General features: G+C 41.8%; 5 protein-coding genes, 1 long non-coding RNA gene and 1 other non-coding gene across 18 annotated transcripts in view; 5 read left to right on the top strand and 2 right to left on the bottom strand.

Moving 5' to 3' along the window:
• Window positions 1-16422, top strand: part of TBCA (tubulin folding cofactor A) — a 32332-nt gene extending 15910 nt beyond the window's left edge. For both annotated transcript variants that reach the window (XM_063321007.1, XM_063321008.1), the window contains exons 2-4: window positions 2309-2414; window positions 12054-12140; window positions 15110-16422. In XM_063321007.1, the coding sequence (XP_063177077.1) occupies window positions 2309-2414; window positions 12054-12140; window positions 15110-15190 (274 nt within the window). In that variant the 3' untranslated portion in view covers window positions 15191-16422. The remainder of the gene's footprint in view (window positions 1-2308; window positions 2415-12053; window positions 12141-15109) is intronic.
• A 19564-nt stretch (window positions 16423-35986) lies between these two features.
• On the top strand, window positions 35987-41795 carry OTP (orthopedia homeobox). The gene is made up of 3 exons (XM_063321193.1): window positions 35987-36023; window positions 36967-37376; window positions 41265-41795. The coding sequence occupies exons 1-3, from the start codon at window positions 35987-35989 to the stop codon at window positions 41793-41795; spliced, it is 978 nt and encodes a 325-aa protein (XP_063177263.1).
• A 44622-nt stretch (window positions 41796-86417) lies between these two features.
• On the top strand, window positions 86418-130196 carry WDR41 (WD repeat domain 41). 2 transcript variants are annotated; one of them, XR_010069160.1, is made up of 14 exons: window positions 86418-86608; window positions 91015-91130; window positions 95171-95219; window positions 97040-97171; window positions 97527-97589; window positions 98096-98207; window positions 99589-99651; window positions 100892-101002; window positions 102318-102502; window positions 105479-105600; window positions 106586-106674; window positions 108441-108574; window positions 111819-112061; window positions 129704-130196. XR_010069160.1 is itself a non-coding variant. In XM_063320986.1 (13 exons), the coding sequence occupies exons 1-13, from the start codon at window positions 86558-86560 to the stop codon at window positions 111969-111971; spliced, it is 1380 nt and encodes a 459-aa protein (XP_063177056.1). In that variant the 5' UTR covers window positions 86418-86557; the 3' UTR covers window positions 111972-112236. The 2 variants fall into 2 exon arrangements, 1 of the variants encoding a protein (XP_063177056.1); XM_063320986.1 differs by lacking the exon at window positions 129704-130196 and having other exon boundaries at window positions 111819-112236.
• On the bottom strand, window positions 116901-199825 carry PDE8B (phosphodiesterase 8B). 9 transcript variants are annotated; one of them, XM_063320983.1, is made up of 24 exons: window positions 199586-199825; window positions 179993-180105; window positions 161112-161208; window positions 157271-157330; window positions 153091-153281; window positions 151716-151775; window positions 149694-149751; window positions 144626-144714; window positions 140749-140827; window positions 140077-140217; window positions 138264-138352; window positions 137537-137597; window positions 133306-133357; window positions 130296-130373; window positions 129315-129391; window positions 127802-127966; window positions 126983-127028; window positions 126417-126552; window positions 124492-124690; window positions 123326-123543; window positions 121949-122084; window positions 119223-119390; window positions 117562-117691; window positions 116901-117040 (listed from the first exon to the last, which is right to left on the bottom strand). In XM_063320983.1, exons 4-24 carry the CDS (start codon window positions 157295-157297, stop codon window positions 116925-116927), a joined length of 2316 nt encoding a protein of 771 aa, XP_063177053.1. In that variant the 5' UTR covers window positions 157298-157330; window positions 161112-161208; window positions 179993-180105; window positions 199586-199825; the 3' UTR covers window positions 116901-116924. The 9 variants fall into 9 exon arrangements, with proteins under 9 accessions (XP_063177053.1, XP_063177048.1, XP_063177054.1 ...); XM_063320978.1 differs by lacking the exons at window positions 161112-161208; window positions 179993-180105 and adding an exon at window positions 193345-193575; XM_063320984.1 differs by lacking the exon at window positions 179993-180105 and having other exon boundaries at window positions 199586-199629.
• A 22221-nt stretch (window positions 199826-222046) lies between these two features.
• On the top strand, window positions 222047-225373 carry LOC134508260 (uncharacterized). Its single transcript, XR_010069025.1, has 4 exons — window positions 222047-222132; window positions 222381-222531; window positions 223583-223807; window positions 225221-225373. It is a non-coding gene; the product is annotated as an uncharacterized LOC134508260 (long non-coding RNA).
• On the top strand, window positions 223229-223367 carry LOC134509098 (small nucleolar RNA SNORA47). The gene has a single exon (XR_010069240.1). It is a non-coding gene; the product is annotated as a small nucleolar RNA SNORA47 (small nucleolar RNA).
• Window positions 223801-246986, bottom strand: AGGF1 (angiogenic factor with G-patch and FHA domains 1). Of its 2 annotated transcripts, none has more exons than XM_063319591.1 (14): window positions 246646-246986; window positions 245757-245853; window positions 245086-245291; window positions 244128-244274; window positions 241958-242143; window positions 232420-232774; window positions 231736-231847; window positions 230413-230464; window positions 229623-229724; window positions 229093-229258; window positions 228760-228842; window positions 227609-227736; window positions 226576-226675; window positions 223801-225730 (listed from the first exon to the last, which is right to left on the bottom strand). In XM_063319591.1, the coding sequence occupies exons 1-14, from the start codon at window positions 246814-246816 to the stop codon at window positions 225530-225532; spliced, it is 2106 nt and encodes a 701-aa protein (XP_063175661.1). In that variant the 5' UTR covers window positions 246817-246986; the 3' UTR covers window positions 223801-225529. The 2 variants fall into 2 exon arrangements, with proteins under 2 accessions (XP_063175661.1, XP_063175662.1); XM_063319592.1 differs by lacking the exon at window positions 232420-232774 and adding an exon at window positions 236583-236652 and having other exon boundaries at window positions 246646-246985.
• Between the last annotated feature and the right edge of the window lie 17630 nt (window positions 246987-264616).

Raw genomic sequence — 264616 nt, 5'->3', positions numbered from 1 at the left:
ATGCCTCTTGTTTTAGCCAAAAAATAAAATAATTAAAATTGCTGGCTTTAGTGATACAAGTTGCCTTTAGTTCAATGGCATACACACTTCAGTAAGTGAATCAAAATAAAAACTGCTTTTAATCATATTTCTCTCCCCATGCTCCTCAAGGGAATTTGCTGTTCTCATTAAAAAAAAAAAAAAATCATCTGTCTTACAAGTTGATTAAAATTAACTTTTTTGGAACCTAAAAATAGCAAAGCAAATAATAGTGTCTGGAATTAAATCAAGCAACCTTGATCAAACAATTAACTCATCCTCTATTAAATCAATATTTGCTGATGCTAATACTGGAGCTAGTTCCAGTAGTTGGAATTACAGCCACTGATTTAGTGTCTTTATTATTAGTAATTAAGCTGCTGTCTGTTCCCAGTACTACTTCTCAAAGCTAGTACTTGCCGAAGTTGTAGAAACTGGCCTAGATGATACCTAGACTACGTGCTCTACATGCTGCTAAAGCTTCTTCATAGGGCTGAAGGTGTCATTCCATGGGGGTTGAAACCAGTGCAGGATGTGTTGACACAGCCCAGCTTAGGCCAACTGTTGTGGAGCTACATCTTAAGGCTATTTTAGCAAAACAATTTTTGATTATGTAAAATGTAACAAAAACTGGGAGAGTTCCTGCTTTTGCAATATCAGTATATTCTCTTTGGAATTCTTATCAAGATATTACTGCAGTGGTGCTTTTGTGGCAGCTTCAGTTCACAGAAGGTTCTCGTCACCCAAGTACTGTTCTGTCCATCCTCAGCAGCACTTCTAGTAGGGCACTTAACTGTGACAAATTAGGCATTAATTTGCTCTGATGTGCTAACGTGACCATGAAGCTCTCTACAAGACCTTTATTTATTCTCTTTTCGTTTGTATAATATATTCTTTGCTTCTTGGACCTGATTACACTCTTTTGGCTGTTAAGTTCTCCTTAAACAATCTTATCTTATATAGGGTGATGTGATGCATATTCCTGTTCAGGGAAGGATTTTCTTTGGCACGCTCTCAGGTTTGCAGTAGCATCTCAGTATTTGTTTTGGTCTTGAATTAGCTGATCAGAAATTACTTTATCATTCCTCAGATCCTGAAGGATGTTTTGGTCCAAATCTAGCATTATGTAATCCAACATATACCTAATGAACACACACAACAAAGTGGGAAATGTAATAGCAAAATTGCAATAACAACAAATACTAAGTTTGATAATGGGATTGCAATGTAAAAATTACTGGACTACCTTAATATTCCCTTCTGACCTTCACATTTTTTTACATTACTCTTGAATCTATGCTTGTTAGCAAAAAAACATCCTGCTCCCAAGTATGGGTCTGTTATTCGGATTTAAAGATGGATCTTTTCCCTTTGAAAGATAGGCCATATAGAAAATTGCTATTATGTAAATTATGGAACTTTTACTTTTGTCTATAACCCCCAAACCAGCAGCAAGGTAAATGGAGAAAATACTCTGAGGAACAAAAGACTATGAGGCTACTGTGTTATTTGGGAATTTTACTTTTCATTATTTTGTATGAAAACTAGTAGGGTAATGCATTTAATGGCATGAAATGCAGTGATCAGGAAAAAAAAACATTCTGGGATCATAGTTTGTGAACCTGAAAGTGCTGTTTCTTTTCATTTACATGTGGTAACTTTGAAAAAAGTTACTACTAAGAAGGCTACCCATCATTATTCATCTAAAAATGCAGGTGCAGTGGTGTTATTTAGCAGTGAACAGGAAAGAGAAAAGGCCACGTGACTAACAGCCAATGTAGGTCACTCACAAAACTATCAGAATCTAGGTGATGTTGAGAAAGTCTGGCAAATGCTGATGATAACAATGTTGTCTTTGCAGACATCTTAATATTGTTTGGTTTGTCTACCTATAATGTGAGGACTTTTTTGAGATAGACAGATAGCTTTCTTCCCTGTACTATTGTCTTTATTAGCAGTTGTCTAGATCTACAAGGCAGCTTGTCTGTTTCTGTTACATTTTTGAAATGAAGTATAAATACATAGCTTTTTTAGGATATTCCAAATGGATGAGCCCACACAGAATCTTTAAAAATATTTTTAATTTAAACTATTCTCATAAGAATCATTATACATCATAATTAAATTTGGCATTTCCTAGATGCAGACTTTTGCAGTGGTTAAGAGCTTTTTTAAATAAAACTGTGTATTGTTCTATAGGTCTGCGGCCTTTGGGAGTTCTTTTTGTTATGAATGGTGTATCTTTACTGTAATAGAACCAGATTAACATAATCACTTGGTTTAATTGCAGATTGGCAAAAGAAAAAGTTATGTATGAAAAAGAAGCAAGACAGCAAGAAGAAAAGATTGAAAAAATGAAAGCTGAAGCATGTGATGATTATGGAATTAAGAAGCAGGTAAACTATCCTAAAACTGGTTTCACATAATCCTTTTTTGCTTTGATATAATCACAGTCCTCTTTAAATAAAAAAATCTCCTGTACCTTTTTCTAGACTCCTATTATATAAATACTAGACTAAAGTCCTGTCAGTTGCAAAAGTCATAATAAGCATTTGTAGAAATTTCCTTTACTCCAGAACTTATTATATTATAAGGAGACTGCCTATGTATTACTTATCACTCGGTGTCAGGTTAGCTGTAACTCACTAAGAGTCTGTGTGAGGCCATTATGAACTCTCTTAAAAATACCAATAACCTGAAAAGGCATGGTCTGGGGCATTTAGGTAAACTAAGTGCTTGCTGGTAAGCGCCAATGTTACAGTGAAGTGAGAATGCTTTATGGTTAATATGAAGGTGGAACATTTAAACTCTTGAGTACACTAGTATCCCTTTGGTAAAATCATAGACCTGGGGGAGAAGGAGCAATGGGAATGCAGATGCTCCTAGCAGCTGCTAGAGTTTGTAACAAAGTCACTGACTAACAAGGTACATGCTGTAGTTTCATCTGCTCAAGTGTATGGTTTAGTGTCGCTATTATTACAATATGATTACATTTTTCTGGGAAGGTTCCCCACAAAGGACAGCGGTAGCAGGCCCTCGTACCTAGTTGGTACATGCGCTTTTGGAAGATGAAGGAGTGTCAAGTTTCCTTCTCGCTGAGAAAAGGCTTGGGTTTGGGAGATTTGTATTTATTCTTTACAGAAGTGTGGCATGTCTAACTGTGGCATCTATATTCTTTCAACTAAATATGTTATCTTTTAACTATGTTTTTTTTTTTCCCCCTCAAGCATTTCCTAGATATTTTCTCTTAAATCTTCACAGAAACTGGCACTATAAATAAAAATTATTTTCACTTGTTTTAGTAGTCTTGTGGCCTTGTGTTATAAAACCTACTGTTCTCCCATCTTCATTTTTAAACAATGGAAGAACAGGTTAAAAAAACCTCAAATACAACAAACTACTGAAAACAAGATAGGAGAAAGCCCTTTTAGAGCAAGGTAAAATGGCTTTTTTAGTAAGTTCAGATTTGAGTTCATGTGTGTATGTTCTGCCTTGTTTTCATTATGCCACAGGAAAGAAATACAAATAAGAACTTGTATACAAATGAAGAATTGTATTTATAGAGCTGAGCTGTGTCTGCCTCACCACTGACTGAGACTCCAAGGTCCTACAAAGTAGTAGTCTTTCTAAAGATCTGCTGGTGCTAACAAGAACTAATGAATGCAATTCCCATTTTTAGTGTCCCCCATTCATCAGATTATTTGACTGCACCATGGTATTTCTGCAGTGACCTGCAAGATATCATCAAAGTCAAAAACAGCGGAGGCTGTGAACTTCTGCTGTGAAATGAAATGTTACACACTACTTGAAGGTATTCTCAGAGACCAATGACAAAAGCCTTCACAGAGAACAGTCTCGATTAATTCAGAAATTGCCTGATCCGCTTTGAAAGTAATCAGTTTCTCCAATGACATCTTTACTTCTTGTTCTTTTAGTGCACTTTGCATTCTGGAAGTTGTTCATATTTTAGATTATGAAGAATTTGAAGGCTCAGAAAGAATGCACGCATTTTTCATAGGATCAAATCTGTTACTCTAAAAAAATTATATAATACCAGGAGCGTTTGCTTAAGACAATATTTTGGATAGAGTTAATTCTTTGAGAAGTTCTTTGGGGAAAAATACGTGTAGTTAGACATTTTAAGAATTGCTTTTAGTTAATAATTCCTAATCTGAGTAACTATTTATTTTAAAATGTGGTTGTAGTCTTTATTTCAGTAATGAAAAGTAACATTTGGGGTATGGAAATGAATTCAATCATTTGAGACTAGGAGAATAATTTTAACTATTATTTTAGTTGAGGTGTCAGCTAAATCAGATACATAGGAAGAAATCAACCCAGAGTTGAGGGAGGGATGCTTAAAAGCATTGCTTACCTCTTAACATACTACTGTTCTTATTTAGCTTTCTAGTTACAACTTCGCAGTAGAACATACGGTTTAACAGTACAGAAGTGACTACGGAAAATTTGACTTTAAAATTTATAATGCCATTCCTGCAGCATTTGTAGACTTTAGGGTGTGTCTGGTCTGTAGGGAGGGATCAGTCCCTTTGTAGAACAAGAGTTAGGGTTTGACTCAATATTTTTCTCCTAACTCTGTGTACAGTGCGGCAGCTTGTGGTTCCTGTGAACTCAAGTGATCTCTAGTTTGAGGCAGTGACCAACTATGGTAGCTGTTAGATACCAGCCTTCACCTGCACTGTCCAGAAAGACTTAATTAATGAGGGTCAGATTCAGTATCATAGAAACAAAAAAGACAGTTTGCTCACAGTGCCAATGTATTCTCACCAAGATTATGATTTGAAGACCCCCTTGTAGGGTGTGAGAAGACTTTGTTACGGTAACCCGGGGTAGTTCTCTTCCTCCCATCTGAACATGTAGATTCCCAAGTATGTTTTGTCTCATTGTCATGGTGACCCGGGGTAATTCTCTTCCCCCCCTCATCTGCCCCAGCCTTTGCATGAGCACCAGCACGACTGCAGATCTTGGAATTTGGACAACAGCACCTGCATTATATCAGTGAGTTCAGTAATAAACAAAACAGGACATTGCATATGCATGATATGTAAATCAGCACAAGTTTTACTATGCACCCCTGCAGTGCCTTCCTTTGAGCTTCACTCCCAGAGCAGGGCTCCGCTGTGTCATGTCCCCATTTTGATTAGTGTCAGTGTCCCGGGGCTCCCACTGTGATGACACTACGCTTTCACAGAATCACGGAATTTTTCAGAGTTGGAAGGGACCTCTAGAGATCATCTAGTCCAACTCCTGAGTCTTGGGCCTTGTCCCTAAAGGATCACGCCTGCTTTTCGCTCATAACTGCTGTGTATTACCAAATACGAACGGAACATTGTAATGTTCTGTAACTTTTTCATTTTTAAATGTCTATTTAGCATCAAAGAAATACTCCCACTAGCTCAGTTGGCTTTTTACATTTTTAGCTCCTTCCACCCCCTATCCAATTAGTTCAAATGGAGTTTCAGTCTTCTCACCAGTCAAGTACAGTAAGATTAGGTGAAACATACAGTTTCACTTCAGTCTGATTATTTTCATAAGTTGGTTTTGTGGGTTTTTTTCCTAAGAATAGATGATCTTTGCTTAATGATCTGAACTCTAGCTCTAATTGTTAGGTAAAGAGTCAGTGGAAATGCTAATGAAGGGTCTAATGCTCCCCCTTATGTATTTGGACAGTATCCTTAACAAGCGTGGTTTGTTTCCTTAAAATCTAGCGACTTTTAATTCTCTGTACTAAATACAGAATAATAATCCTAGTATACAACTGGTATTAAAAAATGCTTTCAAGCTCTTGTTTTATTGCCTAATGTGCTTTCTGAAAGGGACTAAATGATGAAGAATCATTACTCTGCTCTTCCTTTTTCCCTTCTGTTTTCCTTTTTATCTAGGCAGGTGTAAATACCTTTTGGATTCCAGACTTTATGCTGAGGATTAAAGGCACTTGTGCAGTGTTTGGAGTAAGTCGGTATGGCAACATTCCTATGGTAGAAAAGACCTGCCACTGAGATGGGACATGACTCGTTTCTTCGTCAGTTGGCCTCACTTTTCTTCTGTTCTAGAGGGAGGAAAAAAATCTGGACTTTTCTGCCTTCTGTCTATCTAGGGAACTTCCCATGTCTGTTCTGTTTCTGATTTTAGCACAAATATTTTGCCAGGTATTTCACCTCCACAAAACAGATGGGGGATTCCTCCCAAACCTTCAAGCTCAATCTAAAACATCTCCTAAGCAGCCTGCTACTTTTAACATAGCAGGCATTACAATAAGCATGGATTCAGGTTCTATACCTTATCTTAATAACCAACCGAAAAAACCCCAACAACAGAAAAAACACATCAGCCCTCTCAACCTCTCCTCCAAGTTTAACCTCCCCCACAAAAATTGGGGGGTGGGGGGTCACAGAGAAAATTCGGCTGTTTGTTCTAACAAGGTTGAGCCATTCTTTTGTCATTGTTTTCTTGACAGCACTCCAAAAGAAACCTCTTCATTCAGATGTTTACCACCTGTCACCTGTTTACAGGGTGACGTTTACATTTGCCTCAGCATGGATCTGTTCAGGTAGAATTTTGAGTTGCTGGAAGGAAATGTGCTGCCTGCTGATTAAATGACAACTTTCTGTAATGAATAATTCCATTATCATCCCCTAAGTTAATTTTAAAGGAGCAATATCTGTAATTCATTATATAGACTATTTAATTAAAAACATTTTCAGTAGAGACATGGAGTTTTGCTTCTGTCCTCTGAAAAGTATCTCTGTTTTTTAGCTTCAAGTCATGTGGTGTTCTCACTGACAAACTGTTTTCCAAAAAGACTGAAGGAACCTTTCTACCTTTTATGTCCTAAAGTGATCAGCTTTAGAAGAAACAGGATTAGCCCTCACCTGAGAGGAGCTGCAGAGAAAGCTCACTTGAAATACTGAGGCATTAGATCTAGAAGGTTTTCTCTTCCTCCAGCTCACTTGCTACAAAGGATAGGTGGTTGTGGTTGATACATGGCCATTTCCATTCTTGAAACACTCAGGCACTGTAGAAACAAAACAATGTTCTCCAATTCTTTACTACAAGTTTGTCTTCACAGTCCTTCAGAAGTGTTATGACAATGTATTTGACAACTTGCCTACAACGGACTGCAGTGTGCACTTGTATCCTGTATTTGTGGATAGCTCAATCTTCTCTTGGGCCTGCTATATGAAAATAAAACAAGTTGCTTTAAACAAAGTAGAACTAAAAAAACTTGGTTTCCTGCAGTTTTTATGTATGTTGGGTTTTTTTTTCCCTCCGTATTCACCTTCATGCTGTATCTCCTCGGCGTTCCTGCCTTCCCTATGCCCAGCTTTCTCCTAAATGACCTATGCTGTCCTATTCCCTATGTTTCCATGCCACTATCCTAGCCCAACATATTGTGCCTTTATATTCCCTGATTAATAAGTCAATGGATTGCAAGTGTTTTACAAACTTTCTGATGAAAAGTAGTTCAAACAAGTGGCCCTTTTCTTAGCAAACTGGTTTATTTGCATGTTTTTTCTTTTCCTCCCTACCATCTTTGATTAGATCCATATTGTTATCATTATCTGTGCAGCAGTCAAAGGGCAAGTGATTACGAGGCAGTATTTAAAAGCATGGGTACATATTCACATATATATATAATTTATACATATATGTTATTCATTCACATTTATGATGTTTCTAAGCCTATTTCTTGTGTTTAGAACAGCAGTCATGCCATATAAAACAATATTGTGGCTATACCCTGCGACCCAGTAGTTTGTTATGATCCTGTGATTATTAGGCTGTCCTTATAAGATCAAGGAAAGGCACAGAGCCCTGTGGAGTTTTTCTTGTTGTTTTCAAATTCTTTGTGGAACTGCACATCTCTAAATCTCATTTAGATGTGAGTCAGATGAAAAAAAAAAAACAAACAAACTCTGCTGCTTCTTTTTGAAGCTGATAAAACTGCTGTCCCCATTATATAATACATATCAGTTAGGCTGAACAAAATTGCTTCCTGTTGCAAAATGCTTGCTATCAACACTTATAAGCAGTAATATTTATTTGTATTCTTAAATTATCAAAACTTTGTTCTAGTGTAAATGCTTCAGTGATCCAAAGAGTAAAGTATCTGCCTCATCTGAGCAGCTCTGATCTGCCTGAAGTTGAAATAGTAGCTTTGAACTTTCACTGTGGGACCTGCTAAAAACCAAAGCTGCGTATGTTTAAACCCTTGGGCATTAGCTCCTATTTTGGGTTTGTGTGGCAAGGTTCTGGTACTGGGGAGCTACAGGGATGGCTTCTGTGAGAAGATGCCAGAAGCTTTCCCTATGTCTGACAGAGCCAGTGCTAGCTGACTCCAAGATGGACCTACTGCTGGCCAAGGCTGAGCCCATCAGTGATGGCAGTAGCACCTCTGTGATAATTCATTTAAGAAGGGAAAAAAACTGTGCAATTGCAGCTGGGAGAGAGGAGTGAGAATATGTGGGAGAAACAACACTGCAGACACCAAGGTCAGTGAAGGAGGTGCTTCAGGCGCCAGAGCAGAGATTGCCCTGCAGCCCACGGTGAGGCAGGTTGTCTCCCTGTAGCCCACGGAGGGCCATGGTGGAGCAGATATCCACCTGCAGCCTGTGGAGGACCCCACACCGGAGCAGGTGGATGTGCCTGAAGGAGGCTGTGACCCTGTGGGAAGCCTATGCTGGAACAGGTTTCTGGCAGGACTTGTGACCCCGTGGGGGAACCACACTGGAGCAGTCTGTTCCTGAAGGACTGCACCCTGTGGGAAGGACCCACCCTGGAGTGAAGAACTGCAGCCCATGGGAAGGACTCATGTTGGAGAAGTTCATGGAGGACCGTCTCCCATGGAAGGGACTCCAGGCTGGAGCAGGGGAAAAGGGTGAGGAGTCCTCCCCCTGAGGAGGAAGGTGCAGCAGAGACAACTGTGATGGACTGATCACAACTTCCATTCCCTGTCCCTCTGCGCCACTAGGGGGAGAGGAGGTAGAGCAAATTGGGAGTAAATTTAAGCCCAGGAAGAAGGAAGAGGTTGGGGGAAGGTTTTTAAGATTTAGGGGGTTTTATTTCTCATTACCCTATTCTGATTTGATTGGTAATAAATTAAACTAATTTTCCCAACTCAAGTCTGTTTTGCCCATGACAGTAATGGCTCAGTGATCTCCCTGTCCTTATCTCAACCATGGGCCTTTCATTGTATTTCCTCTCCCCTGTCCAGCTGAGGAGGGGGAGTGATAAAGTCAGGGTTAACCCACCACACCTCCTCAGCTATTTCTCACAGGCTCGTGTTTGGCCTTTGTGCTTATTTTGAATGTGTAAAAATAATTGTCTTATTTTAGCTGTGGTGCCCTTACACTTAAGCAACTGGTACGTAGATCTGTGTGTTTGCATCTGTTCTGCTTTATCTGGCAGTGCAATCTTGAATTTATGGAAAACAGACTGAAGGCTACTGATAGTGCATTATGCACACCAGTTCTTTGACATCTCATCCAATTTACAAAAAATCCACATCATGTTTAGTAAATACACCCCAACAGTTAGAGAGCTCCGTCACATCTGAGCAAATGGCTTTCTTCTGAAAGATGCCAGATACCTGCTCCCTTAGTAGAAATATCTTCAGTCCTGAAAGATGACTCACTAGAAATGTGGCTGGTTGAAGAGATTTGTTTAACTGGCTGTGGGGACATCATTCTCATTGTAGCCACAACAGCCGTTTTGGTCCTATGTGCAGTTATTGACAACAAATACAGTCTGCTTCTCCCTGTACCTATTTTTGTACTTTATTGCTTTTGTCTTCATACTGTACTTAGATGCACTTCAGTTACTCCAGTTTTTTAATACTTCTATTTGGGATTGTAATTCACAGAAACTTTGCAGATATTTACAGTTCTTCTCAAAGTTAGATCAGTTTCATGTAATAACTTCCTCTATGACCTCCTTAGAATTTAAACTCCTTAAGAGTTCAGTCAGAAAGTTTTACAGAATGGTGATATAATTTGGTGAGCAAACACTTTAAATCCATTCCTAAAGTTTATCTAATTATTTGAGGTTTTGACTTTGCTTTATTATAAACATTTGAAACAGTAAATAGTCTATCTGGGAATATCAGCATTACTTGAAAAAATGTATTTTATGCAGAAGTTATCAAAGTTTGCCTAGGTAGTTCAGTAGCCAGCTAATAATCTTGGTTCCACAGCATTCCTGTTACAGTCTTCAACTGTTCACATCTACTGAATGTAGTTCCAGGTTTTATCTTCCTTCTGTTCTTTCTTTATTATTGCATAACTGCAGGAAAATGTAAATAAAATTCAGGTAGCCCTTTGGACCTCAGTCAAATTCTGTTTTGAACAGAGTGATCGGAGTAGTTTTGTTCTTTTCTTAGAGCAGCCAGGTCTACAGCTTACTGATTCTAGGTTTACATGCCTTTCCAGATCGCTTGTTGAGTGGCAAATACCCAGTAAGTTACTACTTTTCATATCACCTACCAGCTTTACAATACAGAACTATTTAGCAATACCAGTCCAAGGAAGTCATTATTGGATATTCTCACCCCTGTAGGTATTCTTTATGAAACAAATTTGTAGTACATAAAGCAGAAGGCATAATCTCATGCAGTTTATGGCACACCTCACTCTGTGGAAGTTACAGACCTTTATTCATTCACTGCTGAAAGTGTAATATGCAGAGTTCCTAGTCTTCTTTTTAAGCATTCAGTGTTAGACTGTATTAACAGAAAAGTGATAATACTGATGAGAACTAGAACGTGAGGGTGCTTACATTATTTTTTTCTAAAACATTTGTAACCCATCTTTGCTTCATTAACATAGACAAGTTTTGCCCCAGATTCTCTGAAAGAAAATTAGAAACAAATTTTTAAAACCCTTTCATAAATAACTTGAGCTAAGAACTTAATCTATGACACTTAAAAACATGGTGATAATGGTTTATTACATAACGTGTTCCTGTATGCAGAAATACAGTCTTAGCTGTAGCTTATCTTCCCTTTTACAATGACAGTGTTCCCTTCAGTACAGCAGCATTAATACTGAAAGGAGAATACAACATGGGAATGACAGAATGAAGTAAACCATTTAAAGGTAACACCTTCTGTTGCAGGTTATCCTGAATGCAGAAAAGGTTTCATGTTTAAATATCTTAACAGATTTTCATTTCTAAATAGACTTAACATTACTGAACAACTCTTGCACACCTTTCCTTCTCAGTGGCTGGATTTTAGATCCAGAAATGTTCCATGAAATAAGTGTTCCCTTGTATAAATCTGAAGTTGTTTTCTGTAGGAGGCAGCAGGATGTTCAGATTCAGTGGGTGCCATTTAGTAATTTTGTTCAGAGTGCATGGTGAGAATAATCTTTCTCCTAAAATGAAGCACAAGGATAAGTAATAAGTTTTTATGCATGATAAGCATCAAAAATATGTGCCTGCTGGTCTTTGCTTTTCATTTTTCTTTACCTTTGTCTTTCAGTCAGAGCCTCCTGCAGTGTGCACACAATGTGATCAATAACTCAATAACTTTTTTCATGCAGTAATTATCTCTATGTGGTATTATCTGAACACTGTTTTTCTTTATTACCCAAAAGATGCAGGAGATATTTATATAACCAGCTGATCCCATTTTGGATGAAGCTGCTTCATGACAGCAGGAGAAAGTTTGTTTTAAATAGCCTTTTTAACAAATGCTGTATGGAAAGCTTATCAGGCAGTACTTTTTTCTAAGGGAAAAATTATTCTAAATACTCTTGTGCTATACTAAAGTATTAACTTTAAATTTATTTAAACACAAAGTGAATGGAAGTGTCCTGTAAATTAACAGAGTTTTAAGCAATTGTGCTGAGTGTCATGTCATTTAATAACAAAGCCTATTCAGAAAATAGGTACAACTGTTCTTAAGTTCCTAGATGATGACTGGGCTACTGATTTTTCAGAGTGAAGACTCACCTTAAAAAACAACATTCCTATCTGTAATACATTCTCATTTCATTGGCTTATAATTTTCACAGATCGAGATCTTACAAGAGTCACGAATGATGATTCCAGACTGCCAGCGCAGATTAGAAGCTGCACATGCAGATCTTACTCAGCTACTAGTAAGTATAGCACCAAAAAATACTGATCAAGAAACGCCTTGATGAACTTGGATAAACTTGCTTGTCTGCAGTGCATTTGCAGCATGTTAGAACTGGATTTAAGAATTACTTTTTATAGGTCCCAAGACTAGCTTCCTATAACATACCAATATTTCATTTTAGATAACTGTCTTGGCAGGCTTGGTCTTCAGTCTATGACAACTGTGTGCGTTAGACTATTAGAAGCTGACTTTAAGGGAATATACACTCAATGTATGCTAAATACTGAACTGCTGGAACGGACGTTGAATTCCTGTGCCAGTTACATGACCAGAAAAAAATAGTTCACCTGCTTTAGGCAGTGTTCTAGAACATGTAGATTTATATAATGTTTGTAGTGACTGAAATAGTCAAAATACTTTGCTTACTACTTTTATTATACTATGGACAAGAAACAAGACAGCTGAGTCCTCGCCAAGTACTGCTTATATGATTTATTAGTGAGGTGAGCACTACTGCCATGTTTTAAAGATATGAATACCTGCAGGAATAAATAGTACCTTGTACAAATAGAGTCACTGAAACTAAACTAGGTTTGGATATCATCATGCTTATTTTAAAAGCTGACTTCTCATCAAGAATTCAGCTGCACATGTAAATGCTACTGTGAGGCTGAAAATACATACTCTAAAATACATACATTTGATGTCTGAAATGTAAAACCCTTCTCAAAGGAAAACTCAAGATGTCTTACCCTGAGGTAGCATGCCTCTACTGTTTGCCAGAACAAATGCTCAGTACCTACCAGGATTTAGGGTACTTTCATCATTCAACTTGTTATTTGACACTTAGCTGGTCTAGATTGCAACGGCATGCAGAAGTGGTGCTATTGACTCATACAGCATGCTGTACAAACTTAAAACAAGAAATGGGAGGAGTTACTATTGTTGTTTAGAATTTGGAAGTCCTTAAGATTTGCCTTCTGTGCTTACTTCACCTTCAAATGCTTTTATTAAAATCGACTGTACAGTATATTTTTTCAATTGTCAGTCTGCTTAAGCTTTTTCCTAATGGTACTCTTGTTCTGAGGTCTGTTGTTATTCATTCCAGTTATGCTGTCCTTCATTTTAAATATTTAACAGAATAAAATAAAGATAGGCATAGGTCACATCTACTCACACATGACACCATTATCCTGGACCTTAAGTAGGACAAAAGAAATTACCTATATTTTCAATCATGTAGAAATGACATAGCCCTTGTTTCACAGAATCAGAATGGTTTGGGTTGGAAGGGACCTTTAAAGGTCATCTAATCCAACCCCCCTGCAGCAAGCAGGGACATCTTCAACTAGATCAGGTTGCTCAGAGCCCCGTCCAACCTAATCTTGAATGTTCCCAGGTACCACCTCTCTGGGCAACCCGTTCCAGTGTTTCACCTCCTTCATCATAAAAAATTTCTTACTTAGATCTAGTCTAAATCTACCCTCTTTAAGTTTAAAATCATCACCCCTTGTCCTATTGCTACAGGCCCTACTACAAAGTCTGTCCCCATCTTTCTTATATCCCCTTTAAGTATTGAAAGGCCGCAATAAAGTCTTCCCAGCGTCTTCTTTTCTCCAGGCTGAACAACCCCAACTCTCTCAGCCTTTCCTCACAGGAGTAGCTCCAGCCCTCTGATCATTTTTGTGGCCCTCCCCTGGACCCACTCTAACAGGTCTACGTCTTTCCTGTACTGGGGACTCCAGAGATGGAGGCAATACTCCAGATGGTGTCTCACCAGAGTGGAGTAGAGGCGCAGAACCACCTCCCTTGACCTGCTGCTTTTTGATGCTTCTTTTGATGCAGCCCAGGATACAGTTGGCTTTCTGGGCTGTGGGTGCACTTCGCCAGCTCATGTCCAGTTTTCTCATCCACCAGTATCCCCAACTCCTTCTCTGCAGGGCTGTTCTCAACTCCTTCATCCCCCAGCCTGTATTGATACTGGGGGTTGCCCCAACCCAGGTGCAGGACTTAGCTTGTTGAATCTCATGAGGTTCACATGGGCCTACTTCTCAAGCTTGTCCCGGTCCCTCCAGATGACAACCCATCCCTCAGTCGTGTCAACCGCACCACTCAGCTCGGTGTCACCCACAAACTTGATGAGGGTGCACTTGATCCCAGCATGTTGTTGATGAAGATATCAAACAGTACTGGTCCCAGTATGCATCCCTGAGGGACACCGCCTGTCACCAGTCTCCATCTGGACATTGAGCCATTGACTACTACCCTCTGGCCAATTCCTCATCCACCGAACAGTCCACCCATCAAATCCATACTCTGTCATTTAGAGAGAAAGGTGTTGTGGGGGACCACGCCAAAGGCCTTACAGAAGTCCAGACAGACGACATCCGTAGCTCTTCCCTTGTCCACTGATGTAGTCACTCCATCATAGAAGGTCAGGCAAGACTTGCCCTTGATGAAGCCATGCTGTCTGTCTCAAATCACCTCCCTGCCCTCCATGTGGCTTAGCGTGGCTTCTAGGAGGATCTGTTACATGATCTTCCCAGGCACACAAGTGAGGCTGAGAGGTCAGTAGTTCCCAGGGTCCTCCATCCTACCCTGGTGCAATTGTTTCCCTTTCTCCAGTCACTGAAGACTTGACCTGACTGCCATGACTTCTCAAATATCATTGAGAGTGGCTTGGCGACTCTGGGATGCATCTTGTTGGGTCCCATAGACTTATGTACATTCACATTCCTCAGGTAGTCATAAACCTGATCTTCTCTTATAGTGGGAGGGACTTTCCTCCCCTAGTCCCTGTCTTAGGGTCTGTCCGCTCAAGAGGTGTGGGGAGAGAGGCTGCCAGTGAAGACTGAGGTAGAAAAGTTGTTGAGTACATCAGCATTGTCCTTGTCTGTTCTTACCAGGCTTTTGTCATAGTTACCTTCTTAAATTTAATCCCATGTCAACTATTTTCGAAGTAGTCAAAAATATTTTTTTTAATTCCAGGAAAATGAAAAAGAATTGGAAGAAGCTGAAGAATATAAAGAAGCACGTTCCATACTGGAGTCAGTGAAGCTGGAAGCCTAGAAGTTTTTCAGTACTCTCTTTATATGCATTAGCACTGGGTTCATTCCACACTTTCATTTGACTATGGCTCTATTACTATTGTTGACTGCTCTAGTGGCAGAGATTGTAGGTTGGTTGTTTGTGGTTTGTGTTTTTGTTCTCTTTTTTTTTTTTTAATGTGTGTATGGTTGGACTCGATCTCAAAGGTCCTTTCCAACCACGAAGATTCTATGATTCTATGACTTGCTAAGGTTCCCTTTGTGCAAACTGGCCCTTCTCTAATTGCAAGAAGCATCAAATAAAGGATGTTCTGAAACATCCGTGTATTCCATATTCAGGCAAAGTAGAAGCATTTCCAGTTCACCTCAGTTACAGAAAGGAAAAATAAGGCCTATTTAATGTAAGCGTAATAGCTAATATACAGAACTTAACAATTCAAGCTAAGAAACAAAGTTCAGCTACGTAAGAAATGTGAGGGACCAATAAATACTTTAGAATTAAATAGAATCAGAATGGGTTGGTTGGAAGAAACCTTAAAGATCATGTAGTTCCAACACCCTGCCGTGGGCTTTAGAAGCACCTTATATTTGAAATAATTTCAGGCCATTATAGTATAACAATTTGTACTGAAAGAGGAGATGGACTAAATGACCCTTCAAAGTCACCCACCTTTTTTTCTATGATGCAATTTATCTGTAATTTTATGAAGTATCTACTCCTTGTTTATCTTTGAACCCAAGACAGAATTAAGAGCTGATTCAAAATCTTTCTCAGTTTGCCTGGGGTTGATTTGTAGAACCCAATTCACAGTTACCATTGATCGAAATTCTGTTACTTTCTCAAGAAGTAGAATTTAGCACCTGACTAGTACGTTGTCGGTTGGATCTGCTGGTAGGAGTTTTGGATTGAATGCTTTTCCTGAAAGCACCTTAGCCTAAGTGATTTTTTTTTCTTTTTTTAAACAAAAGCTCAAACCCCAGAAGATGAAAGAGAACTAAATGGGTAAGGGAACAATGCTTAATCTGCCTGGAAGACCATTAAAACATTATGTACAAAAGCTGTGGTTCTTTCAGAATAGCTTCTCTAAACAGCAAACAGTAAGCTCTGCTGATGAACAAGAAAGCTTTTTACATTAGTTTTTCTAGTTCGAAAGTGTTCTGGCATGTTCCTTAAAGGCAACACAAAGCACAGTGTACCTTTTGTGTGGTGCTATATTGAATACTCTTAATAAAAATTTTTGTTAATTTGCTTGAGTTTGGGTAAACTGCAGTTTCAGTACTTCTACTTGTCTACCTTAAGCACATTAATAAGTCTATCTCACCATCACTTTTAAGCACTGTTGTGACAGATCAACAACAGGTTTCTGATTGACTGCAGAATGACCTACTTTTGAAGTCACTCCAGACCAGTACTAAACAGTGCTAATAGGTGAAACCTTTTGTGACACTACTATGGTTTCATAAGAATACACGCGCATCTTCTCACCAGCATTTTATCCTAGGCACATAACTGCCAAACAGACACTGCCCAGTTCACACTACAAAAGAACTACTGATGAGAACACCTGCCTTTGAATAATCTTTTCAGTCAGCTGCTTCTGTGGAGCTTCACCAGAAAAGGTATCTGGAGTGGACAAAGCATGTCTTAGCTGACCAGCAGCAGTCAGCCTAACAGTGACTCTGTCCTTGCAGCCATTGAGTGGAGTGTGGTGAATAAATGCTGAGCTGAAAGGAGGTGTCGGTTCTGCTGGTTAAAGCAGAATTTAAAAAAAAATAAAAAATTACTCTTCTCCAGAAGAAATAATACACACTTCTGGAAAACAAACCCACAGAAAAATGAGGTGCAGTTGCTCAGTACCACAAGAAATGCAGGTCAGCATGAAAGCTAAATAGAGGTGTGACCTACAGAGGCTGAAAGAAAAGTAGCATTGTGATACAGCTTAAGTTGGCATTTTAAGGCACATGGGACTGAGTAGCTACCATATAAACCAGACTCCATGGAAAAGTTTCTCGGTGCAGTAGTTTCTAGGGCAGAGTGGTTTCTCGTGTTTGCCCAATACTTCTCTGTCCAAGCTATTTTCTAGCTACCTCTGATTGCATCATGAACCAAGATGATAACTCTCCCCTATCCATTTCTTCTTCCCTCCTACTAAAGTTCCCCAAAAGACTGAGCATGTTCTGTTGTATTGAAAGTAGCCAGCATCACCGATGAAAATCAAGGTATGTTCATACCTGAAAGGATTTGCTCTCGTCTCCAGATGCCTCTGGAAGCGTCTCAACTTCTGAGAGGACAGCAAGCATGGTACCTGTAAAAACTATACCAAAAAAATGTGACAAGGCAGCAATAATACAGGGCTGGCCCCTGAAGGGTGACTGGCAAAGCCATGCAGACAACGCATTACTCATGCTAGCACAACAGTGGATCCAGTGATGTATTACAGTAGACTGCATTTTTCCAGTCGTGCTCTGAGTGGCAAGATGCAAGTTATTCATAAAGAAGATTATTTTTGCTGATGAAATGTTTATCATTTAGACTGGATCCAAGTTCCATATTAAAGTAAAATACAGAAGATTAAGCATAAGCAGTAGTATTGATACTACCCTCTCAGATCTCAAACTCAAAAGGCAGTAGCACATCATGTTATTTCTATTTTTAAAGCGATCTACTGTTTTTGGAGATACATAGTCTGCATTAGTGGATACGAGAGACCATCCCAAAAAAGGAAATCCTGTGGGCAACATTTTTGACCTCTGTCATGTTTGAATTTTGCCACTAACTTTACTGATGCCTTTCAAAGTCTGACTAAGATTGACGAGCTGTATTTACCTTTTCATATGATGATACATGTTAATTTATAACTCATTTTTCATGTTGGACTCGTATCGTTAATGCATTTTTTAGACCCTGGACATAGGTAATATCCTTTCGATTATACCTCCCTTACTGGTAGAATATGTTTAAAAAGTTTCTCAATTATTTGCCAGTTGAACAAAGCATTTGTTTTACTGAGAGGTCACAGCAAAACAGAAGTCCATGTTATAGTCTGACTGAAAAAAAACAAAAAAGGTGATTTGAGAAGACATAGACTGAACATAACAATTAGGAAGTAAGTTATTAAGTTCTGTGCCCATTGCTCTGCTCACATGCTTGCTAGCTACTACCTTCTTTTAAGTGCAGCCTTGCACAGTTAACATTCTTGCCCCTTGATTCAGGAGATGTGCTGCATCTGAAATACAACTACAGAACAAACTTGATACGATACTTTCACCAGGAAACTAGTATTTCTGGACTCCTCAGTTATACTGTATAATCAAAACTGAAAGTAGTGTCAAAACTATGTCTTCTAATTTAAACTCCTTCCTTCACTTGAAAAACTTCCACACTTAGCTGTCTAATTTACAGGCCAGTTGCTTTTGTTATGTTACTAAAAATGTTTTAATTAATACAAAGCATTTTCTTACCCAGCAGTAATTTCCCCAAGGATTCTCTGAAGGTAGGTTTTGTATATTCATAAAAGTAACATAATTCCAAAACTGTTTCTGACAGGCCTCTAATATAACACATCTCAAAGTAAACTCCTTCAAATAGCCTGTGTGAAAAGCAAACCTTGCAATTTATAAGCACCATTGTTTTGGGTTGTTGTTTTATGGTGTTTATGTCCTGGGAGCAAGATCTAGGAAAATAATTTTCTTCTGAAAACCACAGGTTGAATACTCAAGAAGAGGATCCAAGAAACATTCACGCTCCAGCATGAACCATAGGAAACACACCATTAAGCCACTAATCCTTTCCTCTCCTCTATTCTTCCAGCTCTAATTGTAGTAACTAAGCTGCATCTCTCCCTGTCTGGGATTTGCAACCCTAAACCTCTGCTTAGAGTCCAATGTCTACATCAGTTATTTCTTCCAAAACACAAGCAGAGAAAATAGCTACCGCTGCCTCCTTTTACCCTTTTATTTATTAGCCAAACAGGTACCACATCATTGAAATATGGAAATCTGTTCTTATAATTGGCCACACTATACTAGAGACCAACCAACAACACAACTAAGACAACTGAAATTTTATGCTAAAGGAAAAAAAAAAGATTTTGGAATTACTTAGTAAGTATATGGAGCAGGGGAAAGCACAACCTGGTCCAAAAGCACTTGCACAAGGAGCATCACTATGTACAGGTCATTTCTGGCCACAGCTTACTAGCATAAAAGGGAAGAGACAGAATACCGATTGTTTTTCCAATCAAAATATTGCTCATTGAGTGGAATTAGCTGAATTTCACCAAGATCACACAGCGTAGGTTAAAAGGAGATTTATCCATTGAAACAGAGTTTCAGAAGGGACAGGGCGTGTACTGGATCCAAGACTTAACATCCAACAGAAAAAGCCTATAGGCACATAATTAGCTACAAAAAAGAACAAGGTACATCTTCAGGCAGGAGGCTCCAATATCCTTTCAGAGGAGGGAAGAGCTAACTGTTCATAGATATTTTGGGTTAAATCCACAAAAAGGATAAAGGTGATACAGCACATCCCTTTCAGAAGTCCTACTAAGTGCCTTAAGGTAGGAAAAGGGGACTGACTGCAGAGGACAGAGCCAGCATGTCGAATGCTACCAACACTTCTGACAAGCTCTGTCGTATTTTGACTTTCAGGTAAAGGGAACGTTTGGGCTTTCAGAATCACATTCACAAAAACTAAGCAAGAATTTTTTAGCCAGCAGGAAATGTCAAGATTAGGAGCAAGAAAAGAATGGCTTTATCTGCCATCTAGAAGACCTGTTTTCAAAGTCTTTCTGCTTAACCTAAAGCAGAGGCTTAAATCCAGATCTGCCTGTTGGGGAAAAAAAAAAAAAGAAAAACAAACAAGCAAAAAACAACAACAAAAAAACCCAAACACACAGAGATGCTCTATTTCTTTAGAATAATGCACTTTTTTTGGCAACCCAGCTCCTGCACATCCGGTGAAAGCCTTCAACTCTGAACTGCAGCCAGTCTCCTGCATTCCTCTGACACTGACTGAACTGCCTTTAAAAGCCCAGGCTGAGATCTCTCCACCCAATACCCAGCAGCCATGGTTCAAAACATTCTCTAAGAGAGTGGGGAAAAAGAGAATTCAAGTCCTTGGTCCAGCTCAAACAAACAGAGGGGTTCAGATGAAGGAAAATGCTTAACTGCAGGGCAATACCTGCCACTCATTCCTAATAGACTGGGGTCCTCAGAATTACCACATTAGTCGGATACTACTAACACCCTTCTTGCACTGGGTAGTTACCAAGAATTTACTACTAAAACTCAACGTCTGACCACCCCAAAAGGTGCAGTTCTGTTCAACTGACCTGTATGGCGAAAGAGGAAGTGTTAGTATTTAAATATGTGGGTGACACAAAGCTGTTCAGTATCTTGAAGGACAGGATTAGAAATCAAAGGATTTCTGACAAATTGGAGAAAGTACAGAAAATTGCATTTCAGTAAGAACATATTTAAATAAGGAAAAATGCAAAATTTTACCTGGCAGCAGGAATTATCTGCTGCACAAACACAGGAAAAGGTAAAAGCTAGACAGCATTTCTGAATAAGATGCAAGGGCTTTAGTGAATCATGTAAAAAATATTAGCGTAGCTCACAAGACGTGCAACAGCCCTTACACTCTCCTTCATGTTAGTAAGGCTTCATCTAGAAGCATTATCACAGCTAGAAGCTACAACTAAAGGAATGAACAAACAGGAAAGAATCAGAGGAAAACAGTGAAAACTATGAAAAAGACTGAAAAATGGTCTTCAAGAAAGATGTAACAAATCAGGACATTTTACACTGGAGAATACTGAGGGTGGTAATGCTAATAGTTTTCAAGCATATACAAGGTTATGGAGGAAAGGAATAAACTTTTGCTTGGCACAAAGGCTAATATGCAATGAGCTTCAGTTACAGCAAGAACAAAAAAGTTGGAAGGGTTCCTTCCTCCTCAGAAAACAACCAAGACAAATGAAGCTCTGGAAGAGACTGCCCAGGGATGCTGTTGAAGATGCACTCCTAGGGGCCTTCTCTTGACCTTGCAGTTCTGTCACACATGACACGGGGACAGCTGATCCTGCCTCATACTTACACAGCTAAGGTGGATGGAGCAACCGTCCTTCCTTCGGCAGCACTCGTCCCTTTAGGCTCACCCACTCACACAGAAATTTAAAAGACAAGATTCATGACACAGCTGAAGCGAACTACTCTGAATACAGTGAAGAGGTGATCCCCAGAGCCCCCTCAAAAGAGAATATTTCAGTGATACATATCGGACCTTTCAGATCTTGCACTGCACATTACAATGCAGTGGATTTGAAGAAGCTGAAAATGGTCCTCCTGAACAGAAGGACTAGATTTGGATACAGATGAAGTAATTTTGTCTGGCTTCCCACTTTTTTTATTCCCATTTCTGAACACTCACCACTAATGCAATATCAAAAATACCTTAAATTCCCACTTGTCAGTGGTATTTATTTTGTGTGCGAGTCATTTAGGCAAAGATAAGAGGCCACAAGTTTGGACTGAGGCTGAAAACTGAAGGATGGAGGTTGCAAGGCACCAGAAGTGAACTGTGGGACCTGCTGGAAGCAAATGCGAGGGAAACAAATTCAGTTGAAACTATCACCCTTAGAACAGACCCAGAGCAGGACTACAAGCTTGAGGGAAAGGAGAAGAAAACATGATGCTTATGGCCTAACTATCTTAATGGCCCTTGTCCCACCTGATCTCTCAGAGCACTCACTCTTTACAAAGACACCATGAACAGGAAGCACAAAGGAGAACCACTTACGAGGTTCTCTTCCATGTGCAATCTTGGCTATACTCCATTACTATATGTAACAGAGGACTCACCATAAATCCAAATGATGGGCTTCAGGCCTCAGAGGAGATGGCACAAGAGATGTGAAACTGACAGCTTCTCCCAGTTTTGTAAATACTTCTAATTTCTAAATCCAACCACGGTGAAAAAAACAGCACTTGAACTTTGCAGATTACTTGCTAGCATGTCCTAGGATCCAGCATTTTGGGGCAAACATCACTGGAATGCACTAAAGTACAAAATGTAGAACCAGTCAGCATAAACATTAACAGTAAGAAGGAAAACTTCAACTTTACAATAGTTTTGTTTCCTTATTGTTCTGAAGTTCCTGTAGATGTTACATTAGATGGAAGGAAACCCAATGACCCATAGAAAGAGCTTCAATTAGTAAGGTTAACAAAAGCTGAATAGGTTGAAATTGGAAATATAAGCACATATTTATGTATCAATTACTACTTGCTCCCCATTTGAACAAAAGGAAATAAAATTTTCTCATCCTTCCTAACAATCCAGAGGCCTTCTCCTGCCCCAGCATAATTAGTGGTAAATTTCACCACAGCTCTCCATAAGCAATCAAAAAGGCTACCTAATTAAAAAAGTAATTAGTTTACACAGATAGATCTGAGTGGGCAGATTAGTTTATGAAAATAAAATTAAATTCCTCTGGATGCTTTTAGTGACTTGGCTTCCTGCTGTTTTACAGCTTCTACACATTTCCAAGGGAGAGGGATAAAAAAAAAAAAAAGACAACTCCATTTGCAAATAAAGATGGTACCTTTCAAAACCAATTGATCAGATATGTCAATTTTATAATTTGTCCTCTGTTTTCAACACAGAAGATAAACTTCATATTTTTTGCATAAAAATCAATGCTTCCACAGAAGGACTAATGTTTTATGTTTCACCCTCTCGGGTTATTTACACAATACCTACCACCATGTCATCTAGGCACCAAGCTGAACCAATGCTGAAGCTGGAAAAGGAAGGCTTGAGCACTATCACCCAGCGCACCATAGCATTTGTAAGAAGCCAGAACAGCTCTCAATACCAGACCAGACCAAGGGCTCTTTCCCCCAATCATTCTGCTGCCAGCAGATGCCAGGGGAAACACCCTGGGCAGGAAGGCAGTTTTCTCAGCGTGAAGATCAACCCTGACACTTCTGTGTTGCCAACTCCTGCAATTTGCCCAAATGAAGGAAGCTTGACTGCATCATTGTGGCAGCTGCAAGGAGCTCTACTCTCATGCTCTTGAGCTAGGGGACAGGTCAGGGACACAAAAGGTAGTAGCCAATAACTCAAGGGAAAAGTGTAGGAACAAGTATAACAACAACCCTTGATAAGAACTAGGAAGCTCTGCCAGGAAACTCAGTGAGTTAAGAAAATTCCTCCCTCAAAGCCTTTATCACGGCTGATAGCTACTGATGGACCTCACCTCCATGAATGCATCAAATACCATTTGTCACCTTAAAAAAAAAATTCAATAAAAACTCTAACCGGCACAAGAGAGCAAGCTGCCTTCTAGACAGTGTGAAAAAACACCAAACGAAAACTAAACTGTTATTCCTAGCTGAGCAAATTAAACAGCTGTAAACTTAAGTTTTATACTCCTTTAAATTAAGAAGGTATACATGAAACTGAAGTTTTAAACAGTGATATCAAAAAAGATACAACTACCTACACTGAATTCTTTAACCAATTTGTTTTTAAAAGATCCAGAAACCAACTCTCACTTTGTTTGCCTTTGCTGTTTTTGGAGCGCTGCCCCCTGATTTGAGGAATATTGAGTCAACTGGAAATCTCCGCCTAATGCAGATTTGTGAGAACCCACACTGAAGACATCTGAAATTCCACATGAAATTCAGGGACAGTAGATGGAGCTGGTGGGGGGAAAAAAAAATCGGCTTTGGGAGTGATCAAAATGAATCAATTTTCACATCATAGCTACCAAACCTCAGATTACTTGGTCAAACCAATTTTAAATCAGTAAATATCAACATTACCGTGACACTGTTCAGCAGCCTACATAAAGTGAGATGATGAACCATCTCTGAATGTTATTGAGCTTTTACAGAGACAGTATACAAAAAGCCATCACATTAGGTCCTCACTGTGCCAGGGCTGAAGGAGAACAATAAACCAAGTGAGTTTATGGTCTCAATGATCATGCAAACACATGAATGAGACATGCAAAGACTTAAAAAAAAAAGTTAACCAAAAGTCTCAGCCAGGGGGAAACAATGGTGGACACACCACCCAGCTACTACTGGAAATCAGTTTCTTTCCACAGATAGGCTGAGCTGAGACTGCACTAAACTGGAAGGAGGACAACCAGTGTTCTCACTTGGCTTTGAACTTAAGGGCCTGTGTAACAACATGCAACAAAAGCTATGGAAAACATTAAAAAATGTACTATTACAAGAACAAAGGACAGCTAGGAGACCAGAGGTGACAATTAAAATCCTGTAATATCATATGGTAAACAGAACACTGCTAACTATGAAGAGTTCCAAGGCAGAGCCATTTCTCTCATGTGTAACAGAGGGGCAAGAGGGGAAAACCCATGTCCTAAATACTTCCCCTTCAAAGAACCCTAGAACTGAGCTGACATGGAAACTGAACTACCTTCCTATCATTAAACTATCTTCTTATCATTAAAAGGAGTACTGGCAGAGCAATGTCAAGACACATCACAGAAACGAGGACTCAAGGTAAGAAAGGTCAGACACTTTTGCCAAGACTCTGCATGTCCTGTGGATAAACAGAAGATTCTACTCCCTTCTGCACCAAACACATCACCTTTCAGAAAGAGTCCTATTTATTTTTAATGAAAAACTCAGCTGGAGCTAGACCAATACTCTCTATTTAGACTTCCAAATATTAAACTTTACTCAAAAATTGCAGTATCATCAGCTGCCTATAATCAAGAGCACTTCACAGCTGGCTTAACTTCAAAGAGATGTGCTATTCTTCATATAGAGGTCCTTCAGAAACAGACAATCTACTTTCAAGTTTTACATCTCCTTTGTGAAGCTCAAACAGGAAAATATAAAGAGTGTCCTGTGGCTTCACAGGCAAAAGGAAAACTCCCACACTGGCCAGATGCTTGGTAAACCAGGCACAGACAAACTGTACTTTGTTTTAGAGTGATTACTAGGCAGAGACATAGATCGCTACTGGGGCCAGGTTACCAATAGTGCTGCATTTTTGTTTTGTTCTTCAGCAAACCAATTAGTCTCTCCAACATTTAGTTCAATTTTCCACAAAAAAAAAAACAAACAAACAAACAATCAAACAACCTAAGTGTTTTAAGTTTTTTTTCTCCCAGTGGCGATGCCAGGATTATTTCAATTTAGTACTTTTGTCCTCTGGTGAAAGTTAAGTGAACAAACTAGACTCAACTTAAGTAGTACTTTATCATTAAGAAGTTTACACTCAAACACACAAGCTTCACGACTTCTTGACAGTTTTAAGCACTGAAGTTAATCATCCCAGGATATTTTAAGTGTGCAATATATTGTATTACAGGTAGTTAATACCGTTAACCAAGGAGAAGCAATTATTCTCTTACAAGAGAAAAAAAATCACACATGTTGCAAGATTAACATATTAAAAAGTATTTTCAATCTCCAGCTGTATTGTTAAAGTCTTCTGCACTAGAACTCAGGTTGTCAATGGTAGTAAGTCTGACTGAAGTGCCCAGGTGCAGAGGGCAGGATGAAGAGGAATAAGAGCTGGCGAGCCCATTGCCAGGTAGTTAGACTAACTCTGGATGCAGAAGAGTTGGGCTCCAGGCAGAGAATGAATCCAAATACATATCTCAAGCCAAAGAGAGGTTTCAGAAGGTAGGGTGTGATTCTAACAACTCCACGAAAGCACGTACACTGTGCTAAAAATGGAATCATGGCAAGATGATCAAAGGACTGCATGCTTTGCAATCCAGGATAAAGACCTTATAAAGATGTCACAAGACAAAACATTCACCCCCTGTCAGCTACTTTTTGAGCTACAACTAGGTGAGAGAAGTTTTACCAACGCTTATATACAGACAAGCCTTCTTTGAGCTCTTATTCACACTAGGAATCTCAATAAGCAGTCCAAGGAGCCCGCTACTGTTTTCAAACATTGAGTTCAAAAAGGAACACACTTATCCTGACTGTATTGGGCTATTTTATCTCTGCCTTTCTAATTCTCCCCCTGCAGAGCAGAAGGAAGGCACACTCAGAAGACAGGATAGGAGAGAAGAGCAGTGACAGCTGGGAGCCATCTGAAGTAAAGAAGGCCATTTGCAGGAGGTTTCCTCCCCCAGCATGTCACCAGCCCCTACGCTCTGCTCTCTCTCCCACAACTCCTCACTGCTTCATTAGCTGTAAATGATGTGGCTTAAGAAGGAAGCAGAACTTTATTAACATTCGGAGAGGCTAGCATTGCACACAGAAACTCAATTTGCTGATGACCAGCAACCAAGCCCCACATTGTGTTCTGGCTCACTCCACAATTTGGACACTCCAACACATGACTTTCTCTCTAGTTCCTCACCCTTAAAGTGTGGAAATGAATAACACCACCATTCTTACCTCCAATACTAAAAAAAAAAAAAATCCAGTACTTCCAGTGTAAAACCACTCTTGCCCTGCCCATCTGTGGGCCTGCTACCCTCAGGGTACGAAAAGGGCAGTAATTACAATGGAGCTGCTGGACTCGCTGACCCAAAAGGCCTCTTTTAGCCCAGTCTTACAAGATGCCACCACTGCTATCATGTTCTGCGTTGTCTGTGGCTACAAGGCTAAGCTCTTTCATGCCATGACTCCCAAGTGTACTTTTACACAAGTTTACCCATCTAAGCAATAGCTACTATTCTAGGCTGAAAGTAACCCACCTAGAGCAGACTTCATTTATGCCAGGTGAAGACAAACCTAGTCAGGCACTTATCACACTTGTGACATGCTGTCGCTCCACTGTGTTGACTGAAAGCCTCTATTAATTGGATGAATACAATTTGCCCAGTGCTTGTCACTAGGGAAAGAGGCACCTGCAGTCTGACCAGCTGCAATCATGAGCACATGCTGCTCTTTCAATAAGGGACGCAAAGGAGGTTCCAGGGCTCTAATAATTTCATGTCTGGTCACTACTCTACAGCTGAACAAAATACTTTTTCTGTACAGTACTCCAGCCCCCAAACACACTATTTCTCCCAATACACAAAGTACCTTCTGCCCATTACAAAATTTGGTACATTCTGCTCAATTGGAGCATAAAGAAAAAATGCCTTTCAGTCCTGTAGCTTCTCTAGCAACAGAGGATACAAAATTCTGGGTGCTCTCAACTACCCTTACAGCACCCTGCTTACAGTAAACAACTACTATAGTTAGCCCGTGCTTTCAGCTGACAAGGGACAACTAGGTTTACTAAATGTGAAGTAATCCACAAGTCTTATGTTGAGGTTTGTATGATTCTTCCACACAGCTGGAACGCTAGAAAACTGTCCCTCATTCATGACAATTTTAGGAGGCAAAGACCCTTCTTTTTGCAGAATGTCAATTCAAACATTGCAAGCCATGACTGAAGTATCAGCCCCTGGCCAGACTAATCAAGAGGACAGATGCCTGCAGGCAGAAGAGTTTGTGTCTATGCAGAAAGGAGAATGCAGATGAAGTAAACAATGGTAGAAGGTCTGAAAATGAAACCCAAACAGAAAGCTGAAAAAGTGTGTTTTTTGAGAAAACGTGTATTTACCTCTTTCCAGACAGTAGCAGAGTCTCCTGAGAACCCTGATTTATTTTTTTTCTCTAAACACGATTTGCAATTTCTTCCAACAGAACCAATCATCCAAAAACCCAAAATGTTTTTTCCTGAAGAAAAAAACCAAAACAACTACAATCTTAAGAGAGCTGTCCCTTAGGGCTACTTTGGAAATTCTAACATGTTTATGGTCATAAACATAAGTACTACCAATGGGACAGCCTGAACTAGAGTCTGGCTGGCCCTGGCACATCTCCATCATTTTACAAACCACCAAAACGGGAGACAAATGTCACTGTTTGGGATGTATGTGTATATAAGCTGTAAATAGTTTAAGACTACAAAACGCTCAACACACACAAATACACCGAAAACACAGAGTTAGGCAGTCAAAAAAACAAAAAAGCCAACCTCACTATGGCAGAAGAGCAGGATGAGTTTCCAGCCCAGGGGCCACCGTGGTTCCTGCGACTCTCCGCTCCCTGGCTGCCGAGTGCAGCCCTCCCGCATCTTTTGCTAATGTCACACAGACCTTTTTCCTAATCGAGAAACTTGACCTTTACCGTCTATTGCAGGTATCGGGCTGAAAGGTCAGATGTTTTTTGGTGATAACAAGGACAAAATGTAGATTCCATCTCCTTTTTAAGTTACTGAGAGCATAAGCAAAGAAAGAAAAATACCCTGGCCTTTATTTTATTTTAGTATTTCATATGCAAGCTGTTTTTCTTGATTAGACAATAAAATGCCAAGACGTGCCCAATTTTATACTATTAAAAACAAAACAAAAAGCTAGGGGTGAAAGCAAAACAATGCTTTTCACTCTGTCACACAGCAGCGCAGCATGTAATTTCCCCGGGGAACGTGAGGCAGCCTATTATCCCATTTGCTTCCCTTTTATTTTACGTAAGACAGCGCTCTGCTCTCAACCCGGCCCATTCCCTCAGCAGTGCCATCATGGTGCTCCCCACCACGGCCGTTGGCAGCGGCGCCCCCTCACACAACCCCAGCCTGGGGCAGCCCCGCCACCCGTCGTGGTTACACTCAGGCCTCTCCTCCTCCCCCTTCCTCCCAGTACCCGGAGACCCCGCCGAGAACCGGTCACCGGCCCCTTTTTCCTCACCGTCGTCTTCCCCGTCCCGCCCCGGCGCCGCTTCCCGCCTCAGGGCGGCTCGGCGCATGCGCGGCAGGCGGCTGGCGGGGCGGCCATGTTGGTGGCTTCGCGCCCGTGGCGGGCGAGGGAGAGTGGGAAGGAGTGGCCGCCGCTGCCGCCTTCGTTTGTGAGCAAGCTGTAATTAGTTTTTCCAAATTAGGCGGTTTAGATCTAAATCGCGTTCCCAGGCTTCGCCGTTCGTCCCTGCTCTGTTGCTTGGGGGGGAGGTCGACTTGCGTTCTCACAGCTTTTTGTTTTCCGCCTGGCTGGCGGTGCCGGGCCGAGCCTGAGGCAGCCGCCGCCCAGCCGGGGCAGCTCCCCCGGTGGGCGGCCGGCTCTGAGCATCGCCGGGGGTTGCACGGCGAAGGAACCGCCGTGCCACAGTCCGAGGCTTTGGCCGGGCTATACGGGAAGGCCGTGTCAAACCGGGCGGGTGCGGGGGAGAACGGAGCCATTTGGCGTTGCTGCCCCGCTCGTTAAAAATGGCCGCGCTAATGGCCTTTTTTTGTTTGTTTTTGGGTTTTTTGGGTTTTTTTTTTGTTAAAAATGAGCTGTAATCAAAATGCCCATCTTCCGGCGCAGTCGGGGCGGGCTGGGGGCGGCGGTGGAGTATCCGTACGCAGGGCTGCGGCCCGAGGTCTCCGGCCCGGCCAGGCACCGCGCCGCTGCCCTCCGCGGACGGCGCCGGGAGCTGCGGCCTGGCCCGAGAGCGGGAGCCCGGCGCTGGGTTTTCTCAGCAGTTTAGATATTTTGTGCAACTCCCAATATTCACCCAAGCCTCATTACCACCTCTTAATGAGACCCCTTTACTCCGTGACGTGCAACCGCTCCATCTCATTAAGGAAATCGCTCTTCAATGCTGATTATTTTATTTGCAGCCATAATTATATTTCTTTCGGCTAAATCACGGTTTAATCGAGCCCACATGGAGGGCAGCAGCACTAATTACAGCGGGAGATGCGGTGGCGGTGGCTGTTCGCCTGCCCGGCCGGAGGAGGAGGCGCCGAGGCGGGCGCGGGCGCGGCGCTCCCCCGGCGGGGCCCGGCCGGGGGCAGGGCGGAGGGCCGGGGACGGGGAGGTGGTCTCAAACACAACAACTTATTACTTCTAATTCCCCGACTGTCACCAAATCACCTGCACGAAACAAGAATCTAATTTGTTAAGCTGGCATTTCTGCAGATGGAAGATCGATTTTCTCTTTAGATTTCTCTAATTGAGTGAATATAGACGCCCCGAATTAGCCGCGCTCGGGCAAGAGGGGAAGGGAAGGGGAGAGGGAGGGGAAAGAAAAAAGTCAACAAAAATCATCCTTGTAAAATAAGCCATATTACCTCTAGAATTGCCCCCCAAATAATAAAGGAAGGTGGATCGAAAGGTCCCAGATTGAGTGACAGTCATATTTCTGGAACTAACTGGTTTTTAAAAGAAAAGGTTAGGACGGCTGGAGAATGCTAAGTAACGGCGCGGGAGAGAGATGGCTGAGCTCTGAAATTGCTTACAGAATTACATTTGTTTTTCTTGTGATTTTATTAAAAGTCACTCCTCATCTCCAGAATGCGTGAAAATATCTACTTTCCACTCAGATACACCACATTAACTTGTTGGAGGCGAATTTGTTTGTTTGTCTATTTTATTTATTTGCCAGATAAGATTGATGCAGTCTTATTAGCGCTATATCTAGTTATAGGAAGAGATAAGGATGAGATGTTTTCTTTTTATTCCAATTACTAGACTTGTCACCTAACTGAATAACTGATATATGATTATTTATCTTGAGTAAATAGAAATCAGAAAAGCAGCCAACTTAACACATACAAACAAAATATGTATGTTCCTTATTACTATATACCACCTATGTAATTGAAGAGATTAAAACTACGGCCTGAAAAGGGAGAAAGTTAAATACTCCATCCACGTCAGTCTCCGGTGTCTATTCTTTCATTGCTATGCCCGTGGGTTTATTTATCCAGCCGGATGGGGAGATCTCGGATTTTAAAAATATGGGTATGTGTTCAATAAATTCCTCAAAGCTCAGGAGGAAGAGTCTTCCTGGAAGTGCGCTCTTTCCCTAAACAGAGATGTATCTGAAAAATGCTTTATACCGGCGTTCCCTTCGCCTTCGGGGCAGCCCTGATAATTCCTGTTCGGATGCGTAAGCTACTGCACAGTGCGTTACGCTTGGGCTCCGCGATTTTAAGTTTATGAACTTAATATTATGCCGAAAGCCTATACATACATACATGCATATGAAGCCGGAGGGAGAGGGGGAGGTGACTTTTGTGTAAAAAGAGTTTGCATCTGGACGGGGAAGAGCGGGGGGGGGGGGGGGGGGTGTCAGGCATACCTTTATATTAAAATAGCTTTTTCCCCATAAAAGACTGGTTGTCATAGTTCTGATGAAAATTAATTGATAGAAGACATCCTTTCAATCTAAAGCAAGCGCTTCGCTGTCGAGAGCTTTCCCGCAGCCTGCCAGTGCGGAGGCAATCGGCGGCTCAGCCGGAGCGAGATGCAGATATTTAGATAAATAAGCAAATAGGAAAACGCTGTTCTTAACCGTGTTTGAGAAGAGATGACAGGAGAGCCGAGCTCTCCCTGCCGCGCTCAGGGAGGTTGTGCTCGGAACACCTGAAGGCTGCGTTTCTCATCAGCTGCCACCGTTCTTGCCTCGGATGCCTTTAAACTTCATAAAGTTGCTTTCAAAGAAGTATATTTATTGCAGCTACAAAATGCTGCATGCAGCCTAATGTCGCAAAGCAGCGATGATCGTCATACTTAGCTCTGACTAGAATGAATGAATTGGGATCTGTAGCTGCTGGCAGCCTTGTCCTTCATTTCCAAAGAAGTCATATTTTCGAGAGGGTTGATTGAAATAAAAACACGTGTTTATGTTTTTCCATTTCTTAACTCCAAATTACGCCTAACGAAAGGATATAGTTTGATTTGTCATTTGTGTTTAGGGTATGCCGATGTGGAAAAGTAAACAGGAGCCTAAGTCACTTGATTTGTTTTCTGTAAGCAAATAACACTCAAAAGCATAGCTGTAATTTACAATGAATTAAAATTGATTCTTTTCATCAGGCAAGAAAATAGGGAAATGTGAGGTCGTTAATTATTGAGGGAGGCGCTTCTCATTAAAGCGAACAATGTTACAGTGCAGCACTGAGGAGCGGGAATGTGAATAATAAGATCCGATATTTCAGCACTACTGTCTGGAAATACAGAGGAAAAAAAATAAGGAAAAAAAAAAAAAGCCGCGCGAACAAGCCAGGCAACCAAAAGTTACATTTGATAAACGCTGGGAGCGTTGCTAAGTGTAAAAAGCAATTACGGTGCTCTGCATACAGCAGCCCCCTTAACTGGATGGATGCTCAATAAATACATAAATAAAATATCAAATTACAAACCTTATCAGCCATTTACGCCAAGCCACCCTGCTGACTTTAGCAGTTTAACCTTATTTTACCGTGTTTCTCGCTCCAAATATAATTATTCTGATAAAAGAAGGTTCTGGTCCTAAATCAGAGCAGAATTGGTTAAATACACTTGTTTATATTACAGCCTCATTCAATCAGGGCTTGAGTTTCGCGGGGAGGGGAGGGGGAGAGCTCTGGGGGTTGGAAAGTTCCCTACCCTCTCTTCCCGGGGTCACGGCACCGGAGAATTGGGGTTATGTTGCTCCCCAAAGGCGGCCCGCCCGCTCCCCGGCCCTTCCTCGGGCGCATCGGCCGGCGGGGGGGGGCGGCAGGGCCGGGGAAGGGGGGGGGAGCCGGCCCCGGTCGGGACCCCGGGATCGGGCCCGCCGGGAAAGGAAGGGATGGAAGAGGAAAGGAAAGAAAAGGAAAAAAAAGCAAGGTGCGGGGGGAGATGATCTCCTAGTGCCTAGCCCCTTGGCAGGCGCTCCTGTACGAAATTCAATCTCTATTTTTTATGAGAAGTAAACTGTCTAAATAAATTTTATTAGGGGCAACCAATATATTTTCTGGTAGTTCCCTTTGTTCCAGTTCTACGTGTGTGTAACAATCTAAAACCTATTTATTGAGGAAAAATCACTGGATCCGTCATAGAAAATCCTTTTACTTTGCTCTGAAGTGATTTCTGAAGACACTCGTGTCACTCTGAAGATTTTGGGCCATTGTGCTAAAGCCTTTCCTTGTTAGGAACTTCAGTTCCTATGATCATGTGGGGAATACCGTAAATTGTAGCAGGGAATGGGCTTGACTGGCAGTTTTCTGGCTACACTGGGAAAATGGAAAGATGACGGGGAATAAAATCCTTGTAAATACATCTCCGACGCTGCCCAGGTGAATTCAGGCACTTGACAAAACAGGAGTGCGCGGAAGCGGAATGTGATGAGAGTATTTTACATATGCCCCATTGTCATTTTCTTCCTGACACGCTTAAGTGTCAGCCCTACCCGCTCTTTTCTCTCCCGCAGACTTCCTTCTCCGATTTCCCCCCTTCCCGTAAGACGATTGCGCTCTGAAGTCTTGGAAGAAATGATTTAGTTTGTTTATACTGCTATAAAAATCAAGAGCAATAGAAAAGTCATAAAATGAAGCGCGCTATCAATCACACCGCAACATTGTTATTCAGCAGTTACTAACAGAGATTGATAATCCTTTGATTTCATCCCATTGTTATTACTCTGATCTGTCTGCGCATTAACTATTACACATTTATTTATCGACCTGAAACACACAACAACGCGGTCGCGATGCGCACGCCGTGCCACCCTGCCCGCCGCCCGATCGGCTGCAGACACCAGGACGTTTTTTGCCAGCAGCTACAGCTAAAACTGAGCCCCAAACGCCCCCCGGCAGACCCCTGACCACTCGCCTAACGTAGGGCCAGCCCCGCCGCGGCCGCGGAAGGCTGCGCGTCCCGCGAATACCGCCGGCCCCGGCCCGTCTCCCCGCCGGCGGCTCCGCGGGCTCCGCTCCGCGGGTCCCAGCGCCCGGCGGCGGGCCGGGGGGTCGGCTCTCGGGAGTTTTCACCGCCGGGGGTTCCCCTCCGGCCCTGGAGCTGCACACAGACAATAATTTTCAAAGGAAAAAAAGCAAAACAAACGAGCCATCTCCGCCGTCCCCCATCCAACCGGGAAAAAAAAGGCAAAAAAAGAGAATCCCACCCCACCTCCACCTCTTTCTTTCTGTCTCTCTGTCTCTCCAGCTAAATTGTGGCCCGGCTCTGGGTCTCTCTCCCTGCTCTTAGCGGCCGTTCCCGGGCACCCAGGTTCATTGCAACAGCCCGACGTCTCGAAAGCTGAATTGAATCAATGTAGCCTGAGCAGGGAGGAGGGAAAAAAAAAAAAAAAAAAAAAGCAGCAAAACTGCCCTAGAGATCGGTCGGCCGGTTCCTTTGTCTCCTTGTTCAGTCTCTGCCGAAACCCCTGCACATCTGAGCTGCAAACAAAACCACTCTTGCATCTGTTCGCATGCAGTATTTACAATGTTTTGTGTAAGTCAATTGGATGGCGGAAAAAAAAAAAGGCATCGGCTCTGTTTTATTTAACACAGACTTCACTGATCTCCCTTTTTGGTGGAAGCTTTATTTGCACTAAATGAATAATCTTAATTGCATCACTTTTGAATTAAAAATCAATGTTAATCAAGTTGGAAGTAGTAAATATCAGTTTTCATTGTGCCCGGGTAGAGGGTATTTTTCTTGTTTTGCAAATAAAAATACAAGTCAAATAACTTTAAAAGGGCATTATGTTCTGCTACTAATACAATTGAAACGGATTGTTTAGGAGCGGATCAGAAATGGTACAGAATTTTGCACTTAATTTCCTCAGTTATCATTTACAATAAGAACCTCTTGGCTTGACAGCCAAGTCTAAACAGTAGTAAATTAGTACAAATTTATACTGATTTTACTCTAATAATCGTAATAAAAGCTTATAGATTTGGCACTAATTACATAAATGCCTAATGATCTTGAAAATTACTCTGGTTAGAAATATATTACTAATCTAAACTTTGTTGTTGGCTGGCTTTGAAAAATCAGAACATTAGAAATGGTTCGCTTCACTTGTGCAAAGCACTTTAAATTGTTCAAGTAGTTTAACATATTCAAGAGGAAAATAAAAAGCATTTAACTTTATTTACTGCTTTAAACTGAGTTTGTAGGCGAGCCGAACTTGGAAACTTTACCCGAAAAAATAGGGCTTAGGGGCTTTTAAATGCCGGGCAGGGAGGCAGCGCTCCCCGGGCGGCGCGGTGCTCGGCTCCCGTTCCCCGCTCTGCCGTGTGCTTCTGCACCGAGCGGGGCCGGGCCGGGGCGGCGGGGAGCCCCGGGAGGGGGGGCAGGGCAGCCCCTGCGGCCCGGGCCGCTGCGGGAGCTGGCGCAAGTTTCTCTTTCCTCGCCGCGCCGCAGCCGTCGGGGCCCGGCGGCGGCGGGTGGGTTGGTGCCGGGACGCGGTCTCCGCCGCCGCCCCCGAGCTCGGTCCCCGGGGCGGCCGGCGAGGTGGCCAGCGCTGCTCGCCCACGTACCGCGCAGCCGCCGGCGCTCGCCCACTCATATCCCCCTGGTGGGCGCTGGGCTTGCGAGCCACCCCCGGGAGCCTGACGGGATCGGGTCCGAGGGTGCGCTCAGAAGAGGCATTAAAAAAAAAAAGCCAAAAACCCCCAAAAAAACAATAAATCAGGGGCGACCCGTAGCGGGAGGAGGGTGGCAAATGTGCATTTGGAAGAGAAGGGGAGAGGGGGATGGAGGGCGGCGAAGGCGAGCGGAGCAGGGCAAGGGAGCGGCGGTGCGGTGCGATGCGGGCCGGGCCGGCGGGAGGCCGGGGCGGCGGCGGCGGGCGGGCGGCGGGCGGGCGGAGCGGGGCGCTCCGGGCGCTGACATTTGCAGGCTGCCCTCCTGATTGGTCCCCGCGCCGAGCTGCTCACGGGTTCATTGAAGTGTTAAGCACCTCCCCGTCTCTCTAAAGGACATTATAATGCAGGAGACCCCCTTTTTAACCACACACCGAATTTTCTTTCATTTAGGCGATCTATATATATATATATCTTATATCTCATATCTATTTTAAATAACTTAAGGCCGCTAAAATTTGGGGGGGAACAGCCTTCGCCCTGGAGCGGTGCGCGATGCTGTCTCACGCCGACCTCCTGGACGCCCGTCTCGGTGAGTTTCCCCCAGCACCCCCCCTCCCCGCGGCGGCTGCACCGGCAGCGGCGAGCGGGGAGGAAGCCGGGGCAGGAAATTGACAATTTGTTCCTTATTTTACCTTAATGCGATCTAAATGGGCTAATTCCTTTAAAAGTAATTGTACTGTATTAAAGTTTAATTTGATTTAACATAAAAAAAAAAGACAGAGAAGGAGACCTACGGAGTATGTAGATCTACAGCGAGTCGTGGATCATTTAATTTCTCTCTCCCCTGTTTTTATATACATACCTACACATTATTACAATGATGATGATGATGATGATGATTATTATTTTAGGACAGATGAGCTCGATGGTATTTACGGAGGAGTTCTGGGTGGCCTTTTCCTGCTCACCTGCTCGCTTTCCTTTCCCTTTCTTTTCCTTTAAAAAACAGAGAAATACCTGTATCTACCTATTTGTGGTATTCATGCGTTTGGTTAGAGGATCGGAGGCAGGAGAGGGTGACCGAGGTCCCTGCACATCTGTCGAGGAGGTAAAGCTCCCGGCAGCAGGGCGGCTCGAGTGTTCTTTCTTTCTCTCCGTCTCTTTCTTTTACCAGCCCCGCTGGAAAAACCAAGCTGAACACGGCAAAACTTGCCCTCCCCCCGTTCCCCTCCCTTGGTCTCGCAAGGGGAGGCCCGGCAGGGAGCTGGTTATTTAAGCAAGAAGAGGAGCTGCTCGGTGTAAAGTTTTCTCTCCCCCGCCCCGAGTTGCGCCGGGCCGGCGACTTTGCGCGCCGCGGAGCCGAGCCGGGCTGCGGAGCTGGCGGGCGGCCGGGGGGCGGCGGGGGGCGGCGTGGGACAGCTGGGCGGAGGCGGTGGCTGGATGCCTCTCGCCGGCTCGGTGCGCTGGAAAGCGGCACTGATGAATACGTGCACGGCAGCAGGGGAGTGACCGCAGCTCCTTTGCTTTCGCAGGGATGAAAGATGCGGCCGAGCTGCTGGGACACCGGGAGGCGGTGAAGTGTCGGCTGGGCGTAGGGGGCTCGGATCCGGGGGGACACCCGGGAGACATGGCCCCCAACTCGGACTCGGTGGAAGGGACCACCCTGCTGCCGGGGGAAGACATCACCACGGTGGGATCCAACCCCAGCTCCTTAGCCGTCAGCGCCAAAGACCCCGACAAGCAGCAAGGCCAGCAGGGCGGCCAGAACCCCAGCCAGGCTGGGCAGCAGCAGGGGCAGCAGAAGCAGAAGCGGCACCGCACCCGCTTCACGCCGGCGCAGCTCAACGAGCTGGAGAGGAGCTTCGCCAAGACCCACTACCCGGACATCTTCATGCGGGAAGAGCTGGCCTTGCGCATCGGCCTCACCGAGTCCCGGGTGCAGGTAAAACAACCGCCTCCGCGCAGTGCCCGCCCCCGCCGCCCCCGCCGGCCCCTTCCCCGGGCTCACCGACGGCGGCACGGCCGGCCAGCGGCGAGGACAGGCACAACGGGGCGAGCGGGTGGGTGTCCCCAACCCTCATCCCGACCGTGGGGAAGGAAACCCACCCCTGAACGCAACAGTTTGGGCAGGAAGCCATGAAACAGGACACCCCTCATCCCTCTTTCCGCAAAGCTATCCCCTTGGGGTGCCCTCTTGTCCACTAAGCGCCTGCTGCACGGTGGTCCCCAGCAGGGCGCGGTTCCCCCCTCTCCACCGCACAAGCCGGGTCAGGAAAGAGCTCGGGGAGGCACAGCCCGAGAGGGGCGAGTCTCAGCCCTCGCAATAGCTCGGCGCTAAGAGGGGAGCCCAAACCGCCGGTGAATGAGCCCCGTTTCCTGGTGCGGGGTACGGCGGCAGGGCAGGTGGCGCGGGGCCGCTGTCCAGGGTACTGACGGCGGCACTGGCCAGCGCGCCGCTGGGGCCGCTGTCCAGGGTCCTGACGGCGGCGCGGCCACGGCGCCGCCACCGCCGGGAAGGGGCGACCCTCGGATCCCGCCGCCGCCGCCGGGAGGGTGAGGGTGGGGGGTCGGGAAGGCACACAGGCTCGTGAAAAGGCAATTCGGTAAAAGGCAGTTGTATTTGGACTCGGAGTTTTCCCGTACTAGCTTTTATAATGCCTGGGGAGGGCAGGGGTAGCGACTAACTTCAACATCTAGGGTGTACTTTGTTCTCCAAAGTACTTACATATACATATGCACACAGACATATATATATTTGCACACAGGCACATCAGAAACTATTTAGGCAAATAAATGTAAACGAAATTTGGAAAAGGGTGAGACGGATCTAACCACTAGATTGCTCAGGTGGGGCTTTTGTGTGTAGAAGGATATTTTAGTGACTTTCTGGGCGAGTCCCTTCCGAGGAATGAAAGCCTGCACAATGGAAGTACTTGTGGGATGTGCATCCCCGCTCAGCACAGCGCACCGGCAATGCCGCCGCACTTTACAGCAGCCGGTGTTCAAAATCCTTCTCGGCAAGCCTAGGCGCCTCAGCTAAATAAAGACACGTCAAAAGAAATCCCTAAATGAACGCTTTTCTTTTTATGAACGGAAACCGACTCCGTTCTCGAATGTGACAGAAAATGCATGTCCGCTTTAAAAAAGTAAAACAATTTGACTCAGCCTACATAGGACTATAATTAGTTTAAATTAAGAAAGAAATTAGATTCACAAATAAAATATAATTGGACAACTGACTCTATGAAAAAAGAAAACGAGGTCTATTAAACTTTATTGGGTTTCCCAAAGGTTAATGATACCAATTTCAATATTAGGAGTGTGGTAAATGAAGTAAAATATAAAATCTAAAATGGAAATAGTTATTTTCTAACAGCACATCAAAGAAATTCGTAGGAAGAAAGACAAAGTGTTTTAATGGCCTCGGCATAATCTTAAACCAATGCTAATAGCTCGAGACTGCTGATAAAAACCGTTTAATAGAGTGGCAATTTAAATATTTTTTACAATAATGTTCTGTAGTTTAAAAAGTAATCAGATCAACATAACCTTCTTAATTAACACTTCAAAATGATTAACATTATGTAATCTAAGGCAAAATAATTTATTTAATATATTTACTTCACAATCCGATGTATCACTACTCCTTGACCAAATTTAAATTAAATAGTAATTGGTTTATGTTCTTATACGAGTACTTTACAGTTTTCTTTATAGTTAACAGATTGCCTACACATTCCTTGCAGTATGTGGGCTCCACACTGATTAAGGAATACTCCAAATACTTAATTTATAGTGACTGTATATGTTTTTAAGGGTTTTGGATGCCAGGATAAATCACCACTTTCCTCATTTTAGATCTGTATTTAATGTATATGATACATTTAAATAATTATTAAAGAGGCTGGTGCTTAAACGGGAGTCCAATTCCACGTCTGATATTGCTCTGCTTTTCAGGCTGCTGTAATAAAACCATTCTTTTTATAGCATGCCATTATTAGAAACCAATTTCAGAATTATTTATAACCCGGAATGGCTTATTAAGCAGCAATGCGAGAATCATGCAAATTACGCGATCAAATGCAATATAATAAGCATAATCATTAGTCTCTAGCACGGATTAATTAACTTTCAATATTTTATTTACATAAAAACCAAATCAGTGAAATAACTTCTGCACAGTCAGGCTTGCCTTTCAATATTTTATACGAACAAAAATAATGTGCTGTAATTCCATTGACCGTGTCCCCCACAATGGTCCCGTCACCTGCCACATCTTAATAGGGGACAAGCTGAGAGTATTTTCTAGTTTTCTAATGGAATGAGAAATTGCATTTTCTTCCTCTCCCAGCACTATTAAAGTGTAATGAATTCGGCCCAGAGTTCACGGCTGGCTGATCGAAATGAACCTGAGATCTGGGCTTTAATACAGCTCTCCAGATTTCCTACCAAATCTTCACATTAATCATCCGCTGGATTCCAATGAGATCTTCATAAAGCTTTGGCTCCTGAAAAAGAAAAAAAAAAAAAAAGAAAAACAAAAGTGATATTGTTTCCCCTTCTCTCTCTCTCTCTCTCTCTCTCTAACCCATTTATAGCTGGGGAATTAAATGGGCTATATATTTTAAAATACATTTACAGTATGTCTATATTACTGTAACTGCAGACATCATCAAGGTAGATTTTTAGATTCCAACCTCTATTAGATTCTCACTGTTGTATTAATAATTTTCAGAGGCTAGTTGCATTTTAAAAGGAGTACAAAGTTGCCAAACGCTCGTGGTTAATATATTTCTAGAGTTGTCATGTGTGCATTTTCAAAAACTCCCCCAGGTTTTCCCTGCGTTTTAATCTGTCATGCACTAGTTTTCAACTGGAAACCTTCACATTTTAAAAGCATATGCGGCGTAGCTATGAGCTGAGGCGATCAGACCTGATGGAGATTCTTTACAACACCAGTAAACCATGAAACATAAAAAGATTTTGTAGACGCAATTTAACCATTAACCCTAAAACATAATTGAACGCGATTTTTCGATTATTCATATAACACTTAGTTCCCTAACGGCTGTTCATTCCCGCTAACGGGCGCCCGTGTTTCCCAGTCTGGGTGCGTACCATCAAACCAGGGACTCCCTCCAGCAGGTCCGGGCGCTGCCCTCCCGTGGATTTCCACACGATCCGTCTTTTCCCCCCTAACAATCCTCCGGGTGCTTTCGGCAGCGGCGCGGCGAGACCCACAGAACCATCCCTGCCGGCGCCACGAACACCCGCTTACCCAAAACACCTTTGGGTTTTTTTTCTTTTTTGCTTTTAAAAAAAACCAAAAAAACCCAACAAAACCAAAACCAAGCCAAAACCAAATGGGGGCGGTTTGGCCGTAGGGTTTCCTGCCCCGGGACCCGGGCGGCGCCCCGCTCCGGTGTCGGCTCGGGAGAGCTTCTACGCACGGGCAAGAGCTGTGGGACAGTCATTTATTTTCTATCTGTGTTATTGTTTTTTTCGGATGGAGGCTAGGCTCCTTTCCCGGAGCCTCCCCCCGAAGGAGGGAGGCCGCAGGCGGCTCAGTCCCGGGACGGACACATCGATCGGTTTCATTATGAAACTTCCAGCAGTTTCGTTAACCGGTGTCGGGGGCACGCGTGGGGCCGCGGCTGTGAAGAGCAGCCGTGGGAGAGACAACGGCCGTGGGGGAGAGACTCGCCGTGTGGGCTGTGGGGCGACAGGAGACGGGGCGGAGGCGGGGGCGGGGGTGACGGGTCCGGTTCCACCGGACGGCGCGGCGGGTGGGTGGTGGCTAACGGTGCGTGTGACTGCCCGCCGCCCGCAGGTCTGGTTCCAGAACCGTCGGGCCAAGTGGAAGAAGCGCAAGAAGACCACCAACGTCTTCCGCGCCCCGGGCACGCTGCTGCCGACGCCGGGGCTGCCGCAGTTCCCCTCGGCCGCCGCCGCCGCCGCCGCCGCCATGGGCGACAGCCTCTGCTCCTTCCACGCCAACGACACCCGCTGGGCCGCCGCCGCCATGCCGGGCGTGTCGCAGCTGCCGCTGCCACCGGCGCTGGGCCGGCAACAGGCCATGGCGCAGTCCCTCTCCCAGTGCAGCCTGGCGGCCGGGCCGCCGCCCAACTCCATGGGCCTCTCCAACAGCCTGGCCGGCTCCAACGGCGCCGGGCTGCAGTCGCACCTCTACCAGCCCGCCTTCCCCGGCATGGTGCCCGCCTCCCTGCCCGGCCCCAGCAACGTGACGGGCTCGCCCCAGCTCTGCAGCTCTCCGGACAGCAGCGACGTGTGGCGGGGAACCAGCATCGCTTCCCTCCGCCGCAAAGCACTAGAGCACACAGTCTCCATGAGCTTCACCTAATGGCCGACGCCTCGCCCTGCGTCGCTGCCGCCGCCGCCGCCGCCCCCCCTTACTCCCCCCCCCCGCCTCGCCCCGCGCCCCCGCCTCGCCCGCCCGCCCCGGTCCGCCCCGGCCCCCCGCCTTCCCCCACCTGACTTACCAGGGAGTCGACTCAGGATCTGAAATCAGACGCCAACGGACTGGTTTGTGGGCCGAGAACCCCCCGACCACCCCTCACCCCTCTCCGCCCCCGCGCATCCCCCGCGCATTCCCCCCCGCGGCCCGGCCCGGCCGGCGGCGGCCGCTCCCCCGGCGGCGGGGGCACTTGGGGCCTCCCCGAGCCCAGCCTTGCCTCCCTCCCTCGCCACGACCCGGCGCTCCTGCCGGCCGCTTTGCAGAGAAATGCATTTTGGTTTTGTTTTCTTAGTTTTTATGGTTTATTAAAGAGCAGCGATCTGCCGCCGGCCCCTTCCCCTGCGAGGGCGCCGTCGGGGGGCGGCCGGGCGGGTTGGCGGAGAGGTACGGAGACCCCAGAGAGAATAAAATCCATTTTGATAAAAGAATTTATAAGCGAGAGAGAGCGAGAGACATGAGGGAAAATTAAAAAAAAAAAAAAAAAAGAAGTTTCTTTTTGTAAAAGTTAAACACATGGGGGGGAGGAAAAGGCAAAAAAAAACAAAAAACAAAAAACAAAAAACAAAGGAGAGAAGAAGACCACTTCCCTTTGATTTCGTGACGGTTGAGTTGCCGGTCCGCCCCACCTTTATTTACGCATTTATTTACGTTCCTGCTGCTATTGTCCCTCTTGCATCTTCCGCTGCCGCCGGCGGAGGCGCCACCGCCCCCGCCCCGCCCGGCCCGGCCCGGCCCGGCCCGGCCCCGCGGCCCGCCCGCCTGCATGTGCCGGTCACCCCGCCGCTGGGCTGGGCCGCTGGAGGAATGAACAAACGATGTGAAATAGGATGTTTTGTGTAGATAAAGCATTCTTGTTACATACTGGTCGATTCGTGATATGTTTTAACTTATTGTCTGTGCTTATTTATTGCATTTTGGGTTTCTTAATGAATGTTTGAGCTAATATAAAACATATTAATTGACTTTTCCGGACACGTTTATATCAAGTTAATGTAAATGGATAAATAATATCATTTTCAGTATGTGATATGAAGAATTATAGATTTTGATGTTGCGTGTGAGATATAACAAGTGTCTTGACTTGCAGGCAAAAAAACAAAAAAAGACAGGACTTCCTTCTGTAGGATTCACCAAGTCCTTTGTCACAAGTTTGGGGATAGTTTGCTTGCTTGAATTTTGCATTGAAGCCTTTCATTTATCACAATTTTAATACTTCATAACTAATAAACTTTTGTTAATCTTTGTGTGTGGCTGGTCTTTAAACTGCAAGACACACGGAGTTCCGCGGTGAGGCGAGGCAAGAGTGAAGGGCGAGGGGGAGCTGGGTGGCGGGAGGCCGGGGCCAGGCGGGTGGCGAGTGTCGCAGGGGCTGGTGCGGGGTCGGTGCGGGGCCGGGGGAGGAGAGCTGGGGCTGCAGCCGGAGCAGGAGCGGAGTGGGGCTTTGCCGCAAACCTTTTTGCCGGCTCTGAAATGGGTGCGTGGCTGCTGGTGGGCGAATCCCACGGAAGAGAAAATCTTCGGATTACTCCTGTGCAAACTTTGACAGGGGGGACAAAAAAAGTGCCGTACTTTGGCAAGCATCGTACAGCCTGGTTTGCGTTTCTTTTTTTTTTCTCCCCCCTTTCCTTTTTTTATGCAATGCATTGAGATCTCTTCTCCTTGTACATCAATTACACACTCTTAATTACACACCTGAGAGTGCCCGGCTCCACAGGCACCCGCAGAAGGGTCCTTGCCTGTTCCAAAGTGCATATTATGTATGCATATTTAATTTAAAAGAGAAATAAAAGCAGAATAAATTATTGGTGATCCAGGCCATGAGTGAGTCCGCTGGGGGTCACCTGAGGAAGCAGCCCTGTGCCCTTCTGCAGGAGCCTGCTAGTGCAGGTGCTGAAACAGCCCAGGATGCTCATCCTGAGGTAGGCTAGGCCAGGCAAGACAGGTCCCGTACCATAATCCATACCATGGTTAACGCCTGGAGTAAGAAAACACCATGCTCTGTCCTTCCTTCCAGCCCTCCCTCTAGTCCCCAGCCTAGCCTTGGGCCAAGCAGGAGCCCCCCTGCACCTGCGCTTGCTTCCGAGTTTGAAATTTGTGATCAATTTAGATCAGCCGTCAAGGACGTGAGCGCACAGGGTGCCTATGGAGTAGGGCTGGTCAGAGTACCCCCAGCTCCCCTACCCCACAGGTGCCCCTGCATGGCCAAGGGGAGTGACAGCCCATCCGGGACATCCCTTGGTTTTCCCAGTCCCACAGCAGTCCCTGCCCCATGCCATGGTGCGCTGGGGTGAAAAGCAGGTCCCCACTTAGATGCAGAGGAGTGCAAATCTCACTTTCCTTCTTCCAAACATATGGAAGGCTGTTTACAAGCATGTAATTTTTACAGCTGCTTTATATTGCTATAAGCAAGACAGCTTTATGATGTAGGAATGTTGTAAAGTGTGGTATGGAAGATCTTTAAAAAATATGTGCTTTTTAACGGTAGAGAAAAATGCTCTTTCTGGCTGGGGGCAGGGGATTGAGACGTAACCTGTGAGATCCAACTCTTGACACCAAATGCTGCAACTTTATGGAAGGGGCCTTACAAAGGTCCTTCAGCTGAATTCTCGCTCCTAAGCCATCCATCATTTCCTCCATATTCTAATGCAACTGTTGTCCTGGTTATAAGCAAAGCTTTTTGATCCTATCCAACTTTGATACAACATTTGTTTCCATGGCAATAGGTCTTCGTGTTCTGAGTCCTGGAGATTTTTGAAACGTACCCTTAGCACCAGCTGAAGCTTTGCAACATAAAACATCTAAGCTGATGATCTTATGTATTTCACATGGATGAAAGGAAGGGGACTGCAGGTTTCACTCATACATGTTACAGGTTGTGTGTGAATGATTTTATTATAAAATCTCACTCATGCTGACATTAAAAGATAAAAATTAAACAGCACCGACTAGTTCTACCTAACAACAGGAATAGCTTTGCTTCGTTCACATAAAGTGATCAAAATAAATGAGTGAATTCCATATGAATCAAGAGGGAATATTTATGCTGAATAACAATTAGCCTATTACCGACTAAGTAGCTAACACCAGACACTGTTACAAGCTAGGCTTATTTGCTTACTTGCTTGTGTTTTATCTTTGAGCAATTCCACCCAATGTGTAAATAGACTCAGATTTACATTTGTATATATGGATTGATTTCCACACTGGCACATATCCACGTAGGTTTACTTCACTCTAAACACAACATCACCCCTAATGTCTAAGGAATATACATAACGATAATGTCACTGAACCTTTCATTTGCTCTCTTGATAAAATGCTTTGACACTCTCTCTCTCCTCTCTTCCTCCCCTCAAATTCCCCTGGAAGGCAGAATATGCTCTTACCCACTGCTGGAAATTGCATTCACTGAGCAATTACTAACATCGGAAGAAAGTTTGTGCAAGGCAAGGGATCAGATAGCATTGCAGCATGGATTATATTATTGTACTAGCAGCAATGATCCCTGCTCCTAGAAATGAAAATGTGGTTTAATTTGTGTTGTGGTCTTTAAATTTTCATTTTTCAGAATAAAAATCTCAGCACATGAAAATGTATCTTGCAGTAATGGAGGTATGGCAGTTAACCTGTCAGTTGAAAGTATGTAACCTTCCTTTTCTCCTTTTCATGACAAAGGTAATCTCATCTGAGGGCATTTATGTGAAGAAATAACAGCATGGCATGGTGAAACCACTGGCTCATTAATCCTGGCATCTACTTCCTGCAGGGCTTCTTGATTAGTTAGATTCATTCATCGGGTATTTCAGAGTTTTTGATTTCTCACCACTGGCTAGGTTCACTGAGTTCAGGCTAAATTGAGCTAGAAGCAATGTTTATTAGTAATTTTGTAATACAGACTACCCTAATAATTCAGTACAAATATCTCATCTGAAATATATCCATTCACCCTAACACCTAATGCAGTTTGCAGCTGTGTTCGGAGAGAACCGGGAGAACACAAGTGATTGGGCATGTATTTTCTAAATTATTAATATGAGAGCTAATAGCGAACTCCTCTTCATTACCAATGCTGGAATTAAGATCCTTTTTTTTTTTTCAAGCAAGCCCTGACACAGAGGTGACCACCTCCTGCCTGCCATTAAGTCTGATCTCAGAGCGGTTGGTCTGGGAAGCATGGCCTATTTAGCCTTTCAGGATAAAGATGAAAGGGAGAACAAAGGAATTTCAGTTTTTCCCTCATGTGTGCTGTAAACATAGGGAAAAATCTGAACGCTGCAAAAGGAAAAAGAAGAGGAGTCCTCAGAAATTAGCATCTTGTAATGTCACAGATCTATCTCAACTGTTTGGTAGCCATAATAGAGTTACAGCTTGGGCAACAGGGACAAAGAAGCAAAGCCCCTGATCCTGCAGCCTTTAAAGCCCATGCTGACCTGGCTGCAAGTTCAGGAGATGCATGTGTGCAGGTTTGTGGCAATGGTGCTCAAAATTGTCCTGCCAGACAGCTTTGCCCCTTTCCGTAAACTCTCTTTTCTAAAAGAAATTATGACCACCCATGGTCTGCATTCAAATGTCTGACCACAGCTTGTGCCCCGTTGGCTCATCCAGTCATAGGTGAGATCCAGGGCCTGAGAACCAGTTTGACTTTATGAACACACACAATTTACCCCAAAATCTCTGAGTAAGACAGCTGAGAGCCATGGCTTAACTCAGAGAAGCAGAATTTTCTTCAAAAGATACTACACCTGTGGTCTCCTTTTAAATATCGCAGACTGATCACCTCTCCTGTTAGTGGTGCAACAGCAAGAGGAAAACAGAGGTGGTGGTGGTGGTGGTGGAGCGGGAGTGTAGGGACAGCGTGGTTTTAATTGTTCACCTCATCATGACAAGGATAGCAAGAATAGCAACAAGAGCCAGAGGGGCTGCTCATGCCTGGGATGTGGTAGGGGACTATCTTTGATTAACCATCATCCTTTTTTTTTTGAGTAGTGCTCAAGGGGCTGCACTAATAGCCATGTTACGCCCTCTGTAAAATTTACTTCTACTCCTCAGGGAAAAAATGGCAGCAGGGTGATTCTCTCTCTTCATGCTCTTCACAGCCAGGGCTCGTGCCAGAGATCAGCCCATCTTTGTCTTCCACCTGGGATGCTGCACAATGGTACGGGTGGCAGGTCGCATCTCTTATTTGCCAATAAATTGTGCCTGCTTCAGCTTCTCCTGAGACCATCTTTGAGGCTCAAGAGCTCTGCTTCGCTTTTGTGTTGCATCATTCATCAACAATTATGCTTAAAAACATTTTTCAGAGCTAAAATTATGCTTTTACGAGCTTTGAAATCTGCCAGAGGAGAATCACTCCCTGGGAGGAAGGAATCCAGAGACGTTTGTACAGGATTTGCCATTGGAGGTTACACAACCATTCTACAGAGATTCTTACCCTCCTTCGAAGGTCGAGAGGGAAAATGCAGAATATGCTTAATACACTGTCTGTGAGGGTGACGTTCTCTCCTGACCCCCATACACAGTTTGTGCCTTGGAGTATGAAGTTTGATTAGCCTTTTCTTGCAGCACGAGAAGCATCATGGTAGTGATCCAAAAAGTACTTTGGAAAAAAACAAACTACAGACTTTCTCTCACTGACCTCCCGCTACAGTGAATTTCATAAGCTGACGATGCACCCTGTAAGGACACATTTCTTTTTTACTGGTTTCAATTTATTGCCCTTTAATATAATTTAAGTGGCAGCTATGATTCCCTGTGGCTCCTTTACAAGCTTTTAAGGTTTATTTTTTTGCTAACTTTTTAAAGAGCATTTCAGAATTACTATGAGCACCCTCCCCTATTTTTCATATCTAATAATTAAGAGCAAGCACCATCCCCCGTTTCAAGGCATAAACATTACTTTATAACGAAATTCCTATGTATTGGAAGGCTGTGATGTTTGGCTTCCTGCCTTATATCACAGTCTGGGCAAAACTTGATTTGACTGTAACACGAGGACTACCCATGTCATTGTAGCCAGAGGATTTGGTTGTGCCACAGTCACAGTCAATGAAAGTCAATGATATGCTGGGTAAGCAGAAGACATGATATTCGAAGAGGGCATAGCATGGTCTAGCTACTCTTTGCCACAGCCACGGCCATTACACGGTGCTTTTTGGTGTCCCCTGGGCTCCTGAGGCCAGGATGTGCTCAGGAATTCTCCAGGAGGGAGGGGGCTCTCATTTCAGCAATGTCACCTGGCTTACAGGCTTGTGTCACTGGGCAGATATGCACTGAATTCAGATTTATAAACAAAACCGAGTGTAAAAAGGTATTTCAGCAGCTACACGGCCACAAAATGTCACCAGAAATTAACCAGCTTTGCTCTTTCAGCTGGAGAACAGAATGAGAAGTCTGCAGAAGGTCAGACATATAAAAATGCATTGAGATTAACAGGGAAGAATATTCAATTACTAAATAAAGAATTACATTTGGTACAGTTGGTGGCTTTACTCTTTGTGTCTGTTATAAGCAATAATTAACACCTACAACTGTATTTGTTGTCACCTTGTGTTCTTATCTTCAAGTCTCAGTAGCAAATAAATGACTCATGCTTTAGTCTTGAAATGCTAATTATTATAAAAAATACCCAAAGACAATTCCACTATTTTTTATATTACTGTCACTTCACCTTTTCTGCTTTAATTTCTGTGCAATTTTAAGCTTGGGTTTGCCTGAACTGTGACCAGACAGATCCCCACAGGAGCAGAGTATCCTGCTGGGCTCTGAGGGATCCCATCTAGGTAAAGACAGCTACAATTGATATGCTTTTTAAAGGATGCAGGATCCTGTGTTATTAGCTGATTGCTCTGGCCTTTCTTCATATCTCACACAAGAAGCTGCTGCCTCTGACCCACTTATCACGTGCTTCCTATCCTCACTTAAATCAAACCTTTCTCATTTCTGTTGGAGATGATTCTTTTCCCATCTCCAATAAATTGCTCTAATAGTCCTTCATACATTACCTCCACCTCTCTTAGCCTCTCCAGTAGGGTGTAAATCTGTAGATTTCATTCATGGATGTTATAGTCAATCACCTACACCCAAAATATAAAGCCAGTCTGTTACTTGTTGATGCCTTCCATACACATCCTTCTTTATGTTATAACTCTTGACAGCAGCTGGTTACACCATTACTTGCTAAATGAAAGCATCCAGTGTTGCACGTATTTTTTTGAAAAGCATCTAAGTGTCTTAGTACCTAGGTCTCCTCTTCAAAGTAATGTAGGTTGCCAAGTTCCATCAATTTTAATCCGCTTGTTACCTTCACCAGCTTCTTATCAAACTCCACAACTAGTTCAGAATTTTCTTCTTTATCAAATAACGTCCTCTGAACTTGTTCTGTCCGAAGTCTCTACCAATACAGAAATCTCTTCTTTCCATTAATTGCACTGCTCTGATCCCGGCCATCTTTGACATCGGAGTTGCCCAGTTGCTCTAGAAGTGCTCTTTCTACCAAGCCACAAAGTCCCATCTCAGCTTTAAATCTCATCTTGATCCTTATATTTTACCTCTAGCTTCAGAATGACCTTATGAGTAAAGCAGTTTGGGGTCTTCCACGTGAAAGATTATCTACCCAACTGCTCCTGCTTCCACTGAAGCCTCTAGAATTTTGACACATCACATTCTCCTCTGATTACCTATGTGAATCACACCAGGTGAAAAAGGATTTAGCGCACCATTCCTGGCTGTGCCTTTCAGCCTCACCTTCTGCCATCATTGTGTGTCACACTCCACTGGTGAACCTCTGTGAAATGACTTTGATACATCCAGGTCACATCTATGTCTTCTCATTTCCAAAATGGCAGAAAAAATTCAAACGAGCTGGCACTTGACCCATCAGCAAATTGTTTAGTGGCAAAAGCCTTCCTCATTCTAGGTACTCAGGGCAGTTTTAATTGTCCCTGCCTCGTATCAGGGTCTGTGCAGCATCAGAAAATCCCAAAGGTGTTGTGTTTGCATAAGCATAAGTTTCTTGAGAGGCTCCCAAGGAAGCAGCTTGGCTGGCAAAGGCAGTTGTAGTCCTACTTGTGTTCTAGCCAAGCTGTGCTAGATGGAGTAGCTGTGCATGGGGCCAAGCCATCACATCCACAGCTTTTGAGAGATTAACATTTTCTTGGGAATACCCGCACGGAATGCCTCTGCTTACTTCTGTGTCTGCCCTGCCTTGCACCAGAAAGAAACACAGGAAAATTTCTCTCAGTTTTGCATTCCTGTGGAGAAATAGCCATAATGCAACACGTTTTAGAGACCTGTAATGCGCTGTGTTTAAGCACAGACAGCCGACATGGTGGAAGGTAGTGCATTCTTGAGCTGTTGAATTGCTCCCTGACTGCTCTGCTTTACAGCATTTTCCTAGAGAGCAGGCGGCTCTTACTTACTGTGGCTTTACCAAGGATTATAGCAGTGCTCCTGTGTTTGCTAAAGGTGGGTTTGTGTTTTCACACAATCCCGGTTGGTTTGGGTGCCTGCATCAATGCAGCTGCGACGGATTTTCAAGGAGGTGGTACCTGAAGCTCTTCAAGCCTGATGCTGGAGTTTTTGGTGCCCAGGCTTTCTGAATATCAGATCCTCAGATTTGTTGTGTGGGTCATTGGACCCTGGAGGCACACAGAAAATCCTCAGACATTCTTAAATTAGGTTTATCCTTGTGGGCTGAATTCAGACTGCAGTTTATAGTTGCCTGGAGAGAGGACGATAGGCACAAGAGGTGGGTGACAGGCTTTCACAGCAGGGTGAGGAGATCCCATTCCTCTTGATTGCCTAAGAGGAGGACCAAGCTGCAGCACGCTTGCTCCAAATCACTCCTTGTTGGCTTCAGTTTAGTTACCATAGCACATTCAAACCTGCAAAATTTCACCAGTGTCCCTGTGCTTGCTCAAGGCATATCCCTGAGGACTCTGAAGAGTGCCAAGAGTAAGCCAACAGGAAATACAAAGCATTAGGTTTATGCTGAATTTAGGTTGTCTGTAGATGGCTGTGCGTGACTCATATGCTGCTGAAGGACTTTGTCTTGCGCACTGGGATCCAGTGAGAGGGCTTGGAGTCCAAAATGAAATCCCAGACATGATTCATTGGCCTGGAGTTGTATTTGGTGAGTAATAATATCAATTCCAGAATCTTACTATGGTTTATTTACTGGTCATATTAGCATGTGAGCTGATTCACATTGCCACAGAAAACCCTTGCTTGCATATGAATGTTATTATGCTATCAACCGCTTCTGATACCTCACAGATTTTTTTCTATTTTCTCCCTCCTAATCTATTTTTTTTTAGGCCAACAACCCTGCTTCAGTGCAAGCATCTGCCTTTCTAATAATGTAACTATTTACTGCATCATTGTGCTCTACTCTCATTTCATGTTGTCACACTCTCCACGACATTATTTGAAAATTGTCAAAACCCTCAGTGAGAAATTTCTACCAGAGGGAAAATGAGAAACGCAAACAGTGCAGCCTGGTTACCATGAAAAGGCACAGAGACTGAAGTCATGCCATGCTTCTCCAGCATGAGCTCCTCCTGGACTCAGGCTGAGACACCCAGACCGCATCTGCTAGAAAAGCTGATGCTTGGTTTATCTTACCATGTGTGCTTTCAGTATAGATGCTGAAGTTTGCTCCGAGTCCCTCTGGGCAGCTTTGCACTGTTTCCATCATCATCCTTTGTGTCTTTTGGTCAACAGAGTTCACTACTTTCTCCAGCAACAAATGTCCGTGCAGTGACCAGTGAATTATTATAAAAACAGGAATTGCCTGTATTGAGTTATATCTCCATGACTGAGTGAGCCTGACTTAGGCTAAGTGGCTTTAACAGAGTCAAATGCATTACATAAAGGAGAAGCAAAAATAACTGAGTATGTTGAAGGGGGTGCTTGTTATTAGCAACTATCAAATGTCTCCTTGAGCTCAGTCCCCAGACAACTCTACCTATGGCTGCTCACTGTTGCCTTGTCCTTGTCAAGGTGGTCCTTAGGAATAAAGAAATAGAATGGGTTTGCAGTGCCTTGTGGAAGTTATTCTGCTGTGTGGCCTCTGCAAGCTGAGGCAGCCCAGGAATGCTACAGCCATCACACTCAAGGTAGGCAAGAAAAGGTGTTTTAGGAAGAATGGTACAATTAGGCAATCAAGTGTTCTGGGAAGTGTGGCTACGTGAGAGCTCATGTCTATGATGTTTCCTGCTATTTTCATACTGTTTTCCAACTTCCATCCCACGTGCCCCAGGACTTCACCGAAGTTACCCCTGAACCATAGAATCATAGAATGTGTTGGGTTGGAAGGGAACTTTAAAGGTCATCTAGTCCAACCCCCCTGCAGTAAGCAGGGACATCTTCAAATAGATCAGGTTGCTCAGAGCCTCATCCAGCCTGGCCTTGAATGTCTCCAGGGATGGGGCCTCCACCACCTCTCTGGGCAACCTGTTCCAGTGTCTCACCACCCTCCATGTAAAGAACTTCTTCCTAACGTCTAATCTAAACCTACCCTGCTCTAGTTTAAAACCATTGCCCCTCCTCCTATCGCTACCTGCCCTTGCAAACAGCCCCTCCCCAGCGTTCCTGTAGGCCCCCTTCAGGTACTGGAAGGTCACTATAAGGTCTCCCTGGAGCCTTCTCTTCTCCAGGCTGAACAACTCCACCTCTCTCAGCCTGTCTTTGCAGGAGCTGTGCTGGCCAGAGGTGCCAGACAGTCAATGATAAACTGCTTGTCTGTCCCAGCACAGAGTGACAGACCTGGCACTGACACCTCCCTGCCTCCCCCAGCGGCAGCACACGTCTCGGTCTCCATGATCTGACTCCAGCTGGAATGGACACATCAGCAGTTATCCCAGTCCATTTGCACCCCAGAGGCCAGAAACGCTCCTCTTCAGGTGTTACACCAGGGTCCTTCACTGCACAGATGGGGGTTAGCAAGCTGCTGCAGAAGATGCCACTACAGAAGGGAGCAGCTCAACCATTGCCAGGCTTGCTGACACTTGCTAGTGTCTACTTCTCTGGTTAATTTGTTTGTGGAAATGTGCAACCCTCTATTCATTAGGTAATGTGCTAGTAGTACATGGACCGCCTCTTCTGCAGTCGATGGAACAAGAAGTCTCCAAAACAAGAGATCCAGAGGTCTGCTTTGTAACCAAGCAGTTTAAGACTGACCCAGACAGTATGTTCCTCAGCAGTTCCACAAGCTTCTGAGTAGAACAAGGTCATTTATTTCTGGAACCAGCACTGAAGGGAATGAGGGCTATCTGCAGTTTAAAAAAAAATTTCTAGCGGTACACATTTAGAGACTCTCTGCTCAATAAAGAAGCCAAATACAAACCGGTAGTGTAGGCTTACAAGGCACACAACTGTGGGATGTTTGCATGTCTTTCCATGTAATAAACATGATCTTGTGTCAAACTTTATTTCCTGTGGTTTGAAAATCCACCCATGATGTTACATATTGTCCCATATTTGACATGGCTATATAGAGGACTTTTCCTAATGTTGATAAGACAACTGCGTACTACTAAAAAATACCCCCCACTCCCAACAAATCCAAACAGAAATACACATTGAGTTACTCATAATTTTCATCAGAATCAATTATCAGGGTGTTTTCAGAATAAAGCTGGTGTCATTTTCTAAGTTTTGTTTGGCTAATCCAATGATGCTACTAAATATTGCCAAGTATCAAGGATGTGAAGTCAAAAAGCTTCTTTTCAGCTCAGCTGTGCTGAATGGCAATTACACATTCTGAACAATCATACAACTTCTTTAATCAAATGAGGTAATATGAAATTGGCTAGATTTTCCTCAATACTTTCAACTTCAGTGAAAAATACAATAATTAAACTCTCGGTACAATGACTTTCAAACCTCTGCGCAGTCTCAGCCCCCTCCTTTTTTCTCTCTCTGGATAATAAATCCTTATGAAAGCTGCCACCACGACTGAGACAAATTGTGAAATTGTTTAATAATGTTGACTCAAGTAGTGACATCATTTGGAGACTTTTGGTTTTCTTGCAACATCTTTAAAGACAACTGCGAGCTGCCAGATGTGACAGAGCAGATACAGCTCCCAGCAGCAGGAAGGAAGGTGTTTGCAGCAAGGGGGGCTCTATCTATATTCACCATGGGGACTGAGGTGAGTCAGCTTTCGGGGGAGGAAACCTCAGCATTGTTTTCTACCTCCTTCTCTGGTGGCCCTTTTGACAAGCCCTTCTTTGAAACACTTCTCTTAGAAGAGGGACAGAGACAGGTGAGTTAATGTCTCATGTTTTGGAGGCCAGGGAGGGTGCCCAAGCCACTCTTGCCAGCCCCAGCAAAACAGTTTAAAGTGCTCAGAGAATAAAAACACTCAGTGGAAAGTAAACCCTGCAGAGCCAATTGCTTTCCCCATTCTGAGAAGCAACTGCCGCATCAGGCCCCGGGCACTTGCTGAACCCATGTGGAGTCGGCAGTCAGACTCCGGGAACATTTGTTTTACAAAACCCATCATTTCACCAGGAAGACGCAAATCTACTTTAAGAAGGAGATAAAGAATGAGCCCATGAGGTTCCTTCCCACTGTTGTGCTTTTTCATCTGTGAACAACATTAGACTAACTCCAGCAAAAATTATTAGGGTGTATCACAACTGTCTGCATTTTGGGAAAAAAAAAAAAAATCACTTTTGCTGTTCCTTGTATGGGACATGTTGTGAGTGACCACCCTGGCTCTGGTCTGAGAACCACACTGTGTTTCAAAAGGCAGTTCAACCCCCACGACGTACTGCAAAATAATAACACGCTCCCCAAATATCTTGTGGTTTTAAAAGTATGTATCTAATAAATCTGAACATTATCTGTTTAAACGGATGTAAAATGTCTGTCTCTCAAAAGCTGGGCTGTAATTCTAAGGACGCCATGGAAAGAAGAAAAAAAAAAATTACTAGCTCTAGTAACAGATGTGAAATTACATTAGATAAATATAATCATTAGTTTCAGTCTCACCCTGGTTAATTTGTTTGTGGAAATGTGCAACCCATTATTCATTAGGTAATTTTTCACACATTGATTAGAAAGCCATGTCGAATTGTGACCCAGCACATTGGGGTTTGCCTATCTCGCAGTGAACTATATCGCTTACAATAGTGGAAATGGGGGACAAAATGTTTATCTCAGGCTGATTTTGTGCCAATAAATAAAGTAAATCAATAGCCAGTGAAGTGTGAACGACATTTCTCTGCTGTATAATATGGTTTTGGGGGCAATTTGACATGCTACAAGGGGAAACAAGGGTCTTGAACAGAAAGGTAATAAAAGCAAATCATGCTGGTAACTGTTACTGAAGTCCTGTATTTTTCTCTACATGGGCAGCTTTAAGATGAGAAAAATAATGCACATAACAGCCTAAAACCACCAAGACACTCCCCAGCTATGTAAACATTGGGGATCAAATCCAGATGTGGTTGAGAAAGGGGTTGGTCTCTGTGAAATAGAAGTATCCATGGGTGCTGGCTCTGCCTTTAGGTGGGACCCTGGGCTGCAGTGGCAGTGCCAGCACTTCCCTGACAGCACTCACCTCCGGTGGCCTCTTCCCTCCAGTAGCTTCCTTTCTAGGGGGTTAAATTCTGAGGCTATAAATAGTTTTGCATCGAAGCACAGAAGCAGTGTTCCCCTATTCCCATGAGACCACTGCAGTTTATTTTCACCAGTGCTTGCTGCCGGTGTAAATCAGTGGAACTTCATCAGCTGCAGTGGTCTACACCTGTTTGCACCAACAAAGCAGCTGACCCTTCATCGCTGTTACTCAACTTTGATACTTTGCCTTTGCAAATTGCAGATAAGTGAAAAAGGAAAGGAGAGAGAATTACACATTTGTGGTTGGTGCGGTCAGGTCTGTCTTTTACACTGCTGCCCAGATTGTTCTTCCTAAAAGACAACTTGGGCAAAATAGGTACATGATGAGTGATTTTACGCAAGCACCAGTTATGGTGTACCTTGTTTCATCCGCACCGCTTCTTGAGTCAACCAAATGTAAATGGGAATAAACCCATAAATTCTTTTTCTTTTTGGGTGTGTGTTGACTTTTCTATAAGAAAGAGAGTGAAAGAGAAGTTACTGTACAGTTCAAGGCAGTCTTTCATGAGATCTCGGAAATTACTCTCAAATATCATCATGGCTGGCATCAGGACAAAAAAAGAACACATGTCAAACACAGGGAAAAGAGGTCCTATAGCAAATTTCAACATCTCCAATGTACTCTGCGGTTGTGTCACCTGCAATGCCCTGCACAGACCATCACAGCATTCACAGCAGTACATGCAAGGTAAAATACAATAATAAACTCAGTCTGGACAAAAAGCAGTGTAATAAACTCAGGCAGCCTCAACCAGGGACCTTCCCACCCCTCTGCCCACAGCCCTTGGTGGGTCTCAGCTTTCTCCTGTGGAGACCCAAGCAGTCACTTCTGCCCTACAAGTGGGGACAGTGTCGGGGCAGGAGTGAGCCACCACCCATCTCTAAATACTAGTTAATAGAGCTGAGACTCTATCAGCCATTAAACAGAATTTTGGCCAGTGCAAGCAGCTAGGGACAGGTTGTTCCTGTGTCACCCCAAAGAGGATTCTGTGCTTTCTAGTTCCTCCCTTCCCCAGTCTCAGGGGTGAAAAGCCTCTGCAGATCCTGGGCCAAGCTGTCAGAAAAACTGCTGCAGTAATGAGGTCTGTTTGCCCAGGTGCCAAGTAGTTTAAGCGAAGGCGAGTTGTTTAAGCAGCAGGTTGCAGGAGGGTGGCAAGTTGCTCTAGAGAAACCCTTGTAGTCAGGAAGCGGGCAATCCTATTTCGTTGGGGGTCCTGGCAGTGATTCACGTGTGGCATGGTCCCTCTGAGGGCAGTTTCATGAGCGTCTGCCTACCGCAGAGGGGGCAGCACAAAGGCATTCGTGTCTATCCAGGAATCGAGACCCTTCAATCAAATCACACACTCTGTCTGCTGAAATTAGAAAGGACCCAGCTCCTGATGTATTTTAAAATTAAAATAAATAATGGATGTAATAAAAAATATGAATACATCCTAGTATTATTTAAAATACCATTTAAAATTTGTGGTTTTTCACAGAAATCAAATTAAATTGTCTGAAACAATTGCTACCCCTAAGTCTACAAAATAATAGAACATGTCTATTAAACTCATAGGAGTCTCTTCTGACACCAGAGGGGCAAGAGCAACAGATATCTGTCTATTTATAAGGTGCCTTTGCCTGGCATTTTAAGCCTCAGATGTTTTCTTTAAAATACAGATTAAAATAACTTGTGTTTTTCCACATAATGCAGACTGCATTAAGGCAATTAACATTTAATTAACAGCAGGTTTTCCTCGGCAGGTCAGATTGCGAAGGGCTCACTGTTGTTGCCATAGAAAGTGGAAGGCCGGGCTGTTTGGTTTCCAGAAAAGGAACAGCTGTGTTTGAGCCCTGACAGTCTGAAATCATCCTGGGTAGGCTATAATGCTCCAAAGGACAAGGAAAGGAGGGGGCTGTCAGTGTCACAGAGACCATCTCAGGCTGCTGGAGAATGTCATCCGCTTCAGAAATCAGTGTGCTGTTGTTAGGGTATTTCTTTTAATTGAACTGACAGTAGAGCTTTAAAACTCCTGTAAGCACTCAGTAAGCTAATTTAACTGTTTTCCTCTGATATGCTTTTTAATTGCATGAACTGAGCAGTGCAATTATTTCTCACAGTTTTGCTTTTCATCTTTTATTTTTGCTGCTTCTCTTCTCTTCAGATTCTTCATTCTTTCTCTTGGTAGCCATTTGGGGCTCATTATGAATATTATCCAAGAAAAGATAGATGCACAAATTTCATTAAGAAGTTGCATTGTCGCTCTGAATTGAAAGCTGCTATCAAGATGGTGCAAACGATATTTGTAAAGGGATCTTTAAAAAGGACAGAAATACTGAAATGAAGATAGCAAGATAGATGCAGTGAATCTGTACTAACACAGACTAATATCTCCTGGGGAAAATGAAAAAAGCAATCTCAAAGAGAACTTGGAAGAGCATGGGGGCTCCCATAAGGCTGGTGGGGTTTGCCTTTTCTCTTCAGTAGGCACAAGACAGGGCTTTAAATGGTAATATCAGTGAAGTGCAATAGCAACAACAACCAACTGTATTTTTCAATAGCATGATTCAAGGCTTCGTGTTGGGGAAGGACGTTGTCCTGGTCTGCTCCTAGGCTTTGGTAGCTGTGGGCAGAGCTGCTCCTAAGGTCCAGGGCAGTCAGAGAGAGATTCAGACAAAAAAGCCCCACAAAGGTTCTTGGTTGTGGTTTTACTCCTCACTCCTTTCCGGAGGAGAGCAATAGATCAGCTTTCCTTCTTTTGGTAACAGATTTTAACCATAAAAAATAATCCATCTGTCCTGGTGAATTCATTAATCCCTGTACCTGCATATATTGCTGGAGAGTCTGGCAAGGAAGGTGTAGTGATAGACCTTAAGGAAAGCATCACCCCAGGAATATTTTATGTATATCTATATCTGTATACATATGTATAATAGATATTGTATATGTATACTCCCAGGAAAGGGAGTGAATCCAGATGACCATTCAAAAAGCACAGCTTGGTGGCGGCTTTGTTGATGCTGAAGACTTAAAGAAACACAAAGTATATGAAGAAACTAGTCTGCTGAGGGCATAGGCATGAGCAGCAGCTCCGCTGGCTGTGAGTAGCGTGTCCAGCTTGTCCCAGTGGGGGCCTTCAATGGCATTAACTAATGCTGTGGGATGCACTGGCCCAGGACCAAAGTGGTTTAACACTGTATTTGCCTTCACAAATATCACAGGTCTGCATAGCTTGGACTGAGGGCAGTGAAGGGTGGTGACTTTGTGATTGCCTGCAAGTGCCGACGTGATTGCCTGCAAGACACGTGAGGAGCAAAACACAGAGAGGAGGAGACGGCAGGTTTATTTAGGGTTGTTACTGTGGGTAACTGAAAGAAGGTGGGAACCTGTCTACTTGGGGAAATCAGTGCAGAGCCAGCAGAGGCGAGGGTTTCTGGAGCCATTTCCCCAGTGCTCACTCCTGTTAGCCTACTGACTAGTGCAAGAAAAGGGGCTTCTGCAGTCTTGCTTTTTGGATGAGGCAAATCATGCCAAAACCACCCTCTACAGAAACATCCTGTACAAGGAGGAAGAGGATCAACGAGATTTCGTGATGCCTAGATTGCCTAGTGCCTGCCCTCCTCTCAGGCTCAGAGCAGTTTTGTGTCCAGGGTGTAGGGCTCCAGGACACCCCCAAAAGATGCGGTCTGCATGGGAGTGAGCCACTGCAAAGAGTGCAAACTCATCCTGGACAGGTTGAGTTGCTTCTGAGCTGGCCGTGTAGGGCCCAGATGTTGTAAATTGGTTGCCATGCCTTTTCTCCCACCTTCCCATTTTTCTTTTGTTTCACTGTTATTATAAAAAATTGGTAGATGGCTAATATTACAAGTCCAGGGCAAAACTACTCATACGTTTAGTGTAAGGACATTTAAATATTTAAAGCAGATGGTTCCCAATGACCTTACATGTCTCCTTTATAAATGTATGTACTGTCTTATAGAACCATCTGCATCCCAATATGCAGCTCATATGTTTCCAAGTGTTTCCTCGTTAACCAGCAGAAAACTTCATCTTCTGTCTGACGTGAGATAAAGGTTCAAGCTCAGTTACAGTCACACAAATCAGCTCTCCGGTTGGGAGAAGCATTTACCCCAGGGCAGTGGGGTGTTGGAGCCTTACATTTTGCATTCGGGGTGGATTGACTAGGGCAGGACTTGGAGCATGCCGGCAGGCTTCCTCATATGAGCTGAGCCTGGGAAATCCAACAGGAGAACAAATAATTTGCAAAAGCATAGCTACTGGTAACGACAGGGCGTGTGCATCACCTGGTGCACCTGCATTGCCTTGGTGAGTCCTTCTGCGAAATGCAGAGCAATGCAGAGCGATGCATGGCTTCCTGCTCCCCTAGGTCAGCCTTGCTCCTCGCTCTGTTCTTGCACAGAAGAGCAGAGCCAAACTAGTAAAAGCAATTTTCCATTCTCCGAGAGACCCAGGGGAGATGAGCTCTGATCTTGTGCTCGTCTCGCACTCCCTTGATTCCCTGGACTGGCAGCCTTCCTGTGCGAGTCCCCACTGTGCAGAGCTGCTCCGTCATGAGAGCAGTATGGTTGCCTTGCTCCTTTCAAGAAAAATCCTTTAATTTTTTAGGACTTGCCCTGTGACTGGCCGTGTGCTACCTGCACTTTTTGGGTAGGAAATCATCTTAAAGAATTGTTCATAAAACATATATAAGTGGCAGGTAGATGGGAAGTGGCATGCCTCTAATTTAAATTTCGATTAGAAAAAAATACAGAAATGTATTACATGAGGAACTGCTAAGAGTTGTATGGAATATTGTGTTTTAAGACCTACTGTAGATCTATGTCGGTGCCTGTGAAAGAGAGGATAATTAGTGCCCGTACTCTCAGTCATATCAGACTAAAGGTAATGGGGTGTAAGAAATGGTTCATTAGGCTCTCTCAAGTACTTTTACTGTGTCCATACTATTTATACCAGCAGAAAAAATTCAATGTCTTTAAAATCAAGTGAAAGCATTCGCCTCAGATTCTTCAGTTTAAGAAATAACATTGAGTGATGATCTCTTAAAGTCAAATGGAAAAAAAAATGTACATAAAAAAACCCCTTAAACTGGTTTTATTAGCTTTCTGTGTCACTCCAACACAGTCTCTGTCCCTATGCCAATCCTGCCTCCTTCATTTGTGCTTCCCTCTATATGTTTAGCTTGCATAGGGGAAAATCTGTGGACACAGGAGGCAAGCAGGCAAATGCATAGCATTTATTTTCGAGAGAAACATGTGTATGGAATATAATTTGCTTTCTGGTCTGAACAAAAGAGCAAACTGTGTGGAGAACAGCAACAAATGTGAGTAAGGGAATGGAAAGAATGACTGATAAAAAAGGGTTAAAAAACCAAAATATGTGTAGCTTGACTAAGTGGGGAGGACAGGATGGCATGCTACAAATGTTTGAAGGGTGCAGCTATCAAATGAGGGTGGGAAAGTTATTTAGGCTGACAAAGGAGATATAAGTAGGAGTAATAGGATGAAGTTAACAAAGGAAAAATTTAGGTTAAGAATCAGGAAAAGCTTCCTGACAGCAAAATATATAATACAGCTCTGGAGCAATTTCTCATGGGAAGCAGAGAAGCCCCATCACAGGAAGCCCTATGCATTTAAAAATAAATTGGAAAAGCATTAGAAAATATAAGGAGAATAAAATATAAGGCACTTTTCTGTGCACCAGAGGCTGGACTGGATAACTGGGGGCCTCTCCCCCCGCCCTCTATTTCCAGTTTTTTCTGGTTCTTTGCTAACAATGTGCCATTTGTACTTTCTAGAAAAGTAACTAGCACAGCAAGGGTAAATTTGGGAGTCAGTCTATTAGCATAAATTACACTATATATCTACAGGATAATAAGGGCATAGCAAAGACACATTGTACTAATACTGCATGCAATTCTGAGTGCACTTTTGAACATACCTCATTTTTTGATTTGCAGTCGTGGGCATCTCCATTTTCAGAATTTGGCCCTAGGTAAGTGCTTAATCTGGTACCTTTGCAGTCCCTGGCAGGAATTAAATGAGCTGCGTTTGACGCTGTACGCTCCACATGTGGAGTGAGGGACGCTGCCAAGACCAGGTGTGGAGCACCCACAGCTCCCGCTGGCTTGAAGGGGGAGCGGCGGGGGTCATCATCTGTTGGTGGCAGGTCCTTCCCATGGCTCTTGGGTCAGGAGCTTGCTTTGCACAGGGCTATGGAAACGCAAGCCCAGCAGTTTGAGCTTGGCATGGCCGGCAAACATTTCCCAGGGGCAGAAAGCGCATGCAGGACTGGATGACACTGCGTACCCCTTCGCTTTTGGGCCTCAGAAAGAGGATGCATAAATCATTACAGTTCCCCTGGGATAATAAGTTTTTCAACTGACCTATCTAGGGCACAGATTGGCCCAGTGGCCATATTGTATGAGGACAGGTAGGACACTCAACTCTTTAACATACAGATAATGAACGCCCACACCCAGAGAGAATACACAATTAAGGCATCCCGATAAATCTGATTTCACAGAACAGACATACAAGGGGAAATAGGCATATCCTGAAAGAGGTAAAGAGTAACTATCTACCTATGCAAAATATATACCATGTGCATTTAAGTGCCAATTTAAACTTGGGCTGTTGCCACCTGTTCTAAAATTGCCCTGTGAAAAGAAAAGGTTCTAACTGCAAAATATTATTGGGAGGTTTAGTTATACTAGCATCATAAATTGCCTTTGCATACATTTTAGAAGAGGTGGCGTCTTGGTCTTAGAAGATTATGCTTTCTCTCACACAAAAGAACAACTGCATCTTGGCTAAAAGTATCTTGATGTGAAGATGTGAGTATCTCAGAGACATTTGTCTTTATGCATACACAAACAAATGGTCAGTAACCCACGACCTTTACACAGGAAAGAGTTTATGCGTAACTTTCAAATCACAGGGAACAGCTCACGTGTTTCACATAAGCTTGTCCTCCAGAACATTCCTGGTGATTGTGATTGTCGTGAGCACATGTAGGCTTTAGTGCTGCGGAAGCCCAACATTTTCCTGCATTGTGCTGGTCTTCCACAGAAATAATTTTTGTTTACCCTGAGAATTCATATTTACTAAATTCAGCCTCTGCAGTCCTTACAAAGGCAGAAGAAATGCCCAAAAGCCTACTGACTTCAATGTTTGTTGGATTTCTCTTTTTCTCCTGTACTAGGATTGCAGGACCACACCATAATTACTTTGTGAGCCGAGTATTGAGCCTTCAATTCTCCCTGTGTTTGATGTTTGGTCCTGGAAGACAGACTGAAAAATGGTTCATATGTTTTATATTCTTTTAGAAAGCAACAACATCTTCTCTATGCAGAATGCAGAATGAAAGCGGCCCTCATGTATTAGCATGAAATACAGGTATCCAATGTTTTGTGAAATTCCAGTGTACACTTGCTTTATCTCGAAACCATTCTGTACATCAGCCTGAATTTGTATTCCTTTTTTAAAAATTGTCCTCCATACTGTGGAAGTGCTTAGGGGGACCAGCAAAGAGCCATGATCCTGCTGTGCCAGGAGAGAGAGAGACCCGAAAGATGATACCCCTGTGGAGGAGTTGACACTGTTTACGTGTGAGAGCACTAAGTGACACTTGTGTGGTGTTTACTGCACGAGTTGAAAACTCTGGGCTAATCCTTGCTGGCACCAGGTTCGGCCAAGGATCAGGTCCCCAGTAAGCTGCAAAAGCGGGGAAAATGCCCAGTCACATGCTGTGCATTGCGCAGAGGTACAGCACATCTCCCTTCCCGGGAAGCTGCGAGGAGCACAGCACTCCCGCCATCGCGCACAGCTGCACGTTACAGGCGTCTTCCTCGCCCTGCCATGACTCATTTCAGTAAAGCAACGTATTTCTGCACAGAAAGCAAGGTATTTCTGCACAGAAACACCCTTTGTGGTAAACTTCCAGACCATTTCACAATTTCACACAGGGCTCCTTTGAAAATAAATCACTCTTCATACGCTACTTTGTGGCTTTCTCTAGTTACACTTTTTTTCCTCCCCCCTCCAAAATTCAGGGGAATTCCAGAACATTTTGCAATTAGCTAAGGATTATATTTCCTTATTTTTATTAATTTTATGTAAAGTGGGATTTATCAGTGGAGCATTCATTGACACTGACTTCAATTTATTCTGATGAAACTGACTGACATCTGTGTGTGCTGTTCATCAGTCATAATTTAAACCATTCTTAATTGCATTAAATGTAAATTAAGACATTCAATTTCAGCCATTATTTTTCATAAAACACTGTGAACTGAATTTTAGTGGGTCATGAGATCTTACATTCAAAATAAATAGGGTAAATTCGAAACTTACCATTGATGTTCATATTTCACCCTTTGTCGGCTGTATTTCTTTTGTAGCTTACTAGATTGGAACAATTAATTTTCTCTCTGAAGGGAACATGAATGGCTAAAGATGATGTAGCTGAGTTTTTTAACAAATGACTTTATCATTTCTAGAGCTTGCTTGTTACCACAATGTATTAAATATATTAAGAGAAAACGCAATTAACCTTTCATCTAAACCAAATGACAAATTAAAACAGAAAATGCAAACCATGCCAGAATCAACCCTCTGATTTTGAATTCATGAGGCTAAGCTGCCGGTATTTATTTGTCTGAGCTTCCTTGAGCAACAAGGGCTGTTCCCATTCAGCAACAAGGGCTTGGGTCAGGCAACACTCAAAATAACAGAAGGATGTGCAAGGTGCCTTTGCTGTAAAGGAGGGTGGCGTTGGGTGAGTGAGTTGGGGGGCTGTCCGGGAAAGGTCAGATATCTAATTTTTGGAAGTTTAGACCAAAGCTCCTCTTTAATCCAGTGGATCCCATCCCAAACGTCTAGCACCAGCAAACCCCAGCGGTGAGGAGGCCATTTTTAAAATCGAGTGTGTTTTGCTCCAGACCGAGGGGTGGGCTGCACACTGTAGCTTGATGGAGGGAGCATCCCAGCCAAGCTGGCTTTTTGTTGGAGCATGGCAGGACTCAGCTTGTCCCCAGCCTAAGGTGATGACTTCGGCTATGCTGAACTTGTGGCAGGGAAAGCCACTGCCACCTCTGGAGCAGCCTTGCCTGGCCCAGCCTGTGCTTTCCTTCCAGCCCCCTGTTACACGGATAAAGCCCTGGCCTGCCCCAAATCAGGGCTCCACTCTGGGATTCACCCTTGCAAGTCACTGAGTAAAGGCTACAGCTCTTCAGGATGCTGTGCAGAAGTCGCCAACAAAGAGAGGACCACAGGCCTTCCCTTACATGTGTAGTAAAATTTTATATAACTATTATATATGACATTTACATTCCCATGCCAGTTCAACTGATGGAGAATGAAGTGTTGCAATAAGTCTGGAGATGGGTAGTGATGCAATCATTCTCCCAGTTTCTTGCTATTAATATATGTCTCTTACTCATTTTTAAAGATAGCGTAAATGAGAGTACTGAATATAAATGGCTTTTGTAAGTCATTGAGGTCAGTGAAGCATGTCATTGTTTGCAACTTGAATTCCATGAAAGCACTGGCTGACTGAGATGCACACTATATATTTTTCTCATAAATAAAAACCACAAACAATATTCAGTATGTTTAATGATAATTATAAAATAATACTGTGTACAATGAGTTTCCAAAGCCAGAACTAGTTGAGAGTGCTTAATAATATGACCTTACGGTGTCATCTTTAGTGTACGTGATGCCTATATGCCAGCAATGTGTGAATTATTTCTCTGGCTGTACGTTAGCAAACATTTGATTATGATTTATTTTGGGGTTCTCTGAAAGATGAAGTAAGTTCTTTAATATTAGCATTACTAATGATTTTAATGAGGCATTAAAATGTTGCAGTATTGTAGGAACATTTTTCTTTTTTAATATTATTTCATTAATAGTTTACATGAATGTTAATGTTAAATTGATTATGGAACCTGAAAGAGTAATCCACAAAATGTCAAAGTGCCATTAGCACAGTGAAAGAGCCCTCCAAAGGCAGGGATCTGGTAAGAGTTAATGAGATATCTCCGTACCACATAACACTGAAGCAGCTTTTTCTAAAATTAAGACTGAAAATTAGGTTCTAATATTCTTCACTTTGGGACTCTCCAGCCATTTCAGCGACTGAGTGTTCAGCCTCACGCACACAAAAACCAGCTCAGACCCTGATCCCAGAGACTCACACAGAATTTGGTCTTATGTTGATATTCATTTGGTGTGTGAGCCTCAGTTAAAAATTAAAAAAGCCAACTGCAAAAGAATTTTAAGAGAAAGGTCTTTCATAGGATGCGATGACTGCATTATCCACGTATCAACACTTCTGCAGAGTGGATCAGCCGTAGGGATTTATTTTCACATGCAGTAAACACTGTATGTATCACTCTTAATTTGAACAAGAAAGAGAACGATGAACATTTCCAGTGAGTTTTGCAAAGCAAATTTTTAGTTAATGCTCTGTTTTCTCACCCCAGAGGGCAGGTATGTTCAGAAGAACATGTGGAAATATGCTGCTTTAGAAAACCTAAATGGCAGTAGGGTATAAGGAGGGCTAGGAAAGGATCTGACACGCATCTGTGAGGTTCTCCACTGATTCACAAATTTGGGAGGTAGGGATGTTTTGAGACTTGTCCCACAGCAGCTCTGGCTTAAGCAACTGGCACTTAAACAGCAGATGAACCAAGGTCTCACTGACATTGTCAGCTTTACAGGGGAAAAGTTAATGTAAAGATGAAGCGTGCTCAAACAATATCATCTATGTGTTAGGTAAATCCATGCTCTCATGTGCTGTCCGTATATGTCTTGAATTTCCAATGATAGTTTAATTGTGGCTGGGGCAAATAAGATTTGCTCTCTAGACCTGATTTCTTCTTATATCATAAGAAGAAATTAAGAGGTGAACTAGGCCATTTTATGGCTCCCCCCTTAGTGCCATGCTGTGGAATATATCAGAGTATCCAGCAATGCTAATTTGTGTAAAAGCATCATATTCACACCAGAGCAAAAGGTATCTTGTCTTTTAAGTATGTCCATCAACAAGCATGCCTGCCTGCAGTCTCCCAGCAGCCCAATAGCTGCTATGATATTCCACATCAAGTCTTCACCACTGGCGTCCAAGCCTTTCTCACAGCAGTTATTTCCAGGATCCCAATTTTGCTACCAGGGCCAGTCTCCTCCCAGCACCTTTCAAATGGGCATGGCCAGAAGTATGGATATTCAGGGGTCCCGGACCCATGGGGACAGATCCAGGAGAAGGTGCCAGGGCAGGGGAGGTGGCCCTCATATCTTCAGCCTGAAGCATGATGGGAGTGGGTTGGGGCTTTGGCACACAGCACAGTACCCTTTGCTGTGCTTGGACTGCATCCTAAAAACATGAAGCCCTCTCATCATGGCAGCCAAGACTGTAAGGTGTTGAACTTCTTGTGGTGTCTGAGTTCAAGTGGAGAGGAGGAATTCAGACTTTTTATGGTATAGGGCTGCCAGATGTTGGCTCCCTTACGGGTGGGTGGTGGAGGGAGCTGAGTGCCCAGCCACAATCTGGATGTAGGTAGGGTGCCAGCCTGGCAGCTCTGGGCAGTGTTTGATTTGACAGGTCCAGGTGTCCCTCTTCAAGGTCTTCCAAACAACCACAATGCTTGAACAAACCCCAGACAGCAGCAGGTGCGGGAGGGAAACCCCAGTCGTCCACAGCTCGCAGCCGTACTGTGCCACCCTCATCCCTCCAAATCATCTTCCCCCGAGCCAAAGCTCAGGCTGAAGCTGAGCAGAGAGCTCAGCCTCAGGTGGGATTGATCTCTCTCTCTCCCTCTCTCTCTTCCATGTAAGACTCTTGTTGTAGTCTAGTAATGGTAATTAATTAGCCCAACAACACCCTTAGGAAAAGCACTTCTCCTCTGTCACAGGCGAGGAAACTGAGGCTCCATAGCCTATAGCCTGATTCTGCTTGGCCTCTGTCTGTCAAAAACAGTGAAAATACTTTAATGGGCCAAATGAGAGGACTACAGGTCCTCTCCTACATGTCCTCATCTACAGACAAAACTCATAGAGTACTCATTATTGCTGGAAAAAAAAAAAAGCCTTGGTTACTCTAAACCCCTGTATTACAAAATTCCATAATGGATGTTACTCCTTCTACCTTCTCCATAAAAATTCCTTGGTTGATTTCATAATTCATATACTCAGAATATCTTAATTCAATTTCAGAAGGCTTTTTTTTTCTTTTTTTTTTTTTCCCTTAAACAGGTAAACAGAGTTGAAATGGTGTAGAGTCACTTTCTTTCACCATGGCTTGTTTGCGTCCCTTTGATTGGAAAACTGGCTTAATGTAGCTTTGCCTAGTACATGGACTGAAGTCAGCAAAGCTGGTCCTGAGCGTCTCTCCATGGCCAGAGTGCTCCTGGGTTTCAATCACCCCTTGCTTCTCCGTGGGGCAATGGGCAGCAAAATGTAGTTTCAAGTAGCCTTGAGAACACACTTAGCTGTCAAGAGGCAAAACAAGGAGGCAACATATCTTTCCTTTCCTCTCCCACCTTAGAAATTAGTGATGGCAGCTTTATTTACTAAACCAGCAACTTAAAAAGCAGTTAAGTAGTTAATAAACAGATCATTTTCTGATAAGAAGGAGAGAGACGATCGGCTGAGAGAGAGACGGTTACAGCTTGTAAGCAGAATTCCTCATTCTTCTCCAAGCCCATGCAGAGCTCTTCTTCATTTTGATTTCACTCAGAAGTTCTGTTCAGAAGCTGATGGTATGATCTGGTCTGTTATACTTAAGTGGGCATGTATTTATTATCCCATTTGTTTATGTTATCTGAATATTCCAGCTTGCATCTGATAGATGGAAATTACCAATCAGCTCGATGTGAAGTTCTGAGTGCAAGGAATATGTTTATCCTGGGAAGACCTGCTTTATTAAAAATGAGTGATAAGATTAATATAACTCTAAGCTGCATTGTTTTACTCCCTATAAAGCTGAGACAAACCTGATGGCCTCTCCTTGCACTCATACGTGGAAGAAACTTCCATTGTACCTAATATGAGATTTTGCCTGTGCAGACACCATTGCATTGCCCCTTCATCTGTTCCCAGCATTAGTGAATAAGCAAAGAGTTAACCTGGAATCCTTTGCCATTTGCAATGCTGTGTGCTGGTTTCCTGCTAGGGAGAGCTCGGGGTGAATTCATTTTCAGCTGAATATGTCATTAAGGAACAGGATTTATTAATGACTTATTAATGCAGACAGAGTCAAACTGAACTCTGGTGCAAATCCTCTAGGATTTGAAGGGAATACACAACTGCTTACAGGGCACGTGGTCTGTATATGGCTAGTTCCTGCCATCAGATGTGGATATATAGGCAATATTAAGTATTCTGTTTAACACAGTACACTTATATTCATTACCACTCAGAATAATAAAAACTTCCCATTTTACAGTGACATTTATTTACCGCCGAGCATCAGCCCAGGCACAAGAACTCCCAGTTCACTCCTGTATATAATCTCAGGGTCTGTCATTCACATGTAGAAAACTCAGCTCTCTATTTAGCACAGTGTTGGTGAAAGATAGACATTTACAGGGCCCCTCTGCCCTTGAGCTGTTCCATTAGTGCATGGAAAGCACCTTGCAGCCTGTGACAAGCGCAGCAGATCGGCACTAAATCAAAAATCAGTGCCAGCCAGGGATCTAAGCCACCATGAAGGTCACAGCCATCAGCTGCATGCCATCTCAATCCAAACAAAACACGCTGGATACAGGGGGATTTTCACTACTCACAATAGGAGACAAACACATCATGTTAGTGTAATCCCCTGATAGCAGTGAAATGGGTAACTGACCTTTTAAATACTTTTGAGTATTTAATAAAACTTTGAAGATGGGGAAAGGAGGTGCTGGTAATTTTTGGGTGCTTTTTATAGTGTAACTGAAATGTTGGCTCTGTGCCACAGAAATCCAAAATGTTAACAAAGAATTTCTCCCCCGGTGCTGGGAGAGCTTGTATATTTAAAAAATCTTATGAATTAATTCACTATATTCATTTTTCCCCCCTAAATAAATGCTCCCTATTCAGAATCATTTTCTCTATTGGATGATAAGAAACTTACCCAAGTATCCTTAAGCAGTTGATTGATATGAAAGATATTTAAGTGAAGATACAGTTGTGCACAGCATCTTTCCTAAAGTTGTAACCCAAAGCAATATCCAGAGTTGAATCCCGTAATAGCAGGCACAAAGCTAAATGAAAGGAAAAGAAAGGGATGGGAGATTAAGAGGTTTAAGTAAGGCAGTCAAGGCAGTTTACTGCCTGAGTTGAAAGGAGATGAACAGAGATCGAATGGCAGGATCTGAACTCACCAAGCCACGTGCCTTCTGTCAGCCAGGCTGCAGGAGGGGAACCAGGTGTCCAGCAGTGCTGCGTATGAACCCCCACACTGCCATGGACATGTATGGGCTCACCTTCTCACTGGGGTCTGTACAGGAGGTGCCCATATCATACATAGCTCTCTCTCCATCTTTCCTCCACAGAAAGTGGCGTTGAAAACCATTTCCTTCCACAGGACTCCTTAGGGTCAAGGGGACAGAGAAGGGACAACAGTGATGGAGGTTAAAAAAGAAATACTTCCTTCACCTGTGGCCACCAGTGGCCAATCAGTGGCCGATGTCCCTGCACAGCCCTGGGGCTGGAGCTCGGGGTCTCCTCTCCTCCTGTGAGGGCTTGACCACTGGGACAGTGTGTTGATGCACAGTGGACCTGAGCACACAGGTTTCTGTTTGGGGTCCCCTGGCCTTCTGCTTATTCCTGCTGGATTCACAGGGAGCTTGGGGAAATTTTGGGGTTTGGGAGCTAAACCCCAGCATCATTCCACTGATTTAGCCCCTTTTCTTTGGACAAATTATGGAACAAACACCCAAAGCTAACTCCAGAGAAAAATGCCTTCCCTTTCCCAGGTCCCTTCCCTGAGGCTTTGCTCAAGGGCAGCTCTTCCCATTCCTTCAGGATGAACTATGTGCTCTGATGGACAGAGTTTATTTCCCCAGCTCTACAGTGACTTATGTTCTGCAGCTAAAAAGGAAAAAATACAAATACGCTGCCTGTGTGCCTGTGTGTATGACATACAAGGTGTGCGGGAGGGCAAAATGGTTTCCCTTCCTTTCCTATCCAAAACTGCAAAGTTCATGTGCAACTGCATGAGAGGAGAATGAGGGCCCCTTGGAAATAAAATGACCAGGAGAGGGAAGACAGAACTTCCCCTTGGAGATCTCCACCTCCTGCTTTGGGAAGGACCATTCCTGTTAGAAATGTAAAATGTGTAAAACAAAAAGAAATGCTCTGAATGGGTAGTATAGAAATAACTTTTATGTAATCTATGTGAACAGATCTATTGAAGTGTCAGAGCTTATTTTAGCTATGGTATTTCAGCATTTGACAGACTAATTGGCTGCATCACTAATTATACAGAAAACTAATTTAAATAAGATACAAACCAATGCACTGGGTCAGGCTATAGATAGGTTCATCAGTGCCCAGCGGTGGATACATTTTCTTAAGAAAAGAGTGTAAGAAGCAGGGCACATACAGAAGTGATCCCTCCTGTACCGTACTTCCATGGCTGTGGCAATCAGCCTCAGCCAGGTGTTGAACCGTCATGTTTAAAGCCACCACTGGACCTACCTTTTATGATACTGCCTATTCCTTTCCTGAAACTATTTCAATGTACTTTCCTAAATAAAAGACGAAAGACTTGCTGATGTGTTTTGGGGAAAGAAAGGTTTCTCTTAGAGGAGAATATTTGCAAATTCAAGTTGCATGTTCACATTGCATTGCTGCTCGAAATGCTCATTTTGCTGTTAAAAAACCTTACACATCCACATACATGTGGCTGATTCATAGATCATTTTGTACAGGTTATGTACATCTTATTTTTGTGTCAAAACTACGCATGTATCATCTACATACTTGCACACAGAAACACACACAAGAGCTCCACAACCTATTGTAGGGTGCTCCTACTACCAGTGCCCAGTGAGGCCACTGCGAATACAGGGAAACCCGGCGGAGATTTTCCCCCCAGCCCCAGAACTTCCCCGCATCGCGGAAAACCCCCCAGATCGCGCCGGGGAAATGTGCATTGTGGGCGGCTGCCACCTGCTGGCACCAGGGGACGAGCCCGAAGCGGGGGGACGGGACTCCGGCTGCCGGGGCAGGTTTTTCCTCCTTGCGGCTGAGACCCAGGGTCAGGATTTTGTCTGCGCGGTGCCAGAGCTTTCCATAGATCCATGCGCGTCTCTGAATCATATTATTGGATTTAAAATCTCCTTAATGGCAGTTTCGTAGGCTTTCAAGCGAGGGAGGTGCTTGAAAATGAGCCAGAGTGAAGTGTCCTTTCCTCTTTCTTTTTTCTTTTTCTTGTTAGTTAATAAAGTTTTTGTATTCATCATTCATCAGAAGTCAGCCTGGGAGTGTGCTCTGTTTAAACGCTCTGGCTTTTCACTTAATGCATCCCATCTGTTTCTGAAATAAATTGCAATAATCCGTGTTTAATGTTAATCAATGTATTACTAAATATGCAAATTATATTAAAAGACGTGGTTTGAAAAAGCTTTCATTTGTAAATATGGTAGCTTAAAACAGGAAGCATATCTAAAAGCCATTTAGATACAGTAGCCTAACTCTAACAGTGTGGCTGATTTATAAAGCGGTTTTCAAGTTGATCTTTCTCCCACAAGGGGATATGTAAAACTGTTGCATATCAGATTTTGTTAACATCTGATGGGTTACTGCTAACAGTGTAAAAGCCTAATATTCACAACCATGTCTCTTATTTAAATTAAAGCAATCTTATTCCAGCTTTCTAATTTTTGTGCTCATCCTAACATATGAATTTGCATGAAGAGTTTATGAATCACAGTGAAAGCAATTTGAACAAGCTTTTCAATCAGTGCTACATCTTAGTGCCTGATCTAGATAATTCATTGTCTAAGGGGCTCTTCTGGCCTCTCCCTCTCCTTTTCAGGGGGACCGGTCTATCAAGCTGATGTGGCCACGGTCTCTCCACTCCAGCACGTCAATTTGCAAGAGGGCCCTATGTGCAGGACCTTTGCGATGCTGCTCCCACCATCAACGTGGCTCCATTACCCAGCTCACAGAGGCCCTACAGCATTGCTTGTGTTGCTGTGTGATGCATACAGTACAGGGTCTTTTGAACTCGTTGACTTTCCATGGGGCAGTTGTGTTGCATGTCATGGAAGTGCATGTGCACAAAGTCTACAGGCTGGACTTGACCCCTGCACCCAGTTTTGTGTCCCTGAACACAGGAAAGAAAACGCTATTGAGAAGCGTTGGAAAGAAGATCCAGCTGGGAAGATAAATGCTGAGATGTTCTTCAAACAGAGGTCTTTGTCGCCTCAGGCCAAGGTTAGCCATTGCCTCTCTTGTCTCTTTTTTTGCTTTCTTCTTGTGTTCACACAGACTGCTTCATGAAACCACCTGTTTTCCACAGTGGAGCAGCCCTACCTGGAAGCCCTCAGTACCGCAGGCAAGGGCAAGGAGTAGAGGGAATTGTGATCACTGCAGCAGTTCCTCACAATAAGGCAAAGCCTAGGAGGTGCTTATCTCTGTGACTAGGACTGTGTGCGTGAGACCAGCCACCTCCAGTCTCATCCTTCCTTGAAAATGGAAACTATCTTTTGAGCTGGTAGTTGTCCCTCATCTGACAGCCTTTGGTCAGTTTGTGTTTAGTGTGACAACACACTTTTTCTTTCCCCATGCTGTGTTATAGAAAATCTTTGATGTTTCAGAATCACACAGAATCACAGAATCACAGAATCTTAGTGGTTGGAAGGGACCTCTGAGATCATCGAGTCCAACCACATAAAAAAAAAAGAAAAAAAAAAACCCCACAAAAAAAAAAAGCACCCACCTACTAAACTCCACACCCACAACCCCACACACAACACCCCACCACAAACCAATAATCTTGGGCAATAGAGCATGCCCTGAAGAGCCATATCTACACGTTTCTTAAATACCTCCAGGGATGGTGACTCCACCACCTCCCTGGGCAGGCCATTCCAGTGCCTGACCACTCTTTCAGTAAAGTAATTCTTCCTAATATCTAATCTAAATCTCCCTTGCCGCAGCTTCATACCATTTCCTCTGGTCCTGTCGTTATTCCCTCGGGAGAAGAGGCCAACCCCTGCCTCTCTACAGTCTCCTTTCAGGTAGTTGTAGAGGGCAATGAGGTCTCCCCTCAGCCTCCTCTTCTCCAAACTAAACATGCCCAGTTCCCTCAGCCTATCCTCACAGGACTTGTTCTCCAGACCCCTCACCAGCTTGGTGGCTCTCCTCTGGACATGCTCCAGCACTTCAATGTCCCTCTTGTACAGAGGGGCCCAGAATTGAACACAGGACTCAAGGTGAGGCCTCACCAGTGCTGAGTACAGAGGCACGGTCACTTCCCTGCTCCTGCTGGCCACACTATTCCTGATACAAGCCAGGATGCCATTGGCCTTCTTGGCCACCTGGGCACACTGCTGGCTCATGTTAAGCCGGCTGTCCACTAACACTCCCAGGTCCTTTTCTGCTGGGCAGCTTTCCAGCCACTTTTCCCCAAGCCGGTAGCGTTGCCCGGGGTTGTTGTGACCAAAATGCAGGACCCGGCACTTGGCCTTATTAAACCTCATCCCATTGGCCTTGGCCCATTGATCCAACCTGTCTAGATCCCTCTGTAAAGCCTTCCGACCCTCAAGCAGATCAACACTCCCACCTAGTTTGGTGTCATCCGCAAACTTACTGAGGGTGCATTCAATCCCCTTGTCTAGATCATCAATAAAGATATTGAACAAGACTGGCCCCAAAACTGAGCCCTGAGGGACACCACTGATGACCGGCCGCCAACCAGATTTTGCTCCATTAATCACAACTCGCTGGGCATGGCCATCCAGCCAGTTTTTTATCCAGCGGAGGGTACCCTTGTCTATGCCATGATTCTCCAGTTTCTCCAGGAGAATGCCGTGGGGGACGGTGTCGAAGGCCTTACCAAAGTCCAGGTAGACAACATCCACAGCCTTCCCCTCATTGAGAAAGCGGGTCACATGGTCATAGAAAGAGATCAAGTTGGCCAGGCAGGACCTCCCTTTCATAAACCCATGCTGGCTGGCCCTGATCCCTTGGCTGCCCTGCACTTGCCTTGAGAGCTCACTCAGGATGATCCTCTCCATGATCTTTCCCGGTACCGAGGTCAGGCTGACAGGCCTGTAGTTTCCGGGATCCTCCTTCCGGCCCTTCTTGTAGATGGGCGTCACATTAGCCACCCTCCAGTCACCTGGCACTTCCCCTTCTTCCAGGGGACACTTTGCACCACCACAACTTTGTAAGTTGAATGCCCACTTCTGGACCTGAAGTAGCAGCTTAGTTTGACTTCACCTTCACAAAGCAATGCTCTTCCCTCATGTCACAAAGCCTGAGGTTTGCCCTCAGCCTTCTGGGGATTTCAGTGATGGCACTGTGTTCAGTGACTGAGATTGCCCTCAAGGAATTTCTTTTTTTAATCCCATCTAATCAAATTGAAAAAGTTAAAGTAAAGACTAGGGCTGAAATGAAGATCCCTATTCATAGAGGATTTATTGACAGTACCTTTGAAAGTACTGTTTAATATGCAAGGTAAACAAATTAAAAATCCCAGCTTGTGGTCCAAGGGCATTCACAAATTAGAAATGACCCCCTGCCTGCCCTGAGAGTGCTAATGATGTAAAAGCTGAGAGGAGCTGAAGCCTCTCGGGAGAAGAGTGGGTCAGAGGGGATTTTGTTGAATGTACCAATCTGTTTGGCTGTGACAGGCTCTTTGTCTAACTTGGGAGATGACAAGAGGAGCAGAGCCGTCTGGCAAAGGTGGGTATGTCTGTCTATATGGAGTCGCAAGCTTTATGTATTCGTTATTTTGTATTGGCTTAGCTGCTGGTACCTCTTGGCTGCCTGAGACAAGGGAAGACACTCCCAGTTGCCTGCAGCTACGGAGACAGAGAAGCAACAGCCTGAGCCAGTATCAAAAAGGGTGACACAAGAAGGGCTTAAATCACAAATCCAGTAACTCTGTTTTGCTTCACAGAAGTTTTAATCACTAAGGTTGTCTCTAACGCAGAGAAAACCCTTTTTGCTGAGAAACCAAAAAGGTCATCCAGTAAACTGTGCGTCCACATCTCACTCAAAGGCTGTCATGAGGAGCACAGTGCGCGTGGTGGCAGCGCTGCTGTCAGTCCAGCAACGCATTGGTGCAGTCTGAAGGCTGAGATGGGTGTCTCGGTGCTGCCAAGGATCACATGTAGGAGCCAGTCTTCGCTCCAACACACCTGGCCTCCAAACCACACTGCTGCTCAGGAAAGGCTATCCTGTCCTTGTTTTTTGCCCAGCTGGGCTGTTTTGGAGATTCTTATACCTTGTACAAGAAGGCAAAGCTCTGTCCCCAGGGACGCATGCACAATTTTCCTTGACTCCGTCAAGAATTTGAGTGAAGTTCTAGCCCCACTGAAATAAAAAAAACCTGCACAATCAACTGCAGATAATGCCAAGATGGTTACGCAGATACATATCTAGGTGGATATCCATGGAAATCCAGATGGATATCTATGAAGTGAAGGTGGGGGAGGCTGGCTGTTCTTTGGCTAGTGTGTGAGGGAAAGAGAAGAATTTCCCTCACCGTTTTCCTTTGCTCCTCTTGAATTCTCATTTGAATCCAGAATTGATCCAGCTAAGATACCATGAGGGTCTAACTACTGCTACAACAAAAAAGGAGACGGTGGTTCCAAGCCCATATTCACAAAGTAGCACTTGCAGAAATTGCAATGAATAAAATTGTTCAGTGATCAAATCTGGTTTTAAAAGCTGCTGCTAGAGAAGGCCTGACTGGCAATGTAGCAAGTTGGCTGGTTAGTAACAGAGCTGCTTCAGCTGCTTTGGAAGCCTGCACATTTCAAAAGCTGTTCCTGATTTTTGGCTGTGTAGAACCCCCTTGAGGTGTGTTTTCTGGGGGCACTGAGCACCGACAGCTGTAGGCAACCCTCCTTTGGTGGGCAGTGCTCAGTACTTCTGAAAGTGGACCTAAAGCCTGGCACCCCAAATCAAAACATCCCAAAATGTGTTCATTTAGCATGGAAGTTCCTGAGCTTTGTTCTGGAAAGGTCCACTGGTATTTAGAGCCTTGCTAGCTCTTGATGGGAAAGAAGACTAATTGCTGAACATGTCTCTAGCAGTTGAGAACAAGAGATTGACCAAAGATTTCCCTTTTTAAGCTCTGAGTGAGTCCTTGCCAATCGGGTCTCACCTCCGCCTTTTCCCTGTCTCATGCCTGGGAGATTTCCCTTGAGCCTGCCAGGGTGCTGAACGTGGTCAAAGCTGCTGGGTCACAGCACCACCTAATCTGGATCTGCCCAAGAGCACCACTCCTTCTCCATCAGTTTTGAGGGCCCTCAGAGGAGGAAGAGGAACTATGGGCCTGATATTTGCCCATTACCTCACAAAACGTGACAGGAGTTGTGGCTAGCCCCAGGGCAGGAACATGTCTTTTTTGCCCCTAATTCTTTCAGGTTGAGGCTACCTATCTGGTGGTAGGTACAGTACACACTGTCTGTGTACAGTGATAACCGGGCTTCCTGTGTCTTTTTCTGCGTGCTGCATGACAAAATGCTAAAACCATCTGACTTGGCACGGAAGCATCCAAAAATGTTTCTTGATGGTTTTAATGTAAGTATCATCATCTGAACTGGGTTATGCTTTACCATGGCTGAGTTTCCACAGCTGAAACGGGAGACATATTATCTTCTGGTGGATTCAGGATATGTAAGACTATGAAAGCAGCTGATCATTAGTTTTTAGAAACTTGTGTTTAGCTAAGATATGAGCTTTAATCTTTATCAGCTGCGCTCAGCAGTTCTCAGAGCCTACACTTCAGTCATCTCAGAAGTTAAGTTTTTACTTATTTGTATTCCCTCAAGTACAATCCTCTCACAAAATGTCACATGGTGTCTGCTAGACACCATCCTCTGATTCCTTATATAATTGAAGATGAGTAGCGAGACAAGATGAGACTATGCCACAGGGCTTGTGGTCTCACAAGTCTTGGACAAAAGAGGAGGCATAAAGGGGAGTGCAAGATCACAACATTAGTATAGTAAAGAGGGGAGGAAGGAGAGCCCATCCGCTGAGTTGGAGAGCAAGAATATACCTAGGAAAGAACAAAAATAAAATCTGGAAGTACACAAAATTACATAGAAGTATAGGAAAGTACTTAGTTGTTCACTTTGCTGACTCGACTGTGAATGAAGGGATTAGCTATGGAAATCTGTCAGAAAAAGACACACCATGATCCTTGTGGTTGAATGTTATAGCGAGACAAACTTCAAGAAGTTTCTAAACATTTTTAAACAGTGGGGTGAATCAAGCCCTGGAGTAGCTTGGCCAGATTCTGTCACGTGAGATCTCTACATGGAGAGTGGCTGCCTTTATGAGGACTTTCTGCAGCTTGCATAGAAACTTGCTATAGTGAAGTTTTCTGGTCTGTGTTATATGGAAGATGAGAGTTACCAAACATAATAGCTCCTTCTGGCTGAAAATATAGACTTTTGTAGGAAGAAAGAAAGAGGAAAGAAGAAGAAATGCTTAGAAACGACTGAAATCCTATCAAAATGTCCTTCAAGCCAGGACAGTCTGGAGACCAGTGCACTACTCAAGAAAACAGTATTGAATGGGGAGATGACCTCCTCATAACCAGGCCTGGTGTTGGTATCAACACAGCCTCTCCTATTCTAAGAGGAAAGCAAGAGAGGAGGGGTAGTACGATTCTGAGGATCTACGTTCAGTCAGAGGAATTGATTCTGCTGAAATTCATGTTCCTTTTACACCAGATTTACACCAGACCAAGACTCCTGTGCTCATCAGTCACCCATCTTAACTGTCTTTGTGCCCTTTTTTTTGCCCTTCTCGTTATGAAGAGAACAGTGTAAGACAACAGGCTCTTGGGAATCGTTCATGCACTAAGTGGAAGATTTCAGCTCTCACCTAACTTTCCTTGCAGCCCAGATGCAGCGTCTGCCTGTACTTGCTCTGGAAAACAACCAAGGCAAGTTTCATATGGGAGGAGGCGAGGAAAGCCAGCACAGTGACAGGACAAACGACACAAGACAGTTAGCTGGCACTCAAACACACTATGCTACACCATCCAGACTCTTCTGCCACAAAATTAGCCTTGAGAGCAACACTTTTAAGCTTCCAGATGTACATCATGCAAGGATTTATGAGATCAAGGCCAAAGAAAATGGGGCCCTCTTCTGACTTAACCTTACTCATTACTTCAAGGGGGAATTTGTATGAAAAGGGAGCAAAGGATATGGCCTAATACTGCTGTCTTTTTGTGGCATTTCAGTAGGTTCATACAGAGAAGGGAGTCAGAATTAGAAAACCATTTTATTTAATGACATAGTATGAATTAATATAGTAATATTTTTTAACCATGGTATGCATAGAAAAGAACTGTTCCCTAGCTAATCTTCTAAATCATTATGGCTCATCAATTATAATTTTTGTTTGAACTTATTATGTAAAGTTGAATGACATTTTATTTCAAACTGTGCAGACTGAAATGTGAAAGAAAAAACCTTGGTATATCGTGCTCATGTAACCTACACTCCAGTGTATTTCTTAACTGGAGCGCTGGACTTTACAGACCGGATATCACCCTTTTATGACTGAGCCTTTACTCCTTCAGATATTTAGTTGCCTGCTTACCAGTAACTTGATTGGAATAAATAAAAGAAATAATCAAATATTTTCAAGGATTTGGCTTTATTTGTTGTTCTGAGTAGGAAGATTTCTCTTGAATAATGGAAAGGGCATGCCACATGAAATCCAGTTATCAGCATGTGGCCCACATAGTGTTTGGGCAACATACTTAAACACAGACTTGACTTTTAAAATTTTGGTTTTTTTGGGTCTGAATTGGGTCTTAATTGACCCAATTCAGACAGTGCATACTGGAAATGTAATGGAAATACTTTGCTAGATTGGACCTTGGGAAATAGTGAAATTTCCTCATCATCCCCACCCTCAGTTCAGAGATCAGAGAAAGGTAAATGCGTCTTTTATTCCCATCTAATTGTGCAGCTGAAGTGGGTACCTAGTGGCTTGTGCCAGCCCAGTGCATCAGGACAGGAGCATAGGAAGGGATTTCTGAGGGCAACCACCATCTCTGTCCCTAAAGGCCCACTTCGAGACCGCCCATGTGCCATTGCACAGCCCCTTAGCAGGCTTGTCCTGCCAAAACTTTGCTTTTGTTTAAAAATCCTTCCCAATTTCCAGCTGCCTTCTAGTGCTTCTATTATACACTAGGGAGAGCTGTTCTCCCCTTTCCACTTGTGTTTGGTTGAGTTGAATTTCTGGTGTCATCTGGTGTGATCAGCCTTCGGGTTATGGTGACTGCTCCCTGCTCACATATGGGTATGAATTAATGTTTTCTGACTGGAGGATCAGACTTGCACGTAACCCAGTGAGTCAGGTCTTGCTAGCATCCTGTACGTTGGTCTTTATAAAACACATATCTGTACTAGAAGTACCTCACCATTGCAGTTGCACAGATTAGTTGCACAGTCACATCAGACTGCCAATGTATTCATATGGCCAGGAACTGAGTGTCACCCCAAGGGAATTAAACAATTAATAGCAGAGGACATTCAACAACTTCTTCTTTGGCAAGGCCCCAGAGGACACCAAGAAGTGACCTGTCCTCTCATTGTAATGACTTAAATGTGCTGTAGGTATTGAAGGCGTTTGCTGTAGCCACCAGAGTACTCACTACAGCTAAGGCAGTGAGGCTTTTTACATTTTGGATGTCTTTGCTACATGCACAAAATTTTACTGTGATCAGCTATCAGGCTATACTTTACCCCCCAAGAGGAATTTCTGTAAGGACAAAGGAATCCCTCAACCGTTTATGAATTAGGGAAGAAGAGAATGCCCTGTGACCATTTTTGCATTTACTGTGAAGGAGACACATATGAAAATTATAAGTCTCTGATTAACACTTAACCATACCTAAATGCCACTAGAAAACACAGGATGAAAAAACGTGATCGACAAATAGGAAGACAACCAAACAGAAATATGTCATGTGCACAGTACAAGACATTCTAAAAAGGGTTATTTATAGCTTTCTGTGCACAAGCATACACAGCTTTGTTTCAAAATCCATTTAAATTCAAAGAAATTTTTCATTTGTCCAGACCGAAGCCCAGTGACACCACCTGCAAGTGACTGCTATGAACTACAGCTTAGTGCCTAAGAATGTAGTGAAATGACTTTTCAGAGGTACTGTTGAGAGCTTTAGGGATGAAACACAACAAGAGAGATGAAAGTTTGAACTTTAAACTTTCCCTCTGTGTCTCCTGACTACCAACAGTCTTATATGGCCACAGCAATTTGGGTTTTCTTGCTTTAGAAAGTGTGGTTGATGATACTCTGACTTAGTGACTCCTCTTAAAGCACACACTGAAAGATATCCAAGGCAATGTGTAGGTCGTTTTTTATTTATGACCTATTACATATCAATGTATTATAAGCAGCGATTTAAATTAGCTCTGTTTGCTTTATTAAATATGATTACTGTGTATTTGTCCTACAATATCCCACTGGAATCCTAAAGAGGGATAAAGATGCCATTTGTCTGAGTGCTGCACAAATACAAACTAAAACGGCCCATGTTTCAAAGAGGTTATAATCCAAATACAAGCAAATACTTTGCAAGAAGATGCAGATGGGGCAGCCCATGGTGCACATCATTAGGTGATGGTTTTGGTCAGTGCCTTAAGGATGACTTGCAGCACATCAGCCCAGTGGTTTCTAAGAAAGTTGTGGATTTTGTTGCAAAGGAGAGTTGGAAGAAAGGATTCGAGGGGGGGCAGTGCATTTTTTTTGTGGGCACTCCTCCCACACATTCAAGATAATGTAGGAGAAAGCGCATCGGCATTCATCAGCAAAGCAACGGCTGAAAGGGAAAAAAACATTACGAGAGCAACACTGGACCCCAGCTTTTGAACCGTGAAGCTGATGGGGAGAGAAATGGATCAGCAGGGAGCAACTCAGATGAGGAGCTGCCCGGGATAGTCTGACTCAGTCTCTGTGGCAGCCGCCCCTCCTCTGGTGAATGAGAGAGAAGGCGGCGAACCATCAGCACCCTCAGCCTCTAAACTGTGTGCCTAAGATATGAGGTACAAGCCGTGCTCTTTGCAGAGGTCTACCTGTTACTCCTGGAAGGGAATAGAAATCCCATCAGACGCCTTTTCGTTTCATGTAGGCGTAATATCGAATTCTGCCTGGGTTTCATCGTGACCCAGCATCAGTTAATACCCATGTGTTGTAAAGTATTAGTCATAATTGGATTTACACTTTTCTCATAAAGTTGTTGAAATGTAACTAATTTTACTGTAATTGTGATCTTTAAAATTTGAATGGTATCTTTTATTGAATAGCTGTAGCAGGACATCATCAGCTTATGGACTTTAATATCTGGAATATAGTATAATTTACATTATTCCATTACGCATCTATCAGATTTCAAGCTGGGTTTGAGGCTACTGCATTTGAATTACCAAAACGTATACAAATTGGAAAGTTAAAAAAAAAAAGAAATGGAACAGAGTACAGCTTTAATTTCTTTGTTCAAATCTACCATGAGGGTGAAGAAAATTTCTTTTTAAACAAAAGAATCAGATCCATTCCTTATGAAAACAAATGATTTAGAAAAACAAGGTTAGAATGCCACCTGGGGGCTTATATTGCCATCACAGTCCACTTAAGATCAGAGTAGCTTGCGATTAATACTGTCAGATAAAAAAAAAAAAAAATTGTTCGCTCCATTTTCTTCACAAAGTACAGTCAGACTTTTAGGTGTTGCTCATGAAGGTGTTATTCCATTTTATGGCACCTGCTTCCTTAGTCCTTCAGCAAGAATATAATACAAGAAATGGGCACTAAAGAAGCAAACCAATTTGCTTTGCAAAGGGAAACACAGCATTATGGCTCTGTGTAGGACACTGCTGCTTTTTCACAAAGAGATGTAAACCAAACACAAGATACACAAAAAGAAGCATATTTATTCACAACTTACAGTAGAAAATGCTAGACTACATCAGACATATTAGAAATGTTAGTTAAGAGAGGAAGAGATAACCCAGTGACAGTTTCTATGCCCAATCACTACAGCAGAGGCCAGGATCTCATTGGGGTGAGCTAAAAGGGAAGCCATCATGCTAGAAGATAGAAAGAAAAAGTATTCCTCCAGTCAGCTACAAAGGCCTGGGGACAAGAAATGCCACGTTTGTGGAAGAGAGACTTCTTTTGCAAGTGTAATCACAACATGTGCTGCAAATTTCCCGCAGTGACACTTATCCTCAAACTGACCCATCATTTCCATATTGATAAAGAGCCTTAACACAACCCTTTGCCAATGGCCAATGGTTGATAGCAACAACCCACCAAATTGCAGAAGACACTGCATGTTGGCCCGGCAACTGGACTGCAGTGGTGGATCATGCTCTTTACCTAGGCAGCACAACAAATATACCACCTATACAAACTACGCTGGGCAACAAAGAAGCAGTTTCTGCTTCCAGGAAGTGTAGAATACATTAGATGCCTGAATAACAACAACTGGCTTTTCAAGATTACAAGAAGGATTTAAAAAAGAAGTATACAGAAATTCATGCAACATACAAAGGTAGAGAAATGGAAAATGGAGTAAAAAAGACTGAGTTCTTTAAATAAGTAATTCAAAGATGCTCAGAAGCAGAGTTCTGAAGTCAGGTCTCATCAACAAGAGAAAAGAAACTCTCCTGAAGTCCATCTGTGGTTGGTTAACCCTGGCTGGATCTCACATGCCCACCAAAGCCGCTCTGTAATTCCCCTCCTCAGCTGAAAAGGGGAGAGAAAATACAATGAAAGGCTCGTGGGTGGAGATAAAGATAGGGAGATCACTTACCAATTACTGCCACGGGCAAAACAGACTCGACTTGGGGAAATTAATTTAATTTATTACCAATCAAATCAGAGTAGGACAATAAGAAATAAGAACAAAATTAAAGGCACCTTCTCTCCACCCCTCCCTTCTTCCCAGGCTTGACTTCATTCCCGATTTCTTTACCTCCTCCCCTCAGCAGCGCAGGGGGACAGGGAATGGGGGTTGTGGTCAGTTCATCACACATTGTCTCTGCTGTGCCCTCCTCCTCAGGGGGACGACTCCTCATGCTCTTCCCCTGCTGCTCCAGCGTGGGGTCCCTTCCATGGGAGACAGTCCTCCATGAACTTCTCCAATGTGAGTCCCACCCACAGGCTGCAGTTCTTCACGAACTGCTCCAGTGTGGGTCCTTTCCATGGGGTGCAGTCCTTCAGGAATGGACTGTTCCAGTATGGGTCTCTCATGGGGTCACAAGTCCTGCCAGCAAAAATACTCCACCGTGAGCTCCTCTGTCCATGGGTTCACAGGTCCTGCCAGGAGCCTGCTCCAGCACAGGGTCTCCACAGGGTCACAGCCTCTTTTGGGGGCAACCACCTACTCTGGCATGGGGTCTTCCACAGGCTGCAAGTGGATATCTTCTCCACCCTTAACCTCCATGGGCTACAAGGGGACACCCTGCCTCACCATGGTCTTCACCACGGGCTGCAGGGCAATCTCTGCTCTGACACCTGGAGCACCTCCTCCCTTTCCTTCTTCACTGACCTTGGTGTCTGCAGAGTTGTTTCTCCCACACATTCTCACTCCTCTCTCCCAGTTGCTGTTGTGCAGCAGTTTTTTTCCCCACTTCTTAAATATGTTATCCCAGAGGCGCTCCCACCATCACTGACAGGCTCAGCTTGTGGGTGGGTCAGTGGCGGGATCTATCTTGGAGCCAGCTGGCATTGGCTCTATTTGACATGGTGGAAGCTTCTGGCACCTTCCACAGAAGCCACCCCAGTAGCCCCCTGCTACCAATACCTCACCACACAAACCCAATGAACCATGAGAGCTACGTGAGGCTCCATATTCACCATTTGGGAACCTGGTGCATTTCCAGCTTCTGTTTTGAAGAACACGCTCCAACACTGTCTTTACCAATGCCTACAGTCTCCAGGTGCTGCCATGAAGGTCTGTATTTACCTACAAAGATGTTGTTCAGTGTAGTACCGCACTGCATTTTTTCTATCCTGTCTCTTCCAGATGCGTGAATTGTGATACAGCAGCCCAGGCTAAAATAATGAGGTATGGCAGGAAAGGAGAGGTAAAGTCCAGCAGTGTATTTTCCTCACAGCATTAAAGAAGAAATAAGATCCCTTCTCATGTTGCTAACCCAAGTAAACAGCATTCTCTGTCCCTGCATCTAGTGTAGTAAGTGCTCTTCGCTCTCTTTTTAATTTTTGGAGGTATCACTATGGATACTGTATTTGAGGATACTGTATGAGGTCATACAGCTGTAAGTAGTGTTATGCTGTGCAGTCCTTCCTTCCAATAAATGAAATGCAATGAAATGAGTCAACACTTGCTAGTTTGGAGAAGATACCAAATTATTTAGGGAGAATGCCAAAGAGCAGACTGGTGATGACAAAATATTACCATGGAAACCCCGGCAGATGTAGCTGCACAGACAAAGCAATCCCACTGGCTATGCCCTTAGTCTGCAGGAACAGCACCTCTGAGCTGGGAATCTAGCACAACTGAGCTGAAATGGGAAAGCAGGGGTATGCTAAAGTAGGAGTAAACATCTCCTGCTTTAAAACTGGTTTATGCCTGTCATCATCTTTGGTGTGCTGAGAAGCTGCAAAGAATTCACAGAAGTTAACAAATGGCAATACTCAGGTTGCGCGCCACCTATACTTGTCAAACTTGCATCACTACAGCGTTATTTCATCCTAGACCCAGGATGCGTCCCGTGCTTTCCACGCACAGGCTGGTCGTTACTAGAAGTTCAGGTTTTAGCAAACCACCATTCTCTCCTGCCCTAGGTATCTGGGAAATCTCAGGTATGTCTCATGATATTGCGTGGTGTCAATTACCAGAAACATGTGTGAAAAGGCAACAGGACAACTGCAACGTGTAGATTTAGATGTACAGAGCAGCATCTGTTGGGCAAGTTTATACATGTTAGGTGTTTCTTTGTTACCTGTGTCTGCTCAAGAATGGGGTTTGTGAGGCCTTTTGGGTTGGGTTATGTGATGTTGCTCCATGTGCACCTAAAATTCCAAAAGGCCGCCCAGATCATTGCGTTAAGGGCAGAGGAGGAGCACAACTGTGAATTACATGATGACTATGAATTACATGAGGGTGTCATTTAGCCCGACGGTGCAGCCTCATTTGTTCGTGTTGCTCCATCCCAACAAAGACACTGTGGTCTTAAAGGAGGTTCAGCGAAGGAGAATGAAAAGAGGCACAGCCCAGGGAAATCTATTATATACAGAAAATTTTGGTGGTTGTTTACTTCAGGAAATAGCTTAAGATGGTCACAACAAAATGGTAACAATTATTCATTTGTTGTAGCATAAATTTCACCTGAAACTGTATGACAGCAAGTAAAAATCTAGTAAATATTTTATTTGTCCATTATACGGAATTAATACGCTCGGCCGTTAAACCTCAGGATTCACGAACAGGCTAATCTGAACCAGCCTGAGGCTCCCGCCACCCTTCACGGCCCCCGTCTCAGCACCGCCCCCTCATGGCCGCCTCACCATCACCGCCCCCTCATGGCCGCTGCTCACCGCCGCCCCCTCACGGCCGTCCGGCACCCATTCGGCGATCGATTGCTCAGGCCCCTCTCGGCCCCGCCCAGCGGCGGGCTGCTCTCCGCGCGGAGCTCGATTAAGAAGGCCTGTCCCTCAGCGGGAGCGCCCGCTCCGGCCATCCCGCCGAGCCGCCGGTGCAGGGGCCGTGTCGACGGGGATAGCGCCGCCGCCGTAGCCGGCCACCCACTGGGGGGGAGACGCAGGTGCCGCTCCCGATGCTGCGGTGGCTTATCGGCGGCGGCCGGGAGCCGCAGGGCCTGGCGGAGGTAAGGCAGCGGGCATGGCGGAAGGGGGCAGAGCAGCTCGCGGCGGGAGGCGGGGCCAAGGGGAAGCGTTAGGGTCGTTGGCGGGGGCGGGGGGAGCGTTGTCCCCTCAGCAGGAGCCGTCTGCTGGGCCTGGGGGGGGGTCGCCCGTGGGGACAGCCGCCCTCACGCAGCGTGGCGCCGGTGCGGGGCCGTAGGGAGCTGTAGGCCGCGGAGGAGGGGAGCGCTGTGAGCTAGGGGGGCGGTAGGCGGGGGCCTTTCCTGGTCTGCCGGAGGAAGGGGCCTTCCGGGCTAGCTGGCAGCCTGTGGGGCTTTATGGTGGTTAGAAAGGCTTACAAACTTCGCTGGAGAGAGAGTGGGGTGGGGAAAAGAAAAAAACACAAAAGCAGACAGCAAAACCCCCGATCTGAGCTTGCCCAGGAGCTGAAAGGCTTGGGAGCCCTCCCTGCCAGTAGCTCTTCCCTGTCAGCTCCTCCTCCTCCTGCTCGGCGCATCCTGGGCAAGTGGGGGTTATGTTTCCTAGCTTGCAAGCCTATGGAGTTCTGACCCTCGGGACTCCTCCGTCGATAGAGTAAATTGTAGGCAGTAACTTTTTAGTTCTGTGTCCTAGTTGTAGTTTGTATTAGTCGTCTAGCATTTCTTTTCAGTTTCTTACCCGTAAAATAAACTAGGCTTATGCAGTGCACTGGACACTGACATCCTTCCTGCTGCCTTACTTGGAAAAGAAGTTTTACTGGATTTGAGGGAGAGATTATTGGGATTTTCTTGTCCCTGAGACTCTGTTGAAGTTCTCAGCTTGGGCTTAATAAAAGTTAATTAACACCATTCCTGAGCTACTTAATGCTTTTGTAATCTAGACAAATATGAGGAAGTAATTATTTTTCAGCTGCTATACACGAGCAAGTCATGACAATGTCATGGTTGATTTCAAATGCTAGTAGTTAACTTTGGTGGAAGTTTGAGTCTGTACCAGTTTGGAATGATGATGTATGATGTCTGGGAATGCCTCTGACCTTTGTCATCAGTCAAAATGTTGGTTATATTGCAGATGTATTTAGCAGGTTTCTGTGCAGTTGTTTTTAAAAGGAAATAGGAAATAACACCTTTTTAACATGCACTAGAAAACTATGTTGCTACATCTCCCTCTCCAAAATTTAAACTCTGGCTATGGTTTAGTTATACTATGATTTAATAAAGTGTGAGCATGAGTCAAGGTGTGGTCCAGTTCTTCCATTCTGCCATTTGTAGCTTGATTAAATCTGATCCACGTGACTTCTGTTTCCATTGCTACCACCGGTTTGCTGAATGATGGTGATCATTTTGCTTCTCCGTGGAAAAACTGAATAACAAATATTGATAAGGATTACTCCCTAAACACTTTTAGTTCTTTTCTCCTGCATTATGTAATACTGTTTCCTGTAGAGATCATCTTCATAACCATCAGTTCTTTCTACTTTTCTTAAATAGATAAAGAAACCTATAGCAGTGTGGGGGCAATGGTCTTCTGATGCTTGTTTCATGTGCTATGTCTTCAGCCAGTCATGAAAAGGCCAGATGTATTAGAGTGGCATTGCACTGGGTGGATAGAGAAAGCTGTCTTAAGTTCATGAAATGTAAATTTCTCCTTACCCATTTCTCTTCTTTTGCTGTGGAATTGAAAATCATAGAATCATAGAATTGCCTAGGTTGGAAGGGAGCTTTCAGATCATCTAGTCCAACCATCAACCTAACTCTGACAAAAACCATCACTAAACCAGATCTCTAAGCACTGTGTCTACCTGTCTTTTAAGTACCTCCAGGGATGGTGCTTCAGCCACTTCCCTGGGCAGCCTGTTCCAATGCTTAATAACCCTTTCAGTGTAAACATTTTTCCTAATATCCAGTCGAAACCTCCCCTCGTGCAACTTGAGGCCGTTTCCTCTTGCTCTATCACTTGTTACCTGCGAGAACAGATTGACCCCCACCTCGCTACAACCTCCTTTCAGGTGGTTGTAGAAAGCGATAAGGTCTCCCCTCAGATTCCTTTTCTCCAGGCTAAACAACCCCAGCTCCCTCAGCCGCTTCTCGTAAAACTTATTCTCCAGACCCATCGCCAGCTTTGTTGCCCTTCCCTGTACCTGCTCCAGCACCTCAATGTCTTTTTTTGTGGTGAGGGGCCCAAAACTGGATACAGTACTTGAGGTGAGGCCTCAGCAGTGCTGAGTACAGGGGGACGATCACTTCCCTCCGTTGATGGCCATGGTGTATGTCTTAAGCAGAGTGGCTCATTCTCAACTGCAGTACCATCATGGTCCATATAAGCCAATTTATTATGCTCCATGGTACATATGTAAGTATGTCTGTGTACCTTTGTATCCATATTTTTGGTGAATTGCTTTTGACAATCCCACTTTTAAATCCTTCAGATCATGGGGGTTATAGGAAGTTGTGGCATTGTTTACTGATTATCATAGTGATGCTTACAGGTCCTGCATCAAAACATACAAATTGGGAATGGATTCCATTAGCATCAGCATCTAGCTTTCTCTTCTAAAAACTTGTTGTTGCTACAAGAGAGTTCAATTAATAACTTATATCAAAAATATGTTTCCTCAGGGAAAGAATGCACATGTAACCCAACAGTTCGGTCAATATTAATGAAGATCTGAAGAGAGCATAGCTTGTTGTCTGACAGTACCGGGGGGGGGGGGGGGGCGGAACTGTTATTTTGTTGTTGTGTATAGTACTTCATAAGTACTGTACCTTTCAATATTCACAGGCATTCTTAGAACTAATTAAAAATAAGATTAGACACATTGTTCAAAAGAAGTAGCACTGTCTTGTACTGAATAAGGAGCAACAACAGAATACAGAATTGGGATGTTAATGTTACAAATTCTGACTTTCGAAACGGTGTTACAGTTGTTTTGTGAATATATGTTTCTATTAGTAAATAAAAATGGAAGTCGTCTGACTACAGTATTGCTAATGTCATCCAGTGACGCTGAGATGTGCTTAGGATTTTTAGAACTTTCAATTTTTTAAAGAGAATGTTTTGATTACCTTTTGACAGCTGAACTCCAAGTTTCCATATTTGTTCAACTTTTCTTTATAACCATGCAGACTCTACTTGCATTATTTTAAATGGGAACTGCTATTCTCACATAATTGCATAAAATGAGGAACAGTTGCTTCATGAAATGCATCAGATAGCACAAAACCAAGATAAAATCACAAGAACTAGCATTTTGACAACCTCTTCATTTTAAAAATAAACACAGATTTCTTTCCCTATTTATTAACTTTGTCATCCTTAACTTCTGAAGAATAGTATCATAGACCAATACAGAAGTAAGAGAAAATAATTTATTATTCCTGCAAGAGAATGGTGAAGTTTCTGAGGATAGTATGTTTGTCTTTCACGTAGGATTAACTGTCATGTGCTGCATGTTGTACAGTGTTTAGTAATTGCTGTTTTACAGTGCAGGTTCTGTTGAAGTCCTCAAAGAAGAGACAGTCTTAGAAGTAAAATTATGTTGACAGTCACGTAAAATAAATCTAGAAGAGGAGACTGCTGTCATTGAGTTCCTACTGAGCTATTTAGATATTTTTATTTTTTTTAAAGTAATGTCTGATGTTAAGTTGTTCCAGAATGTGGAAGACCTTAAAAACAAAAAAGTTGTCTTCTATTGAAACAAACTGATGATTGAGATTAGCAGAACTATCGTGCTTGAAACTGCAGTCCTATGCAATATTTTATTGACTCTGCCTGGTGATCAGCTTGCTCTGAGTGATTGATTGTTCTTTTAATTAATAGTCTAGTTGGGGGTAATTGCAGGTGCTGTTCTATAAAATGAATAATCATTCTCTGTGTTTTTTTAAGCAGTTGGCTGTGGTGTTTTGTGAATAGAGTCCCTATGAATGATGTATATATTATGTAACAGAACAGCATTTATTCTTATTTATTTTAAATATGTCATCTTTATATAGGATTTTAAAATTGAACGGTAGATGAAAGATATGAGAGGTTTACAGACCTCGCGGAAGAGGTGTAATTTAATGAACACCTGAATGTATGGTGAATTGAGTCATGAAGCTGGCTCCACATGACAGCTCATGACTAAACTGGGTTTTCATTTTTGTGTATCAGTGATTAAAACAGTAAAAATATTTTTGTTAAACAGAAAATGCTGTATTATAATTTAAAATACACGCTACAGAAATGTATTATTTACTTGAAATAATAAGAAATGATCTTTTGTAATGATTTTCATTAAGGCAAAATGATATTTCAGAAACTTAATTTAACTTCAAATATAACTATACATTCACACAGGAATTTATATGTAGATTGTTAGACGTTACAAAGACCTGGTGAAAATAATTATTCAGTACAAAATAAATTTAATTCCTTTTTTTATGAATTTTAGAAATCATCTGTACAGACAATCGGTGAAGAACAAATACAGAACCCTTACACGGAGCTCCTTGTCTTGAAAGGTCATCAAGATATAGTACGATTTCTAGTGCAAATAGATGATTGCAGGTATGAAATTGCATTTCAAATTGTTTCACCGCATCCTTGGCAATACTTCATACAATATTTTTAAAAATGTACTAATATTTTTAATCCTTTCTATTTTTTTAATAAACACTCCCTTTTCTTGGCATGTTACTACATCTTTTGGCTTCTCTTGCAAGTTATACTTTCATGAGAAAATAATGGTGATGGAATTACGTTTCTTGGTACAACTTCATTTGTTTGAAAGAAATGCCTGTAGCTAAGTCAGCCCTTCTTTTTTAGGCTGTTCCTGGGTTGAACGTTCCCTTCTGTACATGTCTACACACACTTTCTACTTTCTCCAGGACAATATGCAGTAGTGTCTGCTTCAGTTCTGAGTGGATGCATGCGATGTATGTTTTTGAATTGAGGACAGCTGTTATTTCACCTTTTGGTTCTACAGAAGAATGTAATAGACTCCTACAGAGACACTGTAGCTATTGAACATGACATTCTCAACAATATTGAATGTTGCCATTCCTTTCTTTCTTATCTTCTGTTATGCTTTCTTCTGAAACTTGAGTGATCAATTCACTTGAGCTTTGGTTAATGCGACTTTTTTCTGAAATTCTCAAATTTTGAAATTTTCACCACTTTATTCAGAATGACTACTTAGTAAAACGCAACATATGCTTAATCTCTGCATTACATATCTCCTCCAGTTTGAAATCTGACAGTTCCTTTGTTTCTCTCTTCCAATTTTTAGCTTTGTGCACTTTTTTTTTTTTAATATTCCCAGACAGTCTTTCCTTGTAGCTAGTTCTCAGTTCCTTGTAGCTAGGTCCAACTTTATTGTGAACTCTGAGGATGGAGTTATTTAACATCTGGAAAACTGGTTGTGAAGCAGAGATGAAGTCACTACGTTTACCATTGTCACTTTGGAAGTGTGACTGAGAGAATGAGTTGTGATAGTTTTATGTTAGGACCTGGCTTCTGTCCTAGCTTTGTCTAAACTAGCCTTGAGTGTTCCCTAATTTAACTTAATTCTGCAAGAGAGGAAATATTTATCTGCCTTAAAAGTAAGGTTGTGAAGCCTTTAGTCAATAATAAGCGTAGTGACTCTTGGCTGATGTGGAGAATTAAATAGAAAACCTTTAGAACTAAGAATGTAAGTAATAGGCAAGAGTCTCTCTGTTAAAGAGCTGTAGTCATTTATATCTTTTATGGATTAGGCACAAAGGGGTTTTCTAATATATTCATCAATACGCTACACTAAGTTAACATGGGTAAGAGTTTGGTTTATATCCTTGCAGCGTACAGCAGGTGTTTTGTGAAGGAAGGTTCTGTCCTTCCCCGTGCACGTTGATTAGTTGGGTGGTCTCTTCCAAATTGAGAATGCCTGCAGAATGTTACTTTCTAATAATTTCATAAAAAATAATTTTTTATATATATATATATAAAAATAATTTTTTATATATATATATAAAAATTTCGCAGAAGACTCCATGCAGAATTTTTAGCTTGTCAGTTTTCATTCCTAATGTAATAAATATATATATCAGAAAAGCTATATGCATTACCATAAAATTTATTTTTCTACATTATAGTAATCGACCAGAAGATTAATATAAAAATAGAAGAATCTTGTGGGGGTTTTGCAGTCTTTTTTTTTTCCCAGAGAAGTTATTAAAATGACCTTTCCTCAAAGTACTTTTTTCCCAAAACACATGCTCAATAAATGTAATTGGTCTTTATAGAAATATGAGAGTATTCTTAGATTGCATGCACTGTCTGATGCAAAGAAATTTTTTGCCATTTTGGGCTTCATTGTATGGTAGCAGGTAAATTACTGAAGCTAAACTAATGATAATAAGTGTAAAACTAAAGCTGCATTGAAGATAGGTTATAAAATAGCATATGGATAAGGAGGTTAATACTCTGAGAATTTGAGGAGTTTATAATAGAGTCGCTTCACTGGTGTTTTCTGGATTGTTAAACAGCTGATAATATTTTTCACTTGATTCTTTTCAGTAAAATTAGTATTGTTACTCAGCTTCTGAAATGTTTTTATTTAGTTCTGCAGCTCTTCCATTGTGTGCTTTTCGTCAACTGTTGTAAGCCAAGTTTCACGCTTCAGGTCTTTAGATAATATCATCTTATTGAGAATTTTGCAGAAGGATTTTCTTGTTTTCTCAGTGGCTCAGCTAAAACCAGTGAGTGGAAAATTTTCTCAGATTGGTTTTTGAAGATACTAAATAAATCCTGTATAAATGTAACAGAAAGCTGTTTTTTTTTTTTCTTCTTCTCCCTTGTACTTTTTGAACATGAAGTAAGGGTCATATTGATTGGAAGATCACTAAGGAAGGCTAAGCTTCAGCAAGAGTCTTCCAAAAAAATGGACTGAGATAAAATTGCATGTAATACTCTAGCATTTAACACATTAAACTAAACAGGGTTCATAACACATTTTAAGAATAGCTTTTTTTGTTGCTCATTTGACCATTCCTTGCTCCTTCAGGAAACAGACAAAGTTACAGATGATGGTGTTCATGACTGGAAAAGAATCAGGTGACCCATGAATCTCCACCTTGGTGAACAGAATGTAACTGTAGGATAACTGACTCTGACCAATGTACCTTGGTATTTAAACAGAAATCCTGGTTAAAGATGAGGAGGAAAATACACAAAACAACACTCTATTGAACTTCTATGTTGATGAATTACATTCGTGCCTTCTTTCAACCACCAGTTTTCTTCCCAGAATTTTGTTCAAATGGCACACAGCTCCAGTATTACTCAAGAGAGGAACTGGAATTTAAAGGACTAGTCCTGAATTGTGAGAGTCTTACTATTTTAAGTTCTTGATGTTGTGACAAAACAAGGTATAATAGAGCTAAAAGGCAACTAAAGATAAGAAATTAATGTTATCGGAGGTGTGCATTGAAGACTGTTTTTTGCTCTAATGTTTTTAAAGAAGGGCTTGATTAGATATAGAATAATGAAAGATATTAAGAAAGTACAGCTTACACTTTTTTATATTTACTGTCATAGAATAAAACAAGATGATATGTGGAAGAAAAGGGGGGGAGGGAAACTGTATGGCTTTGTGCCTGAAAACTTATTCTGTTAGCAAGTTTCACAAACATTATAATTGTAAAGAGTCTTAAAGAAAGGACATGTATAAAGTTAATGAAACCATTCACACCTGGTAACAAAAAAATTCAGAAGTGATATAACCTTTCTTCTTCATGACTTTTATGCACATAGTACAGATCTTAGTTCTCTAAATAAACGGTTTAACCCTTGGTAAAGGCTCAAAACAGAAGGAAAAATTAGAAGAGTAGAAGGTATTCTATGGAAGGTCTTGCTTCTATTCCAGGCTTTCTCCACTCATAGTATGTCTTTACTGGGATAGCTGGGTTGTGTGTTCCAGCTACAGTAAAGCTGTGGTGTTGATAAGGTGCAAATGTAGCCTAGAGAAAAAGATTGAATTTAGGTCAGACTTTGTTAATGTGAGATTAACATGCTAATATGAACTTGTTTTTTCCTCATATGGTATGCCTTCCAGCTGGATTTTTAGCATAAGTCAAATTTAGCACCTTAAATTCACTCCCTTTGGGAGTTCTTTTTAGCCACAGTTTAAAGTATCATGATAAATACTGGGCTCCTCTACTCTTGGTCTGAACTCATATGAGTAGTTTGTAACTTGTTAGATGTCTTGCAGTCAGTTAGCTCTACTAATACTGTTTGATTTTAGAGTTCGCTGTTATTTATGTATTATATGTAAGATCTCATATTTTTTAACAAGAGAATTGGTTCTGTAATGTGAGATTCTATTTATAATAATATGTATTGGAATTCTTAAACCTTATTCTTATATTAATTATATGTTGATGAACACATATTTGAATGTACTGACTTCAGTTTATAAACTGTAATGAGGATTTAAGAATACATATTTATTCTTTAAAGCCAGAGTCTAATATATCATGTAAATATTTTTCTTACATAACGGTTTACTGCTTTTCCATTACATTGTGCTATATTGAAGTTTTTACAGTGCTTTTTTTTTTTTTTCCCCCCAGGTTTGCATCTGCAGGAGATGATGGAATCATATTTCTGTGGAATGCTCAGGTTAGCTCTTTTTGGGGGGTAGCTTGTGTGCTCCAGAGAGGGTAGAAGTTGGGAAGAGGAGTTAGAAATGTCTAGTAGTGAAAAAGCAGAATAAATAAGAATTGCTGCAGAGGTGCTGTTTGAAAATGTAAAAGTGGAGGGAGTCTGTCAAATCTTAGTTTACAAAGGACAGCTAGGAAAGTAGAAGTTGTGTGAACCCAAGAGAACAATAGTTTTAAAATTTGGAGTGTTTTGGGAAGACATAGTGATTTTAGAGAGATTTGAGATGAAATAATGATGGGAGAAGCAGAAGTGTGTACGAACTTGTGGCTTTAATTCTTTTAAAATATGCTTGGTGTTTGCTGTGAACACTGAAATGTTGACTAGTAACTTAACAAATCGTAGCGAGGTCCCAATCGTGCCAAGACCTGCATATATACTTAAGTTTTAAGTACATTTCAGTGGCTCTATTAGCAATGTCTATTTGTAGTATAACTGATTAGACTAGGCGGAGAGCTAACACAAAACTGTGTTGGAAAGACACCAAAGTCAAGCAGAAGTTAAATATTTCATGCAGTGCAGAAACAAGGCCTTAATTGCTTGCTGTGATAAAAATTTTCTTATAGCTTTTGAAAACCTTACTAAGGCATTAGATTTATCATGGAAATAGTGCTAAGTGTGATACCCACTGTTCTGCTCTTCTGCTCTGTGTCTCCCTGTCACTGACAAAATTATAGAAAAGGGAGAAGACCTGTGTTAAGGAGGGCTAGTATACAAGTTAGATTGTTCAATAGGAAGTCTAAAATATTGTGCTGTCTAAACTCTGAGTATCAAACATTCCAATTAAGAAAGAAATAAATCTCAGACCATAAACTTTTTTGGAAGCTTTCTGCAAAATTTATGTGACATTTCTGATGGTGTAATTTTAAAATACAGAACTTGAAACTTTTCCTCTCTTTTTAGCAGTTTCAGATAGTGCTTTGCTGTTATTGAAAGCCCATTATAATTCTATAATTTGGAAAAATAAATTGGTTTTGATTATTCAAAGCCGTGTCTATGAGTATATATATTCAGTGTTCTGAGCAGTTAGAATGTAAAACTCATTTAGATATCCAGCTTAGGAACTGAGTTCCATTTTCTACTTCTGTAGGATTTTTATTATGTTTTTGTTAAAACAAATCTTTTGTAATTCTAACTTAAAAACGTAGCCCACAAGTGTAAAGAAGTGTACGGTCATAACTACCCTGTATTTTAATTGCATGTTTAAAATGCCAGTATGCTTCTGCATGTGTCTTTGTAGGGTTTTGCCATCTAACTAAACAGAGCAGAAGTAGCTGCAGTTACCTAAGCAGCAGCTTGAAGCTATAGATAATGTGCATACCAAAGAACGCTGCCAGGAAATTGGCAGTACTGTGTTTGCCAAAAATATAGGTCAAGTTTTTCCAATCATTAAAATAAATAAAAAAAACTTTTTCAAGAAAGGGTTTGTCAACAAATCTGAATTTTGCTAGTATACATTAAAAAGAGGGAATGACCAATATTTGCATTAAAATTAAATGAGTTTAATGGAAAGCTTTAGTTCTTAAGGGTTTTTAGAGGTTGTTTTTTTTTTTTTCACCCTTAGAGTAGTTTTTATTATGTACTGCTCCTTTACACTTATACTTAATGTGTTCTTTAATTCTAGTTAAGATCTTGAACAGTACTGAAGGTAGGAAGAAGTAAATCCATAAATTGCTTTAGAAAGGGAGAGTTTAGACTCTTGGAAATTCTTGCCTTTAAAAGTCATTTGGTACCTATGTCATATGCTACAGTAGGCATTTTCCAATGTTTTTGTTTTTCAGACTGGAGAAAAACTTTTTGAACTTCATGGACACACACACAAAATTACAGCTATAGCACCATTTTCTTCGTCAGATGCTTCTGAAGAAAAAAAACATTTGATTTTAACAGCATCAGCTGATAGAACAGTTATTGTATCCTTAGATCTGGAGAGGATTCAAATTTCTATGGGCTTTTTGTTGGCTTTTACTTCTAAAGGTAGTGTTGAGACAGGCTGCAGGTTGTTTGAATTTATTGCCTGATCATACCCAGTAGGTATAATTGGATTACACTAGGATTTTACTTATTATTGCTCACAACTAAATGCAATCATTGCTACAAAAATGAACCCATAGCAGACCTTTATTAATATGTCATTTTGGCTGAATATTGGGTTTTAAAGACTGAGTCTCTGCACACCTATTTCCCAATCTGTCATTTAGTTACAAACACAGCATTTATAAATATAATGCATAAAAACCTTTCAGTTTCCTTAATGAATAAAGTCAGGTTTGGGACTGCTCTAGTGGCAGACAGGTTCAGAAAGTGTCATGTTTCCATTCTACTGTAAAGGTAAGTTGAGGAAACCCTGAGTATGTCTGTTGTTTTGTTGTAGACAAGAATCTATTACGTATGGCTCATGGGCCATATGGGCAGGTGTGTTAATTTTAACAGCAATGTTTGGTTTAAGAACAGGTACATAATGAGTGACTGAGAAGTGGACACAATTCTTATTTTATTTTTGGAACTCAATATCTCAATTTTCTTTTTGAAAGGATGTAGAACAAAGATCATTTTATGGCTTCGTTTTGTTACTATGTTAAAAAGGCAACTTACAGTCAAACTAGTTCTTGAATGTTAATAGCAGAAAAAATCACTGAAAAATTAGTTTTTGCATTGTTGGTAGAAAAATGTAACATATAGTATGTAATTAACTCTGTATTTCTTAGGAAAGTGACACCTTAATACTGTATTTCATAGTACTTACAGCTTTATCTAGCTAAAGCTCATGATCATTTCACTGAGAAATTCCCTGTAGAACTTTTGCAGGGGACATATATCTGATTTTTGTTCTGCAGTGTTTGACAGTTCTTCAAAGACTGGATGTATGGTTGTCTGGAGGGAGTGATCTATGTGTTTGGAACCGAAAATTAGATCTCTTGTGTAAGACCAGTCATCTTACTGATGCAGGTAAAAATGTAAATGACTCATTATAGCTGTTAAAGTGCAAGTAAAATGGATCTGTATAATGATGCAAAACCAACTTGGCAAATTCTCTTTAATTCTAATGATAACGTTATGTATTAGAGTCACTCTCTATTTTTTTAAATGTCAGACTTAATCGTTTTAGAATTAAGACTGGTTTTAATCTCCTGTGCTACGTGAATTTTAAAGTATGTCAGATCTCAGTAACTGTACATTAGCTTGGACTTACAGGGCTAGACCTCAGATGCTGATTTATACAGCTGTTTGCTGTAATGTGGACCAGATCCTTTGGCTGGCTTTCTGTATGGATGAGTGGGAGTTTTATTATTCTGAAATAAAGCTTTGTATTAGTAGAGCAGTAAAGATATCTTTTTATTAAGAATCAGTACTTGTGATGTAGAAGATTAAGGTTTTGGTAGAAATACAGTAAAAGTAATCAGATCTCAATGTCAATCATGCTTTTCTATTAATAAACTTAAATATTGTCTGTCCGTGCAAATTGTTGTGTAATACTGACATACTTCACAAAGATACCTACAAAGCTGTGAATCAAATTAAAAGTTGGAACCGATATTTTCCTTATTTTTGTCATAGAATGAAATAGTGGTAGGCAAAACCTTCTGAATCTTTGAGGATATTAATGCTTCTTTTGCTTCATTGCGAAATATTATGCCACATACCAGTTGGAAGTGGCACTGTAGTGCTTAGTGTGAGGTGCTATTGAAACTTTCATAGAAGGCATCAATAGGATGTGCGGCATCCCTCTCTTCCTTCCTAATCTCTTGCTTCCTTTCTGGGGAAAGAGACAGATTGCTTATTCCTTGGAGAATTTTACTTTAATAGTGTGGCTGCACAGACCAGGGGAATTCTGTGCAGGATGAAGGCAGAGTAACAGCAAGCAGGACATTTTATCTTGTGCCCTATTCTTCTTCATCTGGCTCTGCACGATATTTTAGTATCATGCATATTGCGATAGTATCAGTATCTGATAACTTTGGTACTGCATGTATTGAGAGTCTCAATAATTACCACAGTGTCCTCAATATTGTCCAGCATTAGGGCATAATCATCTTAACTGTTTTTAGAATAAAAAGATTATTGATTCACAGCTTCACCTCAAGTTTGACATCGAGAATTCTGTTGGACTCAGGACCAAAACTCCTGACTGTACCTCTATCTGAAGTAATCTGTTCATGTCCAATGCTGTTTAACTTTCACTTCAGGTAATAGCTTTTATTTTTATAATAACTTATAAGTGGAAGGAAGATTATGGAGAACTTTATTAATAAAGGAAATAACATTTTGCTGTGTTTTCTTGTGGCCAATGAATATCCTTTTCTCCTTTGTCTCATGTATTTTTCTAAAGGTATCAGTGCTTTGGTTGAATTGCCTAAAAATTGTGTTGCAGCCGCTGTTGGCAGAGAGCTAAGTGAGTATGTTGCATTTCTGTTAAATGTTCATGTTTCTTTATAACAGCTGCTTACCAGAGATATGTAAAGACCATGCTGCTGGAATTGTAAAGGAAAAGTAAATGGCGTTAAGGTGTGATTAACAGCTTTCTTCCTTTCCCCTTATTTGACAAAGAAGCAGATGATACTAATCTCATTCAGGAATTTTGTTGAGATCTGCATGGCAAAACTTTTCTATATTCTTTGTTATTGTTATTACTGGTTTTGCCACCTGTCCAGATCTGATTGTGGTGACCTACGTTGTCTGTGTGGAGAAGGTCTGGAATTCATGATCTGAGCTGTCAGATGCTAGGCTTATTTAGAGCCTCCTTATCCCAAGATCAGGAGTATGAGGTATTACCGATCTCATTATACTGTCCAAAGCTATAATGAGACAATGTGATGATTTTTATTGGTCACTTGGAGACAGGGTTTTCTGAGTATGCAAACTGTAAATCATTGGCTGTGGACAGTCATTTAAATAAGAGTGTTGTATAAAATTACTGAAATTTCAAAATATGTAAAAAAAAAAAAAAAGAATCCAGGAGAAAAAGTAGAGCACTGAATCAGCAAAACAACAAACTTTGTTCAATATGATTAAACACTTAGCTGAAAAATAGCAATCTGATATTCTGATTGGAGAATCGTGAGGAAACTATAAATAGTCTTCTTGTGTTTAGACATTGGCATACATGTAAACTTCCATCTGGATTTCCCACAGTTCATTTGTAGTGCCCTTGAAACATCATAAAAGAAATTTCAAGACTGGTTAAAATAAAGTCTTAATTTCTGGCGATCTTGATTGCCTTACCAGAGAATATTGCATCCTTTGGAATAATAGTTTTCAGACAGATAAGCCTTTAAAAGAAAAATGTTGCACTTCTACTTTACTTATCCATGAAGACGTCTAATACTTTTCACCTCTGCTTTCTGCAGCTTCTGACATTGAATGATTCTCTGAATTTCAGAGTTACTGTGCTGAAATGTTTTACCCTATAGTTGCTGTAGTAAGAGGCCCTAATAATAACACTGAAGTGATTTATTCCCATTTTGGTTTTGGTGTTGTGAGTGGTCTTAAGTGGCTTTGCATATCTTGTGCTGTCTCATTTATAATATGTTTTAGTTTGTGTCTTTCTGAAAATGATGTTTTATTTAGGCATAGCTACATTTTATTCTGAATGACAAAGCTTATTTAGACAATTTCTTTCTTTATCTCTGAAGTAATTTTTAGGCTGGTTGCTTCTAATGATGGGTCTGAAGGTTGGAATGTCCTTGAAGTAAAACGCCTTGTTGACCATCAGGATAACATTTTGTCATTAGTCAGTGTCAATGGTAAGAGTTTGTTTTATGATGTTACTAGTTGCATTAGTTACCAGTGGGATGTTTCAACTATGGAGTTTTTATTGGGACCAAACTTTTAACTGGAGCGAAACTTCATAACTTGATGTACCTTTCTGTATAGCTGCAAAGGTAGTGAAATAATGGGTTTATTTATGGATTAACAGTGAAATGAAATAGGGCAGGTCATGATGTAGAAAAGGCACAGAAGAGGCAGTGTCATTGATGGGAGTAGAACTCTGGGTCTCCTTCCTATTGGGAAAGTTTTAAATACTGTTTTTTTTCCTGTTCCTTCTGATTCTTAAAATGGAATATGCAATGCCATGTCCTTTGCAGTTGTAGTCCCAAGGTAGCTGAAAGTTCTTGTTATGCAGATATGGGCCTGCATATAGAGCCGTTATTTAGAGGCTCTGGAGGATGATGCAGTCTCTGCTGCTTATTAGGGCAATACTGAGCTATTACCTGAAATTCTGTCTACTGTACTACAGGAGTCAACCCCTTCTAGTTTGTTCTTCCCTTTTTTTTTATGGAGCGTTCCCAGAGCCCAAGACGAGTTATTCCTGGTGTGATAGAGAGTGTATATTTGTCCTTGGGCTTATTTGTGTCACTTGTTGGCATAAAGGGCCTGTAGTACAGAGGTAACAAGAAGCTGGAAAGAAGAAAACGTGGATTCTGTGGTAGTTGTTTCTGGGGTTTCCTGGTGCCATTGTTTTCTCCTTTTTGATTATGAAGGGCAAGCAATATTCGGCTTAAAAAGACAATATGCTACCTGCATTAATTATTGTTGAAGCAGTTCGTTTCCATGCATGATGAGCAGAATCCATGACCAGCTACTTCAATCTTGCCATTAACTTATCCATTTAATTTGTCATTAGTATTTCTGTTTATGACAAAGACATACTTCACTGTGTCTGAGGGGTGCTAATACACCTGCTTGTCCAAGGAATAGAAGGGTTTTGTATGTAGGCAACAAATGAACTTCAAATATTTGTACATACTTCAGGTGGTGTTCCTTGCCCTTGCTATACTGTACTGTGCACTGTGGCAGGTGAATGTTCTCCTTCCTAGTTTTAATTTTACAAGAGAGAGCTCATCAGCTTTGGCTCATCTGAGCTATGCTAGGTAATCGAAATGAGTATTTACTCAAAGGGAGAGGTTTTTGTCCAGTCAGTTACGTCGCGCACATTCTACATAGCTTCACTCAAAAGTGGGCTGTCTTAACTTTCTAGGATTGTAACTTTGTGTGAAATGGATTATTTTTTTTTTTAATATCATGTGATTTCTATGTGTGTGTTTTTCCTCCCTCTAGACTTGATTTTTGTGACAGGTTCTCATGTGGGTGAGTTAATAGTTTGGGATGCACTTGACTGGACAAAACAGGCCTCTGAGTGCAATTTCTGGGACTCCTCTGTCCATCCAGATGTACAGCCGGAAATAAAATTATCCCAAAGCCCAAATGAAACTTCAGTTCAACACTTAACATCTGATGAGGAGGTAAGAAGCTTTAAAAATAGTTAACTACTTCAAGTGAGCTAGCATGACCTTACCACAGAAGGCGAAGTGTTTTGTGTTTACAGTTTGCTTGTTTTAATATGAGAGGCTTCTTTAAAATATGCACAGGTATTTTCATACAGTCAACAGCTTTTATATAAAATTTTGGTTGTTGAGCTAACTGAAGGGTTATAATGTGTTGATGGTATGGGAACTAATATAATGGACCGTCACAACAGCATTTCTTTTTGAGTGACAAAGATTTATTAGTTGTTTACAGTACCACTACAGAAAAAGAAAACCAGGAGGTGTGTGTTTTGATGGCATACATCTTTCATATTCCATGGTTCTGGAAATGCAGTGTCCACAGTAATGCGCCTCTTGAGCAGTTGTAGCTGAGGGTATTCTGAAGTTAATTAAAGAATAGGCATATGTCTATGCTTAGTAGTAAATAAATATTGCTGCTTCTGTTCAGATGGGCTATACTCAATTGCAAAGAGCACAAATACAGGTCCAAAATCCAGTCTACTGTAATCATACTTTGAAGATAATATAGGAGTTCTTTGTCAGAATACTCAGGTAGAACCCAGTTATTGTTCAGGAAACACTAAAAGTCATCAGGTTGTTATTTACTTTTGTGAAATGTTACCAACTATTAGTGGCAAAAGAAAAGATGTTTCATAGTACATGGGTACAGGGGGATTCTGTTTTGGGTCCTCTAGGCCCATTGCAGGGGAATGATTAAGAAAGGGATTCCTGGAAATGGTTTCAGAGATATGAGCTATAACAAAATAAAAGCTGTGTAAAAGCCTGAATCTAGGCTGAGGGACAAGTAGTCACATGATGCATTTGTCTGTTTGTGAAAAGAGCATTCCTAAAACACTGGGGAGAGACACGTTGCAGGGTGTGGGGAGAAAGAAATGTAGTTGTCCCTAAAGGTACGGTTTCCAGTGGTTTTCTTGTGTGTGCTTAGTTTGAGAAGAAGAAAAAAGCCAGTTCTATAATTTAACTTCAAAACATTTTGATTCCCTGCTTGAAAGCTACACAAGATGTGTTTTAAGGGAGGGGAAAAGAATTTTGTGAAGTTCAGCAATAGTTAAAACATTGAATGTGGAATCTGAGGCTGCTGAGGACTTTATTCATTCATGGAACGGAACTAAACAAATTGCTGCAGAATTTTATTTATTATGAGACTTCTGAATGGTGAGAAGAAAAGGTCATTCTACTGTTATGTCCTCAAATAGAAGGTGCTTTTAGGGCAGAGCTGTCAGTATTGTAAAGTTCCTACTTAGAAAGTGGTTAAGAACGGTATTCCTACAATGAATTACTTTGTTACCTGCTATCTAAAAGTAGAATGCTCTTCATGTTAAAAAAAAGAAAATTAAATTGGTGTTTTCTCTGTTAGGAACTTTTTCAGCATGCTTCCTAGTGAGGTAGGTAGTTGAAGATGCACTTGTCTAGTTTGATACTGAGCTCATAGGCAAAAAATGATTCAGAAACAAATCGGATGGTTAAGATTTGGCAATACTAGGAAACAGCGCTAAAGAGTGCATCTGCTGTCCTGGTATGTGTGTATAACTTGCCTGTTAAGATAGGTGTACAATTTATGCCTCATCATCTGTTATTTTCTTGGGGTTTGAGATGACCAGGGTTTTGATGGGGCTTATGTAGGGGCAGGGGGTGGGGTGGGGGGGCGAGGAGAAGAAAAGTGTGATCTGCGAAGAGCATCTTGTGCAAAGCTATAAGACTATATGAAATTTAAGAGCCTGTCTCAAGGTGGAAGACTATAAAGAAGAAGAGGCTGAAATATAGGAATGGAAGATTCATGTGGAAGGCCATTGAATTGAGCCTCATACAAAACTAGGAAAATAACAAAAATGTGCTTCATTTTTTAAACTTGATTTGGTAGAATGCTATCAGAAATCTGAGCTTAGTTTCAGAGCTATTGGAGCTCCCACCACAGATGCGTGCAAGAAAACAAAACCAAGACAAAACCCAAAAAAAACCCAGACAAAGAGTTTTGAACAGTGTCAAAACACTGTTGAATATATGTAGGAAATCTTAGTCAAAGACACTGGGTTACCAGTTTTACAAAATGTTGAGAAGTGTGTGGTGTGAACTGCTTATGAGGCATTAATGTTTGTGCTTTGTACGTGGAAGCAGGCCATTCAGGGAAAAGATCCAGCATACCATTACCTAAACAAGGTATGTTCAAAACCCCAAATATGTACTGAATAGAAGCATTTTGCACTCCTCTGTTTGGTACCAAATATATCGCGTGTACATACACGTGATTATACATTTGTCCTCTCTAAAATCATTATAAGTCATGAGAGGGTCCAGGTCTAATGATCTGTAAACTGTTTGTGGCTTCTTAGGGCTGTGATGGTTATGAGACAGAATCCCTGCACTTTTCTGAAGGAGAGCATTGAATGCAAAATGGTTCCGGGTCTTTTTACACCGTATTGTATAATACCATTCTGTGACTGAGTTCCTTTTCTGCACTGAGGAGAGCCCAAATGCTTGAGTGAGACCTCTTTGTGCAACTTCAGTTAAATTTAAAAAAAAATAGGCAAAAATGCAAAACAGCTTCCTGTATTCTCAGTCTTTCATGATAAAACAAGAGATTGTCAAAACATAGAACATTATTTTGGTTTAAGAACGTAAAAGGTTAATTGCAGAAATGTGTTAATTTGTTGGTATCCTTGGTTTCCACTTAAATTGTAAAGTACAGGATGAAAATTCAGAAATAAAACTGCTTACAGTATAGGAGGATATCTCTTATTTCCTCCAAGAAATCCATATTTTCTGTATAACTTGTTGATTCTGTATGTTTGGGATAAAGCAGTAACACAAGGACAGAAACAAGCTAGATAATGCGGGGTAGATGACGTCATAGTACTGTTGGAAATCCATTACATGCAGGGTGATCTTTCAGTATCTGTTTCTGTAAGTTGTTCCATTGAATTTTCTTTCCAGTGTGTGTTTGCTGCTGTTGGGAAAGGCATATACGTATATAATCTTCAAATGAAGCGTGTGATTGCCTGCCAGAGAACTGCTCACGACTCCTCTGTACTGCACATTGAGAGGCTTCCAAACAGGTACGAGTCATGGTACATTTTGTTAATGCAGTAAAGAAATGTACAACTTGGAAGCGTGGCTAGAGACAGTCTGCAAAGCTGCGTCTAATTTCTAGGGCAGGGACTTGATCTTTAGTTTGATCTACTTTTATTACATAGAACTTGTTGATCTGATTTTTGAAAATGCATCATTGTAATTCATTGTGAAAAAACTATAATCCAGTGTGCTTGATCCACAGGCTTAGAGTAAAATATTGTGGCTATTTTCAAGATCAGACTTAATAAAGCACTTTTGTCTACATTGTGAAAATATAGCTTAACAGCATTTTACTTCTACAAAGCAAAGGCCTATGGCATATTCAGTAAATATTTTTCACTAAATATTTGGTGACAGTTGAAATGTTTTAACAAAAAATAATAACTTCCAGCCTTTGATCATTACTGCTGAATTTCTAGCTGGAACTTATTTGACAGCCAAGTTGGACAGTTTGCAATGTATATGTAATCTAATAGTTATGTTGTTAGATCCCTCTGTACTCTTGTTTGGTGGAGCAAAAATCAGTAAGAAGATAAAAATTAGGGCCTTGATCTTGTAAATGCATGTGCTGTTCTAAACGTATAATGAAAAGGAGTATCTTTCCTTTTGTTATTTTTTCATAAGAAAAAATATGTTTTTGCTTAATGAAAGCAAGCTTATAGAAGCCAGTTAGTGGAACCGTGTTTGCAAAGTCTAGACTTGTTGTTTTTTGTTTTACAGAGTGGTATGCTTTTAAAATGGGATTGAAAATGTATATTTTTTCCACCTATTTTGTAAGTCCATTATGTTTTGTCCTGCTACAAATGCACATTGCTTTGTATGGAACATCTGGATGTCCTGCTACATTTGAGAGTTCTAGCAAACTTGTGTAGAACCTGAGGCACTTGCTGCCTATTTTATAGAAACATCACAAGGTGACTTGTGCAGATAAGTATCCATGCTATTGTTGCTTATCGACTGTTTTTACAGGCAGCTGATCTCCTGTTCAGAAGATGGCAGTGTGCGCATTTGGGAGCTCCGAGAAAAGCAGCAGCTGCCAGCTGAACCAGTTCCAACAGGTTTGCTAGTAGTGGGGGCTGAAAAGAATATTTAAAAACGATGATGGGAAACATGGTATTCATCATATAGGAATAGAAAGGCTTACAGGCTTTGTAAGAAGCGAACGATGTCTGTATTCAACCAACTGATAACAGGTGTGGGAGGGAAACTGAAGAAGGCATGGGTGTACAAGCCCTCCAAGATCTGTTATGGTAAGTTAGATGGTGCAGTTGAAGCAGTTCTGTGCCATAAACCTTATTTAGAGTTTACAGTTGTATTAGCTGGTTTATCAAAAACTTTGATCCGCTGCTTCTTGTACTGAATAGTGTTGGATCCTCTGCCATGCAAGAGTAATTAGTTGCAGGACCTTGTGACAAAAGGTAAAGAGAATCCTGTAGATGAGCAGCTGGCATAAAAAGATGTGTATTCCACATCTCTTCGTTGAACTTGGAATGACATTGGGACTCACTTTGAGGCTGTATCCAGCCTCAGTTACATACTACCTCTGGGCATCACAGTCCTTAGGGCTAGTTGGTAGTGTTTTAGGAAGCATTTTCCCCAAGTACAGACATTGCCTGTGTAGTGCTTGCTGCTCTTTGACAGCAAGCTTCCTTGGGCACTGGTGGTTGTGGTCTTGGACAGGTGCTCTGGACAATATAATTAGCGTTGTGGATGGGGAACAGTAATGAGCTGTTACTCTCTTGTAGGAATTTTTTTATTCAAGCTGTGAATAATTTTCTTGATGTATATCGTCTACCTGGCTGTTCGCCTGTTGATAGTAATTTTTGCAAATATCTTTTTGCTGCTGTGGTTGATTTAGAAACACTTTGTCAGGAGTGTTCTGGCTTCGGTATTGCTGGTGACAGCTGATCTACACAGTTCTGCTTCTTATTGTGTCAAGTGGTATTTGGTTTCATATTGGAAATTTGTAACTTCTTTGATAGGAGAAATTTGAAAGATAACATATGTAATAGTGAGATAGGTGGACTGCTATTGATTTGGTCTGTTTTTATTCTAAGGAATCCCCGGAGTGGTTGTTCATCTCTCCAGTTATCTCCCTTGCACCACTGCCATGGTCTTGCACACTTCTTTTTTTGTGTGCTGATGGGGCTGAGGGAAGAGTCAGGAAGAAAGTCTGAAATGCATTGTGTGCTTCTTACTTCTCTCAGCATTATTACAGAGCTCTTCTGGGGGCTGTGGCACAGATGTGTATGTTCTTGCTATCTAAACGAACACGTGTAGTAATATCTTTACACTCCAGTTTGGCTGACAGTTGTAAATCTGAAGGAGGTAGCCAGTGGGCAGTATAAAAACAGGCAATTCAGCATCAGAAACTTGCTTGTTACCTGTATGCCAGCAGGACACATGGGATAGACTGGCACCTCATTTCTCTCCTCTTTGCACAAGTTAACAGTTTAGGAGGACAGAACAAAGGTAAACATCACTGTCCTGCATCTACCTTTGCTGTTCAGTTAGTTCATTTAGGCAGTCCTTGGATTTGTTCTTAAATTTATATATTGTCTCATCCAGGTGAGTAATTCAACATGTTTGCTAAATTACATCTAGAAAGGACAAAAACCAAAGTAGCTATGTTTCCTTCCCTCCCTCACGATGAATAATCCACATGTAGAAATGCTGCTCAGTACAATGCTTCTGTCATTTTGCCGTGCAGACTGTTAAGCTTTTAGATTTTTAGTCATTCCTGTAGTTCTCTCTTTAGCTACAAGAAATATATTTTATTTGTGGTTTTTGCGAAAATAAAAGTGGGTGGGTTTTTTTTTTCCAGGGTTTTTCAATATGTGGGGATTTGGAAGGGCAAACAAGCAGGCAAACCAAGCTGCTAAGAAGATGCAGGAGAATACACCTGTGTATTTCTTGGAGCTGGTGGGTGATTTGATTGGTCATTCATCAGCTGTGCAGGTAGGTCAGCTTCAGTAAAAACAAGAAAAAGTGAATTTCACTTACTAATTTAATTTTGGCAGTGTTTCTTAAACAGCTGTAACTGTCTGGCTTTGGAGGCTGGGAACATGTTGATTGTGTGGTATATTTAGTGCAGTGTGAAAACAATACTGTGTACTAACATAAAGTTCTAATGAGAACTCAGACACTCACGGATGCCTGAGGATTGTGCGTGCAGATGTGTACATACGTGCTACAGCTAATCTGGTGGGGTATTAGGTTTGTTTATAGATTGCAAATGGTACAGCTTGGAACTGCATGTTTGTTCCAGATTTCATCCTAAATTCGCAATCTAAACCAGGGCTGGCAGAAGCCGCTCTCCATCATCTTTGAAAGGTCCTGAAAAACAGGAGAGGTGCCTGAGGAGTGGAGGAAAGCCAATGTCACTCCAGTCTTCAAAAAGGGCAAGAAGGAGGACGCAGGGAGCTACAGGCCGGTCAGCCTCACCTCCATCCGTGGAAAGATGATGGAACAGCTCGCTCTGGGCCTCATCTCAAGGCATGTGGAGGAAAAGAAAGCTATCAGAAGTACTCAACATGGATTCACCAAGGGGAAATCACGTCTGACTAATCTGATAGCCTTCTATGATGGCATGACTGGATGGATAGATGAGGGGAGGGCGGTGGATGTTGTCTACCATGACTTCAGCAAGGTCTCCCACAGCATCCTCATAGGAAAGCTTAGGAAGTCTGGGTTAGATGAATGGACAGTAGGGTGGACAGAAAACTGGTTGAAAGACAGAGCTCAGAGGGTCGTGATTAGGGGCACAGAGTCTAGTTGGAGGTCAGTGACAAGTGGTGTTCCCCAGGGGTCAGTACTGGGTCCAGTCCTCTTCAATATATTTGTCAATGACCTGGATGAAGGGATAGAGTGCACCCTCAGCAAGTTTGCTGGTGACACAAAGCTGGGAGGGGTGGCTGACACAGAAGAAGGCTGTGCCGCCACACAGAGAGACCTGGACAGGTTGGATATTTGGGCAGAGAGGAACCTTATGAAATTCAACAAGGGCAAGTGTAGGGTGCTGCACCTGGGGAGGAGTAACCCCATGCACCAGTACAGACCTGCTGGAGAGCAGCTCGGTAGAAAGAGACCTGGGAGTCCTGGTGGACAACAGGATGACCATGAGCTAGCAATGTGCCCTTGTGGCCAAGAAGGCCAATGGCATCCTGGGGTGCATCAAGAAGAGTGGCCAGCAGGTCGAGGGAGGTCATCCTCCCCCTCTACTCTGCCTTGGTGAGGCCGCACCTGGAGTACTGTGTCCAATTCTGTGCTCCCCGCTTCAAGAAGGACAGGGAACTGCTGGGAAGGGTGCGGCAAAGGGCTACTAAGATGATTAGGGGACTGGAACACCTCTCTTATGAAGAAAAGCTGAGGGATTTGGGTCTCTTCAGTCTGGAAAAGAGATGACTGAGGGGGGACCTTATCAACACTTATAAATACTTCAAGGGTGGGTGTCAGGAGGATGGGGCCAGGCTCTTTTCAGTGGTGACCAGCAACAGGACAAGACGTAATGGGCACAAACTTGAGCATAGGAAGTTCCACCTAAACATGAGGAGGAACTTCTTTCCTTTGAGGGTGGCAGAGCACTGGCACAGGCTGCCCAGAGAGGTGGTGGAGTCTCCAACTCTGGAGGCATTCAAAACCCACCTGGACGCGTTCCTGTGCAACCTGCTCTAAGGTGACCCTGCTCTGGCAGGGGGGTTGGATTAGATGATCTCCAGAGGTCCCTTCCAACCCTATGGTTCTATGATTCTGTGATTTAGGAATTTCTTAGCCCTTGATGCTGTGAGCCTTAAGGAGGTCTTTTTAGTTTTAAATCAGGTACCATCCTGTGCTTCTGTCTGCCTAATGGAGTATGTTTTTGCTTTAACTGGCATTTTCCCTCCGCACCTTTCGGAGTAGTAAATCACTTTCTTACGGTGGACTTCTATGCAAGTTTTTGGCAAGAGTAGGGGGAAGGGCAGGTAGAAAGGAGTGGTGTGGTTCTGGAGTTGTTTTGCTCACAAGTATTCATGAGACTGACTGGTTTTCAGAACTGCTGCTGCCAAAAGCTTTTCACTAATAGCTAACCTGAACCTTTCTGCCACAGGCATTTCTGCAAGGCTTTCTGTCCCTCTCTATTATCTTTCTTTCTGAAAAATTGTTGAAAGAGGCCCTATTATTAGGGCTACTACTGCTACCTAAGAAAGAGGACATAATGTGTAATTCAGCAAGAAGCACAGCAAAGAAGGTGAGAGGCATATGTTGAATCTTTGCTGGGATGTTGCATAGCCAAGGAGTAACTAAAGTGATGGTGGCTGTGATTTCCCATAATGTTCTACATACGGAAAATTCCATTTTTAAACTCTGGGCAGACTGGAGCAGTTGAGGCTGGAAATGTTGAGTAGTGATGAAATGCGATGGTCAAAGATGTGGGCTTGGCCAGAGTATTTCTACTGGAACTGCATAGCTGTCCCCAGAGCAGGTAGGCTCAGTACTTGTCCTGAATGCCTCCCCTGGGCAGATCCCTTCAGGAAGCTGAAGAGTGAGGACACTGCAAGCATGCCATAGTGGGATCATGTGACCTGCTTCCATTGGCTGTCATGTTGAACTGCAATTGGTGGCTAATTTTAGGCAGCCTTGTGGAGGTGTCTGAAGTCAGGCATGACTACATGACTTGCTCTTGCAGAATTCCTCCACTGCTGCTGTACTTTTCTCCTGTGTTGCAGTTCTTGCTGGTTTGGCTTCCTCTGTGTGACCAGGCACATGCTGATGTCTGTCACAGTTTTTTACTCTTTGATCCTTCCAGGGCTGGTGATTGTAGCCTGTGATGTTGTGTGGGAAGGGGACAAGTACCCAAGTGAACAGAATGGTGGCTTCTATTCCTAAGAAACCAGGAAATAAGCTTGCACAAGTCTCTCACTTTTCTACTGCTGACTTGGAACAAGTTTCTTCAGCATTCTGTACTTTAGCTTCCCGATCTGTAAGGCTTTATTGCTTTTTCTAAACTGAGATCTTTCAGTGGGAAGTGCTGTTTAAGAGTTGTTTTCATGTAGGGATTTTATGACATCTCAAACATATAGAAAGTATACGTTTTATTTTTCATAACTGTGTTCCAGCAGAACCATTTCAGACAGTATTTGTTTAGTCCAGCTGTACACTGAACATGTAAGCAAGCTGACAACCTCATGTGAGCATCATGGTAACAGTAACTGTTTCATTGCAGATGTTCCTGTACTTTGGTGAACTGGGACTGGCTACGTGCTCTGCTGACCACCTCATTATTTTGTGGAAGGATGGTGAACGTGAATCTAGACTCCGCAGTTTAACACTATTTCAAAAATTGGCACAAAACGGTGATTTGCAGCTGAAATTTTAAATTGCTCGAATACAGGCTACATATGTATAACTTGGATGTGTGAAATGTGTATATAAAGGAAAGTCTGAGCTATTGGGAATATGACTACCGGTAAGGTTTACACTTAATGTCATGCATTATATTGGAATCTTATTAGTTGCTGCTGCTCTTCTCAAAGGAGTATTTTGCATGTTGAAACTTAATTTTGGCTTACTCTGTTAGCAGAAGTTATGTTCTCTTGAAAGACTGATGCTAATGATGACTCATTAAATACTTTCTAATATTATTCCTGATGTTTAAAAATATGTTGGGTGAATGTCAAAATCACGATTTGTGAAAATCCTTAGATGGGTCATAACTAAAGCAGATGGGGGCGTTCCACAGTGTTATGTGCAAAAAGGAGGCACAAAAAAATATCTCAGGCTTCCAGCTTTATGTAACTTAATTCTTGAAGCTAATCTTTAGTCACTGATGACTCAGATTTATGTATCTACAAAAACGCACAAAAGAAACAGTTCTCAAATAGAATTTTTGCATTTGAAGTTACTATCCTGCACCAAGAGTAAGAGCAAGAAAGAAAAGTAGGCAATACCAACTTGTCAGGTTTAAATTTTTGGCAAAGCAAGGTGTAGTACTACAAGCTTGCTTGTAGTATTACAAGCTTACAGTAGCTGCAGTTTAACTGTGGGTTAACGTATACTGGAGTTTATACAGCACCATTACCATGTCTAGTATGAAGTATGAGTGGTTTAGCTTAGTCTTTCCGTAGTGCATTCATCAAATTAATTTGTGTCTAATAGGAAGCACTGGCCTTACCATGGATTTTCAGGATGTAAGAAACTTTCTTAAGCAGTAGCACTTGATGTGTTCAGTACTAGCAAAACACTTCTGCCAGATGAATTCTTAGCTGAAGTTTGACTGCAAAGAAATCTGCACCAAGTTTGTAAGGATAAAAAGTATTTTAGAGTTTAAAAAAAACCAAGTCTTTAAGTACACAATGCCTTTTTTGTCAAGTCTGAGATAACAGCAGTAATCTGCAAGCTAAAGAAGAGTAGGAAAAACCCCAAACTAAAACAAAAACCACAAACCAAAGCAACAAAAACCCAAAAGCGAAAAAAAGAAGAAAAGGTGAAGTTAAACCCAGGACTGATAGAAAGAAGGTAAGAAGGAGGATGAGATAGTGAGAGGTAAGTTACTATTTGAACAGAGAAGAGCTAGGGAGTAGGGAGTTTGGGATCTTAGTGGTTGTGAAGCCATGTAGAAGAGAATGCCACTGTCCTCATGCCTACTCAGAAGATCCAGCACTTAAAACAGTTTAGTAGTGAGTCTCATGCAGCTTTTCAGTGCCATTTCTTACCTTTGAATTGATGAGAACTGTTTTCAGTACAGGAGACTATAGGGCTGTAATTACAGACTTAAGATCCAGCGGCTGCAGTAAGTGCAGTTAAACCAAAGGGATAAGCAGATCCTGACAAGGGCAGAAGCAAAAGGAGGAAGCTCCAGCTTCCTAGAAGAAACCAAGGAACCTTTTAGACTTGTTTCCCTCAGCCCCCCTGGGCACATACCATCCCCCAGCCCCCTAGAAGCCAAGCTTTGCCTCTTGACTCTTGCCTCAATCTTTCCTGGAAAGCAGAGCAGAAGGACCGTAAAATTTTGAGCTGTACATTTTTCCCCACATTAGTTAACTTGTATAACTAATCTTATTTGAGTGTAGAGCTCAAAATGGCATATTTCAAAAACACAAGAATGGTGAAGAAGTTGTAAAATTACCCTCTCCTTTCCATTCAGGAAGGTTAAGCGAGTGTTACATCTTGAGCTGCATGTTCTTTGCTCAGAGTGGCTATTCTATAGACCAGCACAGGATTACAGCTGATGATAACATGCCTTTGGTTATATGGTATTAAACTTGTGGGAGGAAGGTATGAGCCTTTCTGCCTGTCAGTCTGCATTGTTTCAGCTTGTTTTCATCAGCAAGTGTTGCGTTTTTGGCTACCCCAGTATAAGCTGGAGAGCTCAGTTTCTCTTTCCCTCTTTTTTCCTTGTTTCAGTTGAGATGTAACTGTTTACTTGTATATAAAGTGTGTGTTTACACATTGTTACTAAAAATTTACAGTGGAAGCTTACAAATCTTGTTTTTTTTGGAGGCACTACTGCTGTCATCGGTTATAACCAAAGAGAAGGCACATCACCTTTTTATTATCTTTTCTTCCTATACCATGAGAGTAACTATTTCATTTTTATGTGACTGCTTTTAAGTGAATACCTGGTAGAGAAACAGACCTATTTAACTGAGCAGTTCTAGTCACAGAACTCACTGTGCATTTTACAGGGATGTAATTCAGCCTTAAATAGTCCTACATGCATGTATAAATATTTATATCTATCAAAAGTGCCGTTGTTCTCAGATACACTCCATTGGTAATAGATCTCCCGTGGGTCTCTTCCTTTAAAGATGGTTGAGTTGCAAGTATTAAATTGAGTTCTTTGTTTTACAAATGAACTTTGATCGAGTGAACACAGTAAGGCTATACTAACCCACTCCTGTTAAATAAGAGCTTGTCACTTGCTGTTGGGAAGTGCAGAGAGCAAAAATAGGGTAAGCAGATTAGAAATTTTACTTCCACTTTTGTCCTTTGAAATTTTTTTCCACTTCACAGTAACATAGAATTCCATATGTTCACGTCACAAAAGTAAATATCTTTATCAGACCTACTCTTCATACTTGCGTAACTCTGAGGTGGTTGTTTTACCTATCTGTGCACTGACAATAGCATGTAACAAGGAGCTGTTGGTCAGGTGGACAGGTTAGAGACTAGGTGATCTGACGCAGCTGGCAGATGATGATTAATCTATGCTGACTTCTTTTGCTCTTAAAGAGGACATATCTCCACACAAATTACTTTTTTTGCCTAGTCTCTGACTACAGGAAGAAACACAGGATCTTGCAACAAATATACTGATTCCACATTAACGTCTTAACTCGTGAACCAGAACTGAGGCTGAACTTTATTTCTTAGGTTCCTTCCACCATTCACATTTTCTTCCTTGTGACAGAAGTGTGACAGAAATAATGAAGTGAAATGTTTTACATGGATGTGGTCTTACAGTGTTGCTGTATTTATCAAATTAAGTAAGATGACAAAGCTTTGAATCTTGTGAAATTCTTTTCTCTACTGCAAGCTGCAGTGAGCATTTAGTCATCAGAATAGTTAAGGTACAACCACCGAGAGCACTAGTTCCAAATAAAGGAATGGTAAAAGCAAACAGTTTACAGTATAAAAACCAGAGGTTTAACTTATCTGAATAAAAATCCATTGAAGAATGCTGCAATAGATAATAAGAAAGAATGAATAAACATACTTCACCAGAAACGCCATTCTTCAAATATACACAATGCAGCATTTTAATACACAGCAACCTGCCTTAGCTATGACAAAAGTAAGGTTCTATTACAATTCTAACAAAAATATAGCTTATATACATTTCTCTGCACATACATTTTATGAATGTTTCCTTTTGTTTCAGAACTTGGTACAAAACATACAAAAAAGGTTGGCACATTATGTAAGCTACCTGCAGTAAACAACAATCATTGTCACTTTTATTCCACAGCAATCTAAACTCTGGTTTTGGTTTTGTTTTTTTTTTCCTTTACTGGGTTCAATTCTTGATACAGCGGAGGGGAGATAAAGAGTATGTCTCAAGACCTTTCCTTTTAATGAGCAGTGGACTGCTGCTTCAACTGCAGCCACAGCTCTGATGCTCTTGCCTGCAGCCTGGAGTGCACAGTGTTAAAAATCAGCAGTTCTGCTAGTATTTGTTAACTGAATAGTCTGAGAATAGGCTAAAATTTGAACTCATGTTCATGTTCTGCACGTGATTAAAATGAGATGTACAAAAATATGCATTTGTGCTTTGGAAGCTTTAGCATAAATTTCATATCTTAAAACTAATGAAAAACTGTTTGATTTCTAACTTATTTACATCTTTTGAAATACTTTTTACATCACAAAACAAACCATCATTTTATTAGGAGGGAAAAAGCAGTACAAATTATAATGCTGTTATAAATTATAACTTGGAAACTTTTTTTAAAAAGCAACAGGTTCATCCTAGAAGTAGCACAATATATGGACTTACTGTAAAATTTAGATAAGTTTAATAAAACTGATGACCAGGTGTACAAAACACCACTTTATAAAAAAGGATGTTGGTCAAGTGCCATGATGGTTTTTATGTAAAATTTGATGAAACATTGCATGGTAAGATCTCTTGGATGGCAGAGAAACATGTGGATGGCACCAGTTATACAGAATATGCTTATTTTCTTTCATTATGGGACCAATTTTAAGGGAATTTGACTCGGACTAAGGTTTTACATGGATAAGAAGAGAGAACAGGTGCTGCTCTGAAAGATAGTATGAGGGCTGGTTTAGGTGGTGCAAGGTTTCTTTTACACCACGTCAGTTTTATGAAGGTTTACTTGTTCTACTGTGCATGTTCTCTTTAGAACTGTGATTCAGAGAGCTAAAGAACATCAACAGAATTGGAGCAAATTTATGCTAGATAAGTGGGTAGTTTATGCGTATTTGTCAACCTATTCTTACTCTACTGGTGACTAGATTACCCCTCTGGCTGAGCAACAGTTGTGGGAAGTGTTAGTGAATACAGTTCTATCAATTAAAAGATTTGACAAATGCATATTCAGTATTAGAAATTAGTTTCAGCAGTACATTTTCTGCCACAAAACGTTATTTCCAAAGAGCACTTTTTCGTCGGTGGATTACGTAGCCTTGTTGAAAACACTTTTCTGTAGAATTCAGAGAAGCTTAAAAGTGATGAATAAAGTATCTCCTTCTTGCCACGCAGTCTTAATTTCACTGGAAAGGAAACACCATCCCTCTTGTAGCCAAGTCAGTAAGTGATTCACAGTGAAACTGGTAGATCAAGAGGTCTGTTTTTCTTGCCTTAGTGTCAGTTGTTGTTTTCTGATGGGAGCCTGAGACTCTTGCACTTTAACTCATCCAGTGTTTTCCAGTGTTTGTAGTTATTAGCCAAGTGTTGCATCAAAACAGGTAGATGTGCAAATGCTGAAATAAACAGAAGAAAGAGTGGTACTATGTATACAGAATGGGCAGAAGACCAGTGCAACTTCATCTGAAATTGGCATTCTCCTACTCTCTTTTGTTAGCTAAAGGTAAAAGGGGAAAGATTTTTTCAGTCTGTTTCTCTTTCAAAGAAATTCCTTCCTTAATGTATGATGACTTTATTAAATAGCGCTAACACGCAACCACTGTGGTCTCAGTTTCTGCTGCTCAGAAGAAATACATTGCTAAAGGAAAAAAGGACCTAGACAAAAAAAAGCAGTTTTAAGCCATTATTCCTTCCTTCTTTATATAGATTGTCTGGTAAACGCTCAAGTTTCAAAAAGCTGGTGTTGTGTGCAGTGAAACAGGCTTCAGCAGCATCATTGGTTAGATCCTGTGCTGTTCTGCTCATATATGGGTACAGCCCCTGAAAGAAATGGACTCAAGGCCAGTTTGAGATTATTCATTTTAGTCTGCAGAAATCTCTGCATCAGAGCAAGGAAGAAAAAAGCAGATGTACTTACCATCCCACGCGTCGAACATATCTGTTATAAAATAATCAATGAAGGAAATTTGAGACTTGGGGATGCTGCAGGTGTTTCTATCAAATACTGGCATTACAACAGGCAGACCCTGTCTCTTCTCTTCATCAGTCTAAGAAAACAAAACTCCAGTTAGCCCCTAGAGCTTTGCTGCCTTTCCCGCTGAAGTCGCAAAGGCCAGGGGATTGGATGAATTGCAGTAGGAGACTCGAGACAAACCTTAGAACCCCTAAGGTGAACTGCCTTACTTTCATGTGCTTTATTTCATCTGGAACAGGGACTGAAATCAACATCTCTTCCCTTTCACAAGTACTCTATTACTGTAGTGCCGTGATTGCTCTTAGCTCCAGCGAAACAGAACGCTCTAATCTGGTGATCAGGGCACACCAGCTAAAAATGGAAAATGGGGTTGCAGAGTCCTTTAGCAGAGGAGAGGTTTGATCTCTCCTTTTTCCACATCTCTAATGGCTGTTTCAAACCATTTGTCTTTTAATTAAGAGGGATGTTGCTCTCACTACTTCTCTGCTTGTATTGGGTTATAAGATGAACAGAAGTAAGAGTATGCCCTTCAGCTCTGTGCCCACAACTGGAAGACGTCTGGTTTTATCGCCAATCACCTCAATAGTCTTACAATTTAATTACAAAAAAAACATTTAAAGTAGTATAGGCAGCACATAATGCTGGAACTGGCAGCAGAGCAGTCCCCAAAATCACCAGATGAGGTGAGTGAAGAGCAGAACAGTTCTCACACCTCACATTGCTGCAGGTAGGCAGTTTAAAGTTGCCTCATAATACCTTGGCTGCTGGAGAGATACAGCTTAAGTGATCCTTGATCTTACCTAGGAAGTGGTCAAAAATTAAAATGAAATTCAGACGTGTCCCAGGCACTAACTACTATTTTCTTTCAGTAAAAACTAACCATCACATGTATAATCTGAATTTGGATGGTAGGCATGCCTGCTTTTCTGTTTGCAGTCATAGCTGGTGATTTCCACACCATTAGTGGCAAATAAAAGCTAAGAATCTATCACTTGTCCAAATAAAGAACTAGAAAAGTGTTTCACTTTCAGGAAGCTGGTGCATTAGTGTTAAGCGAGTATTAAGAAAGGAAGTTGAGCTTCCAGTTCTGTCTGGAGAGATCCCACATGATAAGCATTTACATTGCCCACATGCCTGCAGTACTGGCCTGCCACATCGCCTGCCTACCGTGACAACAGCTCAGGTGCCATCTTAGAAGAGAAAGGGCTAGCCCGATGATTCAGCTGGGGGCTTTGTCAGGCACGGATCTTCATGCTCTCCTCAGAGAAGGTATTGGGACTAGATGCTAGAATGGTGACAGTCTTGAATTTCAGCTAATTAAACTGACTAAGGCTAGTCAAATCTTTTTATTTTGGCCAGACGAAGAAAGTTGAAAGTGTAAAACTTTCCACCATTCTGTACTGCAAGCTTCATGGTAAGCAAACTGTCTAACGTTGGCTGGGGTGAATTCTTGGCATGAAACTGAGGGGGCAGTTCTGACTGGAGATGAAAAGCCTATGTCTGGACTCCATAGGGATGCCAGGCAGACCCCGTGCAGATCAGCAGAACCGCGGGCGTGCACTTTCTTACAGAACATAATAGTCAAATTATAAAAATATACATACCTGTGCAAAATACTCCTCTGAAATCCTCCCTGCCCATTCGATACATAGCTCTAGGGGGCGACATGGATTTGCTACATCCGCACATTTAATCATCATGCGCTTGATCAGTGTCTGGTTATCTGGAAAATTCTTTATATTGGCTGTACATTCACAGTCGCTGCCTTCGCTCTGTGAAAGAGAGTTGGTTACAGGGGCCGGTGGCCAGCATCGCTGCCAGCAGGAGCGAGGGCATCATTATCAGCTCTATTGCAATGAGGCAGCAAGCAGGGCACCCAGCGTGATGCCTTCTGATTTCACACAGGGCACCAGGAATTTGGAGGAGAAAGCGATGTCTGAGGGCTGCAGCCTTGCTAAGTAACTAATGATAGTCTCATTACATATGACAGTTGTGCAGATTCTCAGAATTACTAGGGAAGTTTGTGAAATGAAGGAGTCATAGACTCTTTATCAGCTGGGGTGAGTTACCCTTCTCTGCATCCCAGCCTTGCCCTCTTGGAACAGGACCAGGGTAGGGGATGCATCCACCAACTGCAAGCTGACAAACCATCCTCCCTGCTGAGTGCTTAAATTTGGGAGGGGGCAGCTTTATTTAGGTGAGTTTCTGGAGTTTGGTTTTCATTCCTAGACAAGAAAACTGAGGCAAACACAGCGGGCTGAAGCGACTTGCACAGCTGACTGTTTCTTTCGCAGGCAGAGAAGCAGGTCTGTGCTATGTGGTTCCAGTATGTTTGCAAATAAAACTGCTGCCTTTGTGCTGGATTTTGATCCCTCAGCCTGGAACAATTTTTGGTCTTAAGTTACCGCCTAGGATGAAGTCTCAGCTAATTTATGAGTTTAACAGTAGGAAAATGCAGGAGTGGCAGACTGGCTGCAGAAAGTCTCTGTTGCTAGGCGGTAAAGTACCAAAGCGCTTATTGACCGCTCTGGAGAGCAGGTGGAGGGGACAGAGTAGTTGTTACAAGTCTGCTGTGGCATCATCTTCTGGGTCTTGAACAGTTTAGAAGGGCACAGGTATATTATGTTCCTTATTGAGTAATAAAAAGCCTCCACCTCAGCTCACCATGGCATTAACACTATTCTCAAAATAATATATTTGTGTAATTATGGCCTCCCTTCACTGCTAAATTCAACTCTTGAATCAAAAATTGAACATAAATACTTTTTACCACCACGACTAAATTAATGTCTTTGTGGTTTATGGGTAGATAGTTTGCAGTTACTCTTGCCAATTCAGGCATTAATCTTCTAACTTTATGTTTAGCAGTTAATTTTTTTTCAGCATGGGTAGCCCAGCAAAGAGCTGCCAAATTAACCCTGCTCCTTAACTGCTGTTCAAGATCAAAAATAGGAAGAGCCACTGTTAACAATAAGGAACCTCATACTGAGGAAAAATACAGGTGGTTCTGTGCTCCACTTTTATTGCTCTCCAACTCTTGTACATTTTAAAATACTCTCTGCTATAAACCAGTAACATAAAGGAGAGTGAGTCAAAGACAATGTCTTCTATAGGTTAGAAAAGCTGATTGTAGTAGAATGTATGGAGAGCATTTAAAAGCGCTTTATGAAGTGCTGGAACAAATGCATTCATGGGATAAAAGGGAGCGTCCCAGAAGTGCGTTCAGAGCTTGGAAAGACCATGGTTTCAGTGACAGCTGTGAATCTAAATCCTACAGGCCAATGTGGGCATGCCAGAAAACGAAAGAGATTTTAAAAGGGTAGAGATGGAGGAAACATTTCAGAAAAATGCTTAAGCTATCACAGGGAGAAATGAAGAACAATGAGAAGCCACATTTCCCAGTGACACCTCAGAGGGCTTTTTTAGAAATTGGTGGAACAAGCTGCTGCCTGGTCCACATCTAAGTACAGAGAAACCTGAAAGCAGGTAGTTCCATGCCACCCACTGATGTGGACCTTCTGTCCAGTTATGGAGAACTGACAGAAACTGCTTTTATTTATTTTTAATATTACTCACCTGATTATTTTTTTTCAATGTTTCTAGGAAAGCATTATTTTCACTGAGCTGTGATAAGATGGTCTTTGCTTAGGTAACACTGCCCTGGAGAACCCTGTCAGTAATTGAGCGCTCAACCTTGAAAGGCGACAGGAGAAGGTAAAGGGCTGGGAAACTCGGAGGCATCTTAGAAATATACCCTGGCTGGTGATGGAGCATTAGGATGTATAACTGATAGGAGTAAAGGCCGGACATCTCTTGGTACAATCAGGAATGGGGATGGGGTGGAGAGGTCTCAGGGAGCAATGGAGTTATTCCTTGTGGCTTGAAGGCTCCAGGTTACATAGACACAAAACTGCCAGGGCAGGTTCCCCAGTGACAATCCCAGGTTTAGGCAAATCCCACTGTTTGGAAGCAGGACCGTAGGCACAAGTGCCAACCTGGCTCCATGCACAGAATTTTGCACGTACAAAAGCACCCATTCGCATGCTTTGTGAACACCAGGTGGCTTTGATACCAAGGCTTAAAAAATATTTAAATGAGCTAAGGGGAGAGCCAGACATAGAAAACAAGAAAATAAAAGTATCTTTTCACACTTTGAGGTGTGAGGCCACAAATCCAGTTGTGTGTTTTGGGCATTACCACAGTGCAAATTAATACAACATGAATGAAAATGATACTTAAAGTAGTAGAAGAACTACTGAATTACTTCCTACGAGTAGTAGGAAGAACTTCACTGAAATGTATGAAGGCATAAAGTCCTGCAAGCGCTTACGTGTGAGCTGGTCTCCTCAGACCCCATTGGCTTGTTGATGCTGTTCACAAATTTGTTCACATGCTCAAAGTGCTTCGTCATCTCTGTTGCCAAAACCATATCAATAATGGCCTGGCGCAATGTCCGGTAGTGATTTCTAGGAAAGAAAAATATTTTCTGCTCACAAGCCTGACAGGCAGAGCTCTGTCCTTGCCTCGCCCTTGCCCAGACAGTGCTGCAGAACACTGCTTGGGGGCTAATCCACATGAGCCAGCACCTTCAGAGTTATGAACGGTCTAGGGTTGGAGGAATGGACTAGATCATGCCTCTCTGGGCTCCTCCAGCTCTGTATTGCTTTTCTTCTGTTATTTTTACCTAATGAAAACCACTCCCCTGAAGTCAATAAAAATTTACAATTCAGTTTCATAATCATAGAATCATAGAATCTTCATGGTTGGAAAGGACCTTTGAGATCATCGAGCCCAACCAAACAACCTACAGTCTCTGCCACTAGAGCATGCCCTGAAGTGCCACATCTAGATGTCTCTTAAACATCTCTAGGGATGGTGACTCAACCACCTCCCTGGGCAGGCTGTTCCAGTGCCTGACCACTCTTTCAGTAAAGTAATTCTTCCTAATATCTAATCTAAACCTCCCCTGCCGCAGCTTCAGATCATTTCCTCTGGTCCTGTCATTATTCACCTGGGAGAAGAGGCCTGCAACATATAATAATGCTGCAACACTAAGACACCTTCTCCAGGAACGGCACCAACACATTTCCATCTCACTGTATGTTAGCTTGGAACGCAAATCTCAGGTTTTTCAAGAACCAAAAGTGTTATGGTGGGATAGACAGATTCATTATCTGTTTGGGGTCAGGCCCTTTCCCTTTCAGGTCCCTTTCTCTCCCACCCTGTCCCTAGGCCGATGCAATGGGAACTGCTAGGCTACATGCATGCCCAGCAGCAGGGTTCCTCCAGCTTTCCCAGAGCTTCAGCTCCCTCCACTGCCACCCCTTTCCATGCCATGTGAATGCAGCAGTACCAGCCAGCATGGGGCCACGTGCAGACACAGGATGCGGTGTCTGGCTACAATGAAAAGGCAGTGGGTCAAGATGCAGCCTTGAGGCTGCCAACTAGACCGTGCTGACATAATCCGTCCGTAAAAGATTATCAGACATCTCTATATGCTTCCAAAAAAACACTAATTGGAGGTTGCGGGGGAGTGTGTGTGTGTTAAAAAAATCACGTCTACCTAGGATTCTGGAAGACGTTAAATATTAATGCCTCTATTCAAATTATATTTTCTGGTTTAGAAGATACGCTCTCAATCTGCCCCAAAACAAAATCCCCACACAAGCAATCACACAGTCACGCTCCCCTTCTCCAGCAGACCCACCTATCAATATTCTTGAAAATGTTGCATTTGCTGTCTTTAGTTGTAAGCTGAAATGCCAGTGCTGTGTGATGACTCTCTAATACAGCCGTATCGTTGTAAAGGACAGCCAGTTCACTGCCTGCATTGCACAGGAAAGAGTTGGTCCGTCCAGGGTGGTCTACGTCATGAATCGTGGCAGCTATTAACGCAGCCACCTCATCTAAATGGTCAAGGCTTCCCTACAAGGAAGAGAGAAAAATTATGAAGTGGTACAAAAATTACAGTAAATAATTCTGATTTCCAGGTACCCACAAATACGCAAGTGTAATCTTGAGTGCATGAGGGATTCCACCTCCTTGCAGCTGTTTTCCACTCACTGTGCCCACAGGTTACCTACTCCAAAACTCCCTCTCCTACCCTCACTCAAATCCTCTTTCCTTAATGAAGCTTTTTACTGTCCTGTCACCTAAGCAATATCTTTGCATTAAATCTTCTAATGGTGGACGGATCCTCTAGTGGTGTCCTTCCACTTTGTGTGCTTGCCTGACTGCTCCTACACAGTTTGTGTGTTATAGGCTTGGCTAGGCTAGGAAATTTCAGTTGGAAGGGACCTACAACGACCGTCTAGTCCAACTACCTGACCGCTTCAGGGCTGACCAAGAGTTAAAACATGTTGTTAAGGGTATTGTCCAAAAGCCTCTTAAACACTGACAGGCTTGGGGCATCGACCACCTCTCTAGGAAGCCTGTTCCAGTGTTTGACCACCCTCTTCAAAAAGAAATGCTTCTTCATGTCCAGTCTAAACCGCCCCTGGCACAGCTTTGAACCATTCTCACGTGTCCCATTTGTGGATACCTGGGAGAAGAGCTCAGCACCTCCCTCTCCAAAGCTTGCACAAAGCTTTATCAAGAGCTGTTACTAACAGCCAGTTACCAAGAGACAGAAAAGAGCCAGGTTTGTCCCCCCTATTGTTGCTACTTAAAAATGTAAATTCCTTACTTGTATAAACAGACTTAGAGAAACTGTGTGGGCCTGCAGGCATCACAGGAAAAGACCTCGGGGCAGAGCAACTTTATGAAGCCAGGACCATTATTTAAGTAAACATAATTTTAATAATTGAATGACACACATAAAATGGTAAACACACAGAAATCCTAGCCCAAAGGACTCCTAGGTCCTAGTTATACCTTAACTCTCTCCTTCCTGAGAAAGAAAGCGGTAGCATGCAGGACATCTGCCGCGTGCGTGGAGTTGTGGTATGAGTTGGAGGAGTGGTAGTTGGCTTCAATCACCTGCAGCCATGCTCGCAGCGTTGCTTCCGAGCAGTTTAAAAACTCGGAGACACCAAACCGGGCAAAAACTTTTAAGCCCAAATACACTAATGGCCTGAAAAACAACAGAAGAAAAAAAGCACAGCTGTAAAATAGGAACTTCTGATGTTCTAAAGTGTGGTGGGTTTGACAAAGAAATCAACAAGGCTATAAAAATAAAAGGGGGGAGGGGAGGGAATGGTAAACATTTTTAAATTGCATATCTGTAAACTCTCAAAAGCTTGGCCAAAGTTACAGATTATTACATCTGTCATCCTTTCAGACATTATTATAATGTTTTGCAGAAATGGTGCAGTTCCACCAGAGTTTCACCAATTCTTGCGGCTTCAGAAAAAAATTCTTAAAGACTCAGGTCTTTCATGTTTTTAGTATCTGTCAATCAATCAAAAATACATTTTTTTTCCCGAGGAGAAAAAGCAGACTTTGAACATGACAGAGGTACGTCCCAAAGGCTAAAAAGCCCTAAGACAAAAAACATCAAATGTTTACTGTTTCAAAGAATTCTATGACTTCAGGGCATCCAGGTTTCTATTTCCTGACTATTTGAAGTTGGCAATATGCAAAGTATATTGATGCTTCTCAGCTCTTCGCATCAGGTTACTATTTCATGTGAACTCTTCAAGCTTCAGGAGGACTGGATCACTTCCTAGAGCTGAGGCGGGGGTCTGCCATCGGTAACCCCCCCGCCCCTTGAATCCCAAATGCTAACAGGCAGCGGGTAGCTCTGCGTGTGTGTTGGGGTGTGGGAGGGTGGTATGGGCTGGACCAAACAGAAGTTGTGTGTCCTGAATCCTACCAGCAGTGATCTCCCAGCTGGAGAGGGAATTTGATGTCTGGTGAATGCAATGCTGGGCAGGACAGCAGCGAGCCTGTGTGCGAAACAGTAAGTAGGGCAAAATTTCTGATCTTGTTGGTTCTTAAATCCAAATCCACCGTGGTCTGTCATTTACTCTGTGTTACCTGTGACAGGGTCCTATCTATCTATCTATCAGTCACATTTTTTGACTCCTGCATGATGATCTACAAGGCTACTGAGCTGAGAAAGGCATAACCAAAAGCCAACATCTGCAAATTAAAACCACGCAAATGCAAATTCCAAAAATGGCCATTTTCTTCAAACAGAGTACAAGAGGAACGGTAGTCTCTCCAATTCTTTGCATCCTGGAACAAAAATCACTTTTCTCTATGGATAACATGTTTGGTTTTGTGGTCTGCATGACCTCGAAACTACTGGCATCTTCTTCCGTTGTAAGCTTTAAAATCTCAGGCTCTTGATCCTATCACTGGTTTATCCTCCATCCCAGTTTTTTATCCCTATAATGAAAAGCCACAGTTGCCTCACAGCTTCCTAAATCATAGGGTTATTTAGGTGAGAGAGGGGGGAGGCCTGCTTTTTCCAGCATGACCATTTGCATCGGCAGGAAAAAAGGGCATCTTTGGGACGCCAAGCATGTAACAACACTGGACTGTGCCTATCAGCGTCACCTGGACAGAGTGGGTGGGAGTCAAGCAAGGTAGAAGTTGAACGGGAAGCAATCCTGGAGGGCTGCAGACACTGTCAGGGAAGACAACAGTCTGCACAGGGCTCTCCGTGCATCTTGACCATGGTGTGAGCCTGGCCTGTTAATCGGGACAAGTGGTATCAACACACACACAGAGTAAAAGAAAGACATCTCTCTCAGATTTGCTGTGTCTTGCTTCAGTTTTTCCAGAGCAAAGAGCTTTCTGCTACAGCTCCTCAACAACCTTTTTGTGGGTGCACAGGGAAAGGAGTCCAGTACCTTTTATTTGTAACAGCCTCCAACTCAAAAATGTTGAAGTCCCAGCTTTCCTCATTATCCAGGAGCTGTGCAATACAGGGAGGAACATCATTGATGGTGTTTGGCACTGAAAGGTGACTATGGCTCAGGTTCATATCTGTTGAAATGTAATTTGGGAATTACAACATTTCTGGATTATTTCCCTCTCTGAACATGCAGAATTCCTTTTAGAAAACAACTCTCTCTCAAGAAAAACAACTCTTTTCCTTATGTCAAAGACTATAATGTATATGTTTTATATTATTAGAGAGAATTTGGACATAAACCAAAAAGACTGGTGAACATTTCTTTAAGTGACAATTTAGTTTTTTTCCTGGTCTGAATTTCTACATTTTGACATGTATTGTTTTAATTATTTGACCCTGCTTCAACTCCAAAATGGAGGCAGTCTAGCACTTGTTCTGCAGTCACTCAGACAACCATTTCCAAGGACATACATCCCACTGCAAATTAGCTCGGAGCTCTGTATCACTAACATCTACAAAAGAAGTCACACATGCAAAAGGAATTTTAAAGTGGTGGCTTACTCTTAGAAAACACATATTCGTTTCCCGACAGTCTTCTCAAACCGTCCTGAAAAGCAAGTTTATCTTAAGTTTTAGGCAGAATATCCATGCATCATTAATTGCAAAACCACTACAGGCACTTTAGGTAATATTCCTGGGTTCTAAAAGCACTGCTCCTATTGTAGCACTACAAGAGCCATCCTTTTTTTAAGGTCTTTCAAAACGGGCATGAAAGGATCTAAGGAACACTAGTATGAGATCTCCAGAAAGGATATTATTAACTATATAGTGTATTTCCCTCCTTGACCCTTTCATTGGCACCTGCTGTATTTCATCATTCAAATTATCCACTATCATCTATTTTTGATTTTCTTTATATTATTTTAACAGGGATTAGCTCAGTGTATGTTAAAAAATCAGGTAAACCAAGGCGAAATCTAGGTGGTCTGTCTCTGGCTGCTGTTACAGGACCAAAGTCAGAACCTGATTAACCTCATTCTTACAGAGGACCAGCTGTAGAGCAATCCCTCTAGTCCTATCTAAGCTTCTAGGCTTTCTAGAAAGTATCTCCTTGAGACAAATCAGATTGGATGATATAGTTTCTAGTGGCAACCACGTTCACTTATGTATGAGGATGAATGCACCCAATGGACTGAGGCGTGGCCATATCTTACTACATCTTGGTGCCTCCTGTTAGTAGAGAGACCAAAATACTTAAGTGAAGTAGTGATGAATTACGAGTCCCCATCCCAGTGCTTATGAAATTTTAGCACAGAAGAGCACTGAACTGTGATCTAGGACACTGTTAGCAGTAATTTAATCTTTGCTAATTTTACTCACAGTCATCAGACCTCCAACAAGATCACTTGTGTGAGGATCTTCATCTTTGGTACCTAGCTGAGGGGAGTAAAGTTCTGTTGTCCGCAGGATTTCCAGAACTCTGTCCAAGGCCTCTGCTACTGTGATGGGGCTGTTTTCCTGGGCAGCATTAATTATGTTAATAACCTGAAAACAGATTAAGGAGGCAGGTGAGGAAGAGTGAATGGCACTTTTGTCTTTTCTTAGTACAAAATCTTTATTCCTGGCTTGATTATGGTACTTCCCATTTAGCAAATGCTATGTAATTCCCCCACAGTCATTTAGGTACAACTCTGAAAATGTAAATTTGTGCTCTGATTCCCTGGTATCCACCTGCTATTTGTAACTGGCAAACTCCTGGGAAATGAAAGCAGAAGGGTGTGAAATATCTGAAATAACTGCAGATGGGGAGACCAAAAACGAGTCATGTCCCAGACCTTCAGCATAACCAGGGCTGCTCAGAAGTAATCATTCCGTCCTCAGAGGAAAAAAGGAAACAAATGAACTCCTGGATGTAATTCAGATATCCTGATACTGGATGTAAAAACCTTAATTGTCTCATGGTGAAAATGAAGGGCAGAGAGCAGCAACAGCTGGGCTGTGGTTGAGGGAGAAGAGGTGGCTCTTCTTTGCCTCCCACCTTAAGTCTCAGCCACAACCTGGGAACACAGCAACGACACAGCAGCACCACACACTGGACTGAGAGGGAGAAAGCCCCAGTGCTATCTTCTCCAGCAGCCAGAAACTGCCGCCGAGGCACTACAGGCCTCCCTACGGGGTGCGCTGAGGGAGAAGGAAAAGGAAAGGAGCCAGTTGCTCTGATGGGCACGGTGGTGCTGGGAAGTAAAGAGCTTGATGCCAGGAAGAGAAGATGGGGACAGAGGAAAAAAGTGGTTTGAGGGTGAGAGGTGGAAGGCACCCTGGTTTGCTGGACAGGTGATTGTGCAGCTGGTTTGTGACAGCAGGGTTTGTATAACGTGGATAGTGAAGAAAAGACTGCAGGAAACTGGAGGGAGACAATGTGGTACAGGTGCTCTCTCCTCTGCATGCTATCTTATAAATATCAATGGTAAAAGCAAAGGTGGGACTGGAAGCACATTTCCCTCCTACACGTGCACGGCCCCACAGAGCAGGGTCCCTTCCTGCCATAAGCAGTGTATCTAGCAAGGACACCCTTTTCCCCTTTTTAATATTCCTCCTTGTGACTAGAATTTGGAATGAGAGGATGAGATGCAGAAAGAAGGTAAGAAAAAAAATTATTTAAATTATTCTGTTAAATATGATAATATTTATAAATATTATCATATATATATGTATATATATTTATATATATATATTTAAATATATATATATATTTATATATATATAAATAAATATAAATAAATAAAAATAAATATGCAGGAAACCCCTGGCTGTCCTGCCACAACCTACATACTTCCTTATGAGAGCAGCTCCAAAGTCTGAGTTTGTGGAAAAGGCAGTGCTCAGGACTCACCTTTGTGATAGGAGCTTCTATTGTCATTGAGTGGATCCTTGCCATGGAAGAATACCGTCGCGTCTGTAAACTTGGAGCTGCCATTAAAGAGAGCACCGTTAATGTACTGCAGAGAGTAAGCCAGATGACAGCAATTAAAGAGTGCAGAAGGCTGTCACTGGGGAACAGCACGACAAAATCCAGCCTCATCTCCTATTTCTCCTCTGCTCTCCTGCAAGTTCTTGCTTTACTGTTTAATTTCTTGCACTGTTGTCTACCTCCTTTGCAGCCACCCCTCACTGCTGTCAGTTTTTCTGTCCATCAGTCACTTCGGCTAAACTGAAATGAAGCCATACTTAAGCTATATTAAACTTCATGCCCAGTACCTACCACTCTCCCTTTGTTTGCAGTGGATCTCTGCCAGACGTGGCTTCTCCTGTGAGTGTACGTGTGTACGTCTCTCATCCCAGTGATACAGCTGCTCTAATGAAACCCATTCCTGCTCCCCATAAGCTGTGCTTCTCTCACTACGTACTGGGGCAGAAAGAAATCTCTGCCCCCACCCTGCTCAGCCCCAGTGAGCAGTCACAAGTGGGACCAGGAGCAGAAGTACTGCTTTCAAGGAACCAGCAGCAACAGGTCCCTTCGTGTCCCACACGGATGAAAACAAAATGCTGGTTCGGGAGCACAAGCGGCAGCTTTCCAAGAGCAGTGGAACTAATGCTTCACCACGCACCCTCTCAGCAGGCTGCCCCCCCCGCGGCATGGACGCTCCCCCTCCCTGTGAAGGCACTGCGTGCCGCAGGCGTTGTGGAGTGATGCTGGTGCTCGTGCTGGGGCACTGCTTTGCAAATCAGAATAAAGAAATTTTACAGCAGTTATAAAAACTGGAGCAATCTCTGAGCAGCTGTGAATCTGTCTGGTTCCTCTTTCATTCTCTGTTTTTATTGCCCACAGCAAGTCTCTATTTATAACGTCCATTTTGGCAGTTTACTTTCTTACCATCGCTACCTTGAGATGTTATTGACTTAACATCAGTTGAGTCTTTCCTTCTGTTCTTGCATTTGAAGGAATGGGGTTCTGTAAATACAAACCAAAAGCTTTAAAAATACATCAAGTAAGATCTCCACAGAGCCCTCTCCATCTAAAATTCTGAACATTTAATTAAATGATCTTAATGGTACCACATAAATGGGGGGAATATTGTAACCTCTGCACGTTGGACACAAGGGAATCGACGTCTATCAATTTACAGCAACTTGTCTAAAGCCACCTGGAAAGCTGTTTCACGAAGAAGTCAAGATGCCTTATAGAACAGGGGAATCACTTCATCTAATTTTAGCTGCCTGAAAGCAGCAGTTTTTCAGGCTGTCTTTGTCTAAGGTAGTTGTCAAAGATCCTGCTTTAGGAGAGATATCTCGGGCAGGTGGGTTGAACCCCTCCTGCAAGTCCCTTTTGCTCTCCACCGACCACTGAACAAGCCTGAGTTTAACTGCCTAGAAATTTAGGCAAGTGAGAAAAATCCTGTCTCAGTCTACAGTCTTCCAGCCCAAGCACAATTCAGACTCAGACAGCTTTTGCTTTTAATTTCAGTAATTGCTTGTACCCTGGGTTTAAGAAAAATCCAACATACTGAGAATGATTATAAACAATCAATTCAATTGCAATGAAAATTAGCCATGCACCAAGCTGTCATTCTTGAAACTGCAATTTGCTAAGGCAAGACATCCAGACAAATGCAATAGCTGGATGAAAAGCCTGGGGATAGCCTCACAAAAAAAACAAAATTGGTAAAATTTCGTTTTCCTCCAAAACATTACAGTCTGTACTCTCCCTTATGTTTAAAAACAGCAATATCATGCATTCATGCACCTCTTTGCAAGAGTCTCTGTGGTACCTATTCCCAGAGTATCTGAAATGCCACTCAAAGATCAGAGGCCCCAGCAACCTTTCAAAAGGAGAAAACCACCATGTGAAGAATCAGAAATATAATAAAATTGATATTCTCAATATAAGGACCAATTTGCATAACCGTGCTACAAGACAGAATGTATGCAGCCTGCCTTTAGCAAAAGAAAATGTTAGTATACAATTCTCCAGAATTAAAAATATATCCATCGTAAAAGTGACTGAAATACAGCTTCTGTCTTAATTATTTTCTTTACCACAGATTTACAAGACAGCTTGGGCCTCTTCATGTTTTTGTAATCCAGACTGGAGAAACGGAAAGCATTTTCCTCTGCTAACAGCTAAGAGTGGGGAATAACTAATCCATATTAAATTATTTTATTTATTTATTTCTCAGGACTTCTCTTTCAAACCCCTTTCCTGCATTAACATTTGGAGGAGTTTAACACAAGGCACCTGAGTGGGAGCAAACATTTACACAGAAACATAGCTGTGAGTGGCAGTATCAGATAAGGCAACTCTCCTTGTATTAAATACCAACTAGCAAGTTGGAAACTTTACTAGTGCCACCTAGAGAGTCACAAGTGCCATGCTACAATTTCAGCTGAAAATATTTAAGTGCCTAAAAAAAAAATAATTTCCTTCATCTGGTGAGCAGGATGTTTCCCCATCCAGATGTGTTACACCATCGTAAACGGCATGATCCACATGGATTGTTTTTCTGCCCTCATCACATACCAGTACATGCCAACGGCTCTGGGAATTTATCCTTGGGGCACAACTATGGACTGCAGGGAAGGATAACCTACACCACTTGACTCTAAGGCTGCCTGCTTTCACACTGCACTGCAGTCATCGACATGCTTCATGGGATGTGGCTTCCCAGTCCTGCTGAAATCTGTGACAATAATGAGCAAACCTAAATGCCCCACATTACCTGCAAAATACATTAGTAAGCTAGTAACTATGCGTTAACTAGTAACAAGTGTTCTTCAGCTTAATTTACAGGTGTTCTCACCTTCCCCTGTTTCCAAGAAAGAAACAGCAAGAAACAAAAACTGCATTTATTACAGGGACACGAGAGCAAACAGTTTAACACATGATTGGTCGGTTCTGAAGGATGCAAAACTGCATATATAACCTCTTCTCCCCCCTACCCATTATTGTCATCACAAGGCTCTCCGATGCTCGTACATATTCTTGTGCTACTTGAAACAGCAGGGGATGTCACGCAGTCACTTCCCGTGCTCTTGATAAGTTGTATCCTCCTCCCATGTGAAAATCAGGAGCTGCCTGACATTGCACAGCAACATTGTCCAGTGTTTGATAGCGGGAAGGGCCTTGGCTGCCAGAAGGTAAGACAGCGCGAGAATCTTTTCACTCAGAATAAGACAGCAGTGCTGCGCCTGGCGCAGATCACTGGAATCACAAGCTCAGAATTGGCCTCTACGGCCTCCTCCTTCAGGGAAGATGGTTATTCCAAGCATTACACAGCATCGGAAGAAGAGATTACCCCCTTATGTTCCACACCTTTAGTCAAAAGCTGCCTGCAGAAGTCACTCAGACCTTCAACGCGCTGTCTGCAAGCAAGCAAACCTGCCTGAGACATGGGGCAAGGGTTGTGCAGACACGCTGCAACAACTCGGCGCTGACTGGACATGACCAGCTCTAGCCTGGACACCTTGGACCACTGTCTCCGCCCCGTTATGGGGCCAAACCGATGGCCTACCAACAGGTCCTAAAACTGGAAATACTAGGGCAGGTCTGCTGGCACGAATCAGCACAGTCCCACATTAATTTCAAACAGAATGGGGTGCCAAGGTGCACCACCTTCAGGATCAGACACAGTGTTTCAATGCAACAAAGAGCAATGCATCTTAACTCCGAATGCGTGGCAAGAGCCCTGCACAGGAGGTTGAATCGTTAATGATGTTTACAAACCCAATTCATGGTGCGACATCAGAGCAGCTGGCAGCCGTCGTCATTGGCCATCTGCTCTGACCACTGACTCGACAGAGGGAAGAGACAGCATTTCATACCAGCAAAGCACCCGGCCACGACCTCAAGCACAGCCGTATATAAAGGTAAATGACAGTATTCTGACCTGACTGAGAATTGTCTTCTGTGTACTTCTCATCACGGTGACTTTTGTAGAGCTGAAGATGCACCAAGAGTGAAATATATATGTAAGGAAAAAGCATACAAAAAGATTTTAAAAGGTCTACATTCCAACATTTACTGTTCAGTTATTAAAAAAAAAGTGTTTGTCAAAGACACTTCTTCAGGTGTAATTAAATGTAGAGAAATAATATGAAAGTAAACAGATATGCAATGCAGGAAGTCACAGATACGGTAGTGCTTTTATATACTAAGTTCCTGTTTAATGTCTGTGTCTGCAAGAGAACAGATACTCATTTTTAGATAGTGTTTTAAGTGCAAATTGCATATGAACCTGAAAGACTCCAGGAATAAAACACAAAAAGAAAAAAAAAAAACCCGAAAATGTTCACTTTTTTTCCCTCTGTACAGTAATTTAAAAATCGTTTTCTTAGTATTATCTAAGCTAATTTTTCATGCATCCTTTCATGAGTCATTGATAAACTGGACTTCAAAAAACCCAGTTACAGAAACAGGTCTCCAGCAGTGGAAGGGTAGAGGTAGGTGTCATCCCTCAGAACTTCCTTTATTTCAAAGTAATTTTTAATCATTATCATTAATGAAAAGGTTAAATACAAAATCTTAATTATTTATGCTTCTGAAACATCTTGGGTAACTCCACCGATAGATGTTTCAATTTTTCTTAGCATTTAAATGGCATATTTCCATCATCTTAAAGTTTACGTCTATTGCTTGGTCTACAGTAACACAGTTGAAATGCTTCTCTGCTTTTCCGTCCTGCTCAGAAATAAAACCACAGTCTCTCCAATACGTGACAGTTTAATATCTGCTAACCATTTCACCCCATTCCTTTGGTACATGGTTACAAGAAAGTATTTTGCTGTTAATAGGAAAACTGAGCAGAACTTTCAGTTCCTCAAGTCTTCCCTCTAAAATTAGCACATGACATATTTAGGTATAGCTAACTGAAATGGACTAAAAATAAAGCACTGCTTTTTTTGTGGTATTCACTAGAGAAGGTATACATGCCCGCTACTTCAGATGAATAAACTTCAGTGCTTGACACTGCACTTACACATCATATTTAGGAGTCCAGTACTGTCATCTAATCCGTGGTCACCGGCCCCTCTGACCAAATCCATCACCTGCCTATAGCAAAGCACTAGATTGCATGGAAGCAAGAAGTCCGTGGCCACAGCCTGTGAGCTAAAAGGACAGTATGGCAAGGCTGTGCTCATGCGCTTTTAGTGTCCATATCATTTTGTGACAGTGCGTGCTGCATGGTCCTTACAGGGGTTATTCAGGAAAGGAAGGAAAGGAATGACACAAATTCTCTTTTCCATCATTCTTGCACACCTAGGTAAGTTATGAGGGCAGTTACACAGTTACTCTTGGGCCAATATGTTCTTAAGCAGAGAAACACCACCACTGTTTTATATTTATGAATGTGCAAACACCGGACTCTATCCTGCCAGGTCTCAAATTGACAAAGGCAGCATTAATCATTACCTAGGCTTCAGCACATGGGAATAGTCACATGAAAGTCAATCCCCATTCATAAATCTTCACTGTAAGAATACTTAATACACTCTCAGATGTATTTTTTTTCCTGTGAATAAATCCAACCTGCTTAATTTTTGTATGTGATAAATCTAGCACAGAAATCCATGAAGCTTCCTACACAGTGGTCTCTAATCATAGTATGATGTCCCTTACGGAGGCTGTCAGTAATGACAAAGAACACGTCTACAGTTTTTAAGGGGAAACAATGCATAATAATGTAAAGATGCTTCCGAGTCTGCATACAGTGTCTGAATGCCGAGATCAAGCCATTTAAAATTACATTGATGCAGTGAAACATCAGACATTTGAATGAAAATTTAAATCATGACAGCTTTTTCTGCTCTGTAACTAAATAAATAGTTTGTTTGATTTCCTTTTATTCTTCCATAAACAATTATCTGTGGCTTGAAAAGAGACATAGTACTATTTTAGGGCAGAGAAAGGTTCTACTGCAGCAAGTATTTAGGCATGGATTTTAGGAAAACGGCAGTGTCCACGTGTAGATCAGAACTGATACCATCACATCAGTATTGCCACAAAAATAACTCTAAGAAGTCTTATGAATATAATATAGATATTCCTGTATGTCATCGTCATTGCCCATCTATCAGAAAAAAAAAAAAGCCAACCCAAAACCAAAACCACACTCAAAATCCCAAAATTCTAAGGCACTCTGAATTTTTCATGCAATGCGAGAGCACACGGTGCTCTACTACAGGCAGGAGATATTTCCACCACAGAAGTGAAACAGAATGATTACCTAGTTCTGTTGGAAGCACCTTGTTTTTTCCCCAATGGATGTTAAATCTCCCCAGACCATGCTTTCTGTTAGGCTGTGGTCTTTAACCTTTGTTATAGACCTCTGCATTTGTGGAGAACCCTTTGAAGGCCATATCCCTAGGCTCACCAAATGTGTGAAACTCCCCAGAACCTACAGGTCATTGTGCTAGTGCTTTATTTACCAATAACTGCTTATGAACCAATACTAAAAGCACGAATTGATGGTGCTTTCCAACAGTGTCAGTAGTACAGAGAATATCAATGTGGCCTTGGACACAAGTGTCTAATTAAAATTTCTTAAGTTTACTGGCTGAGGCAGCCCAATGAACAGAGCAATGAAAAACAGAAAGAAGAAGGACTTTTTATCTATATTCCTACTGTTGCTTTTTACAGATAGCTGCAAGTTTGTAATGGTTTTGCACTGATTGTCTTCCACTAAGAGTATCACATTCACACTTCCCCGTAGCAGTCTTTCAGCTGAGTGTATATCATAGAAAAAACATTAAATTGTACCTCAACACCAAAGCATCTATAAATGAAACAATAACAATGATGAGGTTTAAATAATGAATTAAAAATAAATACCTGTAACTTTAGCACTGCTTCTATTAAAAAACACTCTTGCAATCTAGCTTAAGCACTTTAAAACATCCTGCTATTGTAAATGACACTTTGCTGCTAATAGTAAAACCCATGTTTTAGTTCAAAGATGAGGTCAGTTTAAAACATTTTGAGCCCTGTTTTTCTGTGGCAGACCTTCAAAGTTCTTCCAAACCTTGTGCAGCTTTCTCCCTTGACTTGTTACTACCTGCCCCCACAAAAACTTGTGCAAGAGGGATGGTTTCAACAGTCGAGTTTTACAGAATACCACCTGTGAACTTCTTCCAATAGTAGTAGTTTTCCTATGATGTGTAAATATTCAGTATTGTTATACTGAAGAAGGGGCAACTAGAAATAGAAGTGACTTTCTAAATACTTTTTATGCACAAGCATCTTTACCCACATCCTGGATAAAGGCACATTAAAATTCTAAATAAACCAAGATACATAATCCCTCTCATAAAGAACATGGAAACATATCACGTTTCCCAAGAACATCCTCAGTCTAAAATGTTGCCAGCTACTTCCTCTGCTCCCCACTTTCTACCTCACCCCTATAGGCCACAGGCTAAATATAGATTTCACTCCCTTGTTCACAAAAGTCCAAAATTCTTCACTCTCTAGGCCATGTACTAGAGCATTTCTGAGGCAAAGCATGCAATACGATGATTTGCTTCAGAAACTTTCAGAGGGAGGGAACCAGGAGCAGATGACAACAAACAGCTCCCCGTGCCACCAGCTTCGCTGCAGGACCTGCTCGGGTGGATGTGTGCCTGGACTGCAGAGACCAGGGCCAACTGCTACTGCTGGTTTACTTGGGTTATGGCTTGGATAACACCGCCCCACAACACATGTTCTGATGAGCATGCAATGTCTCAGGTCCTGAGTGAAGGCTACTCTTTATTCAAGAACCACACACTGGCAAACCTTGTGCCAGCTGAGCATGGGTCATTATTAGACATAAGTACACCAGACCAGACTGGCAAGAGCAGCTCTGGAAAAAAGCCCCTCAAATCCCTTTGGACTATGTTGTATGTTGCCCCACAGTATCATGGACTCAACTGTCACATCCATGCTCCAGAAAAGCCTTTCTTTCTCTACTCATCAGTCCTACAAAAGGAGAAAAGCTGAAGATTTCTTGCTTGCTCCAACAATCAATGAGAATCTCTTTGGCAATACAGGTCACATCCTCCTCGAATAATATCAGTTTCTGAACTAAAAAATATCAGCTCACTAAAAGCGATTAAAATTATGACATGAAAGAAATACAATACCTGTTTGTTGTTTTCATTGGCACAATGCAGCCTTTTGAGGGACACGAAGTGTCTTATTTTCCTAGCAACAGAAATAATCACCGTTACCACATCAAACGGTAGAGAGAAGTGAAGTGATAGACTGCTGTTTTCTAAAGGAGAGGTCTCCAGGCCCTCATGAAACAAGATACCAAACTCAACACCAAACAAACAACTAGGCAACAAGCACTCCTTCAGCCTTAGAGCTATGTTTTTTTTTCTCCCAGGACACCTGATCCTTTTGCTCCTGCAGGAATTCACCTGCACATCTGGGAGCAGAATTTGGCAACGTGCCCATACTACACTGCAAAGGTGCGAGCACTTAGAGGCACGCACACAAAGGAGATCACCCAGCTCATTCTTCCAGCTGACTGGCCAACAGTTTGGATACTGTAGAATAACTTCATAAAGAAATGCGTGGCAACCTGAAATCTAAACATCAGCTTGCAGGTATCTATAGCAGTAACACTATTAATTGTTATGACTTTCTGGCTCTTTTAGCTAGCATACGAGGACAGAGAAATGGACAAACGTCAGTAAAGAACATGACCTCAGTTTTGCTTATTCTTTCCACATCGCTTAAAGCCAGCAGTTATATTATCACCCTGGTGGGTAATACCTGGAGGTTCATGTCAAACTTACAGATAGGGAAAGCAGAGAGAAGGCCCTAAAAATGTGAAAGCAGTTATATACTGGACAAGTCAGTTACCCTCCTTGACCGATCACAGGTGTTATCTTCACATGCTGCTGGATACTGTCTCCTGATTTTCTTCTTGCATAGTAAACACCTTGCCATTCCTAATCAAATGCAGACAACAGAGACAGCATCTAAGAATACATGGCTTGCTGTCAAATATTCATTTATTATTACACAGTCATTACGTAGTAAATAACTACATATCATTTCATGGTTTTATTTTTTAAAATAGTGTAACATTTATTAATCCTTTATTAATTATTATTGCTTTAACAGGCATGTGGTAATGTAAGGACAGTGTAAATATGTTTATCTTGTGAGAGAGTATAAAATTTTTCACAAAGAACTTCAGGAATCATCTACTTTGAGGGGTTACAAACATTCCTGCTAGGTCCCACTATAAGCATTGGTGGCTGCAACACATCCAGAGAATATCTCCCTTGGGAGCAGACGAACCAAACTCTGTGCTGAGCATCATTTAGCCTTGAAGTTGTCAGTCATCAAGTGATATGCATGCTAAATTTCAGAAGTACTTGACCTAAGGATGTCCTTCAACTAACCTCAGGTAACCAACAACTTATTCTCACTCCATGACTGTTCTCCCATGACCATGGATATCCAAGGCAAAAGGAAGAAACAATTTCTTCATGGCATCTTTTACCCTGTTCTCCCATGTAAATGCCCATTTCTCTTACTGGCCACTAATTTTCCTTCCATCCCCACTGCTACATCAAAACATCAAGAAGACTGCAGGCCAACCAAGAGCCATATATGCACCATCCTTAAGCAGTACGCTGATGCAGAAACAAAAGATATCTTCCAGTACGGATTGGAGAAGAAAGGAAGATAAAGCAGAAGGCTTACCACCTCAAAGAACAGAGATTTTAAGGCAGGAACTCCTTGGCAGCACAGTAGGATGAAGTTGCAAAATGGGTGGAAGATACCTTTTCTGTCACAGACAAAGATGGACAGACACAGAAAACACACGGGGCCTTTGAGCAGGCAGTGCTAGCAGCTCGGCAGCCCATATAAATGAGGAGGAGCAAAGCAAGAGTGGCTTGCAGGTACTGCTAATGAACCAAGGTGAACCTGCAGACAACTTCAGATGGTGACGCCCAAAGCTCAGATCATTGCTGAAAGTGACTCAAAGGTTCAAGAACTCCTCAAAGTTCATGAAGCAGAGAGTGAGACAAGGAACGGTGAAAAGTACTTCTGCAGCCCATGGGAGATGGGATAAGAGGCTGTTGCGTGTATTAGGGGAACACAGGGCCAGGAACATGTAGCACTTTTGTGGCCCATCACCACCACAACAGGAGTTCACAGTGCACTGCAGATATTCTAACCATAGTTAGAAAAACAAACCCCATTGGGTGCTGACGTATTTTGGTCACAAAATATGTATGCCACGTGGTGCTCAACGCATGCAGTCAATGAAGGTTCTGCAGTCATGGCAGAACAGTTAAACTTTTTGGTTGGATGATGCAGCCACCTGAGGGACTGACAGAGGGACAAATTGTTGTGTTCAAACTAACAAAAGTTCCATGGGCTTGAAGCAAACCAGAAACACAGAAAACATTCTTGTATTGATCTTAAGCCAACAGATTGGTAGAGGAGTTCAGTCAGATCCTAAAAGCAAATCTAAAGAAACCTGTAGTCACTTGTCTGAGGCATGGGCTGTTGTGCTCCTAAGACATCTAAGGAGCAGAACTGTGGTCTTATATGTGCACTCCAAAAAACCACATCTTGTGTTCTTAAACCTAGAGCATGAAAAATAGAGCCGAAAGAAATCTGAAGTAATTTTGCATGAGTTATTTTATTTGGTTACCTTTCCTTTTTTAATGAATGTGTTGATGGTGTCTAAAAGATCTGCACAGTTTTTATCGCTTTTTGGTAGTTCAGTAAGTTCCTTGCCAATAAGCTCTCCCTTGTGATACCCCATCATCCGTTCAAAGGCTGGATTAACATACTGCCAAAACAGAAGTACTTTAGAATACTATGAAAAAGAACATATTTAAAGGACAATTACTCACATATAACTATCAAAGCGTCACAAGTTATACATCTAAAGCCATAACCACAGATCCCTACAATTCAGTGTTTTTCATATACAAATACCATGTTACAGTTAAACATTTTATTTAAGTAAGGAGCTGAACTCAGAAGGCGATATCTAAGCTGCTATCAGAAGGCACAGAAAGAGAACAAAACTTTTTACTGTACAGGTTATCTAGTTGTGCTACAGATTTCATGCTGGTTTTACCATAAGCAGCATTAATTTACTCAAAAATATTATCTAGATGAAGTTACTGAAAGATAAGTCTTAACACTTCAGCAAGTGCCAACGTGCAGCATCTAGAAATAACACAGTTCACTGTACAGGGCTTTCTAATGGGCAACAAAATTAAAATGCCGAAATAGAACAGAAACTAATGAGCAAAGATCTCCTTGGGGTTCCGCTCTCCAAGTTCTATGAAATAGTTAAGTTTCTTCTCCCTACCTGAATGACATGATCTTCACTGGTTATTTCTATAGCTTCCTGACAATGGTCTAATGCTGTGAACACCGCATTACAAGCCCTGAAATTAGTGAAGGATTCACATTAGTTTATTGTTAGAACATTTTGCTCACTACAAAAACATTGCTGTATTGTACTTATTGGTAGATGAGTCACAAAGTAGCATGTTGTTTTGACTAAACCATGTCACTGTCTCCATTATGATTTTTTTTTCAGGAAATTCAGCTTCAGACATCTCTGCTGTTAACGTGTTTTTACTGCAGATCGCATTGTAAAATTGCTCATGTGTACTGCAGAACCTTAATAGTATATTACTTTCTCCAAACATGCTCTAGACATCAGAAACTAAAAATTAGCAGTAAAAATAACAAAAGGCTGTTAACACCAGAATAGAAAGCTTTGTGACCATTAAAGATAGGGAAAACAAAAGTCACCAAAGCATATATATACAAAGTTTTCAATACAGCAAATAGATCGGCACTATCAAAGAAGTTGTAATACAACATAATTAAAGGAAATAATTTAATTCATCTCAAAGTCCTAGTCAGAAAAATATAAATTTTCCCGCTTCCAAGTAATAATCCAGTGACTTGATTTCCATATATCCTGATCTTTATTAAGGGCCAAAACAATCTTTGTTTCCCATTTGTTTCAGGGCTGTCCTTGAACTAATGCATGAAAAACAAGAGCCTTACCATCTTGCTACAAAATTTAAATTGCTTATATTATAAGTTACACAAGATGGGATTAACATTTATACAGGCTCCAAATACTAGAAAGAAAAGAAGTGTATAAATATATGTATACACAGAGAGAGTGCATACTAAAAGAAACAACCCAGGTGTACTTGCTTTGATAGATGTCAGTCTTCATCGAAACACAAACTAATTCTCTTCTATGTACCTCTCATTGCAGAGAGCATAAATGCACCATGCGTAAACATTCTTGTATACAGTTATTACCTAAAAAGAATATCTTGCTCCCAGACTACATAGTGGGATTTGAATTAATATCGACGACTAGAGAATTAAGAAATACAGGACATTGCTTGTTCTACTCATCATGGAAGTAACTGAAAACCAAACAGGATACACAAGGAAATATACACAGAGACATAGACACGCAGCCACGTGGATGAAGATTTGTAGGAAAAACTGTTGTATATGGAAGGCAACACCAGTATTTCAGCCCATACAATGAAAGAATCCCCAGTGTAATTTCACAAGTGATTTTCTAGCAGTCCAAGCCGGCTTCAAAGTGTGATTTTGAGCTGTGTGAAGGAACTAATTTATCTCAGTGATAGATGCCTGTCTGGTACACCAACTACTAACAAATGTCATTACGTAAACTTTCTGCAAGAAAACACACGGCTATGTTTGCACTGTTCAAAGCCTAGTATTTTCATTTGATCTGGTAACCATCAAGCCAGCAAAATTACAAGTTTAAATGACCCATATCCTATTTGATTAATACACACTTCCCACAGATGTCCAACCAAGCTTCAAACCAGAAGAAGCTACGTGGAGAAGCGGAGTCCCACTCGGAATGGAAACACACTTATGACCACTGACATGACCTTATACACTGTTTTCTTGGGCTGGTCCTACTTTTTCACCATGTTTCTCTTGTATCTGAACACCTGAAATGTCCTGGTTTTAATTCCATTGACTAACTTTCTGAAAATATTGTCTCCTCCCTTCACTTTTGCAAGGCTGTATAGAAAACCTCCTTAGACAGCAAACAGATCAGAAACCCAGTGGGACAGACACAGTGCAACACTTCTTTTCCCACTTAATTAAACCACAGGGATGAAAACAAGTTATAACCAAATAGCATTACCAAACACTAGTTCTGCTTAGTTTTTAATGGCAAATTCATTTAGAGCACCTGCCTAGTAAGGGAAATCCTCTGCTGCAGGACATCATCTTCTCCAGAAATTTTATCTTTTAAAAGGCTACTTTGTGCCCCCAGATGTTAGTACAAATGTTGCTTATAAGCATTACTTGTGCTTGTTATGTGATGAAGAGTATTTAACTATTTAATTTTCCTGAGTCTGCATCTATTAAACCCTTTAAACTACTTAACTATTCTGGGACTGCATCTGGAAGTGGCAGTAGCAAACACAGAAACAGCACTGCTTGTTTTTCATAGCATTTTGCAATGCTGCCAAAGGTTCCCAAACCAGTCATGTTCAGAGATGATGTGAATATATGTATACACACACATAAATATATATGTAATGTGCATCATCTATATACAAAAAAAAGGATAACACAGAATACATTTTATATAATGTTATTATTTACATAAATTAAAAAGGAGTAGGCTCACGGTTTATGTCCCTTCATTCAAGAGAGCTAAAGCAAGCAGAATTACAAGTGGGTGGTATACTGCTGTTTCCTTAAACAATATAGATGAAAGAATTGTCAGTAGATGAAATGCTACTGAGGACTGACATTGTTTCCTTCCAATTTTAACTAATTTCAAGATTTTTTTGGTGATTGCTATAAATAAACTTGCAGAAAAATATGATAGCAAACATGAATCATGCTCCCTGTGATGGAGTTTCAATTATCTGCATTCATAATTGATACTACTTATGTAGAGGGGCTCAAACTCTATTGGCATCTTGTTCTTGAAACATAAACTGCAAGCACTGTGTGTATAAATGACAGTACTCTTTCTATACAAACCTGATGTTTCTGATCTATGCTGACTTACTTCAGAAGTCATTCATTTCATGTTCCACTTACAACTGAACAACAAACCAAGTCAGGACCACCGTAACACCTAATTAACTCCTAAAATTTCACAGCTGCTTTATTTTCCTGCCTAGTTTTGGAAAACACCTATTAAAAAACATGTGAGCCCAAATTATGTATTTATTTTTTTAAAAAAAATTGTACTGTAATTGCATTCCGCATGCACAAACATGTAGTCACTTTGGGATCAGTTTGCTTAGAAAAATCTACTTAAACAGAGACACAGAAACCTGTAGAGAAGTGATAGTATTTTCTTTAGATGGGACTGGAATTAATTTATCACACCCAGGGCTCTACACCTTCTCTGCACGACATTCAACTTCAAGAGCTTTTTCTTCCATATAGCTGAATTGCAAACATATTTACATGCATGTATAGGCACCTGTATTAAATATAAAATTAGTCACATTAAAGAAAAAGTGATAAGGGAATGAAAGTAATTTAATTTCTCGCTAAGACAAAAAACTTTGCTCCTGTGTGCCACGTCTTGCCCAAGCAAGAAAATAAAACCTCAGTGTATGAAGAGCCAGAACAAAGTTGCACTCAGCTTAGGCCATCAAATATGAAATCTCACACACATGAAATCAAGAATGACTTTGTGAAGTTTTACCATCCTATACCCATTGGCAGCCCATAAACCTTACACACAGGACAGCATTTTTAAAATGCTACCCTAGCAATTAAATGAGCCAAAGCCATTGTTCTGCAATATTTCTGCTAAAGGATCTTGCCCTGACTGTAATGCTGGTAGTAGTGGCTGCTAGAACAATGTCATATTCAATAAGAGCACCTCAAGACATATGGGACACAAGCGAGCATCAGAGAAAAGGACATTACTGCACTTTGCATTGAGGAAAGCCATCATTTAAACCACCAGTGAATGAAACATACACAGACCAAGCTTTCTCGGGGTACCAGTTACTAAGGCACTTAAATTTGTCCTTTACGAAATAACAGAAGAAGGAAAAAAGGGTGTAGTACATTAGTTAACATACACAAAGCACATATACGCGTAGCTGGGAAGAAGCAGAAAGTAACCTGACACAATTATGTAGACCAAGCGGTTGATGTTTGCAGTTTCTTGCACTTCTACATACCGTAATTTGAACTGAGATCGTACTTCCCCATGCTCTATTTGAACCAGTTCATTGTAACAAGCAGTTATGCTGCTATTCTCCATGAATTGCTGGAAGACAAATCAAGAATGCATGAAATAGATTGGAATGGTTTTAAACTGTTATTTCTGTTCCTGCATCTAAAACTCTAGCCTTATAAAGAGAGCTGGCATGAGTCCAGCAAAGGGTTGTGAAGGTGATTAAGCATGTCTCCTGCGAGGAAAGGCTGAGGGAGCTGGGACTGCTCAGCCTGGAGAAGAGAAGGCTAAAGGGGGAATCTCATCAGGGTATACAAGTATCTGAAGAGAGAGCGTAAGAAGACAGAGCCAGCCTCTCTCCAGTGGTGCCCAGAACAGAGGCAATAGGCACACAGGAGATTCCCTTTGGACACCAGGAAATACTTTTTTTACTGTGAGGATGACTGAGCACCAGCATAGGTTGCCCAGGGAGGTTGTGGAATCTCCGTCCTTGGAGATGTCCGAAAGTTGAGTGGGTATGGTCCTGGGCAACTGCTTTAGGTAGCCCTGATTGAGCAAGGAGGTTAGGCAAGATGACCTCCAGAGGTCCCTTCCAACCTCAACCATCCTGTGATTCTCTAGAAATAAAAAGCTTTAGTTGTATCTTCTGCGTACAGTAATCGTCTTTACCCCAGGAATGATTTCCTAATTCTTAAGACAACATGGATATCTAAATACAAAGCAAGTATAAAAATATGCTAAAAGCTCAACTGTGAATCTTCCCATTTGGTTTTAGCAACCCAGTTAGAAACAGATAATCTAAAAACCACCCAAACACAGTCTCACACAAAACCAGTATTGCCTTGATGCTTCATTTTGAACATCTATCCTTAATTCAGAATGGACATAGAATACCTTAGAGACATAAGACATTCATGCTAAAAAAAGAAAAAAAAATTAATTACATTTGGCGTTTCATTTGTTTTCAAGCAAATATTACAGCTGAAGCTCAGAAGGTGAAGTAACTTTGCTTCACAGGTAAGCTCACTGAGCCGTCACTGTCAATTCAGAAGTGCAGAAAAGTATATAAAGTAAGGAGCATGCTGACAACCGTTATAAAACTTCTATATACCCCAGAAACGAGAGAATATCCTCTCTTTGTTAGGCAGAGGTAGTAAGCTGAAAGGTCTTGCGTTTGGTTCTGCCGAAATCAGAAACTTTATATTGACAGAAAAGAAGTAGATTCTCTGACTTCAGTTAAAGTTCATGGCTCATTAGCAAACTCCTGCTATGAAGAGCTAAATCACGCCTTTATAAATACACGCACCCACTCCAGTTTTCACAGAAGATACCCTATGCTGTCAATAGTTCTCACAGCCCAGCTGCATGCAGAGTCAAGAGGCAGCACTCAAACCTCTGAGGAACAAAGAACAGCTTTTAAGAAATCTATGCTTCTCTCCCGTATGAAAAATTGTGTTTTGAGGATCAATGGCTTAATCCCAAGCTGCCAGCAAAAATGTAAAAACTAAAATTAAAAATAACTATTGACACAGGTCTGCTTCCCTGCTTAGAGCAGTGTTAGGATCTTAAAATATCTCCGTAACTCTCACTTCACACACTAAGTGAACGCATGGGAAACGAAGAGGCACAATATCAAGGTGGCAGAAGCAAAGGTGTAAATGGTGTTGTGTTTTTGCATAACAACCTGCCTGCAAACAAACTTGTCTTCCACAGCACTGCAGATTTAGATTTTCAGTTTTAGGGTGCTCTTTTAAATATTCAAATATGCTCATGCTAAATTTAAAACAATATAAAAACAAATCTATCAGTCATATACAATTTAACAATGATGGCAAGCTATTTTACAAACTAAATTTGCTAGAGCATATGAAACGGCTTTATAAACTGAATTTTAAAGTAGCGCTGTTTACTGACAAAATTTAACCGCTGCTGTTTACGGACAAAAACCAACCACTATCTCTTCACAAATCTTTGGCTTAAGAATCAAGAATTGCAGTTTGTTGAAGTACTAAACCTGCTCTTAACTGTTGTATAGTCTTCTGCAAATGCATAGAATCTCTTTATTTAAGTTTATAGTTCTAATGCCGTTCATTCACTGGCTTACTCAAAGCTGAGAAATCAACTGGGACCTGAAAAAAGCAGGAAATACTTCCTTTTTCTAATCTGTGCATCTATATGAGGCATGAGAAGCTGAAGATCTATTAACTTTCAAATATTAGAAGGCAGACAACAATATTTTAAAAATGTTTAGTATTTATACAGTACATTTTGATTTAACTAACATACACTCTAAATTGTAGCTTACTTCATTATAATTGGATTCCACTGTTGTCCTGTACAGAGCTTGACACAAGCCAAGACTCATCAGCTAGTAGGAATGCATCATTCTTACTGCTTAACAAGAAGTACTAGGTCTAATATTAAAGATTTATTTTGTTGCAAACCAGAACATTTTAATAGTAACTGGTCAATGAGAATCAATGCTGTTTAGGAAACGTACTAAAGTTCAAAATACAAGACAAGATTGTAACTGCAAACATTAAGGTCCTCTGTTTGCTAATTTAAATCATAGTTAAAAGTCAGTCAGGAAGCCAAATCACTTATTTAAATTAGTCCTTCCTAAGCAGGCCATCACTATTAGGTTTATGAGGCTGAGAGGAAAAAGAAAAAACAGCATAATAAATGCACTGCATTAACAACACCATTAAAACACAAACACAAAAGCTGTTAATGATATAGGCCAGAAAAAAAGAAAATTAAAATATCAGAAGATGTAATAAAATAGACTTTCTTGAGTAGGAAGAAGAAAAACCAGAAAGAATTCAGCATAAAGAAAAATACCAAAGGAATATATAAAATTAACAGAAAATCCTGAAATCTCCCTCGGTTCATAAAACTTTTAGTGATCATAGTGATCCAGATCTAGATAGAGATCAATCATCACTGATTTCATTAGAAGAAATGAAAATTGATTTCTTTAGGACTAGTTACAATATACATTATAGGTACACATGAACATGGAAAGATATTACTCTAACATAAGTATACATGAATGCAACAGAACATTTTAAAGCAGAATAATCTGCTATTCACTGCACACAAAAAAAATATGGTTATTTGCAGGAGTATCCCCCAAAAGAGATTAAAGGAGTTCTTTGGAATCTTTAAATACAAACCTGATGTAAAAAGTCTACAAAACTCTACAAAAAGGTGACAGACGAATTGTCTAGAAGCTCAGACTCTACTAATCAAGTTGGAGAGGCACTTAGGAGGCAGTCACCACCAGACGGAGCAATTGCATTCAGTGTTTTGTCAAGGGAAGAGGAGGAAGTCAATGAGCAAAAATAGGACAAGTGCTGATATGATGAACAGTCACAGTCCAAAATAAAGCTACCAGAAAGGTTGGACTGTAAAAATAAAAATAGTGACGAGAAACTTACAATTTGAGCAGATATGATTTTCCAAAAAGATTTTGCTGCTGAGGAAGAAATGCCCTGCAAATACTGTCTCTCTATTTGAAGAAGGGTATTTTAAAATCCTCGTTTGTGCAGGGGCGGGTTTTTTGTTTTAATGGATTTAGTCCCTACTGATCTCCATCCAAGCAGAAATAATTCCTATGTCCACCCCACGGCGAAAATAGGATCTTTGACATCAGATGTGTTTTAAAGGCTTGAAAAGAATTCCAATAGGGAATTGCTGTATCATTCAAGCTCTCAGATAAATTTGGGACGGCTAGAGGGAATGGTCAGAGCAGCTGCCAGGTGCAAAAAGATTTTACTTTCCCAGGCAGACAGAGATGTCTCTCAGAGCTGCACAGGGTCTCCTCTGGCTCTAGTCAGTACTCCACCCACAATCTAGCCCACAAAACATATTGCCCTGCATTGCTGTCAAACGAAACACCAGACTTGAGAAGAAATAAAGATTTGTTTTTTAATTTTTTTTTTTTTTTAAAGTGAGAGAAGGAGAAAATTGCACTAAAAAAGCATTAACATTCTTGGGCTGACCTTTTTCAGACCCAACTTTTCCAATTTTTGGAGCATCTAAGCACTTCAGAAATGCTTTTGCCTTTAATGCTTTTGCCTTTAATGCTTTTGCCCCCACCGTACCCTTGCAGGAAAGGCAAGACCTATCACCTGTTTTTGGAGATGACCTACAAATGGTGACTCTGGTGAATGTTCTACTCTGTAAACAAACTCCAGGTAAATATGAGTTAGCTCAGATACTGGCCTCAGTATGAGCATACTAGCATGAGATTCTGCCTGGGTTAATTCCCTTCCTTCTCTTATTTTCCTTACTGCAGTTAATTGTCCTAACTATACATAGTTAATTCCCCCTAGCTATCCACTGACGTGCTTCTAGCATTTCAACACATAACCTTCCTTATGAACTCCTCACTTTAATATTACAGCTGATTTATATTAAATTAACATAACAGTAACATCCTTCCAAAGCCGCTCACACAAACGTTTGATAGATTTCCAGAGCTAACTCTTGCTTTTCTGCTCTCTCCTACAAAGCTGTTCTGAGAAACAGCATGAACAGCAATGATTTTCCCTTCTGCTGCCTGTATAGGAAAGACTCTAACGCTGTCCTGAGAAGAACAGGTGCAAGCCAAAACAACAATCTAATGAAAAAAATAAATTTCTTTACATCACAAGGAGCTGGACTAGGCTTGTAGTCCCTTTAGGAGAGATATCCCAGCAGTCTGAGGCACACAGAGACGTCCGGGTGACTAGTCAGCATGCTGTGATATGCAGCACACTTTAATCGGGGTCCCCCATCACTGATTTTGTAATGCAGTCATAAACAAAAACCACCCACCACCCACCCAGGCCACAATAAGTTAATCTCAGTATTCCTCCTTAGTCTGGAAAGACTAGCTAGATCACAGATTCTCTTATATACTTCTTGGATACACTATTGAGAAGAAAAGATTACCCAGTCAACTACCACTGGTTTTCGATAAATTTTTGACATAAGCAACTGTATAGTTTTTAATTTAAGGAAATAGAAGCATCCGTAATTTACAACGCAATCATGATTACTATATTAAATATGTAATTTATACATACCCTATCAAAGCCTGCATTAAGAAGGGGAAGAACAGAAGTCTCTTCTTGGTCTGCAGATCTACAAAACAAAATCATAGAATTGGTTAGGTTGGAAAAGACCTTTAAGATCATCAAGTCCAACTGTCAACCTAACTCCATCAAGTTACCACTAAACCAGGTCCCTAAGTGCCACATCTACACATCCTTTAAATACCTCCAGGGATGGTGACTTAACCACTTCCCTGGGCAGCCTGTTCCAATGCTTGACAACCCTTTCGATGAAGAAATCTTTCCTAATATCCAGTCTAAACCACCCTTGGCACAATTTGAGGCTGTTTCCTCTTGCCCTATCACTTGGGAGAAGAGACCGACCCCCACCTCGCCACAACCTCCTTTCAGGTAGTTCTAGAGAGTGATAAGGTCTCCCCTCAGCCTCCTTTTCTCCAGGCTGAACAACCCCAGTTGCCTCAGGCGCTCCTCGTAGGACTTGTGCCCTAGACCCTTCACCAGCTTCATTGCTTTTCTCCGGGCATGCTCCAGCACCTCAATGTCTTTCTTGTAGTGAGGGGCCCAAAACTGGACACAGTATTGGAGATGCAGCCTCACCAGTGCTGAGTACAGGGGGACGATCTCTTCCCTAGTCCTGCTGGCCATACTATTTCTGTGACAAGCCAGGATGGTGTTGGCCTTCTTGGACACCTGGGCACACTGACAGCTCATATTCAGCTGGCTGTTGACCAACACCCCCAGGTCCTTTTCCGCCAGGCAGCTTTCCAGCCACTCTTCCCCAAGCCTGTAGCGCTTCACGGGGTTGTTGTGACCCAAGTGCAGGACCCGGCACTTGGCCTTATTAAACCTCATCCCATTGGCCTTGGCCCATTGATCCAACCTGTCTAGATCCCTCTGTAAAGCCTTCCGACCCTCAAGCAGATCAACACTCCCACCCAACTTGGTGTCATCTGCAAACTTACTGAGGGTGCACTTCATGCCCCCATCCAGATCATTGATGAAGATATTAAACAGAACCAGTATGTTGTAGGTCACACACCACTTAAGAATTGGATAGTATCGATTTGACATAGTTACCTAAACATAATGAATGCAGTGAGAACACTCTTGCATAAAATACATACATAAAATTATTCTATTACAGAAGTTGATGCTATAGTCTTCTTTCATAAGTATTTGCAGCTATTATTCAACCTGATGGTTATTCCTACAGCACACCTGACAGATACTCTACAGAAGTCCTGTGTCTCTTCACAGACACACAAAGATATTACAAAAAGAAACCATGAAGAAGATTAAAGACATCCTGTGATGTCCTATGAGATGAATCTAAAAAAGTGTTATTAAATAAAAAGTGGAGCAAGTTGCAAAGTCTTACTCAGCAGCAAACTTCGTCTGTTTTCTAATCTTGGCAGGAATGTTTCTTCTCCTGACACTCTATTTCCTACTATTTTAATTGAGCTAGGAAATCAACAAAATTAGAATCGATCAGTAGTGTGCAGGAGTTTTAATAAAGACAGGAAAGGTCTCCTTTTTGAACATATTTGACAAAAACGTATTTTAGTTAATAAGGATTCTGCCTGAATACACGGGGTATGAATTACTGAATAAGGATGTCAGGACAACATTCTGGTGAGTTTAGTACCAACAGCATTGAAGTTTACTCCATTACGCAGTTCCCTACTAGCCACAGCATGTTACTTGATCTAGTTATTTCCCTTAGAAAGTAACACATAGCTTTCTATTTTTTCCTTCTTTTAGAAACCAACACATAGCTTTCTAATTTTTCTTAGTATACAAGCCATTACATTATGATCCTCTCAAGGTGATAAGGACAGTACTAGTCTATATAAATGTAAGGTTACCAAATACTTAAATAGGCCACATAAAACATTACTAACCCATTTCAGGTAAAATAATATTAAACTTACTCTATAAGGCTTGCTAGTAAGATACTTTCTGTTATTAGATAATTACTATAGATAACATTGTTATAAAGTGAAATAAAAATTTTCACAAAACAGTAACACTTACATGCGTGGAACCACAGCAAGTATTACAGTGTGCTCTGATGGTTTTGTGGCACGAATAGACCTGAGGAAATAAAAATTTCTCAGTTACACCGCATGCTTTCTCAATGTTACTCTCAGTATCTTCACAGACAATATAAAGGACAGCCAGGACAGAAAGATGCCACTGAGGCTAGAAAATAGGATATCACGCTGCCATAACCTACCTACCCCACTTAGACAATCCATTTCCATTTTCGTACCAGATTCCTCAGATTTTGATCAATGCAGTGAAGAGGCAAGAGTTCCAAAATCACAGGGCCTGAACACAGGTCTCCAAATCCACTCTTATAACCTAGCGAAGGTTTACCCTGTTTACTTAGCTTATTTGGAGCAGACTGCCCTGAAGGTGTGGGTTGAGAAAGGTCAATCTGTGCAATGTATTTCCAATACCCATTAGCTAATTTAAACAAGAATCTCCACCATCTTCTCCCGTAATTACCATTGTGATTCTACATATTGCAGAATTTTCTTCAGAGGGTAGGAAGTGCTTTTGGAGCATGCAAGTAACAAAAGAGGGTATAGCAAGTGTCTATGAGAGAGTATGATTTATGAAATGCTTAATAAACAAAATGTTGCCACTTTACATACTATTTAGAAACTGAAAAGTATATGACCAGCTATCAGAAGAAAACTCCATTCAGCTTCTACTGGCTAAAGATAACTTTTTTCAATCATGTCACCATTGTCCTGAATAAACAGTCTTTTTATTTTTTGATGGTCTTTTAAAAGAACTTGTGTCAGTGCAAGCATTTGAGCTTTAAAATGGTCCTTCTCATAAACATGGCAAATTTCAGCTCATGATGGACTGAGAAGCACAGTATGGTGTATGGTACAAAATGTATGCTTGGCTAAAAGTGTACTTTAGCAAAGAATCCCAATACCAAGAACTTGCAACCTTAGAGCCACTATGAGAGAGTTATGAGTACCAGAAGAGTGATATGAACTTTCATGAAGCACTGGCAGTGCCTGACCCAGTGGACAAACAAACACATTCCTCTGAAGCCCTGCAGCTTCAGACTTTGCTGCAGCAATCACCCAGGAAAGAAGCAGGCACAGAGAGCCGGGAATAATTTCACAGCAGCTCTGCCCTGTGCTCTGATAGAAGCCCATGACCTAAAGAGACGGCTCTACAATTCAGCTTTGCCAAAAGCATATTTTTCATGTTGTTCTCCTCTTGCAAACCCATGTCAATCTCCAAATTCCCATTTTACTATCATTTTGGGGGTTCTTTTGTTGTTTGGGTTTTCCCCCACCATTTTTTGTTTTTAAAATTAGGAAGTTTTGTTTTGTACAATATATTCTGAAGTTCAAGAGAAGCATAAGGTCCTTTACATTACCTGCAGATATCTTCCGCATCAAAATATTTGGAATTCCTGTGATCTATAACAATTATTTCCTGGTGCTTATCAAGAAAACATTCAAGCGCTGACTCTGGAGTCCGGGCAATATTGCACCTGTATCCAGCTCTGTCACAAGCCCACCAGAAACCATCACTTTGGTTGTCTTCTTTTGCAAAGATCAGCAAAACCTGTAAAGCAAGCAAAACAGTGGCACCGCATTAAACATACAAAATATTTCTCCACATGGTGCAAGTCTTAACAAACACTTCTGCTCTGTGAAAGATTAAGACTACTTTGGAAGTGGGAAGGTTGAACAACAGACTGTAAAACAACCCATGCAGCAGCACAACTTTCTTCATAGACAGAGTGATGATCAATAGGTAATCAAGAATTAAGTGCATAGGATGGATATCTAGGGCAATGCCAGCTGCCGGATGACAAGTCTCTTCCAACTCACATTTATATTCAATCAGCAACCACCCAGAGTAAGTGGGGAGGTGTTCAAACATCATTGCCACTCTCATCAAGCCATCCCAGCTACACACACTTTTAATTGTAATGAACTGTCTGAAATGCAACTGCCTTAATTATTGCTCTTCGGGGACAAACAATTAACATAACACAGTTTTATTCACTATTTCTCCTTTGATGTACAACAAAATGGAGTTAACCCACATTCTTTCAAAACTGGACAGCATACAGAATGTTATGGACAGTGATGGATAGGGGGAAAAACATTATTCAAACATCCCAATTTTTACCCAATACCTAATTATGTAAATATATGAGGTAGTTTTGCCAACTTCAACAGAACACTTAAGGAACTGCTCACACAAGATCAGGAAGGACGTGTGCCGAGGCACTGTTCTAAAAATCAAATTGATGCTGTAGGAAGTCTGCTTGATAACTGAAACACAGAATATAGACTGAAAACAACTGTATTTGTGTGCTTCTAGTGCGAAAGAAAGAGCGTTTTTAGGAGAGAATAAATTCTTCATCCTTCCACTATTATACCTGTATTATCAGCGTACAAATTACATAGCCAGGAACCCGAGCCATGTACACAGTCCCCTTCAGAATTTGCACATATGTACCATAGCAACTGATCACTAACCATGCCACCCTGTGTGACAGATGAAGAAATAAAAGGTTAATTTAGTGCCAATATGCTGTGAAAGAAAGGTCTCAAAAAGTCCAAAATTTATCCACAGCTGTTCAAATTGTGCAGAAAGGCAGCAGCCAGAGAGTAATCTATTTATAAAGCAAAGTCCTGCTCATTTCACAAATAAAAGTCATCCCCTGTCTTTACTGAAACAACCTGAGCAAAATATGAAAAATTTTGCCCTAAATATCCATAAGAAATGTCCATAGCCTTTCATCTGTGCTGCTCTATGCAGCTGTGGTGTCACCACATGAAATTCAACATCATCAGTCTAGAAGCTAGAAAAGGTGGCCATAACTTTTCTGTTATCTTGAGCTGTCTGCATTGTTGAATTCTAAACAATAAACAAATCAATTAATGTTACTGTAGCTGGACAACCAGTCAAGGTTTCATTAAAGAGTGGAAGAAAATGATAAGTCAGAATTTCCACAAATACTAAGAAATAACTTAAGAAGTTTCATTTTAAGTTTCATTTTATTAGGAAGAGTACTTTTAATTGCGGTTAACAATAAGTAGAGTTACTGACACTTAACATCCAAGGTAACTGTTGTCACTCCACCTAATCCCTGACTTTTTTCCAGCCATCAGGATGTTGGAAAGCATTGTTGAGCTGCATGCTCTGTCTGTGAATACTTGGGTAAAGTCCCTACTCTGATACAATCTTCCGTTTGGTTCCAGCTGCTATTAGTTTTACTTTGTTCCTAGTTTGTTCGGTACAATATGGTTCAGAAAATAGGGGTTTTGGGACACATTTTTTGATATCTTCTGTTTCTCAACATTCCCAGTTTGGAAATAAAGGATTGAGAAATGCAATAGTTTGCCAGCTGTAAAATAATAGAACTTAATTAAACCACCCGATCTCCCAAGGGTAGCTAATTGTGAATCCTTCTGAGAATATTAACTTTTAAAGTTTTTTTTAAAGCATTACCACCATGCTTTCTCATTAACATTTGTATGAAGCTTACTCTAAACCATCTAAACATAATGTAACTAGAAGTATATTGCAAGATACACTTTCAAAGTCAAGATGAAAGTATAACAATCCATATAAACAACACTGTCAAAGAAAAGTTTGAACTCAATCCATGTTTCTTGGCAAAAAAAACCCCATGTGTCTATTTTTTGGTGTATAATTTGCCAGTGTTGCTGTAAAAAGATCATTTTACTCATTGCTGTCCTGGTTTAGGAGCAACATGGAATTCTCCTGTCGAGACCTTTACATTTTTTGGTGATGTATTGGAATTTTTACCATCTTTCTAATTACTTGCTTTGCACAACTATTGCGTGTCTTGTTCCCAGTTTATCATACAAACGTCCAGAAAATGGACAGAGCTTTGCTTTAAAGAGCTCAAAATAAAACAAGAGACACCAGCTGAGTACAGACTCAGGGTAACACAACAAAACTGAGAAAATTACAAACAGCAACTTAAGAAGTAAAAATAAATTTACGTAATTATTTTTATGTTACTGTACTCAGCAAGAGAGTTTTAAGCTGGAAAACATATAGCGGCTCTGAATTAAGTTAGAGAGGAGATCTCATTACACTGAAAATTGGTATGGGCCAACAGTAAAATGCTGTGCATCATCGTGCTTCGTTTGCAGTGCAACAGGGAAGATCACCATCATCAGAACGGAAATGGAGCTTGATGTCAGTGCTGTGAGAGAGATGATGGCCAATGAACATGCTACGAGGTAGAAAATGCAGTATTTGAATGGGGGAAAAATCCAAACCTGTGTCAGCCCTGGTAAACACTTCTGCCAAAGGGTGAGACAACTTTTTTTATGTGCACTAAACATTTATAAAAACTGGTTTTTTCTCCTGTGTCCTCTGGAGAAAGTGTGTTTATATGTAGTTTTATCACGGTCATTTCTAAGGTTTGAGAACCAAACCAAGCCTATTTGCAAGCCATGGTACAAAATCAGACATACAGGCTGAGTGTAGGGGGTGGGTGTTCGGAGGTCAGAGCTGGTAGGTTTTTGCTTTGGACTCTTCCCCTTGCCCCTTAAGGTCAGCAGCACCTCGGTCACGATCTAGTACAAACCAAACCAGATTTGTCCTCCAACACAGGTGGTCATAAAGTCCACTGAGGAATCTACTAAATGGTTTATGGCAGGTCACAGCTGCAAGTAAGGTCACCTCCCAGCCAAAAAAAATACTGGCCATTTTGAGGTTGGCACAGGTGTCCCATAACACCATAAAACATGCATCAGAATAAAATGACCATCACTAGGAAAAGCCCCGGTGGCAATTGTTCTAAGAAACTAAATTGACTTATCAGACAATTGTTAACATGATGAAGTACCCACAAATAGACATTTAAAATGTGATATTCAGTAGCTGTTTGCCCTGCACAGTGAAACACGTAAGCCCATTGTCAAGATGGAAAAAAAGATTAACATGCATTTTTTAAATGTGTGGATGTGTGCAATACTAGCCAAGTTAGCTGAGGTGATGTGGCTTATTCCACAAACGAAGGAGGTGGCTTTACATAAAGTGTTTTTCCTTTACTGTAAATAAGTTACTGTATGACAATGTCTTTATGGAAAACACTTCAGTTAATAGTTTTACTTAAGGTCTGCTTTCTGCTTTATTTAAGGTCCTCTGTGGTTCTCTTCTATACTTCTCTGTTCTGTTGTGCAAAACCCAGCAAAACTTGCCGTGTACCCAAACTTTATAATGGAGCTCTCTGCTTTGGTACATCAGAATTGAATAGTTTTCAACATCCAGAGAGGCGGCCCTTTCCCTGCTAATGCACATACACGCACCCGCCTATTGACAGGACGTATAAAAGGAATGATTTGGTGTTAATGGAAATCTAAGCACCTTGTTTACCAAGTTAATTTACTTGTAGATCTCTTCTCAAGCAATCAGATAAACCAAAATACCAATTACCCATCTCACAGTCCTTCACAAGTAAAATGAAAACATTATACTTTATTGTAGGGGTTGAACCTTAATTTCTTCACTCATTAACACTGAATTGACTGTATCAAGAAACTGAAAGAGCATCTTACCTGAATGGGATCTTGTGTCAGTCTCATGGGCCCAATTTGTACTTCTGTAGTTGAAACCTGCTAAAGAAGAGTAATACAGATATTTTCCTCCACACAACATTTTACAAACAAGAATGAAAGATCAAACAGAACCATGAAAGACTCTCAAAGGCAGGCTGGCATATGACTCGCAGCCTTAATTTGGTTGCTTTGAAGTGTATCTTTTAGGAACGTATTTTACCAAACTCCTAATTTTGTTTTATTTGCCTCTAAGTTAAAAATTGTAGGATTTTAAATAAGGAAACAAGAAGCACCACTTCCTTTTCCCTCTTTCCCCAACAGAATACCTTGGTTGCACAGTAGGACTTGTATTTTGCTTAAGACTACAGAAAACTATTTTTTTCTGGCCAAAAATTGCCTTATTCATTTGAATATAATACAGAACTTGTTTTAAAGGTCTTGTGACATATACTCAACAACAATATTTTAATGGATTTGGTTAGGAAAAAAGTAACTTTTCAGACAAGAAAACTTGTTTGGATTGCAGATTGAAAATTGTTTTCCAGAACCATAGCCTTTCATTTGCAGAAAAAAACATTGCTACCATGTGAGCCATGACATTTGCAGAAAACATGTGAGCACATCATAATTTAAGCTACTGCAAGAAAGCCAGCAGAGGTTGGCTGTGGCTGCTTTGTTGCCATATTTCCTGGGAGCTGGACTACCTTAATACTTTCTGTGTCTTTATACATTTCAATACGCATCTCCTGTACACTATGGATTTGTTTCACTTCAAATCATTAGCTACAGAAGGTTGTTAAGCAACTGAACAATACCTATGTCCTCCCACAGATGCATGTACTTAAGGAAAAGAGTCTTTGAACACTTAAAAGATTGTTGTCCTCATGCATATGAAGGATTATTTCCAAGTTATTAATCTCCAAAAAAGCAGATTCTCTGCTTTCCGGGTACCGGTTACCCTAGCTGCCCGGTGTAGGCAAGTTAAAGCAATTGCCCTGCAAGACACGTAACTTGAACAAAACACTAATTTTAGGCAGATTCGCAGGACCATTCCATGACACACAGGAATCCTGGAGCCTTATTTCTGCAGAATTTTGCTCCAAGGCGCTCGTTAGTTTGAACCTTTTGTGTAAGTATTACCTTACTCTTAATTTTAGTATTTTTCAAAGGAATGTGTATAAACATTCAAAATGGGTGAAGTTACCAGTATTCAACATTTTTCCTTAGAGAATACAATACCATGTTAAGTATTAACAGCCTTGCCTGCATGTGTGACAGTGGTGTTATGTATAGCTACAACTGACACGTTGGACTTTCATGCACCACTGAGCATCGATTCTTCTCAGCCCAACAACGTCCGTCAGAAGGTGGTAACAGGCAGTACTCCAAAAGATTAAACTACAAAGCCTACCACTGTTTTCCAAAGCAAAAACAGCCCCCAATATACAAGTAGTTAACCTCTCCTTTTCTCACACAAAAGCTTCACTTCCCCTTGAGCTCCTGCCACGGCAGAATGCAACTTAATGCCAGTAAGTATATCAGAATAGAAATGAAAGTTAGCACCCACCATCAACCATAAGTTACAAGTAAGGTTAGAGAAACAGTTTTCTGAAAGCTCCCAACCCCTCTTCCCCGCCACCGAAAAACAGCACATTCACACTTCAATGGTATTATATAGGAAACTCTTAAAGCATGGCTCATCATCATTCACTTTGATTTTTTCTTAAAAAAAGTTTTAAAGTAGTCTCATTAGACAAATCTGTAAGAATACACAACAGACTTGGGTCAGTATATGTGCAAAAGCTTCCTTTTCCACAATGCACAGCTCTGACTGTCCCAGAATGTATTAATCAAGAGCCTGGGTTCCTTCACAAAAGACAGTTAGGACACAGATATTTATTTTACTATCCATTTATTAATGCTACTAGGGAACTGACATTGTCAGTGAATGCCTTACACATTTCTACCACTTCAGAGGACATCCAGCATTAATTACTCTGTTTTGCACAAGATGGAATAACTGTGTCTAAGACATAGATGAATGCAGGCAAGTCTCTCAGTCCCTTTACAGAGATTCCTTTATAGGGTAGCCACTTCTCTTAGCCTAGGTATTTTAAAACAACAACAACAAAAAAATCCACACAACTGTGACTCAGGGTTTCTCTTCATGCTGCTTCTGTGTCAACCTCCTGAATAGAAAATGCCTGAAGAGAAGGACCTAAAAATCAGGGTCTCTCTCTCTTCCCCGCTCCCAGTTTCAAGGTGTTTCTGCCTTTTCTAACAGTAGGAAAGTTTCACGATGACTAGAAAATCTGAGAGCCCTGATGTAGGTCAACTTGTCCCCATCCTGCTCTGTGCAGACACGATAGGGTCAGAACCGCACAGAGATGCAGAAAAGGTGCTGCTATATCTGAAAGATTGCTGTGTATAACCTTTAAGTTCCTAAGTTGCTCAACTTTGTTACTTACACAATGCATGAAAATAAATGGGACCTTCAAATTTAAGACTGGTAATGAATCCAAGCATAGGAAGGATTAATAAACCTTCTCATCAGATACAGCAAACAGTGTGTCTGAAATCCTCCCTCCTGAACTTGGAGTTACGAGTTTTGTTTTATAAGCTGAATCAGTCCCTTGGATTTATATGCCCTAATTAATCTGCATACAAGTGATGGTCTCACTTCTCTCATTCAAAACACAGCTAGAGGAGGCAGCAAGAGTAACGACATGAGTGCCTGGCCTTCACAAATGTCCTACAGATCTCTCCTTGGCCTGAAAGAACTAATTTCACATCTTCCTAACTCCCAGAAGAATCTGACCATTTGGATGTTGCATATTAGTGATATCATGACCATACCTCTGCTCATTTCCTGACTTAAGTGAATATCTCATTGCTGATGATTTCCAATTTAAATAGATCTCTCATTATTTGATTGACTGTCAGGAAGGACTGCTAATAGATCTGCAACATAAATCAATTAGTACAGTAGCTCATGACAAACTTTTCTGGTAAAACATGTGGAGACAAGTCTGGTTCGAAAGAGGTCAGTGAGAAAATGCCTGATTTCAGTGAGCAGAGGAACAGACACAGGGTTGGAAACAAAGAAATCATAAATAAACTAACCATCAGGGAATACCAAAAGCTTAAAATCAGTGCATAAAATTTTGTTTTAGCATTTTAAACTGTCTAATATTATTTCCAGTATCATTCTAACCTCCTAGGCAATCTCCACAGGAATCAGCTATTGGCCAAAGAATTAAAGACAAAGTCAATGGTACTTTCTTAAATCCTATGTTTTTGTGTAAATCAGTGGTCATCAATTACGTTACTATCATATCAGTACTATCAAGCAAAATGCACTTACCACTTCATTAAAGTTCCACTCTTTTAAATCTCCAATACGAAAGTCCCCCTTATGCTTGCAGACCTACATCCCCTGCAGTTTACAAATCATAAATAATAAATTACCGTTGTGACAGCCAATGTGGCTTCACGAAAGGCAAATCGTGCCTGGCAAATTTGGTGGCCTTCTACGACAGTGTTAAGGTGTTGGTGGATAAGAGAAGAGCAACTGACGTCATCTATCTGGTCTTGTGAAAAGCATTTGACACTCTCCCACACAACATGCTTATCTCTAAATTGGAGAGACATGGATTTGATGAGTAGACCATTCAGTGGATAAGGAACTGGCTGGATGGCTACACTCAAAGTGTTGTGGTCAACAGCTTGATGTCCAGGTGGAGACCAGTGACAAGTGGCATTCCTCAGGGGTGGCATTGGGACCAGTGCTGTTTAACATCTTCGTCAGTGACATGGACAGCAGGATTGAGTGCACCCTTACCAAGTTTGCAGATCAACAGCAAGCTGTGTGGTGCAGTCAACACGCTGGAGGGAAGGGATGCCATCCAGTGGGTCCTGGACAGGCTTGAGCGGTGGGCCTGTGCAAAAATCAAGTTCACGTGTAAGGTCCTGCACCTGGGTCACAGCAATCCCAAGTACAAACACAAGCCAGGTAGAGAATGGATTGACAGGAGCCCTGAGGACCTTGGGGGTGTTGCTTGATGAGAAGCTCAACATGAGCCGGCAATGTATGCTCACAGCCCAGAACGCCAACCACATCCTGGGCTGCATCAAAGGAAGAATGGCCAGCAGGTCAAGGGAGGTGATTCTGCCCCTCTAATCCAGTCTCAGGAAACCCCACCTGGAGTAACGTGTCCAACTGTGGGGCCCCCAACATAAGAAGGACATGGACCTGTTGAAGAGGATACAGAAAAGGGCCACGAAGATGATCAGGGGATGGAGCTCCTCCGCTAGAAGGAAAGGTTGAGAGAGTTGGGGCTGTTCAGCCTGGAGAAGAGAAGGCTCCGGGGAGACCTTATAGCAGCCTTCCAGTACTTAAAGAGGGCCTACAGAAAAGACAAAGAGTGTAATGAAAGCATGAGGGGTAATGGTTTTAAACTGGAAGAGGGGAGATTTAGATTAGATATTAGGAAGAAATTCTTCACTGTGAGGGTGGTGAGGCACTGGAACAGGTTGCCCAGGGAAGCTGTGGATGCCCCATCCCTGGAAGTGTTCAAGGCGAGGCTGGATGGGGCTTTGAGCAGCCTGGTTTAGTGGGAGGTGTCCCTGCCCAGGGCAGGCATGTTGGAACTACATGGTCTTTGAGGTCCCTTCCAACTCTAACCATTCTGTGATTCTATGATAATTAGTAACACAACCACTGTAAAAGTAATGAATAATTGGTACAACAAAATCCTCTTGAATAATTATTCATTGCTCCAGAGCAACAGCAACTAGAGCCAACCAAGCAGTAAGGCGAAGGCTTTGGTGAGTTCAGCCTCCTGGAAAGGCTCAAGATGGATGTGCCAGTTGAGAAGCATTGCAGAGATGCCAAGGTGCCTACAGACACCCTTTTGCCCTGAAGGCTCCTTCCTCCAACCCGCTATAACTTCTTTCCCCTTTAGTCACTCCCACACAGATGCATCCCTTCCCTCACCTTTGCAGTATGTTTTCAGAACTCTGTCCCTTTGGTTTACTAAGCCGGTGACCAGACTCTCTTCTTGACCTGGCTCTCACCACACCGCTGTTGTCCCCTGGCTCCATCTCCCCATCTTTGCGAGGGCTCATTTTCATTTCTCTCCAGCTCAGCTTTCCCCATCTACACCATTTCCATATTTGATTATACTACTATTTTCAAGGGCAAATCCCTTCCCTTTTTTTCCTGGACAAATTGCAGTCCTGAAAAGGATTACAACCATGTGTGACCTCAACACTGGTCTTAGCCTTTCTTGAATTCCCTTATGAGACACAAGGCCCACAGCTGTTCTCCAGCATCCCTGGCCTGGAGCTGGTGTCCTGCTCCTCTTCCTGCCACAACACACCTGACTAGGGTGTCCAGCTCTTCCACTGTTCAGCAATGTTACTCCCCTCTCTTCTTACCTTTCTTTTCTTTGTCTTGTCTTTCTTAGCAGAACTATGTCCCAATCTTTCTCCTCTTCTTTTACTCTTTATCACATCTGGCCCACTCAACTCACATCCACTGCCATTTTTCTCTATCTAAGACTTGGCCACTCTTTCTCTGTTTGGAGCCTCCCGATGCTTCTTTGCCAGCTTCAGCTGTTACAGGGAGTATCACCTGACCTGTCTAGCAATTGGTGTGTTTTAAAGAAGGGATGCATTGATAGGAGAAAAATTAAGACCGCTTTTGTCAAAGATGCCACCTCTGACTTAAATGATAATCTGGCAAAAATTGGGAGAATAAATGGGATAGATCATTACACACTCCTGCTGGAGACTTGGTCCTGAGCCAGATGGCTTTTGGCCTGACCTCCACGGTTCTTCCAGACACCATTCATTTGACTGGCTGCCTCTGTTTGTCCTCTCCACCCACCAATACAGCTACTCTCCCAACTCTCTTTGCGGGAGCACTTCTATCTGCCACCTCTGTTGTAAAGTTCTGGTTTTTTATTCTGCCCTTGCTGTGGCTTACAGTTGATTTGTATTTCTGCTTTCCCAGCTGCTGGGATATTTCCCTGGCTCCCACTAGAGGGCTGCCAACTCACTTTGCTCCTCAAGCTGCTCCCCTCATACCAGCCAGCTGCCACCTTTCTCCTTTTTCTTGATCACAAGAAGCAAAATATTTGCTCCATAAACGCAGTTCCATGGAGGACTTGCATCTATATTCCCCTACTCCACTTTCACAACAGAAATCTCAGCTTTTCTCTATGCGTCTAGTGGTCATTTTAGGCAAACTCCCCTTCCAAATCCACATCTCCCCCATCAACCTCTATCTGCAACCTTCTCTCAGTCACTGTGAGTACTGCCACCAACCTTCTTCTGCTTATACGCACAACCTGTAAGTCATCATACACTTGAGTTTCTCTTAAGTCCTCCCACCCTAGTGTTTTTTAAATCTTGCGCATTCTACAGTATCTATAAAATGTGGCTGTTACTTCTCAACTACCTGCATGCTTTTCATCCAGGTCTCATATTTTGCCTGCAGATTATTACAGCATCCTCCTCTTTAGCTGTGACATAGGAAAACTGGCCAAGCTTACATTCGACTTGCAGAAGGATGCAGAAGGCACACACAAAATCTTCCCTGCAGATGAAAGCAACAGAGAAAATAAAATAAAAGGGCTGCAAACAAACCTGTCTTCTCTCTGAAGACCTTTCCCAGCCTATTTCTTATCCTGATGTGAATTATCCCCACTCCCTTGGCCTGGGATGTTAGGCTGTGCAGCGTGGCTGGTGAGTTTTCAAGTGTCCAAGTTTTCAGCATCTCTGCGTTTTTGCTGACAAAACCCAACAAAAAGTAACCCCAAAAGCCATGCCCCTAAGTGTTTAGATGGTTAGTACATATGACGGTGTCACTTTTACAATACTGTCTCACTCCTCTCATCTGTGCCCCTATTAACACTCATCAACAGTTACTCTGTTGAAGGCAGCCATGATATTTCCATTTGCATTGCACAGCCCTTCCACAATGGTGTCCTGGTCTTTTAAACAATACTCATGGATATGTTTTGGGGTTTTTTTGCTTTCTTGAAAAGTAAACACACCCAGGGCCAGCATATGCAAAAAAAAAAAAAAAGCTAGTACTTGCAATGTTTTTATCACTTTGTAGGTTTATTCTTTCTAATAGTATCTGCATATTTGGATTCTTGATTAAAATTTATTATCTCACTTTATGCTTTTTCTGCCCAAGGAAATGTTAATGAAATTTCTACCTTAAATAAAAGTAAAAAAAGGACAAAAGCAACACCTACATATATTTTGCATAAAGTATTACAGTACAAAATTGTTTTAAGATAGGATGGAAAGTGCAACCTAATTTTTTCAGAATATTGATATATTAAAAGTACAGCCCTAAATTTTCATAAACCTTGCAAAAAAGTTCTATTTTCCCACATTTTCAGGAATCAGTCCAGCTCTTATTACTATAGAAAATACAATCAGAACTAAACTCTCCTAAAATGAAATTTGAATGTTTTGAAAATGATCTCCTCTCCTCTCCATAATTATACAACTCCGGATTGAGGCAAATGTGATCTGAGTGTTCGGAATTTAGGTCTTTTTGTTTTGCAAAACTTTCAGTTAAATTTCAGAATGCTTCCTGTTTTTAAGAAAGTGTTATTTAAAATTAGGCACCTCAAATAAATTAATGCTATTAAAAAAAAAACAACCCCATTTTTACAGCATACTCTGTAAAGAAGAGTATTACACAGTTTCACCACAAAACTCCAAGATAAGCAGAGGGTTTTTTCCTTATTATATTAATTTAGCACTCATCTGGGGGCTCTGCGATATATTTGCATCTTTGTTTTAAGTTCTGCAGTGTAGCGTTTCCCCAATCTAATGACAAGCAAAAAACCTCAAAATTCCCTTGGGGGGAAAAAAAAAGCCTTTTACTTATGTAGCTGTCACACATATGACTACTCAACTGGACCAAATCCTCATCTCAGGACAACACACCCTGAGGCATGTAGCATTAAAACACTACATACACAGGCAATAAACTGGACCCAAATCCACGAAAACATGTAGGTTTGGCAGGCTCGGCTGTACTTGCATGCACCTAGCTCAAGTGTAGAGTTCACAAATCTGCAACTGGTTCTTATGCTTATGAAGAACAAGCAGAATTGGGATGAGGCCCTCTCAGTCCTTCCAGTTGAAGCTATGTCGCTGCGTACATGGGAATTCCAAATTTATGAGGGAGAAAGTAAAGGGGAAGAAGAGCCTTCCTTTCCACCTCATGTCTGGGCGATGAAGTCAGGCTGCTCTTGCACACTCTCGGTGACCTGTGTCTGAAAAGGAGCCTTTAGCACTAACTTCCTTTTTCCACCTCCCTCTTCCCCACCAACCTTGCCTTCGCCTGGTGGGGGAGCACTCACCTGGGACAGAAGCATTGGAAAACAAGATTGGCTGAGCATAGGCTATCGTATACCAGATGCACCGGAGCACTGTTGTCCCTGCATTTGCCATGTGCTCTGAGAATACCAGCCTGACTGGGTCCTTCAGGGGACCTGCCATAGAAATGTCTCTGCCTGTGAACTCCGCATATTCTTCAGCGTGAGGTACGTTCCAAGACCACGTATCTTAGTAGAGCTAAGATTGGCAGCAGTTCCGGAGATAAGCAGAAGTTCTCATAAACACTTCAAAGCCTAAGGATCAAATGCTTACAGTTGAATTTCTGTGAACTACACAGCTCGTAACATATTGGATGCTTAAGTTTTTTTTTGAGTTTGGTTCTCAGAGTCTGTTCCTACAACTACTTCTGCGCAAAGCTGCACAGATCTGTCTGATCAGAGTCAGCTTTAAGAACAGATGTTAAGATTTCTATCTTTCTTCCTTCATCCTCATTCCACTCTATGTAGTTTCCTGGCTTGTCTTTCAAATAAGAAATTAGAAAAGTAAGCATTCAAAAACACAGATTTGTTTCTTCTCTATTTCTCTTTTTTCCCGCTGCAACATAATTAATTTCTTTTTAAGTCATTACAGACAGTAGTGATAGTATAATCTTATCATTTCAATCTAAAATCAGTGGTAAGGGAGGAAAAGCAAACCAATGGGATGCAGGTAAACTTCTGAAAGACATGGTGAAGAGAGGGGAACAAAGGGCAGCTAGCACAAACAGGTCACAAAAATTGGATCATCCTTAAGAGAAAAAGAACTGAGAAAGACAAAATGTACCAGTGTCAAGTTGCCAGCAATTGTAGGCAACGTCTTGAAGAAGCAAGGTGCCACTTGTAAAATAATTCCGTGAGCTTTATTATAACAAATATGCGCCTGATATAAAATAATAACTGAAGCAAGAATATTATATTAGGAATTTTTTGCATTTTGTTCACATTTTGGTAGCAGCTTCCTTATGAATACATTATCATAATAGGAAGTAGAACAATCAAGTAGAAAAGACACTAGTTTAACAATTATTTTGTTAAATTTGGCATAGAAACTACCATCACTGATTGGTCCTCAATTCTGCTCACAGCTGCAGCTGCTTTGAGACCTTCCAAGAGAAGACAGGCTACAAAAATCCCACAATCCATAAAGACTAGTCCATGCCTCTTTAGTTTCTCTAATTCCCAGATTAAGGCTTCCAACACAATCTGGAAGCATTCCTGCAGGTTCGTACATACAATTTCTGCCCCCCTCCCGCCCCCCCTATTTTTCTTACATGGATTCAAGACTCATGATCTGCACATTGGTCCTGCTAATACCAGTATCACGATTCTGGTTCTTAGCACAAAAATAGATTTGGTGTCCAAGTTACAGCTGGTTGAACATGATTAATTAGGATGTCCTTTAATAAAAACACACAAATCTCTGGGGAGATTTCTAAACACATTCCCATGTCCTTTTTAGAAGCTCTGTGAAGAACGACCAAAAATTGATCAGACCAACCAATCTTGGCCCAACGTCCTGTCTTCAGAAGTGGCCAAAAGCAGATGACAAACTGAAAAATTCCAAAAACAGGGCAAGCACAGACTGACACTGTCCCTTATACTACCTAAGCTTGATGCTGATAGTTCATCTCAGTTTATGCTTCCCTTACAGAAAAAGCCACACTAACTCTTCTCCAGCATATGATGTTATCCAATAAACTACCACATCTACTTTTATCTCGAGACACAGTGGTTGCCCAGTATGGAAACAGAATGTAGTTCCTAGATGATCTTTGGTACCCTCTAAGGAAGACTAACAAGTCGTTATCTGATTTTCACTCCACTGGCACTGAGATCACCTTAGTGACACAGTAACACACCTTAGTTAGTAGTTCAGCAGTTTCAGATTTTTTTTCCTTGTGAACTCCTGGGTCAACATGCCAACTGTGTCCTGGCAATCTTTCCTTCTCCTTCACCTCCTCCCTACAGCAGAGCAATAAATAGCCCACATCCCCAGATCTACTAACAATATGCCTCTTGTTCAAGAGCAGAGTGTCCAGAGAGGTGGCTCAGATGACTTGTCAGCTATTCACATTGCTTCAGAAGCGCATGGTCATTACATTATCACTGTCAGTGAAGTTTTTATGCCAATGACATAAAAAAAGAAGTATAACAAAAATGGTAGAAATTAAATTTAATTGGTAAAATATACACCAGGAAGATATCAAATTACAAAATGCTGCATCACAGTCTGATACCAAATGCATCTCTTTCAAGAAATTCTACCTTCAGTGCATCCTGTCTTTCTCATTCTAAATACAGTATTTATTTTAATGAAAAAAAAATCATATTCCTCAATGGGTTTTCTGGTTAATGTTTTACATGCAAATCTGCAGAAACAAGAAAAATACAGCCGCGTTGGCTTATTCCTTACCTTTTGATGAGAAAGCCAAGCATTTATTCTTCTTTACATTATGCTGCTCCTAGGTATTGCATGTTCCTTATTCTTACGTTTGTGTAGAAGTTTAGAGGTTAAATTTGCTTAGAATTGGCTGGATTTCCATACCACAATAATACAAAATTTGAGAAACCAAATTGGCTGTGACAAGGTGTCTTTTCAAGGTAACAGCTTCTTATCCACAGATGCTGTTAATTTGTTTAAAAAGGAAAAAAAAACCACCAAACATCCAAAAAGCAAAAAACACCCTGCAGCATTTTTAGCTAGTTAGGGGGTTAAGTCATGGCAAAAATCTAGTGCATTGATTTCCAGTAGTATTTTGACTAGGCATTTTGACTGGGTATTCCTGCTCACAAAGCGGGAGGACACATAAATTTAGAGCATTCCTTTCTCCACTGACTCCCTACAGTGCCTCACGGTCTACAGCAGTAGGAAACTTCCTCCCCTTCCCCCAGGTACTCAGAACCTGAACAGGAGGAAGGGCCTGACTAATGCCTAGAGATGCTCAGTGAAACACCAATGAGTAAAGAAGCACAAAACTGTTGTCTTAAGGGACTCCTGAAGGTCATCTAGTTCCTCCAAGTGGTGCTATCGCAATGTTAGATCAGATCAGCCATGCCTCTGCCTATCCCTTTTCAGCATGGCTGCTGCTCAGGCAGTCACCTCCCAGCCTGTACTAACAAGAAGGGAATTAAAATCCACGGACTGGCCAAGTGTTTTAACTTCAGAACTAGTATGTAAGAGAAATACCTGCTATCATAATGTAGCCCTGTTTTATTTCATTCCTTTCCCCTACCTGTAATATTGAATAAATTCAGACCAAATTGGCACCTTTTTTTTTTTTTTTAAATTGCAAACAAATTTCACTTTGAAATACTTTTAAAGTGAACATTGAACAGACCCTATGGAAGCCTCCAGAGATATGAAAGTTCAGTAACTCTCCGTGTAACAATTGTGGCAAGTTCAAAAAATGATGGCTTCTTTAAAAAAAGATATACTTCCACATTTTAATCCAGCAGCACACAGATAATAAAGAGACAGACTCGTGTCACAAAGAGCAACATTTTTAGTCTTGTGGAAAGAAAACCAATTACAGAATGCAGTCCCCAATGACATTGGGTTTATTTTGAGTATTGAGTTTGTCACCAGAAGTTTCTCTGAAACTTCTGGGTTTTTTGTGTATTTATCTTGTTGGCTCCCACATTTCACTTCACTAAATATGCATGGCAGGTAAGTTATGTTAATGTCCCGGCAGCGTGAAAAGGCACGGGGGAAACGAAGTTTTCCAAACATCTATCAAAGCAAGCAGATTCTGACCAAGAATTGTGGATCTCAGCATGGTGAGACCTTTTTCTGTTAATCCATTTGTCATTACTGTACATTCGCAACTTTGTAAGAGCATGAGTCACACACATTACCGGAGAACCCAGGCAAATCTCCTTACATCCATCCTATGGAAAAACACAGCAACTAAGCCTGAACTGTTTCAGAAATACATGCATTGGTGCTTAAGAGAGAGCAAAATTCAAAACTATAGACACAGAAAGAAAATGAATCTTATTTTATATTAAGAATATTAATCTTTGTATGTTCAGCTAGTCAAAAAAAGCAACCAATCTGAGGATAGGAACCAAGAGCCAACAAAAACAACTTTATGCTGCCATGTAAATTTACGATGAACCCACGCTTTCAATGCTGTACATTATCTTTTGTTTTCCTTGAGATAAGTTAACAAAAACTAGAAAAATTCAAGAGAAAGCAATAAGAAAAATCGTAGATATTCCAAAACATCTTCAGAGAACTAAAAAGACTAGGCAGTTTCTACCAGGAAGAGAAGTGTCTGAGGAATGGAATAGGCATCTATGAAATCATGAATGGAGTAGAGCTGAATGAAGAATGACTCATCAGTAGTCTTCACAATAGAAGAAATATGATGCTTTCACTTAAATTATCAGGCCACTGGAGGGGCTGTTTTTCAAAAAGCAGCTGAACAAAATTTACCAAATGTAGGCCCCTGTGTCACTGTGAAACATGTCAGTAGGAACACCACTTCAACTCAGATGCCCCTTAGTTACAGGTTGAGAAAGGCCCAGGGAGAGATCTCTCTCCATCTGCCCTCTTTTCTGTCTGTTGTGTACAGCTCTTTGTACTTGCCCAAGACAAGATAATGGGCTGGCAGACCTATGGTTCAATACGGTAGATCAATTCTGGGGCATGGCTATTAAAATTGATACAAAAAGATATGAAGTGAGTTCAAATACTGGAAGATTCAGGTAAGATGATCCTGTAAGTATGAACGGAAGATAGAACATTGATTTGCGGCAAGCTGCTAGCTAAATAATCTTGATATTCTTCCATCAGCTCTTGGTCTAGGTAAATATTCAATAACTTTTGAAGCATACTGTTAGTCTGCAATCAAACAATCATTTTAAAACGTAAAATTAACTTTGCCTTCCAAAGACTGACTAAGTAAAAAACATCTGGAGGTTGTCTGCATACACCTGAGGGGCTGCCAGCTCAGCATTAGCTCTAGAAGACTGTTCAGCTCCCTCCAGCTCACATGGAAAGTGCTGCCAAAACAAATTCAAGTCCCACTTCTGTGCTGGGTTGTGGGGGGCATATTTCCAGGGCTCTGTGATGTCAGTAAGAGTCTGCTGGAAGACAGTTATCATATTTGAAACTCCTCCTGGAAATTAGCAAAGGAAGAAGTTAAATATTTTAGTATGTGAATATTGGGGAGTTTTCCACAAGTTCACTTCTACTAGAAAAGGGCGATTCCTTTCTCTTCCCTCAATGTATTACTGGCTTTGGCTGCTGCTTGTTGGAGGACTGTTTTAGTTTGGGAAGATTTTGACAAGGAACAGTGTGTTCTCAGCTCATTTAACACTGCTGTTAACAGTAGTAAATAACCTACCTGGTTTCTTAATGGAGGAAAAAATTTTAGTTGTCTTGTCTTCCACTGTTTATCTAACATAAAGTATGCAGTGTTTTACTGAAAGTGAACAAATTAAGACTGAGCTGAATTCACGGGTTCTCTCTTGCCTTCAAAATGACTAAGATTCAATAGTCTGGGAGCAGTCAAATACTGGTTTGCAAGCGCTCACATAGGTATTAGGGACTCTACTCCAAGAGTTAAAAGGAAGACAACTTTTTGATCCAAGGTATGCACTATGTTTTTAGTCTACTATTTCTCCAACACTTTTCAAGGCAGGTATGACTAGCTATCAATATCAACCTTAAGCTGGAGTGGTTAGCAGGCTGCTTCTTCAGAGACGCATGATGGATGCCACCACCAGAGCTTTGGCTTAGTATCACCTCCTCTTATTTCTTATCCTAGGTGGGCATAGCTGGAAAGAATTTCTTCCTGGCTCAACAAGGTCAGTTCATATCTTCCCTTGCCAGCTACTGTAAGGCACCTACAGATTATCTCAGCCTAAAACCAACATTTAAATTCCTCTTGCTGGAACACAGGAAAAAAAACAACCAACCCACAACAAAAACCCAGAACAAATATGTTCTGATAAGCACTAGTCACTTATTGAATTTTTTCTGAATTGTCCTGCACTTAGAAAAAATTCAGCTGTGAACTTTTATCTACATTTTACAAAAGTACCAAAATAAGCTCCAGAAAAGAACAGGGTATTCCTCACTTTCTTCGAAGACATGATGTTCTCTCTCCCGCACTCCTTCACCTGTCCAGACAGTGTTTGTTTCACAGTTCTTCTGTCTTGATTGTTTGAGTTTGGGGACAGGCAGCTGAAGTCAACTAGTTTGGCCTTTTAACTAAAATTTTAGCATCCACAAGATATGTCTTAGAATTATACCTAAAAACTCTATTAAAAAAACCCAAAACCCAACAACAACTCCAAATTCAAAATACACAGCACAACCACAAACAAAACAAAAATTAAATCTTCCCAAGTTTTCAGGATAACAGATACATATGTGCACTTTTCCCATTACAATCTAACATTGACTCTAAAATCCAAAAATAGCCTTTAAAATATGTCAAAAATAACTATTTTGCCATTGATACTTTTATAAAAAACCCACTGATAGAAGAATTATTCTCAGATCAGAGTCTATCATCTCAAGTATCAAGAGTGACGTTGTCTCCAGTACCAAAGCCTCCAGCTCAACACCACCTATTATTGTGCTGCTACAAATTATCAACACGGAAGTCTGTGCCATGTCTCACGCTAAAAATTGTGCAGACAACAAAAATCGAAGCCATATTGTCATCAAAATAAACAACTCAGAGGCTCTCATGCTGACTGAATAATTCATGATCACATTTAATTCAATACAAGTTTCTATTTTAATTTTGACAAAGCCACTGCAGATAATCCAGACAGCAGCAGTAGCGTGTGAATCTAAGACTCCAACACGGACATCTGGATATCACCTTCTGGGACCTGCACAGTGCCTTACCCACAGGTGAGTCATCTAACCGGGCCACTTCGATGTTACCCCAAACCAGCATTTTCACCCTTTGTATTTTGTCATTCAAGACTAAAGTGTTCATGAAGCTTGTCTCATCTATTTAGGTTATAAATCTCAGAAGCAAAGATCACCTTTCAATTTTATAATACCTCGTATAAGAGGGCACACGGGCTGATTGACCCTATAAGCCCTACCCAAATACAGATGAAGAGTGGAAGAGTAGAAGTAGTATTTATACAAGGCGGGTACAGTGGCATGAAGCGGTCAGAGGAAAGGGAAGCTCTGACCCAGAGGAGCAGAGAAGTGGGTGTTAGATATACCTGAAGTATTCATACCGTACTAAAGTAAGAATTGCCCTGATAAACCTGAAAAATTAATTACCTCGTCTTACAAACTTGAATGTAGTCATGTTAATTTCACTGCCTTTACTCTACTCACGTAAGTTCTGGTAGGATCAGCATCTTATGTTAAGTTTTAACTTTTGCATACAGTTGCAATCCACATAACCTCTGCAAAAGTATGGAAAGAAGGCAGTCCTTCAGCTGCCCTGCTGCACCATAACAAATTATTACTTATGCCATAAGCAATAATAATTTTAGTATTACTCATCACTATTTCCCCAGTGTCAGGGGAAACCATTAAAGCATTCTGGAAAACAACTTTTTTTTGACATTTTATTCCAGTCTTAGCAAGGAGAAGCACCACCAAATTTAAGTGCCACTTTCCAGACCCAACATTAGAAGGCTCATGCCAGTGTTCTACAGAGGGCTCTTACGGCTCCTCCAGTTTTTATGTACTGACATCTATTTGAACAGAATATAGTCATTTTCGTCCACCACTAGGACTGTCCATCATTAGGATGTGTTATGCAACTCACTACTAACACAATACTGAGAGCATAAAAAATTACACTGTCATACTCTCCACAGATAGTGAAACTCAACTGTGTCAGCTACCAATCTTCTCCCAGGGCTTCTGCATGTGGGAGTATGACCTTCCACACCCAAGAATTAAAAGCAGAAGTTCTGGCCACTGAATGCAGTGTTAACTGCCACACTTCCTCTCCCCAAAGAATAGTTACATAAATAGATGCCTATTTTCAACGCATCTTATATTGCAGAAGCTAAATTCTATGCACCACAGCCTCAGTTCGTCAATCTATTTAATTTTATTTTACGAGCAACATCACTGGAGACAAAAAGGGCTTCTTGGAGAGTTGAAGGTAGCATGGGCCAAATGCTCCATATTTTGCAGAATTAAGCAACTACTAAGCACCAGGAACTACATACATATCATGAACTGTAGGAGAATATTAATCTCCTCTCCAAGAGGTCACACGGGCAATTCAAAGCGGACACTTTCCAATCACCTTTATCTAGAAATCCTGTCTCTGAAAGTCATAAAAGATTTTATTCCAATTCATTGACAAAATTTTAACCAACACAGCTTTTATAAGGCACGGTGTCTTCATTTTAGTGGATTAGACTCAGTATCACATACAGCTCCACTGAAGGACTGCTTATGCATAAATTACTTACAGTTTAAGACTACAGTCCATGAGATTACAATAGAAAAATATATTGCTGGAGTTGTCTGTTATATATCTCTCATGTATCTATTTTATAACTGCCTTTTGATGGGCTCTGCAGGAAAATACTTTGTATTTACTATACTTATTCACAAATATATATCAAAATATAGAAAACAGTAACTTCTATAAATTTCTTGCTGAGTCACATTCAGTTTTCAAGGAAGTTGAGAAATTTTTGATTGACATAAACTGGGGGAAATGAGCTTCCAAGAGAGCACGGAAAGTGATCTGGGCAATCATAGTCCCATCATATTGGCACTCATGCTAAAAATCTGTGCCAGAGTTATACGGAAGAACAGACATTGAGTTACATTGAACAGAAGGTGCAATTCAGTATCATTTTACCAAACTTACTGGGTCACCCTAATATGAGAGTTGATAAAGACATACAAAATAATAGCAGTTATTTTCTAGAGAAAGGAAACTCAATAGACCTGTCCTGTTCAAGCCTGCTAAAAGGCGTTTGTTGGGATGCCACAGGCAAAGCTATCAAAAAAGCTGCAGAAAATGGGGTGAATAAAGGAACTGCAAGGTAGGTAGGGCAGCAGATAATCTTTAGGGGAGGGTTTGTAGAAATGGGCTGAAATTCAAACAACATGAAGTGCCACGCTGTGTACTTACGTATATTGCTATGTTAGAAACTTCTTACCTGAATACAACAGAAAAAGCAGAGATGACAGCTTAGGACTCCTGTCAGTAAAGTCAGAGAGAGGGGACCAGAAGTAACTTTTTCAAGGCTTTGATGAAATTAAAGGGGTTGTAGAAGGTGGCCCCTACAATTGCAGGGGCCAGATCTCTGACCCAAGAGTCCTTTCCGGCAATTGCATTTTACTTCACATAGCAAGTTGCCGTTAAAATTTAAATGCTTCCCCAAAAGTAAATGAGACATTGGGCTGGTGGGCCTTCTAAAAAAGTACATCTGTAATGAAATGTATGTAATTGTTACGGTTGTTGAACATAAAGGCCCATTTCTGGGCCCACATAAAACAGTGGGCCCAGCTCACTGATCCCATCTGCAGAAACCTCGTGATGATGCGATAACGAAGTGCAAATACCCATATCCTCTGCACTAAGTAGAACAAGAGCATCACTGATTATTTCAGTTATGGCACTGCAAATACATTAGTACTCCTTACAGAATCTAGGCCCCAAGTCTTCAGATCCACATAACATTTTTGGAACAAGAGATTTTCACATATGCAGCTCTTTTTGTGGAAATATCCCTTTTCGTTTTTAGACCTTTGTAGCGATATGGAGCTACACAACTGTTCTATATTTAGCTGCCAGACACAGGTTATAACCACCCTAAGGCTCTTACAGACTTCTTCGGAGTGCAGTGACCCTGCGGAAAGGTAAAGTCAAACTGGTGCTCTGGTTTTTCCAGTCAAGCTGGATGATTCTACTCGTGCGCTTAAATGTTTTGCTAAGTCAGGCTTCAATGGAGGCCAGGATTGCAAACACATAACAGGTGCACTGGGTCAGATCAAGCCACCAAACTCACATCATGTCTCTGAGAATGGTCAACACTGTATTACAGGTACAAGACCAGGGCAAGCACGTGTGATGCCTCCTGCATCCATTCCCCACTGCAGGCCTTAGAGATTTCCAAAATACACAGGAGTAATTTTTGAGTTATTAATATTCCAAAGATCTCCCTTTCCCTTATTTTTTTCAGTGTCCTGGTGAACTCATGTTAACACGCTCTGTGGAACACTACCTCCTTTTTATATATATAGCTGTAGAGCAAGGCACAGTCTGACACATTCTGTAATTTGCAGTCATTATGTTTTTCACAGAAATTGCCATGTATCTGGTACAGATTACTCAGAAAACTTTCATTAAAAATATAGCAAAGCCATTTTTAAGTCCTCAAGGTAGATAAAATCATATTTTCAAAGTTAGTGTGAATCAGCATACCCCTAAATCCACAGCAGGTCTGAGACACCAGCTCTCATTGCCTGTAAGGCAATTTAACAGCCAGCACAGTGAACTTACCTTACAGAGAGATCTGAAATAGGCGTTTGCATTGTGCACTCTAAAAGAAAAGTGTCCTTGGTACACCACTTATGTGCATCTTGTCCAGTGATGTTTCTTCCCTACAGAAGCTGAGAAAGTTACTTCTCAGATCCAAATTAGGATAATCTGATTTTGGGGAGAGTTTAGTCCCCCAAAGACTAAGAGTCCCCCAAAAAGTTAGCAATAAGATGAGAAAGAAAGTGAGAAGTCATTTTGCTGGTGACGAGAACTGTAGGGATTTTACAGAAGCATGCATTGTTGATGCATTTCAGTATCGATTTTTAAAAAAAAAACAGAATCACACAGAATCACAGGATGGTTCAGGTTGGAAGGGACCTTAAAGATCATCCGGTTCCAAATCCCCTGCCCTGGGCAGGGACACCTCCCACTATACCAGGTTGCTCAAAGCCCCATCCAGCCCGGCCTTGAACACCTCCAGGGATGGGGCACCCACATCTTCTCTGGGCAACCTGTTCCAGTGCCTCACCACCCTCACAGTAAAGAATTTCTTCCTGATATCCAATCTAAATCTACCGTCTCTCAGTTTGAGGCCATTACCCCGTGTCCTCTCATAACACTCCCCGATAAAGAGTGCCTCCCCATCCTTCCTGTAGGCCCCCTTTAGGTACCGGAAGGCCGCTATCAGGTCTTCTCGGAGCCTTCTCTTCTTCAGGCTGAACAGCCCCAACTCTCTCAGCCTGTCCTCACAGGAGAGGTGCTCCAGCCCTCTGATCATTTTGGTGGCCTTCTTCTGGACCTGTTCCAACAGGTCCATGTCCTTCTTGTGTTGAGGACTCCAGAGCTGGACACAGTACTCCAGGTGGGGTCTCACCAGAGCAGAGCAGAGGGGCAGAATGTGCAATGAACACATACAAAATGCTGAAAAAGTGCCATTCCCCCATAAAAGTCTGAATGCTGGGTTATGCTTAATATTTCATGTTTAAAAAGTTTCTTGTGTTTTAATTGCTCTTGCAGCTTCCAGTAGAGAGGTACACATATTTGCAGATACAGTTCTTCTCATAAAAGTTCTAATGAAATACATTTGCATTAACTGGAATTTTTATATTTCACATATGAAAACAGCCCAAAGAAATACCCTTTGTCATTCAAAATAAAAATTAAAAAAGTAATTACCTAATTTGGTATTTTAATTTCAATTATGATGTACGCAGAAATAGTTTTAAATTATTCTGTCACTCTTACCACATTTAAAATATGATTGCCTCAAAACACTTACCACAAGCCAGCTAAGGAGCATACATTTGGAAGTTTTCAGAGGATAACTAAAAACAACTGTATGCACAGTTCCCGTTTTTCTCCAGAGTGGGATACTCATCTATGGATTGGGAACTATTCTTCCAGCCAAGGAGGAATCAGCTAGGAGCTTGCTCCCACTTGGCGACACTGAGACCGCCTCTCTGGTGGCACAGGAATCCTCATGGCAAAGCAGGAACTCTCCCTGCAGCCAGCAACCTTGCAGGAGGCAGAAGCCACAGCATTAAAAACATCAGGCCATCTCAGAACTTGGGACAGAGAAGTCTCAAGCTGACTTTGCCTATATTAGACTAGAAAAAACATTTACCCTATTTCTACATGTAATAAAACTTAAGATTTTGTAGTTACCAATTATGTTCTCAGATTAAGAAAGTGAAAATATGAGGTTAGAATAGAAACCTTACTTATGTTCTCAGCAGATAAGAGCTATTCCTCAGTTTCTGATGAATGCCAGTAACTTTAATTGAGTTTTTTCTTTGTTGCATAAGGTACTTGCTATAAAATGCAATGAAATTTTACGTAGGTTCAAGTAACTAGATTATACTATGAACAGAGTAATTTTACTGGTACCCACCACAAATTATTTTATTATCCTTGGAAGACTACTGAAGATGCTGCGACTGTGTACAGAAATAGAATAAATACCTTCTACTTGTCAAGGATTTGTAAGTGAGCTCTAGTGAAAAGACTAATTCTGAGAAAAAGAAACAGCTGCAAGAGTGTTCATCTAGCTTATTTAAGATGGCTTGGTTTAGTGATTGTCTCTGCTGCTGTTGAAAGGTAGACTGCAGACGTTTCCATCTGGGATTATTACTTATCACTGAAATGTGTACAGCATGAAGCAGTACAGAAGTATCCGTGAATTTTTATGTACAGCAGAATACACACGATTGACCGTCATTCACTTTACCTTTCTGTTGCTGCCAGTAGTATCAGGTAAGCATTTCATTCATACGCTTCCTCTCATGACTAGGTTCTCCAGGAAAAGCAACATAACGACAATGGATCAAGTAACAGCCTACTAGTCCAATTTAAAACCACGCTTGGTTTCTTTTGACTGATTCGGTCTCAGATGCAAACCAAGTCACAAACCATATCTATTTAAAGATAGCTTGCTAAATTCTTCGCCTTAGTGCTTGCCCTTCAAAGGGGATGGTTTTCCATTTCTGTATATACTCACTGAACACATCTGCAAGCATTAAACACAGACAGCAAAGCCAAATATTTAACAACACAAATGATATCATGGCTGATGGTAAGGTAAGTAAATAATCACTCCTTTTATTTTTCACCCTGACAGTGCAACCTCTACCAAAGATGCAAAATACATCATTACCAAAAGTAAAAAAAAAAATCAAGTCAGTTGCCAAACGAGGAGGAAGAGCAGCAGTAAGAACTGCAATCCCATTTGTGGAGCCAGTGGGCCTTTGGAGATCTGGTCCAGCTGTCCAACGCCACCCACTTGTCCTTTACAATAGTGGCACAACTGAAGTGTTTAGACACCCAGTCAGGGCTCTTAGTACAAGGCTGGTTGTGTCTCAGCAAGAACTATGAGATGTTGATCCTACGCTGCCAACCTCAAAAGCATACATCCTTGGGCTGTAGTTAGGTGTAGTCAGTGCAGACAGCTGCTGAAGCATATATCCAGCCTCCCAGGGTGTATTTTACAGCTGATGTTGCTGTAATCATTAGCCCTCAAGCTTTAGTAATTTAAAGTTGGTTTAAAACTACTGCGGGTATCGCTATGGTAATGTGTTGTTGGACCTCCCAGCTGCAGCATGAAGTGAAGTTAACAAAGTTAGCATTGCCAGACAGTTAGAAATTTTCCAGCTGGATCCTCCCAGCACCAGAAAAATTTAATTTATTAGAAGTAAAGCCCTTTGAAGAAGCAGTAAATCAGGTGGACATTTTTATCAAAATATAAACAGTATCTGAGATTGACTACAGTAAGTTCTGATTGTCTTGAAACATTGTTTCCAGGATTTTATCTTTGAAATATTTCTCTTGTTGAAGTGACATTTCCAAATAAGCAGGAAATCCAATTCCCGCTAATTTCCCATCAGCATACAAGTCAGTTGCCAAGCAAATTTCTGAGCAGACAAGCAGCAAAAGTTTGGAAGGAGTTTAGAGAGGATGCACAGAAGACTATCCTTCCTGTTTTACACTTAATCCTGTGACAGGCAGCAATTGAAGTACAGCTTAAATTCACACATCTGTGCCATGATATTTTCCTGTCCGTGGCATACATACTGGTAGCAGAATAGATGATATGCCTACTTTGTCAGACACTCATCAGTTTGGGTAATACTTGGAACAGACAGATAGAACCACTCTCCTCCAGAGTGAGAAAGAATGCAACTGATCATCAAAGAATGAATGAGGAGACTCGGCAGCTGGTAGACACAGGATGTGAACTGTGACTAAAAAGAACCAAGAATTCCACACATTTAAATGTATCCTGCTTTGATCCCATTCTCAGCCATGGCAAGGCCTCTGCAACTGGTCAAATGGGGGGAGAAAAAGAACCCCAATCAAAACTGGAGGGGACATACCAGAAGATGGCTCACCCAACCTGCAGACAAGCACACACCACGTATGCAAACAAACATACAATGGATCGCTCATCATCCAAACAAGGCAGGCTGTCCTCTTCAGTGATCCGATGCTGAAAGAACAAGTGAAAAATAAAAATCCTGTGAGAAAGAGAGTGGCAGATCAACGAAAGGCAATGGTGGCAAGAAGCACCACCACCATCTCCAAGTGATGCAAATCTGGTATGTTGCACCTATGCCACGGCACTGCCTCCTTCAGTCATCAAGAAAAGTTGAACACTTATCAGGAAGAGTTAGGAATGAGGTATTTGGAGAAGCAGCACTGCCCAGCCCAACTACTAGCTACAGCTGGTATAGCGCTACGGGCTGTGTGGGAGACACGCTGCCAGCTGTTTTGGTCCCTGACAGTCCATTGACCAGAAAAGGAGAAAACATGGCTGAATCATTTCGTTCTATTGAATTAAAAATAAAATAGAGGGAAACTTACAGAAAATTTGAATAGCCTTTTCCCCATTGCTATCTTCCCGTCTGAAAAAGGCCAAATCTTCATCTCACCGATGGCAGTGGAGTCTTTCCAGGAGCAAGATTTGCATCCTAACATATGGAGTGGTGACTTCTGAATTTGTCGATTTTTACCAGACTACATGTTTGAATTGCACATTTCTGCACTGGGGCGGGAAGTGCAAAAAGGTACAAAGTTTTTACTGCCTTATCATTGAACGCTGTTTTGTATTTTAAGCTCTTTAATTAGATTTTGGGATAAAATGCTGCTCTTCCTTTAATGATAAGAAGTGATACACAAAAAATCAAGAATACTTTTTGGTAAGCACCTTAAAAAATAATCACATTTACCTTCTTCTGGCGCTCAGTTAGATAGCTAGCTCTGTCAAGTGTTCTTACAATGTGTGTCTACAATCACAGTTAACATGATCTCTCTCCTAAAAGTTTCTGAAGTGCACAAAAGTTTATGGCTGCTCTTTACCACTCAGATATTCCTAAATCTGCCTGATGACAGTATCTTGTAGGAGTAGCTCTCCAGCCCAAACTCAAAGATGATCATGTAGACAGCACCAGTGACACAAACTGAAACACCTTGCAACTGTGAGCAAGTTGCCACCATTTTCCTTCATTTTGTTCCAGTGGATCCTGTGCGGCTACACTACATGAGTTACCAAATAAAACAAGGGTACGTTGAAGCAATTCTTCACTCAGTTGCTGTTTAACAGACTATATGCCAAAAACTGTATGTGTATCATAAAATATCAATTTGTAAACATACACGTATTTCATGCTTGGATAGGTAAACTGTATTACATATTGACATCAGAGAGTAAGCATGAACATGGTAATTAAGGGTCATCCTCTCACAGGGAACCATCTGCATTGACCATACAGGAAACCAGTGTTCTCTGATAAGACTTTACATGCAAGCTACCGAAGTACAGAGCCCTTTTCAATTTTAAGCTATCTGCAGCCTATTCGCAATCAAATGAAAAATAACAATGAATTGAACATGAAAGGATGGCCTTAAAGGAGTTACTTTCAGCACAGCAAAATTTTCAAATCTAAGGCGAGGCCACAGACGTCTTATAGCTCTAAGGGGAAAAAAAAAAATCCTTGATCTAAAAAAAGCCTCTTGTATAAATCTGGTGGAACCCATGAAAACGATTCCCTTCTTTGAAGATGATTCATTACCGAACTCTTTGAACTGTATGGATGGTCCCTAAGCCACTAAAATGCCAGAGGGCCAAAAAAGATCTGTATGTGCGTCGGCTGTTCTAGTTAATGCGTATCTGCAAACAGACAACAAAGGAACCTTCCGAGTTGATAGGGCAGGAAAGAAACAAACACATGTAAGCCCAAATTCTAAAACTGTTGAGTTTCTCACCACCTGCCAGTTTTGATTCCTGAACTCTCCAAGCATGTGTTGGGACAAAATGGTAGATATTAGGACAAAACCCAGGAACACACGGCAATACAAGACTTTGTTCCACATACATTTGAGAGGGCCCAAACCCCCAAGAGCAGCACACAGATCTAGTTCACTGCAGGATCTTACTGGAGGTCATACAATATCCTCACACTTTCTGGTCAAGTATAAAACTGATCAGTCACACTAGTTTTTATGTTATTGATAATCTGTCAAAGCCCTTTTTCAGGACAAGACCCTCCCATCAAGCTATGAATTTTTTTCCTTTTAAGAGTATAGAGCTTGCACTGGCAAACAGACTGGTTAGTAGTCTTCAATTTGCCTAGACAGATATTAGATTCTTCTCTCTTGCTCTCAAATATCAAATTACATAGATTTAGAAGGAGCCCTCTGTTATTGTGATGGGGTGGGAAATAAAACCACAGGAAAGCACAGACTACTAGGTGACTTTAGGCAGCAAGGGACACATTACTACAAGTTTGTAACACAGAACACCATCTGTGCGTTCCTTGTTGGAGGGAGAATGATGTATGCTTGAATTGTTTTAGAAGCTCATTAGGACTACCACAAATAAACTCCAGAAACAGCATGTTCAAGACAACTGCTACAATCCATGAAATTTCTTAGCACTGAGTTGCAAGCTACGTTTTTGTTGCGTAGCCATAAGATCTGTACAGAAATCACTAGATTCAGACATCACATCTCCTCAAGACTTCCAAGTGTCATTGGCATCCTGTGCCACCAAGACAAATATTTTTCGCCCCAAAACACCTATTGACCCATATGTCCCTTCAGCCTCACTCTCTTTAGTTTCAGTCTCTGTCCTGGCCTCCTCCAGCCCGTAACAGATGCTCCTACCTCAACCACCTCAACTGAGGCTAGATTGATTACTTTCTTTTCACTTGAACAATGATGTCTCACTCTGCTTAGCTGACCTCAGATCTTCACTTCATCCCTCTCTGCTCTAGCCATCCACTGCACCCTCATAGTAATCTAGGTGACTATTTTTATGTCCTCAGAAACCTCCAGAACAAAGACAGACAAAGATTTCCCAGGTTTCCACCCGCGCACTGCGGCTGCTTTCCAGAGCTCCGTATGCATGGGAGCAGCGTCCACCAGCCCATTGCACCACATCTACAGCCCACCCTACCATGTCCACGAGAATGTAAGACATCAAAACCTCTGAGATGTCTTGCTATTCTGGCCTCTCTCACTTTGCAGTCTGAGGCAAAGGGAAGAAGCCTGAAAACATGCCATAGCAAGGTGTTCGACATGGCAGTTACCTCCTCTACCAGCCACAACACTGCCTGGCATACAAACACAGGCCTATCCATTTAACATGTGCGAATTGCTTTGTTCTGAAAGGGAACATAGCACCTTTTCCTGAAAGCTTGTGTTACAAGTAACAAGCAATAAGACAAGAGGAAACGGCCTCAGGCTGCACCGGTGGAGGTTTAGATTGGACATTAGGAAAAATTTCTTCACTTAAATGGTTGCCAAGCATTGGAACAGGCTGCCCAGGGAAGTGGTTGAATCATCCTCCTTGGAGGTATTTAAAAGACATGTAGGTATGGTACTTACGGACATGGTTTAGTGGTGGACTTGGCAGTGCTAGGCTAACTGTTGGATTTGATGATCTTAAAGGTCTTTTCCAACCTAAATACGTCTCTGATTCTATTTCCCAATATAATTAAACAGCTATTTAGGAATCGGCTTGCCTTGTGACAGGAAGAAGTAGTGATTCATTAGGATAGGACTCTGGATGGATTTTAGGTAAGCGGTCTCAGAGCCAAGAGGAAGAGAAACCCACAATAGCCAACAGTCCAGGAGGAAGAGGACTCACATGGGAGAATCTCTTCGGACTCTTTCAAAACAGAGATTTGAACTTGGGTGTTTCAACTCCAGAAAACACCCTAGCTACCATGTTACAACCCACCCTAGGGTCTCTGAGTTTCAAAAGAAATTCGATTCACTTTGGAAATGAACACACACAAAAGTTAAAGCCTCATTTTCACCTTCCTTTTCTAAAAGAGATTTCTTGGGCTTCTGACTAGCACAGTGGCGGGATAAGTTGCATTTCATAAATGGACACAATGATTATTAAGCATAACTGCAGGAGAAGGATGATCATTGGCAACATTCAAGTTTACAGTGCCTTCAGACAGCCTTCCAAATCTGCAACGAGGGAAGAAGAAAGCCTCTTTTGCTGTCCCTGGAGCAAAATGGCTGACCTAAGAGCAAAGGGAAAACGGAGTGCTAACTTCAGAGACCGGGTCCCCAGTTCCACATTTGATTAAGTGGGTTTTTTTATAGCACTAAAACGCACTCTACTGTAAGTATATCACTGTTTTGATTAAAACATGCATAAAAGGAGAAAGGAATCGGACTCCGCCCTTCCAAATATAAACAAATCAATTGTAATTAAATCTAATGGGTTACAGCTCTACATGCAAACTGGCTGTGAGCACAGTTTGTCCTAGCTTATAAATAGCTGTTGAATAGCTTGTTTTCCAATAGAACCATTGCTTCAAATCTCCATTCTGCCCATTTCGGCTCATTGCCTTACCTCGCAGTGGACATTACTGACCCTATTAATGCAGAGTCTTCCAGCTAACTGTTGTTTCTTTGGATTTCTTATTTAAACATAATTTCCTAATATCCGTACACATACACATGCTCACACTTGCCTACATTCTCTGTGGATTTTGTGTGCTGGAGTCCTGGTGGCCCAGATTGTTGTAATTCCTGCTCTATTCTCCCACACTATGAAACCAACTGACAGTGGTCCAGTTTTCTCATCCTCTTAGAAAGAAAGCTGACTCCTCAGATTCAGTATGAATCCAGGGCAGGAGATCAATGAATTGTAAATCTAGATCCAAATTAGTTCTGTATTTTCAAAGTGAGTAACTCACATTATTAAAAGCTTAATAATGAGGCTGATTCTAAAGTAGCACCATTTAGCTGAGGGGCTTCTCAGCATAAATCTAAGCTCTAGCATTTCTATATTCAAGATATGAAACATTTGGTACTGGATGGCCAAATCAGTGGGTAGAGATATACAGAGAAATTTTTTTAACAATTCTCCAGAATAACTGTCTATTCACAGAGTCAGAGGTAATCCAAAGGAACAGAATGTCTCCAATACATTTTGTTCTTTTATAGCTGACAATACAGGTGAGAAAGAAGTTTATAAATAATTGGATGCTGAAGGCCGGGGCAGTGGTTGGCAGAAATGGTTGACCTGCAAAGAGAAAATAAAGCTCATAAGCAAATGGACTAATGATCCTCTCAAGTGCAGAAAGTTACCTGCACTAGACACTACCTCTCACCATGCCATCTTACTCAGAATTAATAATGTATCCCCAGGCAGCACTTCTTCCTCCGCAAAAGGAAAGGTGACTCAAGCTTCACAAGCCAAAAGCACCAGTGTTTTGGGGGAGTCGTGGGAGCTCCTATAGAATGAGCTTGCCTTACTTCATGGCCTGTGACAACTGCCCCAAAGAAGATGTCCCCTGAGAAGGAAGGGGACAGTCAGTTGTTGCTGCCATGCAAGACTGTTGAGTACTGGGCTAGAAATGCATCTACTAAACTGGGCCAGAGGGAGACAGTACTACAGAAGAGATCATCAGGTGGCAGTTGTCACTGTAAGCTAATGCCCTCGACCACAAAATGATGCACTTCAAACACACATGCCGCGTTCCTCAATGCTCCGTACATTTATCTTTACATGGGAAAGGTGACTGTTGATTTTCTGAAGCCATAATCCTGCTACCATGGACTTACATTGAAGTCCAGAAAATACTGGGTTTTGTTACCATGACAACACTCCCCCAAAAGAGTTAAACTCTGCTATGCCATAAAACACTTCACATGCTATTTCCTAGCAACCACACAGGTACGTATAGCCTTCACTGAAGGCAATTTTAGAAAAGTTACGTGTACTTTAAAGATAATTCTACACATTTCACATACACCATGCATCTTCCACTTTGGGCTACACTGAAGAATCCTGTAACTGAGACAGACTTGAATCTTTCAAAAAAATAAAAGGAGTGACAGGAAAAAAGGCAGACAGGAAATACAGGCAGAGAATGATCTCTGTAGAAAGTAAAGTACCCTGAGATCTGGAAGCAGTGCAGGTGGCGCAAAAGGAAAATTTAAACCCAAAGCATGGTTTCTTTTCCATCTCTGGTTTACCTTCACATCACTACTTACACTTTCACCAAATCTTACTCTCCTGGACTTGAATTTTAAAGCAACAACACTTTTGAGGGAGTACACAGATAATCCAAAATAAGAATACAGTAGTCATGCAAATGACCTGTCTGCCTTATCCTATGAAGATTTTAATTAAAAAACCAAACAATCACAACAAACAACCCCCGAACTCTGCTTCTTTTTTGCATATGGGACTGAGGCTTATGAAGGCCCTCAGCTCTGGTTGCATTAATTTGACAACATTACCCATGGGCATACAGCATTTCAGAAATCACTAAGATCTAGAAACAATACTCCTTTTAATTTCTACAGGCTTCAGGCATCATTACACAAAATTCAGAACTACTTCACAGCACACTGCAAAGTTATTGAAAATATGCACTTGCATTACTCCTTACTTCAGGAATGGCTACACTGTTGGATCCAGCCTGGTACAATTACCTGATCTAGGAAGCCATGGATGTAGAAGTGGTACAACCCCCTGTCTGAAATAACAAACCCCTGGAGAAGTTGAAGGACCCCCAGGGTCAGCTGCTTAAGTGCTCATTATGGCAAATAGGCCAAGCTCATCACCTCAATGTGACAGATGTCCAACGCTCGGAGGGGCACTTAAGCCAGCTGAAAGGAAATGTCTACAAGAGATGTTTGGTGGCTTTGCCTCTGTCTTAGACTACCCACAGAGCAGGTGTGGTGTTTAATTTCACAACCAAAGCCTGCTCAATTACTCTGCTGTCTAAGTCGCTACATAAAGTATGATAGATGACAAGATTATTCCTCATCTGAAGGAGAGGAACGGGAAACTGCGTGCCCATTTTCTGTATCACACTCTAGTCATCGTTAAGCATTCTCAACTGCAGGAATTCAAACCTATCTCCTGCATCTCAACAGCATGCACTATTCCCTAGGGTATATGGCACAACTTCTCAGCTTGCATTACATCTTTCATCCATGTGGTCAGTTTTATTTGAAATCTCTCTGCTCTGCATTCATCACGATCATGGAGTATTAGAAATTGTCAAAAGATCCACATCAAGCTCCCCATGGTCTCGTTTTGTGCATAGCAAATGGTATAAAGTAGAAAACAGATGCTACTAATGCTCAGTTTACCTAAAACTATTTGGTACTTTGGGCACTGAACACAAATGTTTCAAAATAACTTTTTACTGGAGAACCTAGAGGGGTGCAGGGGTCCTGAGATGCCTGTTGACTCTCAGTGCCAAAATAGTTGAGGCTCATTGTTCTCTTACAAGCTTCCCACACTTCTCTTTTCCTACACAAACTAAGGGGGTGGCGTGTAGTATGTGGAAGATGCATTTTATATTTAATGACATAAACGTCTATCACCCAGAACAGATTTAGAAGTCCAAAATGTTGTGTGACTCAATACCAAGTAAGTTTAGTCTACCAGGCTGCTCTGTGTCCTTTGCCAAGCGGTTTGTTGTTTTCTGAAGAAATGCTTTTCTCCATTCTGTAACACTTCTCCTGTCTAGCACTGCTTAAGAGCACAACTACAGGGCTTGTTGAAGTTTACCTGCATCATTTGAAGGAGGAATGGAAAGGTCAGATACAGAGCAGCAAATCTTTGCAAAAGTCCTTTTAGTGTATTCATTTGACAAGTCTAGGCTCAGCCCAAGAAAAGAATTTTTCTACTAGCAATATTCTTTATGATTAATCAGGCCAGCACCTCTCAGAGAACAGCTTGCCTAAGTTAAAATGGCTCTGCACTGTAACAGAGTTCAACGCTTTTTGGCCTGCCCAATCTTTTTTCTGTCAGCTTTGCCACCACAGAGTATGCCACCGCAGACTCTGATGTCTTAGGTGTCCTATTGAGTTGTGAAATGGACCTTCATCACACTAAGTCACAGAGTTGGGAGGTTTGTTTTCCAAGTTTACCCTACATCTGGTATGTTCCATGTTCTACAGAACATACTATCAGCCAGTTAAGCAGTAGTACACTCCAAACAAAACAAGAAGTGCAAGAAGTATGGTGACTTTTCTTACACATGATACTGCTTTAAAGAGAAGAACTGAATTTGAAATCAAGGCAATGCTTAAGGTTGCATTTCTCTAGGACCCATGGACCTGATGCAACACTCTCAGTACTTGGATTTCACAATGCTCCCCATAGCACTTTGCATTTGTCTTTGGCAGCATCTTTTTCCCTATTCCCCCAGATTTAACAAGAAAATTGTAAAAGTTAGGTGCTTGACATATTAGGGGACATACTTCTCCTCAATGCTTCCACCTTGGAACTTAACACAGACCAACATTGGTAAGAGATACTGTCCCATTGTATTTCTTCTTATTTCTGAGCTTTGCTTCTAATAATTATTTTGCTACAGAAAAGCCTGGGAACTGTCAAAAACTGTTCCAGTGTGACTGACTTCCAAGAGAGGTTCATAAACAGGTTTTTCTCTTCCATGAAGAACACAGCTTAAGAACCAAACCACTACACCTGCTGCTCTTGTCACTTCAAGAAGAAAAATATAAAGTAATCAATATAAGACTGAAGAGGGTTGGTTGGGGTTTTTTTGGGTTTTGTTTGTTTGGTTGGTTGGTTAGTTGGTTTTGTTTTGTTTTGTTTTCCCCACTATGCTATATGTTAGTAACAAGAGCCTTAAAACTTGTTTATTCTTATAGTCTTTAAGTTTGGCTAATATTTAAGTATCAAGATGTTCAGGAAAAGTACATCTACGCACACACTTTTACTTAGGATTTGTATTTGGCCACAATTAAGAGATGTATTTGTAAACATAGACAAGGTGAACTTTCATTATCTTTTCAAAACCCCGAGGAAGTGTTCAAGAAGCTGTTTACTTCTTGCTAAACATCTGGTACTGTTGCACTTCAGAACTGGCAATATTTGAGCAATGGGTCAAGCAGCCATTATACACTTGGTATCATCTCATGCTCAATGTTGTGCTTCATTATGTAAGCTTAATGTCTTTTATCTTTATATAAAGATGATGTAGGGTTTGAGATATTAATACTGTTTGCTATTCTGGTACTGTTTTGTTTTATTAAGGAGGGAACGTGGGCAAGGAATGTCTGGTTTTTACTTCAGTGTTTCTGTCCAGCTACCTTAGCAACATAGCGTATGGCTGGGCACCAGAAACTGTGGGTCGTATTCCAAATCAGGGTGCAGACACATCTTATAATATTTAACAATACTTTAGATCTTTGTCAGGTGACCTGTAGATATTTGTTACCAAGCTTTTGAGATCCACAAAGAAATGCCCACACGATAGAACTGCTGAATGGTTACTCATAACCAGTGTGAGCAGGATGTGACCAACATATCTGAATGCTCCGAACAATTCAGAACTTTTTATTAAGGAAAGGGAAGAAAAAAAACCCAACCAATTGTCTTTGTAAAACTGACTTCACCCCAATGAATACAGATTAGGTGGACTTAAAAAGGTTTAGGTAAGCTATATATCTTAAGCGACATGGGATTGGTTTTGGTTTTTTATTTGAATTGCATCGGGTTGAAATCATTACAGGTTGATTTTTTTTTTAACACCACTTCAATATTATTGTATGGATGAGTTTTAAAACATTGTATAAAGATAGGTTCAAATGTAAATAATGCAATACTTGACTGTGTAAACAACTAAAGAACAGTTTAGAACAGAAAATGAAAACAAACAAAGCAGCATGGTTTAAGTGGGTTGAACAGTTAAACAACTGGAATTTTATATTGACATATAATAGTGCTAACAGCCATATGACCGTGTATTTTTTTTTGTCCCCTAAGTAGAGTTAGATGAGATTTCAATACAGCTAATATGTGCAACCAAGCCCTACAGCAGTTAAAACCATGTAGTATTCCTAGACACTTTGTTCTGTACAAAAATAAAAAAATATTTTTCTTCATTTTTTATCTTCTATGGAAATAAATATTGTTATCATGTACTATTGGAGAACCGTATTCCCATACTTTTCCATGTCCCATGGCCCAGTAGGTATTACCTGCTGTTTTTCCTTTATGATAGATCTATAGTATTCCAGCCTTGCTTTGGTCAGACAAATACTCAAGTATAATATTAACCTGTAGGAAATCACGCCCGGAGTAGCAGCAAGAATGGAGGCTCTAAGTTTAAAAATGATATAAATATTTTACAGATCTTTGTTCTCTTAAGAATGGAAACACTTCTACTATATCATTGACGCAGTTAAATAAAAAAACCCATCGTTTCCGTTAGGTGCTTGGGACTCTAAAATTGTAAAAAGAACTGAAACTATCCAAAATAATATTACAGTGCCAATTACGAAGTTCAAAAACTTCTGAAATAGATTGACTTCTAATAATCAGAAAGTGGACAAATACATTTGTTTATAAGAGCACATGATGCAATAATAAATAAACAATTCATAAGAACAGAAAAGGGCATTATCACTTAAAAAGACCTTTTTTTCAAATCTCAACTTAAAGAATTGTGCAAGAATTTCTAATCTGTTCTCCTCTACATTAAAAAAAAATTGTCTTTTTTTCTTAAGTATTCCGCTCTGAAACTTAAAAAAAAAAGATCCCCAAACCCAAGAAATACAACAGGTTTTTACTCCAGTCCTGTTCAGACTTTACCCTGTCACTGATTATGCAGGTTCTGCTTCTGAATGAGGAAAACAGTCAATGTAACCACAGACAATTCTGCAAGTTTCTCAGCATTTGAACAAAAAAACTGACTATGGGTTGTGGTGGTGGTTTTTTTTTTCCTTTGTGATCTTTCTCACCTATGTTTTCCTTAGATGACTTCTGGATTTTTTAAATTATAGAAGAACATTACATAATTTTTTAATTTCTTAATTATATTCTAACAAAAACCCATGGAATTTGCGCTAAGATATCCTGCTGTATTAGTACAACAGAAAAGTAACCTAAATTGCAGCTGGGATCACTGTAGAATCATAGAACAATTGGGATTGGAAGGGACCTTAAAGATCATCTAGTTCCAACCCCACTGCCATGGGCAGGGACATCAAAGCGCCACCCAACCTGGCCTTGAACACCTCCAGGGATGGGGCATCCACAACTTCCCTGGGAAACCTGTTCCAGTGTCTCACCACCCTCACAGTAAAGAATTAAACCTATCGTCTTTCAGTTTAAAACTGTTACTCCTCATCCTATCACTACACTAACTGATAAGAGTTCCTTCCCATCTTTCCTGTAGGCCATCTTTAAGTATTGGAAGGCTGCTTACTATAGGGTATCCCTGGAGCCTTCTCTTCTCCAGGCTGAAGAACCCCAACTCTCTTGGCCTGTCACAGAATCATAGAATTGCTGAGGTTGGAAGGGACCTTTAAGATCATCCAGTCCAACCATTAACCTACCCTGACAAAAACCACTTCTAAACCATGTCCCTAAGTACTACATCTACCCTTTTTTTAAACACCTCCAGGGATGGTGAATCCACCACCTCCGTGGGCAGCCTATTCCAATGTTTAATAACCCATTCAGTGAAAAAATGTTTCCTAATATCCAATCTAAACCTCCCCTGACATAACTTGAACCCATTTCCTCTTGTCCTATCACATGTCACCAGGGAGAAGAGGTCAGCCCCTATCTCTCTACAACCTCCTTTCAGGTAGTTGTAGAGGGTGATAAGGTCTCCCCTCAGCCTCATTTTCTCCAGGCTAAACAACCCCAGCTCCCTCAGTCGTTCCTCATAAGGTTTGTCCTCCAGACCCCTCACCAGCTTTGTAGCCCTTCTCTGGACACGCTCCAACACCTCAATGTCCTTCTTGTAGTGAGGGGCCCTGTCCTCATAGGAGAGGTGCTCCAGCCCCGATCATCTTCGTGGCCCTCTGCTCGACCCGTTTCAACAGGTCCATGTCCTTCTTGTGTTGAGGACTCCAGAACTCAATGCAGTACACCAGGTAGGGTTTCACGAGACTGGAGTAGAGGGGCAGAATCACTTCCTTCAACCTGCTGGCCATGCTTCTTTTGAGGCAGCCCAGGATGTGGTTGGATTTCTGGGCCGTGAGTGCACGTTGACAGCTCATGTTGAGCTTCTCATCAACCAACACCCCCAAGTCCTTCTCCTCAGGGCTGCTCTCAATCCATTCTCTGCCCAGCCTGTGTGCCTGGGATTGCCCTGACCCATGTGCAGGACTTTACACTTGGCCTTGGTGAATTTCATGAGGTTTGCACAAGCCCACCTCTCAAGCATGTCCAGGACACGCTGGATGGCATCCCTTCCCTCCAGTGTGTTGACCACATCACACAGAGCTTGGTGTCATCAGCAAACTTGCTGATGGTGCACTCAACATGACACCACTCGTTTTGATAATAAGCTTTGGAACAGAGCGAAAATAGGGCAAAATTATTTTCAGAAAACTTTCAGGGAAATTAATGAAAAATCTACTTTGATATAAATGAAAGAAAGAAATAATCCAGAGCAATCACCTCTTTTAACTGCTAAACTTAAGTGCAGATGTTGACGTGCAGGTTGCAGTAGTGCCTGCCTTAGCCACTGAGAGGGGGACCCAAGCCTTCCAGATTTGGCGCGAGATGATCCTACAGACACACTGCCGGTATCCCCTACCCCTACACCAGTATTTGCCTATGCGTGCAAGTCACAGCAGTTTGGTTCTCAGCTGAACATCCACACCTAGCAGCAACAGTTCGTTTTAATCAGATACAGAGGGAGGAAAAAAGGATGAAGATAAACCTACAGAGGGAAGAAAACAGTATGAAGAAAACCCTACAGCATGGATGAATTTTTTGCTGTTGAGAACCAAGCTGTGAGGGATCTTATTCCATCGTATTAACACCCTTCCCAGACGCCCATTCCCTGCCGCCAGCCACAAAGCTCGAAATAAACCCTTTCCCCCCGCAGCTGCAACTCCAGGAGCGATCGCAGCGCAGGGGCACCCCGGAGCCACACCGGCGCTGCGGCAGCCCGAGGGGCCCGGCGGCCGGCGCTCGCCCCCGGGGCGGGGAGGCGGGGGGGGCTCCGGGCCAGGCGTCCCCCGGCGCGGCCCCCCCGCAGCAGTGCCAGCCCGGCCCGGCCGCCGCAGCTGCGGTGAGTCAGTGGGCACCAGGGCAACCGCTCCTCGCAGCTGCATCCCGGCTGCCGAAGCATCATCTCCCTCCCCGGGGGAGGCGGGGGGACGCTCTGGCTCCGTCCTCCCTCCGCCGCGGCCGGGCGGGGGACCCGCGCCAGCGCCACCGGGGACCTCCTGCGGAGCGGCCGCCGTTTACCTTGACGCTGGCGTTGCTGGTCTGGGTCTCCGCCTCGACGCCGCAGCAGCGGGGGGTCCTGGCCCGGGCGGAGGCGCCGGGCTCCCTGCGCTCCTTGCGGCGGGGGCCGGCGGAGGGCGGCGGGGGCGGCTGTCGGCTCTGGTAGGCGAGGACGGAGGGGATGGAGTCGGCCGCGTCTGTTCTGATGAAGAGGCCGTGCAGGGTGGCGGTGCCCTGCGAGATGGTGGTGGTCTGGTGGGGGGAATTGGACTCGTCCGAGTCCCGGCAGTAAATCACGCCGCTCTGCGAGACGTGGATGCTGGGGGCGCAGCCCATCCCTTCCCTTCCCCACCCCGCCCCGCTGCACCGCCGGCGGGCCGGCCCGCTCCGCTCCCACCTGCCGCCCGCCCGGGCTGCGGGGCCGCCGCCCCTGCGCCGCGCACCCCGCGCCGGCACCGGCACCGGCGCCACCCCCCGCCGGTGGCGCTGCCCCGGCCGCGCCCACCCATGCGGCGCCTCCCCGGCACCCGCGCCCGTCCCCCCGCGCCGCCTCCGGGGACTCCAAACCCGCGAAGCCCCTTCCCCGCCTCGGCAGCGTCTTACGAAGCGCCTGTAGCCAGCGGGTCCTTCAACCGGGGAGGGGGAGGAGGAGGAGGAGGAGAAGCATCCTCGGCGGTGCAGCCCCCTCCCGACCCTGGCAGAGGGTCTGCTTTCAAGCCTTCCGTACATACTACCTGACGCCCCCCCTCCCCCCGAGTTGTTCCAAATACTTTTTTTCCCCCCCTTTTTTTAAAAGTAGTTAAAAATACTGATTTTGACAGTCAAAGTGCGCCTACTTTCTTAGCCACGGGCAAGCAAATCTCAATTGTTTGGGGGGACTGCAGGGAGGTGTTTGGAGCCACAGAACACCCACTGCAATTTCGGATAAAAGGCTAGGATTGTTCCAGATTTTTTAATGCTGTTTTTCAATTAAGCCAATATGGAAAGACAAAAACTACTACTTTAGCCTGTATGTCCGATAGCTGCCAATCCATGTTTCCAGTCCCTGGGGAGGTAATCAAGCAAAATGTTTAATGCTGCAGAGATTTACACACCTTCTTAGCTTTCCACAGTGAACAGTTTCATTGACTGCAGGGAAACTACCTACAAGCTGTAAAGGTAAACGTGGATTTTAAGTCTTTGCAAGATTTTAGTTTAAATCTCTGTTTTCAATGGCACCTTACAAATCCTTCAATAATTGGTAATGTCATACAAGCAGTATGCTGCCTGCCCAATAAAGCATTTATCTGACACCCAGTTACCAACAAACAGTTGTGTATACACCTTTTCTTCAGTGTTACCTGAAGTTTGATCGCTGTTTCTCCACCTAGTTTTTAGCGAGTGATGTAAAAATACCAGAAACCTGAAGCACAATTGGTGCAAGGATTGTGATGCTGAATGACAAAGTGCTCTGAACATGTTATTTTGGCTCTTCATACTCCTGAAGCGCTTTCATGGATTAGAGACCAGTTTATTCAAAAGTGATGGCTTCACAGGTAAAACACTGCAGTCTAGAGAGACTGTTTCAGCCTTTAGCCTCTGTCTCTGCTGATCCAGTCCATGGGTCGCTGTAATTATGGCAAATATGGACATTCACTCATCCATCAAGTACTGGACTGAGATCACCAACCTATTTGACGAACTATGGTTTTCCAGTCACCAGAGAGAGCCTGTGTTGGCCCTAGTAATCAAATTTCTCCAGGTAATTTTTTTCCCCCACTAGTTGCCAATGTTCACAAGCCAAGTGGTGGCTCATATCCTGCATATGCTGCATATTTGCACGCTGCCATGCTGTTCTGCTGATGGCTGTCTTTGAGGACCACCTTGGAGATAGACTCACTGTGAGTGAAATGAAGCAGGCTACGCTTCATCACCCAACGACGGCGCCTTTGTTGCTGCTTAGGCTGCAGTTCTGCTTGAGACCTTCTGGTCTCCCAGAGCATAATGCACTTAGCTGCAGATGAACATGTCCTAAAACTGCATTTAATAACAAAAGAGCAACCAGTTGTATGTATTCCTTGCAATGTTTTCAAGTTCCTTTTCAAGTCTGTTAACAGTTGGGAAACTACGGTTGGGAATTTGAGTTACCTGCCTTAGACCACACTCGAGATTTGCAGCAGAGCCAGAAGCTCAGGAATACCACTCAGAACGCATGCATTGGTGTAAATGCCGTTGCCTCAAAAGACCTCTAAGAGCAGTTGACTGTCTAGTTTGAGACTTTGTTCATAGGAATTTACCCACTCCAGATATCAACAGCATCTAGAATTTTAATAAAGGAAGTGACTGTAAACCTTGGTGAAAATGTCATGTCACACCCTAAGCTGCATTGCCAGCTATTTACAGTCCATTTTTCTGAATCGATATCAGTGATAAGCTATTTCGTCAGTCAGTCAATACCTAGGTCTCCTTAACATCCCAGTACTCAGGTGGGTTTCTGTCTTGTTCCTACAAATTCTGTGACAACTTTGCTATTGATTTCAGACAGCACTGCCCATTCTCACATGGATTTCCCTTGATTAGGTTTAACATTTAACTTGATGTCAGAGAATAAGTACCTAAATACAGTTTTCATATAGCTCTCCCTGTGATGTTGATTTTGGGGTATTGGGGAAGGAGCAACACTGAAGAGGATGAGCCTGCCTGTGCAAAGTGCCAGAATGCTTGACAGAAGGGAAGGCTGCAGGATGGGGAACTGCATGGACTGCTGAAAAGCAACAGAAAAGGGGGAAGAGTAACTTAATGCTTGGTCTGACAGCAGAAGCACAGAATCACAGGATGGTTGAGGTTGGAAAGGTCATCTGGTCCAATCCCCCTGCTCAAGAAGGGACACCTAGAGGGGGCTGCTCAGGATGGACATATCTGGATGTTTTTTTAATATATCCAAGGATAGAGACTTCATCATCCCTCTGGGCAACCTATTCCAGTGCTCAGTCACCCTCACAGTTGCCTCCTGATGTTCAGAGGGAACCTCCCATGTTCCAGTTTGTGCCCATTGCCTCTGGACCTGTCACTGGGCACCGCTGGAAAGAGCCTGGCTCCGTCCTCTTTGCACCCTCCCTTTGGGTACTTATATACATTGATGAGGTCCCACTTGAGCCTTCTCTTCTCCAGGCAACACAGTCCCACCTCTCTCAGCCTCTCCATATGCTTGGTGCTCAGAAGGAACTTGGAGAAACAGACAAGCAAGTGATGATTAGCATGAGCAGAGGCTGGAGTGGGGCAGAGTGAGTGGGTGCAAAGAAGGATGACTATCTGCCGCTGAAATAGGAATTGAAGAGATGGAAAGTTCAAGGTTCCTTTTCCTAACATCAGTACTCTTCCTGCATCTTGCCTGTGAGAAGACAACCATGGATTTACTGGACAGGTGGGGAAGAGGGAATATTTAAAACACATGCATGCACAGTTGCACCATCTCTTATGGCATGCTCAAGCCATGCTCCTGCAGTCATCTTGCTACAGTCTGCGGCAACTGATGCCCACTAAAGCAGAAGGCTTTACTGTGAGCAGCATGCACTAATTCAGCCAGGGACTTACAGGAGGGACTGTTAATCTACTAAAGCAGACTCTACCCTCAGAAATGCAGATTTAATATGGCCCCAGAATTAAGTCAGTGCATCCGACCACTGGAAGACATTCACATGCACCAGTTTTTCCACTACTAAAGAGCCTTCACTGGCTTTGGTTGCAACTGTATAAATCCTAGCAAATTTTATGCTCAGCGGAAACCAATTTCTTACATGACTGATTTCAGCATGATGAATTTAAGCAAATGAGTGATTCTGGAAGCCATCAGTGGAACCCTGAAGCATCTCGTCTTCTTTTTTCCCAGTAGAAGGCAGTGGCTATACATTCTCTGTGGTATTTACACCTTCAAATCCCACCACAATGAGGAAAATATACTCCTCCAAACTTTATATCCCTTCCAAAGCCAGTCATAGGCTTCACTCTGACCTCAATATTAAGACTTTATGCTACGAGTAGGTTGGTAAGTTTATGTTGGCATTATTGGAAGTAACATCTGTAAATCCCAGTTCATTGCAGTAAGAATATACTACTTTAGAGGTCGCATTTTACAGAGACTTAAAAATCTGGTACTTGACAACAAGCTACTGAAGACAGTTACCTCTATTCATGGTTCATTTACTGTAAAACCAGTTTAAGAATGTATAAATAAGCCTGTATGAAAAAAAATTTACTAGGCTCTTAGGAGGCTCAACAGTTTCTCAGTCCTTTCATATTGGTCCAACAGATTTCTAAACTACAGTAAAAACTAACACGCTGCATACCCAGACTACAGCAAAGTAAGTACCTAAAAATTATTCAAATTATCCAGACTACGTGTTGTGTTTTTAACTTAAAATAGATATGAGGAAAATAATAATTATAGCATCTAGAGTAGGACTCTTCTCTATATACCTCAATTTTGTTAAAAAACCCACCACCTCTATAGTAATTTGATAATCTATAATAGATAATCAAATGCTAACCCTATGCTTCTACTCATCAACAATACAAGAAATAACAGCACTTGGAAAACAGGAAGATATTAAATACAAGAGGTGAAGGTTATTTCTTTTGCCTGAGGAATAGCAGAATGTATTTTTCAGTCCACAAATCCAACAACTCCCTCACCAATATAATCAGGAGTAACTTCACTGAAAGCAATGACCTTTCTCCAACTCAAACAAAAAGCAAAATCAAGCCCTACTTTTTATTTTTTTTTCTTCCCTGCTCAAAACTCCTTTCATTTCATAACTTCATAAAAATCGTTCATTGCAGCAAAACTGTTCAAATTTACCACAGGTTTGTCATACTGTGTTTGCATACTAAATTTGTGAGTGCTGTGAATAACAATCTCCCAATAGCAACACCCTACAATAAGATACCCTCAGGTAGGTATTTCTCAGACAGAATGGGTTTGCTGCGATTGCTTACTGGCCACACTGTAAAATCTGACTTTGGCCTTCTTTTACAGTCTGATTTTGACTGGCTTGGACAATGCCAGCTATCCCAGCTTTCCCTAGAAGTTCATAAAATACTTTGCCCTATGGATATTTTGCAAGTGGGGAAACCGAGTCACGGAGATGCCTGTTTCCAAGCTCACTCAAGGGAGCAGAGCTGAAAAGGGAACTCAGTCTGGTTCCCTTTCTGCCAGCAGTCCATGCCACAGTAAACGCCATGAGGCACAAATTGTTCTGAGAGTGCATGGAGGGGCAGGGGCCTTCCTCCACTCTCTGCCTTCTCCACCCCTTTGTGTGTGAGCAAGGAAGAGCTGCGGTTCCTGCCCTCCTCTGCCTGCAGCTGCTTTTCTCTCCCCAGGGGCAGGAGAAGATGCAGTCCTCGGCTTTTGCTCCTCACTGCTGACAGGTTGATGAGCTGCCCCAGGGTTCTCCTGGGGACAGACACCTGCAGTTGTTTACCATAGGATGGGCCAGCTTGGCACTGTCCTTCATATCAGCATATTATTGAGAGACACAGAAACTCTTTTACTACACTGCTTTGAAGAGGCAGAGTAACATATGGAAATACGTAGTAACTACGGGCACCAGACACCAGTAGTAGCATTGTTCCCCATGAGGAGCTCACTTTTTGGCAGGTCGGTGGCCAGATACTCCTAGTTATAAGCAAATTTTCTAGGACAACTGTGATCACATCACATTTAAAAGGCTTAGACTTCTGCTCGCCATCAACCCCTTTGGTTTGCCTTTGAGTGGGACTGAATCGAGTGCTTCACAGCAAATTTAAGAAAAGCCACTGCAGTTCTCCTACCAGCCCCGAAAAGTCGCCCAGCAAGACTTCAGTGGTCATTTCCTCACAAGAAGCTTGTTCTTTGCTCGTCATTACTTTAATAACACAGCTCGTCTCCCTTGATTTATTCTTCTGCGGGAATATTTGAATATTTGCACGGCAAATCCCTCTCGGGCCGTCGCTGCGTTCACGGGAAGGCTGTGGCTCTGCGCACCGGCTGCTGCCGAGCGCGGCTCCCCGCCAGCCCAGCCGTGTCGAGCGGGGTCAGGCAGACACTTCGGCAGCACCAGCGGTCGGACACGTCTCCACCAGCCCCCGGGCTGCCGCCGGAGAGGGGGGATCACCCGGAGAGTGTCACCACCCGAACGCCGCTGTGCCCCAGCTGTGGACCCCCCGGAGCGGGTAGCGGGAGACCCTCGGCATCGCCCCGCTGCCCTCCCCGGCTCCGCCCTCGACCCGCCCGGCCTCCCCTTACCTTCCTCCCCGGCCCGTTCATCCTCCGAGGAGCCGAGGGGAGCGGGACCGGCGCTCCGGCGCGGCTGCCCAGGTGAGCGGGGCGGGACCCGCCGGCGACGGCGCCTCCCCCGGGGCCGGTCCGTCCCCCCGCGGCTCCCCCGCCGCCCCGCTGGGCTGGAAGCGCTTCAGGAAAATAAGTTTCGCCTCCGGGGCTCCACTAGGGAAGGAGGGCGAAGCGGCTGCCCCGAGTTGTCCCGGCCTCTCCTCTCTGTCCCCTGCCTGTGCTCCGTGCAGATGATTTTCTGCCCTGATTGGGAACATTTAGTCATGGGGAAAACCGCTCGGGGGAAGTTAGGTGAACCAAGTGCTCTGAGCCTGGCTTGGTTCGGTGCGCTAATAGTTACACAGTCTTTGGAAAAAGGCAAACCTTTACCCACCCTGGAGAGAGCGATAAATCCACCCATGGAGCAGGCAGCTCGTTGCTCTGCTTTCCAGGACCCTCGTGTAAAATCCAGCCTCACAGCTGGGAAGGCAGCCTGACTCCGTTCTGGAGCAAATCTCAACTGCCAGAGGTGGGACAAGAGACGTATTACAAACAGCCTATTTTAAATCTTGGAGATATTCTAGTTTGCAGCAAGTGCCAGGGAGGTGGAATGTGTCACCTTGGGAATGACATCCTTGGGCTTGAGTGGACTCGACTCCCTCACTTTATTGCTCTCTCCTTCATGCTTAAAGAACAGCATATTGCTGTTTTTCCTTTTGGAGTATTGCTATTTCTTGGGAGTTCATTAGTATTGTTAATACCATCATTGCTGTGCAGTGGTACCCAAGGCCTCAATGAGGCAACTGTACAAGACACCCAGCAAACACAATAAAAAACAACACCTACACAAAAAAGTCAAAGGCTTGCACACAAGAACACGTGAATATCACAAAAGTAGAGCAACATTAAAGATGTCTGGAAGCTGTGGGACAAGTAGTGGTCAAGTCACAGCAGTTGCCAAGCCAAAACCCCACAAAACCACAGACCACAACACAAAATAAATCCAAAGCACTGAACCTGTACAGAAAAAAGTTCTAGAGAGGAGATCAGAACCAGTGTGGGTCAGCAAGTTATGTCAGATTGAGGCTAGGGACTGTGAAGAGCTGCCCTACTTCTAGGGGAGAAGACACAGCAAACACAATCCTCCTTGAGCTCCTCAGAAACCCTAGAGAGCACACATATTGAAATGTCCTCAACAGTAGGTCAGAACATCCCTCCTTTTGTGGCCATACATCTGCAAGAGCGTTTGCTGGGAGCTCATGTCCTTGGCACTCTCTCAAAGGTCCTATTCCTGCGTCGATGAGGTGGATGGGAGGTTTGCTACAGCCTCAGCTGCACACAGACATGTTCTCGGATACCTGGGACTCAGAGGAGGTATAAACTTTCCTCTTGAGCACCTGTCTGCACAAGTGCCAGGTGTCAACCAGCCTTTAACTGCAAACCTCAGAATCAGCTTTGCCCAGCTATTTCAAATGACTGCCAGACAAGCAAGCATCACAGCCTGCCCTGTAAACTTGGACGAATTAGGGACTAATCAAAGCATGCCTCTTACTCTTGCCATTCTGTGCAGCCAGGCCGCCTTCCCAACAAAGACACAGGAGAATGAGGAAGGACTTCACCCAGACACAGCATCATGATCAGGGCAAGGTGCTCATCCGGACACAACAGCTCAGAAATGCACCCAGCAGTATGTTTTGGATACAGCCACACAGAGTTTTTGTCATTCCCATGCAGGCCTTTCCCTGCATTTCTCCTTGCAGCGTCCCCTTCGAGCTGACGTGACTTTTGAAGACTCGCTAGAGGAACGCTGAGACCAGCCAGAGCGTCAATTCTTTGCAAGCACTGAGAAGCTGGCACAGGAAACGCAGAAGGCTCAGCCCCATCGCTAACAACCACACTTTGTATGTGGCAGACAAATGGCATTTTGCGCGCACTCCCAAAGGAGGACGCCATCCTGCAGCGACTATGCTGTCAGCAAGGCTTTGCCTCAGCAAAGAGCACAGGCACAGACCCACTCACTTCATTCACCTGTGACTTGAGACTGGGCTGCTGGCACTAACTGCAGCAGTTTAGAAGATAAACAGTAACTTCGCCTTTGTTTGTGAGGAAATAGCCCAAATGTAGGGGATTATTCTGCCTGCTTTTCTGTTAGATGTAGAACAAAAAAGTAAATTGTCTGCTTTTTTTAGCACAGTCTGCATGCATGTAGACTTTAGCATGCACTAAGGACCCCACTTCAGGCTCAGTATACTACTTCCACTGAACTTAATGGGAATGTGGCTGTTTATATTTTAATAGGGATGGAATTAAGCCTTTCATCTGAACTATATAGCTTTTTTATTCCTTTTTTTATTAATCTATTTCATCATTCTTAATTTGATTCTGCTGTGTTCTGAGAACATTTTAAGTACGCTCCAGCATCCTGAATAACACCTTTAAATTCTAGTATGCAAACATTGTGCCTCCTAGTGGGTAATGCGTATGGACTTCCACTCTCCTTCAAGTCTCATTTTCTTGCTAATTTCCTGGGACTTTTTCCTGTTAGTATCAAGGAGGTAATTTTCAACATTTTTATCACTCTGGAAGTCCCTCAGTTCTTTTCTATGCTGTTCACTTTGCTCTTTCTTGCACACAGTCATGTTCTGAACATTTGTCCTTTTCTGAACATTTGGCCTTTGTGGTTTTCATTGCTGTGCATAAATCTGCCATTAAAATTCCTCTCATCCAAAAATCTGTCTGTGAAGAGCCCATTCCTGAGACATTATTGCAATCATACAAACAGTAAGGAAGTGGGTGTTTGTGTGTCCCCCTGAGTGGACTTCCCCGAGTACGTCATCTGTACCTGAACTGTACCACGACAATAGAGTTCATGTTTCTTATGCAAGTGAAATGCCCACTCCATAGATTCTGGGAATTTTGAAAGAGGTATCCAAGACATGTCACAGATAAGACCCAGGATACTGCTTTTTTTGGGTGAATTTCCCAGCCTACGGAAGCAAATGACAAACTCCAGCAGGGGACCAGTAAGTCTAAGTACAGCAAAGTCCACAATCCATGTCTGCCTCCTTAGCTGGCTGCAGCCTGGCTGTAGCTTCAGCTCACAGCAACCACATGTAGTTTATGAAGAGACAAGCTCTAGGTACCTGCTGGTGGTCTGGCTGAGGCGTGCTTGCCCGGACACTCCTTCTTGCCCCAACTGCAAGGATGAGGATCCTGGTCTTTCTAGGCTCAGGTGTCTCCAGAGCTCAGGCTAAGTTTGCACTTGACTGTTTGTTTAGCATTAGCAAAGCCCATTATAAAACATGCCTGGTCTTGCAGACAGACCTAGTCCCATGAATGGCATCCTCGCTCATTTCTCTGCCATCAGAATTTCCTCCTCTGATCTCATGGTAGGCAGGAGTAGGATGTCTTTGCCACTTACAGAAGAAGTTTTTTTCTTTTTCGTTTATATTTGGGCAGTGTTGAAAATGCTGCTAGATCTCAATAGATAAGAAATCATCTAAAATTAGCTGTGCTTAAAAGAACAATTTTTATCTTTGAACATGCATAACCTCTGTATAGGTTAGAATACCAATCCTGAAAAGGCCATGACTGAAAAGGCCAGACTGCAAGCCAAAATGGAGCACAGAACAGTTTCATTATTTTTTTTTATCCAGTCCTTATACACTAGCTTGGGTTTAATCTTTCCTGAGACTTTCAGCTCATCACAAGGACAAACAGAAAAAAAATCATTAAAGGTTGACGTTAGAAGCTGAGGCAAATAGATATCTAACAATACTCTCTGGCAGAGCACAGCTGGGTGAATAGAACACTGCTGGACGGAGATTTGTCATGTGATGTGTACTCAAAAAAGCATTGCTTTTGTCACTGGCTAAGAAAGAACCATTCTTCAGAGAAGGGTCATTCAATAATAGTAATAATAATAATAATGATAATAAATAATAATAACAGTAGTAATAGATTTGTATTCCTGAACAATTCACTGCCATTTTATATGAAAGATAAAGCCAATAAAACTATGGGGTTTACGCTGCCTTTTAGGTGCCTTGTTTGTGGATACACATCATGTTTCCAAGCTCTTTCCCTGCTTGCCAGCAGGTTGAGACCAGCAGGTCAAGGGAGGTGATTCTGCCCCTCTCTCTACTCCACTCTCATAAGACCCCACCTGGAGTAATGTGTCCAACTCTGGGGCCCCCAACATAAGAAGGACATGGACCTGTTGAAGAGGATCCAGAAAAGGGCCACGAAGATGATCAGGGGATGGAGCTCCTCCCCTATAAGGAAAGGTTGAGAGAGTTGGGGCTGTTCAGCCTGGAGAAGAGAAGGCTCCGGGGAGACCTTATAGCAGCCTTCCAGTACTTAAAGAGGGCCTACAGAAAAGACAAAGAGTGTAATGAAAGCATGAGGGGTAATGGTTTTAAACTGGAAGAGGGGAGATTTAGATTAGATATTAGGAAGAAATTCTTCACTGTGAGGGTGGTGAGGGACTGGAACAGGTTGCCCAGAGAAGCTGTGGATGCCCCATCCCTGGAAGTGTTCAAGGCCAGGCTGGATGGGGCTTTGAGCAGCCTGGTCTAGTGGGAGGTGTCCCTGCCCACGGCAGGCGTGTTAGAACAAGATGATCTTTAAGGTCCCTTCCAGCCCAAACCATTCTGTGATTCTATGATTGATACTGTCTCAAAAACCTTCAGGGGAAATGAAGGGCTAATTCTATCCCACACTGTCACACATTTCCATGGACTTTTTGACTGAAAAAAAAGAGGAAATAAATGCACAAAAGAGCTGAGCCACTCCCAGTCCTACTTCTTGAGCCTGGCCTGCAGAAGCAAGCAGATGGCATGAAATGGTCACTGGTCACTTGAGAGGCCACAGTTTAAAGACTTTCCAGAAGGCTTCAGATTGTCCTGATAGCCTTTGACTTTGCTGGGACTGCTAGCATGAGTAAAAGGCTGCAGGATCCTTCATTAATTCTGTTGTTATCGATAGGCTTCAGAGTATATCAGTTGTTTAATTTGCCTTAATTAATCTTTTACAGTGTAATCTTTATATGCACTCAATGCCATAATATGTTAAGTACATATCAGCTGATGCTATGAACTGCATGAGTTGATATATACAGTTGCTTCTTGTCTTGCCTTGGAGTGATTCATTTGGTTAGTAGGCAATCAATTTATTGTTAAATGTGTCCTCAACTGACAGCCTGATTGGACTCTCTTCTTATGTTCTTATGAACTAAATAAAAAGTAATGATCTATAAAAATAGTATAAAAATAGCACAGGAAGATTTGTAAACCACAAGCCAGAGAGCCACAAACATCACACAAAGCAAACACTCATGAGTGTTATCACTTCTCTCTAGACTTAGCACAAATCTTAAGAGAACAATAATGCCACTCTGTGAAGAAGAACTAAAGGTACTGCAACCCTCAACTCGGAGCCAGTCTAGCAGAATGTAGCAGCACTAAGCCATTTGTATCTAGAACAGGGAACATATACCTCAGCATGGATTTCAGATGAGATTTTCTCTCCCACGAGTATATTTAGGACACTTAAGGTCAGGTCCTTTTGTCAGTGACGTTCACATGAAGACATTGTCTTGTTCTCTCATCATGGGGCAACACAAGGCCTTGGTGGATCATATGCTCCTCTGCTGACTCTGGAATAAACTGTGCCACTAATAAAAGCAGATGAACGACGCATTCTCTAAATTCTGTAACTTTTAAAGAACCCAGTAATTTCTGACTTGTACTGTTGTGTCTTCAAAAAATAAGGCATTGCAGAGCAAACTTCAATTAAAAGCAGTGTGAAATAAAAATCTTCTCTAGCTCAAGTAAAGTTCTCTAACCTTTTCACTGTTTCCCACAAACAATGCTAACCAATCGCATTGGGGATTTACTGTTGAGAATCCATTGACATAAATTTTGCTATAAAATAGTATTAGAAGTATTCATCTTAGCCATTGCACGGAAATTCCTCTTCTACTCATTTTGGCAGGCTGTGTACTTACTGAAGACATCTTCCCTCCTGGAAAGACACGAGCATGGCTTTCAAGAGCTACAATACTTGCCAGAACCCTGTTACTTGGCCAGGGCACAAAAGAAGGAAGCAACGTGAATCATTTTGTGCCTGTAAACTCTCAGGGTAATGCTTCAAACATGCAAACATGAATTCCACTATTTTAGAGCACTCCACAGCAGGACTACGTTGTAAGCAGTCCTTTGTCAGAGATGATGATTACATCACAGACTGCGTACTTGAGTGACACCTGTGCACAGGGCTCATGCCAAGGCAGCTATGACGAATATAAACTTCACACGAGTCATTAACATTTGCAAAACTCATTGGGGTTATGGGACAAAAGTCAATATGCCTGTGCAAAGTACGCGTTAATATGATGTTTACAAATGGATGCTTCTGCACCTGCTAGAATACAAATATTTTAACAGGTGCATTTGAAACCTCTCTAATGTTATAGCTCTGAGAAACCGCTACCCAGCTCATCATACAGAAATAATCTGATTTTTTGATCTCTTTGCAATAATGCAATGAACCTGCACAAACACAATCACTCCCGAACAACTAAGGTGACAGATGCAGCAGAAGAATCTTTTTCTTTGCATGCCATGGTGTCTAACCCAGAACCATTGCACCAAAATATTGGTATTCAGATTTGCAAATCATGGCTATATACAGTCGCAGTTTAGAAAGTTTGACCCTCTTCTTGGCCCTTTTGCTTTCTATTATACACATAGATGAATTAGTGTAAGTGTATACGAGAAAGAGTAACATTACATTACTCTAGGAATGACTAGAATGATTTAATTTTAGAAAACCTTGTGGTGAAGATCCACTAGATCCAACAGTTGGCAGAAAAACATCACTGAGCCATTCTACTTTGTGTCACAACAAAATTGTATATCCGTTATTGTAATAACTATGCTTGCCTCGTGATGTCTACAAAGTTAGCTGTAGTTATGGAAGGCTTGGAGAAAAACAATATCCAGAGCAGGAATAGAAAAGCAACAACACTAAAAAAAAAATATCATAATGTAACATACCAGTTCCTGAAGTGACATGATGGCAGAACTACACATTTTTCTCTGTGCTGCACAGCCCTGTCTGAGGCAGAACAGCTGCAATCTGCTCATTTCCACAAGCAATGAAGATGACTTGTGTTGCCCTGCAAGAAGCATCCAAGAATCTTCACTACATCTTGGTCTCTCTTCCCAGATGTGGTAATGAGGGTATAAAAATTATATCTGTACAAATGGCAGAGGAGTCTTTTGCACAGGGCAAATGAAAGTATAAAAGGCTGTGGTGGGTTCAAGGCACAAAGCTGGAAGTGCAGCAACAAAGAGACAGTCACCCCACGCACAGCAGCCTGGTCCCTCAGTCCTGAAGGCAGCCTGAAATTCATGAACCTAAGGGTGCAGATCAATGAACAGCTGCATACCAACAGTTTTACCCACAAAGTGGCAATGTGATATCCGTAACCATTGTGCCAAGCCAAGGGCTCCCAGGCTGGTTGCAGCCTGCAGCTCATCCAACCTGCACACTCCACAGAGGTGTGGATGAAATGCTGGAGTGGTGGCAACAAGCTCCTGCCTACCTTACTTCCTTCTTTGCCATTGTGCTGGGTTGCTGTATGTGCTCTACATGGCTGTGTAGTAGAGGTATATATCTGCTTCCTTTTTGGGAAGACAGTAGAGCACCCTGGGTTTTATCGTCTGCTCTGGTTACAGCAGTTCCGTGTCCTCCTTTAGAAGAGGGAGACTGACCGATGTGCTCACAGGCTCCCTAGATTGGAAAGTTTACATGCTAGTCATACCGCATAGAGTGTGAGATCTCCAAAGCAAAGCACTCCTGACAGAAGTCACAGACAAAGGCAAAGCCACTACTCAGTTGAGTGAAGGTTTCTGATGTAAGCACAAAGGGTACCAAAGCTACGACTCCTTCCCAACTCTTCTCTGGTAACAGAATGAGCACATGAAATCACAGGTCAGAGGGCAGTCCTACTGACTTCCGGAAAACAACTTCTAGAAATGTAATGAACTCCAAATGTGGAAAAACAGGCTTTTTCATTCTCCTTTGTAATGTGGAGTGCAAGACCATTTGCAACAATACATAGCTATTTGCAACTTGTTTGCTGACCCACATGTCAGGTAGGTAAAATATTCTTTATTTGCAGTCAGAAACCACTGTGTGCAATGTTTCCAGGCTCATATCAATAAACCAAGTTCAAATCCATTTTAAAATCTGACCTTTAAAACGACATAATGGGTTTCTCAGTGCATTGTATGAGAGTGATTATTTTTCCATAGTGGGTAATTTCAGATAATAACGAATACCACAACTCCAGCTAAAGAAGGAAACAAACTCCAGGAAAAAATCATGCTGCCTTAGACTTATGACAGTACCAGTCAATTTTCTTTAAAAAAGAGATGTGCTTTTGCAAAGACTATCCTGCCTCAGTTTCCCTTCAAACTTCCAAATTCACCCCATTACTTCTCCCTCCCTTGTATCTTTTTCCTCTTCCCTCTTTAAGCAGTTTCTCTCTTACAGTTTTTACCCCTTTCCCCTACCTGCCTGCAGGGATACACCTTGGCTTTCCATTCCAAAAAACTCTTTTCCTCAGCAGTAACTGGTTTTCAAACTACTGTCTTCTCTCACCATCCTTCTTTCACCTCCAAGACTGCGGACTACGCTGTTTGCTTTCTCTACTTAATTTTCCTGTAATTAAATGGTGACCCCCTAAATCAGATATCTGGCTTATGCTTTCTCTCTCTTCCACCAAATTGGTTTTTTAAAGGCTGATGATATCCTCCATCTATCTGAGTCCTTTGTACTGCTGGAAGAGTAAATAGCAACAGTGACCATTCACTCACGGGGCAATCAGGATTGCTCGGTCACCTGAGCACAACCAGAAGTATGATTCTACATACAGAAATGATCAATTGGAAACAAGAAACGATCAAATACAACCAAGGGAGCATCACTATCCCAGTGTAGTTCTGCCTCTTCCTATCTGTGACCATCATCACATGCTCATCCTATCTCATGGCCAAGAGTAGTAGGATGATCAAAGTGAAATTAATCTAACAGCATTCATATGATACTTCTGTCCACTGCAAGAAAGCTCATCACCTACAGCCATTGCTGCTCTTTTACTCACATGGCTCAGAAGTAAGACTCATAGGTATTGTGGTTTGAGAAAACTACAATACAATTTATTGTTGTTTAGACAATTATTATATCACCTGATGACCCCTCCCCACCTGGAAAGGGGAATCAGGGAACGCAAGGAAACACGAGGGTTGAAATATAAGTATATTTAATAGGATAAGACTAAATAATTAACAATAATACTAAAGAATCAGTGTTAATCCTGATACTAATATAAGATATACAAGGATTATACTCAGCCCATTCTATCAGCAGGAAGCTGTGCACTCCCAGCAGTGGGCAGCAAATGTCGGACACTGCGAGTGCGGAGGCTTCAGGAGGAAGGGAAGGGCTCAGGGGTCCGGCACTGGGGCAAGGAGTTCTCTGGACTGCTCCCATCAAGGGAGAGAGAGAGACTATGCAGCAAACTTTCTAATATATATTGAAGGTGACGTTCATGGTATGAAATAATCCTGTTGGCCAGCCTGGACCAAGTACCCAGGCCTCGCTCCCCCTCATCCCTTTCCTGGCAAGGCTTGAAAACACTGAGACCTTGAATCCCACATAGCCTACCTGGCTATAAAGTAAATATTTTCACGAATTCAGACACTAGAGTCTTCTAAAAGTGCAGTTTCCCCAGCATTAGAAGAGAAATTAGTCCTGTGTTGCTCTACCCAGGACAATAGGAAATACTGAAGGCAAATGGATTGCCTTCGCATCATCCTTTGTGCAAGGAGTAGTTTAGCATCAGCTAGTAGTTAATAAGACCACCATTACACACAGACATTTGTTTTAGCAGATCAACAAAACCTCCCTGAAGAAATGTGATACCCTATTCTACAGAGAGACAATGGGGAAAAGGATGAGAGGTACAATTCAGTATCAACAGCAGTGACTTCATTGAAACTTTAAGAAGACTCCCCTATGTCCCTAAAAGACCACATCCTTAGCTGAAGTAAGTAAAAACTCTGGCTTACTCTGGAGCAATTTCATCCACAACACGCCTGCAGAGCTGTATACAGCAAAGGCACTCAGTTCTGTATCCACAGGGTGGTGAGGCACTTTTCCTGACCTCTTTCTTTACAGAGACTTTATCTCCTTTTTCCCACCCATCTCTCAATGTCGCAAATGGCCTGCTGTTGCCATTGACAACAGTCACACATGCTTTTCTTCCTGTCCATCTGGTGCTCTCTTTCCTTCTAATCCATTCATTCCAGCAATCCCCTAAAAGGTGGGCTTGGCTTTTTTCAGCTATAATCTCTCAAACCTACCTTTAATTAAGTACTTTTTCTTTACAATGTCTCGACCTATGTTGTAGACTGGATCAGAAATGGAAAAATGTAATGTTGTTTGGGTTTTGGTGGCACTGTGTAGGTATGCGGTGTTCCACAGATTACTTAATTACTGCTAAAGCCTAGTTCAGATATGAGGCTGGTTGTTAGCTATTCAGATCTCCCAATTACAGAAAATTTCCTCTGCTTGAACCTCAAGAGTGTATAAACAGTCTACAGGCAAGGTTTTTAGAGTCACCACAAAGGCTTCCACCCGGTAGAGTTTTTTAACATGGGATGGTGATGTTACATAGCACACTGAAATGTACTTACTGGAAGAGTTGCAACACTTATCATGCATGAGGCTTATGCAAGTGTTGTGTATTTGCTTAGGCTTTTTAGTACGGGTGACAAAGTGAGTAATTTTAGGACATGGGCTGTCGTCTTCCATGGGAAATGGAAGCTGGTAACTCCAGAGAAGACAAATATGCTTAGTTTTGGGATGGGATAGAGGAGGGAGTGAGCCAACGGTTTGCTTACCCTGAAATAGTCCTGGATTCCCAGGTTCTACCACATCTATTTTAATCACGTTTGCAGTGTGGTAAGTCATGTTTGGCCATGATGTGAGCAGCAACGCAGTGAGCCTATTTGTGCTGTTCTGACAAACGCCATTAAAATAGCATCAAGATGATGAACTACTAATTCATTCAGCAAGAGTCTCTCAGCTTGCAGAAACTCTAAATAAAGAGACGGAGGGAAAACAAACAAGCAAAGACACAAACCAGCCAGAGCAAGTAGGAAGATGAGAATTAAAGCCACAACTAGCTGCATAAAAGCCAAAAATCCCAGAAACTATGACTTATAAATTCCCAGTAATACTGCTACCTGAGCACCCTCTAGTGGTACATGGTGGAGAATAAACAGCTCCAGAGACGAAAATGTGATCCCACAGGGGAAAAAATAAGCAGAAGACGTAGTGTCTTGTTGACTTTGTTTGGACAATTAATCACTGTATTTGTGTTTCCATTTGGAAGACATGGAAGTAATTCAACATTCAAACCCAATTTTTTGTTTATCTCCTGGCATTGTGTTCCCAGCATTTCCTTAATTTTCATGTAATCTGTCTGGTTAAAGCTTCTGTTCATTTAGAAGTATTCCATCGATTTGTTTTAAACTCATTTTATTTGGAATGGGAGATTAGAGTCAAATGAAAATTAATAAGCCGGTATAACAATACAAAGGGAAGATACAGAGGGAGAAGAAGTGACTCCAACTGATTTCTAATCCCTGTGGTGCCAAGGTATATTTTAACTTAACTGCAGATACACACTGGACTTGTTTGACCTGAAGACAAGGCATTTAACCTGGAAAAGGAGTGGAGACTAGTCTAATCATGCAGTGATCACACACATCACAGGTTTATAGTTTGGTATATGCACAGAGTATTCTTCATGTTTGCTCTTTCCCACAATTTTTTTGTCTTACGGTTTGTTATCAGTTGGGTTCAACATACAAAAAGTGTATGCTACTAAGACTATGGTACTAAAATTATGAATTATTTTTACTGCACAAAAAAATAATAAAAATTCATCCCAGATAGCATGAGATCTCTTATTTCATATGGAAATCTCCTATACTTACAACATTTCTAGATCCACCTGACATTACTCCTGGAGACTTTGCCGTAGTGAAGGCACCTGTCATCAGAGTTGAACTGGTGGTGCCAGACAAAACTTCACGTCTTATGTTCTCCTACCTCAGGCACTGTGGGCGACCTCCTTCATGGCAGCACTAGCCTATGCAAAGAGAATGGCTTCAAGGAAGACAGATATCTGTAACTACGGGGAGGCTTAACACATTGGAGCATCAAATTAATCCTACAGCAGGCCATAGGCTCCTTGAAGAAAGACAGGACCATAGATAAGGATCCCTGAAGCTGCGATATCTGTCTTCGGTGCCTGTCTTGCCAAGTGACCAGATTTGGCCAGTAATAACAAACAATGGTGACTCCAGAAGGGAAAAGGCAGCTCTGGCAGACTGCATCCCCAAGGGCTCCTGGCCTGTTTGCGGACGTGTGAATGAAGGCATCTCTATTAAAATAATCACACAGCTGAAGACATGCCTTACCCTCAACAGGCCTTGTTCTCACAGTGTCAGGACTCTTGCCTCCACCCCCTCTTTTTTTTTCTCCTTGGGGAGCATGGAAAACACACCACACCTCTACCACACCTTACCTAGCTGAGCTTCTGACACAGGGGAAAAATTTGTTGATAAGTATATTGCTGTTGATTCCTATGGAAAATAAATGTGTTCTCAGGGTTATGGCTTGAGAAGAGAAAATCGGAAAGATCTTATGTCCTGGATGAAAGGCATGGAGGACAATTACTCTCCTAAGTAATTAAAAAATCCAGGGTAAATTACCCCTCCAAAACTGGCTTCAAGCTGGAAGGTGGGGATCTAAATTCTGGAATATTTCAGACAGCTCACAAAGTCTTGTGACCTGACTATTGTTCAGAGTTCTGAATACAGCCATGATCCACTAAAAATGCATATTCCATCTTCACCAGTCATCTACTGAAGGAAAAATCCCAGAAAACCCCAGAAAATATGTCTAGTTTCCAATTATCTCTTACTTTTTCATCTTCTCCTTACATACGTGAGAGAAATAATTTTTACCTTGATCATAAGATATGCAGCCAGAGGGGTCATTTAAAATCTTTGGTGGAGCATGTATTTGAGAAATACAAGCAGAAAAAAAAATTTCATTATAGTTAATTACAGTTAAAATGGATTTGGAAGAGAAACTGCTCATATTTTAAAGGCAGCCATGAAAAAAATGTAACGAGAGTCACATCCTGATCCGTACTTACCCTGTTTTGCATTGGTGTAACCTTCCTGCCTTTGAAAGAGTTTCTCTCCCTTTATACTCCTCTGAGTGAGATGAGAATCAGGCCCATAGTCTACCTGCCCACCCTTGCCATGATGATGATGATAACGATAATGAAAAAATTAATGGACCTGGAGTCAGTATTAAAAATTGCTTGTACCTAATACTAATTTTCCTCACGGCTGTGAAGCCCTCTTTTTGACGAGAAGGAAAACAGGACAGTTACCAGCTGTTCACATAATGACGAACACTAATAAGGGAAGACATGCATGTTAATGAACTGGGGGAGGAGAATCAGAGGGGGCACTCATCAGTGTGCAGCTGTAAGTGCAAATCCTTCCTCTGAGTATTTTGGAAATCTGATGGCATGTCATGCTGGCAAACAGGCTTGAGACTGAAATCAGTCCCAGATAAGGAAAACAACACTTCCAGAGTCTGCTTCCAGCCCTGACCAGGTGAAGATCAGCCTGTCTTTCACCATGCTGTTAACAGTATTAGGACAGGTGTTTTCACCACATGTGACATCCTCTATAAAATTATTATTACAGTCACAAATGAACAGTCAAACAGAGATGACCTCATGGGTCCGGCAGAAAATAACAAGTGAAGAAAGAAAGAGACGTGTGGATCAGCGCTGGAGGGAGAACAACAATGCCTTTTGTACTCTCTGGTCTGTACATCACACAAACAAATCGAAGCTTAAAGGCTTGCTTGCATGCAGAGTTGTAGGGTCTTCTTTCAAAGTGGGATTTAAAACCTGATGTAGCTGATTTAGTGCAAAAGCCAGTGAAAATCAGTCTTCCCTTAGTTTAAACCCAGCTCATTTTCATTAGGTTTAGGTCAGACAAGCACAGGCTTATGCCGATACATGCCATACAGCCAAAAGTAAGGTCTGCATATAGGATTACAGTGCTCTGACGCACCCACCTCAATTATGGACAGACAAAATCTGCTCCCAGGTCTTCATCGAAGAGGTGGACTTCAAGCTACCACAGGTGCAGAACCCCTGCTTGCAATTCACTTCCAGTTCTCTGTAAACAGTACGAAAGGGCATTAGGTTCTTAGAGGACCTCAGCAACATGAACCCTGGCAGCTTGATAAGAAGATAAATTTGTTCAATTTGTTCATCCTGAGCAATCTTAGTAGACAAATCATCAAAACAGAGCGATGTTAAAGGGTAGGTCTGGAGAAAGAGGCCTGCTTATAAAAAGAAAATCTTGCTCCGGAGCTTCTGACCTGCTGAAGATTGCTTGGCCACATCCACAGGTGCCAACACAGAGACTATGGATTATAGTTCCACATAGCCAGAGGTAAGATTGACAACATGAAGGAGAGTGTTTGGTGTAAAACAGAATAGGTGATGTAAAAACGCATAGCTGGGCCTATGCTGATTTACATCAGCTAAAAATGCCTTTGGGGTTTTTGATGTGTAAGTAAGTCTTTACAAAAGGGTTAACATTTCATGGAAGGATGCTCACTTACTAGGTTTTTATTTCTCAGTAGCAGATGTGGCACTTAAATCAGTACTGCAAGTTGTTACATCAACCTCTATGTCAGGCTCAGATTGGAGAGAGGCTGCTGGAGACACGTTCTCTCCTGATTAATATGAATATAGAGCTTTTTTGGTTTTGGTTGGGTTTTTTTTTTAATCTTAATGCAGAGGAGACTGAAGAGAAACATTTACCATCCTAGCTCTGTTTCTACAGGAAAAACGTATGCTGCACAGCAGTCAGCACTTCTCAGCAGGAAAAACTGAGACCAAGAACACGGAGAGATGTGAAATCAGAGAAGAAATTGAAAACATGATCAAGGGAGATAAATTAGAAAAATCATTTAGAAAAACTCAATTTCCTAGTAAGTTCTAGTTAGTCTCACAGAATGCACTGAAATGAAATGCAAAACAGGGAGTCCAACTCCATCAAGATGCAAAGGTTGCACAGTATGGAAGCCAGTGAAATCATATGAATTCATTTAACTCTGAAAAAGTCTTCAGAAAAGTAAAAGCTTCTGTTGCTTTTGCAAATGGCTATAATGGCTGAGCCTGAGAGATGTATCAACAAGAGGATGAAATGCAGAGTTAAAAAAAGCCCCAAACTCAAGTGTTTTAAAACTACAGTTGAGGATAGAGAGCACGTCAAGAGGTGAACTGATCTGACGCCTACCTGACGCACAAGCTGATCCGTACCTGAGTAATCCAACAACACTGCTAGGTTGCTCCTGTACATGTTCCCTGCAGCATGCAACAGCAGGGAGAATAGGACTGGAAGAAGCTCCAGGAGATCTACCCTGGCTACCCTCTTGGAGTCAGGACCTGGTACAAGACGAGGAGACACTGGGGACAGCTGTCCAACTCGCTGTTATAAGCTTGCACTCTGCCTAGAGATTTCATTACATTGGCCCTTGGAAGGGTAAAGTTTTCCAAACCCAGTCATTTTTTCTGCATATTAGGCTCGGTTATACTTGTTCCTTCCCTCACAGATTTGGTATATAACTGGTTACCATCCTCTTCAACACCATGCCTCCGAAGTCTTTGGCCATGTCTACTCTCTACTCTTTTTTTTTTTCAAAGACAAACAAACCAAAATCTTCCTAGACCGCCCAACAATGTATTCCGGTCCTCCAGTCATTCTTGCTGTGGTCCTCCAGACTACCAGCTTCTGGCACAGTACAAGGTGGGTGGTGGGAATGCACAGAAAAAGAGTTTCTGAAGGCCAGATGAATGCTCAAGCTGTTTAGACAAAGCTGTAAGTAATCAGGGAAAACACTGCCATTCACTTGGTGAAATCAGCCTTTGCAGAATTTCTAGAATTCTTCCTGCATGCAGACCAAGGGCTTGGTTCTGCAGAAGCATGAAGGCAGAGATGTATAAGTCACTCCTCCAACCTGAGGAAACCCAAGTCTCTTGTGCCCCTGATCATCAGCCGGACAAGTAGTTGCATTTTCAGTCGCGACTGCAATTATAAAAGGGTGTTGAAGCCACCAGATTGGTGACAACAGACTCTTCGCACCCCTTCAGTCTGCCTCTGCCTCAGATCCCCATAACAGTCCATGTCGGGCCAGTGCAGAAATCTCTTCTGCACCTGGGAAGCGTTGTGCAGGTGAGCTCCTCTGTGCCACTGCTCTGTAATCCCCATTGATGTAACCATGCTGGAGATTAAGTGGTCTCTACATTTTGCACTCCTGGTAATAGTGTCAATGCCCTACAGGAACGAGACAATGGTATACCAGTGCATAGCTACTGTGTGACCACTTCTGACAAGAAGCAACAATGAAAAGCACAGAGAAAATTTAGAGCAGGGAAAATTTATCCACAGGGAGTTGCAATTCTCAAGGTTGGAATTTGGTTGAAATACTTCCATGTGTGCTGAAAACCTTATGGAAACTTTAACAGCCCAAAGAAGTTAAGATCTTGGATTTTCACCTCTTCTGGAAAACTGCAGCACAGTAAGATACTGGGCATGTACTGATCAGAACCTTCAAAGATTGGTTTTGGACATCAAAGCACTAAAGCATGTCAATTGACTTTAAATACATGAAAAAACAACAGGACAGCCAACATGTCTTCACCTAGGGCAAATCATGCCTGAAAAATTTGGTGGCCTCCTACAATGGGGTTACAGCCTTATTAGTGGATAAGGAAAGAGTGACTGCTGTCATTTACCTGGATTTGAGCAAAGCATTTGATACTGTCCTGCAGAACATCCTTGTCTCTAAAGTGGAGAGACACATGGATTTAACAGGTGGACCACTCAATGGATAAGGAATTGGTTATACCCAAAGACTTGCTATCAATGGCTCAATGTCTGGGTGGAGACCAGTGATGAGTCGTGTCCCTCAGGGGTCTGTATTGGGACCAGTATCACTTAACAGCTTTGTCAGGGACATGGACAGTGGAAGCACACCTCAGCAAGTTTGCAGAAGGCACCAAGCTGTGTGGTGTGGTTGATACTCTAGAGGGAAGGAATGCCATCCAGAGGGGCCGTGACAGGTTTAAGAAGTGGGCCCATGCAAACATAATCAAGTTCAACAAGACCACGTGCATGGTCCTGCACCTGGGTTGGGGCAATCCCAAACATGGATACAGGATGGGTGACGAGTGGATTGAGAGCAGCCCTGCAGAGAATGACTTGGGGGTACTAGTGGATAAAAAATTGAATATGAGCCAGCAATGTGCGCTTACAGCCCAGAAAGCCAACCACATCCTGGGATGAACCAAAAGAAGCACGGCCAGCAGGTCAAGGAAGGTGATTTCTGCCCCTCTACTCTGCTCTGGTGAGACCCCACCTGGAGTGCTGCATCCAGCTCTGGGACACCCAACTTAAGAAGGACATGGACCTATTGGAATGGGTGCAGAGAAGGACCATGAAGATGATCAGGAGATGGAGCTCCTCCCCTATAAGGGGAGCCCCTCCCCTATAAGGAAAGGCTGAGAGAGTCGGGGCTGTTCAGCCTGGAGAAGAGAAGGCTCCGGGGGGACTTAAGCCTTCCAGTACTTAAAGGGGGCCTACAGGAAAGCTGGAGAGTGTGGTGAAAGGACAAGGGGTAATGGTTTTAAACTGGAAGAGGGGAGATTTAGATTAGATATTAGGAAGAAATTCTTCACTGTGAGGGTGGTGAGGGACTGGAACAGGTTTCCCAGGGAAGTTGTGGATGCCCCATCCCTGGAAGTGTTCAAGGCCAGGCTGGATGGGGCTTTGAGTAACTTGGTCTAGTGGGAGGTGTCCCTGCCCATGGCAGGCATGTTGGAACTGATCTTTAAGTTTAACTGATCTTTAACTCATCTTTAATCTTCCAACCCAAAACATTCTATGACTCTATGAATCTGTGACTTCAAAATAGTAGGTGAATTTGAAATCAAAAGAGAGTAATTTATTTAAGTGTTGGCACCTCTTGCTGCAGCTTCTTCAGCCTCATGTTCATGCACTAGTTGCAACTGCACTGCTGTAGCATGGATGTTGCAGTGCAGGCAGCATGTGTATCCTAATGATGAAAAGAAGGGATGGTCCAAGAAAGAGTATGGACTTTTTGATGCAGGCCAGAAGATGTGAAGAGGAGTCGTGAGTGGGGAAAGGCAAAGCAAAGAGAAAAAATCTGATCCAATTGCTTGCTAGCTAAGTACACTCCCCCCTGTGCAATAAAAGCTGTAGAGGGGCTTTTGAAGTAAAGAAGGCATGAGAATATAATTATACATTAAATCATGAAGCAAGCAATCTACATTGAAACAACACTGTTAGCATCATGCAGTTAAGCATTCAACAGCTGGAAATTCTGATAAATGTTCAGACAATTGTAGTTCTTGCATTTCTCGAACACTTGAGGGCCTGACTACAATGTTAACAACATACTCTTTGTGTTGATTTTGTGTGTGATATATCAGTGTGCTCAGTCAGGTTTTGGCTACTACCTCCCATTCTGAGGATCTAGGGCTGGGGACCTGTTTCTCTTCTTATTAATACTAGCGTAAATTCCAAGTAACTTAAAGAGACACCATCATAAAAAAACAAACAAGCAAAAAAAACCCCTAACAGATGCAAGCCATCAATAAAATGATACCCTATTCCTACATAATCAACAGAAACTTAAAGTGGCAAGTAGTGAAAACTACCACTGCAAAAGCCTAAAGTGAGGACTACTATCTTCATTCTGTAGAAAATGATTTTTTATTCTAAATGAGCCTTGTAGATTCCAAAATATGCTTTGTAAAATCATTGCTAATTGTCAGACGATTGAGTCACTCCAACTGAAGCCAGTAAAAAATCATGCAACTGCAGCTGTCAAGAGTTATGGATTTTAAGGCTCTAGACTATTTAACAGCATGTAAAAGAATATAAAACATGTCATTATTCAAATGAGAAAGGCGCAATCTGAAATGTGCAGTGTTTTGAAAATAAGTAAGCATCCTGACACCTGTAACATTGCTGCAATTTGGCTCGCACTATGATTACACCAACTATTAGTGCAGCTGTCACCCAAAATGCTGAATACAAGCAGGGGGTAAATGCTTCATTTAGGTGAGCAAACATACCAGGGCTTCTAAATGAATGACAATAGAAAGATTTTCCTTGGCTAACTGCTGTGGTACCACACATCCAGTTTGGCAGGAGGATGGTGCCGTGAAAGAGGAACACATTTCTCAGTTTGGAATTGTGTTGTTCCTCCAATGTCTGACATAAACATTTTAATTCCTCCTCCAGCTTGCAGAGTTAGGGCATGTGCGGATGTGTGTAGACTTCTGTACCAACACCCATGCTATGATCTATTTACTAACACTGGCCTACGAGCATCTGGGGCCAGATGATTAGCTGATGGAGCTTAGCATGCACTCACTGAAGACACAGTGACACCGCAGTTGAGACTCCTGCCCTTATATTCCAGAATTTGTAGGCTGCTCTTTAGAGCTCTCAAACCCAGGTACATTGTCTGTATCCATGACTGCATAATAAAAACTTCTTTCTTTCAAAGCAAAACAAATAAAAATTAAGGTGAACAAAATGACATGACTCATTAGTTAAAATCCCCCAAGAAAACACATTCTTTACCTAAATCAGTTGTGGCAGCTATTAATAATCCTGCCAGCTGTTACAGGAGGCCTCTTCAAGTGTACTGAGATCTCAACTTAAAGGTCTCCTGACAATGCATCCACTGCAGCATTTTAAAAATGAGCCTTACACTCAGTTAAGCCTTCTTAATCTTTATTTGTAACGACTAAAGTGATTTATCTAGGCTTCAACAGTTCATTAGTTTTAATGGTGAATACTGGGAATTTGAATATTACCATAGCCAGGTGTCAGTAGTGTCTAGGGGAAAGGAAATACTTTCCCGAATGCAAGCCACAGGACTGCGAGGAAACAGGTGAGGCTCACGTCACGTTTTGTAGACAGTTGTTTAAACATTTTTGCAATGTTCCACCATCCCTTGAATAACTCCAAACATACAGCCTTGGAAGAACCAGCTAACCTTGTTTTTTGCAAAAGGTCTGAGGAAGCACAAGCAGCGGCTACCCAGAGTGAGAATGATTACAAGCTTAAAACCACATTCAGTTTTCACTCAACTCTGGCTGTGGCAAATTCAAAGTAAATGGGTATTTGAGCAAACAAGGTGCTGATTTCAACCGTCAGCCTGGTGGCAGGGTCTCTGCTGGGTGCCACATGTACAGACACGTAGGAAAACAAATACAGCTGAAACTCACGGTGATCTTTCACAAGTATTTCTCCATCAAGTCAAAACATATATAGAATATCTCAATCCATAATAAACTCCAAACCTTGCAAATTCATCAGAAGAGCTATCCTTCTTTAAATACCTTCAAAATCTGACACTAACGACATGTAGTGGATACAGCTATTTTAAAGAACTTGTAATTTTCCTCCTGGTGTGTACTACGAGTGATTTCCAAGTCTAGTCTTTGCTGTATACAGATGTCTAAAATGAAGCATTTATATGGTAAAATGACAAATGGAACTACTGTCTCAAAAAAATCATACTTTTCAAGAACATCCCAACCACACTCTCCTTCTCGTGAAGTGCTTTAAAAAAAGCTCTAAAAAGCTGGATGGGGGGGCCTTGTCCACCCTATTATCTTGTGCTTAACCAGAACAAGCACAAGAAGCCCATCTCTAGTGCTTCCTGGTTATCATTTCCACATCACACTGACCTCCTTTGCAGAAAGCTTAACAACTGCTCACGGTCAAATAACCCAGCCAGCCAGAAGCTCTGCTCTCCCACAGCAATCATAACCAGAAAACCCAACCTCTTGGTTGACACAGATCAGAAAATCCCTCAAAAATACCTCCAAACAGAAAACATACCTCAGAAACACCTCAGCGTTTTTGAGTATCTCTAAAGAGGGAATGAGAACAACTATTATTATTCCCATTATGCAGACAAAGAATCGAACAGAAAGATTAGGGTTTGCCATGGATATTAAAGAACTGCAACTATAATTTAGTTTCACGCTAAGCCTTAACTCAGCATTGCTGGGCACTTTAGAGAGTACTCCTGGAGGTGGTACAGGCTGAAAAAACAAATCTAGAGGGCAGTGAAATGGTGGTTAACCCAAGTAACTATCACAGCTTTATTTAATCACCACTTTGATTATTTTTTTTTCAGTGGGTACAAAGTAGCTAAATGAAGAAAACTGATGATCTAAATTTGGCAGGGGAAACAAAAAGGAAGAAGAAAGCGAAGGACTGCAAGGGGAAAAGGTTGAAGGTGAGCATGTTAGTGCAAGACTCAAGGAGCCACAAAATCTAGCCTGACCATTTGTGCAGACGTTTTCGTCTCACAAAGCCCAGCAGTTGAGGTTTGGCCAAAGCATGCTGCCTGCCGCAGCAACCAGGCTTGACCTAAGACTAAGACAAGGCCAGTCCACCGTCGCCCTTGGTCACAAAAGGGAGGGAACATGTAGAGAGAGCAGAGGGAGGCTGGGGAGTAGGGGCTGTAAGGCATTTACAGCAGAATGGCAGGGAACGGGGGATGAAGAGTCAGCTCTTGGTGGGACGAGGTGCTCTGCTGGCCCCAAACTGGCTGTGGCTACTGCTATGCTGGCTCCCTTGGTGAGCTGCGCTGGCTCCTCCTGCCATTTCTTTCTCAGTATCACTCCTGAGACTCCTCCACTCATTCTTTCTAGGGCTGCCCAGAGAGGTGGTGGAGTCTCCATCTCTGGAGACATTCAAAACCCACCTGGACGCGTTCCTGTGCAACCTGCTCTGGCTGACCCTGCTCTGGCAGGGGGTTGGACTAGGTGATCTCCAGAGGTCCCTTCCAACCCCTACCGTACTGTGATTCTGTGATAATTCCTGATGCTGAATGTTCAAAAAAGTCATGTGGATGTCTTTTTAAACTGGTATCCATGGTTCTTGTTTTCTTTTGTGGCTGTTCAGCCTCTGGTCGCCTTGTCCTCCTGTGATGGATTCCTTACTCCCGCTGCTCCAGAGCTCCAGAGCTCCAGGGTACCTACCACTCAGGGGAACACCCCAATTCCCTGCCTCTCCCGGACCTCCCGAGCCCGCAGCCCTGGCGGGAGGTGGCCGGGAGCGGAGGAGGAGGAGAAGCAGTCCTCAAGCGAGAGGCGACGTACGGCCGCCGGCGGCAGCGGACCCGGCAGGCCACGCTGGCTTCTTCCCTCGGCCGCCCCCGCGCGGCGGCGCTGCCGCCTCTGTCCGGACGAGACGAGGCAAGATGGCGGCGGGCCTGGCGGGGAGGTGAGGGCAGCCCGTGGCGGGTCGGGATGGGCCGGCGCCGGGCTGCTCCCCGGGCTCTAAAGGGGGTTCTGTGGAGGGCGGCTGGCTCAGGGCGGTGAGGGAGGAGGAAGGGGCAGGCGGTGCTGCCGGGCCCGGTCCGCCGCCCGGCCTCCCCGGCACAGAGCGGCTCGGCCTGAGCGCGCAGGGAGGGCCCCGCCGGCGGGGCGGCGAGGCCGTAACTCTCTGTTTTCTCCCCTTCCATTCCCGAGGAGCCGCAGGAGAGGCAGCGTGTGTCTCACTGGCGGTGCTGAAGTAACACCGAGACACCCGAGGGCAAAGGGATGAGAGTGGGTAGAACCTTGCCACGCTGCGGGGCCGCACCGAGACCAATGGATCCGGGCCACAGAGACCCTGAGCCAGGTACGTGCAGCAGCAGAGGGGTATTGCCGGATTAAAACAAGACACAGATAAAAACCATTTGTGAGGCAGCAGCTGGATGAGAGAAAAATCCCACATTCTGTGGTCACAAATATCTGCAGCAGTTATACATTTAAAAATGGTTTGTAACAGGATGCTCTTGACATGTCTTCAAGCTGCTGTGGATTAGTTACTATGGGCTGAAAGGCAGGTACACTTCATACAAACAATTGCAGCAGCAAAGGACCTGTTCTTGCTAAAACAGAAACCCCAGTTTCATCTACAGTATGTTTGGTAAAAATATTTCATATGTGTACAATAGTTCAGAGCCCCTGTTGGCATAGGTGTTTAGTCCAGTGGCTTTCACAAATACAATGAATGCGCTCCTGGTTTTTACTTGCCAGCTGGGTTGTTCAGCATTAACGATACATATTTACCTGCTTTTCTTAGTTTATTGTGAATTTCAGAAATACGTTTGGTAAATTGGTGCTTTGCAAAAGTCACTGTTAGGATTACAGAAAATACTTTGTTTATATAAAAAGTTATTCCTAATAGCTTTAAGATTATACATATTCACTAGTAATATTTATATATACACACACAGTAAACTGCTGAAACTTCTGATTTGGATGTATACAAAACAACTTTATTTAAGTAATCAATACTAAGTATCATAAGTTTGAAAAGACAACAGGATGGTTGGAGGACTGAGAAGGTAAGACAGTTAAACTTTATGCTGTTTCTTACTGGTTATAGCCTCCAAAATTATAATAGTGCAATGGCAACTCGTGTTCCCCTCCTGACATGAGGGAAAGCAGTACTGCATTTGCACATAATGCTTGCACACCATTGGTGGAATTCACCTGCCTTGTTTGAATTTAAAACTTTCTAGAGGTCACTAAGGTAGGGGATGAAAAGCTCCATTTAGCTCAATACAAGTCTTCCTACTCAATAAAGGCGCACAACTGCTTTATGAGGATTAGTCAGACCTTATTTTCAGTTGCTTTGTTAACAATGCTGTGTATTAATGGCACCACTTTTTCCAATTTCCTAGGCAGCATCAAGGGAGAATGGGATTTGTCACACCAACACTAAACTGACACTAAGCTTCAACCCTTTATATGGAACCGTTTGTTGAAAGAGGAAGCTGCAGTACTGAAAGCAGTTAGTGCTTGACTGCATGAAGCCATGCCCCTCTCAGAAGACGAATGATGTCTGTCTTCAAAAACTTTATGAAATGCAAACTCAGTTAAATCCTTTCAAGGTTCTTCTTTGGAAGGTAACAATAAACCAGTGATTGACTTTTCTTAGAGCTGTTATTTGAATAACTGGGGAGAGGGAAAGCTTCCTCCTGAAGTATGTACAAGATGTCTTGCTCTCCATTTAGGTAAAGATTTGTAGTTTGATTTACTGTGAAGACCACAAAGGTCAACTTTTGTGGAAGGAAAAAAAAAAAAAGGCAAAAACTTTCTGTTAGCATACAGGTTTTTTTTCCCTCCTAGTTGCTGAAGTGCCTTTTTATGTATATGGTGAACAGAAACTTAGCATGTAGCTATTTCATACAGAACAATTTTTTTTTTCACAGCTAGAAATAGGTAGCCTCTGAAAATGTGAAGTTGTCAATATAAAGGAATGCAACAGCAAATTAATCCAATAATTCATAACTATCACTAAAACAGTAAAAACAAAGTAACTGCTTACAAATGCAAACAGTGAACTGATTTTAATTAAACAATACTGCTGCAGACATTCAGAATGCTTGTAACTGTCATCTTCAGCTTTATACTGCTGAAGTAAGACATGCTTCAGGTTGTTAAACTTAGTGTGCTTAATGATTTAATAACATAGATTGAATAATTTGCTTTCTATTGTATGTGTCTAAAGATGTATTAAGATAAATAGCTAGGAACTTGTCCTGGTTTTACTGAACAGTGCTTGACAAGTTGGTGCATGATCCAGTAGGATGGTGAGACTACCAAGCTTCCCTTACTTGGAGAAGTATCAATGGAATTAAGTTTTTCTTATTTTGGAAGAGCACTCCGATCCAGCATATACGTAAGATAGTATCAAAAAGCACACTACTTAAATGGACAATGACTTATTGTGTTTAGGAATATTCAATAAATACCCAGCTTCAGCTTGGCAATCCTTCCCCACCAAAAATTCAACTTTTTTTTTTTCTGATGCAACTTCCATTGCCAGCAATGGATGTATCAGAACAAAAAGTTAATAAATAATACACACAGACAGCAGTTTTCTAAACATACTTTCTCTTTTAAAGGCATGATACAGATTTACTAAACAAGTGTCAGGCAAGTTGTTCACAGAAGAAAATTTTGCTACAAGCCGTCTTTGAACATTGTTTTCTTCACCAATGCTGATAGTTTATTTTATAGAGTACGGTATTTATTTTTGAACAGTACCAATGAATCATTTAGAAACAAGTTTTTTCCCCCCTTAAGGGAAGCTGAGACATGTGACTAGTACTGAACTGTATACATTTAAAGAGTGGTGTAACTCTTGCTGAGCATTTCATAGCAATCATGAATAAACATACAAGGAAGAAAGAGGCAGTTAGAAGGGGTCCAAGGGGTTTTCTTTTTCTTTTGTTTCAGCTTGCTTTTAAACCAGTGTTTGAATGTTAAAGGTATCATATTTCAATTTAACGGATGTTTTTGTTTGTTGTTAACAGTTTGACTTTCGATGAAGAATGGTGTTAAACACATAACTGAAACTTCCTGCTGCTGAGGAGAATCACTTTCAAGTACTTAAATTTGAATATCCCTCTAAATTCCATTTATTTATTAAAAATGTGTTTTTATAAAAGCATGAAGACTGCAGAAGACCAATTAACATAGTAGAGTTAATCTTGTATAGTTTTTTTTTCTGTATTTTACCTATCACCAGATCACTTCTGCTTGAGCAAAAGAAAAAAGAATAAAAATAAATTCTCTCCCAACTATTTACACATGGGAGTTACCCTGCTGTGGTATCCGATACTTCACTGTACAGTCCCTCTAACCCAAGGTGTAATCTTAGGTGTATTCTGTTGTGATTTAGGTTGTTGGAAGTTTTCAGCAAACCTTTTTCTTGCTTTATCCCAGTTCTTTTTATTCTTGCTCTGGATGATCTGAACATCTTCAATGGAGGCTGGTCTGCTGCTACCCAAACCTGCATGCGTTTTATGTAACTGAGGGTGGATCTGTCAAATGCAGTTACAACAATATTTAATGCAAGTGAGGTATTCTAAATACTTTAAATGGTATTTTACAATACTAATTCTACTCCCTGCTCCCCATGCACTTCTGTTTAAGGCTCTAATATACCTAGGTCATACATGGACATATAACGTACTGTTGATGCATCAAATCACCACCTGTAGAACTATGATCTAGAGTGCTGAATGATGTTGCCTGCCACTAAATTATTGAAGTACTCCTCACCAAGTGAATAGCATATGATCCCTGTGCTGGGTAGTTTGACAAGAAAAGATATGGTGTGGCTCCGAGCAGCACTAGTGCCAAAAGATGGCACATCTCTGGTGACAAAAATGAGGCTAACAGCTGCCACAGAAGCCCAGAACTCCGTTGCTACAGTGACTTCAGACAGCTTTTCCTCTCTCATGGCCTGTCACCTAGCTTGTTTTTTGTGCTACACCAGCCTCAGAGAAAGTGAAGGATTCCATCACAAGCCTATCTTGAATTCACATCACTTAAAGTAATTTCAGTCTTTCTCCAGACTCTGTGTTTGAATATGAGATTATCGGTTCAATGCCTAGAAGCCATCTCTCCGCCCCTGCTTAGTCTTGTAACAAACACTGACTTACTTAGGTTGCATTTTCCACTGAACGGACAAATAATTGAAAAATTTCAAAATATTTCATTAATCAAGTAAAAATTATTTGAGATTAGTTCCACTGAGATGATTATGCCTTCCTAACCAAGACTTCGAAATGCTTCAAGTGAAGAATGGCTTACAACTAGACATTTTTCACTGTAAATACATTTCTATTTGTATTTGCTCCAAGTTAAAACCAGAGACACCTACCGGATCCTTCATACCACCACCATCTTTGCCCAGGCCTTCCCCTGTCTTCCATCCCATCTTCTCCATCATTTTACGTCCTTTGTTGCTGTTGCCAATTTCACTTTGAAGAAAGTTTAAGATGACTGATAAGCAGGAGTTAATACCAAGAGTATGCTCTCAAATCAAATACTGAAGGACAGAAATGCGCATGCATGTGCTGCTCTAGAAACCAGAACTACTATGCTACAGAACTACTTCCATCAAGAGCTATTCAGAAGACCCGAGTGCTACCTTTTGCAAGTTCTTCCATGAATATCTTCAGTTACCAAAGGTACTCCAAGCCTCTGGTCAATGCTAACTTTCTTAAAACTTCTGAACTACTTTTTTACTTCAGAAGATAAAGTGTGTGTGGGAACTGACTGCACCAGGGAAAAAAGTAGTATCGCTGCCTCACCACCAAATCATCCTAATGCACGTACTTTATTGCCTCACATTTCCTTTTACTAACTTAGAAGCACCTACAAGTTCATATTTCTTAAATAAAACACCCCAAAAAGCAAATATAGAAACAAAGAAATAATTGAACATTACAGTAAGTGTCATTCAAGAGTATGAAAATGCATATCCTATGATAAGCTGGATATTGACAATGAAAGAAGCTGCAGGTGAAGAACCTGCATGTGTACTATTACTGGGACCGGATAGGAAAAATAGGAATTGAGACACTTGAAAAATAGCTACTGTTGAAGGTGTCAGTAGTGCAGCTGAGGAGTTCCTTGATTTTTTGAGTTTGTAAGAAAGTGATCTAAGCATCCTTACTGCTAAGTTAAATTCTGTATGGAAGGTGAAGAGTTAATAAAAAGAGCATATAAACTGGGAAGTGAGAATAGCGTACTATTTTTCTAGCTCTGAACGTATTATATACAGGTAATTCATAATCTAACAAACTGTATCCTAGTAAGTAATTGGTACTTAATCATCATTTTAAAAAAATTCACTAGAGACACATTAGATTCCCCCCCCCCGCCCAAAAAAAAAAAAAAAAGAACCTTACACATGAACAGAAGCTGGACTGTCATCTCTCTGGAAGGTTCCTTCACTTCCAATGGTCTCTCTGCGTTTGCCTGCTCTATCTTTGTACTTTGGATTCTTCACTGCTTTGTTGTCTTCATACTCTGTGTTCTTTATAAACAGATGAAATTCCATCAAGACAAAGAAAGTGGGCTTTAAATTCTTTATTTTTGGCAACTTTGCTGCATCCTTCCAAAAGTAAGGCAGCTTCAGCCTATTTAATGAATTCTAAATCTTATAATAAAAACCTATAGCTCTCACTTAGTAGTTTCTTACCTTACAGCCATACCTTCTAAGGTATGTTATTGCCATCATCACATAATAATGTAATATTGCCAAATTCATTAATTTCACAGAGGCTGTATATAAACTAAAAGATTATTTTGAATCTTCTCTTGGTATGAAGAATCAATCTGTCCATATTTAGCAGAAAATGATATGGATACGCCACTGGCTTTCTGTTTAAACATTTAGGCTGTTCCTCAGCAACTCTTTTCTTCAGAATAGGTGACAGAACTAAGCATGTGTATAGATTCTGTATCAATATTATTTTGATATCTGAAGAATTTGAAAGAAACGATGGCATTCTGTTTTCTACACAAATACTTAACTACAAGTGCTGGATGTAACCCCACAGTTAAAGTAATCTCTAAGAATACTTCTATAATATAGTGCTTACACATTCATGTTGGCATTCTTCTACGGCAAAGTGGACTTAAAGACTTAAAAAATGTCCCTTTTGCTTCCATCGTTTTTTCAGTTGCTCATTATTTTTGTTTTCCAAATAAAAGACAGCACTGCAACTTAGTGCAAACTTAATTTGCAGAGACAAAAATACTGGTGTCTTAAGAAATCTTAACCTCAAAAAGATAAGGAATCGTGCACACATTGGAATGGATCTTCTTTTCCTAAAATTTTAACAAAACTTCCATGCCCTGTTACCATCATCTCTCTCTGCAGAGGTTTGTAAATAATTATTTAGGGTACAAAAAAGACAAGCTTGAACTAAACTACCAGGTTCAAGTTTGAGTGCATTTGAAAACTTGCCTTATTCACTGAAATCTCACACTTAAAAAAGAATAACAAAGTAGATGTAGACTTCAAACACTTAATCAACTTTTACTGTCAACCCACCTGTAAACCATATTTTACCCGGATTTGTTTTAATGCTTTTCTTCTGACTGTCTCTCTTTCTTCTTTGCTAAGTGCTGGGCAAACTAAAAGGAAGAACATAGGATTGAATTTCTAATTAATAATGTAACAATACTTTGTAACATAAGATAACTCTGAGAATTTTTGTTCTAACATTATTACACACAGACACACATACCAAGAAGAAAATACATCATCATGTATTATAGAACTATTCCTAGTTGACAAGAAAATTGTAACAAACCTGAAGTAGTAATTATGTTTATGAAGTAAAGAGTTATAATAAAAAACATATCCCGTGATAACATGACTAACCAGAAGATTCAGTTTTCCTGTCCAGGCGAAGATGTGCTCTGACTTGTCCTGGTTCACATCCATCACAAGTATCACTGCCAGGATGTATATGAAAAGAAAGCACAGTTTCACCAATCTTCACTTCATCTCCATGCTCCAAGATGTAGGGATCACATTTTCTTTTAGGCTACAGCAAAAGAAAGTTTTGGCAGCCATGTTAATCAGTTACTAATGAAGGGCACAAACTCTATTTCATGAATACTGCTCATAATTTAGTAATTCAGTTTGGTCTCACAAATGCAGGCAAGTATTTAACTACAGTGGGTATTTCACTCTAGCAACTGCAACCATAGTGGATTTTTCCTAATATAAAAAAATCAAACATTTAATATTGTAAGTGGCCGTAAGAACAGAGGGGAACCAAGGAAGAGACTAATGTATGAAAGAAGCCATACAATGACATTGTTAGTGATTTGCCATGACATATTTAAAATGACCCCATGACTACAGATTTCTGCAATGTACACAGCATAATAACAACAGGGACTCACCTGGAGAATATGATTTCCATTAACAACTGTTCCATTCTGACTGCCTTGATCCACAAGAACGTAATTTTGCAAATCATGGTCAAAATACACTTCTGCATGGAACTGACAAATAGAAGCATAAGTGAAATGTTGTTATTAAGCAAATCACCATTTATATGCTATTTTAAAGTAAGATTTCAGAGTAGCTCTGGTACTCTTAAGTTAATAGAGCATTCCACACCTTATGATTTCATTCATGTGAAGTGCAAAGGGACGGGCCACAACAGCATGAGCTAAAGTATACTAAAGTATACTATTAATAATATGATTATTTTGACCATAAACTGATTTAGTACTGAAAAAGTATATACTTCCAATGTGGCAAAGTATGAGTTACTTAAAGGACTACAAGATACTTTATGATAAAGTTCCAACTAGCTGACATCAGTATTTTATATAACCTTAATACTTAACAGAGTAATATGTTTTCCTCAAGTTGAATAACTAAGAAATTCAAGATTCAAAGTAAAATTTTTTTATGGTGCATTACCCTGTGGATATGTAAAACTGCACTTTAAAAAAATACTTAACTTTTCTAGACATGAAATCACACTACTGTTCGTGTTAATTTCCCATTCAGTAAAACACTGTATGTTTTCTTTTTTCTAACTTCAAAAGTGGCTAAACCCACACCTCATTCTAAAAGTTCTTTAAAAAAATTAACATAAAATTTTGCAAAATTTAAAGACATAAAATCTACAGCTTCATTCATATGCTGATCTACCTTTCAGTAGACAGAAACAAGAGTTACCTTACTGACTCCAACTTCAGGAATCTCAAGTGTGTGTCCAACATCTTTTTCTCTGGAAAGACAAGTTGATATATAAGTCATGACAAAGTAGAAACAGGTCTAATACATGGCTTACAAAAGACCTATTTCAGTTGAACCTTAATACCATGTTTCTCTTCTGAGCTAGTAGGGAGCTTTACAGATGTAAGACATTGTGTTGCAATATACACAATGTAAAGACTTCCTTCACGTCCCTTCTTCCATCTGTAAACTATACACAGTAGGCAAAGAATATGTGATAAAGCTGTATCTTTAAATTCTTATCTATAAACATGACATTTCTATCAGAACTTTTATACTCATAAAACCTGTAAATAATAGTTTGAACTGCGCGTCCTTCAAACTCCTCAGTGCATCTTGGCACCAGTCTTCAATTCTGAAGTTGAATTCTTGGTAGCACTAGGTTGGTAATATAAGCAATGAAAGTAATCTGTAAAGGGTTTTTTGGGGGTCAAAAACACTGCAGTAGGAGCAAGAGATTTGTGTATTAATTTCTTATACTAGGGGGTGAAGAAACAATGCGGTCAGCAAATGATCTATATGCAGATTGCAAGCAGAACTGTCATCTGTTAATCTTCACATAAATGTACCTAGAAAACTCCAGCTGTAAGAGCAAATCAAAACACATCTATCAGCATTAGAAAAAAGCAGCTGAAAGGGTGAGGTTTTCCAGTAAGCATGGAAGAAAGCATTAATTCATCATCCACAATGAACAAACCAGATTTTGGTTTTTGTTTGTGGTTTTTTTTTTTTTTTTTTTTTTTTAATATTAGAACTGGAAGAATGGATACAGGCTAGCACAAAACCCAACTTATTTAAAAAACTATGAACCAACTCTACTGGAATTTACACGTGTCAGGGATTCCAGGATATGCTTTCCTGTGATCCTGAATTTCGGAGGTGTGTTCCTCCATTTCTGAAAAAGTTACCTTAGTGGCCCAGAAAAAAAGTTTACTTACTTTCTAGAAAACAACAATTTTCCAAGAATGGCTTGCATTGGTCTGCTGCCACTAGGATTCAGACGCAAGATCAAATGATCGCTAACAAATATTCATGACAGCTGAGCTACACTAACTGTGTAAGCTGTTATTACAGCAAGCATGATGTTACATGACATGACTTAAATTCTTACTGTGGGCTAACCTAACTCAGAGTACCTCACAACTGCTGCACACTAGGAGAACAAGCATGAAGAATAGGGCCAAGCAATCCTGAGTTGGTTTCCACAGCTTTCAAAGTGAGGTACAGTTTCAGACACATGTAACAAATTCCATTCAGTTTTACCTCCCAATTGTGGCAGGTTTCACAGCAGTGATTATATAAAGTGATCCAGTCTGCAGAACTGGTGATCTTACTACAATTACTCTGATACAAGGAGGCCAGATCTTTTCTTCATCTGCAATTATAGAAAAAAGAAATACTGTTACTACTAAGAAATTACAGTTTTACCCTGATGTACATTCAGCCGTGACCTGGCTGACTCCTGTGCAACTTTCATAAAAAGGAATTATACTGTATAAGCACATCTGAGAGAAAACTTTGATGGGACTCCTGTTTCAAAGGCTTTCTGACTGCACACTAAAGTATTAAAAATGTTTTCCTAATTCTGGTTATTTACATGTATACAACTGTTTAGTTACAGCAACAAAATATAAATACATTCACAGAATTTACTATCATATTATAATTTATGGACCATTACCCATAACAGATTAGAATATAATTTTACTTTAAGAAAAAGCAGCACCTTTTTGCTCACCACATCACAAACCTAACTTACTTCTGGCTAATGTGCAAGTAAAGAGAAGGAAACAAATACTGGTAATGTATAACACTTCTCAATTCAAAGTATGTCTATTTGCATGCTTTTATTTTTTTTAATTATCCAAACTGTTCTCTTGTAGTTTGTTCTTAATGGGGTCCTGGAAAAATACAGTAATATCACACATAAAAGCCACGGTAATTCACCTTCATCTTCCAAGTCTTCTGAATCAGTAGTTTCTTCACTTGTTACTTCATCCTCAGTGCTGTAAGCTTCACACTCAGAATCTGTAATTTCACCTTCCTCTGGATCACTCTCTGTGTCTGCTGTTCTACTGTCATCTGTGTATGCTACTGTATCTGGTGTACTTTTGCATGAATGTGAACTTACGCTGTCTGTAGAAATTGATTCTTTGGCTGTTAGATTGTTTTGTGGTTTTGTGTCCATTTTTGTCTTCTTTCTTACATTTAGATACTCCTCTTCTTCAGTAGAACTTACTTGCTCAGTAGTGAAAGAACAATTCAGGCTGTCAGATGATTTCTGCTCTTCTGTGTCCAAATCCTGGAGGGGAGTTAATGAATGTTAAATTCTTTGCAGATTGAGTCATTCTGAAGTCTGCTATCAGCCTGAAAGTAAATTCTTCACTAGGAAGAATTATTTTTACAACTATAAAAAAATGGTTAAATTTCCAGAAAGTTTAATGTATGCAGTCAACAAAACATTTCAGTAGAAATGTTCCCACATCCTATTAGACGTGACTGAGACCATCTTCTCTTTGAAAAAAAAGTGTGACTGCACTCCTCTTCTAAACTTCACTTATTCCTTCCTCTTTTCTCACACAAAACCTAAGATCCTTGTCCTCACTTTCAAACTTGTACAACAGCATCTTGAATATTTTCCAGTTTTGCTTTTATGACACCTGCTTCTGTCCCTCTTTTAAGCAATTCTTGCAACTTGTTTAAAAGTTCTTTCGTTTATCTTCATCATATCTTCCTCCTGTTTTTTGTCTTCTCATTTTTTTCCACAATGGTCCAGAATATCAGGAATGCCCACCCATGCTTGCCTAATGACCTGCCCTTCATACTTTCAAAATTACAACTTTAACAAAGCCTTTTGTGAAGGTTCTGTAGAGAACTTAAGTTTAATTTATGCTATATGGAACAGTTCTACTGAGAATCCATTTTGTACTAAAACAGATTTCTCCACTGAACACCAGATAGATGATTGCAGGTTCTTCCATTGCCACTTGAATTCATCAGCAGAAAAAAGAAATTTTTTAAACTGAGAAATCCAAAGTTTCAGATTATTTTTCCCAGAGTACCACGAAAATACTCAATCTAGTAACCCTGATGACCATCTTAAAAAAAAACGAACGAATGGCTTTAAAAGATAAATTAACCCCCCTTATTGCAAGTTATTTGCCATCTTGCATTCATAATGAATGCATTCAATTGCCCTGAATTATGCAAAATATTGCAACACAGCAGTTAAAATAAAAAACATCCTTGACTTTTTTCAGAAAGTTTTCATATAGAGCATTTTACATTTCAAGATACATTAATTACTGTGAATGTTAACATCATGGAAATTAAAGCATCTTCACTTTTCAAAATCATAAAAACTCATCAGTGGCACAGCTGTAAGACAAATACAAGAATTCCTCTCAGTCCAGCAGTCAAGCTGTTGGACAGAACTTCAGTGTGCTTTTCAAACACTTTCAATAAGACATCAGATTCTCAGGAATATTCAGTAAATTTTAAAAGACCTCATGCTTTAACTGATGGACTGTCAGCGTGTTTGGCGTTTCTCTATAATGCAGTAGCCCTCCTGAATCCTTTAAGTTTTAGAACTAGGAAAGAAAGGATTGCAAAGTCACTCCGTAATGTTGTTTATTTTAAATAAGAGATGTACCAACGCTGCCAAAAGTAAGACTACACAGTTCATACATGTCAGACACATTAATTCCTTTAGAAACCTTTTTGGTAAATCTGATTATTACTTTTATGAATGATCTTTTCCAGTATATTTATCTTTGTCTCTATTTATGTTTGGTAAAGATATGAGATCAACACCCAATATTATCAAGGTGCTCTGCAATCCTAAATGTATTTCTTCCCATAATACTGTGAGCTACCAAAGTTTTACTAATCTAATCTGAAAATAGAAAACGTAAATGGTCTGCTCAAATCACAACCGAGGTAAAGCAACAGATGACTGTGATGCACCAATGCCCAAGTATAATGCTTCAATTACTCAGCTCTTTCTCCACAGTTATTCCAGTGATACTTGTTTTTGGCATCACTTCAGATATTCTAAATTAAAAAATAAAAACGTGGTGTTTCAAAGCCTAGCTACTAAAGAGTAGACTCTCTGTTCTGAGTTGAAAACAGAAATTTTAAAAAACACTCAGACAGACCAAGGATTCTGTACGTACTTTCTGCCAATATGGCCATTAAGCCGGTTCTCAGCAGTTTCTGCATTTTTCCCACTATTACTACAATCAACTGTTAAGAAAGCAAATATAAAACTGCATTCCTAAAGAATATGGATTTTGAGCCCTTTGTAATTCCGCAGATCTGTATTAAAATGCACATCTTGACAATATCTAAACATTAAACCTGGGGATGCTGAATGTATTCTTAAAGCATTTAAGGTGGGCTTTACTTGTGCTGAAGAAATCCTTTTACATTATATATGACTACTAGTACTAACATAGAACGTATGTAGCATGCATGAAAAGTGTAACAGCACCTAGTGCCTTGCCTCCATGTAGCCACTGCTTAAAAACCAGGAATGACCAGTAAAGAGTATTTAGTGAATACCATCTTAAATGATCTAATCAATAATAGCAATGTACTTCATTTCTCAACAGCAGCATATTTAATTCTTCATCCCAAACCCATGATACAACACACAAAGTATGCAAGTACATGCTCATTATAACCATGTTTGTCACACCATGATAGCAGGCACATACAATCCTTCTAAACAGTCAGCAGACCTACCCCACAGTCACATGTTGGATGTGGACTGTCTATACGTGATTCAGCTTTGAAAAACTTTCTATCTACTGGGTATCACCACTAGCTTTTCTCTCACGAAGCACCAGTAAAGTTGAGAGGTGGGATGAATCTGATCCATAATAAAATATTGCTTAACTCCAGGGCTGAGTTACTTCATATTTCTGCATTCCTGACAAAGACAGCCAAAGGTGCAAGTGAAATCAGGATTTCTATGTATCCCATGCGGGGTGACCTTATAAGAATTGCAGATCATGTTTGTGTGACTAGAATCAATGGTTTTGCTTTATAAAGGATAGGCCACAAACTACTGATTACAACAACCTTCTGAAGTGCAGATTGGCCTGCTTATAATATATACATGAACGATCATAGTAACCAAACCGTTTTTAACGAAAAATTCAAAATATTTTAAGCATTTAACTATACTCTTGCTTTACTGTGACAAAGGCATTTTGTCTTTCAAAACTTCACATTTTTCTGTATTATGCCTGATCAACATGCATGTTCATGCAATTCTTCATCATGCCTACAAATTAGAACTTAAAAATTATTGTGAGCTTAATTCTAATAAATGCACTCTTTAAACTGTATTGTTTTCTGAATCAATTTATTTTATATAAAACATACAAATATGTACAAATACAACTTTTCAGAAACGCACAGTCTGTTGCTTCTTAGTTTGCCAGAAGTTCAGTAAGTGACTTAATGGAATCATGGGTACTCAACACCCTCATCTGAAGGGCTGAATGTATTAGATCTTTAGCACTGACTCTCAATTGGAAATATTAATCTGAAATTCAGTATTTTACTAAAGAAACATTTTCAAGAAATTTAAGTAGCTCTTTCACTCAGATGACTAAGCTTTCACTTGCTAGCACCGTTTCACAAGTACTTCAGTTACTGTCTTCCACCCTCTGCAATACTCAAGTTTCCAAGGCAAAAAGTCTAATTAAAAGCCATAAAGAGAATAAAGCTATTCCTATATCATAAAGAATCCATTTTACGTACTGGTGGACAGCTCTGAAACACAGGAAACATGAATTTGCCTTACCTAAAGAACACATAGTTTGTTTAGTCAGGACACCCTATGTTAATACAGTGATGCTAAATATGTCTCTTCCCAAATATTCTAGAATGCCATCAAAGTTTTCTTCAGATGTTTTACTTATACAGTATTTCAAATATATTTCAAAGTTACTTTGTAGACGGACTGATTTTGATCAAATAGCTTCAAAAAATTAATTAATTTAGGAAAACAGCTACTAGATACTATTTTTCCCTTAATAAAAATATCCAGGTTAAAGGTAAGCATCCACGGACTAATGTGTTTGGTGTCTGAACTCTACCTTCACCAGAAGCTGCCAATCCAGAAGAAGAAATCTGCAGATTAGCCATGTTTTCTGTCAACTGCTGTACCTAAAGATGGGATGAATATCAGCAAAAAGTAAACTACATGTAATAAAAATAAATACAAATCACTGCTTCAAGAGCTCTATGGGAAATACTACTACGAAATCCTTGTCTCTCCTACAGAGGTAACTAGGGTGCATGTATAATGGAAAAATACAGCAGAAGTTAATTTTGAGCACTGTGCTGAAATAAAATGTATTAGACAGTGGTTTAAGAATAAACTGTAAGAATAATTTCTGGGAGAAAAATGGCATATGTGCATCTAAATTTTGCTACGTATTTCTAATGGCCTCAATCCAGCAAGAGAAACTACATGAAGTAGTAGTAGAACTACTACTGCTGCATACAGTCTGTCCTGCAACCTGTACGGAAGCACTAGATCTAGATGTTGAGACAGGGAATCACATTATCATTTATGCCACCTTGTGGTATACTTGGGTTATTGTTTTGTTTGTTGTTTTGGTTTTTTTTGGTTTTTTTTTTTCCCCCCAACTTTTCCAAACTTACAAATTTAAAGATTTCTCTTGTATAGGAGACAATTATGCTATTTCTTGTCCCACTTTTTTTTTGGCCCGTGACTACAAAATGATATCAGAACTAAACTATATGCCTGAAAGTTCCAAAGTATTCCATCTGTCCACTTCATGCGACCTGCACAGAAGCTATCTAATACTTTATCCTGGCAAATACAATTCCCGATTGTCTATAAAAAGCAAGCATGGGGGCAGCATGCATATTTTCACGAGTCAAAATAAAACTATTTGTAATATAGAAGTTTGGTGATTAAAAAGGAAGAATCTCTTTCAAGAAAGTTCTTGCATAATCAGGAACATTCTTGAGGAGATATTAAGCACATGAGTTCCCCTCCACTGTTTTTTTTGCAATTAGAAGAACATTCATTTTTTCAGACACTCACTAGTATTTTCTTGTTTGTTAACTCAGCGATAATACAGTAATATATTAACAGATTAATTTTTTTCTTTAGATTCTCAGATCTATATTGCTTTTTCAAGAATGCTGTAGTATTTGTGGAGCATACACTTGCTATTTCTGTAGTGTTAAGCATCTCAACTTACAACTTATAAACAGATACTAAACGTAAGTTTGCTGAGCACATCGAATCTTCACAATAGCTACAAACTGAAGTCTACCTTGACTTCAGCAAGGTATTCGACACCGTCTCCCACAGCATCCTCACAGGGAAGCTTAGGAAGTGTGGGTTAGATGAATGGACAGTGGGGTGGACAGAAAACTGGTTGAAAGACAGAGCTCAGAGGGTCGTGATTAAGGGCACAGAGTCTAGTTGGAGGTCAGTGACAAGTAGTGTTCCCCAGGGGTCAGTACTGGGTCCAGTCCTCTTCAATATATCCATCAATGACCTGGATGAAGGGATAGAGTGCACCCTCAGCAAGTTTGCTGATGACACAAAGCTGGGAGGGGTGGCTGACACAGCAGAAGGCTGTGCCGCCACACAGAGAGAGACCTGGACAGATTGGATATTTGGGCAGAGAGGAACCTTATGAAATTCAATAAGGGCAAGTGTAGGGTGCTGCACCTGGGGAAGAGTAACCCCATGGACCAGTACAGGTTGGAGGCTGACTGCTGGAGAGCAGCTCTGTGGAAAGAGACCTGGGAGTCCTGGTGGACAACAGGATGACCATGAGCCAGCAATGTGCCCTTGTGGCCAAAAAGGCAGGTGTCAGGAGGATGAGGCCAGGCTCTTTTCAGTGGTACCCGGCAACAGGACAAGAGGTAATAGGCACAAACTTGAGCATAGAAAGTTCCACCTAAACATGAGGAGGAACTTCTTCACTTTGAGGGTGGCAGAGCACTGGAACAGGCTGCCCAGAGAGGTGGTGGAGTCTCCGTCTCTGGAGACATTCAAAACCTGCCTGGACGTGTTCCTGTGCAATCTGCTCTAGGTGACCCTGCTCTGGCAGGGGGTTGGACTACATGATGTCCAGAGGTCCCTTCCAAGCCTACCATTCTGTGATTCTGTGAGATTCTGTGAAACCAAACCAAAACTAAAAAAGCCTCCTATGACCAGAAAGTTAAAGATTAGCCCAGTTACAATCTTTTTTAGATTAAAAAGAGATTAACTTGGGTTTAAATAGAATAAGTCATTGAAAAATCACACGCAATTTTTGAAAAGACTATGTAGGTACCAGTATTGTCTATGTAGAAGTATTCGCTGTGATAATCCACACATGCAGCTGCTAAATTTCCTTATTCCTTTTATTTGATAACTTTTAAGTAATACTGAAAATCTATTAATACTTGTTTACGTTTAATCCTTTAACTAAAAAAAGAGAGAAAACACGTTTAACAAGTGTTTTGTGTACTTGAGGTTCCTAACTACTGCTCACTGTCTTCCCTCGCTGCACGTGCATATTCTTTACAAGCCGCCTCATCTTCATCCAGGAATAATAAAGTTCAGCAGGTATACGGCACATTCCCAGAATTAGACCCTGGTATTGCTTTATTTACCATTACTAGTGGTCCACAGACCAGGCAATAAACCAAACAGTTCTTCTACTTGTACTGGCCCTAGAAAAAGAAACTCAAGTAAAGCCTACTTTGTTCAAGAAATTAGATAATAGCGTTTTTCAGGCTAGCAGCACAATTTAATAACCAATTGGGAAAAGTAATAATGAAGTACTAACCTTCAAAATAATTGTCACAACTTTAATAATTTAATCAGTATGCAGAGACAGGTTTTATTTTAACTTTGGGTTTTTTCTGGTAAAGAGTGGAAGAGCAAATGGAATGAAAGGGAGACGGCTGGGCACAAGTGCGTAATGTAAGAAGCATTTCAGTAGACAATGCTTCAACTACAGAGTTCTACTTAAAACCAGATGTTTCTGGTTTTATTTTAGGATGTAAATAATACAATAACTAGAATGAACTAATCAGTGCCTTTACAAATACCAGACCAAACTGGACAACAATATTGCCAAGAAATACCAGAAATCTATGAACTGGATGTGCAGCTTAAAACTATTTTTTCAGTTTTATAACAGAAAAATCTATTATCTTTTATTCTAATAAATCTTAATCTTTTATTCTAATATAATTTTTTTAAGCTAATGAACAAATTTCTTATACGATTAAGAACCACACAACAGGAATGAAGTGGTTTAACTCAATTATGTAAAATATGACAGTAAGGTGCTTTGTTTTTTATAAATCTAACAGTGCATTTACACGAAAGTACACTGACAAAGAGGCACTCTTTTCTTCTTGAAGTTCAAAGTGGAGAGTGATTGTTTCAAATTTCACTTTGTATTCTCCTTTTTTTTGTTCTTTAAAAAAATAAAAGACCTTAATTCTCACTATGACACTAACTTTCATTTAATGTTCACAGATGCAAAGATCTGCGCGCTACAGAATGTGTTTTCCTTATCTTGTTGGTCAAATTAATTCACAAATAAAGCAAAGTACTCAGTTCAGCATCAATAAAACTAATCATAAGTAAGTGGATGTTTATCTTCTACCTTGTGACTGGGCAAGTGTCACACAAGATTTATTAACAAGACCATCTGCGTAAAAATATATTATCAATATAAAACAAGCTAAAGACAAGCAGCTACTTGTAGTATAATCAGATGACAGAAGCAGATTCTGATGAGATCCCAAAAAGCAGTCAAAATTATTTGTTAGGTCAGAGCTATATATGCCACAGAACTTTTATATGCACACTTGTTGATTTAGGTCAATATGTAAGAGTTCATCCCAGAAATATCTATTAATTGCACTATATGATAAAGGCTCATTCCTACAAGCTTTTCATGATGCCTTCCTGACACGTGATGAATAAAGTTCTGTATTAGCAACGTGTTTTGAGAGTGACAGAATGATAATTCAGCAGCCACACACAGCATGCCCAAAACTTGGATGCTGGTAAAACTCCTAGCTTCAACTCCCTTAGCTTTCTTAAGCCTAAAGGATTGTTTTATGTAGTATTGCGAAGTATCTACTTCAAGTTTTCAAAATGGAATGGTTCACATGAAGTTTTCCCAAAGAACAGTAACTCCCCCATTAGCCACAGTCTATTTATAAATTCTGTAATCAATGAACTACCCCTATCCATTTAACCGACCTTCACTGGTTCTTAATCTAAAGAGCTTCCATTTTCTAATCTATCTGAAGACCTCACTCCTGATAAGAAAATTTTTAAAATCTGTACTGATGCTACGTAGCTATTACGTAAGAGTACCTGTACACTCACATAACTATTTCAGATTTCAACCCATCAACTTGACTGAGGACTACATAATGAAATTATACACCAGTTAAAGCAATAGCTTTGAAAAATGAAAAAGATGGAGTGCTACAAACTAAAGAAATCAAAACATTCCATTAAATCTTAAGACATAAAACAAGGTTGCAGAATAGGGCTATACAAATTTGATTCAACATCAACAATACATTACGAAAACGCTTCTTGAGGTTTAATAGCTGTGTTACAATAGAACTTCTGATGGTCAGGAGTGAGTAATGTTTTTGAAGGTAGTCACTATGTACTACATGATATGCTTTCTCAGCAATAGGAAAGACAACAGAAAAGCAGTTATGCTTTTCATAGCTTAAAATTAAGTTAAGTACAATGGGTATTTATTAAGATGTACAGCCTATCCACACACCATGGACCACAAAAATGTATTGACCAAACAAAATATCAATAAGTGGGCATAACGTACAAAGGATTAGACCTTCACAGGCATTTTCAACAATCCCAAATGATGGCAGAGATATAGTAAAATGTCAATGGAATGAGCTTTGGAATACCATCGCAGAGAAGGGGTGGTGTGTGTGTGCGTTTTCAAAACTTTTGTAATTTTTTGATTCATCACATGAACTAAAAAAACAAAACAAAACAAACCACCAGCCAATAAAAAAACCCAACCAAAAATCAGAAGCCAAAACCCTAAAATCAAGACACTGAAGTAACACTGAATTTCTGATGTAAATCCAGTCCACACAGTACCCTGAATTCATTCTAGTGTGCTTGTTAATCAGAGAGCTTCACTGACACTCAATTTTAGATATCTATACAGTAGTAATAAAATAACATTGAAAAAGTGAGGGAATCCAAGTTTAAAGTTTCATCCTTAATCACTCACTGGGACAATTGCTTGAAAACTAACTACGTGTTAGCAACCTGCTGTATATATAATTTGAAGATGTTTGAATCCTTCAGAAAATAAGCATACATCCTCTACATAAAACTAAACCCCACAACTCATAAATTACATCATGAAAAAAAAACCAAATAGGTTTTGCATTTTCTATATGTCAGTTCTAAAGTTACCTTATATTCACTTGCAATCCGCTGCGGTTCTTTTCTCTTCTTTTTCCCTTTTTTATCCTTGGTGTGCTGAGTACTAGAGGCCTGATAAGACTGTAGATCCACCTGTGAATGAAACTGGTATCGGCCACTTTCCACATCACAGTAGTAATAAATTCCAGTTGCTGGATCATAATGCAGTTGATTTTCCTTTATAGCAAACATAAAGAACAATGTTATCATTACTTCAATAAATACATCGTTCGAAGAAACACACGAAGAACCACATGCTACATTTAAAAAAAAAAAGAAAAACAACATCAAACATACTAAAGAACTGTAGTGGCTTGACCCTGGCTGGTTACGAGGTGCCCACCCAGCTGTTCTCTCAATCCCTCTCCTCAACATGAGCAGGGAAGAAAATAAGACAAAAGCTCATGGGTCAAGATAAAGACAGGGAAATTACCATCATGGGCAAGCCACATTCAACTTGGTGAAAATATATTTAATTTATTGCCAGTTAAGAAAGGGCTGGATGATGAGAAACAAAGACAAAACACCTCTCCCTGCCTCTTTTTTCCCAAGCTCTACTTCACTCCTTCATTCCCAACTCCTCTACCTCCCTCACCCCTGCCCAAGCATTGCAGGGACATGAGAAGTGGGGGGTTGCAGTCAGCTCATAACAATTCCTCTCTGCTGCTCCTTCCTCCTCACACTTTCCTTCTGCCCAGCATGGGTCCTTCCTGTGGGCTGCGGTCCTTCAAGAACCGCTCCACTGTGGGTCCGCCATGTGCCACAGCTCCAGCCAGGGGAACCTGCTCTAGCATGGGCACTCCATGGGCCACAGCTCCTTAAGGAGCGGCTCCAGTGTGAGTTCCTCCACAGACTGCAGTATGGATATCTGCTCCAGCGTCGTCCTCTTCCGCGGACTGCAGGGAATTGCCTGCTCCAGTGCTTGGAGAACCTCCTCCCACCCCTTCTTCTTTGACCTTGGGATTCACAGCGTTGTTACTCACACTCCCTCCCCACTTTCACCCCTGCTCCCCAACACGTACACACTCCACTGTGCAGCATTTTGCGCTTTCTTAAACGTGCTTTCACTGAGGCACCACCAGCTTCTCTGATGGGCTCAGCTGTGCCCTGCAGCGGAAGGTGCTGTGCCCTGCAGCGGAAGGTGCTGTGCCCTGCAGCGGAAGGTGCTGTGCCCAGGCAGGCCCTGACCTCTTCTGCAGCCCCCGGGTCCCACTACCAAAACCTTGCCAGTAAACCCAAACAAGGAATATTTCCTGTAATTCAGAACAGTTACTGAACAAGAAAATATATTATTTTGTGTAATTGTACCATAAACTGTAATCTATAGCCCCAAACACTTATGTATCTAACTACATCCAGAAATTATGTCAAAAACAATGCTATAATTTAAGACTTTAAAAATGAAGTCCAGAATTGTCCCTGAAAACAAGTAGTTTTGTGTACCACATGCACTTTTTTTAATACAAAATCAAGTTAAACATAATGCTGCAAACAGAACTTGTCTTCATCACAGTAGTTCCGCTGGGATTTGTGACGGTGTGTATATATCTACCTATATAAGCACGTACGTATACGCATACCTCACAAGACAAAAAGAAACGTCCCCAAAAGCTCTCTTATGAAAAACATACAGCAGAAATTAACCATTATGAAATTTTGATCCACTGTGTGACTTCTTTTTTTAAAGCACTGTTTTCTTTACTGAAACGTCAAACTAGTTGGTAACAATACTTACATAAAAGTACAAGTATTTCATAGATTTTCTGTGAACTTGCCTTTCACTGTGGAAAAGCCACTGACTTAGTTCAGCAATCTGTCTTTTTTTTAAGTAAGTCATCTTTTAGCTCAAGCTTTTAATTTTGAAAGTTACAGAACAGCTTTAAAGTATAAAATTTCTACAATGCTAAGCAAGTTAAAGATCTAGAAGACATCAAAAAGAACTGAATTAAAATCTAATTTTTTATTTTTGCCTGCTATCTTTAATTTGACTGAAATAATTCAACAACTAATTAACAAATTTCCATTACTCTCTGTCTTCAGTAACATGTTTTTCAAACCATAAAGTCAGGTTGGATCATAGTTCTTTGCTCACATCAACTTTTACTACTATAACTTTGCAAGAGAGAAAAAAAACACCAAAGGTTTCGAAAACAATCCTTACCGAATTATAGTAGAATCCAGTGCTATGGTCATAATACAGTCCTGTATTTTCATCATAAGTAAATCCGGTTTGTGAAACAGCAGCTTCTGCAGCAGCTCTCAAGCTCTCTGCCAAAGAACCCTCTACTACTGAACTATCTTCTGCTTCCTGACAACAAAAAGTAAGAAATTAAATTTTCTTCTAAAAAGAACCTCCTTAGTTCTTTAGCATTTTACAATGCCCTATTTTGAATAAAATAAATTAGTCCAATATGGACTTTAATTGATTCAAGAACTATTAAACAAGAAGGCAAAAATCTAGCTGCAGTTTACTGACAAACTCCTACTGATTTCAACGGGACCGAGACTTCATCCTTTGGCTTTCGCTTTCCCCAGCCTGTATTCAGAAGTGGTTCATGTCAAAAATATACACAGTGAATATCTTTCAGTACATTCCTAAAATAGATTTCTGCTCTCTGTTCCACTTCACGCACAAAAATCAGTTAAACGAGTGAGATGAAGTGAGTGATCTAAGAAAAGGCTGCATAGCAGGGGAAAAAAAACCCACAAGAAAATAAACAAAACAAAAAAAAAACACCAAGAACTTTCTTCTCCTGGTATGTTGCCTCCTTATATCAATGGATGGAAAAAAGCCCCCACCATTTTAGGAAAGTCAGCACGGCCATATTGAACATATTCTGCTGACAAAAAAATGCCATGTGTCCAAGCTATGTAGGACATATGTTTTAAAGTGTGCTTTTTTTTTTTTTAAAACAAATCTAAGAGTGTGTTACACTTGAAATATACTACAAAAAGAAATGGTTTCAAAGCACAATAATGTTTGTCTGTTATCGTCAGCACCACACCATCACAAAAAATAATTTCATACAATGACATCAAGACCAAAAGCACATCTTTTAAATGAAATATTAATAGAATCCTGACTTCAAAATTGGTAAAACCCTGAACAGTTCTATAACCTGCAAATTCTGGACGAAGTTTTCCTCTTGTCCACCTTCAGCAACTTTGGTGCTACCCATCCTTAAAGGAATACTAGCATCTGTCTGCAATTCCTCTGTGGAATTGTGCTCAGTGCCTTCAGTGACATCATTGTGCTGCACTGATACTTCAGATGCACAGTCCTGCATACCAGTGTGTTTGTAATAATTTTCATGGTAGTAATAATCTGCAATGGGGAAAGAAAAAGTTGAAGCTGCATAAATTAGCAAAGCAATATTTTACACAATATAGTTTAAGGACCCTAAGTTTTAAACTGGAAATTTATGCATACAATTAGTTTAATTAAAATCAATTATTAGGTAGTGCCTCCGCTTTGAATTTATTCTACTCTCACTGAACAAATTCTGCCTTGTTTTACTGTACTTTAAAAATCGGTAAAATATGTCTGCATGTAATGTACAAGATCACTATGTAACAGATTATTATGGTATGAATTCTGCTTACAGACCATTAAGAAATGGACAAAAAGGCAATGTCAGGTTACTGAGGTTAATACAGCTAAGAATACCTTTTATGTTAAAAATGTATTTTATATTTTTATATTTTTAAAAAATATAGATTTTATATTAAAAATATGTCAAAGTAAGATACTGGTTTAGATGCCTGTTTAAGCAATTACCACTCTCTCTACCTGCTTGTGGCCACGCAGCGTAGCCCTCTGTCTGTAATTCTACACTACGCATGTCTTTGTTCTTCATGTTATAGATCTCCTTAGTGAGCTCTTCAACCTGAAAGACAAACAGCATGTTACAGAATATAATGCTGCACTTTAGGAGTCTATGTCAGAGAAGAATATCAGCCTATTTTACATTCTATAATTCAAACAAAACATAACCACATCATAGCTATTTCAACTGATCTTTGTTTTGCAGGAGACAATTTTCTCCTTGAATGGTTGGCATAATGAAAATCATAATTTCTGCTAACAGAGGGTTTAACAATAAAGCCAAGCAGTTGGGAAGAAAAAGAAAAACTCAACCATGGTTATTTTTAAGATCCCCAGCCTGAAAAGTTTAATTTCAAGCAATAAGCACTGTTCTGGGGTGATGAACCATCGCATTTACAAAACTTCCCTATTTTGCCATAAGCATCTGTGGGACCGTTTTTTCACTTTTCCTTTACCTCACCTTGTTTACTAAGCTTCTTTCCTTCACCTAAATGCAGTTTTACCTTCCGACTGCGAGACCAACTTTGCAGCTGAGAAGACCTTACCGTTCTCGCCATCACCACCACCACCTGTCGAGCCAAACCTCGGACGCTGACTCGGGACAGCAAACTCCAGTCGTCAGCAGCAGCAGCGCCACTTTCCGTGGTGGATGAAGTCCCGCGGGCCCGGAGAGCCAGGAGGGCTCCAGGAGGCACGGCTCCCACTGCCCCATCAGCTCAGACAGGCGAAACGGGGGGTCCTCGGCATGTGTGTGGGGTGAGGGCTGAGGGGATGCCTGACGGGGCAGGGTCCGGGGGGGAGAGAGAGGGGCAGGGAGAGAGAGGGTCGGGGGGAGCCGGGTGCCGGGGCCTACCTGTCTCCTCAACTCCTCGCCGCTCTCCCGCGCATCCTGGTAGAGGCGCTCGGTGCGGCGCAGCCGGCGGTGGGCCCGCTCCAGCTGCTCGCGGCAGGTCTCCAGCGCCGTCTCCAGCGCCGTCACCTGCTGCCGCAGAGCCTGCTCCTCGCCGCCAGGCGGGGAGGCCATGCCCGCCCACCCCCTCACTAGCTCCTCAGCGCCCTCCCAGCAGCCGCCACCCAGCACCGGGGACAAAACGGTGGTGGCGGCGGCGTCCTCGCCCGCCTGCCCCGGCCATGGCGCCGGCCCAGGCCGGGGCGAGGGCACTAGTGGCGCGGGCGCGCAACCCGGAAGGGAACAGTACACGTCGGAAGTGACATATGGGGAGGGGGGAAGGGCGCTGAAGCCGCTCACGAGCGTCTGGTTGCCAGGCGACGCGCCGAGGGGGGAAGGGCCCACCACCGGCAAAATGGGCTGCGGGCGGTAAACGCGCGGACCAGAACAACAGCAATCGCTAATGGGGGCCTGTGTGGTTCGCGGCGGGGAGGCGGCGGCGGCGGAGAGGAGCGGAGGGCTGGCCGTAAGCCGCCACAGAGAGCCGGGGTGTTCGGGCCGGGGGCTGCGGGCGCAGCACGGGGCGGCCTCGGGGCAGGAAAACCTCCACATCCGTGGACGTCCGCGCCGGGTGGCGCCAGGGAGGGCTCGCTGCTGTTGGCGGACTCCGAGGTTTCACCTGTAACACACGAGAGAGTGAAAAGTAATTCCAGGACGTGCACTATTCTACAAAAGTACAGCACAGTTTTGCTTGCCTTTTTTTTTTTTTTTTCTTCCCCTTAAGATTTCTCAGTCTATACTGTGGCAAACCTTCTCCTATCCTGGCTAGCAATTGCCATGTCTGGACAGTATTGCAATTGTAGCCGACTGAGCAGGCCTCAAAGCTACTATGTTAAATCTGTGCTGAGAATTGCAGTATTGCAGTCCTGTATAAATTTCTGTTGCTGGAATTTCTAGAGGCAGCTGCAGAGGACTCTTGGGTTTCCCTCCACAGCCCCATCTCCATATGATAACTTTCAAACCTTCAGCTCACAGGTTTCTGTTTCTTAAGTATGCTTTGTGCCTGATGAGCATGATGCTGCTCAGTTGTTAACAAACTGTAACTGTGATATGCTTTGTTACTTTTGCACCTTGATCCAGAAACAAGAAGTACATCATAGTAGGTCATAGCCTAATAGTTTTTAAACCTGGCAATGGTGAATGTATTACATATGTGGACATCTACTCCTGCTAGCAGATGTGTCCTGAATAATGCACCACCTTTAAAGGAAGTGATGTATGCATTTCATATATATGTATGTATATATATATTCCATATATTTTCATATAAATATTCCATATATATTTATTCCATATATATCTATATATTTCATGTAACTTTTTTGGCCTTTTTTTGAGTGCTGGTTCTAGCTATGCTGAAAGAGTCTCCAAAGGGATGAGGGCTCTCTAGCACCTCTCTCTCTAAGTGGAAGGAGACACATAAAGAGATTTACGAGTTTAGAAGGAACTAAACTACTTAAATGAAATATTAATAATAAAATAAAAAGGAAATAATGAAATAGATACAATATATACAAAACCGTATAAAGCTTCCGGGATGATGTCACTGGCACGCACCAGGGAAGTACCAGACTGGGCTTGGCAAAGGATGGAGCTGGATTTTGGATCTGGACGAACTGAGAATCCAGGAACGCTCGGATCAGGATCAAAGGCAGACGAACAGACAGGGTCCTCCTAAAACGCCAGCCATTGAAGAAAGAGGCTGACCCTTTTGATCCCTCAGCTTTTATACTGAGCATGATGCGCATGGGATGTAATACCCTGTTGGTCAGTTTTGGGTCACCTGTTCTGTCCGCTCCTCCCTGCAGGTGCAACCCCTCTACGCTTTTCCGTTTCCAACCTTCCAGACTGGCAAATAATAAAGTTATCGTCTGGCCTTGGTTGTTATAGAAATTAGTATAAGCAAAAGCCTCTCTGTGTAACATTCCTTACAGTTTGTTAACTGTAAACACGTATCTTATCATGACAAGAAAGAACAGTTTATGCACAACATTCAGAGATACAGAAGAGGTTCAGCTAAGAAGTAAAATTAATGAACAGAAAGTTGTTTCTGCTCTACCTCAAGCCAGGACAGGGCTTTAAAGTATGCAGTATGTCATGATGCAGGACACAAAGTTGTAGCCATGCTTCTGTGGCCTGCTTTTTGACTGCTGATTACAAGGGTGTGGCTTATTGCCTGTCCAACTTTTGTCTGAGCATCAAATTAGTGATTATTTTTGACAGTGCAGCCTGTCTAGGCACTTCTGAAATGGCCTCCTGCCATTACTTACTAATGCTTGGTAGCTACGTGGGACTACAATAGATTTCGAGTTAGACTTCACTCAACACAAGCAAGCTTGAACTTTACATAGCTCTGTGGAGAGCAGATAACACTTTCAGCCTATGAGTTAGAGGCAGAGATAGTGATATCTTTATTCATTTGCTTCTTGCAGCTGCTGGAATGATGACCCGTTTCCAATAAATAATAAGCCCAAAGACATGTAGGCTTAAAAATCACAGTATGTTGCAGTGTTATTTTAGCATGAACTGCTTTTTACTGCAAAGGCAATTGCGTCATGCCCTCATGCATAGCTTAATAAGTACCATTCTGACCAGAAATGGCTGGAACCAAATGCTTGTGCTCCAGAGGGTGTTCTACATAAGCAGGCAAAAGGCAAATCTTACACCTATCATAAACTAACTGAAAGGAAATGGGCAAAAAATATACATAGCTTGTCTTCTTTAAAGAATTTTGTAAAAGCTCTAGTGTGGACTGTAGGTCCTAAGAGATGTTAAAACAACACAGTTTCAGGCTTCAGTTTTGCTTCCCCACAGTTTCTCACCAGAAAGGAATGTCTTATCAGTGGCGAACCAGTGTATTGTCTGTATTAGAAGTAAACAGGGACCTGAGCTGAAGGAAGATGCTTTCTGAAAGAGCAGAGATTTCATCCACTGTCTTGTATTAAATTGTATTAAATTCAGGGAATCACACTATCTTCTTATTAAAAGATTGGACTAATCTCAGGCCTTTGATTTGCAAGTCATATATTTCATTGTAAAAATAGTGGGTTATGAAGTTTAAGCAGTGAAAAGAGGATGAAAAAGTGATGCCAGCACTTCAACCAGTGTATATTCCTAAAGGTTTGCAGCAGATGAAAGTGAAGGGGGTGAAGGAGATGCACATCCCTGCCAGCTGGGGGAAATGTGTTGGGGTGCATTGGCTGTCACCACAGGCTGTTGTTCCACCGTGCCTTGCTGTCAGGAAGCAGCAGATGGGAATAGCAGCAGACAAGGTGGAGGATGCAGATTCTGATTTGCATCCGTGTGCAGGGGCATTAAGTTTGAAGGAGAAGGAGGTGGCAGCTGTCACCACAACCAGCCAACTTCCAGGCAGACCTCTTGGTTCATGAATGGTTCAGCCACAGGTCTAAGGTCTCCATTATGCTCTTCTTCGTTCTCATGATAAAGCCAATCAGTCGGTGCCTCTGCCCTTTGCTGCCCATGCCCATGTTATTCATGGGTCCTTGACATGGACTGATGAGCTGCTGTTGCAGCTGCCCCTGTCCATATTCCTTGCTCCTCTGGGATGGGGTAGTTACACTTGGAAGTATAGGTGACATCCCAGTCCAGCTAAACAGAAAACAGATTCCGAGTTCCTGCACACTCTGTATTAAAGGGAGGGGAGGACTTCAGCTGGAGGGGCGTTTGCCACCAAAGGGCAGGGGATAGCGGAAGGAAGATGAAATTGGTTCGTAGGAGGTGTGGACAGCAAGGCTGCTGAAACACAGACTGTCTGGCTAAGGGCAAGGTCTCCAGGAAGGCTCTCCCTCCCACACAGCTATCACAAGCCAGAGCCTGCACGAAAGAAAATGCTACTGTGCATGCTGCGTGAGCGAAATACAGGAGCTCAAAGCCTACAGGGAGGGCCTGGAGGAGTAGGAAAGGTGAGGACACAGAGCTCTAACACTGCTGTTCTTTCCCCAGACTGATGCCATGCAGGAACAACCAAGAGCTGCAGGGAGATGTACCAGCCCAGCATGCATGGAGACCTACTACATGTTGGAGACCTACTTGTTGTCCTACTGCAAGGACAGATTCCTCATTCGCAACTAGGGATCCTGCTTCCTTGTGGAGGCACTCGAAAGCGAGACACCACAATACAAGGCAATGCAGAGCTTAAGTCCTGTGAATGTATTTCCAGTATTCCTGGTCTGACTTTATGACATTCAAGGATAACAATGTGAAGGAAACTCAGAAAATCCGAACAGGTCTAACCGTGACTGCACAGTGCTCCTTTTCCAGTTGTGTTTCTCTGTAAAGCAGAAATGTAAAAAGTAACTTTTACCACTAGATGGCGTTTAAGGATTGTTTTTTTGAAATGCTCTGAGAGAGTTCTGAAAACTGCCTAACTAGGCAAAATAATGGATTTCTAACCTAATTTTCTTCCTCTCTCCATGCAGTTTGGGCTTGGGCACACAAGCATGGTGCCGATATAGAAGCACACACAGGGCTATAAAGTGGACTTGAATGAGCTGTGGAAGCTGCCTTACACTCCTCAATCTCACCAAAGTTTTCTTAAAGAGCTGGGCAAAAGCAGTGCATGCAAAAAAATAACAAATCTTAGCTGTGTTGAGTCAACTGGTGCTGGAGACAGCCACCGAAAATGGCTTGTTGCTATTCCTTGAGATGATCTGATCTAAGGGGTGTTAGCACAGTAATAGAGCAAGACTTGCCTATTGCCTCTATAGTAATTGGTACCTGTCGTGGTTTAGCCTCAGATGGCAACAAAGAACCACGTGCCGCTCGCTCGGGCCTTCCTAATACAGGAAGAATCGGAAGAAAAGGCAAGACTCTTGGGTTGAGACAAAGGCAGTTTAACAGAACAGCAAAGGGAACAGGCAAACAACAACAATAACAACACGGATAGGGGAATATACAAATGCGATTACGGAACCGCCGCTCCCCGCCGCTCGCCGACCGGCCGGACCCCGGACGCCCCAGCCCGCTTTTAAGCAGCAACTTCCTGCCCCCTCCCCCGGCAGCTCAGGGTGGGCGTGGCTCACATGGCATGGAATACCAGGAAAAATTAACCCTATCCCCACCGGAACCAGGACAGTACCCTAGAGAGAGTGAGTCACCTGTGTCTAAGAGACAGTCAGCTTCTTTGTACCCTTCTCCTTTGGGATCTTGGCTGCTGGGAGATAGCCATATCTCTAGCGCAGTAGAGTGAACAGACACCTTAACACAAGCGCCCAAGTTGCTACAAAGTTGGAATGCTCTTCTCTGAACTTCTTATTGATGTTAACTGCAGAGGAATAAATATGGATGCCCCTTTCTTGCTGTACAAGTGATAGCATTGCCTGCATTTTGTCATTACTCCCTGAGTAGCTTGTCTCAAGCTGCAGATGCACATACAGAGCTGTTGCTCTGCGTCACCATCCACGTGCCAGCAGGGGCAGATCACACGGGCGGCACCCGCCTAGACTCTTTGGCTTAGATGCTAAGTATGGTGCCAGGTTTTATAAAGGCTGTTCAACTTTTTTCCAGTGGCATGAAGCTGCCAAATGTCTGGCATCTTTGCTTGGTGATTACAAATAAACTCTGACAACTTTGCTGATTTGCAAAGGCAAAAATAGATTAATGCAGGCAAGAGTCAGAGTAGTAAATGTAAGTTGTTCTCTGAAGGGAGCAGAGCTCAATACCTTGCAAGGGTTCACGCTGGAGATCCCAGAAAGAAGAACATCTGCCTCTAATGATGACAGACTTATTGCAGCTAACCCTCTCTGGAATGCTACAGCCTCCCCTAAGGAGGCTGCCACAGGCATGAACATCATGGTGGATTTGTTTGTGTCATGCATGCCCCCTTGTCAGTGCAGCAGCAGGAGACACTGTTCTTTCCCTTCTTGGGATATGCTGTTATGGTGTCCAATGCCTGTGGTATGCTTGCACCCAAGGAACGTGCCTTCCCACTCTGCTTTTTCCAGGTAACCATGTGCAGTCCCACTTCCATCCACTACATCTGCCCTTCTGCACCAGCCCTGCTGATGCTGCTCCTGCTTCTTACCCTGGCTTCTGGCAAACCTTAAACTAACAAGGGCCAGGCAACAACATAGACACATGTGGTTTGCCTGTATGCTGTATACAGGGCCTTTCTCTGCTTGCAGACGCCCCAGAAATCAAGATGACCGTGGTTGTTACAGGAAGAGAAAGTCACATAGGCCAATATAGAAGCAGATGGCTCAAAAGCAAGAAAACTCCCTCTGACTTTGTTATCATGTGGTAGCAGGGTGGAAAAGTATGCCCACCTCTCCATGATGGATCACACTGTGAGAAGATGCGGGTGTTACACCTATTTGATCTGCAATACTTAAGTATTAGCTGTGCCAGTTGCAGTCTTCCAACTTACCCCCATCATGGTCATGCTACAGGTTGCATAATTTGAAGTTCTGGCTTTAATGAAGAATCAAAAGGAACACAGAAATATTGGCAGGTGTGTGTGTGTGTGTGTGTGTGTATTGGCAGGCAGTGTGCGGGTGTGAATTTGTAACACATTGTAAACAAATTGGTGACGATTAAAAGGCTTTCTTTAAGTTTTTTTTTTTCTTGCAAATGCAGTCCTTTTTTATCTGGGTCATTATGGGAAAAAAATAGGGATGGTTTTGTGAGGGAAGGTAGGAAGTAATCTCACCACCGGGTTAATTATACTGGCAGCTTTATTCAGCTGACTCATATTTCATGAGGTGTTTTATCATTTAGTTAAAAAATAACTGGAGTAGTGATCAAAAAACTGCTGTAGTCATTTATAGCCATGGAGAGATGCATGTAACTATTCATATTGCAATGCATTATGCTGAAACTCTAATTAAGCGCAAATCAGGTGTGACCTGTTTTAATAAGTATGCCGTATGAATTACTTGAATCTTCCATTGGAAGCCTGATGAATTAAAATGGTCTCAGTAGCTTTGTTATCTGAATGAGAGCCAAATTGGATTTAATCTAGTTAAAACAAAAACCAATTTTTTTTTCAATTTTTACTGTTAATTATTAGATAATTAAATGAGATACAAATGAAACTCAATGTCCAGGCTATCAGTGGTTTTGCTATGAAAACAAATTTTTAATTTTTACATTTCTTTGGGCTGAGACATTGGCGATACATCTGATTTTTATCTAGTATGTGCTTTTCTATTCTGGGGTAAAGTAACATTTAGGATTGCAGGTTTTTAGCTCTTTTTCACTCTCAGCAGCCTCTTGAGTCTGATTCATTCTTCACATCCAGAACAGCCTCCATCTCTTTGGAACGGAACAAAAGTTGTGTCAAATAAGCAATGTTCAACGTAATATCCTGTTCCCAATTATGCCCCTATGATTCTCCTGTGGTTTCTCCTCTGGGGTCTGCTGTGTCCTGGAAGAGAACATTCAGGCTGTAGTTTTTTCAGTTGTCCCTCTGAAACAGGGACTTTCAGTATAAATGTTAAAAAGGTATTGGTGGATGTACTGTAGGAACTTGTCTCTGCATTTAACCGTAAAATTGTACTTGCATGGCACACACGCACGTTTGCATCAAAGAGGTTTTAGTGCTTTTATCATGCAAAATGTCATTTTTTGGAGTCTTTCTACTTGGAGGGTCATACCTGATTTCTCCCCTTGTAATCCTCATTAGAAATATTTATATCATCTTCCCAAAATATTCTGTCAAGTCCTAAAACAGATCAGGAAGAATATTTATAGCAAAGAGGGCACAAAGCATCACTAGGAAGGCTGTGCTTTCGAAGGGACACACCGTACTTTGCCTCAATAGCTGAGATACAGCTCACCTCTAAAAAAGCTGCTGAAAAGCCAGAGAAGGGAGGTGTATCAGGTGTTTCGGAAGGATCACTCTGCATTGTGGTGAAAATTCTGGTGTCTTTCTTTTCTCACTACCCTGCTTAGTTGACTTCCCAAACATCAATAAACCATAAAAATCAGCATTTCTTTAATATGAGCAGAGCCCTGCAAAAGTTCTGTTCTTGCTGGCTGTTAGAAAAGCGGAGCAAGTAAGCAGGAATGCATCTGTGTTTTGAAAGCAGGAAGGTTTGCAGTGAAAACTCCCCCAAGACCTTGGTTTCAAAGCAGTTCTCAACTCAAATATCTTTTCTCTTCCTCAGAGGCTATTACAATGGTTTCTTTCCACACAGAGGTGCAAACCAATTGCTTCCAAACCTTTGGTTTAACCTGTCTCTTCTCTTTAAATGGTACTTCTTGGCTGTCTTTTTTTCAGGCACTTTTCCTGGATTTTTCATAGAAATGTAGAAAAGCCCGGGTTGAAAGTGGTATCAAGAGATCCAACCTTTTGTGGGAAAAGGAGCCTAGATGAGATTATTTAGCAGCCTGTCCAATCGCATCTTAAAAACCTCAAGCGACAGGGACCCTACCACATCCCTGGGGACGTTGTTCCAGGGACTGATTGTTCTCAATCCACACTTACTAATACAGGTGTCTTTTATCTTGGATATAGCGGGGTCCCTCACACCAGAACTTTGTAATCCTGCTTAAATCTTCCTTTCTCATTCTGTCCTTGTGATGACATACAGCAGAGGTGTAGCACAATGGAGGTTTACTTCTGATGTAAAAAATGAGGTGAACACAAACTTTGTTCAAATTTATTACAACAGGTAATGAGTTTACCATAAATATATATTTATATTTATTAAGACTTAAGAAGATAAGACTTAAATAAGTCACAGTTCTCATGTTGATGTATACTGTGCAGTAGATCTCAGAGAAGATTTCACTGGCCACCACACTCCCAGAGAAGGGCATGTGGCAACTCAGGGTGAGCGTGAAAAGGAACATGTAGGAGAAAATTGTTCCCCAGGAGGTAACGACCACTTTGCTCTCTTTTCCAACACAGATACACTAAATTCCTTTGTTAGAATGATCTTGATAATGAATAGCCTATACCGCTTGTTTTCTACTATATTTTTCTCTTAAATCTCGATTGTGATTTACATGCGCCTACACATACACAAGTCACCACAAAATTTATGTTAAGATCCCAATCAACTGAAAAGCATTATAGCTGCATCTTGTTACTAACCACACTGAAACTCACTTTTTTGACTTCTTGTTCAAATTCCAGAGTGACAATTTGCATGCACAGTTTTGGAAGGAGTATAGACTGGCTACAAGTGAGACGAACAGAAAGCCCAACCTCTCACCATTACTTGTGTGTTTGATACCTGAGAACCAGCTACTGAATTAGTGATAACGAAACAACTTTGAAATAGTAACAAAACTGAATGAAGGCCTAAATTATATATGATGCTGCTAGCTTTTTCTCCCTCTTTCTTTACTCTCCTGTTCCCTGCTGCTGGTGTTGCCTGCCGAGTCTTTCAGCAGCCCTCTTTTTCACTGCAGATGGAGCACAAACACTTCTAAAAGTTGCTATTCATGCCTATAATGAAGCTCATAACCTAGCTACTCATGTAAGGAATCCTGTAGTATGAAAATGCAATGCTTCTCACTGTTGTATTTCTGTTCAAATAAATTCTTGGTCATTAACTAGTCCCAGCATCATAATTTTGGGGCAAATGTCTATATTTTCCTCTGCCTAAAGAGAGGGCTTAGGAGAGAATTCTATTACTACATTGCCAATACAAACTAATCACCTCTTCCCTAAGGAACTTACTAATAGCTTTTTAGATGAGAGGAAAAAAATCTGCCCTGTGCTAACTTGGTTTTTGAAGATTTTTTAATAACAAATAATTTATCTTTTACCAGAGCAGCCATCAGGGACAGAGATATAAAAGTATTGCTTTACTCTCTGGGCAAGTGTGAACACTGGTTGAGAGAGTCCATTGGGAGATAATCCTGAAGGGCAAAGGGGTCCAGGAAGGCTGGACGCTCTTCAAGAAGGAAATCTTAGAGGCCCAAGAACAGGCTGTCCCCAAGTGTCGCAAGTCTAAAGGGCAGGGAAAACGGCCAGTCTGGATGAATAAGGAACTTCGCATGGGACTTAGGAATAAAAGGAGGGTTTACCACCTCTGGAAGAAGGGACAGGCAACTCAGGAGGAGTACAGAGATCTCGTTAGGTTATACAGAGAGAAAATTAGGAAGGCAAAAGCCCAGCTGGAGCTCACCTTGGCCACTAACATTAAGGACAACAAAAAAAGCTTTTATAAATACATCAACAAAAAGAAAGTCAGGGAGAATCTCCATCCCTTACTGGATGCTGGGGGGAAAGTTGCAACCAAGGACGTGGAGAAGGCTGAGATACTGAATGCCTTCTTTGCCTCTGTCTTCAATAGTCAGACCAGCTATCCCCAGGGTGCTCAGCCTCCCTAGCTGGAAGATAAGGATGGAGAGCAGAACAACCCACCCATAATCCAGGAGGAAGTAGTCAATGATCTGCTTCTGCACCTAGATGTACATAAGTCTATGGGGCCGGATGGGATTCACCCAAGAGTACTCAGGCAGCTGGCGGCAGAGCTCACCAAGCCTCTCTCCATCATTTATCAACAGCCTTGGTCAACAGGGCAGGTGCCAGGTGACTGGAGGGTGGCTAATGTGACGCCCATCTACAAGAAGGGTCACAAGGAGGATCCGGGGAACTACAGGCCTGTCAGCCTGACCTCGGTACCAGGAGAGATCATGGAGAGGATCATCTTGAGTGAGCTCTCACGGCAAGTGCAGGGTAGCCAAGGGATCAGGGCCAGCCAGTATGGGTTTAGGAAAGGGAGGTCCTGCTTAACCAACCTGATCTCTTTCTATGACCATGTGACCCGCCTTCTGGATGCAGGGAAGGCTGTGCATGTTGTCTATCTGGGCTTCGGTAAGGCCTTTGACACCGTCCCCCACAGCATTCTGCTGGAGAAGCTGGCAAATCAGGGCGTAGACAAGTGTATTCTTCACTGGGTTAAAAGCTGGCTGGATGGCTGTGCCCAGAGAGTTGTGATTAATGGGGTGAAATCCTCTTGGCGGCCGGTCACCAGTGGTGTCCCTCAGGGCTCAGTTTTAGGGCCAGTTTTGTTTAATATCTTCATCAATGTTCTGGATGAGGGGATTGAGGGCACCCTCAGTAAGTTTGCAGATGACACCAAACTAGGTGGGAGTGTTGATCGGCTTGAGGGTAGGAAGGCTCTACAGAGGGACCCGGACAGGCTGGATCGATGGACCAAGGCCAACTGTACGAGGTTTAATAAGGCCAAGTGCCGAGTCCTGCGTTGCGGTCACAACAACCCCAAGCAACGCTACAGGCTTGGGGAAGAGTGGCTGGAAAGCTGCCCGGCAGAAAAGGACCTGGGGGTGCTGGTGGACGGCCAGCTTAACATGAGCCAGCAGCGTGCCCAGGTGGCCAAGAAGGCCAACAGCATTCTGGCTTGTATCAGGAATAGCGTGGCCAGCAGGAGCAGGGAAGTGATCGTGCCTCTGTACTCGGCACTGGTGAGGCCTCACCTCGAGTACTGTGTTCAGTTCTGGGCCCCTCTGTACCAGAGGGACATTGAAGTGCTGGAGTGTGTCCAGAGGAGAGCTCCCAGGCTGGTGAGGGGTCTGGAGACCAGGTCATATGAGGAGAGGCTGAGGGAGCTGGGCATGTGTAGCTTGGAGAAGAGGAGGCTGAGGGGAGACCTCATTGCCCTCTACAACTACCTGAAAGGAGGCTGTAGAGAGGTGGGTGTTGGCCTCTTCTCCCAAGTAAATAATGACAGGACCAGAGGAAATGGTCTGAAGCTGCGGCAGGGGAGGTTTAGATTAGACATTAGGAAGAATTACTTTACTGAAAGAATGGTCAGGCACTGGGACAGCCTGCCCAGGGAGGTGGTTGAGTCACTGCCCCTAGAGGTATTTAAGAGACGTCTAGATTTGACACTTCAGGGCATGCTCTAGTGGCAGAGATTGTAGGTTGTTTGGTTGGACTCAATGATCTCAAAGGTCCTTTCCAACCATGAAGATTCTATGATTCTATGGTTCTATGAATATGAAACTGGGTAAGAATTAGGAACTTATTTCAATAGCTATAGTGTACTGAGAAATAAATAGATTCTGAAGCCATTAAAACTCTCAGAGGGGCCAGATGGCTGCCAGTGGCAAAGGTCTGTGACTTTGATACATGCACCCTTTTTTAATGCCTCTTCAGAGAAATCTGGAAAATTTCACAACACAAAAATTATTCCTTATAATCAAGCGTCTCAGACCACTTTGAGCCATGGGGTGGTGAAGTTTTCTCCTGACCACTGTGATCCTTTCTCTCTCTTCAGTCTTTCTGATATCCTACAGGGATCTGTGAAGGAGTTGGAGATGGACTGCCTACAGATGGTGACAACTAATGGAAAAGACTGTTTCTGAACTGCTCAGGGCTGATACCTGGGGCCAGAGGCTAGCTCTTTCAAAAGTTATTGTCAGCAACTGGGAATCCAGGCCCTCAAGCCTGGATTTGGTGAATGAAAACTGAGTCTGAGATTGCCTGATGGGGAGAGGAGGGGGTCAGAAGGGACATGGCATCTTCTGAGGTCAGGTCCTTGGTGAAACTGATGCTACATGGAGGCAAGAAACGTTCTTTAGGGGAGAGGAAGGGGAAGCCATAATGCTCTCAAGTGACTGTCCCAGAACTACTGTGCCAAGTAAAGCAGAAGTAGCAGGAATGCATATTAGTGTAGCAACTGACTGGAGCGTGGGGCAAGTTACCACCTGCCCCATCACTTTGTGATTGGTCACAGCAAATGCAACGAAGTGCATAAGTTTGCTCACCCAGACCAGGGTCCTCCTCGACTGCTTTGGCAGTAGTGTGCAGGAAACTGCCTGCAAGGAAAGGCAGTCCCTCTCGCAGCGCTAAGGGGGCAGCTGACAGGGACCTCAGCTGCAGCAGTGGCCACATCCTGCACGGCCCCAGCCCTCAGCCTCAGCACCATCCTGTGACTGCCTCTTGCACATGCAGAAGCCAAATGGGGAAGGGAAGAGCAGCTCCTTGGTCATTCCTGCCCCTTGTGCTCCCACCTCTGCTGTGGCCAGAGCCGAGAGTCACCAGCTCCTCTGCCAGCTGCCTACGACCCCAGGACAAGGGTGGCCAGCAGGGTCCTGCTGTCCTGCTCAGGAGCAGTGGAACCACAGGCATGGCGGGTGCAATGTGCAAGGGTGCCTTCCTGGGGAATTGTGCTCGGGACAATCCCTAGGTGTTCTTGAATTCATTTGTGTTGATGGAGCTGGGTTGTATCACTCTTCAGCCTCAAACAGCTTCTCCTCAGCTTCTGGCATTACACAAGCAAGCCTCCTCTTTCCCTCCCCCTGCATAGCTGTATGCAAATACTGAAGGTATGCGAGGGGACTTTGCAAGGCTCTTGTGACTCTCCCTCCTTGAGACCTCCTGTCTTGAGACATTGTGGTAAAATTGAGATTAATGAGGATTTTTCAGGGATTTCTAACATACGATTTGTCAGGGGGGAGTATTTGAGGACTCACATGGGCTGCTGAGATGCTCTGTATCTCAGAGGAAAGTACTTTGCTTCTTCAAGCTGCAAGATCTTACCAGTTGGTGATGTGCTGGATCTAGCAGCTACGAAGGACAGCAGTTAAGACCTGAGCATAGCAAGGTTGTGGGTCTGGACTTGGGAATCATCTGGTCTCCCTGCTTCATCTGTGACTAACCCCAGCTTTTAGGTGAAGAACTGAGTTCTCGCAAAGTTTTTAACTTCAAAGCATTACAGACATAACCTGTGACTAACTGGCTTTAAATAATTAGCCTATTCTTGTACACATATACTCCAGATCTTCATCTAGGGAAAAAAAATAAATTACCTCTAGTGGAAACAGACATCCTTTAATGTCAGATTTTACATAAAGCTAGCTCTCGCTCCTGCCTATAACGTGCCTGGGCCTAGACCATACACAGAAATGTAATTTAACCTGGGCAGGTATCACACTAACACAGCTGAGCCACTCCTAAGACTGGTAACAGACACCACCAGGGCTAGCACTGTGCTTTGTAAATAAAGCTGCTTGCTAGCAACCGCTATCTAAATTGCTAATGCGAGACACACTGCACGGCACAGATAAAGCTTCAGAGGCAGATCTTACTGAGCATCCAACACACACAAACAACAGCTGCAATACCCTTTCTGTTGCTCCCCTAATCAGATTAGAAAGCCCATTCTAAAGTATTGGAGACTTGTGACAGACTGGATGTCTGTCGTCTGCTTTTGCCTACTAGTTTAAAGCACATCGTGAAAAGTTTTGCATACTTCTCTTCAAAGCAGCAAATTTAGTGTGAAGTTACATATGTGAATCTCAATTCTTTAAGTTATCCCTACACAGAATTTATGTGCAAAGGTGGTAATATTCACAAAGGACTGACATTTAGTCAGTTGTCCTGTAAATAAAATAGAAACTTCTTCAATATGTAAGTACACGGTATTTTTTAAGATACCTCTGAGATACCTGTTCCAGGCTGTTCAGAAAGACCCTTTGATCCTGTGAGGTGCTGGTGGACTGTAGTTGAAGAACGTGCTGTTTGTCAGCATGATTTTCCAAGGTGATGTGAGCTTGCTTTGTCCCTCTGCATGAACCTCAGCCCCTGCCCTGTGAGCCCAAGTGGGACTGCAGCAGTTCTAATGGGGTCACAACAGGTGGATTCATTTGGTAGTCAGGCCCGTATTCTCTATCACAGCCAGAAGATCTGTCAGTCACTGATTGAAGGAGGAAAAAAGAGGACTGGGACAGGGGTTGGAGGGAAAAGAAGTTTGCTATTTGTATCATCAGTGGCCTTTGATGTGCAAAGATCTCCAAGGTCACAAGAAATCAGAAGGATCAGTTCTCCTGAAATGCCCCACAGACGCAGGAGATGGGCAAAAACCCAACATGACAATATGTGGAAGAACACACCAGTGCTGAGCAAAGGTGTCACTAGCTGAAAGAAAGCATAGTCTGTGCACATATGGGTATGGCCAGTCATCACACACTTCGTACAAGCCTGCATGAGCTGATGCAAACAATTCTGTGTTTTAAGTTTCACCAAAAACATTTGTCTTCATTATCTAAGATTCTAGCTACAGATTTTTTTTCTTTTTTCAAAATAAAAGTGCAAGGCAACTTGAAATCCATCTTTGCTTTAAGAAGCTGCAAAATGTGCACGTGTTATCAGTACCTATAACTCCTCTTTTCAGCCATCGTGGTAACGGGGCATGGTAATGTCCCACAAGTTATGTATTCTTTCCTATGGCTGAGAAGATGACTTCAGTAACTTTGCTAATAAAATACTCCATAGACATCCTGGAAAATCCTGGTCAAGCAGATGTCTACAAAGCCCTTTACCCCAGTGATTTCTCTATGAAATACTTTGAAATAAAAATTTTTAAAATTGAGAGCCTTGGGGGGTTCTTAAGATGATGTTTCCTCTTGGAATCCAATAAGGCAGCATCTGCATTTTTCTGACAAGGTTTTCAGGTGAAGTGAACCATAAGATTGCTCCCAACTAAACATTCATCTTTACCTAGAAATGGCCTCATTACTCAGCAGGTCATACATTCATTACTGGTTCTTGTCTTGAGAGCTTGCAGACTCACCTGGCGTCTCATCTAAGTGTTTTAGTACTGGCAAAAATGGGTATTAATGATTGGCCCTAATAGGGCCACATTATGAGATTTGATTTGAATGCCACAGAGTAACTAGGCCATCTAGAGTTGACCTGCCCGAAAATGTCAGCGCAGCATGTGACTATTGAGAGAGTTAGGCGCTGCTGTTTCGATTAGTCATTTCATGACTCTGTCCCTAAATCCATCCATTCAGCCTTTTTTTGGCTTAATGCCAACACCACCTGCTCAGGCTGGGAACTGCCTTCTCTTAGCGAGACCAAAGGAAATGTTGATGTGTGCTGTGTCTATTTGAACCAAAGATCAGCAGGGGAGACTTTCTTCCAATCACAAGTGAATTTGAGGCTGTGGGTGACAGGTAGGCCACCACTGTAGCTTATAATGGCTCTAGTTAAATCCCCAGCTGCACACTTTAATTGCAAGTTAAATTAAGATATTGTACAAAGAGGGTTCCAAATGTAGGTGTCTTCCTTTCTTAAAATAATCCTTATAAAGCAATCACATGCCTAAAACCCTGTGATATGGTAAAACCTTTCTGTCAAGCCATGACAGGTACTGATGGGCTGTGCAGTATTTGAATGCAAATCTGACTCCAGCTCTGACATGAGCAAGATGCCGTCTGTTGAGGTAGCCGTCACTGGAGTCGTCACTGTTACTCAGAAGTGTAGTTGCACACTAGATTAAATATAGAGATCACAATTATAAATAAAGTGAAGTGTTTACCAATTGTGGTGACTGATTTCCGAAAATATGGTTGTCTCCTTTTTTCCGCAATGATATCCATATAGTGTGTCTCTGATTGTAGCATAATCCAAGTTCGAAGGTCCCTAGTGCAACTGCCTGCTCAGAGCAGGGTCAACTACAAGGTCAAAGCAGGTTACGCAGAATTTGTCAAGTTACTTTTATGTGCATCAGTCTGTGCAAGAGTTTTGTGGAGCTTACCTTTGGTTTTGATCCTTGTCCTCACCTCCTTTCCTCCTGCCCAGTCTGGGGATCACATACAGATGTTACACTCAGCAAATTTCCTAAGTTTGCACTAAATAGTTTAATATACATGTTAGCAAAACACTGGAAAACACAGCTCAAAATGCCTCTGTGCTCATTCATGCTAATTAAGTAAGTTCAGTTCATGCTTAGTTTTGAATCTTGCCTCACCATCTTTCTTCAGGCTTACATAGGATCTCACACAGTAGCTTTCAATTTCCGCATTAAAAAGTGTTTAGAAAAATGTACTGTGTTTCTTGACATCTAGCTGTCACTTTAATATGAATGTCTCAGAAGAATTTTTTTTTTTTTATACAGCGTAATTATATTTCTGAGCTGCACACTAACAGCAGGCCTGGAGCAATTGGCTTGACAGCTCTTTCACGTATGTCTTTTTTATGTCCTCAAATACAGACTTCCAGTTTCTTTTCTATGTGATCAGAGGTGTCTGTTTTTGGTAACTGCAGTCCAGCATGGCAGTTGATTGCAGGGTTGTACGAATTTGCTACCCTATTTCCACCAAAGCCTGCCACATCGTTAATTTTTTCTCGGAAAGGTCTTAAACAGATGATTTTGTACTTTTAGGCACTTCAGAGAGATACCTCCATTTATTAAGCTACGGGTGGTACATCTTTAACGTAATACCAGGAGAAGCATTTCCAAATCAACACCAGTCCTTCCTGTCTGTATGGGAATTGATCTTTGAACAAACTGGGGAAGGAGCTCCACACTGAAGCAGCCTGGATGCCCTCCCCTCCCGCCTCAAAGAACTCAGCTCCCAGCTGCCTGCAAATGGTAGTGCTAACGCTGGAAGTTAGCGATGCTGGAAGTTAAGAGAAAGCAGTCAGACAGACTTCTTCTGTCTGTTCTTCAGCTTCTGTATACCAAGCACACCCTCCTTTTGGGCTGAAAGTATGACTCAGACCTATGTGAGGAAATATTTCAGGATCCTCATGAGTCTTAATCATTATCCTCCAACAGATGTCAGGGAGCTTTCAAAGTTTTTCAGAGGCAAAACTCCAGTTCTTTTCCATTCACTCAGGGCTAATTAAAATATGGTCTGGACAAGACCAAAATATACCTAGAATGACTTAGCATAGGAAGAAAAGTTGATAGCAAGACAGCTTCTGTGAAACATTACTGCTCTGGAGACCACAAACATTTGGAACTGATGTTGCCACCCTTTTGCACCTTTGTCTCTGTGCTTAGGAGGAATGTTTTTCAATGATGAAATTACCTTGAATATCTATCAGCAGGCCCCACAAGGCCATTTTGGACAACCAAAGCTGAGCTGTGTTTGTGGCTTTCGCTCAGCTTTCCTGCATCCTGCTGCGGGCTGGTACAGAGAG

The sequence above is a fragment of the Chroicocephalus ridibundus genome, chromosome Z (genome assembly GCF_963924245.1).
Source record: "Chroicocephalus ridibundus chromosome Z, bChrRid1.1, whole genome shotgun sequence".
NCBI lineage: Eukaryota > Metazoa > Chordata > Aves > Charadriiformes > Laridae > Chroicocephalus > Chroicocephalus ridibundus.
The sequence above is the reverse complement of the archived record's forward strand: the minus strand, read 5'-3'. Positions and strand labels throughout refer to the sequence as shown.

Coding starts and splice junctions, on each gene's coding strand:
- AGGF1 (XM_063319591.1), bottom strand. CDS start 246,816: ATGGCCTCCCCGCCTGGCGGCGAGGAGCAGGCTCTGCGGCAGCAGGTG. Junction 242,144..244,127: donor CTGGATTCTACTATAATTCG/GTAAGGATTGTT, acceptor TTTGCTATAAAG/GAAAATCAACTGCATTATGA. Junction 226,676..227,608: donor AGTCCAGCTTCTGTTCATGT/GTAAGGTTCTTT, acceptor CTTTCTTCAAAG/TGAAATTGGCAACAGCAACA.
- WDR41 (XM_063320986.1), top strand. CDS start 86,558: ATGCTGCGGTGGCTTATCGGCGGCGGCCGGGAGCCGCAGGGCCTGGCG. Junction 91,131..95,170: donor GTGCAAATAGATGATTGCAG/GTATGAAATTGC, acceptor TTTTCCCCCCAG/GTTTGCATCTGCAGGAGATG. Junction 97,590..98,095: donor GTTTCCATTCTACTGTAAAG/GTAAGTTGAGGA, acceptor TTTGTTCTGCAG/TGTTTGACAGTTCTTCAAAG.
- OTP (XM_063321193.1), top strand. CDS start 35,987: ATGCTGTCTCACGCCGACCTCCTGGACGCCCGTCTCG. Junction 36,024..36,966: donor CCTCCTGGACGCCCGTCTCG/GTGAGTTTCCCC, acceptor TTGCTTTCGCAG/GGATGAAAGATGCGGCCGAG. Junction 37,377..41,264: donor TCACCGAGTCCCGGGTGCAG/GTAAAACAACCG, acceptor CGCCGCCCGCAG/GTCTGGTTCCAGAACCGTCG.
- PDE8B (XM_063320976.1), bottom strand. CDS start 193,659: ATGGGCTGCGCCCCCAGCATCCACGTCTCGCAGAGCGGCGTGATTTAC. Junction 157,331..193,344: donor CCAGCAACGCCAGCGTCAAG/GTAAACGGCGGC, acceptor ACTCTTCTTTAG/CAGGTTTCAACTACAGAAGT. Junction 153,282..157,270: donor TGACACAAGATCCCATTCAG/GTAAGATGCTCT, acceptor CTTGCTTTACAG/GTTTTGCTGATCTTTGCAAA.